The 285,995-nt window shown below is 41.0% G+C and overlaps 10 protein-coding genes and 1 long non-coding RNA gene across 17 annotated transcripts in view; 8 read left to right on the top strand and 3 right to left on the bottom strand.

The window, feature by feature from the left end:
• LOC138364580 (uncharacterized) overlaps positions 1 to 7,513 on the top strand; it is a 29,136-nt gene extending 21,623 nt beyond the window's left edge. Inside the window, exons 2-4 of the mRNA XM_069324278.1 lie at positions 5,105 to 5,205; positions 5,311 to 5,441; positions 6,059 to 7,513. Coding sequence (XP_069180379.1) covers positions 5,106 to 5,205; positions 5,311 to 5,441; positions 6,059 to 6,172 — 345 coding nt within the window. The 5' untranslated portion in view covers position 5,105 and the 3' untranslated portion in view covers positions 6,173 to 7,513. The remainder of the gene's footprint in view (positions 1 to 5,104; positions 5,206 to 5,310; positions 5,442 to 6,058) is intronic.
• Positions 7,514 to 13,971: 6,458 nt separating this feature from the next.
• On the bottom strand, positions 13,972 to 21,590 carry LOC123772174 (probable ATP-dependent RNA helicase DHX34). Its single transcript, XM_045765218.2, has 3 exons — positions 19,078 to 21,590; positions 17,747 to 17,892; positions 13,972 to 15,865 (listed from the first exon to the last, which is right to left on the bottom strand). The coding sequence occupies exons 1-3, from the start codon at positions 21,442 to 21,444 to the stop codon at positions 14,410 to 14,412; spliced, it is 3,969 nt and encodes a 1,322-aa protein (XP_045621174.2). The 5' UTR covers positions 21,445 to 21,590; the 3' UTR covers positions 13,972 to 14,409.
• Positions 21,591 to 24,713: 3,123 nt separating this feature from the next.
• Mfap1 (Microfibril-associated protein 1) lies at positions 24,714 to 38,855 on the top strand. The gene is made up of 8 exons (XM_045765233.2): positions 24,714 to 24,988; positions 26,433 to 26,710; positions 27,475 to 27,708; positions 29,303 to 29,476; positions 31,342 to 31,548; positions 32,305 to 32,403; positions 34,939 to 35,094; positions 36,876 to 38,855. Exons 1-8 carry the CDS (start codon positions 24,895 to 24,897, stop codon positions 37,095 to 37,097), a joined length of 1,464 nt encoding a protein of 487 aa, XP_045621189.1. The 5' UTR covers positions 24,714 to 24,894; the 3' UTR covers positions 37,098 to 38,855.
• A 7,782-nt stretch (positions 38,856 to 46,637) lies between these two features.
• LOC123772183 (sodium/glucose cotransporter 4) lies at positions 46,638 to 86,899 on the top strand. The gene is made up of 14 exons (XM_069324277.1): positions 46,638 to 46,846; positions 60,912 to 60,983; positions 62,453 to 62,557; positions 62,687 to 62,851; positions 63,207 to 63,405; positions 67,972 to 68,192; positions 70,040 to 70,283; positions 74,659 to 74,893; positions 78,335 to 78,449; positions 78,802 to 78,892; positions 79,903 to 80,045; positions 81,674 to 81,824; positions 82,827 to 82,974; positions 84,768 to 86,899. Exons 1-14 carry the CDS (start codon positions 46,724 to 46,726, stop codon positions 84,832 to 84,834), a joined length of 2,079 nt encoding a protein of 692 aa, XP_069180378.1. The 5' UTR covers positions 46,638 to 46,723; the 3' UTR covers positions 84,835 to 86,899.
• Positions 86,900 to 90,873: 3,974 nt separating this feature from the next.
• On the top strand, positions 90,874 to 111,587 carry LOC123772191 (glycosylated lysosomal membrane protein B). Its single transcript, XM_045765258.2, has 7 exons — positions 90,874 to 91,209; positions 95,948 to 96,202; positions 99,045 to 99,239; positions 99,970 to 100,094; positions 103,488 to 103,656; positions 104,022 to 104,308; positions 105,966 to 111,587. The coding sequence occupies exons 1-7, from the start codon at positions 91,144 to 91,146 to the stop codon at positions 106,132 to 106,134; spliced, it is 1,266 nt and encodes a 421-aa protein (XP_045621214.2). The 5' UTR covers positions 90,874 to 91,143; the 3' UTR covers positions 106,135 to 111,587.
• Positions 111,588 to 112,645: 1,058 nt separating this feature from the next.
• Ppox (protoporphyrinogen oxidase) lies at positions 112,646 to 123,044 on the bottom strand. Its single transcript, XM_045765305.2, is given in 5 exon segments — positions 112,646 to 114,482; positions 114,484 to 115,152; positions 116,537 to 116,651; positions 119,396 to 119,581; positions 122,905 to 123,044. Coding segments are annotated over 4 exon segments (1,389 nt in total). The 5' UTR covers positions 119,569 to 119,581; positions 122,905 to 123,044; the 3' UTR covers positions 112,646 to 114,050.
• A 354-nt stretch (positions 123,045 to 123,398) lies between these two features.
• LOC123772202 (F-box/WD repeat-containing protein 2) lies at positions 123,399 to 133,112 on the top strand. Its single transcript, XM_045765269.2, is given in 7 exon segments — positions 123,399 to 123,569; positions 124,317 to 124,474; positions 125,586 to 125,738; positions 128,086 to 128,312; positions 129,609 to 130,506; positions 131,795 to 132,151; positions 132,153 to 133,112. Coding segments are annotated over 6 exon segments (2,028 nt in total). The 5' UTR covers positions 123,399 to 123,569; positions 124,317 to 124,340; the 3' UTR covers positions 132,412 to 133,112.
• Positions 133,113 to 136,968: 3,856 nt separating this feature from the next.
• Positions 136,969 to 148,758, bottom strand: Dhdds (Dehydrodolichyl diphosphate synthase subunit). 4 transcript variants are annotated; one of them, XM_045765389.2, is made up of 2 exons: positions 148,662 to 148,758; positions 136,969 to 138,387 (listed from the first exon to the last, which is right to left on the bottom strand). In XM_045765389.2, the coding sequence occupies exon 2, from the start codon at positions 138,364 to 138,366 to the stop codon at positions 137,392 to 137,394; it is 975 nt and encodes a 324-aa protein (XP_045621345.1). In that variant the 5' UTR covers positions 138,367 to 138,387; positions 148,662 to 148,758; the 3' UTR covers positions 136,969 to 137,391. The 4 variants fall into 4 exon arrangements, with proteins under 4 accessions (XP_045621345.1, XP_045621329.1, XP_045621353.1 ...); XM_045765373.2 differs by lacking the exon at positions 148,662 to 148,758 and adding an exon at positions 146,776 to 147,451; XM_045765397.2 differs by lacking the exon at positions 148,662 to 148,758 and adding an exon at positions 146,724 to 146,838.
• Positions 147,675 to 218,376, top strand: BRWD3 (bromodomain and WD repeat-containing protein). 2 transcript variants are annotated; one of them, XM_045765362.2, is made up of 25 exons: positions 147,675 to 147,808; positions 147,897 to 147,955; positions 148,033 to 148,062; positions 148,234 to 148,293; positions 158,020 to 158,170; positions 161,522 to 161,768; positions 165,168 to 165,357; positions 166,121 to 166,269; positions 166,681 to 166,797; positions 170,271 to 170,471; positions 170,643 to 170,866; positions 172,439 to 172,626; positions 172,906 to 173,131; positions 175,154 to 175,477; positions 175,854 to 176,203; positions 177,445 to 177,789; positions 179,027 to 179,272; positions 186,015 to 186,222; positions 189,095 to 189,268; positions 191,610 to 191,857; positions 193,732 to 193,883; positions 198,397 to 198,645; positions 200,188 to 200,368; positions 200,602 to 200,680; positions 213,809 to 218,376. In XM_045765362.2, the coding sequence occupies exons 1-25, from the start codon at positions 147,739 to 147,741 to the stop codon at positions 215,728 to 215,730; spliced, it is 6,390 nt and encodes a 2,129-aa protein (XP_045621318.2). In that variant the 5' UTR covers positions 147,675 to 147,738; the 3' UTR covers positions 215,731 to 218,376. The 2 variants fall into 2 exon arrangements, with proteins under 2 accessions (XP_045621318.2, XP_045621311.2); XM_045765355.2 differs by having other exon boundaries at positions 200,602 to 200,932.
• Positions 218,377 to 222,995: 4,619 nt separating this feature from the next.
• On the top strand, positions 222,996 to 255,333 carry mIF2 (mitochondrial translation initiation factor 2). Of its 3 annotated transcripts, none has more exons than XM_045765415.2 (14): positions 222,996 to 223,252; positions 224,466 to 224,671; positions 225,607 to 225,715; positions 229,114 to 229,294; positions 230,426 to 230,586; positions 233,208 to 233,384; positions 237,854 to 237,903; positions 240,812 to 241,030; positions 243,504 to 243,644; positions 245,232 to 245,440; positions 247,372 to 247,592; positions 249,373 to 249,537; positions 254,203 to 254,343; positions 255,063 to 255,333. In XM_045765415.2, exons 3-14 carry the CDS (start codon positions 225,634 to 225,636, stop codon positions 255,233 to 255,235), a joined length of 1,920 nt encoding a protein of 639 aa, XP_045621371.2. In that variant the 5' UTR covers positions 222,996 to 223,252; positions 224,466 to 224,671; positions 225,607 to 225,633; the 3' UTR covers positions 255,236 to 255,333. The 3 variants fall into 3 exon arrangements, with proteins under 3 accessions (XP_045621371.2, XP_045621363.2, XP_069180377.1); XM_045765407.2 differs by having other exon boundaries at positions 224,463 to 224,671; XM_069324276.1 differs by lacking the exons at positions 222,996 to 223,252; positions 224,466 to 224,671; positions 225,607 to 225,715 and having other exon boundaries at positions 229,227 to 229,343.
• Positions 255,334 to 276,685: 21,352 nt separating this feature from the next.
• Positions 276,686 to 284,867, top strand: LOC138364578 (uncharacterized). Its single transcript, XR_011228443.1, has 2 exons — positions 276,686 to 277,127; positions 283,174 to 284,867. It is a non-coding gene; the product is annotated as an uncharacterized lncRNA (long non-coding RNA).
• Positions 284,868 to 285,995: the final 1,128 nt, after the last annotated feature.

Genomic DNA, 285,995 nt, shown 5'->3' with positions numbered 1-285,995 from the left:
CATCCAAGTGATTATGCACCAATCCTTCCCCCCCCCCCACCGTCCCGTCCGAAATCCTTATCCTGACCCCTTCCCAGTGGTATATAGTCATAATGGCTTGGTGCATTCCCCTGATAATTCCCTTCCCTTCTATCTCGAAACACCTTGATGTACTCTGGTGGAGGTCTCTGGAACTAGCCTTGTGTCTGGACCCGGATTCACGAAGCAGTTACGCAAGTACTTACGAACGTGTACATCTTTCCTCAATCTTTGACGGCTTTGGTTACATTTATTAAACAGTTTACAAGCATGAAAACTTGCCAATCAACTGTTGTTATTGTTATAAACAGCCTCCTGGTGCTTCGGAGCTCATTAACTGCTTAATAACTGTAAACAAAGCCGCCAAAGATTGAGAAAAGATGGACAGGTTCGTAAGTGTTTGCGTAACTACTTCGTGAATCTGGCCCCTGGTTCTTAGAAAACCTTCTTTTGCACAAACACTTTGGAACTGTTCTTTAGTGTTTCGCATTTTTTTTGTGTGTGTGTGTATCTGTTGGCTATTCTCCATCTCTGGATTTTATCCTTTCCATGTAACTTGCTTTTAATGAATTTAAAACAGGCCCGCATATGTTTTGCATTTGTCCGCTCCACCTTTCTCAAATTTCCTTTTTGCCTCTCTCCTCACTGCTGTGTTTTTGTTTCTTGCTTGTTTGTAGTGCTGGGATGTTTGGGTGTTTGGCCTCTCTCTATAATGTAGCCATTATCTTGTCTCCTCCTCTCTGGGGTCACTTACAGTTTATGTTGAAGCTGTCAAGTTTATGGCTCTGCCTCCTCTGTTTTGGTATAAACTATCTTCACATATTTCTTCTATGAAATATGTGAATATCTAAAAAACTTCCTCACATATTTCACAAAATTTGGCATACATCTCATTTACATCCTTAGCAACAAGACTTTCCAATTAAATTCACGAAATAATTTGCTAAGTTCCCCCATAATACCCTCTCTTAAAATCACGTTTCTCAACCACTTCAATTTCGCCATTATCTTTTAGATTATATTACATTGTATATTTAATCTCCAACAGGACATGGTCACTCTTCCTCAAGGAGGGTCCTGGTCGTGAGATATCTCCTCCTCTTTCCTCGTGGATATTAAATCGAATATTGACGGAACATTCCCCTTCCCTTATCCTTGTGGCCTGCTTGATGCGTGACTGTCTGCAGGAGGAGGTTTAGAAGTTTGTCTGTCTAAATGTCCTCTGTTCTGGCTCTGCAGGATGAGAGGCCTACGTAGCTACCCACAAGTGTGTGTGTGTGTGTGTGTGTGTGTATGTGTGTGTGTGTGTGTGTGTGTGTGTGTGTGTGTGTGTGTGTGTGTGTGTGTGTGTGTGTGTGTGTGTGTGTGTGTGTGTGTGTGTGTGTGTGTGTGTGTGTGTGTGTGTGTGTGTGTGTGTGTGTGTGTGTGACGTGAGTATTGTACCGTAAAGAGTTCATGCTGTGTCATGCTACAGGTCTGCTGTTCATGCTGTGTGTGTGTGTAGGTTGTATTCATGTGCCATATGTGTACATCATGTGTATGTGTTATGTATCCAGCTGCTACACTTGTAGAGATACGTGACGGTGTTAGTCGATATATCAGGCACAATAAACTCGTCCCATATATTGATGTTATCATTAATATTAATTCTTTTGGGGTTAGAATTATTTTTTCGTATAATTGTTGATTGAAATTGAGTTAAAAAGCCTCAAAGTGTTTCAAAGGGATGAAATGGATCGCGAATTATGGTGTGATTAAGAATTAACATAACATGGTAGATGGATCATTATTACTAGCCATGGTTTGTAGGAAGATTGTCTAGATGTTCACTCACTCACTCACTCACTCACTCACTCACTCACTCACTCACTCACTCACTCACTCACTCACTCACTCACTCACTCACTCATTCATTCATTCACTTTCGGCTACAGAGCATTTTATTTTTTGCCAATTTAAAGCAATGATATTCTGACACACACACACACACACACACACACACACACACACACACACACACACACACACACACACATATACGATCCAGGGCGCCTAGTGGCTGAGTGGACAGTGCTCACCCTGGCTAGGGTGCCACACCCTAGCCAGGGTGACGGGGAAGGGTGCCACTGTAACACCGTAAGGTGTTTGGTTTAGTTTTATTTAAAAATACAAAGAGATACATGAGTCAGAGACAAGGATTTGAGAGGCGCCAAGTTGTCGGCCTGAGACTCACACCTCTAAGTGTTAATGACCTCAAGTGACCTGAGGTCAGATCATGTGAATTCCACCTTGCTTCTGCTAATCTGATAATTGGCCTTCAAACATGCCGACGTTTAAGGAGTGGCTTGGTAGAGTGCCTCGGGCTATCTACTTGTGGGCGGAGTTAGCTACTAGTTAGTTTCCCAATATATACTCGGAGAGCAGAGCATAGAGGGAGATAGGAGACGAGACAGCAGAGCAGAGGAGAAGACGGCCTAGCCAGAGGCTGTCAGCCGGCAGGGCGGGACAGTCTCTGTCAACTACAGACCCCCCTCCCTCCCCCTCTATCCAGCTATAGGCAGACACTTGGTGAGTTGAATATTAAGGTGACTTGGTCGTGTTTACAAGTGTTGTGTGAGGATCAGGGGCAGTCAAGTTGTAGGGCTCTCAAATTCTTGGATGATGACTCACTTTGCACTTTGTATCTTGAACATTAAGTTGAATGGCTGAAATTATGATACTTATCATGAAAAATATAATTGATGAATTTATTGGTTTAAATTGTCTTTAACTTTGCTCCCTAGAGTTTTTGAGTTGAGATGAGAAAGCCTCTGCGGTTTCATGATTTAATGAGTACATGATACAGATGGAACATACTACTAATGAATTCGTGTTAACATCTTTGAGAATTTGGTGATACAGACAAGTTCCATTCCTTGTCTTGTTGTAATGGTCTAGAATGGATGGTGGCAGCATTTCTTCTTCTACTATCTACTCTTCTACTTCTACTCTCTACTCTTCTACATCTACCTATCTACTTCTCTCCCTCCACCTCTCTCCGAACTCTCCCTTTCAACTAATGACCCTCCTCGCTCCTCCCACCTCTCTACCTCTCTCACCCCAAACCCTCACTAATTACTTCATTATTCATCTCTTTCTTTTCGTTTCTCTTATACGTTTGTGGCAGTGAAGTGTGTTCTAGAGTTCTCTAGGGTTTCGGGTAGCTGATCCAGTTACTGCGCCTTGTAGTCTTAGCACCTAGGTAGTCAAATACCTAGGTTACAAGGTGTTGAACGAGAGAGGTTGCCTTAGGAACTCTGGGAGTGCTCTAGAATAGTTAGCTAACTGGGGACGGGATAATGGACAAGAGAGAGCTATTTCCCCCACCCCCCGTTACACCACCACCCTAGCCAGGGTGGTGGTGAAGGGTGCCACACCCTAGCCAGGGTGGTGGTGAAGGGTGCCACACCCTAGCCAGGGTGGTGGTGAAGAGTGCCACACTCTAGCCAGGGTGGTGGTGAAGGGTGCCACACCCTAGCCAGGGTGACGGGGAAGAGTGCCACACCCTAGTCAAAGGAGGCCGCCGGCTCATTATGCAACACATCTTCATAATAAAATATTCTCAGTGTGTCTGCTCTGTTGGGTCCGTCTCTACCACCTGGCTCTCAGGACCACCTGGCCCTCAGGACCACCTGGCTCTCAGGACCACCTGGCTCTCAGGACCACCTGGCTCTCAGGACCACCTGGCTCTCAGGACCACCTGGCTCTCAGGACCACCTGGCCCTCAGGACCACCTGGCTCTCAGGACCACCTGGCCCTCAGGACCACCTGGCTCTCAGGACCACCTGGCCCTCAGGACCACCTGGCTCTCAGGACCACCTGGCCCTCAGGACCACCTGGCCCTCAGGACCACCTGGCTCTCAGGACCACCTGGCTCTCAGGACCACCTGGCTCTCAGGACCACCTGGCTCTCAGGACCACCTGGCCCTCAGGACCACCTGGCTCTCAGGACCACCTGGCTCTCAGGACCACCTGGCCCTCAGGACCACCTGGCTCTCAGGACCACCTGGCCCTCAGGACCACCTGGCTCTCAGGACCACCTGGCCCTCAGGACCACCTGGCTCTCAGGACCACCTGGCCCTCAGGACCACCTGGCCCTCAGGACCACCTGGCTCTCAGGACCACCTGGCTCTCAGGACCACCTGGCTCTCAGGACCACCTGGCTCTCAGGACCACCTGGCCCTCAGGACCACCTGGCTCTCAGGACCACCTGGCTCTCAGGACCACCTGGCCCTCAGGACCACCTGGCCCTCAGGACCACCTGGCTCTCAGGACCACCTGGCCCTCAGGACCACCTGGCTCTCAGGACCACCTGGCCCTCAGGACCACCTGGCTCTCAGGACCACCTGGCTCTCAGGACCACCTGGACCACCACCAGAGAGAGAGAGAGAGAGAGAGAGAGAGAGAGAGAGAGAGAGAGAGAGAGAGAGAGAGAGAGAGAGAGAGAGAGAGAGAGAGAGAGAGAGAGAGAGAGAGAGAGAGAGAGAGAGATCTACTACTATAAAAATAAGTCATTACCAAGAACCCATCATTTGGCTTCATTACCAATTAAAATTCCTGGCAGAGGTTGGCAAGGATAACAGTCATGATATCTTCCGAGAATATTGTTTTAATTGAGAACATTTCTGGGTTATCATTGAAGGCTGGTATCTCAGAGCATCTGAGCCGTCTTAGACTTGGTACCTGAGGTGTACCTGCCTCGTATTGACACCACCAGGCAGTCTTGGCTGTATATATAGCCTACATATGTGCGTTATATGTAACAAACATTCGCTAATCTAATTCAAACTTATATAGCTTTACTTCATCAGAAAACATTAGCCATAAGGGATACATTTTGCTCCGTCATGTATTTAAGGCATAGTAATAATAGAATGGTGCCGCCCCCCCCCCCTAGTTTAGAGCCTTGTGGGGGTACTCCACTCTGGTATCTGACTGTGAGCCTCTGAGTCGTCCCTGATAGGTACTCCCAGATACAATGTAAGGCTGTACCCCCGCCCCGTGAGAGGTAGAGGAGCCATCAGCTGACAGTGTTTGTGTCCCACAGGATGATGGGGAAGCAGACGAGTCAGGCGGTGGTGGTGGTGGTACTGGTGGCGGCTCTAACTGTCACTCTCACCGCTGCCCAGACCTTCCAGTACAGTCGAGGTGAGTTACACCTTTTTACACCCACTCACCGACACCCACTAAGCGCAAGCGTGCACCTATTCACACACACACATACACTCTACACATCTGCATTTTCGCCTGCAGGTTGGACGAACGGCCGGAAGCGAGCGGACCCGGGTGTGGGTCTCGGTGTAGTTAGGGATGTGACCAACCTCTTGGCTGACTCCGCCCACCGCCCATCTCACCCACTCGCGCCCACACACGCCCTGCCCAAGGTTAGTGTATACACCCACACACGCCCACCCTAGCCATACCCCCATGGGTTGTATACCCAACAATAGGTATACAACAGCCATACCCAAGGCTCCCATGCCACGCGTGCCCGCTACACTCTCACAATATGGCGGACGGATATAAAAGGTGGATGCCCCGCCCCCCCCCCTCAGCGTGTTATATTAAAAATAAAAAGATCAAAATGTGAGGCTATTTACCTTTAAAGTTTCTATACGTTGCCTAAACAATTAACAGATTAGTTATAATTGGAAAAGGCGTGTCGCAGTGAACCGTGTATGTGTGTGTGTGTGTCCGGCCCTTGGTCAGTTATGTCAGGTTAAACACCGTTCACTTGGGCCAGTAACTGTACTGGTGGCTACATAGATTCGTCAAGCATTTTTTGCTAACTTACGAAACCTGTTCATCTTTCCTTAGTCATGTGATATTTTTACATTAGGTGATATTTCTATATAGTTTAGAGTATTGCGCTCTGGTTGTCGGTCCGGAGTGGCCTCTCCAGGGCGCAAAGCCAGGGGTAGGTTGATACGGAGGAAAAGCTGTTACCCATGCAGCAGGTCCGCCCCTCTAGATGAGCAATAACATGTCATTACACCAACAGAACATGGAGGAGCGGGTGAGGGTGCTGGAGGCCGGCCTCAGCGCTCTCCTCAAGGTCAACAGCGCCACCTTCCCCCCTGGCGGCGGCGACGACGACTACTACGCCGACAACTAACCTCCTTCTCCACCGCCACCATCACACATATCTAAATTTATCCCCATATATATATATATATATATATTTCTGCATCGTGTTGTGATTCCCCTCGAATGTTAGATGATATTTATTGTGGTATAACTGCGTCTGAAAGCCATTTTTCTCTTGAAATTGCATCTCCAGACGAGTTATGAAGAACCACGCAGGTCTTTGAGGCGGTAAAGTGTGTATGTGTGTATGTGTATATATATATATATACACACACATACACACTACAGTATATGTCCTATCCTGGTTACCTTATTTTTTGCAGTTTTAACCCGACAATTAATATCAACTACCAGGGGTACCAACAACTACCAGGGGTACCAACAACTACCAGGGGTACCAACAACTACCAGGGGTACCAACAACTACCAGGGGTACCAACAACTACCAGGGGTACCAACAACTACCAGGGGTACCAACAACTACCAGGGGTACCAACAACTACCAGGGGTACCAACACACACACACACAGTCTTGTGGAGCACCAAGCATGATCGCATGATTTTTTTTTAAATAACCTTCACTGATTTATAAAATATTATTGTATTATGACTCAGTTTCCTTTCACCTAAATGTGTCTGGACTTTCACAGGGCACAAATATGGGGGTCAAAATATGGAAGTAATCTGTAAAAGGCACTTCACCTTTCTTCTGTTCGTTCAACTATCTGAAATTCCCTATTTTTAATTATTTTGTTTCCAAAACTGTTACTTGAATTTCTCATGATATTTGAATTGTACCTAAAACAACGTGTTTTAATTTAAAGCACTTGAAGCTATCGTTTTATTTGCATTAAAACTATATTATATTATCTCGAATCGCCATTTCCTATTAGTTTTACCCTAAAACCGTCACCTTAGCGGCTTCGTTTTAAAGTTTGGTGAGCCTGTACCCTCCCCCGACGATCAAACCCCTCAGAATGTTACATTCCTATTTGTATTATTAATCAACCCAATGGCATTATATTCCACCAAGAATTGAGCACCATTCAGTCATCCTATCCCCCCATTCACGTGTTATATATATGTTCATCCTGACAGCGCTTTTTCCTAATTTCATTTCCAATCGTCAAATAAGCTTTCCAAGCCCTAAGAAGAGAGCCCCGTTTAAGATAGTCTACGTTATTTATACAAAGAAATTGTCTTTCCCGTTTTCACATTACAGAAAATGTGTAAGAAATAGAGGCTGAAACTTTCTTAGCTACTCATCTTCGTCAGAAAATGTTTCATCTTTGCGATGTAACGTCAATTTCCTCTTACAATGGTTGGGCGAAAATGTACCACACGGCCTGGAAATAAAAGGTGAATCTTTGCAATGGCTTTTATTAACCCATGTTCTTATATAATAATAATAATGGTATTAAAATAAAATAAACTTTAATATTAGTTATTGGTGGTTGTTAGTGTGTATATTATCATTGGATACAGTATAATGGTCTGTAAGGGATTGAACCACACTGGGTACAGTATACTGACTAGGCCGTGTTTTCCTCAGCCACACTGGGTACAGTATACTGACTAGGCCGTGTTTTCCTCAGCCACACTGGGTACAGTATACTGACTAGGCCGTGTTTTCCTCAGCCACACTGGGTACAGTATACTGACTAGGCCGTGTTTTCCTCAGCCACACTGGGTACAGTATACTGACTAGGCCGTGTTTTCCTCAGCCACACTGGGTACAGTATACTGACTAGGCCGTGTTTTCCTCAGCCACACTGGGTACAGTATACTGACTAGGCCGTGTTTTCCTCAGCCACACTGGGTACAGTATACTGACTAGGCCGTGTTTTCCTCAGCCACACTGGGTACAGTATACTGACTAGGCCGTGTTTTCCTCAGCCACACTGGGTACAGTATAATTCAAGACCTCACAAAGCCATCGATTACATCAATACCGATGTTATGTTACTTAGGACTACTCTACAAACATCCCGGGCTGGGACAGGGAGGCATGATTATATAGCACGAGGAAGAGATACGAGGACAGGATAGGAGACGGGACCACAAGATGGCCGGGATCCTGAGGGATAGGAAGGAGGGATGTTTGTCTGGACCAACGGTCGAGGGCCTGGCCCAAAAGGTGTCGACCAGCGAGCGCCAGAAACAAGACTTTAGATGAAGAACGTCCTCGACAAGTTCCTCCCATGTTCATTACAGAACCCAATAGGCTCTAGACCCAGCAGACCAGTCGATTAGGGGTTGTGAGGCGGGTCCCAAGAGCCGTAGTTCATCTCCTGCCAGTGTAAGTAGGTGAATAAATCCCCGGTGAGAGACACCAAGGAAGCTTGCAAGCCTGACATAATGAAATAGTCGGCGCAGATGCCGTAGACTTGTTTACGGTGATTCTCCACTATATTAAAGTTACTGTTTTCCAGTACACCTCAATATTCCATTAAAATGTCACTGCGGTATTAAGGCTAATTCCTACTCATAATTTATTATTGACCTCACTAGACTGTCATAGATAATTTCAGATATTATTGACCCATTATTTTACCTCACTATTGACATCACTACAAAATTCACAGTTGGCTTCACTGTAATGTCACTGTGTAACACCTAGTTCCCTTCATCACCAAAACACGTCATAATCGCTATTTGAACGTCCCCTTATCTTCCCATCAGAATATACTAATACACAGAATAACTGCCGGGATCCCCTGACTACTCCAGCACCGCCAGAGGGGGCAACTGGGCACTATTTTTGTCCCTTATTACTAGAATATTACCTCAACACTACGAACTACGGGCTCACCATAGCCCATGCTACTTGGAACTTTGTTCCAGGTAGCGAATCTTTAACAACAACAACAACCTCGACATGATCCTCCGCCACAGTTTTCCCTCTTAGATCCACCTCTTCAGATCCAGTAAACAAGGGCCAGATTCACGAAAGCACTTAGGCAAACACTTACGAACCTGTACATCTTTTCTCAATCTTTGGCGGCTTTGTTTCCAATTATTAAACAGTTAATGAGCTCCGAAGCACCAGGAGGCTGTTTATAACAATAACAACAGTTGAATGGGAAGTTTTCATGCTTGTAAACTGTTTAATAAATGTAACCAAAGCCGTCAAAGATTGAGGAAAGATGTACAGGTGCTACTAGAGGCAGGAGAGGAAACTATAAGAGGCGTGATTAGTAGATACGTTTTTGTTTATAGCATACGTGGGTAGAGAAGGAGTGATCTTCTGACTTTTGCTAGCATGGTGTGACCTCCTTCCTCATAGGGAGGGAGGAGCAAGGAGGAGGAGGGACCACTCGTCCACTGCGACAACTCGTCCACTGCGACCACTCGTCCACTGCAACCACTCATCAACTGTGACCACTCGTCCACTGCGACCACTCGTCCACTGCAACCACTCATCCACTGCGACCACTCGTCCACTGCGACCACTCGTCCACTGCGACCACTCGTCCACTGCAACCACTCATCCACTGCGACCACTCGTCCACTGCGACCACACGTCCACTGCGACCACTCGTCCACTGCGACCACTCGTCCACTGCGAACACTCGTCAACTGCGACCACTCGTCCACTGCGACCACTCGTCCACTGCGAACACTCGTCCACTGCGACCACTCGTCCACTGCGACCACTCGTCCACTGCGACCACTCGTCCACTGCGACCACTCGTCCACTGCGAACACTCATAAACTGCGACCACTCGTCCACTGCGACAACTTGTCAACTGCGACCACTACAAGATGATTGATTGATTGAAGATTAAGCCACCCCAAGAGATGGCAATGGCATGAATAGCCCGTAAGACCACAACATGACCACTCCCAATCCGCTCCCCCTATGCTGCTTCCCCCCTTACCCTTCACCTATCCTCAAACGCGTTTTTATCTTCAACTTTCATATTTGTTATACTGGCTCGGGGTATCCGGGCCCCGCTCCAGTGGTGGACGTATCGTCACTGCACTCGTCTTCATAACCGTAACTATCCTCACTACGCAGTCTTCATCACTGTAACCTTCCTCACTACGCAGTCTTCATCACTGTAACCATCCTCACTACGCAGTCTCCATCATTGTAACCATCTTCACTACCCCGGGCTCCGCCGGATGCTCTACCTGGGCAGTGTACTGATTCTGGGAGCTCCCAACACTTTAATCCTCATGCAGAAAATAATACTCTGAAGCATGAATATTAAGTGAGGATTTGAATTTATTAAATCTACCAAAACACAATGATAAAACTCCACGGACTCGGTGCTGAACATTTGAATTCCTCAACATCCGATTCCCGTATGACTGTCCCTTCACACTCCTCAAGGCTTGGTCTCCGTCCCTGAACGGACAGAAACAGACATTATCTTTTATGTAGACAAATACTTTCCATTAAAAATGCTTATTCTCTTGAGAACTGGAGAAAGAAATGGTTTCCCATAGCAGGGATTGCGAGAAGTCTGTCAGGTTTATCGAGGTCCCCCCTAGACCAAGGGGTAACGAATCATTTTCTGTCGGTGTCTGTCTGTCTGTCTGTCTGTCTTAAGAGCGACGTGTACCCAAATTAAACAATAGTCTTTAAAAAGTTATCTCAAATGCCCATGAGAATTTTGAGCCGCAGGACATAATTTATTATTGTCATTATTTGTGTTTTACCATTTTTTATATGGATACAGAACAAGATGTTTGGAAGCATTCTTAAATAAACTTGTTTAGGCAACCAGTAATTGTTCTAAAGTGTTTACTATGTTTTAAAGTGTTTGATATGCTGCTGCTGCACCAACGATGACAAATATTTTATATCAGGCTTGTATAGAGTTGTTATGAGAGCTATGCTACAGCACTGGTTTCATCGGTAAGTCTTTTCCAATCTAGTCATACATGACAAAGTTCATCGCAGAAAACGAATGATTAGATTCTTATTTTAGTAACCCCTTCCAGGCGACTGTTGGGAAAACTAGTGTTAAGTATTTACTGTATGGTTCCTTAAGTGAATAAATATGTTTTAATATGCTGTAGTCTAATCATGTGGTTAAGAGAACTAGACATGGGGGGAAAATCGAAGCACAGATGTTCCGGAGGGATGTAAATGATCAAGTGGAATGTTGTAAGTTTCCTCTGTACATGTGACAAAGCTCAATAATAGGATAGCACCCAGGAACTGTAGCTCAAGTCCCTACAAGCAAAGCCAAATACGTATATACACACACACAGCCCAATAGGCTCAGGAACCTGTACACCTGTTGATTGACGGTTGAGAGGCGGGACCAAAGAGCCAGAGCTCAACCCCCGCAAGCACAACTAGGTGAGTACTTACACAAACACACACACCAGGAAATATATATTACCTCAGTCGCCTCTCAACCCGCAGGCAGCCTCTTCCATCACCCTCAACATCAAATTGGCAGTAGTAATATCCTGTGACTATATCCTAGCATAGCCACGTGACAAATTACATAAACAAACCTCAATAATACGCAAGTGTTTGAATCCTATCGTCACTGATTGCACAGATGATTTATGTGAATGAATTCTGAACGATATATAATGAGAAGGGTGGCTGGAAAAAAGAGGTGAAGGTTGAGAGCTATTATGACCGAGAGCTGTTGAACTGCTGCTGAGGTTACGTTGTCTGGGATTGTCTCTTGAGATTCTCACTCTTTCTCCTTTGGTCTTGTTCATGCCTACAAGCTCCCAGGCCAAGCTTTACATCCCAGCTCCACCCCCAGGTTCACACAAGCTCTCTGCCCTGCTCTAGGCTTAGTCTCGGCTATCACAACACGTTATTACGTCTCCAACAACCCGACTGCTGTAACCAAAACTATACTCAATCAGTATAAAAAACACTAAACTCTTTGTGTCTTATCACCCAGATACGTAGACGTAAACACACGTTACAGGGGAATACATGAATTTATATTCCTTCTTTATTATGGTCCTAAAGTTATCAGTTTATTGGTAGTAAGGTTAATCAGTTAATAGCAGAGCCTCGGCAGCATAGCCAGGTGAAACTCCCCCATGCACTCGAGCTATGTCAATAGGGTGCTCGGACATAGGTTCGAACCCTCGTCACAGCCCTTGTGGATTTGTTCATTTGATGCCTCACGCTATTGTGATTTGTGCGTGTAATGAAGTAAGGGCAAAGCAGTAGAACAGCCTATTGACGGAGCTTGGGTGCATGGGGGAATTGTGTAAATCCCTGGTGTATGTCTCGGAGAGACTGCAGGATCCATGGTAGGTCAGGATGATTTCCCGGTTGCAATTCTTTTACCATGTTGTAGCTCAGTCGACAAGGCAGCGTCTGGGATCCTCTTGGACATAGGTTCAAACCCTCGTCACGGCCCTTGTGGATTTGTTCAACAATTTATATATTATTTATTTTAAGACTAGACTAGGCTAGGTTTATTTAAAGAGTACTGATGAAGTAGGATGGCATTGCTTTACGCTATTTTTGTACCTTACTCCATACAAAAGATAATGTTCAGCCAAAATAATCATCTCTCTTTGCCTAATCTAATGAATAATATTAACAAAACTGCACCAGCATGTGCTTGAATGGATAATTAAAAATATGAACAAATAATTTAGAAAACAAATGAGCATTTACATATACAAATTCCTAATGGTTGCCAACAAGTGGTGGACCTGAATGTCCAACTGAATCTGGATATACTGTACTCTAATACCTTGAAAAAATAATTATGAAAATATGAGAATCCTTGAGCAGCTCCCAACACTTGCCACACCAGCTGATGAGATGCATATATGAGGGCATATACCATCACACATGTGTATACTGTACAGTACTATACAGCATATTAAATGTGCTAGTGATGTGTACATATATACAGTATATGTAATTAACCCCTACACTGATCGAATTGCTATCTGCAGTTTCTGCCTGTGAGAAAATCACCATGTGATTGATCCTTACAGAGTTTTCAATACTTTTAAATAGCTTAGCAGTTTAGGGATTAAACAAACCAACAACATAAAAGTATTGATGTGTGAACACTGTCATGTTTATTTCAGTATATCTGAATAGCTAACATGAGGAGAATGAGTAAGCTGCTCTAATAGTTAAAAATCATATTTCTTAATTATTTATTCATATGGTGATTTTCCCATACAAATACTGCATGTTTGTATGGCTTTATTAAATACTGTCATTAGATCAGGCAACAAAGCATGACAATTTAGAATACACAAAAACTATTTAGCCAAAAGGTAATATACCTAAGAAATATTAACTCCATCACTCTTGATGGGAGCCATCAAGAATTTGAATCCACTTAACCATAAGTTTTATTAATTGTTAATTCACATGGTTATTCATCTTATTCTAATACATGTTCAAGCAGCATTATTAAATATTAGAAAATTGAATGCAATACATTTTTTATAAAAAACACCAAATTAAAGTCAGGGGCCTGATGGCTGAGTGGACAGTGCTCGGGATTCGTAGTTCTAAGGTTCCGGGTTCGATCCCCGGCGAAGGCAGAAATAAATGGGCCGAGTGTCTGTCATCCTGATGCCCCTTGTTCACCTAGCAGTAAATAGGTACCTGGGAGTTAGACAGCTGCTACGGGCTGCTTCCTGGTGGGGTGTAACAAAAAGGAGGCCTGGTCGAGGACCGAGCCGCGGGGACGCTAAGCCCCGAAATCATCTCGAGATAATCAGGGACAGAGCCTTTCCCAGTCTTTTCATGAAAAACCCCTCTAAATTTTTTTTATCCCCAGTATACTTCTATTATACAACATCAAGCCATGTTATGTTAGACTAAACAGCATTATCAGGTAAGAAAATATACTGTACTTTATATCAAGTGTTATATTTCACAACATAAATATAATACACTGTATTTGGGTGCATATCTTACTGCAAAGATATGCCTTGAATTAAATGTTAACATCAAAATTATGTGAAGCTGAAAGTCCTGTGCACAGTAGATAAAATATATTTAACCATATACACTTAATAATTAGAATCTGCTAGCAGGTCTTGACAAAAATATACTGAATATAAGATACTGTACATATATAGTCAGTCTACGGTACCTGCCAGGAAAGCATGACCTTTGCCGGGCTATTATCATATGTTATTTATTATTATTATGGAATTAGGGGTTGAAGTACAGCATATGGATGGAAACTATGAGAACACAATATAACAGTTGTCAAAAATATTCACAGACAAATGTATATATACTGTATATAAAATATGTAAGTAGGTCAAAATTTATAAAACGTCACATCAGGCCAAGTGTGATTTCTTGTGCTTAAAAATACCCTTAATATTCAACCACAAAGTCCTGTTACAAATGTCACACTCATACTTTTTCTTTGTAGGATCACCATCATTCCTATCTTCAGTCATGTCTTCAACTGCTTTTGAAGACTGCATGGCACCTTTCAAACACTGTGCCATGTGCCCTAAACGCTCAAGTGTCGTCAGATGGAACTCTTTGTCACAATATGGGCACACGGTATCGTATGAAGTGATGGTAGTAACCATACATTCAGTATCGAGCAAGCAATTGTAAGTTAGGAACGGTGTCAAATCAACTCCTCCTTTAATATCATTCAGCAGACATATATCATTGCCATCATCACTAAATGGATTTCCACTCAAGATACAATCACCTGGTCCTGGACCCTTGTGGAGAACTTTTATGTCTGCAGCAAGAAGACGACGCTGCGAGTAAATTGTCTCCGTTACGAAAAAGTCAACTAATCCAGCCATGAGATCTTTCTCTAATGTATTTGCTTCTGTTATGAGTCTGTCTTGGTTTTCAATGGCAGGTGTTGTGGCCTGTATTCTAAGATCGAGTAAATGTTTCCACTTTTGACGAAGTTGTACTGCTTGAAACACAAGATTCTGAGCTGACATAGCATCTGGGAATTTAAGTTCAATAAAGTTATCACATGCTATTACAGTTAAATCAGCATTACTGTCCAAATTGTGAGCAAAAAGTAGCAACACTTGAGCAGCTGGAACCCTCAAGGTATCAACAAGGTATGGCTTGTTTGTCTCCAATAGGGATACATAAGCCAGCAGCTGGTGCTTGGTGCTGGCAGGGTGTCTCGATGTGAACCCAGGCAACTCTACCAAGTCCGAGTCTGTGACCTGGAGCACTTCTGGGTTGCTTGCAAAAACGCTGTTTGGGTGTAGAACTGCAAATGGCTTCGAGGCTGTGTGAAAGAGCTGTTCTGATCCTGGCTTGTAATTATTATGTTCATCAGCTATTGCCACATTTGGGTACAGTCCACTACAAAGGATGATCTTCAGCACAGTCATGTCCTTATAAGATCGTATTGTAGAGTTTCGGTATATCTCCTGCAACTGTTTCTGATCATTCTTGATCCTGAAGTCAACATCCTTAATGTCAGTTCGACTGTCATCCTCATCACTTGCAATGCTCTCTCCTTGAGACACTTTGAGCACCTTAGCCGTCCGAGGTCTATCCTTGTGCAATTCCCTCTTCAATTCGCGAAGCTGTCTCAACTGACCACTCCTCTGAGCACGTTCTGCACTTGTCAAATGGGCACGAGAACAGCCAGCTATATCTTGAAGTCCTGAATCATGTAGCAGTTGAGCAAATTGATGCCGCAACTTTGTCATTTCATAAAAGCGCTGTTCCTCTAATCCTCGTCTTCTACACCACTTCCGAGAGTTTTCATGGCCCTCTTGTTTGACACACAACCATTCCCTAAGAAAAAAGGTACAATTTTACTATATATATGAAAATTAAAATAAAGCAATCCCTAAAGTATAATTTTTTGGACTCAAAGGTTACATGTCTTGCAACCCACTCATTTGCTGTGATACCGTCCGAGAATGTCGTTCAGAAATAGATTCAAACACCGTGTTTGAATCAACATTAGAGATTCAAAGACCACATTAACAGATTCTCATCAAAGACCACATTACTATTTGATGATAACCATAACCCCTAGTACATGATAACGTCATCGCATAATAAGCAATTACAATATGATAGAATTTGTTCATAAGTCTTTGATAACTCTGTTACAACAATCTCATTCCAAATCCTTATTCTGACCCCTTCCAAATGCTATACAGGGTATAGTCATAATGGCTTGGCACTTTCCACCTGATAGTTCCCTTCCCTTCAACAAGCTGGCACACCATGCCATTATGCACTAATTATCCAAGAATACCTCAACAGACACTTTCCCAATCCGTGGATTGCTCATGGAGGACCTTGACCTTGGCCTCCACATTCTCCGGATTTGACACTCCAGGATTTCTTTGAATGGGGGTTCATAAAAACAAAGGTTTATCGCCCAAGGATCAATAGTTTAGCTGAACTTAAATTACGCATTCAGCTGGCAGTGTATGCCATAACTCACTCCTGACATGCTTCAAAATGTGTTTTGCAACACTAAGGTTAGATTTGAACTATGCAGAGATACAGATGGAGCACATGTTGAAAGTTCTCAACAAAAATTTGATTAATGCTTTATAAATATACCTGTTTTTCTATTATTAAGTAAAAATATGAAATTATGTAAGTTTTTAATAGATTTGTCCTATTTCATAGAAATAGATAGCTATTCCTTGGACACCCTGTATATTATAACCATATTTACATCATTGGTTAAAAAGAGCCATAATAATGAAAATTAGTAAATGACAATGACTACAATGCCCCAAAAGATCAGCACCTCCACAGTAGTGTAAATTCCCTAACAACCACAGAATAGCATTAACACCTCCACAGTATTTCAATGGTTTCACTGAGGAATAAATCAGAAATGGAGGTTTTATGGGCCAGTTAGTGATGGTGATTAATATGTCAGGCTGCGAGAAGCAGAACCCAACAGTCTCGTTGACCAGACCACCATACAGGAGGCCTAGTCGATTCTTGGAATCACTGCAAGTAACTGAACGGTATGATTAAGATCTGCTAAAGATCATAAAGGAAAATTTCTTACATGAGAAAGAGAAAATGAGGATCTTAAAAATAAAATTCATCTTTTCACAAGGAAGCATTTTGCAGAAAGAGCAGGAAGTTGTCAGTTTAACAAAATAGTAACAACAGGAACTGACAAAATTGACACAAAAGAATTTTTTAAAATTGCAATTTCTAGAACAAGAGGACATGAGTAAACAAAGCTGCCAAAAAATGATTAAGTTCACTTTTGCAAACAGAGTGGTAGACGGTTGGAACAATGTTAGGTGAGAAGGTGGTGGAGGCCAAAACCATCAGTACTAGTTTCAAAGCATTATACGACAAAGAGTAGTGGGAAGACGGGACATCATGAGCATAGCTCTCATCATGTAACTACACTTAGGTAATTAGCCACATATAGCCAATTTTCTAATTAATTCTTCAAAGTTAAATAACAAAATTTTTTCAAAAAGCATTACTGTACAGAGTTTCCTTCTCACCATTATTTATGCAAAAATAGTAACTTGTTAACTTGTTTTATTTATACAATCTGACACTTACGTCTCAACATTGTAAAACACCAACAATAAATTATAAATCTTCCCCCCCCCCCCTTTTTTTTTTAACAAAGTAAACCCAATACAAGTTTATGTAGGCTATACCATCTGTACCTACCTGTAAGAGGCCAGAAGGGTGAAGGGGTCCCCATGATCAGACTCAAGGTTCTTAATTGAGGCTAAACATTCAGGATCTCGATGTGCTCGGTTAGTGAAAGGACTCTGTACACTCATGGCTGCTGAGAGTGAGAGAACTAGTTCTACCTGAGAGAAGAGAAAAGGATAATCATCACCATGGAAAGTAAGTAAGTAATATTTCTTGATGATCAAAGTGAATATGATATGAAATTCTATATACAGTATATAAACATACAGGGGCAAAAATCAAGAGGTAAATGTGATGACACCCCACATTTTCTGGTGGACTTTCAGTAGCTTCCCTCAACTATTTGCTGGTCTAGTCTAGTACAGTATATAGGAAATGCACCAAGGTTCTTAGACCCACCCTTGCTTACCCGGAGATAAGGTAATTCTCAGGAGAAAGCACTAAGCCATTATGGCTATATAGCACTTGGAAGGGATAAGGATTTAGAACAGGACAAAGAAATGTGTCCAACCACTAGGATGGTCGGGGATTGAATTCTGATCTGAAAGAAGCGAGATTGTTGCACTACCATCCAGTCCAAGGTACTTGTAATTATTGCCTATCAGGAGCCTGAACCAAAATCTGGCTCTTTATTTAAGAGGTGTGGTGTGCTTAGAGATCAGATCAACCTAAACCCCAAGAAAACCTACCAGAAAGCAAAAGTGTAACAAAACAAGCAACTGCTCAAAGAAAATTTTGTACTTAGATGTAACAAGGCACATGATTGTTGCTGTGGGCTAAACACCCTAACTGTGAAGTGTCTGACTGCCACCAGGTTACAACCCAAAGGTGCCTGAGGCTCCATCCAGCCTGCCCCTCATTCATGACCCACTGAAGCCAAACCATCCACCAGTTGGTAAAAAGAAGGGAACAGGGTAGGGATGGGAAACCTGGTGGTGCACTGGTATATCATAAATAGGGCATTCATTCCCATACAGTAGCAACAATTGCTTTCCTCGTTACCTCGGAATACAGAACCTAATTTTCTTCAAACTGTTTCTTATTTTGTTGTGCTTATGTTTCTAGTATTCTTTTTTGTTTTTTGGTTGATCTTTAATCCCCACATGCCCTTCGCCTCATCGAGATAGATTCCGATTCTGGCTCCCATTGAACAAGGGTGTCTCTGTAGAGTGGAACATCTCCCAAAGGCTTGGCTGGACCAGTGCTTAGCTAGAGGATGCTACCAAGGGGGACCCCTTCTAGAAAATGTATGTGATACAGTATTCACAAACTGGCACTACACAAAAAAAAAAAAAAAAGGATATTTTCAAGTATCATTAATTCAATAATGAGATAATACTGACCTGGTGGAAGAGAGAGCCCATAATCAGCATCTTGCCAAGACTCACATCCATGGGTAGCTGAGAGAGGAGTTTACCAATGGTAGTCAACCCCTCTGCTTCTGAAACAGCCGCTTGAGCCTTTAGAGAGTATAAGGAATTTTCTAAACTCTCTATAGCTGGAGGTTCAATAAATGGGAAGAGTCTAATATTCGGCAATCCCATTGAAATCATCTGAAGGACAAGAGAATCCAATGGAACTCGCTGTATCTCTGGAGTACTATACTGGGAAAATGAATTATATTCCTGTTCGGAGTACAAACGAAAACAGGTTCCTGGGCCTGTACGACCAGCTCTTCCTTTCCTTTGCTCTGCTGAAGCCTGACTTATCCAAAACTCTTTTAATTTCCTCATCTTAGACTGAGAATCATAGCTCATTTCCTTAACTTTACCAGAGTCAACAACAAATCGAACACCATCAATAGTAATTGACGTTTCAGCAATATTTGTAGAAACTATGCATTTCCGAACGCCTTCTGGAGGAACATCAAAAACCTTTTCTTGCTCAGAAACAGACAAGGTACTATGCAGAGTCAAGACAATCCATCTGTTTGTCTGCAAAGCATAAGTCTTGACTGCTTCTACAACTGTTGATATCTCACTCATGCCACTCAGAAAGATCAACAAGTCACCTCTTTCATCATCCGGATATTTGCTATCTATCAATTGAAGAATTCGTACATATGGTGCAGGATTAATTTTCTCTCTTTTACTGGCTATCTCTATGGATGGAATTGGAAAATACTGCAGTGTGATTGGGTACAATCTGCCTGGTACTTGAATTACAGGGGCTTTGCCCAAAAAATAATTTCGAAAGAGGTCAATATTGATGGTAGCACTCATCAACACAATTTTAATATTTTCCCGCTGCATTAACAAACATTTCATGACCCCTAGTAAGAAGTCTGTGTCAAGGTGACGTTCATGAATTTCATCTAGAATTATTACATCATACAGAGAGAGTGAACTATCTACTGACACCTGTCTCAAAAGAAGACCCTCTGTCAGAAAAACTATCCTCGTATGCTCCGTTTTGTTTTTCTCAAACCTTATTTGATAGCCAACTTTTGAGCCAAATTCATTTAGGGTTTCATAAGCAACTCGCTTTGACAGAGATATGCAGGCAATGCGTCGTGGCTGTGTACAAGCAATGTTCAAAAAACCAGCCGCGAGTAAGTACTGGGGAACCTGTGTAGACTTACCACAGCCAGTGTCACCAGCAATTATCACAATATTGTTTTTCTGAACTGTAGAAATTATCTCTTCTTTGTAATCTGCAATAGGGAGATTAGCCTGTGAACTGCGCAACTTTTTTAACTTTTCAAATCTTTGCTTCTGCATGAAGTCTAGATAAAGTAAAATAATAAATTTAATTTCAACAAGCTTCTTCATGGAGAGTCGCTTCTTGCCATCTTCTAAATCTTGTGGAGGCAGTCTCCTTCGTAAGTCATCAATATCTTTAAAATTAAGGGCAAAATTTATATTGTACCTTTTGTCATATTGAAGTGGTAACTGATAAACTAAACTAATGCTCCTCCCTTCACTACTGTCTTTAGTATGGTTGCTAGTGCACATCTCTCGAATCTTTTTTTGTTTCTGCAGCCCATGATATTTTTTAAGAAACTTCCAAAAGTCAAAATATTCCTCACTTCCTCTTTTAATAATATCTTCATCTCTGAAAAACATCTGATTAAGTTCGTAGCGATGGTTCTCCCAATCAAACATGAGCTCATCTTCTGAATCTGCATCACTTTCACTGCTCGAGCTTCTTTTCTGTAGTGTCAAGGATGTTTGTGGGTACATTTGACTGTTTAATGTTGAAGGATGTAAGTCTGATTTAGGGATTTCAAACTTATGAGACTTCACTCTCTCTGCCGTTACCTTACATTCACCAAAGGAAGTTTTACATGGAGACATGGACCTTGATCCTTTTGTAGTCAAATGTCTTGGGGATTTGGACTGTGACAGATCCCTTGGCCTTACTCCGCCTCTTGAACTCTGCCTAGGCAGAGACTCAGATTCTAACATATCATTCAGTCTTGCTCTACTGAAATTTGCCCTAGGTGGAGATGTAGATTTTGATTGATCACAAGACTCGACTCTACTTTTGTATAATTCCTCTGATTGTGCCAGTGATCTTGGCTCTGAATCTGAACTAGAGCTGCTTGCCGAGCTTGAACTTCTTACAGAACTTCTTTCTTGCAATCTAGATACTTTTTCTTTACAAGTTTTTTTTCTCTTGTGCTTCTTATGTTTTTGTTTCATCCTCTTCCTTTTTGTCTCCCAATGAGGAGATCTTGATGAAGACCTTTCTCTTTTGGAATGACCCATACTTCCAATTGTTGTTGTTTTTTCCAAGAAATTTTACACTTTCCTGTCTTATTATCACAACTTCACCATACACTATGTCCCCATTCAAAGCCTTAATTTCATAAACTATTTTTAAGGATCGATTTACAAATTCCAACTCTTCATCTATTCCTTAAACTTCCACTCTTGTCGACACATTGGGCACTGCTGGTGTAACTGTTGCGACTGCAGCCACTTCATAATGCAGTGAATGTGAAAGCAGTGCGAGCATTGACCCCATACTAGAGGACAGTCATCACCTGGCAGTCGGCAGTCTGAGCAACATCCGTCAAATGGCATTCGGCAAATTCCACAGCTGTCATCATTTGCTACCCATCGCCAAGTTGCTACCCCTGTCCAGGACTTAATCTTTACCTTCATGACCTGTAAAATAAAGGCAGGGAATTAAATCAATGATAATCTATGGTTTTTATTTTTAAGTACATTACTGTACTTATATTTTGGATCTTGGGGAAGACATCTCTGGCCTTTTATTCCAGCATATTTAACTCTTCATTAGTACCCGTGGGTGTCCCTTGTGTGTCAAAACTTTGTAAGTAACCTTGGGTGTTTGCTCATCCAAGAACAAATTACTAAAAAAAAAATCACTATAATTATTCATGTAGAGTATATTGATATTTCACCATCTTGTGATTCTTTGCATTAATTTATCAGGACACATACTACTGAAGTGCACAACATTTTTCTTTAGGTTGGTGGATAGTTTATTTGGGGTGTTTAACCCTTGAGCTGCACATTCAAATTTCCATTATAACCTCTCAGTGCACATGAAAAATATTTTTTTTTTTTACTTTTAATATTGCTACAGGTGTGTTCTGTGGTCACAAAAAAATCGATACAAAATTGTAACTACATACACTGAATATATTATATTTTCTTCATGTTTTTAATGCATTTACCAAGGTTTTTTCAAGTGCAATGATGCATTGAGCTATCAGTAACGTCATTTACATCACAGAATGTGTAGAACATAGGTATGCAGCCATATTCATGTACCTAATATGCACACAATATTATATTTTTTTTAACAATGAAACATACTCGACTGTTTCGGCAGACGTCTAAGGATGCTCTCTGATTAAGGCAGCATCTGGGATGCTCTCGGACGTAGGTTCGAATCCTCGTCACGGCCCTTGTGGATTTGTTTGTGAAACATACCGTATTTGCTGTTATTACACTGCATTGATATGATAGATATATACTGTACTGTATATAACTACATTTTTATGCACAATTACAAACCACTAAGCAGTTCTGTTGGGTGTGGTAATCTCATAACCACTGATCCAAGCACAGCATAGTGCCACACATTCATTAGTTGGCTACCCTTGTAATTCACCCATTACCTCTCTAATTCACTCACTACCTCCTTAATTCACTCACTATGGAATGGAATGCATTAGGCAGTGATGTGGTGGAAGCAGACTCCATACACACAGTTTCAAATGTAGATATCCTTGATTCACTAGCCAACCCCCGTAGGCTGAGGAATCTGTACACCAGTTGATTGGCAGATGAGAGGCGGGACCAAAAGAGCCGAAGCTCAACCCCCGCAAGCACAACTAACCTAGTACTACCTCCCTAATTCACTCACTATTTCTATAATTTATTCAGACTCAAAACACAAGTGCATTATGAAATACTCTTAAAGAAAAAACTGTATACTGTACTACATTATATCACATAATATTATATTCATATAAGGAATGGTAATGTCTTCTCACAGACATAACAACAAAGGATAAAAAACCACACTTGACTATTTGTGTATTCTTTACATAAATTCCACAAATACACAAGTGTGGGTTTTCCCTATTATATTCATAGCAAAATTATAGTTGATGAAAGTGATAAAAATGCTACAGTGAACATAAAAGTTCCTGTATTCGATACCCATGGAGGTTTAGGCATATTTTTTTTTAATTTCAAGCTAAACTGTTCTTTCACAACAGTAAATAGGTACCCATGTGTTAGACAACGGTTGTGGGTTGCATCCTGGAGAAGGTCAGTCACTGCCCTAAGGAGACCTCGATAAGCCTCACAGGTTTCCTGTTCCTGACAATGGGAAACCAGAGCCATATAGTTATGGAAGAGGTAAGAGTACCGGTACAGAACAGAAATGTGGGCAACTTGCAGATGTTGATGAGGTCCAGTAAACCATATGTAGTGAATAAATAGTAATGGAATGAGAGTGGAGGAGTTCCCAGAAGGTTTGGAAGTTGCATTCCCATAGATGATTTGAAGAATAATAATAATAATAATATAAAACCAACATGTACTGTATTATTATTTAATAAACATAATGGAGGGAGAGATATAGTGAATGTAAGATTGCAGAGTACTGTATATGCATTAGTTATATTACATATTTTTAAATTATGAAAATAAAACATATGCAACTATTTTACTGATCAGACAGGAGCCTAATTGGGCAACTGAAATGGAAAGTCATGCTTGTATATATGTTTACTTGTTGCCTCATGCCTTTATCACATGTTTGATTAGTCAAGGCCTGTGTGTTAAAAATTAACTTCCTCTATATTTGTCATACTGAACAAGTAATACAATGAAATGCTATATAACAAATTACAGAAAATTTAAAATAAATCGTTTAATGATCGCTAATACATAAGCCTAACTAGTGCTAGAGACATACCAACATCTACTGAAATAAACTTTAAAATTATATAAGTGTGCCTGTCTCCAAAATGGATCCAAGAGTTAAACCAATGATGTCAAACCTTACATACAGTATATATCAACCTTCATATTTTATATTCGTAAGATCAGATCATGTTACTCTCTGGGCAAAGTGTAGGACCTGCCTGGGTGTTGTCGTCAAGAGTCGATTTAGGGAAGCTGACGACCCTAGGATGGGATGCACCCCAGCTAACCGGGTTCAGGAAGTGTCGAAATGGCTGTATAACCTTACAATGTCTTCAGACGACGGATGTTTTCGATGAAATGGAAATTTTACCACTGAATCTGCTGTCTGGTGGAGCGAGGAAGAACATCTGCACAACACCAACCCCGTCTGTTGTTGTTGTTGACTGAGGGAGGACGAGGGCACATCTTTATAAACTCCCCGAGACGGTATACCGTTACTTAATACATAAAAGTAGAATTAACAATGTTCTGAATATATGCAACAATAATCAGAGTTATCATAATTATTTACGTATGACGTTTATTGATTAATTTTTGAAGAATTGGTTCATCAGAAAAGCTGCAACACCGGCGACGACCACAACATAAACACACAGGCTCGCAGGTTCCTCCTGGAGTCTCTCAACAATTGTCTGACGTTCAACACTACAACACTTGCAGTCTACGGGTTGAAAGCAAACCCTCAAGCATCTGTAGACGCGTGATAAGTGGAAGAAGTATTAGGTTTCGCTTTGCGGCATCACAATGGACAATTCATCTTGGACAGCGCCCCCAGGGGCGGCCCAACCCATGGGGATCCAATCCACAGCAGGAGCCGTCCCTATTATGAACGATAAAGGTCAGTTTTGTATTGTTAATTAAGAAGAACATCAAATGCATTACTTTTTTGCTTTTAGTTGCCACCTTGTTGTTGTTTACTGCCATTGTAAGTACTCGAGAGATTTTTGTCAATGGCTTGGCACAGTGGATGATATTCATATCACAAAAGTTAAATACTATTGGATCTGGCCAACACTACATATAGTCTTAATGGCTTGGCACTTTCTCCTGACAATTCTCTCCATTCCCCCCCTCGATGAGTGACTTCAGCAATTTTGCTCTTGGCTAGGGGCGGACTGACAAACCTAATAAGCTTTCTGTACTCAACAAACACTGCATGTTAATGGCTTTGCAAGAATGTACCATTTAATCACCAAAATATATACACTCACAGCCTATTGTACTGTTTTTGTATTAAGGATTTCATATTACATTTGGCTTCATTCCTGACTTGCAGTCAGGCAACCTGTCCTACAAAAAAATATCTTCACTCGTATTCATTACATAAGGCCAAAAATTGTCGTACAAGAAAATGGAAGCGGTTCGCGAAAGTTACGTACTGTCCTGTTTTCTGTTTTGAGTCCTCTGGTAGGTTGAGAGAGCACTTTAAATTGATCGTTTTCTTGACATTAGCTAACCTTAGGAGGAAAGGCTGAATCAGGATCCCGGGTTCAGTTTTCAGGCGGGACAGAAGTGGTAGACACATTTCCTTTTGCCTAATGCCTCCATTCACCTAGCAGTAAATAGGTACCTAGGAGTTAGTTTAAATTAAACTAAAACAATTTAGTTTAAAGGTTTGGTGAACCTTGTTGGTACTAGGACCAGAAATGTTTTGTTTCACTCAACTCTTTTTGGTAGTGAGAACAAAACAAGGAAATCTCAGCTCTAGTCTGCATGTAAAAAATATTATGAAATCGTAAAGAAGCAAACTGTACATTATTCTAGGTAAAATCTGTAAGACTTAGTTCATAAACTGAAAAATTGACACTGAATGTGTGCAGGGGGTTAAGGTTTCCCATGAGGTATGATAGGTCTTATAGGTGAACAAAATTGGAGTGGGTGAAGTGCAATGCACTTTGGTGTATTGAAAATAATTAAACGAGAATTATGTACAAGGATGAAATATGACGATCATATGATAGATCCAGACAATCAGTATAACAATCGGTATGTATTTTAAGAGTGGAGAATGGAATATTATATGAAAGAAAGGGTGCCATGGTAGATATTAATGAGCTTGAAAGAGTGAAGGGTTTTTGTGATTGACCTCCTCGAGAAACTCCTGCTAAGGTCACTTTTTGATGAGCTTCCGAGACTAAAGCATTGAGGCCATAGATTTCTGAAGTCAGCAACAGCAGGTGAAACAGACAGCTCCCAAGTCTGTTCCATCTATTCAGGCAGATCAGCAGCATAATACAGTTTTCACTAGCTTTAATATTTATATATATGGTTCTTTCACACAGGCGAGGTATCGATGAAGAAGGTCAAAGTGCAGCGCTATGTGAGTGGCAAGAGGCCAGATTATGCCCCAGCCTCATCAGATGAAGAGGAGGAGGAAGATGAAGATTTTACCAGACCACGAGGAGCTGCCCCTCCATCTCCACAGCAGCATAAGTCTCTCACCGAGGCAGAGATGGCTGACCCTAGGTTGCGGCGTCTTCTGGCAAACCAACAGCAAGAAGAAGCAGTAAGAGAGGAAGAAATGGAAACAGATGTTCCTCGTCGGAGAGTAATACATCAGGTAAATTATTTTTTCTTTCTTTTCATCTCGTTAACTGATTTTAGTCTGAGATTCTAAAGAACATTTTGATTAAAGTATTTATTAGCTATGGTGAATATAAATGAAAAAACACCAAACAAAAATTTAATTTTAAATAAAGTTATCAGGAATTAGGAATCTTATGACATTTGTTGATTCAGCAGTAACATTAATTTAGAAGTTGGGTCTTTAGTCCATAGGTTTGTGAATCAAAATACTGTACTTGTATCTGAAAAGAAAGAGAGGGAGTCATGCTTTGTTTCAGAAACCATGGGACATTCTATATGGTTTCAAATTGCATCAATAAAACAAAAAGAAAAGCTTTGCAGATTGTGACAAATTGCAGAAGTTTAACATTTTCCAAAGTTTATTAGCATCACCAACTGAAAACAAATTTCATAGCCTTGAGATTGTCAAGGGCTCAAGACAGTTGATAAGCCTCACTCCAAATACTTGGAAGGGAGTTAAATGTCTAGCATTGATATGATGTCAGAAGGAATGTTAGGAGTTGTGAAAAGATTCTAACACTAACTGAGCTATGTAAACAACTTGAGAAAAGTACATTTTCCTTATTAATGTTTTTCATTTATTTTTATTGCAAATGTTTTGTTTGGATGAGAAATTATATCTTATAAATACTTATAATGAGTTGTGTATTCTTAATGTACCCCCCTGTACTCAGACAACCAAATTCTATTATGATATATAGTACTGGTATTTAAACATATTTGTTCATGTGTAAACAGGCAGAGGTTGTAGAAGTGAGTGAGGAAGAGAAGGAAGAAGAGGAAGAAATGGAAGAGGAAGAGGATGAAGAAACAGAAGAGAAGGAGCCTACAATGAAGCCAGAAATGAGAACAAGCCATCGTTTGGCAGAGTCTGACAGTGAATCAGAAGACGAGGTCGACGAAGATGAATTAGCACTGCGTCGTCTCAATCTCCGTCAACGAGCACTGCAAAAAATTCAGCAAGAGGAAGAAGTAAGTAACTCTTCTAAAACAAATTTAAATATGACAGTAATAAAAAAATATATATCAGTGTACTGACCTAAAATTATTTTTAGATGCAATATTTCAAGAAACAATATTATAGCGATGAAGTTTGGCCTCTTAAATGATATCCAGATTGCTGATCATTTCATCTATCCCTCTGTATGTTTGACCTTTTCTCTTATCAAGCCACCTCTGAGGGGATGTCTTTGGTTAGAAAGCTCCTAATCAACTATTTATAAAAAACATGTAGTCTTATTATTCTTGTTTATTCACTTTGATCGCCCCATTTTTTACCTGAATTTACCTGAGGGACACCATCTCACTAGTGGTTCACTAGTGTGTGGCTGTCCACCTATCTTCACGTGTCGATTATTTTAATGATGTTTGAATTTCTGCTGTGTGGGAGTCATGTTGTGGATGCCCTGGTTGTTCATTTCCATCTTTCTTCAAGGTGGCTGTATGAGGGGGTTTTTCAGAACTTTCTGGGTCTCTAGCTGGTGTCTTCATTGTCAGACTGTGGTGCTGCTTCCTTCCTGCCTCTTTAATGTTAAATAGTGACACCTTGTATCACCTTGGCTTTTGCCGAGCCATTTTTGTTGGCTATCATTTGGCTTTATCTTTCACCCCATTAGTCAGACTGGGCATGCCTTCTTTTACTCTTAGCTGGCACATGCTCTGCTTGAGCCTTCTGGAAACATCATTTCACGTGTTGAAATTTTCTGTCTTCAGTTCAATTTTTGGTGTTTCAATCATCTCGGGCAATCTTCCAATTTACGCTGGCGATGGGCAACCATGTGGTCAACCTTCCCAGAAATACAGATTTTAGTGTAATGATTCACTCTTTTGTGAATGGCACCTCAGTAGCTTTCCAGTCTCATCCGTCCTCCCTTCTTCCCTGTAGTTTCCTTTTTGTTTAGTTTCAGGCACTGCAGCTTCAGTATGAGGTTGCTGGAGGCCTTAGGCACTAGGTCCACTACCTAGTGGTGAACTGGAGAATTGTGGGGATGGAGGGGTGGGGGTGTCCTGACTGTTTACAGATTTATGTTTTGCAGTTTTTAAGATCACCAAATAATTTTTGGTACAAGTTTTAGGTTTTTACGAGGGTCCTTTATTAATTCTTAATGGCAGTTGACTTCCTGGGGGGGGGGGGGGAAGGCAGTTGAGCTTTGATTCCCATATGCTCCCTTCCCCATGGAGATAGTAAATCAGATAATAATGTTGGCTGAAATTGTCTCTGAAGCCTAGCCAATCTCTTTTTGACATTCAAAAAAGAAAATGATAAAAACTTCAAAAAGGTATCTGGTTAACTGGGCTGTGATTCCAGACTGCATGCAGCAGTGTCTTCAGAGTTGACTAGACTGTCAGACACCAGGTCCCAGGTACATTGATCCTTGGAACTAACTCAAGATAACCTCAAGGGAATCAACCGAGTGCCACGTAGAAATAGGTTCCATTACTCTCGGTACTAAAAAAAAAAAATTGTGGTTGTTATTCAGCATTCAGGGTCCATAGTTAAATACTGTACTCAAATATTAAAAAAAAAAATTGCCAGAAATAACTTTAATGAAAATAAATGTCTTAGTTATTAGGAAAAGAAGATGAAGGGAGTGAAGAATCATCAGAGGAAGAAAGTTCAGAATATTCTGAGGAAACAGACTCGGAGGAAGAAGGGCCAAGATTAAAACCAGTCTTTGTACGGAAAAAGGACCGTGTCACAATACACCAGAAGGAGCAACAACAAGCCAAATTCAAGCAGGTAAAATCTGAGTATGTTTAATTCAAACCAGGGAAAAACTTTTCCATCTGCAGAGAATGTTTTACTAGTAAAATTAAAAAATTTCAGCCTTGGCTTAAACACAATACATAACAGGTGAAACCTTTTTTACTTACAACAAAACTTTATCGGGATCTTTACACGTATATTAAGTGAATGAGAAGATCAACATGGTACTGTATATTAATCTATCTAGAACAAGCTCAGTTTTGAATATCTCCTTGTTTTATAACATTTGTATCACTGACATTGGCATATTTTGATATGATCAGTTGAAATCAGCCAAGTTCCTTAAGTTTGTTATTCCATTCCAGATAGCACTGCATTTGAGAGTCTATTTACACACTGAACTTTGCTGAATTTATTTTCTTAAAAGTTTATCAGTTCTCTTCACTTCCTGTTTGTATCATAATTATTTCACTTACCAACATTACACACTTCTACATATAGACTGTGTTATTCAGGTCAAAAATTAAGAGTCGCCTAAAGTTCCAGTGAAATATATTTCGTGTCCAGTTTGAGCGTCTTTCTCCGCCGTGTAGTTACCTTTCACATGGTGCAGCATGAACACATTACTAATAATAAATTAACTTGTTGATGTGTTTTAAGTTCTGTTCCATAGTAACCTTACAAATAAATGTATAAATACCACATATACCTTACCAAAAATGAATGAAATCTTAATCTTAGAATTTAAATTGTAAACTTTTGTACAGGACATTACAAGACTGAAAAAAACTACAATTAAGACTCAAACTATAAATTATGCTTACTGGTAATTATATTAAGCAAGCTTTTAATAATATAATAATTTAAATTTAATTTCTGACATTTTCTGGGTTGGCTACCTCAGTAGCTTTTCAGAGCTTAATTATTGGTACCACTAAGCCATCAGGTTGCACCAGGCTTCTGAGAATTGAAGAGGGAAATGAGAATCATGGATCAACTAAAAACCAACCAGAGAAAAACCATCAAATGAGAAACCAACAAGAGCCAACTTGTTGACTCGTGTTGGACCTGGTTTTCACTTGGTTTTCTTGTTGAAACCAACAAGAAGAAAAAAAGGAAAATATTACAAATAATAGTAGGCAAAAGGGTTGCCATTAATGGGGGAGCTACTCAGAAATCAAAATAATGAATGTAATAAAATGCCCCTCTCTGGTCAGCCTTCAGGAGTGCCCCATTATTGCCTTCTTATCGCTGCCTTTCCTGTGGAGGTTTAGGGATTTCATACAGATGAATTGTTAGCAAGGCAGGTGGTGGATTGGAAATGTAGGTAACCTGTTTGGCTGTCTTGATTGTAACTGGGCAAGTGGGAGCTAGGGGGGGGGGGGGGGGAGGTGTTCACCCATTGTCTATTATCATTTATCATTTGTATATTTTTGTTTACACTATTTTGCCTGGACTTTTAATGGCTTATTTTTTTATTTTTTTTATACGATATCTGATACTGTATTATTTCCCTCACTTGGTTCAGCAACCCAGATTTTAGTCCTGGTTGCTAAGGTCTGCATAAATCTTGGGAGCCTGATATAACCTGAGTGCTTAGCAGTACCAGCACTTTAGCTCCTGGGAGCTACTGGGGGGTTTGATGAAGGAGTGGTGTTCCGTTACATTCAGTGCTTGATTTTCTCATTATAATCAATAATGACGATTATTGATTATAATTATCATTATGGATTATAATGATTATAATCGTCATTATAACTTCCCACTTTCAGAGGGAGGGGATGCACTTGTTTGATAATGGAATAGTATTTTCATCCCAACACGATATATACCAAATGTCGTGTGGATTCATATATACTGTACTGATTTTTTCTTTTTTTACACCATCTGTATTTCAGCAAGAAGTAGAAAATCGAAAAAGGGTAGAAGAACGACGGCGCGAGACGCTTCGAATGATCGAACAGGAACACCGGCAGGCAGCTACACTGCGTAACGCTTTAGATAATAATGACCCTATGAATGCCATCAACACAGATGATGAAGCTGATGATGCAGAGTATGAAGCTTGGAAGCTAAGAGAATTAAGACGACTAAAGAGAGATAAGGTATGTCTTCAAATGTATTTTTTAAAAGCTGTATTAAAAAATTTCTTTCATTTGGTAGTCTGCAGCCACCTTGTGTGTGTGTTAAATTACACCTTCCTTGAATGGGTAGCCTAAAGTAGATTTTTCTCGAATTGAACTTAACAAAAATCCAAAGGTTTGTAGTTGAACACCAGCATTCGAAGCAACCCTGAAAAGAAGACAAAATGGAATGAAAATTACTACATAAAGAAACTTGATAAAGATGTACAAAATATGAGTGAAGTGCACCAGAAACATCCTTACAGAAGCACTGAGAAATTAAACAATGGGTTGAAATAGGGGGGGATTTAAAAGGTTTGTTTTTGTATTTTTCAAATAAGAAAAACATCAGTTCTTTCTATCTGTACCATTAAAAATTCTTAAGAGAAATGGCAAAATATACAAAATATACTCGAGCATTGAGAGTAATACTGTATAACGTTGCTTTTTTAACTCGGCCTCGGTTGCGTGCCAAGTTTAGGCATAAGCCACTGCTTATCAATAGAGACTTGTCAAATAATTACATTTATTTATTACAATTACTTGGCTCTAGAGCATAGTTAATACCTGATATTTTAAACTTAACATCAATTATACAATACAGTGACATACTGTAGATCTCATTATATTTTATAAATTGCATGATATAAAATACATAACATGTGCTATACAAAAATTGCAGCTTTTTCCCCATTCATATTTCCTCGGTGACTTTCCATTCATATATCTTAATTTTAGGAGGAACGTGACGCAGCAGAGAAGGATCATGAAGAAGTCGAAAAGTTGAGAACTATGGGAGAGGAAGAAAGAAGAATTGAACTTCGAAATAATCCAAAGGTTTGTAGTTGAAAGTTTCATTTGGCTGTACAACAATGACAAGTTTAGCAGATTTTGTTTTTGATTTAATGTTTCTGTAGTTCACAGGGATTAACCAAATTTTATTAAGTCTTGGTAGGTTATGTTTTGCAGATCATTTTATATCAGCTGAATTACCGTATGCGAGTAACTGCCTAAAAAATGGATTATTTCATCAACTCATTAAGAGCACATGTCAGTAATAGCATGACAGGCTATGAATTGTGTGCTTCATGCCAGAGTTGATTTTAAACCGCTTCCTGTGCTACTAGCAGCCATCTAAACTAGTTTGGTACAATCCTAGCACGACTTGAATATGATGCAAATATGTACCCTTTAGTCTCCTGCTCACAGTATGCAAACTTCAAAAAAGAAGTTGCCAACATTGGGCGCTCAAGTAATATGGAGAAAACCCATCATTGAATATAATGAAATGCCTTTTTCTGGAGAAGCCGTGGTGGCTCCCGGAAGTTATTTTGCTAAGATTACTCTGTACTAAAAGGTTACATGTTCAGGACGTCAGGAAGTTCTGTTTGGCCTGCCGGTGACCACAGTCAGATTCTGGCTCCTCACACAGGCTCAGGGAGCAAGTGACAATCTGCCACTCTAACTGGTAAAAGCCTCCAAAAAGTCGGCGAAAGCTTTACAGACAACTAGAGGGTTCCCAGAAAACGATGCTTCAAAACAAGTAAACAACTCTGCAAATAAATCACACAGAACAAGGAATTCACTGAAACTTACTCAACTCATTACTACTGATTACCACCACCACTAGGCAGCCTGGCCTCAGCCCTCAGCCAGCTTCCTTGGTTATTTATGGAGCTGATTAACAACCCAACAATAAACTGATGACACCAGGAGTTCCTCCAGGAGGAGGCATTTCATTGCATTCAAATGTGCAATGGGTTTATTCAAACCCAGCATATTCAAATATGCTGGGTTTCTGGAGGGAACCTAACAACCACCGAAAACAAAAACGGGACTTTCCAGGAAAGAGAAGACGCAACAGGCACTAGGACGAAGAAGAGAAACCAGGCAGGGACACATGGCCCAAAGTAACACACGACCAACTGAGACCATAAACATTGGCTCAATACTGGGCCACCAGAACCCTTTTAGAATGGAAAACCCTAGAGTCCAAATATTCGCCTAGGACATGTTGGAGAAGACTGCTGCTAAAGCTGTGTATTTGCACTCAACATGAGCCTTGGGGTAAACCGCAGGCTGGCTAGACTTAATGACACTGTGGACAACCTGAGAAATGAGAGTTGTTTCATCAAATAAAACAGGATTGTTTCATCAGTGATGTGCATATCAATCAGTGCTGATTTTAGGTCTAACACAAGATTTAAAATTCCCACAAATACACTGGGATTACATCCAATTCCTCAGGTCTCCAGTAAACAGATGCTGTCTGGGAAAGAGTTGTGGGCACTCCTGGGTGTGTGGGCCTCGGTACTAACACAACAATCATGTGTAGCCCATGCAACAGTTCATGCCCACAGCATCACTTAATGATGATGCTGAAATAAATATTTTCAATTATTTATTGATAATGACATGAAAACCCTGACAGTGATAAAGATTATGTACAAGGTTCAGATATCAGTAAATGGTGCATAAACATTTAGTTATCAGACTGTATTCACACGTTATATATAGCAGCAAAGAAAACCATGTTTTATTATTCTAATATTATATTGTGGTGTGGATATTAGTTACACGAATATATCTGTGTATGCTGATGTTCTACATGTTCTGTGATATAAATAATAGTACTGTATTGACAGCTCAATGTATCCTTGCAATAGAAAAATCATGATATAAACACAAAAAATATGAGGAAAATATACTGGAAACATGACTCCACAGAGGAGATAGCCAACCAATTGCACTGATGTTGCACATCAATAAAGTTTAGCGAGGTGTCGAGAGCCCACATACTAGTTTGATGGGAAAGAATGCACTGCATGACGGAGGTCCATCTGGCTTTTCCATTACTTACCTGTTGATCCCTTTCGATGACAGAAAGGCCAGGGCTTGTGATGGCGTGTTTATTTTATCTGACCAGTTTTTCTCCAGATGTATCTCAATCCATACACTTTTGTGAATTTTTCCCATTTGATTTGTTAACTTTTTTAGACAGCCACACCTTGATGTAGTACTTTTAGATAGCTTCACTATTTAGCGATTAAACTGTAGATTGTTAGTATGTGAACAGTATATGGGTTATGATGAGGAACTATGCTCGGTAGAAGCAGTTTACAAGGAGAGAGCTAATGTATTTGTTTATACAGTACTGTATGTCTTTATGACATGCTCTTAATTTCTTGTCAACTACACTGCTTGCCCATATTAGGTCATAAACTTGTATCTTAATTGGTATTTCATGGCTTGTATAAGGCTAATAAGCATTTTGTCCATCTTATATAGTTGGCATTGAGACAGTGGTCATCTGATACTTAATCATTACATATACCTAATTTGTAAACTAATGCATTTCAATTTTTCCCACAGGTAATCACCAATAAAGCCCAGAAAGGAAAGTACAAATTCCTGCAGAAGTACTACCACAGAGGTGCCTTCTTTTTGGACCAAGAAGAAGAGGTCTTCAAGCGAGACTTCTCTGGTGCAACTCTTGAAGATCACTTTGATAAAACAATTCTCCCTAAGGTAAATAGATCATACCATCAGAAGTATTCTTCTAAAGTAGTCTTTGCAGTAGCTTCCATAAATGTGTAGAGCTTTATTTTCAGGCACGATGGTTTAACTTTAGACATACCAAGACAGAATGACTGTTTTTATATACTCTTAATACCTTATTAGCTGCCTTTTTTTTAACATTAGCCTGAATATACAAAGTATTGTATAAGGGGAAATACAAAAAGAAAACACAGTTTTGTGTAAATTTCATGAAGGACATGCATAGGGAAGTGTTTTTGTTGGAACCTGAGTGTTGCTTAATGCCTGTACAGTATATCTCAGTTGCCTTCAAATGGAGAAATATTTACTAATGCACTAAGCAGATGGCCGAGTGGCTGGTGGTGGGGGAAGGGAGAACAGACACGTTGATAGTAAGGCTACACCTATAGCTACACACTACGGGTTATAATTAAATCAGTATTGTTTTATTATTTTATTATGAACAATGAAAGCCACCCCCATTTAACTTGATAAAGTATTATGATTTAATGAGTACAAAATTACAAAAATAATAGAAGAAAATTTGAACACTGGTGTTGTACAGGCTCCTATAGGCCAAACCCAAAGATTTATTCATCAATTTTACCATACTGCTCATTCAATATTTGTATTTTCTCAAATGTAAGGGACAGTAATATTATTTCATGATAGAATGCGCTGAATAATTAGGCCTAACCTAAGTTAGGTGGTAGAGTTCTGTTGGCATTATTGGTATTTGCAGTACGTGAATGAAGCATTTATAGAGGTGTGGTTTGAGCAGAGTATGTAAACGAAGCACTCCTCGAGAAAAATACATATGTTATCAGTTGTGAGTCATGTGTAAAGTGTTTTTCATTTGTAAACAGGAAGTTTGGTGCCTGGATTAATGAGCATCAACCATTTGTACTAGGGGATTCAAGCTAGTTTTGAGTGAGCCATTTGTTTTGAATGAATCATATACCAGCCTATCCTCATAAACAAAGGCCAAAAGTGATTCCATGCACCCACACTTATGAATGAAAAAGGGTTTACACACGACTCACAACTGATGATATTCAAACACTTCTCGAACAGTGCTTCACTGACTACTTTTGTTCAAACCACAACGCTGTGAATGCTTCACCCACGTACTACAAATACAAATAATTGCCAACAGAATCTAAACACCTAACTTAACCTAACCAATGCCTAAATATGCTAATATATAGTAATAATATTACAGTAATTTAATACCTGTATTTGAGAAACTTTCTATTTTGAATGACCAGCATGTTAAAATTTATGAATGTGTCTTTGGGGTCGATCGCTGAATAAAATGAACATAGACTGAAGATGGGTTGCATTTGCAAGAGGGGTCATTTGGGTATTTTAGTGCTTCATTTTCTGTAAATCTTGCTGTTGGCTGTATTGCTTCAGTTACTTTCTGGATCTATTCCCAATGTGGGTGATCATAGCACTTCCCAGCTCTCTGCGCATCTATGAGGGGAGCCAGGTTCTGGCTTTGGTCCCCATTAGGCCATACAGGACACGTGTGAGTGATATGACACAGTAATGTAAAGCCATCTCGGCGAGATAGCTTCAAGGAGCCACTAGGGCTCCACCAGATAGAGGCATTTGATTACGTTCAATACTTTTGTTTTGTTTTTTGTACATTCAGCTCATAGTTATAAGTACACTACAGTACTGTCTATTATGGATGACAGGTTGTATCATTGTATTAAACTTTTTACACTACTCTGGTTTAAAAATACAGTACCTCTTCTTTCCCACAGGTGATGCAAGTAAAGAACTTTGGACGCTCAGGACGCACCAAGTACACTCATTTGGTTGATCAAGATACAACCTCGTTTGACTCTCCGTGGGCTTCAGACTCTCAGATGAACCACAAGTTCTTCAATGCCAATGCAGGAGGCATGAAACAGGTATATGATCGGCCAGCACTAAAGAAGCGGATACCTGCCACACCCACAAACAATGCCAACCCGCGAAAATAGATAATTCTCAGTGCAATTAAATGACATAAATATTAATATTACCGTATTACATCCAATTAATTTTTTGTAAGAAACTGTCTTGACAAAAAGTAGGAAAAAACATTTTTTATTAGAAATTGCCCTTTTAGACAAACTATTATTTTTGTGAATTGTCATTGCTTAGAAATAACATAGTTTGTCCTTTATATAATGATCCTTTACACACAACCAAGCAACATTTTCTGCTTAGGAAATTTTACTTGCTAAATGAAGATATATAGTGGCCCCTCCTGTTTACGAATTTAGTCTGTCCCCAGTGACAGGTGCGTAACCCGAAAATTCGCAACCTGAAGCGAATTTTTCCATAAGAATAACGTAAATTGAATTAATCTGTTCCACACTCCCAAAAATATTAACTTCAAAATACATTTCATACCTAATTCGCATAAATATTTAGTTCTATAGTCTGTACAAGTTATAGCGTATATTTATTGATGACACTTGTTGGCATATGGAAGATGGTGAGGAGGAGGAGGGGGGGAGGGAGGAGAGGGACTAGGAGAGGTGTTAGTGTTTGGAAGGGGAGTCCCCTACTATTATAAGATCAAGCAGCTGATGCCTTCTCCGGGGTACTCTCTATCTCGTACATTTTACCTGCATACCACTAGGAACTGGTTGTGGCTCACTGTTTGTTTTTCTCACTAAAAACCTTTCCATAGAGACTTGTTTTTCCCTATGTTGTAACACTTTGTAGTGAGGCACCACAATGTCATTAAAAAATTTAAGGCAACAGCCTAATACAGCTTGCTCTGGGTGAGTCATTTCAACAAATGTGTGCATTTCTTCCCATAGTCTACACCACTTCTTAATTGTGGAGGAAGGGATATTCTGTACTGCCTCCTCCTTCTCTGAAGAAATTTCCTCGGCTGCCTCTTGTTGCTACTCCTTGTGAAGGGCTAGGATTTCTTCGGTGGTCAGTTCCTCGCTGTGTTTCCCCACCAACTCTCAAAACGCTATCAATGCCACTTCTTTTTCTGAATTTCTCAAACCATCCCCTGCTCACTTTAAACTCTCTTGTATCTGCATCACTCATTCTAGGGTTTTTCTTTATAAGATCTTCATGCAATAGCCTTGATTTTTCACAAATGATAGTCTTTGAAGTCCTAACACTAGCTAACTCCTTGTTGTGTATTCAAATTAATAACAACTTTTCAACATCCTCAAGTGTTTGTGTTCTTTGTTTTGTGATTGTTGTTGAAACACCTTTTGCCAATTTAGTACTCATAATGTCCTTTTTCTTAGCAATTACAGTGCATATCGTTGACATAGATTTGTTGTACTGCCTAGCTAGTTCGACAGCCCGTGTACCATTTTTCATGTTTATGAATGATCTCTTGCTTTTGCTCAATGGTCATCCTCACATGCATTTTCTTAGGTTGAACCTTACCACTGACTTTTTTTTGGACCCATGGTGTGATATACAATTATTACTTTTATGTTCAAAACCCAAAAAATCTGAAAAATAATGAAATTCTTTACAAATCATTCATGCGCGATTGTCACTAAGCAGGAGGCACCGGTCAACCATGCCACCAGGAACCACCCATATGCGTATCAGCAAACTACGTTACTCAAGGCAAAGTTTGTAACCCGATTCACATTTTACTGAAGAAATTGGGCTCATAACCCGAAAAGTTTGTAAAAAGGGGCATTCGTAAGCTGAGGTGTCACTGTACCATGTTGTAAAATATTTGTGAATAAATCTACTTTTAAGAATAATGTTTCATTTTCATGTGTGGTATTTTGTAAGCAAGAAATTATTGTGATATTGAAGCTTTATATTGTACATTGCAACCCCCAAATTACCGTTACAGTTCTGTACTCCACTTGCTAGATTCTCTGGCTAAATAGAAATATACAGTACTTTACTACAAAACCAGTTCATTAAATTAATTGATCAAATTTATCTTCACCGACTACTTCCCCAGTAATCTGCTTGTCTCAATGGCAGCCATCCCTATTTAACAAAATCAACAGAAATGACCTTATCTATGCTGACCATATGAACCTGTCCAAACTCTCTCATCTTAAGTGAATGACAAAAGACATGCAGTACTGTACAGTGTTTATTAATGCAAGAATCTATAAATAAGACAAGAAACTTGTGTGTATCATTGAGTGACAGATGACAACTTGCCTTGCTTGTACTGCACTTGGTAAAATGGCTCTGAGTTAAGTGCTGTTGACATCACCGCTGCCTTCCCATACCACTGCATTTATTCGCATTTTATTGACACTGGATCTAACCATTATTTTATCATAAGTAAAATAACATGAGAAAAATAAATGTTTGAGTAACCTGTTGGTTGCTACCTTCTCCTTTTGTTACTCTTTCCTGTCATTTATGTCTTAGCCTGCCAACAACACAATAGGCTGCAGATTGCTCTGAATATTTTTGCTATGAATCCCATTGCAAATCTGCATTACAAGTTTTGATGAGACTGGCAGGCTCTCTCCTTGACTCATTTTGGGAAAATGACAACGATGCCCATAGCTAGGTAATGTTTACTTCAGTCTGGACCAAATATATGCTGTCCCATCCTACATAATGTCAAAGCCTTCTTTTGATAATTACTTACTTGCATAATATGAAAGACAGGAAAAAGTAAAACAATGATATGAGATTCATAAATATAATGTGAATTTTACATGTACTGTATTGTATATAATTTTTTTGGCTGTCCTTAAGGAATTACTGTAATACTAGAGTGGCAGGCCGATGGCCACCATCACTGCCCTCACAACTGCTGCCTCCTTTTGTTATTAACACGCAATCAACATTTCTAAACTAGAGTATTTTTATCATAACGATACTGTAGTTATGTACTGTACTGGACTAAAGTCAGTACTGTACATTTATGATGTACAGTACCTACTTTATATAATGCTAGGAGCAATCAATTAGATAGTAAAATTATACCTTATTACCAAGAGAAACTGTTTTGGTAGATGTCTCCGATTGCAAAAAGCTGACTGTTAGATAAGGTTTATATCATCCTTTGAGTCAAATAAGCTTATTCAAGCTATCTCCCCTTGAAGAAATTGAAGTTTGGATGAAACAATTTTTATTATTTCAGGAATCGATAAAAACTGGGAAAATTTAAATTGTTATAGAAATGTTGGTGTGTTTGGGATGCCTGAAATACTTTCCCTTATGACTATAAGACTGTAATACCACTCCTCGACTGTATTACTGTGCTGGTCCCCTGAGTAGCTTCCTGGTGCTTGAAACTGGTACAGAAAGTGTCCCACAACATACCAGGCCTCTGAGATTGTGTAGGCTTACCAGAAATCAGAATCAGAATTTAGTTTAATGATAGAAGTGGGGGGAACTTGGATGGGGTGATCAGAGATCCACCAAAAACAAAGACAAATGCTCAGAAAGTTAGTTAAATTAAAAGAAACATCTCTTATTTATGAAGGAAAAATAAAAAAGATAGGTTTCTTATAGGTTTCAAATAGTTGGCAGATAGGTCACAACCCTGGCATCAACTGGTAATGGGTCTCCCAAGACCCTGCCACCAGTTGGTAGTGGGTCTCCCAAGACCCTGCCACCAGTTGGTAGTGGGTCTCCCAGGACCCTGCCACCAGTTGGTAGTGGGTCTCCCAGGACCCTGCCACCAGTTGGTAGTGGGTCTCCCAGGACCCTGCCATCAGTTGATAGTGGGTCTCCCAGGACCCTGCCACCAGTTGGTAATGGGTCTCCCAAGACCCTGCCACCAGTTGGTAGTGGGTCTCCCAGGACCCTGCCACCAGTTGGTAGTGGGTCTCCCAGGACCCTGCCACCAGTTGGTAGTGGGTCTCCCAGGACCCTGCCACCAGTTGGTAGTGGGTCTCCCAGGACCCTGCCACCAGTTGATAGTGGGTCTCCCAGGACCCTGCCACCAGTTGGTCGTGGGTCTCCCAGGACCCTGCCACCAGTTGGTAATGGGTCTCCCAGGACCCTGCCACCAGTTGGTAATGGGTCTCCCAGGACCCTCCCACCAGTTGGTAATGGGTCTCCCAGGACCCTGCCACCTTTAGTGAGTACACAAATTTTATATACATATAGTGTGTGTGTGTGTGTAAGTAAGTAAGTAAGTAACAATTGCATTGTGCTTGACGCAGGCAGGACAGGCCAGGGACTCGCCAGGATTCGTGGCGAGTCACGGAGGATAATGTCGGAGTGTACCTGCTGGGCCATCAGAGGCCCTCGGCGACCTTGACGGCCAACAGGAAACTCACTTCATTTCATCTGATGAGTTTTCCCGTATGTATCGTTCAGGTGAGCATTAGTTTTCCTACACCTGGGCTTCAGCACGGAACTGCTTTACTGGTTTGTTTTCTCTGAGAGACGATTCTTGGTGTGTTTAATTAGCTAGGTGTAGTTACAGGATGAGGGCTGCGCTCGTGGTGTCCCGTCTTCCTAGTACTGTTTGTCGTATAACGCTTTGGTTGCGTTATACGCAACGACTTAAAACACTGACGGTTTTGGCCTCCACCACCTTCTCACTTAGCTTGTTCCAATCGTCTACCACTCTGCTTACAAAAGAAAAATTTCGAATATTTATTCGGTACCTTTGTTTCCTTAGCTTGAATCTGTGTCCTCTTGTTTTTGACGCTGCTGGTTTCAGGAATTCCTTTTTGCCTATTTGGTCGATCCTTGTTAGTATTTTGTAAGTGGTGATCATATTGCCTCTGTTTCTTCTATTTTCTAGCTTTGGCATATTTAACACCTCTAGCCTCTCCTTGTAACTTATTTTTCAGTTCCGAAAGCATTTTGTAACGTGCCTTTGCACCTTTTCCAGTTTACTGATGTGCTTCTTGAGATATAAGGAAAAAAATGTGTGTGCGCGCGCTCACCTATTTGTGCTTACAGGATCGAGCATTAGCTCTCGGGCCCCGTCTTTTTAGCCGCCGGTTGTATAATGCAATAACTCTTGACCTATTTCCCAATCATATATACTTTTAAAATTATGAATGGAGTTTGGTTCTACAACCTACTCCTATAGTTCATTCCATTTCAACTCTTACGCTAAAAGAAAACTTTCTAACATGACTCGTCTGAGTCTTAAGCTTCCATTAATGTCCTGGTATTTTGTATTTATTTATATATATACAATAACTCACACCTAGTTGTGCTTGCGGGGGTTGAGCTCTGGCTCTTTGGTCCCGCCTCTCAACTGTCAATCAACTTGTGTACAGGTTCTTGAGGCTACTGGGCTCTATCATATCAACATTTGAAACTGTGTATGGAGTCAGCCTCCACCACATCGCTTCCTAGTGCATTCAATTTACAAACTACTCTGTGTGTGTGTGTGTGTGTGTGTAACATTTTGTCTGTTTCAATAACATTTTGAAACTACTGACGGATTTGTCCTCCACCACTTTCTCACTTTGGTGAGAACCAGTTGATTGTACAGTTGAGAGTCGGGACCAAAGAGCCAGAGCTCAACCCCCGCAAGCACAAATAGGTGAGTACTTATTGTCTATGTGTGCGTTTGCGCTTTGAACATTAACATATTGTTTACTTTGCGAATTCCGTTTATAATCATGTATGTCAATACCATGTCCCCGCTGTGCCCTTTCTCTTATAGTCGTAACGGCTTGGCGATTTCTCCTGATAGTTCCCTTCCTTTCCCATGTGGGTGAGACGCAATTCTCACAGTCTCTCCTGGAAGCTAAGTACACTCAACTTTTATGTCCGTGCCACCTGAGTCAGTAACAGAGAGACGAGCCTAATAGTGTGCTTCATAAAGGAAAATGACTGTGCAATAAAATAACCTCACAATCGTGACAGTGGATAAATAAAACTAGCGGAAACGAAGCCCTTGTTGATGGCCATCAACTGCAGCGGAAGCAGGAGAGAAGATAACGAGGCCTTGTGGGACACTCCGTCACCACAACCTATTGTGGACTTGTCTTTCTCTAATATATTAATTTTGAAGTTGGTAACTGGATACACAACTATTATCTTCCAGTTACCCGTTCCATTTATTTGGGACTTATGCAAAAAAAATGTTCTTCCTGATATCTTTCCGGGTCATCTGGGGCTGGCCTTGGAACATGGGTAATCACTTGGAACATGGCCCCCTATATAATGCTATATATATCATGTAGGTAATCATCTCTCTCCTGCTTCTGCTTCCCTCCAGTGTCGTGAGGATGAGTTCTCTCACCCTGTCGTGGTAGTTGAGGCTCCTCGGCTTCGGCACTGAAGTCCAGTGTCGCTGGAATTTCTCTTGTTTCATTTTCTGCTTTTTAGGTGTGCACATTCCTATGTGCACACATAGAGTGCACACTCATCAACGCTCGCACAACTGATGCACAGACATGAACGCGTACATGCACATTAACGCATTCAAACACACATACACATTTAGACCTTGACAAACTAAATAAATAAAGCATAACGAATACGAAAGCATTAAATGAAAATAAATGTATTACAATGAAAAGGGTATTGAGAAAACAGTATTAACTCTAAAGGCAAAGTCCTTCACAAGTTTGACATATTTATGAATAATCTTTTTTGTTTATTAACAAGCTTAGGTATAGACAGCAATGCGGTGCTACCCTATTCTATATAAAAGATTACAAAGTGTATATAACAAACCAACTACAAGCTCATCCAACATCACCACCTCACAGAACAACCAGTCATACATGGAATCGGGAGGGAGGGAGGGAGTTATCAGGGGAAAGCGCCAAGCCATTACGACTATATAACACTGGGAAGGGGTTAGGATAAGGATGTGGGATAAGACGGGGGGAGGGGGAAAGAATGGTGCCAAAGCATTTGGACGGTTGGGGATTGAACGCGGACCTGCATGACGCGAGACCGCCGCTCTACCATCCAGCCCAAGTGGTTGGGCCATGGAATCGGGAGAGAACATGAAATGTAAGGCTGTTCTATTAGCCCCCACTAGCAAAATCTGGGTACAGCACAAGAATATCAATCTTCCAATCTCAAGATGGAGGAAAAAAATTATTTTAAATTTTCAGATCCAAACAGGAGTGTGCAATTGTGGTATGATTCTATCTCCTGAAGTAAACATATGTGTACAAATTAAAGATATGTTGAAAAGCACGCAAATAACTGTATACAAGTATTAAGAAATACGAGGCTAAAGGAAAAATATTGTTTTGGATCTTCTTGAGTACAAATTGATCTTCTCATATTGGAAAACAGCATTTTTATTATAGGACTATATGAAGGGTTACAAAGTGTGTGTCAAGAGCTAGCTATGAAATGATAAGAAATCCCCATCTCGCAGGATTGGGAAGCATGTGGTCAGTAGTTTGCACATGCAAACTTTGGAAGCATTATGAGGATATCCTCGAAAACACGAGAGTGAATAATATTATTAATAAAGCTCCAGGTACCTCATATACCGGCAGGTTTGAAAAGTCTGTGACTGGATACTCAATTATCTAGTGTGTGAGATCATGTACCTGCCCGAAACGCATTGCGTAATAGTGGCTTTAGGCATTGTATGTACTAGCTCTATCTATATATTGATCCATTAATGTAACATCACTTGTATGTATGCACCTTACCTGAATAAACATATTTATTTATTTATTTATATGTCTGAGTTCTTATTCACAGGCTTTACACATGAAATTTTCAGGTTTGAGAGACTCGTTCCTTGTCGCCATGTACTACATCAACCCGTTCTCGCAAATTTAATAAGTCAATATTGACTTATTAAATATGTGCATAGGTGACATACTTAACATAATAGTTTCCCTTGAAAAGCTTCATAGAAAACACCGACCTTACCTAACCTACTTAGTATGTTAAGATAAGCATCTTATTGCTTCGTAATTACAATTATTACCTAACCTATAATAGGTATAGGTTAAGTAATAATTGTAATTACGAAGCAATAAGATGCTTATCTTAAGATACTAACAAGGTTAGGTAAGGTCGGTGTTTTCTATGAATCTTTTTAAGGGTATCTATTATGTTTAGTATATCACCTATGCACGTAGTTAATAAGTCAATATTGACTTTACGAATTTGCGAGAATAATAGGTTAAGTAACAATTGTAATTACGAAGCTATAAGATGCTTATTTTAACATACTAAGTAGGTTAGGTAAGGTCGGTGTTTTCTATGAAGCTTTTCAAGGGAAACTATTATGTTAAGTATGTCACCTATGCACATATTTAATAAGTCAATATTGACTTATTAAATTTGCGAGAACGGGTTGCACCACATAGCTGATCCTGGCAACCACTAATCGTACTGTCTGGTGGACGTTTTGTGCTTCCCATATACATGGGCTTCAGATTTAAACAAATCATAACTTTTTACACTAATGTTTACAGGTTTTAAGAGTTTGTGATTTCTCTCCTATCATACCTGAATGTTTGGAACATTATCCTAATTGTTGAGACAGAGATACGTAGGTCTAGTTCAACTTCGTCTTTGTTGCACGCTAATTTGGTTGCAAATGTCTGGGTTACCATGATGAGTTATATATATATATATATATATATATATATATATATATATATATATATATATATATATATATAAATATATATATATATATATATATATATATATATATATATATATATATATGTGGGATGGTATCTACACAAAATATATTTTTTAAACCTCTTTATTCTGTGCACTGAGAAAGTTATTTATAATTGTTGATATAAGGTTTTAGCTGTCTTTTTTGTAGAAGTTTTTATGTGCTTGAAGAGCAGACTTTCATCACAGAAAATAACTTCTCTTCTGATGTTTTTTTAGTGTACTAGTAGCTAGTTATAGTGCAACTAGTTCTGTTAGTGTAGAGCTCAGCCAGCTGTTTAACGTAAGATTTATATGCTGCGTACAAATATTATTTCTATAAAGCCTACAGGCTGCTGCAGTGCGTCCTGTTGATGATGGCCTGTGGCAAGGGTGAGGGCCTGGGGCATGGGTGTAGGCCAGGGGCATGGGTGTAGGCCAGGGGCATGGGTGTAGGCCAGGGGCATGGGTGTAGGCCAGGGGCATGGGTGTAGGTCTGGGGCAGGGGTGTGGGCCTGGGGCCAGGGTGTGGGCCTGGGGCATGGGTGTAGGCCTGGGGCATAGGTGTAGACATGATGCTCCTAAGACCTCAGCCTTTTAATACAGCAGACGATTATTTAAAGTGTGACAGCTTTTTGAATAGCGGAAAAGGAAGGATAATTCTAACCATGTGCAGTTCTGTACGATATAAGAAGAACGAACAGGAGTACTAGACAGACCTTCGTAAACCACAACACATGTATAAATAATACTAGGAATATTTTCTTCAGTAAAAGTTGCAGATGAAATAAACTCTAAAATGATATGTGTACTCTAACCCAATATAGAAGTGTCGCAATTATATATGTTAAAATATGCAAAGATGACTGGACACTAGGAGCCTTACCCTCCTCCTCAGACTATGAATGAATAACAATAGGAAAACAAATGTTGGTGGTACGCACACACACACACACACACACACCTACACGAGGCCAGGTGGAGGCGAGGAGGCAGGTTAGTGCAAGGTTAACACTGGTGGTGCATGGAAGTGTTGTCGAGTCTGGCCGTGAGGACCTCCCTGTGTTAGTATAGACTCATGGAGAGCTCAACGGAGGTGGCTGCTGGCGGGGTCGTCCCCCTACAGGGCACCAAGCTTGGATGGCCCGATGTCGTCGTCATCGTCATCTACTTCGTCGTGGTCTTGGGCGTGGGACTGTTTGTGAGTATAACAAGATTCGCCGGGCATTTTCTCCTCAACCGTGAGACGTCAACTCTTAAGCCTCCTTCAGCGATGTTATACCACAGTTATATGCCAATACTGTTCTCCCTTCGTGGCGTGGGACTCCTCGTAAGAAAGTTGGAGACAGTGGGTTGCGGGTGACAGTGAGTGCATTAAGGTACACGGTACCATGCAGGGATCTGAGCGTATAACGTGTAATTACTGTGATGGGTGCGTCAGGTTCTTATAGGTGTGACCATTGGTGACTGGCAGTGCCGCGGTGAGTGGTAGTTATGTGGTGGTCACTGGTATAGTTGCTAGTAGTGTTATGGTAGTTATTTAGTGGTGGATGGTGGTAATGCAGTGGTGAATGGTAGTAGTGTAATGGTGAAGGAAGAGTAATAATTATAATAATAATTACAACAATTATTATTATAATAATAATTACAACAATTATTATTATAATAATAATTACAACAATTATTATTATAATAATAATTACAACAATTATTATTATAATAATAATATAACTAATTAATAATTATTACTCTTCCTTCTGCTTGATCTTGAAGGAAGCCGGCCTCGGGTGAAAGAGGGCTGTGACGATCTCTGTCTGGAACCCTTAGGTGGGGGACCTGGCCGTCCACCTCCTGGGGCTCGTGCAGCCCAGGCTCTGCTTCAGGAGGCTGGGGTCGTTCTTGCCCTTGATGGGGTCGTTCTTCTCCGGCCCCGACCACGGCGATCTCCGGGTTTGGAGTCCCTCGTGCATTCTTTTACCAACTTCGAGTTTAGCTCCGGAACTGAAGCCTCTAGGGCAGTTCGTTGTTGCCTTCAACCTCGTTCTGACAGTTCCGGCGCTGGAACTAATCGTATTGACTTTTGCTTTTCTATTGGAGACTTTCGGCGCCGTGGAGAGGGGGGGGGGGGGACCTGCTGCATGGGTAACAGTTTCTCCTCTATATCAGCCTACCCTGGCTTTGCGCCCTGCAGAGGCCACTCCAGACCGATAACCAGAGCGCAACTCCATAGTCTCCTATGACTGATGGATGCCTACTTAGTGGAATGGTAGTAGTGCAGTGGCGAATGGTAGTTATGTAGTGTTAAGTGTATAATAGTAGTAGCCAATGTAGGGTGATGAATGGTAGTAGGCAGTAGTCCACCACAACTTTCACTGCTCTGTAGTGGTGAAGAGGAGTTGACTGAAGTGAAGTGGCGAATGATAATAACTAGTAGGGTAATGAAAGATAGTAGTTGTGTAAAGTAATGAACGGTAGTGGCTAGAAGTGTAGTAGTAGCCAGCAGTGTAGTGATGAATATTAGTAGCTAATAGTGTAGTAGTGGTGAATGGTAGTATCTAGTAGTATATAGCGGTGACGTTAAATGTAGTGGTGGCACTGGCAGGTTGGCAGTCCTGGTGCAGAGTAGTAACGGGTTCTCACGCATGCAGCCTCATCACTAGAAATTGAAAGTTGACAAGACGAGGCTCTTGTGCTCAGGTTCTGGTAATACGTTATCTACGTCCTAGAGATATCTTTTAGTATGATTTCCGCCACAGTTTAGGCCTAAAGTTTGTAACCTAAAGAAGCAAGATTAGTGCTAATGGGTATTATGTTAAGACAAGGTCGCTACGTCTCCAGGGATTTTCCCAGAGAATTTTGCTAAACATTATTGCAGTATTTTGTGCCACATTTTCTAGAAAATTTTTCCTTCCAATAAATATTTAGATTTTGAGGGTCCAATTCCTGTTGGACCAACTGCAAGGAATGCTAAGCATTTTTTGAAAAGTTTGTTCTTAACTATAAAAAGTTAATTCTTCTCTCACATATTTAGTTTCTTTTTTAATAGCTTGTACTCTGTGAGATTTAAACATGAAAAGCGTTGAATGACAAATAGTTTTGGCTTCTGACTACAGTCAAATTCAAATAAATTACATTAAACTTAAAATTACATGTAAAATAATAATTAGACCAGAAATGAATTGAAATTGAAATTGAAATAAGTTTATTGAGGTAGAATACACACAAAGGGATGAGGTAGCTCAAGCTATTCTCACCCCGTTCAGTACATCGTGTTAATACATACATAGACACACATCACAAGCAATAAACGTATTACCGAACATTCTGAGAGATAAACATATACATTTCCTCCTTTACACAAGTAGTATGGTAACCAGAAGTGAATTTTGTTGATAATTAGTGCGGTAGATGACTATGATATATTGGCAAGAAGCTTTGTAAAATTAGGAGCTGAATGGGATATGACTGAGCATACACTAAAAGCCAGCCAAGGAGTACGGAAATTCCTATCTGTACATTCACCGGAATACCCCCAATAGCTTGTTTGTGTGTTGTCCCACTAGGAACCCCTTCCCCGGGCGCTTTGACGTCAAGAGTCTCATGAGCATAGTAATTACTATGCCCATGAGGCATAGTAATTGCCCATGATCCAACTAATTTATACATGTGACATTGTTTCGGTACACAGATCTACTGCTTTCTGGGCCTGTAAGCCTTCGGTAGCTGTATATTATTATTATTTTCTTATGAATTGTAGTTGTCGGGTAACTTAATTAACGTGAGCTTCAAGTTTTTATATTGGCTAAGCTTAGAGCCACAGATTTTACTGGGTTAAACATTACTTATATTTAATTATATTGCTGTCGAGTATGTAGGCTCAGATGAGCGTTTGATATTTTTGCTTTAGCAATAATAAAACTAAGGATAAAATGCTTATACAGTAAATGGTATTATTATTATTATTATTATATCTTACTCTTTTTCCTGATCATTATCATTCACCGTATGAAGGGTTTATAATCGATTTTGATAACATGCTGTTGTGCAGTTATGTTTTGTTCACATGCATAACAGCATGTTATGCATGTGAGTTGAGCCTCTAGGAGTTGATTGGACAATACCTAACAAAATACGCTTTACTCGTGAAGAATCGCAATAAAGTGGTGACTACCACTGGTAGTGATAGTGACTAGTGACCATTAATGGAAGGGACAGTGACTGGTGACTGCCACTGGGAATGGCAGTGAGTACCGCTGGAGGTGACAGTGACACCACTAGGAAAGGGAAGGGAACTATCAGGAGAAAGCGATTGATTGACTGATGACGAATAAGCCACCCAAGTGGTGGCACGGGCAGAGAAAGCGCCAAGCCATTAGTTTTGGCTTGGAAGCCATTTAGCACTTGGAAGGGATCAGGATAAGGTTTTGGGATGGGACGGTGGGGAAGAAATGGTGCCTTACTACTCGGACGGTCGAGGATTGAACCCAGACCTGCATGAAGTAATACCGTCGCGCCCAAGTGGTTGGACGACCACCACTAGGAGTGACAGTCACTAGTGACCTCCGCTGGGAGTGACTAGTGACCACTCCTTGGGAGGGAGGGAATTATCAAGGGAAAACGCCAAGCCATTACGACTATATAGCACTGGGAAGGGGTCAGGATAAGGAATTTGGGATGGGACGCGCGGAAGGAATAGTGCCCAACCACTTGAATGGTCGGGGATTGAATGCCGACCTGCATGAAGCGAGACCACTCCTTGGAGTTACAAGGACTACTGACCACTACTGGGAGTGACGGTGACCACCACTGGGAGTGACAATGTCTAGTGCAGTAAAGCCATGCACCCTGACATTGAGGTTCAGTGTGAATCAGAGACCGAGGTCCTGGCCATGCACTAGGCTACAGCGTCCTCCGGTACATTATATACATACTGTTGAGATCGCCATACATCAGGAATGCTCCACTTTGCAATAATAATACGTAACCTATTGAGTGGAATTGAATTTATTGAATATTGTAATGTCAAGAAATGAGGAGTGGCTTACTTCAAATATGTATAATCAAAGGGTATGATAATCTTTGGTTAATGAAATTTAATTTGAATATTGCCTAATCAAACTTAACGAACAACGATGGTTGAGTAATTATAGGCAGTCAATTTTATATCAATTAAGCAAAATATGTTGTCTATTCGAATGGCAAACATATGGATAAATATTATCTAAAGTGATACACAGGCATACCTTGTGTACATTTTATTGTCATAAACAGGATAAGTAATTTCCGTCACAGTCGCGCCTCATATTGTGCAACCATCACCACCACAACCACCACCGCCACCCCTAGTAGTACCATAGCACTACCACTACCACCAGTATCGGCACCACGACTACCATTCATTACACCACCACCACCTCCACTTCCAACAGCAACACCAACGTTAACAGCATCACCTCCAACATCGGCATCTCCACCTCCGCCACTACCAACAGTAGCACCACCACCACCATCAATAGCAGCACCTTCACCACCAACAGCAGCACTTCCAGCTCCACCACCACCAAAGGTACCTCCACCACCACCTTCAGCAGCACCACCAACAAGAGCATGTTGTTTAAGATACGCTACTTGGAACAAAAAGTTCCAAATAGCACGGGCTATGGTGAGCCCGTAGTAGACTTACCTGGCACAGGAGAGGGGCTGTAACTTGAAACAAGAGCATCAGCACCTTCAATAATAACAACAGTACTACCTTCACCTCAACAAGTGCAATGTACTGAAAGAAATTGTGAAAACCACCTCCATCCATAGCTTTAAGGCCAAATTTGTTAAAGTATTTGTACGCCAGAACTGCTAACTTATAACGCACCAGATACACCGGGGCGCATCCGATCCCACGATCGTCGTCGCCCCTAAATCAACACAACAACAACAACACTAGATACAACAGGGTTAGTTGGTGAGGCATAAAGAGCAATTTCCTGTAATCACCTTTAGGTAACCACTACCACTAACTACCTCTACCTGTTGAGTTATAGTTTAACTAATTCTGACGTTCGAATTCTTTGTCGAAAATTGTGGATGGAGGTGGCTTACTACAACTTCTTTCAGTTTACTTCACTTTTTTATACAATATAAGAGTATTTCCTTTACATTTCCAGCTTCCACTTATGTCGATCGTCAGAGTAGTTAAATAGTAACGCAAGAGGTACAACAAGGCTAATAGTCGGGGCATTAAGAGCTAGGGCTCACTTCCCCGTAACCAGTGATAGGTGAGTACCACCACCACGATACCGTGCCCACAGGAAGGCGCGCCGCTGCCCGGCTTGCGTCATCGTCTCAACACAGGAATTCCAGGCCTGATAACCTTCACAAGAAAAGGAGGAAAATTCTGTTCGTTGTTTAGTTTTCATTTTTCATGTTTTACATAGCAATTGAAAAGTTGCGGAGAACATATTATCATTTGTATTTGGAAGGTGTAGATATTCCGGTCACCATGGTAGCCTATTTGTTTAATAACTGGGCCAAGAAACTGCTTTCAACGCATGCCTCACTAAGTTGTGTTAATTGGTTGGCAACATAGTATGATGCACACCAATATTGTCGTATTATTGTTTATAAATCATTCAAAATAAATTATATTGTGTTATTGAAGCAGGAAGGCATTACAGCTATCGCACACTCGTTGATACATCATATTTAATGTAGTGAGCATCCGGTGGGGCTGGCCCATACAACCGGATGATGGCCTGTGGTGGTAACGTTTGTCTCGGGTTTCTTCTGGGAAACCGGCGAGGAAACGTTTGTAATTTGTTTATCATATTTATATTACTAAGAATCTTATTTTCCCCAAGAAGACAAATGTTTGTTACTGTGACCTTAGGCAGACCCACGTCTGGACCTAAGGTAGGTCTACGTTTCTACTATAAGTAGGCGTACGTCTGAATAGTAGTCAGTAGTAGGATTTCATTTGAAAGTTTGATGACGCTGATAATTTCTTTTACCACGGACATGGTCATGCATTTATGCAATGCTAACAGACATATATATAGTTTCTTCTGTCCAACTAGGACAGGGATAGAGATCGTTCCCGTACATCTAGTGCAGTGAGTTATTGAACTCTCAACGACAAAAGGTGATTTAATTGTCTTTACAATGGTACTCATTACACTTACATTGTAGTGTGTGGTGCACAGGCAGGGTTTGAGGGGGGAGCAGAGGTGTAGTGTCTGAGGGAGCTGAGGGACTCGTCTTAACCCGTACCAGCAATCGTGCTCATATAAAGGTGTGATCATTTACAAAGCCTCCATCCAGTTACTGAATATTTTACATGTGCCTCACAATGGTATTCTGAACTTTAAACTTTGATATTAAGATTTCATGACACACTGTAGTGTCTTGCACGACTTGAGACACCGGTTACAACCGCTATGTGTAGCAAGTATCTTTTTTTTCTGTAGCCAAGGTCGACTGGGGTACATGACTAGCAGTCGCTTCTACTATAGTAGTACTAGCGGCGGGGTATATGACCGCACTAAGCAGGTAATCTTCACCAGGGGCCGGATTCATCGAACATCTACCCACCACTTTCGAAACCTGTACATCTTTCTTCAATTTCAGTGGCTTTATATATATCTATTAAACAGTTTACGAACTTGAAAACGTCACAACCCAAGTTTATTGTTGTTATAATCAACCTCGTAGTGCATTCTTCTCTGACATATGGAAGTTTAGTTAAACATTTAATGAGTCAAGACTCCACTCTAGTACAAGGCCCTCAGGCATTCAATACCCTGATGTTCCTTGCCTCCCAGTACAAGGCCCTCAGGCGTTCAATAGGCTATTGCGCCTTGCCTCCCAGTATAAGGCCCTCAGGCGTTCAATAGGCTATTGTTCCTTGCCTCCCAGTACAAGGCCCTCAGGCGTTCAATAGGCTATTGTTCCTTGCCTCCCAGTATAAGGCCATCAGGCGTTCAATAGCCTGATGTTCCTTGCCTCCCAGTACAAGGCCCTCAGGCGTTCAATAGCCTGATGTTCCTTGCCTCCCAGTACAAGGCCTTCAGGCGTTTAATAGCCTGATGTTCCTTGCCTCCCAGTATAAGGCCATCAAGCGTTCAATAGCCTGATGCCCCTTGCCTCGCTAATATAAGGTCCTCCGGCGTTCAGTTGCCTGGCGTTCCCTGCTTCGCCAGTACAAGGTCTTCTTGGGTTCAGTAGCCTGTTGTTCCAGGCAGGAATATCACTGAAAAAGGTAACGTAGTGTTCCTTGCCTTACCGAGGTCTTTGTGGTCGGAACCTTTCTCTTGCATTTTATTTAAATAACTCTAGCCGCTATACTAGTGGGAGATTCAGGAAGTCAGATTCCAAATTCAGAGTCACGATCAAGGGCGATCTGACTGTGGGGCGTGGATAGAGACCGACTTCCTGTCCGGGACTTGGTAGTCATAACTCTGGCGACTTTGCCAGTGTTACTGTGGTGATTTGTGTGCGACATCTCTCTAAACGTTAGGAATTCAGTTTCAGCCCTGTACTACTTAATTATTTAAAGTGACAGCGCGTGTATCTTGGATTTATTTCTATATATGTGAAATATCCAACATTCATGAGGTTTATTCAATGACCTAATTACTCGTTAATTAAATTTGATACAGTAATTAAATTTAGTGTGATAATGATTTGTGTGGTGATAATAACGAGTGTAATAGTAATTGTGGTGGTAGTAATCATGATGATGATAATGAGTGGATTGGTGATGATTGTCCTAGTGATTGTTTGCAGGGATATTCCCTCCTGCACGGAGCCTAAGTCTCTGATTGACAGAATTCTTGAATCATCCCACAGACCCTGACGACCACAGCTGTCACGTTGTGGTCGCTGTACATGATCTGCGCGGCTTTACCTCTCTAGTGTTGCTCTTAATGTTTGGTTTATTTATTTATTTATTTATTTATTTATTTATATACAAGAAGGTATATTGGGTTCATGAGAGTACAGAGACTTGAAGTTTTACATTCCTGTAATTTAGCCACTAGCCACTAGCACGCATAGCGTTTCAAGTTCAAGTATGTTTATTGAGACAAGAAAAAAATACATCTCAAAGGAATAGAGTAGCTTAGGCTATTTCTACCCTCTCTTATAACGTTTCAGGCAGATCCTTAATTTAACATATAATCTTAAGAAGGTAATTTCTAGCAAAATTAAAAAAATGTTTACAGGTACATTGTAAGTACAAAAATATATTGTAAGAAAGTACAAAAACACATCGCAAGAAGTTACAAAAAAGCATTGCGAGAAAGTACAAAAAAAACTTTCTATAAGAAATTCTATAAGAGACAGTGCGAGTTACAACATTAGTAGGCATTGGGTTATTTTAACTTTAGTTATTTTTTTTAATGTGTGTGGCATGTTGGTGCCCAGATGCCCCGATTTAGTTGAGAGTTGTGCGGCCCCGTCTGCAATGTCATTCCCTAGTATTCCTACATGATTTCCCATCCAGCTGGTAAGAATTGGATGACCCTGGATGATGATTGTAGTTTGATGATTGTAGTTTGATGATTGTAGTGATGTTGATTTTGATGATAATGGTTGTGGTGGCAATGAATTTGATGGTATCATTGCAATGGTCGTGGTAATTGTGGTGGTGATGATGATGATAATGGGGGTGGTGATGATGGTGATGGAGGTTGTGATAGCAGTAATGGTGATGGTGATGATGCTAGTGTTACTGGTGATGGTGGTGACGATTGTAGTGATGATGGTGGCGGTGATGATGATGATGACAGTATTACTGGTGACATATAATGGTAATGTCTTCTCACAGACATAATAACAGGATAACAAGACCCACACTTGTGTATTTGTGAATTGTACGTCAAGATTCGTACCAAGTCTTACGCGCTCCCATGGAATGCTTCGTCAAGGTCGTTGAGGTTACGCTGAGACTTATATATAAACGTCTAAGGTGACTGCTACGCTGCACCTTTGTCACCTCTGTTCCCGACTGGCGATATCACCTGCGGCGATATCGCAGGTGACACAGTATCATCACCACTGGTGATGGTGATGGTAGTGTTACTGGTGATGGTGGTGGTGGTGATGATGGTGATGGGGGTAGTGTTACTGGTGATGATTGTGGTGTTACTGTGGTTGATGGTGGCGGTGATGATTGTAATGTTACCGATGATGATGATGGTGGCGGTGATGATGACAGTGTCAGCGGTGATAATGACACTGGTCACAGAGAGGAGAGTGCGGTGACTGGCTGTTGTACACAAATCTTGTCAGCGTTGCGTGTAATTTGGCGGGAATGTGTCCTTCAGGCGGGCAACTCACCTGGCGGGCCCGGCCTCTCACACTCCATGTGTATTTCTATGTATATTGTTCACATGCGTATGTGTTCGTGTGTTTGTACATGTATGTGTTAAAGCTGTGATGGGCTATCTTCATTCCAACCACTTGGACTGGTCGGTATAAGGCGAATAAGTCGATTGTTGCAGGGTCCATCGGGTCATTATTATGACCCGATGGTCATAATAATGTTTGAGGCACTGGTTCTTCATCCCGGCCTCATAGCCTAGCGCCTTGTCCTTATATCCCAGCGCCTTGTCCTCATATCCCAGCGCCTTGTCCTCATATCCCAGCGCCATTTCCTCATATCCCAGCGCCTTGTCATCATAGCCTAGCGCCTTGTCCTCATATCCCAGCACCTTATCCTCATATCCCAGCGCCTTGTCCTCATATCCCAGCGCATTGTCCTCATATCCCAGCGCCTTATCCTCGTATCCCAGCACCTTATCCTCATATCCCAGCGCCTTGTCCTCATATCCCAGCGCATTGTCCTCATATCCCAGCGCCTTATCCTCAGTATCCCAGCACCTTATCCTCATATCCCAGCGCCTTGTCCTCATATCCCAGCGCCTTGTCCTCATATCCCAGCACCTTGTTCTCATATTCCTTCCAAGTATTATACAGTAATACTGGCTTATCGCTTTCTCCTCATAATTACCTTTACTTTCTTTGCCTATGTATCATATTCATTCCTTCGGGATGTTGTAGTTCGCGTCCAATTGTATCATTAGCAAATAATCGTGGAAGCTTCTTTAGTGTCCCTTACACCACTAAGGTATAAGGGACAATCAGGACACGTACCAGTGTCCTGATTGTCATACCCGAATATTACCATAGGTTAAGATGTATTATCTTAGATCAGGATGTATTAGTCACGTATTAATCGACTAGAGGGTGCATCTGGGAATACCCAACGCATTGGTTCGAATCCTCATCATCCTCCTTTCTCAATTCTGACTTAGTCGCCATAACTGGAAACTGATGCACAGGTTTCGTAAGTGGATGTGTAAACACTTGATCAATTCCGAGCCCCCTTTGGTGAGACACTGCGTTGTTACGAGGGGAGAAAATGTAGGTTTTTGCTTCTATGTTGGTGTCAGGATACATTAGTAATACATTAGTGGTGTGTAATACATTAGTACTCCGTAGGGGGGGACTGTCGCCTCAGTGGGGGAGGGGGGGTGGAGTTGCAGGCGGGTGGATTCGTTATCAACGGTACCAACAGTGATACCATCATTACCAACAGTGATACCATCATTACCAACAGTGACACCATCATTACCAACAGTGACACCATCATTACCAACAGTGATACCATCATTACCAACAGTGATACTATCATTACCAACAGTGATACCATAATTGCCAACAGTGACACCATCATTACCAACAGTGATACCATCATTACCAACAGTGATACCATCATCACCAACAGTGACACCATCATTACCAACAGTGACACCATCATTACCAACAGTGATACCATCATTACCAACAGTGATACTATCATTACCAACAGTGATACTATCATTACCAACAGTGATACTATCATTACCAACAGTGATACTATCATTACCAACAGTGATACCAGCATTACCAAGAGTGATACCATCATTACCAACAGTGACACCATCATTACCAACAGTGACACCATCATTACCAACAGTGATACCATCACTACCAAGAGTGATACCATCATTGCCAACAGTGACACCATCATTACCAACAGTGATACCATCATTACCAACAGTGACACCTTCGATATCAACAGTACCAACAGGAGGGCCATCATTGCCAGCAGTAAAATTATCATTATCATTACAACAATTGACAACAACGCCGTCACACTGATATCCATCAACATCACTATTACAATTACTTCGGCTTGGTGCCTTATTTGATAATTACTGATCATCACTATTACGCCCATCAACAGCATCACCGTCACCATTATAACACCTAACAACAACTCACCAATACAACTACCAAAAACAGTACCATCACCATTACAACAACCACACCACCACAACCACCACCACCAGCAATATCACCAACACCAACAAGAAGTTAGCAGAGAACAAGGATGTGCAGGCACCAGGAGAGTTGAACTGTACCGTAGCAAGTGATCCCACAGCCTCACCCCGGAGGCCAGCCCACTGGGTAATATAATATATATACCAGACGTGGGAACGCAGAAGGGTTTACACCATAGGTCAGGTTTGCTGGGTATAAATACATGTTACCTCACATGGGGCCCACACGGGAGACATCTCCCGTCACGCAGGGTGCAGTTGCACCTCCACAGATCTCCAGTATCAGCTCTTGATACTGGTAATGGCTCAAAAGGGCCACCACTAACGGGCTATTCATGCCCGTGCCACCTTTTGGGTGGCTTAAGCTTCATCAATCAATCAATCATGGGGCCCATATGCATTTTGCAACGTCTCGTGTTCTTATTTAATATTTAATTTGTGGTTTAGGAGGGCGCTGCTATTGGTGATAATTAATGTTTACACTAATGATCATTGGAACAGTTGATAATGATTATAAATATTTACATTGTGATGGTGAGAACAGCTGTTAATGCTTGTGTTTACATTATGGTGGAGAGAACAGCTGTTGATGCTTGTGTTTACATTGTGGCGGAGATAACAGCTGTTAATGCTTGTGTTTACATTGTGGTGGAGAGAACAGCTGTTAATGCTTGTGTTTACATTGTGGCGGAGATAACAGCTGTTAATGCTTGTGTTTACATTGTGGTGGAGAGAACAGCTGTTAATGCTTGTGTTTACATTGTGGCGGAGAGAACAGCTGTTGATGCTTGTGTTTACATTGTGGTGGAGAGAACAGCTGTTGATGCGTGTTTACATTATGGTGGAGAGAACAGCTGTTAATGCTTGTGTTTACATTATGGTGGAGAGAACAGCTGTTGATGCTTTGAAATTGAAATTGAAATAAGTTTATTGAGGTAAAATACACACAAAGGGATGAGGTAGCTCAAGCTATTCTTATCCCGTTCAGTACATCGTGTTAATACATACATAGACATATATCACAAGCAATAAACGTATTACCGAACATTCTGAGAGATAAACATATACATTTCCTCCTTTACACAAGTAGTATGGTATCAGACGTACACACAAATACTTTTATGACCTAGGTATACTGTATAGACAATTTGCAAGAGACATGCAGATAATTCAACAAAAGATTACAGTCTTGGTGCAAAATTCTTGTATCTCTCAAGAATATCATCAACCTTTCCGTTGTGACACATCCAGGCTATTTGTTTGTTTATTCAGATAAGGTACATATATATAAGTGATGTTACATTAATGGATTGATATATAGATAGAGCTAGTACATACAATGCCTAAAGCCACTATTACGCAATGCGTTTCGGGCAAGAAAAACATTAATATCTAGAACGTAATACTAATTGAGCATAAAGAATAAAAAGTGTTGAGAACAAATACAAATAAAGATAAAAAAAAGGGGGAACATGACTGAAAAAGCAGCACAAATACAATAGGTTGACAAACAGTGTTGATTAAAAAAAATAACAGACATGGGTTGACAATAGAGGAGTGAGGTAGGTTACAGGGAATTTATTAGGTAGTGTTTAGTTTTTATCTTAAACTGGTTGAGAGAGGTACAGTCTTTACCATGGTTGGGAAGGTCATTACACATTCTGGGTCCCTTGATTTGTAGAGCATTTCTAGTTTGATTAAGTCGTACTCTAGGAATATCAAAACTGTATTTATTTCTGGTGTGGTGCTCATGGGTTCTGTTACAACCTTCAATGAAGCTTTTGAGGTCAGGATTGGCATTACAGTTCAGCGTTTTATATATGTATGCATTACAGTTCAGCGTTTTATATATGTATAATACACAAGAGAGAATGTGCAGTGACTTAATATCTAACATATTCAGAAATTTGAGTAAGGGTACCGAGTGATGTCTGGAGCCAGAGTTGGATATTGTCCTAATAGCAGCTTTGTGTTGGGTAATTAGAGGACGTAAATGATTTTGGGTAGTAGAACCCCAAGCACAAATACCATAGTTGAGGTATGGATAGATGAGGGAGTAATAGAGAGTAACCAGGGCAGGGCGGCGTACATAATATCTGATCTTAGAAAGAATGCCAACAGTTTTTGAAACTTTTTTTGATATATTTAGAATGTGTCCCTGGAAATTCAGCTTGTGGTCGATGAGAACGCCAAGGAATTTGCCGTCTAATTGTTACAAATTTGGGTATTGTTTATTTTGAGATTTATCTGATTAGAGGATTTATTGCCAAACAGAATATAAAACGTTTTGTCAATGTTAAGGGTGAGTTTGTTGGCAGTTAGCCAAAGATGGACTTTCTCTAGCTCAGTATTTACTGTGGCATTTAGAGCAAGGGGGTCAGGAGTGGAGTAAATGAAGGTTGTGTCGTCAGCAAATAGAATTGGTTTGAGGTGTTGGGAGGCATTTAGAAGGTCATTAATGTAGATGAGAAAGAGGAGAGGGCCAAGTATGCTGCCCTGAGGAACACCAATGTTGATGGGTAGGGTGGGAGAAATTGTATTATTCACAGAATTGAATTGAATTATTTGTTCAGGAACAGTCCTTATCTCAGTGTTTCTATATACATTAATCAACGGACAATCAAGAACATAATGGGCAAGAGTGTGAGACCTTAACATACCACATAGTTTACACTTCGTGTCATTATCATGAACACCTATCCCATATTCCCAGTTATATTTGCACCCAAGCCTGAGCCGCATGTGCAGAGTCACTCCAAGCATTTCTCCTTATCCCCTGTTGATGCTTGTGTTTACATTGTGGAGGAGATAACAGTTGTTAATGCTTGTGTTTACATTATGGTGGTAGTAGAAACAGCTGACTAATGTTTATCTCCCTTTCGACAGTCATCATGGAAGAGTCAGCGTGGCAGCGTGTCCGGGTACTTCCTCGCCTCTCGCAACATGCATTGGATCCCTGTGAGTACTGATGTAATGTTTGTGATACTCACCTGTATGTGCCTGCAGGGTGGGCGTCAGCTCCTGGGCCCGGTCTTTCAGTCAGTTCTTGACTGCCATTAATGTGTCCTGTCTGTTGTGGTCATGAGGCGTCTGTTAAGTCTCTCTCCCTGTCGTCTAGTAACTCATTTATTCAACTTTTCCTCAAAGCTGCTTAATCTAGTATTTCTTATGTTAGAATTATTTGTTATCATATTTTTTTTTAAATTATACTTTATTTTATTTAATTTGTTCTTCGTTTTATTTTTTAATTTTTTGAGGCTACCTTCAGCAAATGATCTCTATTAACTTGACAATTACTTCAAACCCTTCAACATCCAACACTGCGTCTTCGCTTTCTACAACTAGTACATTAAGACAAGAAATAGTATCACATATATGTTTCCTTATGAATCATCGTCAGTAACTCTTCATAAATATTGCCTATGTAATCTCTCCGTCTCCAAGGCAAATGAATATTAATGTTATTGTGAGGATGTTCTATAGCTGTTAATCTACGAGGGTAGCTGGAGACTAGATCCCCAACTGCTGCAAATGACAAAGTTCCAGACCGAGCTGTAGCTGTTGGTCCCCCCTCTCATGAGAGAATCTCCAGCTCTCTTAGGTCCATACTGTGCAAACTGAATACAATTGGCCAACATCGCAGTGTGCCCTCAGAAGGTCAGGAACAAGTCTTTCAGCAAACCTTTTGGCTTACCACAAAGTTCCTTAATTCTTATGTTTATAATCCATAATAACCTTCCTCCATATACCGCTGCCAGCTTGTGTATACATCTCCAGACACTTGTTCCCATACGCCGTGATACGTAAACATTGTCTAGTTTCTATCTCATATTCATATTATTAGCAATTGTTTTTATATTAATATGTTGTTACAGGTGTTTGATATTTTCTCCAATACTCCACATCTCGCATGACTGCCACTTTTAATACAAATTGCTATATTTGGCTATACATTTTCTGATGTAATTTTAAGTTATATCACTGAACCCAATAGGCTTTGGAACTATACATCAGTCGATTAGGGAATGAGAGGCGGGATCCAAGAGCCGTAGCTCAACTCCCGCAAGTACAAGTTAGTGAACCTCTGATAACAAATCTACAGACCACGCTGGTGTGTACACACCGGCAAGGTGTAATGTGTACACCGACACTCCCACAACAGGTGGGAGCGTCACTGTTGGTCTCCCACACTGACATTCTCTCCCACAACAACAGGTGGGAGCGTCACTGTTGGTCTCCCACACTGACATTCTCTCCCACAACAACAGGTGGGAGCGTCACTGTTGGTCTCCCACACTGACATTCTCTCCCACAACAACAGGTGGGAGCGTCACTGTTGGTCTCCCACACTGACATTCTCTCCCACAACAACAGGTGGGAGCGTCACTGTTGGTCTCCCACACTGACATTCTCTCCCACAACAACAGGTGGGAGCGTCGCTGTTCGCCAGCAACATCGGGTCGGGTCACTTCATAGGCCTGGCTGGGTCCGGGGCCGCGGCTGGGATTGGTGTGGCGGGCTTCGAGCAGAGCGTGAGTTTTGTAGCATGTTCTTTGTAGTGTGAGTCTTGTAGCGCGACTTGTAGCTGTGTCTAATGCAATATACACGTTCACAAACTACGTGTGAAAGTTATGGAGATAAAGGTGTTGGTGTGGTCGCAGGCCGTGTACATCCTGATGCTGCTGGGGTGGCTGTTCGTGCCTGTGTACATGAGCTCCGGGGTGTACACCATGCCCGAGTACCTGAGAGAGAGGTTCGGCGGACAGCGGATCAGGGTCTACCTCTCCTTCCTGGCGCTCCTCCTCTACATCTTCACCAAGATCTCCGTCAGTATATACCGTCTTCTGTCTTCCTTGGTGTTGACACCATCAACTTTGTGTAACAAATAACTTTACAGACGTTTCTTGAATAACTGAATATCACACTTGTCACTGAAGTCGGTTATTTAATTGATTTGTGGTGCTTGATTTTTCCTTTTTAGATCTGTATATGAAAGTGCTTAACACTAAGAATTTTTTTTCCTTGGCTAAATTCTGTATTTAAGGTCTGTTTCTCTACAAAAGTTGCGTCCTCAGACTGTGTGACTAACCAATTACGTCCTCAGACTGTGTAACTAACCGTGTCTGTCGACTAAAACAATCTCTGTGAACGTATATAAGATGCTATAACACCCACGTACAGGCGGACCTATACGCCGGAGCTTTGTTCATCCAGCTGGCGCTGAACAAGACGTCCCCAGAGTGGCTGTACCTGAGCATCCTCTTCCTGCTGGCCGTGGCCGCCATCTTCACCATCTCCGGGGGTCTCACCGCCGTGGTCTGGACCGACTTCGTCCAGACCATTCTCATGATCGTCGGGGCCTTCATCCTCATGGTCATGTGTGAGTCTCCCCTCACCTTCACCAGTTGATCCCATTTTCTCTTATCAATTATAATTTATTGTCGATCTAATATTATCAATCTAAGAAACAATGAATATAAGTTTGATCAGTTCTGAGTTGGGAAAGACCTGCGTATAAATACTGGTTTGAAAATCAGTTTGGAAATTGAAACTGGTTTTGCAATACCAGTTTCACCATAAGTGTTGGAAGTCACCTTTGTGGTTTCCTAGAACTGGTTTAGAAATGTATTTGTAGAACAGATTATCTAAGTAATATTGTGGAGACGCGGGCCCACCTGATTGTTCCCAAGTAAAGGTTAGACCCATGTATGACTAAATTTGGGTGGATATATATATATATATATATATATATATATATATATATATATATATATATATATATATATATACAATCTTTGGACAACACCCACCAGTGGGACTCGAACCCAGAAAGCACAACTACCTTCCAGTAGCTGGCATAACTAGTATGCTTTAACCCACTACGCCATCAGACCTTACAAAAGAAGTAGATAGTTCGAGATATATATATCTCAAACATCTCTACCTCCCGAAGGCACCAGATGAGTGAGGGGTCAGTCTGCAATTTTCGTCAAGCCACTGTCAATGTGAGAGAACTCGTGTCCAGCTTATAAGCCTATACTTGCATAAACCACAAGTGAAGATAAACAATCTTTGGACAACACCCACCAGTGGGACTCGAACCCAGAAAGCACAACTACCTTCCAGTAGCTGGCATAACTAGTATGCTTTAACCCACTACGCCATCAGACCTTACAAAAGAAGTAGATAGTTCGAGATATATATATCTCAAACATCTCTACCTCCCGAAGGCACCAGATGAGTGAGGGGTCAGTCTGCAATTTTCGTCAAGCCACTGTCAATGTGAGAGAACTCGTGTCCAGCTTATAAGCCTATACTTGCATAAACCACAAGTGAAGATAAACAATCTTTGGACAACACCCACCAGTGGGACTCGAACCCAGAAAGCACAACTACCTTCCAGTAGCTGGCATAACTAGTATGCTTTAACCCACTACGCCATCAGACCTTACAAAAGAAGTAGATAGTTCGAGATATATATATCTCAAACATCTCTACCTCCCGAAGGCACCAGATGAGTGAGGGGTCAGTCTGCAATTTTCGTCAAGCCACTGTCAATGTGAGAGAACTCGTGTCCAGCTTATAAGCCTATACTTGCATAAACCACAAGTGAAGATAAACAATCTTTGGACAACACCCACCAGTGGGACTCGAACCCAGAAAGCACAACTACCTTCCAGTAGCTGGCATAACTAGTATGCTTTAACCCACTACGCCATCAGACCTTACAAAAGAAGTAGATAGTTCGAGATATATATATCTCAAACATCTCTACCTCCCGAAGGCACCAGATGAGTGAGGGGTCAGTCTGCAATTTTCGTCAAGCCACTGTCAATGTGAGAGAACTCGTGTCAAGCTTATAAGCCTATACTTGCATAAACCACAAGTGAAGATAAACAATCTTTGGACAACACCCACCAGTGGGACTCGAACCCAGAAAGCACAACTACCTTCCAGTAGCTGGCATAACTAGTATGCTTTAACCCACTACGCCATCAGACCTTACAAAAGAAGTAGATAGTTCGAGATATATATATCTCAAACATCTCTACCTCCCGAAGGCACCAGATGAGTGAGGGGTCAGTCTGCAATTTTCGTCAAGCCACTGTCAATGTGAGAGAACTCGTGTCCAGCTTATAAGCCTATACTTGCATAAACCACAAGTGAAGATAAACAATCTTTGGACAACACCCACCAGTGGGACTCGAACCCAGAAAGCACAACTACCTTCCAGTAGCTGGCATAACTAGTATGCTTTAACCCACTACGCCATCAGACCTTACAAAAGAAGTAGATAGTTCGAGATATATATATCTCAAACATCTCTACCTCCCGAAGGCACCAGATGAGTGAGGGGTCAGTCTGCAATTTTCGTCAAGCCACTGTCAATGTGAGAGAACTCGTGTCCAGCTTATAAGCCTATACTTGCATAAACCACAAGTGAAGATAAACAATCTTTGGACAACACCCACCAGTGGGACTCGAACCCAGAAAGCACAACTACCTTCCAGTAGCTGGCATAACTAGTATGCTTTAACCCACTACGCCATCAGACCTTACAAAAGAAGTAGATAGTTCGAGATATATATATCTCAAACATCTCTACCTCCCGAAGGCACCAGATGAGTGAGGGGTCAGTCTGCAATTTTCGTCAAGCCACTGTCAATGTGAGAGAACTCGTGTCCAGCTTATAAGCCTATACTTGCATAAACCACAAGTGAAGATAAACAATCTTTGGACAACACCCACCAGTGGGACTCGAACCCAGAAAGCACAACTACCTTCCAGTAGCTGGCATAACTAGTATGCTTTAACCCACTACGCCATCAGACCTTACAAAAGAAGTAGATAGTTCGAGATATATATATCTCAAACATCTCTACCTCCCGAAGGCACCAGATGAGTGAGGGGTCAGTCTGCAATTTTCGTCAAGCCACTGTCAATGTGAGAGAACTCGTGTCCAGCTTATAAGCCTATACTTGCATAAACCACAAGTGAAGATAAACAATCTTTGGACAACACCCACCAGTGGGACTCGAACCCAGAAAGCACAACTACCTTCCAGTAGCTGGCATAACTAGTATGCTTTAACCCACTACGCCATCAGACCTTACAAAAGAAGTAGATAGTAGATGGAAGGTAGTTGTGCTTTCTGGGTTCGAGTCCCACTGGTGGGTGTTGTCCAAAGATTGTTTATCTTCACTTGTGGTTTATGCAAGTATAGGCTTATAAGCTGGACACGAGTTCTCTCACATTGACAGTGGCTTGACGAAAATTGCAGACTGACCCCTCACTCATCTGGTGCCTTCGGGAGGTAGAGATGTTTGAGATATATATATCTCGAACTATCTACTTCTTTTGTAAGGTCTGATGGCGTAGTGGGTTAAAGCATACTAGTTATGCCAGCTACTGGAAGGTAGTTGTGCTTTCTGGGTTCGAGTCCCACTGGTGGGTGTTGTCCAAAGATTGTTTATCTTCACTTGTGGTTTATGCAAGTATAGGCTTATAAGCTGGACACGAGTTCTCTCACATTGACAGTGGCTTGACGAAAATTGCAGACTGACCCCTCACTCATCTGGTGCCTTCGGGAGGTAGAGATGTTTGAGATATATATATCTCGAACTATCTACTTCTTTTGTAAGGTCTGATGGCGTAGTGGGTTAAAGCATACTAGTTATGCCAGCTACTGGAAGGTAGTTGTGCTTTCTGGGTTCGAGTCCCACTGGTGGGTGTTGTCCAAAGATTGTTTATCTTCACTTGTGGTTTATGCAAGTATAGGCTTATAAGCTGGACACGAGTTCTCTCACATTGACAGTGGCTTGACGAAAATTGCAGACTGACCCCTCACTCATCTGGTGCCTTCGGGAGGTAGAGATGTTTGAGATATATATATCTCGAACTATCTACTTCTTTTGTAAGGTCTGATGGCGTAGTGGGTTAAAGCATACTAGTTATGCCAGCTACTGGAAGGTAGTTGTGCTTTCTGGGTTCGAGTCCCACTGGTGGGTGTTGTCCAAAGATTGTTTATCTTCACTTGTGGTTTATGCAAGTATAGGCTTATAAGCTGGACACGAGTTCTCTCACATTGACAGTGGCTTGACGAAAATTGCAGACTGACCCCTCACTCATCTGGTGCCTTCGGGAGGTAGAGATGTTTGAGATATATATATCTCGAACTATCTACTTCTTTTGTAAGGTCTGATGGCGTAGTGGGTTAAAGCATACTAGTTATGCCAGCTACTGGAAGGTAGTTGTGCTTTCTGGGTTCGAGTCCCACTGGTGGGTGTTGTCCAAAGATTGTTTATCTTCACTTGTGGTTTATGCAAGTATAGGCTTATAAGCTGGACACGAGTTCTCTCACATTGACAGTGGCTTGACGAAAATTGCAGACTGACCCCTCACTCATCTGGTGCCTTCGGGAGGTAGAGATGTTTGAGATATATATATCTCGAACTATCTACTTCTTTTGTAAGGTCTGATGGCGTAGTGGGTTAAAGCATACTAGTTATGCCAGCTACTGGAAGGTAGTTGTGCTTTCTGGGTTCGAGTCCCACTGGTGGGTGTTGTCCAAAGATTGTTTATCTTCACTTGTGGTTTATGCAAGTATAGGCTTATATATATATATATATATATATATATATATATATATATATATACATATATGAGCCAACAGGTCTTCCGCATGTTGTTTTAAATTTAGCTACTCAGAACAAAATGTCCATGTAGCACGGGCTATGGTGAGCCCGTAAGTCTTCCACAGTACTCTTGATTCTTATGATTATTAATACATAAATTGATAAATTGTAGGACCTGCCCGAAACGCTGCGCGTACTAGTGGCTGTACAAGAATGTAATTACTACCCTATGTATCCTCACAATCCCAATGTACCTTCCTGTATATATATAAATAAATAAATAAAACATATTTTCCTTTGCGGTTGGACAGCATTTATTGCTGTGGGAGGGTTCGAGTCCCTGGTGGAGCGCTTTGCCTACGCCACGGCCAGCGTGCGGGCGGTGGACGCAAGCAACAAGTCCTGCGGGGAGCCGCCTAGTGATTATATGCACCTCCTCCGGACCATTGAGCCGGGCAAGAGTGACTACCCCTGGACGGGTATGGTCTTTGGTCTTACTATCAACTCCATCTGGTACTGGTGTACTGATCAGGTTAGTGACTGGTGTGTGTGTGGCGTCCAGGTGTGTGTGTGTGTAATTACCTAAGTGTAGTTACAGATGAGAGCTACGCTCGTGGTGTCCCGTCTTCCCAGCACTCTTTGTCATATAACGCTTTGAAACTACTGACGGTCTTGGCCTCCACCACCTTGTTACGACCCTGGGTTCTCCAGTGGAAACCAGAGGTCAAAACTGAGCTATTAAACTTTCTGGTAGTACAGTTTAGTGCATCGCGAGTGGCAATTGTTTGTATCTTCCCTGCCAGTCGTAAGACTATTATTGTTTCTCAAAGAGCATTTAAAGACTGAGCTGGGGGTTGATTATTAAATAATAACATAGGCACCAACTCTACTTACTAATACTTTCTAATCATTCATAGAGTAACAATACGTTGCATAGGGAAAGATCTTTAATGTGCTTAGCTGCACGATCAATTAGGCTCCTTCCGGCACCACGACATGAGGGAGGCCAGCTGGTCGCTAGGAGCTCTCTCTTCTCTGGCTGGCGTTCGTGCGGACAAGACCTACTCTGTGGCTGCACCCCTAATCTCCTCCCTTCTCCTCTTACTTATTTCCCTTACCCTAAGTTCCTGTACCCTTAAGTTAAGTATTATATGGTGTTAAGTGTGCCTACTCTGGTAGTAAATATTGGTGAGACCTGGGGATAGTATTTGCCAGTGTTTTGGGTACCCCTAAGTGTTGTGTTTTGTATTAGGGTACCACATGGTCTCACTACCCTAAGCTGCATCCAGCTTCAGTGCTTATCCAGTAGTACTTTACCCTAGCTTGTTATTAGTGTAAACCTTGTATCCTGCCTAAGTGGACCAAGGCTTTTAACGTAAGATAGTGTGGTAAAGTTATTATTATTATTATTGTTATTGGTGTGAGTGTATATGGGGGGTTGTTGAGGGGTTAATAAATAAGTACATGAATTACAGAGTATCCCTTCTTCCTATGTGGGAGCGCATTGATCAACCCTTAGACTAACATATATGGTCTAGTAGAAAGTTATTACTACTGTGGATAGTTTATTTTGGGGGCCGGGCCTTTTAGCTCTCCCATATTTGATACTCTTGTCTTCTAACTACCCTTACCCCTTAATAGTACCAGTACCCCATAGAAGCCCCACAATCATTTATAACACACCTTCTCACTTAACTTGTTCCAACCGTCTACCACTCTATTTGCGAAGGTGAATTTTCTTATATTTCTTCGGCATCTGTGTTTAGCTAGTTTAAATCTATGACCTCTTGTTCTTGAAGTGCCAGGTCTCAGGAAATCTTCCCTGTCGATTTTATCAATTCCTGTTACTATTTTGTATGTAGTGTGTGTGTGTGTGTGTGTGTGTGTGTGTGTGTGTGTGTGTGTGTGTGTGTGTGTGTGTGTGTGTGTGTGTGTGTGTGTGTGTGTGTGTGTGTGTGTGTGTGTGTGGTATTAGGGGGTAGCATAAGGGCATCCAGGTGTGTGTGTCAGGTATCAGGATAGTCTCCATAAGGGTGTCCAGTTGTATAAGGTATTGCTACCATGTGACATCATCTCCACGTAGTATCACCACCATATATGTGACACCACGTAGCATCACCACCATATATGTGACACCACGTAGCATCAGCACCATATATGTGACCACCTCCACGTAGCATCACCACCATATATATGTGACACCACGTAGCATCACCACCATATATGTGACATCACCTCCACGTAACATCACCACCATATATATGTGACACCACGTAGCATCACCACCATATATGTGACATCACCTCCACGTAGCATCACCACCATATATATGTGACACCACGTAGCATCACCACCATATATGTGACCTCACCACTACAGGTTATCGTGCAGCGCACACTAGCGAGCAAGAACATGAGCCACGCCAAGGCGGGATGTATCCTGGCCGCCTACCTCAAGTTCCTGCCGCTGTGGCTCCTGGTGTTCCCCGGGATGGCCGCCAGGGTGCTCTACCCGGAGCGCGTCGCCTGCGCCACTCCCGACCTCTGTAAGGCCATCTGCGGCAGCCCCGGCGGCTGCTCGAACATTGCCTACGCTGAGCTCGTCCTCAACCTCCTCCCTACAGGTGACATTATAAATGACAATCATTCCTTTTGTCGGGGACACCGAGCCAATATAGACAGGGGGACCTGCTGCATGGGTAACAGCTTCTCTGTATCAAAATCTCTGTATTCTCTCCTTCTCTTTGATTGTGTTAAATTATCATGTATTCAAACCATACAGGTTCCTGTAGCACAGAGGTTTACGTTCTGTGCTCACTACCGAGGGGACCCGGGTTCAATCCCCCAGGCAGGACAGAGACACGGTTGGGCACGTTTAATCTGGCCTGATGCCTCTGTTCACCTAGTAGTAAAAAGAGGTACCTGGGAGCTATGCAGCTGTTGTTTGTTGCATCAAGGGGGAAAAAGTCAATAGTTGACAACAGGCTTTGTGTCCCTGACAATGGAAATGATATTGTTTATTGCTAGACATCACTATTGTCGTTGATGTGGCTTACTCTTAGTGACAATGTCTTCCTCTGAGTGACGCTAGCATCCTCTGAGTGACACTAGCATCCTCTGAGTGACACTAGCATCCTCTGAGTGACACTAGCATCCTCTGAGTGACACTAGCATCCTCTGAGTGACACTAGCATCCTCTGAGTGACAATGTCTTCCTCTGAGTGACACTAGCATCCTCTGAGTGACACTAGCATCCTCTGAGTGACACTAGCATCCTCTGAGTGACAATGTCTTCCTCTGAGTGACACTAGCATCCTCTGAGTGACAATGTCTTCCTCTGAGTGACACTAGCATCCTCTGAGTGACAATGTCTTCCTCTGAGTGACACTAGCATCCTCTGAGTGACAATGTCTTCCTCTGAGTGACACTAGCATGCTCTGAGTGACACTAGCATCCTCTGAGTGACAATGTCTTCCTCTGAGTGACACTAGCATCCTCTGAGTGACACTAGCATCCTCTGAGTGACACTAGCATCCTCTGAGTGACACTAGCATCCTCTGAGTGACACTAGCATCCTCTGAGTGACAATGTCTTCCTCTGAGTGACACTAGCATCCTCTGAGTGACAATGTCTTCCTCTGAGTGACACTAGCATCCTCTGAGTGACAATGTCTTCCTCTGAGTGACACTAGCATCCTCTGAGTGACAATGTCTTCCTCTGAGTGACACTAGCATCCTCTGAGTGACACTAGCATCCTCTGAGTGACAATGTCTTCCTCTGAGTGACACTAGCATCCTCTGAGTGACACTAGCATCCTCTGAGTGACACTAGCATCCTCTGAGTGACACTAGCATCCTCTGAGTGACAATGTCTTCCTCTGAGTGACACTAGCATCCTCTGAGTGACAATGTCTTCCTCTGAGTGACACTAGCATCCTCTGAGTGACACTAGCATCCTCTGAGTGACAATGTCTTCCTCTGAGTGACACTAGCATCCTCTGAGTGACAATGTCTTCCTCTGAGTGACACTAGCATCCTCTGAGTGACACTAGCATCCTCTGAGTGACAATGTCTTCCTCTGAGTGACACTAGCATCCTCTGAGTGACAATGTCTTCCTCTGAGTGACACTAGCATCCTCTGAGTGACAATGTCTTCCTCTGAGTGACACTAGCATCCTCTAAGTGACAATGTCTTCCTCTGAGTGACACTAGCATCCTCTGAGTGACAATGTCTTCCTCTGAGTGACACTAGCATCCTCTGAGTGACAATGTCTTCCTCTGAGTGACACTAGCATCCTCTGAGTGACAATGTCTTCCTCTTAGTGACACTAGCATCCTCTGAGTGACACTAGCATCCTCTGAGTGACACTAGCATCCTCTGAGTGACTCTAGCATCCTCTGAGTGACACTAGCATCCTCTGAGTGACAATGTCTTCCTCTGAGTGACACTAGCATCCTCTGAGTGACAATGTCTTCCTCTGAGTGACACTAGCATCCTCTGAGTGACACTAGCATCCTCTGAGTGACACTAGCATCCTCTGAGTGACAATGTCTTCCTCTGAGTGACACTAGCATCCTCTGAGTGACAATGTCTTCCTCTGAGTGACACTAGCATCCTCTGAGTGACACTAGCATCCTCTGAGTGACAATGTCTTCCTCTGAGTGACACTAGCATCCTCTGAGTGACAATGTCTTCCTCTGAGTGACACTAGCATCCTCTGAGTGACACTAGCATCCTCTGAGTGACAATGTCTTCCTCTGAGTGACACTAGCATCCTCTGAGTGACAATGTCTTCCTCTGAGTGACACTAGCATCCTCTGAGTGACACTAGCATCCTCTGAGTGACAATGTCTTCCTCTGAGTGACACTAGCATCCTCTGAGTGACACTAGCATCCTCTGAGTGACAATGTCTTCCTCTGAGTGACACTAGCATCCTCTGAGTGACACTAGCATCCTCTGAGTGACACTAGCATCCTCTGAGTGACATTAGCATCCTCTGAGTGACACTAGCATCCTCTGAGTGACACTAGCATCCTGTGAGTGACACTAGCATCCTCTGAGTGACAATGTCTTCCTCTGAGTGATACTAGCATCCTCTGAGTGACAATGTCTTCCTCTGAGTGACACTAGCATCCTCTGAGTGACACTAGCATCCTCTGAGTGACACTAGCATCCTCTGAGTGACAATGTCTTCCTCTGAGTGACACTAGCATCCTCTGAGTGGCAATGTCTTCCTCTGAGTGACACTAGCATCCTCTGAGTGACACTAGCATCCTCTGAGTGAGACTAGCATCCTCTGAGTGACAATGTCTTCCTCTGAGTGACACTAGCATCCTCTGAGTGACACTAGCATCCTCTGAGTGACAATGTCTTCCTCTGAGTGACACTAGCATCCTCTGAGTGACACTAGCATCCTCTGAGTGACAATGTCTTCCTCTGAGTGACACTAGCATCCTCTGAGTGGCAATGTCTTCCTCTAAGTGACACTAGCATCCTCTGAGTGACACTAGCATCCTCTGAGTGACACTAGCATCCTCTGAGTGACACTAGCATCCTCTGAGTGACAATGTCTTCCTCTGAGTGACACTAGCATCCTCTGAGTGACAATGTCTTCCTCTGAGTGACACTAGCATCCTCTGAGTGACAATGTCTTCCTCTGAGTGACACTAGCATCCTCTGAGTGACAATGTCTTCCTCTGAGTGACACTAGCATCCTCTGAGTGACAATGTCTTCCTCTTAGTGACACTAGCATCCTCTGAGTGACACTAGCATCCTCTGAGTGACACTAGCATCCTCTGAGTGACTCTAGCATCCTCTGAGTGACACTAGCATCCTCTGAGTGACAATGTCTTCCTCTGAGTGACACTAGCATCCTCTGAGTGACAATGTCTTCCTCTGAGTGACACTAGCATCCTCTGAGTGACACTAGCATCCTCTGAGTGACAATGTCTTCCTCTGAGTGACACTAGCATCCTCTGAGTGACACTAGCATCCTCTGAGTGACAATGTCTTCCTCTGAGTGACACTAGCATCCTCTGAGTGACACTAGCATCCTCTGAGTGACACTAGCATCCTCTGAGTGACATTAGCATCCTCTGAGTGACACTAGCATCCTCTGAGTGACACTAGCATCCTCTGAGTGACACTAGCATCCTCTGAGTGACATTAGCATCCTCTGAGTGACACTAGCATCCTCTGAGTGACACTAGCATCCTCTGAGTGACAATGTCTTCCTCTGAGTGACACTAGCATCCTCTGAGTGACAATGTCTTCCTCTGAGTGACACTAGCATCCTCTGAGTGACACTAGCATCCTCTGAGTGACAATGTCTTCCTCTGAGTGACACTAGCATCCTCTGAGTGACAATGTCTTCCTCTGAGTGACACTAGCATCCTCTGAGTGACAATGTCTTCCTCTGAGTGACACTAGCATCCTCTGAGTGACAATGTCTTCCTCTGAGTGACACTAGCATCCTCTGAGTGACAATGTCTTCCTCTGAGTGACACTAGCATCCTCTGAGTGACAATGTCTTCCTCTGAGTGACACTAGCATCCTCTGAGTGACACTAGCATCCTCTGAGTGACAATGTCTTCCTCTGAGTGACACTAGCATCCTCTGAGTGACAATGTCTTCCTCTGAGTGACACTAGCATCCTCTGAGTGACACTAGCATCCTCTGAGTGACAATGTCTTCCTCTGAGTGACACTAGCATCCTCTGAGTGACACTAGCATCCTCTGAGTGACAATGTCTTCCTCTGAGTGACACTAGCATCCTCTGAGTGACACTAGCATCCTCTGAGTGACACTAGCATCCTCTGAGTGACATTAGCATCCTCTGAGTGACACTAGCATCCTCTGAGTGACACTAGCATCCTCTGAGTGACACTAGCATCCTCTGAGTGACATTAGCATCCTCTGAGTGACACTAGCATCCTCTGAGTGACACTAGCATCCTCTGAGTGACAATGGCTTCCTCTACGTGGCTTCCATACTTCAGGTCTCTCTGGGCTGATGTTGGCGGTGATGATGGCGGCCCTCATGTCGTCCCTCACCTCCATATTCAACTCGGCGTCCACCATCTTCACCATCGACGTGTGGACGCTGGTGAGGGCCAGGCTGGTCAAGAGGCTGCACCTGTCAGCCCAGCCCTCGGACGCCGAGCTGCTCATCGCCGGCCGCCTCTTCGTCCTCGCCCTTGTCGCCGTCTCTGTTGTCTGGATCCCCGTTATTCAGTAAGTGTGGCAACGTTATTTACCTGAATTTACCTGAGGGGTCTCTATTACTAGTGGCCTTGATGAGGATAGGATGCCGGCGGCTTGTCAAAGGTCCCCCTATTTGCCCTGATGATTTTTTCCAGCAGTATTTTACAACCCAGAAGGGTTTTGGAGTTTATGGCCTCGGCGGGTAGGCGGTTCCACAGGTTTAAAACCCAAAAGCGTTTACTGTTTTCTGTCCTACTTCTTGTTTTCTATATACTTCCTCTTATTCTGTAATACAACGGTTATACACAGAGAAATCACATTATCGTGATATATCAATGAATAACGCCACAGAGCCGTAATGGAAGTTCGAACCTATGGGCAGGGTGTTCCCAGGCGCCCTGGCTGGCGTAGTCGACAAGAGCGTGCCTGGGAACACCCAAAACATAGGTTCGAACCTCCATTACGGCTCCTGTGGAGTTGTACAGCGGTTATGGTTCCTGTTATTCACCCGCCAGTGTGCACTGATGAATTCGTATCTATATTTACTTGAGTCACCCCTGCTCCTCTATATTTACTTGAGTCACCCCTGCGCCTCTATATTTACTTGAGTCACCCCTGCTCCTCTATATTTACTTGCATCACCCCTGCTCCTCTATATTTACTTGAGTCACCCCTGCTCCTCTATATTTACTTGAGTCACCCCTGCGCCTCTATATTTACTTGCATCACCCCTGCTCCTCTATATTTACTTGAGTCACCCCTGCTCCTCTATATTTACTTGAGTCACCCCTGCGCCTCTATATTTACTTGCATCACCCCTGCTCCTCTATATTTACTTGAGTCACCCCTGCGCCTCTATATTTACTTGAGTCACCCCTGCTCCTCTATATTGACTTGCATCACCCCTGCTCCTCTATATTGACTTGCATCACCCCTGCTCCTCTATATTTACTTGAGTCACCCCTGCTCCTCTATATTTACTTGAGTCACCCCTGCGCCTCTATATTTACTTGAGTCACCCCTGCTCCTCTATATTGACTTGCATCACCCCTGCTCCTCTATATTGACTTGCATCACCCCTGCTCCTCTATATTTACTTGAGTCACCCCTGCTCCTCTATATTTACTTGAGTCACCCCTGCTCCTCTATATTTACTTGAGTCACCCCTGCTCCTCTATATTGACTTGCATCACCCCTGCTCCTCTATATTTACTTGAGTCACCCCTGCTCCTCTATATTTACTTGAGTCACCCCTGCGCCTCTATATTTACTTGAGTCACCCCTGCTCCTCTATATTTATTTGAGTCACCCCTGCTCCTCTATATTGACTTGAGTCACCCCTGCGCCTCTATATTTACTTGAGTCACCCCTGCTCCTCTATATTGACTTGAGTCACCCCTGCTCCTCTATATTGACTTGAGTCACCCCTGCTCCTCTATATTTACTTGAGTCACCCCTGCTCCTCTATATTTACTTGAGTCACCCCTGCTCCTCTATCATGTTTCCCCGCCTCTTAGGACTCTTCACATGTACACTCTCTCGAGTATGTACTCAGTTAAACTTGCTCAAGTCCCTAAGTGCGTCACAAAATCATAGTTTGAGGGGAGGTTATCTTGAGATCTTGAGATGATTTCGGGGCTTTAGTGTCCCCGCGGCCCGGTCCTCGACCAGGCCTCCACCTCCAGGAAGCAGCCCGTGACAGCTGACTAACACCCAGATACCTATTTTACTGCTAGGTAACAGGGGCATAGGGTGAAAGAAACTCTGCCCATTGTTTCTCGCCGGCGCCTCGGATCGAACCCAGAACCACAGGATGACAAGTCCAGCGTGCTGTCCGCTCGGCCGACCGGCTCCCCCCTGAAGAAAAAAATAGTCATTTTCTATATTTGTTTAGGCATAAGCAATTAAGAGATCAAGCTTACTATCCAGAAACAAAAGCTGTGTTTTATTATATATTATTTCGTTGAAAGCATTGGAAGTAGCGGTATAATAATAATAATAATAATAATAATAATAATAATAATAATAATAATAATAATAATGATAATAATAATGATAATACTTTATTTAGGTAAAAGTACATACATACAAAGTGAGTTACAAGCAGAATGTTGTAACTCACATATAACTCACAAAACTTATATTGTGTGTAACTCACAAAATATATATATTTTGAAGAGTGCGCTAGTATATACTATGCCTAAAGCCACTAATACACGCAGTGTTTCGGACAAAGGAGACGTGTGTGTACTCACCTAGTTGTCCTTGCTGAGGTTGAGCTCTGGCTCTTTGGTCCCGCCTCTCAACCGTCAATCAACTGGTGTACAGGTTCCTGAGCCTACTGGGCTCTATCATATCTACATTTGAAACTGTGTATGGAGTCAGCCTCCACCACATCACTGCCTAATGCATTCCATTTGTCAACTAATCTGACACAATTTTTTTTATAATGTTTCTATTTCTTATTTGAGTACTTAATTTCCACCTGTGTCCCCTAGTGCGTGTGCCCCTTGAGTTAAGTAGTCTTTATCTACTCTATCAATTCCTTTGAAAATCTTGTATGTGGTGATCATGTCTTCCCTAACTCTTCTGTCTTCCAGCGACGTGAGGTTTAATTCCCGTAGTCTCTCCTCGTAGATCATACCCCTCAGTTCGGGTACTAGTTTGGTGGCAAACCTTTGAACCTTCTTTAGTTTAGTCTTATGCTTGACTAGATATAGACTCCATGGTGGAGCTGCATACTCCGGGATTGGTCTGACATATGTGGTACACAAAGTTCTGAATGATCCCTTACACAAGTTTCTAAAAGTCGTTCTTATGTTAGCCAACCTGGCATATGCTGCTGATGTTATCCTCTTGATGTGGGCTTCAGAGGACAGGTCTGGCGTGATATCAACCCCCAGGTCTTTCTCTCTCTCTGACACTTGAAGTATTTCATCTCCCAAATGATACCTTGTATCTGGTCTCTTTCTCCCTACACCTATCTTCATTGCATTACATATACTTGGGTTAAACTCTAACAATCATTTGTCGGACCATTCCTTCAGTTTGTCGAGGTCTTCTTGAAGCCTCAAGCTGTCCTCGCGCGCGCGCGCGTGTGCGCGTGTGTGTAATTACCTAAGTGTAATTACCTAAGTGTAGTTACAGGATGAGAGCTACGCTCGTGGTGTCCCGTCTTCCCAGCACTCTTTGTCATATAACGCTTTGAAACTACTGACGGTCTTGGCCTCCACCACCTTCTCACTTAACTTGTTCCAACCGTCTACCACTCTATTTGTGATGTGTGTGTGTGTGTGTGTGTGTGTGTGTGTGTGTGTGTGTGTGTGTGTGTGTGTGTGTGTGTGTGTGTGTGTGTGTGTGTGTGTGTGTGTGTGTGTGTGTGTGTGTGTGTACATAACTACACACTATAAGGATAACGTGCATCACTTCACAAAGGCACAGCAGAGGTGACGGTGCTTGACTTGTCCACAGGAGCACGGGCAACTCGCAGCTGTTCGACTACGTGCAGAGCATCTCCGCCTTCCTGGCCCCGCCCATATGCGCCGTCTACCTCCTCGCTCTCTTCTGGACAAGAACCAACGAGCCAGTTAGTACCCAACCTCTCGTCTGGTAACTCTTCATAAACAGGGACTAACTCGCAATAATAACGTAGCTAGGCAAATAATCCAATCACAAATACGTGAGATAAAGTGACGACGTTTCGGTTCGTCTTGAACCCTTATCAAGTTGTATTCGACTTGATCTTTGGACGTTCTGAAACATCGTCACGCATTTCATTTCGCATATTTTTGTTGTAAATTAATGTTTTGGGCAATAAATTCAGAGAAGCTGTTAGTAAAAGGAGTTTGGTGCAGGCATTTTCATGTGTGTGTAATAGAGAAGTGCTGCATGATATTGAAAGGCTATATACTAAGCTGTGCTCCCCCCCCCCCCTACAGGGTGCGTTCTGGGGCCTGATGATTGGACTGGCTATTGGACTCCTGCGCTTCATCCTGGAATTCTCCAACGTCGTGCCTCCCTGCGGCTCAGGTCACTCGCCCTACGCTTCTATCTTTTGTTCTCTACTGAGGGGTCATTGGTGTAATGTTTACCTTCTTATTCTCTACTGAGGGATCATCAGTGTAATATTTACCTTCTTATTCTCTACTGAGGGATCATTGGTGTAATGTTTACCTTCTTAATCTCTACTGAGGGATCATTGGTGTAATGCTTGCCTTCTTATTCTCTACTGAGGGGTCATTGGTGTAATGTTTACCTTCTTAATCTCTACCGTTAACGTCAATTATATATCAGTCAGTCAATTAATGAGATAAGACTCGCGTAGACACAAAATATTTCATCCAGGAGCCACTCTTGAGTTTCTTTCTATGGGTAGACAACTATCCTGGAGCCAAAGCCGAAACCTGTGCATCTTTACTCCATCATGGCGGCTGAGTCTGTGTGTATTAAACAATTGAAGAGCTTGGAATCCCAACGAAGTCGTTCTCGAGTAAAGTTTATTATTGCTAAAGACACCCCTCGCATAGCGCTTTGGAACTCATAAACTATTGAATAAATGCACACTAAGCCGCCATCATGAAGGAAAGATGTACAGGTTTCGTAAATGGACTCGTATAAAGGCTTGGTAAATCGAGGTCAGGCTGAGTTCCAGGCAACACGTAACTAAATCGTGCGGTGTGGAAACATGGTTGCTGACCTGTGGCACAGATTACCCGGTAGTGTAACATACAGTACTTGGTTCACTGGATTATTTCATGTCTTGGTTAGACGCTTGGGATATGTATGAATTTGGGTGGATATAAATAGGCTCAACAGACAAGTTACAGCCTTACGGGCTATTCATGCCCGTGCCACCTCTTGGGTGGCTTAATCTTTATCAATCAAGTTACAGCCCCGCTCCTGTGCCAGATAAGTCCACAACGGGCTCACCATAGCCCGTGCTACTTGAACTTTGTGTTCCAAGTAGCGAATCTTAGCATATGGCTCAACAGGCCTACTGCAACTTCCTTAATGCTTACGTTGTTATTGTCGTGGCACAGATGAACCAGACATGAGGTCAGACTTCGTGAGGGTGGTGGTGGGCAGGGTTCACTACCTTCACTTCAGCTGCTTCCTCTTCCTCATCACAATAGGAGTCACCGTCGGCTTCTCACTCTTGACGGAGCCCATCCCTGAGGACCGTGTGAGTATCTCAGTGTCTCCTTGTCTCAAACTATTATCAGAAAGTTACAAGCCATTACGACTATATAGCACTGGGATGGGGTCAGGATAAGGATTTGGGATGGGACGGGGAAAGGGGGAGAGATGAGAGATGGTGCCCAACCACTTGGACGGTCGGGGATTGAACGCCGACCTGCATGAAGCCAGATTGTCGCTCTACCGTCTCATCCCTAAAGATGAGTCTGGGTGAGTCTAGTAGTGTGAGTGAGCTTATCCCTGAGGACGGTGTGAGTATCATGAGTGTCTGTATGGCTCTGTTATCCCCCCAGCCTCTGACCTATCCCAGCTACAGTAATCCCAGGCATGGGATCATTCAGTTTATACACAGTGACATGGCCTGCCGTCAGAGTTTCTTTCACCCTGATGTCCCTGTTACCTAGCAGTGAATGGGTACCTGGGAGTTAGACAGCTGCTACGGGCTGCTTCTTCCTGGGGGTTGTGTAACAAAAAGGAGGCCTGGTCGAGAACCGGGTCGCAGGGACGCTAAGCCCCGAAATCATCTCAAGATAACCTCAAGAAGATCGTGTTTCATCAACTACACTATTGTGCCTGACCATCTCTTCTTCTATATAACTTCTTAATCCCACGCAGCCTCCTTCATCTCCTCTCAACACCCCCCCCCCTACCCCACACATACCAAACAACCGGTCCGAGAATGGTCCAGGACGGACCGAAACGTCGTCGTCCCTTCACCTTCTAGTGTGTGGTCTGGTCAACATACCAAACAACCATTATCACCCTCTGATTAATGTCTGTCTTTTGTATGCTCAACAAATTAGCATCTCATTTGCATACAATGACAGCGGCAAGGATAAATGTGTCACATTGTGTCACTTGTAGGGCAGAGGTACAGCCTGTTTGGTTGTTAGCTGACGTGTAACATCACCAGTGGTCATATATGCTATGGTGACGTCACTGATGTAGGACTGGGGGTGGGAGGAGACAGACAATCCCTGGGCACCAGCGGGTGTGTGTGTGTATATATATATATATATATATATATATATATATATATATATATATATATATATATATATATATATATATATATATGTGTATATATATATATATATATATATATATATATATATATATATATATATATATATATATAAGAATTATTTGTTTATGTGTGTGTCTGGCCAAGTAGGAGGTTAGATATTTGAGGTTAGTCTTCACCCAGATGTCTAGGTAAGGGGATAGACCAGTCTGGGGTATGGGACGGACATAGGCTGGCCAGGGTAGCCATAAGTTAACTTGCTTGACGAAATGTTGCCTGTAACTCAAACACCCAAATGAGGGCAATGGTCATGAAATCGGAAATGAGATTGGACGTGTATTGTCCGTAGAGTGTTCAATGGCTCCCGCCGTTTGCCTACGCATTTTCATGATTTACTCTATATATAAATGGAAACGTGCATTTGTTTGGGAAGGAAAGAGGTGGGGAAAGTGAAGATGGGTGATGGAAGTATACCAACTACTATAGGGCATCCCTCCTAGTATACCTGCAGTGAGAATGTCTATTTGTCTGCCTGTCTGTCTGTCCAAAGTTGGAGAGGTGGTGTAGTAACGTGTTATCTCCTCGAACAGCTGTACAGACTGACGTTCTGGTCCCGCCAAGACCCACGAGTGAGGCGCACCCTGGCGGCTCCCGGCGACCCCCACGACCCGGTGGCTGAGGATGAGATCAAGACCTCAGCTAATGGCACCGAACAGATGGACCTCGAAACTCCACACTCAGGTACTGGTGTGTGTGTGTGTGTGTGTGTGTGTGTGTGTGTTCTGGTGGTATGATGCTATGTTGGTGATGGAGTGTGGTGTCATCATCCTCCTCCTCCTCCTCCTCCTCCTCACTGTCATCAATGACAGCTTCAAGATCATCATCATCATCATCATCATCATCATCATCATCATCATTATCAGCTACGTCAGTAGCGTCATCACTTGCCTTTAACCGTTATCAGTCATCACCACTAACCTTTATCACCATTTCCATCCATCATGTTTATTTATATCATCACCACCATCATCAAGGCTTTCATTATCAGCATTGGCATTCATTATTAACATACCGTCGTCATCATTATTGGCCATCATTATCATCACCAGCATAATCATTGTCATGATCATTAATCACTATTACAACATATCTGACATTGATGGAAACAAACTAAGATGAAAACGGAGAATAACCAAGTAATTACCATCAGAAAAAGAAGGCACTTAGCTGGGAAAACTGTGTACCACACACACACACACACACACACACACACACACACACACACACAGGGGGGGGGCATGGTGGCCTCGTAGCCTGGTGGATAGCGCACAGGACTCGTAATTCTGTGGCGCGGGTTCGATTCCCGCACCAGACAGAAACAAATGGGCAAAGTTTCTTTCACCCTGAGTGCCCCCTGTTACCTAGCAGTAAAATAGGTACCTGGGAGATAGTCAGCTATCACGGGCTGCTTCCTGGTGTGTGTGTGTGGTGTGAAAAAAATATAATAAAAAAGTAGTTAGTAAACAGTTGATTGACAGTTGACAGGCGGGCCGAAAGAGCAAAGCTCAACCCCCGCAAACACAACTAGGTGAATACAGACACACACACACACACACACACGCTCAAGAGTTAGGGTTCAAGTAGCCTACCTTGGAGAATATAACAATAGCCTACCAAGGTAGGATTCAAGTAGCCTACCTTAGTTCAAGTAGCTTGGAGAATATAACAACATGTTCTCCACAGAGTTGCCGTTATGGCGGCGGTGTCTGAACACAGCGTGCGGGGTCTCCAAGACCGCCGCTGTTCCTGAAAATCCACTGAACCAGTTGACGGAAGAAGAGAAGGCTCAGGCTGCCGCTGACTTCCTCGACGAGCCGCCCTTCTGGAGGAAGTAAGTCACCTTTCTACTTGTCCTTATTCCAAGTGAGCCACAGTCTTCATCCTGTGTTGCGTGCACCTGTTTTTTTTTTTGCTCATAACTCTCACTTTATTTTGGTTTAATGTTCTTGTTACTTGAGAGCCGCCATCTATTGTAGGACAGATTTTCTCTGCGTTTATTTTATTTTATTCATTGGGGAAGGAAGTTCCATAATTAACTCGAGAAAAGTTAATAAATACTGTAATATATATTAAATGTGGGTGGGAAGGTTGTTAGTCTATGGGCCAGATTCACGAAAGCACTTACGCAAGCACTTACGAACTTGTACATCTTTTATCAATCTTTTGCGGCTTTGTTTCCAATTATTAAACAGTTCATGAGCTCCGAAGCACCAGGAGGCTGTTTATAACAATAACAACAGTTGAATGGGAGGTTTTTATGCTTGTAAACTGTTTAATAAATGTAACCAAAGCCGTCAAGATTGAGGAAAGATGTACACGTTCGTAAGTGCTTGCGTAAGTGCTTTCGTGAATCTGGCCCTAGAAGACTAGCGACTTGTAAACACAACGAGCACATGAAAATGTTGGAAGTGTTCTGTGGGATGGTCAGGAACGGGGCTGTGTCTGGAAGAATGTATGGAGCTTTTGCTGTGTGATGCTGGGTGTCTGAGGTAGTGTGCTGGGGTCAGCCCCATGTCCTGGGGGTCAGCCCCATGTACTGGGGTCAGCCCCATGTACTGGGGTCAGCCCCATGTGCTGGGGTCAGCCCCATGTGCTGGGGTCAGCCCCATGTGCTGGGTCAGCCCCATGTCATGGGGTCAGCCCCCTGTGCTGGGGTCAGCCCCATGTACTGGGGTCAGCCCCCTGTGCTGGGGTCAGCCCCATGTGCTGGAGTCAGCCCCATGTGCTGGGGTCAGCCCCATGTGCTGGGGTCAGCCCCATGTGCTGGGGTCAGCCCCCTGTGCTGGAGTCAGCCCCATGTGCTGGGATCAGCCCCATGTGTTGGGGGTCAGACCCATGTGCTGGGGTCAGCCCCATGTGCTGGGGTGAGCAGTATGTGAGTTGTGAAATTAACTTTGTAGCCAGTGTATAGGCCTATGAATTTTTTGTATTTAAGTTACACTGTTTATTTTGAGATTTAATATATTTTATGATTTCGTTCCAAACATTTGAATAAAAAAAAAATTCAAAAAATTCAAAAATAAGTTATGTTTAGGTATGTAATGTTGTGAGTTCTATATAGTAATAATAATAATAATATTTTATTTAGGAAAATTACATACATAGATGCAGAGTTACAAACATTCTGATGGGTTAATAGATAGAGCTAGTACATATAATACCTAAAGCCACTAGTACGCATAGCATTTCGGGCAAGGACTAACGTTTGTTGCTGAATTATAGACCCCGACTTCCTAAAATTAGAGAACTTAGAGTAACGATGCGGTCGATTGTCGAAAGATGAACGTGATGGACCAATAGAAAGTAGACGTTTGCTGTAGTGCATTTGGACACACCGGAAAAACGTTTTGGTATATTGCTAATGAAACCTAACCTAAGCTAACCATCCTAGGCCTAACACACGCTTTCTGAGGCCTAATATAGTACATATAGGTGCTATACTAAGCCTAGGAATATATAAGTTTCCGCTTTTAACTTTATTTTTGTCTGGTCTCAGTCAAATGAATAGTACCAAATTCTCCTTTCTCTTTGTTGATGTCGTCCATATTGGTTCCATCTGGTCAGGAGGATGGGTTGGAATTATAAGGTAAATTTGTGTATAATTTTTATGTTTCTTCCAAACAGTGTGTTGAACGTAAACGCTGTGATTTGCCTGGCCCTCACTACGTTCGTCTGGGGCTTCTTCGCCTAGCTGCCCACCTCCAGTGGCTTCGTCTGGAGCTTCCTGGCCTGGCTGCCCACCTCCACTACCTTCGTCTGGAGCTTCCTGGCCTGGCTGCCCACCTCCAGTGTCTTCGTCTGGGGCTTCCTGGCCTGGCTGCCCACCTCCAGTGGCTTCGTCTGGGGCTTCCTGGCCTGGCTGCCCACCTCCAGTACCTTCGTCTGGGGCTTCCTGGCCTGGCTGCCCACCTCCACTACCTTCGTCTGGGGCTTCCTGGCCTGGCTGCCCACCTCCACTACCTACATCTGGGACTTCCTGGGCCCCTCCATTACCTACATCAAATTTTAGTCTGGTGTATTTTAATAAATATTTGTTAATATATTGAGCTGTTTTATGTTGTTATAATGTGAATATCACTGACTATAAATACTGGTATGTGTATTTGTGGAAAGCTGAGCTTTTGTGTATGTCAGAGTTCGGCAATGATGGTTATGCATGAATGCATGTATAGAGTATATGTATTTATCTATGTCTGCATATGTATTCTGCCAGTGGCACTTGTGGGGAGCGAGCTCCAGCTCCTGGGCTTCGCTTTTCATTCACTTACTGATAAGACAAACTCTGCGAATTTGTCGTGTGTGAATATGAGTTGGTGTGTGTGTGTTTGTGGAGCTTGTCCACGCTGCTTCCTCTCATTGTGTGTGTTCAACTCTGTCTCTCTCTCTCTCTGTTCCACTCCTCTCTCTGTCTGTCTGTCTGTCTGTCTCTCTGTCTGTCTGTCTGTCTGTCTGTCTGTCTGTCTGTCTGTCTGTCTGTCTGTCTGTCTGTCTGTCTGTCTGTCTGTCTGTCTGTCTGTCTGTCTCTGTCTGTCTGTCTTTCTGTCTCTCTCTCTCTCTCTCTCTCTCTCTCTCTCTCTCTCTCTCTCTCTCTCTCTCTCTCTCTCTCTCTCTCTCTCTCTCTCTCTCTCTCTCTCTCTCTCTCTCTCTCTCTCTCTCTCTCTCTCTCTCTCTCTCTCTCTCTCTCTCTCTCTCTCTCCCCCCCCTCTCTCTCTCTCTCTCTCTCTCTCTCTCTCTCTCTCTCTCTCTCTCTCTCTCTCTCTCTCTCTCTCTCTCTCTCTCTCTCTCTCTCTCTCTCTCTCTCTCTCTCTAGCTGATTCTTCACTCTCTGTGTGTGCCTTCTCAACGGTATGTCATTCCCCTTTCAGCTTGGGTGCCTATGGCCACTTTGTGAATTCCTACTGATTATCTTGTGTGTCGTGGTCATGTGCTCTCTTAAGCTTTCTGTTCTTAGAATATCAATATTTTAGAATATAATATTTTAGAATATAAAACTCCCTCTTCTGTAAGCATATTCCACCCATGTTATTTAATTATTTTCATTCTGATTCCTTCGTCGAGCAATTCACATTAATAGTACAAGATCTCATTTTCTAAGACATTTCTCGCAAACATTTGTGTAATGTCGTATAAGTGTTGATTATGCATAAAGTCAGTAAGCATTAGAACACACCTAGTAGCACTCTGTCCTATTGTACAAGACTGGCTGATGTAGCACTGAAGACATTATAATTCTTCATTATAATGAAATAAATTATATTATTGTGTACGTTACAATGTTCCTCCCAAGTTGTCATTATGTGTTTGTGATTCTTGTGTATATCTGTGATGGTATAAACTGATGTGTATATATCTCTATGCAAGTTAAACCATTGGAATTTGATGTTATATATATTTTTGACAATGGCCGGTAGATGTCTCGCCACTAATGATAAGTCTCTGGTGTGTTATTCAATTGATAGTTCACCATTAAAAGTATTATAGTTGTACATTTGTTCAGTCCCAGCCACGGCTGTACTGATGTATAATAGTATTACTTATACCAGCACTGTATGAAGATGAACCAGTATATAAGACACAGTTATATAATTCTCTGTAATTGTATACTATAGAAACTATAGTATACTATAGAAACATGTTTCCGATGGTCATATAGATCTCTCACGTCTATGACAATATTGTGCAGGAAATGTGGTCAGTCTCATCACTTATATAATTCATGCTATAAACCTTATTTTAATAAAGACAATTATTATAAATTGTTTGGTTTTATTAATAATACAACATGATTTTGCGATATTTACTCTCAGTCTAATGACTTATATTAGACTGATCATCATCCTAAGATGCCCCCTCCAGCACAACTCCTGTGTCAGGTGAGTACGGCGGGATCACCATAGCCCGTGCTGCTTGGATTTTTTTGTGCCCAGTAGCTGAATATTAAACAACAACAAATGCCCCCTCCGCTACCTCACCTCCACCCCGTCACAGTAGCAGGGGCTACAGTGGAGAGGGGGGATCTGCGCCCCCTGCTACTGTGACGGGGTGGAGACGGGATCTGCGCCCCCTGCTACTGTGACGGGGTGGAGACGGGATCTGCGCCCCCTGCTACTGTGACGGGGTGGAGACGGGATCTGCGCCCCCTGCTACTGTGACGGGGTGGAGACGGGATCTGCGCCCCCTGCTACTGTGACGGGGTGGAGACGGGATCTGCGCCCCCTGCTACTGTGACGGGGTGGAGACGGGATCTGCGCCCCCTGCTACTGTGACGGGGTGGAGACGGGATCTGCGCCCCCTGCTACTGTGACGGGGTGGAGACGGGATCTGCGCCCCCTGCTACTGTGACGGGGTGGAGACGGGATCTGCGCCCCCTGCTACTGTGACGGGGTGGAGACGGGATCTGCGCCCCCTGCTACTGTGACGGGGTGGAGACGGGATCTGCGCCCCCTGCTACTGTGACGGGGTGGAGACGGGATCTGCGCCCCCTGCTACTGTGACGGGGTGGAGACGGGATCTGCGCCCCCTGCTACTGTGACGGGGTGGAGGTGAGGTAGCGGAGGGGGCATTTGTTGTTGTTTAATAATCAGCTACTGGGTACAAAAAAATCCAAGTAGCACGGGCTATGGTGAGCCCGTCGTACTCACCTGACACAGGAGTTGTGCTGGAGGGGGCATCTTAGGATGATGTTTGAGAAGGGCCCCGAGTCACACAATAATAATAACAGACAAAAAAATTCATGAATCTGATTTTTACTTTAGATGAAAATATTTCAAACCACATCATGAAATTTGCAGAGGACACTAAGAGTCATGATAAAGTGGGAAGTGAAAATAAGATTGAGGCCTTACAAAGAGATCAATATGAACTCCACACATGGTCGGTAGACTGACAAATGCTTTTTAATCCGGTAATACAAAACCTTGTATGTGGGACATAACCCACATCACAACTACCAAATTAACAACACTACTTTGCAGCAGATTGATGAAGACAAGGATTCTGGACTCAGTTAGTTTAGTTCATTTATTATGCACCCCATACCCATCTTGTGGGCGGTAATGGAAAGGGTTACAGAGGCACATAATGGGCTCAGGGACTGAACCCCACAATTCATTTAGCTAAGCAAGTTACAATCTTGATGAGATAGTTACAAAATTCAGTATAAGTCGTCACATCAACAATGGGTTCGAGATCGACCACAAGTACAATTTCTAAATTAATTTAAGCTACTGACATATGTGGAGAGCTAGTGTCACAATTGATACGTTTGTCCTGCACACCGTCCCCCATCCAGTGGGCAGCGGTGGATAGGTTACAATCACTTAGTTACTACCTACAGTTAGCAAAGATTCAGATCTGGACTCAGAATCCATCATTCACTGATAGTTGCACAACAAATGGGAGCGGCAGTTAAAAAAGGCTAACCAAACCCTATTATATCATTCAAACGTACCTTTGATTTTAAGGAAAAGGAGGTGGTTATTTAATTGTATAAACCTCTGGTGCGCCCCCACTTAGACAATTTTATCCCAGCATGAAGACATCATCTTCACAAAAACATGGCTGCTCTGGAGAAAGTTCAACACCAGGCAATAAAAGTCACCCCAGAACTATGTCCCTGTGATTGAGAACCACAGGGCTAACAACACTACAAACCAGGCATGACAGGGCGGCTCTCATCGAAACTTTTAATACTGAATAATTTGGAGGATGTTGATCCAGCACTTCACTAAACGCTAAACTTCTAGACACAGCACCGCTCCTGTGCCAGGTAAATCCACTTACGGGCTCACCATAGCCCGTACTTCTTGGAACTTGTTCCGAGTAGCTGAATCTATAACAACAGTTGATCCAGACAATTTCTTCAGAAGGTCAGATGTAACACAAACAAGGAGCAACGGTGTCATGCTCAACAAGCCACAATGTAGGACTGAAAACAGGAGATGTACGTCAGAAAATATGACGTACACTGTCACATTTTCCATTGCGTGTTAATTTTCGTGATTTACACACACTTATACATTATCACAACCTACAAAATCCTCAGGGGGATCGACCGGGTAAACAAGGATAAACTATTCAACACTGGTGGTACTGCGAACAAGAAGACACAGGTGGAAACTGAGTATTCACATGAGCCACAGGGACATTAAAAGGAACTTTTTCAGTGTCAAAGTAAACAGATGGAATGCATTAGGCAGTGATGTGGTGGAGGCTGACTCCATACACAGTTTCAAGTGTAGATATGATAGAGCCCAATAGGCTCAGGAACCTGTACACCAGTTGATTGACAGTTGAGAGGCGGGACCAAAGAGCCAAAGCTCAACCCCCGCAAGCACAAATAGGTGAGTACATTATAAACCAACGGAACTGCCTACCCGCCGATATCGTAAAAGCCAAAACTGGTACATTTTAAAATCAATATTTTTGTATATACATCAAGGTTTCAAATGATTCCTCGTAGCTCCAGCCACAACTATATAACTTCAAGGCATGATGCAACCACAAACTGAGTCAAGTTATATAAGATATGGTAGCATGTACAAGGCTAATAGGCGGGGCATGAAGAGCTTGACCTTCCTTCCCTGTAGATACTGCGAGGTAGTGAATGTTAGGTGAGACCACATGCTTTCCAAGGTCATGTTTTGCCAGCCACCTCGTACGTCAATGTTGGCTTCAACCCTACGACAACACTTGGGGTGGATGGTAGAGCGACGGTCTCGCTTCATGCAGGTCGGCGTTCAATCCCCGACCGTCCACAAGAGGTTGGGCACCGTTCCTTCCCCCTCGTCCCATCCCAAATCCTTATCCTGACCCCTTCCCAGTGCTATATAGTCGTAATGACTTGGCGCTTTGCCCTTGATAGTACCCTTCCCTTCCCTACGACAACATGCTCCCTCTAGCGTTTAGTTTAGTTTATTTAAGTCGCAGTCTCCGTGGTGTAGTGGTAAGACACTCGCCTGGCGTTCCGCGAGCGCTATGTCATGGGTTCGTATCCTGGCCGGGGAGGATTTACTGGGCGCAATTCCTTAACTGTAGCCTCTGTTTAACGCAACAGTAAAATGTGTACTTGGATAAAAAAACGATTCTTCGCGGCAGGGGATCGTATTCCAGGTGTTATACTCAAATTCTGTCAGTTGAAATGTAACCAATCACAGGCAAGTAGGCCTCTGACGTCATGCCAGACAGAGGAGCATCAAGCATGCTCCCAGCAGCCTCAGTTATCCTCACAGACCCAGAGTAGGTGGACCTCGGCTGGCCAGTTATACACGATTAAGGACTTGCCCGAAACGCTACGCGTACTAGTGGCTGTACAAGAATGTAACAACTCTTGTATATATCTCAAAAAAAAAAAAAAAAAAAAAAAAAAATAATATTATGCACCCCATACCCATCTTGTGGGTGGTAGTGGAAAGGGTTACAGAGGCACATAATGGGCTGAGGGACTGAACCCCACAATTCATTTAGCTAAGCAAGTTACAATCTTGATGAGCTAGTTACAAAATTCAGTATAAGTCGTCACATCAACTTGTGGTCACATAAGTACTTATACTTTATATATATATATATAGTCTCCGCCACCTACCAATTACTTAACCCCCACCAACTGGCAATCATATCAATAAGATAACTGCATCCGTGATTTATAAAACATGAAGCCAATATCATTTTAAGTGTAATCATTATATGGTGATATTGTCGTTATAATCAGTGGTGATAATGAGCACCTTGGAGCGTATCAGCTGACGGCGGTCAACAACAACACCAGGTTATCAGAGGCGGCGCCGCGACCTTCCTGTGTGTTGTGCTACTGTGGCTGTGTCATAGTCAAGGGTACCCCCTCTCACAGGACCGGTGGTGTACCACTGTGGTACACTATACAGGACCAGTGTACCACTGTGATACACACAGAGGACTAGTGTAGAGCTCCTAGAGAGCAAGCAGCGTGGGACCAGCCACACCACACCAGTATAGGGTCCGCCCCCACACAAGCACACACACCATGGACGGGAGACGGATAGTGTTGGTGGTTATGTTGACCACAGTAGCCACCACCGCTGACAGAACTGTGAGTGTCTGCCTCTCATCGTGGCATAATCATTTTTCTTTCAGGGAGTGAGCTATTTAATTGAGAGGGTGCGAATAGGCACACACTGACTATTGTTCAGTATGTTGAGGATAGTTTGCTAACTGTAGGTAGTAACTGAGTGATTGTAACCTATCCACCGCTGCCCACTGGATGGGGGGCGGTGTGCAGGACAAACATATCAATTGTGACACTAGCTCTCCACATATGTCAGTTGCTTAATTTAGAACCTGTACTTGAGGTCGATCTCGAACCCATTGTTGATGTGACGACTTATATTGAATTTTGTAACTAGCTCATCAAGAGTGTAACTTGCTTAGCTAAATGAATTGTGGGGTTCAGTCCCTGAGCCCATTATGTGCCTCTGTAACCCTTTCCATTACCGCCCACAAGATGGGTATGGGGTGCATAATAAATGAACTAAACTAAAACTGTTGAGGATAGACCATTGTATGCATGATGGGGTTCACTTCCTGAACCCATTATGTGCCTCAGTGAAACTTTCCACCATTGCCCACGGGATGGGTATGGGGTGCATAATAAAAGAAGAATCATGTATGTATGGAAATAATTTCTGATGGAGCCTGCTAGTCCGCAGCCTTAACTTCCAGCAGGTTGTAGAACACTCCCGCCAGATTTTAAAACTTTTGTGACCTAACACAAACTAACCTAATCAAATAATTATATAGTTTTATAATTAAAAAATTAGTAATGTGTATGTGCAAAATGCTTAGGGTCAGGTTTTGAGTCTCGGTGCAGGCAAAAACAAATGGGCAGAGTTTCTTTCACCCTGATGCCCCTGTTCACCTAGCAGTAACTAGGTACCTGGCAGTTAGACAGCTGCTACGGGCTGCTTCCTGCAGGGGAGGAAGGGGGGTAACAAAAAGGAGGCCTGGTCGAGGACCGATCCGCGGGGACACTAAGTCCCGAAATCATCTCAAGATAACCTTAAGATGATATACGAAGAATCAGATGACAGTAGTTACTTAGTACAGTAGTTACTAATTATGTGCTGTGTTTTGGTCATATCTTTGGATACTGTAGTAGATTATATGAGGAGAATGCTCAACAAGTCATTTAGTTCATTTATTATGCACCCCATACCCATCCTGTGGGCAGTAGTGGAAAGGGTTACAGAGCCACATAATAGGCTCAGGGACTGAACCCTAAAATTCATTTAGCTAAGCAAATTGCAGTCTTGATAAGCTAGTTATAAGATTTAATGTATATTGTCATACTGTATCAGCAATGGGTTCGAGATGATCACAAGTACAGTCTCTTGGCTAAGAAAATGAACTAATCCACAAGGGCCGTGACAAGGATTCGAACCTGCATCCAAGAACGTCTCAGGACACTGCCTTAATTGACTGAGATACGACATGGTTGTTCATTTGATGCATCACGTTATTGTGATTTCTCTGTGTCTTAGCTAAGCAACTTGCGTATGTGATAAGCAAGTTTCATAATTGTCATATTCATCCTGCACACCACCCCCCCATCCAGTGGGCAGCAGTGGAAAGGTTACAATCACCCACATTTAGTACCTACAGTTAGCAAACTGGGAATATTTAGCTAAAATTTATGGAGTTGATAATATGAATAAAATAGTTACACATTTCTTGAACACTTGTTATAAAGCTGTCTCTAAATTCACATATCTTTTCGCACTCCATCAAATAGTGGCAGGGTGAGTGCAAATAATTTAGCTGGCACAGTTTACATTTGGTCAGGTCTACATCAGCAGGTAATGCAAATTCCCTGAGATACTTATTGTCGAGTCTAAGTTGAGCAGTAATAATTTCTAGGAGTGTTCTGATTCCATTGGATAATCCATAGATGTGTGGCTTGTCTTGCACAATCATGCAATGATAGATGGAATTATTAGTGCAGATTTCACTTTGTCTTAGATCTACTAGGTTTTCTTGAGGTTCTTGGCATATTATTGTTCTCAGATGGCTTATAGGCATTTCAAGGTTATAATCAACTCCTGCTTTGAAGACAGATTCTTTAGCTAACTCATCAGCTCTATCATGCATTCGGAGGTCAGCATGAGATGAAGTCCACATGAAATGGAGTTAGTTACCATCATTAATAATTTTGTCTAGCTTCAGACACGTTCATGTTACAATTGGGTCTTAAAGCGCTGAATGCAATTAAGGATGATAATGAATCACTTACAAATATGTCCAGCTTGAAGAGTAGGGCCCAATTGTTTATATGGACTTCTCACTCAAAATATAAGCTATTCTCTAGAGTAATTTGAAAGTTGTCTAAAGAAGGAACTTGGTACCCATCCTATGGACTGTGAATAGTCTATTTTGCATGTAGGTTTATGGAGCACTGCATTATTTGTATAAAAGCACATGGGAATGTTGCACCTTTAGAATACAGGAGAACAAGATGTCATACTGTTACATAATGTAACATGCATTCAGCCCAAAAAGTGCACTGTTTGCCACCAGGTTTTGCTTATTATTGAATATGGAATGATCTGACATAATCTACTACCTTACCATAAGTACATGCCACCTTACCTATGTATCCTTATCTAGCCTAGTAGTGTACATTAGCCTTCAGAAATGCTAACATCCTCTACTGAGGTGCTGTTGTGAGTTACTTTGGAGGATCTATTAGGAGGCCTTCCCAGATATTAAGCATTGAATGTAATGAAATGCCCATTACTGATAGGCCCTTTGTAGTTCCCTATGCCCTCCTTTCTTTTTTATTTATATATTTTTGTTTAATCCCTGTGGGGGTTGAGGCATTTGCTTTGGGGGGCTCATGAGTTAGGAAATAAGGTGGATGGAGCCCTGGGTGACCTGGGCTGCCACTTGGTGGTGGTCAGGCACATTAAGATTCAACCCTGTCCTCAGACCAAGTCCATTCCATCCAGCAGTCGACCCCAAAAACGCATTCATCAATTTTAACATGCTGTTCATTCAAAATAGGAATTTTTCTCAAATACAAATTAATATTGTTACATATTAGCATACTGCATATTTAGGCATTGGTTAGGTTAGGTGTTTAGATTCTGTGGCCGATTATTTGTATTTGTAGTACGTGGGTTGTATTTAGGTTCTATTTGCGATTATTTGTATTTTTAGTACATGTACAGCTTTGTGGTTCGAACAAAGGTCGTATGCTAAGCACTTTTCGATAAATGTTTGAACATCATCGGTTGAGTCATATGTAAACCACTTTTCATACATAAATAGGGGGTTTGGCGATTGCATGGAATCACTTTTGGCCTTTGTTAATGAGGACATAGTGAAATTTTTCTTGATTTTGGGGTTCTTCAAGCTCACTTCCTTGGAGTAAAGAGATTGATTCTGGCCCTAGCTTTGGTTAACAAGGGTTGGTTTCAGCGGCCTGGTGCATCTTCCTAAGGCGGGGGAAGATTCACCAATAAAGACTGGGGTTACACTGATCGATTCAGTGTAACCTTTCTTATTCTTTCACCCTTAATTTGTGAAAACAAAATTGTTGATGTATTAGATGATTGCAGTTTTAAGTAGTGTAGATAATTAAGCATCCACTGTATTAAAATGCAGTACTCTACGATATTTGTTTGGAAGAAAAATTGAGTGAATGCTTAGAATGAGGAAAATGAATGTAAAAGTAGATTTTTTTTTTAAATTTTACTTCTGGGATATTCCCGCACGGCCCGCACAGGAATATCCCAGAAAAACAAGCCTAAGCCTATGGCTAGACTACTAAGTGTTACTTGTTTCTTGTTTCTGTTGTACTTAGGCGGAGTATGAGTATTTTTTTACTTTGCTTCAGTACCATAAAAGTAGATGATAGAAGAATGGAATAATAGCGGTAGAAGATCCAGCCTGAAGATCCATAGGTGGTGTACAGTGAAGTAATGCAGACATTTGTGATAAGAAAAAAATGCATGTTAAGATTACAGAATGATATAGTAAGATTGTTGACTGATATGATAATGTCACAAGGTTGAGTGTACTGTTGCCTCTACATAACCAATATGTACTCAAATTTAAGTTACAAATACTTTGTGCTGAGTCGCGTTATTAGGCAGCAGAGATTAATAGGGTGATAAAAGGATATTACAGATAAGCATAGATAAGGAACTTGTATTGGTTGAATTATGTCATTCATTAAGTGAAGAAGAAAATACAAGTTCAGTCATCTTAATGGTACTGTATTGTATACTAGGAGGCCTGATGCTTACTGTGGTGTGTGGGATGAGTGTGGTGAGGCTGATGTTTAGCATTCAGGTTGATAGACATGAATGAATTCTTTAGACCTTAACCACTGTGCTGCGCCAACCGAGAAATCTCGTTCTGAGAGTTGTACTATTTTTTTTTAATTAGGCTGTATTTTAATGTTTTTTTTTTATAGTTTTCATCACTCTTTGTGTTTTGGAATGAAAACAGTTGAGTTTGGAAACATTTTGACATTAACTTTACCTGAACATTTATAAAAAACAACAAAAATATGTCCTTAACAATTGCACCATGAAGTTTTTGCCAAAAACAGGTGCGCAGTGCAGAGGTTAAAGCAATGCCTTATGAATTTCTTATGAGTGCCCTTGGAAAAAGGGACAGGTAGAAAGATAAAATATTGGTGAGATATTTGTAGTATATATAAATTTGTTTATTCACATTTATTATATATTCTTCTAAAATCTGTAGGATGTTAAATCTCACTGAGCACCTTGTTGATTGTTTCATTATTCCTGGCTCTGCTCCAACAGATTTTACCTTTGGAAGTCAACCCGGACTGTGAGGGGAACTGCAGTGAACCTTGGTTAATCCATGTTGCTGCCAATGGCCAGAATGACACTCTTCATCATTTATGGGGTGCACATGGTGCACTGTCATTTATGGTTGTAAAAACCAGTTTGGATGCAGTTATGAAAGTCAACTGGACAGAACTTCAAACACCATCAAATGTATCGGTGTCTTTTAGTGAAATACCAATCCATGTATTTGGGCTTTCTATTCCCAATGTAAGTACAGTATGATACAGGAAAACTTATGATCCATGAATTTTATACATATCCAAATAATTTTGTAAATGTGATATACAGCACTGTACTGTATAAATTCTGTTCTGTATGGTTCATATGTGCATCAATAATATATTTATTTATGTATACGCACACACATGCACACAGTCTAAATTTGTTAAAAATTAATAAGATGAAACATCATGAGCTTTGCTCTCTTCTTGTAACTATAATTAGGTAATTAAAACTAAACCCTGACACCAATTAGACATACAGTATAGTCACCTGTTTTTGGACATTTGTGAACATTATCTACTTGGATAAATAAAATTAGTAATAGTAGGTTTTTATTGCAAAATGTTTGGTATGAATTTAAAGTGATGTTTAAAATGTCATACACTGGATTCTGTATATACAAAAACAGATATATTAAAAAGACTGAATTATGGGTGAACCCCAATGGGCCACTGAAGCTTTGTTGCTGAGATAGATTCCCAATACTGAGTCACATGGTCACCAGAATGAATCCAGAAACAAACATGTTCCAAATGATCCTGAAAGTGACCACATTTTCAGTCGTGTAGATTCCCAGTGTTATAACCTAGGCCAAGAGGAAACCTTGGGGATCACTCCAAACCCCTGAAGCCTGTACGAGCCTGTAGTGGGAACCAGAACCAACATGGGGATCAGAGTTCACTACATAAGAGTAAAAAGCCCATGAGAATATCAGAGCTCCAAGTTTGGATATTTTTAACCATGACAAAAACAATGCAAACGATTGTTAATGAATGAAAATTTCTGCTGTAACAGATGGCATCCCAGGTGGCACAGAGTCTCAGCAATCCAGCTGTGAGCTTAGTGTTGATCTGGGGCACATCTGTCTGCATGAGCTCATCTCCTTTTGACTTTAAAATAAGTGGTGTTGGCCATCCCTTGAACAACTGTTCTTTACATGGCCATTGTTTGGTGGTGGCTTTTGTTTTGCTTCGCGTGTATGTTCCTTGAAGAGCCCTGCGGATGTTAAATCAGTATTATCATCTATGGTACCTGGCCCGCATTTTTCTAGGGTTATTTCCCTGCTGGGTTTGGGCTACCTCCTCGATTAGTGTGTAGTTAGCACTACACACAGATTTCTTTTGTGTGTTTGAACTTCTTCCTCTGTGAGCAGCCTCTTTTGGAGTCTATTGATATGAGGTTCCGGCTGCTAGCTGTATGTTAATCTCTCTCATGCCTAGTGTATTGACCGAAGGTGTTCAGGGGAACACACATGACTTCTAATCTCAAAAGTCTCCAAGGGCTTGTGCCTCTATCTACTGATGGGCTATAAGGTTGGGAGTTAAGTTATGCTTTGCCAGAGACATGTTCCCTGTGCTGGTTATTCTTCCTCATGACCCATTCTTGGCAGGTGGGTCATGGCTCCACCTGTCTCGGGACCTGAAACCACTGTGGGCTGTTTACCTAAGCGCAAGCTGGTATTTGTTGCTGGCAATCACTCTTGCCGTCTGTCATTTCACCCGTTGAGTACAGGACTTACTTCTTTTAACCTTGAGTGGGTGATGTTTGTCACCTTTCAACTTCAGGTTCCTGGGGTCTTTGTATCTTACCGTGTTTATGATAGTGGGCCTGTCATTAGTATGTCCCGATGTTGGGGTCCTGTTTGGGTTTTTTGTGGGATGGGGCTCTAGTCCTGGGTCTCATCATAGCCTCATTTGTTGGAACGGGGAAGTGTTCTCTGCCAATCTTGATGTGTGGAGTTGCTTAGTATTCTTGACTTAGTGTTCTTAGTGTTTCTTAGTGTTCTTAGTACTGTATTCTTAGTGACTTGTCTCCTGTGTTGGAGTTGGTTGACAAGCTTCTTTATGTCGTGTCATCATCTTTGTGGCAACAGTATGTGGTGGCTTGGCGGGCATTTCCCCTTGTACCTCTCTTCAGCATCTGTCCTCTGTGTTAATTGCTGTAGGTTTTTCTATCCCCTGGCACTTCATGGCTTCCAATTTGCTACCTAGACTTTTGCCTTGTTTTGTTCTCCCTTGGCTGAGCATCTTTCACTGGCATTTGGTGGGGATGGGGGAAAAAATGTGTCCTCACTGCTTTCTCCAGCTGTCTGTGGCATACTTTCATCTCCAGCCAGTTTACACTTCTGTGGGACCTTTTCTGGTCTTTAAAATGTATGTTGGGGTTTCCTGCTAGGCAAAAACTTTAAGTTGTTTCCTAACCTAAAGTTCCCCAACCCACTAACCCAACAACCTAAAGCTGTAGGAAACTATAGCTTTAGGTTGTTGGGTTAGTGGGTTCTTTGTTTCTTTGCTCTTTGCCTTTTGATGGGGTTCTCTTGTCCTTGCTGCTTGGTTTCCCCCAGGGGTAAACCGAGGACTTTGTCCTGTGGTTGCCGAACCTAGTGTAAAAAATCAGACGCCCATGACTTTTCAGTCTTCTGCCAATAAATGTCACCAGAACAACAGTGGAAGCTTTCAAGAGAGAATTGGACAAGTTTCTGCTGGAGTTACTTGATCAGCCTGGCTTCAATAACTATGGGGGCCTTTGGACTATGAATACAGACAGCCTCTCAGACCAGGCAACCTCAGGCCAGGCTGTGGAAGTAGAAGAAATCTTGACATTGTTAACAGGTAGAGAGATAGCAGGTAAATTGTAATCTACAAATAGCCTATCATCATGTTCTCAATATATTTCATTATAACATTATACATATAGTGCTGTACTGTGTTAAACCATGTACAAAAACTTACAGAAGATTAATAGCTCTTACATATAAAATTTTAGTGTTGACTCTTAATACAGTACATGGTTTCATATCCTAGTAATATATATATTTTTTTTCCAGCTGATTTTGTTCAATGACACAGATAATTCTGGAAGGTTTAACAACTCGACTAAAGAACAGATTATTGTCCCGATGACAGACTTTACATGGGAGGTTAAAACAGCATCCAACAGTACCCACGAAGCGGGGATTATTATTGAAACAAACACATTTAGAGGAGAGCTTCTACCAAACGAAACCAAAATTTCTGTTCAGGTAAGGTGTATTTCTATTTAGGTACAGTAGACAGTAGACTCCTGTTGTTAATATCACATACAGATGACCATAAATAATAAGGAATGACAAAACTATTTAGCTGACAACACCTTTTATAAATGTTTCATTGAGATCACTGACTTTCTGAAGAGAAAAAAACAGTAAATAAGTAGCTCCATACAGACCCACCTTCAAGGTCAGGCATAGTTTATATTGTTAGCTCCCTGACCACAGGAACTATGGTCAAGAGTAGCACACTCAAGAGAGAGAATATAAATAAAAATGTACTCCATTGATTTCCCTTATAGTGCAAGCATTCATTGCCCCTTTCAGGAGATAAAGGGGTTGACAAGCCAGCGGCTTCCTGTTCTCATCGAGGCCACTAGTATTAGTGGCCCTCGGGTAAATTCAGGGTAAATAAAGACAATCATCATTGGACTGGTACTTGTTGCCAGTGATCAGAGATACTCGCAGGAACCTGATGTGTGAAATGTAACCTTGCAATGATAGTATTGTAAGTTGAGGGTTGCTTCCTATGCCTGCCCAGAAAGTTGTATTTGATTACTGTATACTCGATGCAGAATTTTGGAAGCTGAAGTTCCTGTGAAAAAGTCATTGTTGTTTTTAATCTTATTGTTTTTCTTGTAGCTAGTTGTTCTTAGTTTGATTAGTACTATGAATATAGTTTGTATTTTGTAGTACAGTATTCTATGAAATGTTTGCTTTACAGGTGGCAGCTTTTGGAGAAAATGGAAGAAGCACATTATTGCCTCATTTACTGAGAACCCCAGACTCGGCCCAGTTTGATTTGGTTCTTGATCATTTGGTCCTTGACCTCAATTCTACTGACTACGAGTATGTATTACAGATTATATTTCTTCATTGATCTCTGTGTGACTGCCCATGATCATTGCAAAAATGTATTTTTTGAATGTTAGCATTTTCACATTGAAATTCATGAAAAAGTCATGTGGAGGATTATTTGTGATACATGTATCATGGTGTCATGAGAGGTAAAGAACAGATGGATAGACAATAACAGATGATTTGGAGAATACTGCCTTTAGTCATGACTGTTGCCTTGGAATCAATGAAGCCTCCATAGCCATGACCATAACAAGTAATCTCTGGTTATACCACATCTACCTTAGAGCCGCGTTGATCTGTGTCAAACATGCAAACATGGTGCCTGCCTACAGCCAAAAAATACTGAGTGATTTGAAAATTGTAATCCTTCAAAATAAGCAATACAAAATTGACTTCTTGAGGAAAACATGATATATAACATGAAGATTGAGAAATATGTATGCCCCTGTTTAATGAAATAATTGAGGCCCCTGTTTAATGAAATAATTGAGGCCCCTGTTTGTAAGCAGCTGGTGTGTCATGTTCCAGGGAAAAACTAGTAGAGTTGGACTTAAAAATTAGATATGGTAAGAGAAGCCTAATTTCTAGAATTAGAAGTTGCATACTCCAGTACCCATCCATAGGGAGAGAGAGAGAGATATAAAAAAAAAGAGGGACTTCCCCATAAAGACAAGAGAGGCACTGGACTGGTCATACTTGATGGACAGAAAACAAAGGGTCAGTCAGAGAGGATATGTAAGGCATGGAGACGAGTGGAAAATGGCGTTCCACATGACTGTCCTAGGATCATTGCTGTTATTAATTAATGTAAATGGCCTCACAGAGGAAGTGAGCTTGTACATGTCGATATTTGCAGGTGATGCAAAATTAATGAGGAAAGTAAGAACTTAAGAGAACTCTAGGTGCTGCAACAAGACCCCTGACAAACTTCAGGAGTAGGCAGATGTTACGGCCCTACTGGGACGCAACCGGGTTCTTCTCTGATGTTAGTAGAGTTTGGGAATCCGGCCCCAAGTTAGTAGAGGCTTTCAAGGGGTGTGTTCCGTAACGCAAGTTAAATTAAAGGGGGAGGGATACAAATGTTCTGATTTATATATATATTCTCACCACCACCATATAAATAAATAAGTCACCCGGGGTTTATAACTACACGATTATGTACAAGCTTGTCTTCCTCTGAAGACACAGGATGCTCCACGGTGCGCACTTTGGGTGGCCCTGGTTCCTTCCTCAGTGGCCCACGATGAATCCTCTATGATTCTCTTGGCGAATCTACCCTGGCCACAGGCCAGCCAAATCAGTCCCACTGGGTGCTCCGTCGTGGAGGCCTTCAACCACAATCCAGCCTGTAGCTGGCAGGTACCGATCAGCTCCGCTGTGTAGGCCACTCCACGACCGATACTAGGGTTGCGAGCCCTAGGCAGGAGCCTCGTGTAATCCCGCTGATCACTCTCCTCACTAAGCACCACAGTGGCTAGTCTCTTCCACCAGCCAGCCCCGGATAAGGCGATTCCTGATACTACCACGTCACAGGCAGGCTAATACTCTCAACAGAGTTCGTCCAGGGGTGACTCACAACTTCTTCAACAGACTCGTGGAGAGACCTTGGCTGCCTTGGGTAGACTGATCCGTCGTCCAATACAGCAGTCCCAGGTCGACTCTGTAATCAGACACGTCATTAGTACTGGGGACGCTCTAGGGAACCTCACTTACAAGCTTAGACACAAACATCCACCTCTCTGCTCCATAGATGGCGTTGCTGTCTAAACGCCACCTCACCAGAGGTCAGCAGCGGCTATGTTACGAGCTTATTAAGACGGGAATCCAGCACCTGTGGCCGGTATATCCCGTCCTCACTAGATGGCGGCGTCCATTTGGAGGGGGTTTCGGGAGCGGACTCACAGATGGCGTTGTCGTCACTGCTCCGTGCTCCGTTGCTGGACTCGGGTCCGTAACAGCAGATAAATGACTGATGGAATTCAATCCAAATAAGTACAAAGTAAGGGAGGTGGGAGACCTGCTTTTAACTATACCACAAGGAAAAGGCAATTACAAGAAGCTGTAAGAGAAAACTACCTGGAAGTAAACATGATCATGACACTAACACCAGAATCTCATGTGAAAAGGATAGCATCAGCAGCATATTGGAAATTAGAAAACATAAGAATGTCATTTAAGAATCAAAGCAAGGAGGCTTTCAAATCCATAAACACTTCCTTTGTGAGACTATTGCTCGACAATGCAGCACCAGCATGAAACCCAAACTTTGTGAAGCATAAACAGAAACTTGAAAAAGTTTGAGAGTTTGCTACTAGATTAGTACCAGAATTGAGAAGCCTCGGCTATGAGAACAGGTTGAGAGAACTCGTCCTTACAATCTTAGGGGAGATAAGAAAGAGGAAGGATATTATAACTACATACGAAAGCTTAAAGGGAATAGATGAAGTAGATAAAAGAAGCTTATTTAAGTTAAAAAGAGGAAGATTGAGAGGGACATCAGTGGAAACTGGACTTGTAATTGAATCGAAGCGATGTAAGAAAGTTCTCGTTCCCTGTACGAAAAGACTGTTATTGTCTTTTTCCACTGTGCCACTCATTCCAACATTAAACTCTTTTTGCAGATATAAACTCTTCTCTTCATCCTTCCTGATATATAATGTTTTAGGATTTACAGAATTTAGCAAAATTATAAATTAAATCATTTAAATATATTTTTCAAGCACTGAAAGTCTACTGGTATATGTAGTCACATCTTCTGGGACTGCATTCCTATTTACTTTTCTAAACACTGGGTAGTCACTCCCACCACTTATGAGTCTATAGTTGCATGCAACTGGTCTCTGCAAGCAGGACACTGGGAGGTGGGCAATTCAAAATAAAATGGGCCGGAAATTCAAATACAAATAGCCCTGCCTTACACTTTAGGGACATCACGTGGCATTTTAAGTTGGAGAAGTTTGGGTTGGCCACCACATCTACCACATTTAGGTGCTCCTTTTCAGTCTAAATCTGGCTCGGTTACCTTCACCAAGATTACCAGGCTTCAGAAATGCTTTTTCTATAATGAACTGATAATATAATAAGTTAATAAGAAATATTAAAAGAATTAAAATTTTGTTAATATTTTTACTTCTCTCTTAGCTAAATGAATTGTGGGGTTCAGTCCCTGAGCCCATTATGTGCCTCTGTAACCCTTTCCACTAATGCCCACAAGATGAGTATGGGGTGCATAATAAATGAACTAAACTAACTCTCTCAGTTAATATTAGCATTAATTTCATTCTTTACTTTTAAGTTATTTGTATATTTGTTTGTGTTTTTGTTTATACATGTACAGTATGTGTATTTATTTAATTACTCGAAAATTCTGTTTGTGACTAGACCATCAAGGAAGGACAAGGCAACACAAGGCATCAGTGGCTTTATTAATGCTCGTTGGGCTTTGGACCTCGTTATGTTTTGTTCAGAGGAAAAAGAAGTAGACGACAGTGGCTTTAAGCTTTCCACGAAAAAGTCTCTTGATGATGAAAACACACCAGGAGTCTTTCATGTAAGAATAATCCATATTATTAAGACTTGTATCCACTCCATCACTATGGCAGGCCAGTGATATTGGCTATAAGACATGGCCATGACATAAGGCCATAAGATCAAGATATTGATCTTGACATGATGGAATGCTTTGCTCATATACAGTAGTTGGAATTAAGTAATGTTGAGGGTAAATGATGAAGCATTATGCTTTAGAGTGCTTTATTGGGACATTAATTGTTTGTGGAATTTGTTAAATAAGAATTCTTATTAGTGAACGATGAATGATTTGCATAGTAATCCAATGCCAGTTTCTCCTTATTGCTAAGTATCTACAGATAACATGATTACCACTTCTGCCTAACGTTTATAATTATTTGACAGCTGGACGAGATAATGACAACTTTGGCGAGGAAATCTAAAAATGGAGGGTACATGCAGTGGCGGCCGGTGAGCTACCTCAGTTCGAGTCGGGATATTAACTTGGCCACCAACCCAAACATTGATGTCAACTTCACCCCATTAAAGGAAATCTCACAGCCTTTGAAAGAATCTTTGGCGTATGCCGTGTTTGGAAACGAGTTGGTGGGAACACGAATGACTGCCAAGACCAATGTTGCCTTTGGAATGACCAATGACAACTTTTATTCAGAAAATAATTATACTACATGGTAAGAAAAAATACATTTGCTGTTAGAGTAGGTAGAGTAGGTTGCTACAAAGGTATAGTTTTCTCTCTCTCTCTCTCTCCCAAAAAAAAAAAAAAAAATAGGTACTGTACTGTATTATCTAGAAGATTGCCCGCAGATGGTTCTTGAGAAGCTGGCAATGAGAGTTGTGAGAGGAAGACATAATACTGTATCTATAGAATAGATGAAATGTGACAGCGTGAGACTAGCTCAGGACTAGCTACATATACAATATCTATTAGAAAAATTCTGCTAAGCAATTATTAAGTCATATAGAAAGAAAATGTAATAACGTGTAAGTTCTTTAGAATATAGATTGTGGAAGTAGCTGTGAAAGATAAATAGATTCAACTTTTTCAACCAGAAGATATTGGTTAGCCCTTACGCTGCTCATTAGCTTCTGCACCGCCCATGTAAATATAAAAATAAAGAAATTGCAGAAAGCCTATTGGCCCTTGTGAAGCAAGTTCATTTTATGCCCAACCAAACTGATTCATATATATAGTGACTGCTGTATGATTCAAACACCAGTAACTAGAATCTCTGGGTGACTTGGCCAAAATTGTGTTGTTTCTGCTTGGCTTCTTTCCTTCTTCAGCTTTCATTGTAACTTAGGAATTCCTGCTTAAATAATGTGTTAATATAGAAAATGGGGAAATAAAATGTATGTTGGTAAACTTTTATGATAAATTATGAAAAAATGAGCCAAAAGATGAATATGATCAGAAGAAACTGGGGCTTAATCTGACGTTCGTTGAGAATGAAAACTATCAACATGAAGGGTCCGAAAAGTTACCAACACTCTCCCTCTATACATAATATCTAACTGACCTCTCTCACAGCATTCAAGAGAGAACTTGATAAACACCTCCATAGGATGGAGGTGTTTGATCAACTAAGGTTTGATCCTAATTTGATCTACAGCCTTGATCAATTAGGCTGTGATTCACACGTAAGGCTGTGAGCAGCTGCATCCAACAGCCTTGTTGACCAGACTACCAACCAGGAGACCTGGTCAGAGACCAGGCACAAGGTACATTGGTTTCTGAAACCAACAAGAGACTGACATTGATATGTCACACTCGTGCAGAAAAATAGCCTTGCGGAACACAGCCAGTTAACATGTATGTTTCAAGACTGAAACAAGAATTTAAAATTGTATAGGGATTGGAGGATAATATCAAAGATTAGGTACTAATGATGTACAGTATATGTTTGTGTGAATAATTAAGAATGTGCTTTGACTAAGTAGAATATAGAGAGACAGAAAGTAAGGGTGATGATATGGAGATGGGAAAGAGGGAGAGAGTGTATACTTGAAATAGAGGTCTTGAGGAAGAGAGCTGCAGGGATGTGTTGAGGTACAGCCATACACTGGAGACTGTACTCTGTACCCATTAAGTGGTGAGCTAGATGTTGACTGAAAGCTAGATAACTGTTACCTAATACGAAAATGCAATTATTTATGTTGCACTGTATTTCACTTGATTATTTTAATGGGAGAACGAATTTTCAGTGTCATGGATGTGTGTGCATGTCCACTTGGACATATATGTAAGAAATTTGTTATATATAGTGTAATTTTAATTAATAAAAAAAATAATAAACTTCTTAACTGAAGATAATTTATATTTTTCAGGACAGTGGCTATAGGAAATGGCTATCCACCAAATGAATCTTTCTCTACAATGGTCATCATTGTCATCACTTTGGGGCTGAGTATTCCTGCGCTCATGTTTATTATAGGAGGTACAATAATTGCCTGTCGAAAGTTCCGCAGGTCCTCCCAGCCACTCATTGAAAATTAATTTCTGGCTAGTTAGAGATTTCACTCTTCAGTTCATGTGACATACAGTAACGATAAATGATTACAACATACTGTAATCTTATATTAAAGTTATTTTCCTTATTCTTGTCAAGTGCCTTTTGCTGTGAACAAATTATTTTGATACTCGTGGTTTTAAGGAAAGTTTGCTCATTAAGGAATATTACAATTTAGATGAAAACAAAGGCTTTTTAATTTTTTTTACATCAATTTATTTCACATATACATTAATTTGTTATTTTCTGTGAACTAAGCTTGAGGGGCTTAGTTCTTGTGTAGACTTGTGTAGACTCGTGTAGACTCAACCTTGTACATTTGCCCGAGGGCCCCTGACGCTAGTGGCCTCGGCAAGGACAGGATGTTTGCGGTTTATCAAAGTTCTCCTATTTATTCAGATGATTTTATTGACCTGGATTTTACAATTTAAGTGTTTTGACATGTACAGCTAAGGCGGGTAGGCAGTTCCGTGGGTTTATAACCCTGTTGGGGGAAAAAAGCATCCCCTGTTTTTAGTTCTACATTGTAACTTGTTGAGCTTGAAACCGTTGCTCCTTGTTTGTGTTACATCTGACCTTTGAAGAAATTGTCTGGATCAACATGTCACCCACCTTCAAATACAGCCTTAATACATAGGAAAATAATCTTCAAGGTGAATATGTAGCAGTCTTTGATGTCGGCTCACAATAAAAATTCTGAGTTCAAACCCCGGGTAAGACGGTGATAGTTGGTCATATTTAGTTTCACCTGATGCCTGTGTTCACCTAGCAGTAAATAAATATCCAATAGTTAGGCAACTGTTGTGGGTTACATCCTGTGGAAGGTCTGTACAGTAGTTGGTTTAGGGTATTTATAAGCCTAAGTATTGGCTTCCTGTTCCTAAGAATGGGAAATTATTTAATACTAGACTATTATAATAAAAAATTATATAAATAAATATATTAAAACATAACTGTACAATGCTAAGGTTTCTCAGGGAAATGTCTGAGAGTTAATGAAAAATAATTGACTTACAGTATTTACAGTACTTAGTGGTTGCATTCATTACTAGATATATGCACTTATTCATTACTCTTTCCCTCTTCAGATTTCTACTGTCATGCATTCCTTAATCCAGGGCTGTTGGCAGGACAGTCAGTCAGTTTAGAGTTACAGGTAACAAACTGTTTACAGTACTCTTAAAGGTAGCCTGTCCCCCTTGGCCTTCCTCCAAGTGGAAAACAGCTCTGGTAAGGAGATAAGCAGTGTATGGCCAATACACACTTATCTCACTGGCACTTAATAGACCACCGGTCTGCTCATTATTGTCCAAACTGCATTGCACCTCCCTATAGAATGTCCCAGGTTTTCCGGGCATTCGTATGTTTTGCTTTCCTTTTTATAACCCCTTAAGGTCATTTGTCCCTTAATGAATCTGATGCTTTTGATATCGCTCACCTTGTGTGCTTTTGTGCTTGTAATAGCATCCTTGGTTATATTTGGTGCCTTTTGAATATCCAGCAACGCTGATGGTGCTACATAGTCTTTCCGGCTTGGTGACTTCTTTAGATAATTACTTACGTATTACTGTGCTAGACTCACTCATGCATTCATTGCAGCTGTGATATGTAGGGTCACTATGCATGTAAAGTAAACAATATGATAATATTGTGTGATGAGATTGTTCAGGGTACAATATTTGAGCTGCTTGTAAACTTCTAGGAGGTTTAACATGTTAGCAAGTTTCATTCACAGGATCAGAGAGATGTATATTAGTATACATTGTATTTATTTCTGTATGTTTATACATTTGCCATTTGTATCATTTTAAGACATGCTGGTATTTCTATGGCTTGATGTGAATATCAGGGCCACCATGTTCTTATGCACAATGTATACTTGATATTGTCTCTGCATGAAGTGTAGCAGTTAAACACCTTTGTAAGACTTTATGGATCAGCATTTTCTCCTGATAATGGCCCTATTTTTCCTTTCCCACAGCTGCAGTCTCGCAGACACGCTGCCCACAGCTGCACTCTAGCAGACACACCTGCCCACAACTGCACTCACAGACACACTGCAGCTGTGGGCAGTATGTCTGTGGCAAAAAAGTTCAACTGAATGATTTAAGATTATTGTGAAACAAATTAACAGTAAATTCAAATTCAAAATAGATTAGATGCTATATTTTTTAGTTTATACTACAATCATTACAGATCTAGCTGGACTAAACAGCTATACAACTGAAACAAAAGTTTCAATTGTATACCTGAATCAGTCATTTGTATGTGAATTGTTTTTTCCAATCCTAGCTGTGTTCAGGCTATGTGCTTGTTTCTGTTTGGGCTGTGTGTCTGACTACCTAGGCTGTGTATATACATAACTTCCTTTGAAATAGAGGTGAAATAACATGGGATAGACCTTGTGAACACCACTAGCTACAGTTGCTAGTAGGTTTCAATGCCACTATACTGTTTCACATTTAATTCAGACCAATCAAATAGAAAAATATAGTCCTCATAGTCTCTCAAATATTTGGTTATTGAATGGTTTAAACATTTATGCTCAAACTCCCAGAATGAGTGTAGGCATTTTACAGGCTGGCACAATCTCAAATAAGAGGAACACAGTAAGGGGGCAGCTAGATATCATTGGGCTGTTGGGTATTCTACAGTGCTAGCAAGTCGGTGTCTTCAGGTTCAGATCTCTCGAAGGAAGCCGGTTTTATTCTGTAATTTAATATTGGCTAGTTCTTAAAAGTATACTACGTATAAACATACACCTTTCTAACTTGGTCGGTAGTAGCAACTCCAGACTCTAAACACTTCCCAATCACTTTGACTGGAAAACTCTCCCCTATTGGGGAGCCCAGTCCATGTCCAGTACAATACTGTATAAATAAATATGCCTTAGAATCACAGAATGAGATACTGTATTACCAATAACAATGTAACTCGACATTGTTAATACATATCAGAGGTCCTGCATAAGTTCAAGATGGCATTGATGGTTCATATAGAAATCAAAGGTGATATTTTAGTATTTAATTTTATATGTGGTGATAATTAAGGCACTTCTTTAAACCAAAGTTATAATTTTAAGTCCAGTTTTTTTTATATAATTTGAATGGTGGTGGTGTTGTATAAATATGTTGCACATGTGGTAGCTCACATGAGAGAGCAATAATGTTCCATGTGTTAGGCTAACCATAATGCATCATTTGTTATAACATATTTGTAAGTGATATGGAACAACACCTGAAACACATTAAGTACTGTACAGTGTTATGACATCTGTTATAAGATGATAATGCCAAGGCTTACACAGACCACAAATACCATTTAAGAAAATTCCTTTGGCTTTAAATATTTTGTCAAATAAACAGCCATGAATTTAAAACATATTTCTAAAATGAAATTACAGTATTTGGCATGAATTTGTTAAAGCAGGTGGTCTGTTTATTGAGGATGAGTGTACGTTATGATGAATGTCATTACTCTTGTGGTATGTTTCCTGGGCACCAGGTTTATTGTGCCCATATAAACATTGTTGTGCTCAAGGGCTTATTCTGCTTGTGGTCGTATCTTCTAATTTTGCATCTTAATTCTCAATTGATTTTTTAACCAAGTATGATAACATCCAAGCCTGTGATAACTTTCATGTTTGATAGTGGCAAAATACTAATTTAATTGGAGGTCTAATTATTTGTAAGTGCAAAGTTGTGGTCAGTATTGGAGGGTCGATCCAACTTCTGCCACATAACAGTGGAGGCCAAAACCGTTGGCAGTTTCAAGGTGTAGTATGACAGAAAATTGGGAAAACAGGACGCCACGAGTGTAGCTCTCATCCTGTAACTATACGTGCGTAACTACCAAATGGAATCTTTGCTCATGTAAGGCTGCCATGTTGTGAGAAAGCCTTAAGTAATCACAACCAAGCCATAGATAATTTGAAACTGTTGTATTCCTTGATACTCAAATTGTTGGTATGTGATAAAAGTACTAAAGAATACTTTGTTTATTGTATGAGAGACAAGTTAATTGTCACTTGTAGATTTACTGCAGAGCAAGGGCAAGATAACCATTTCCATCTCTTTGGCAAAGATCAAATACAAGTTACTTAGTATTGTTTTGTTATTACATGTACATATGAAATGATGTAGGTATGTGGCAAGGTGGAAGGTCAGCAAAAAGTCAGGCCAGATCCAAAAGGCTGTTTGTAGACGGTCATATGTTAAAAATACGTCTGGGCATCATGTGATGATCACAGTGATGGCATACACCCGGGCATCATGTGATGACTACAGTGATGTCATACCCTACGGGCATCATGTGATGACTACAGTGATGTCATACCCTACGGGCATCATGTGATGACCACAGTGATGACATACACCCGGGCATCATGTGAAGACCTCGGGAACAGCATCCATGTGCAGGCCACAGTGATGGCATGTGCCATAGTCTGCCCCATAATACCATCATATTGTGTGTTGCTGTTTCACCTAGGCTAGGACTTATGTCCTATGGGTAGTTTCACTTGGTTGTCCTATGGAATTATAATTCTAGCTTGCTGACAAAGGCCCTGGGAAAATATCCCCATCCCCCCCCCCCCCCCAAGAAAAAAAAAAGAGCACAGAAATACCCAAGTAGAGTAACAAAATATATATACAGTATATTATATTTATAAATAAAAACTAACAATGTTGTATCACTCAGAGGATGTTCTACATATCCTTCATTTACAATTGATTAATATACAAGAATCATAAATATGATTATAGGCAAGATATTCAACCTAGACATCTTGGTCTGGTGATCATAAGCTGTATTATCCACTCGGGCAATATCATTATCAAAGACAGAAATGCATTGGGAAAACTGAACTCTCTTTGTAATTAATATATAGTTTCTCAAAACAATCCTATGATTTCATGCAAGTTAAATGAATATAAATTGGCTTATCTGAGTAATGAAGTGAAAATCTCTCAAACTGTGAGACCGTCCACCATGTCATCCCCGTCTGCCACTTTCTGGTCTAGTCACCGAGGACGCCCCTCTCACTTCTGCCCCTCAATACCAGCTGTCCAATCATCATTAAATAGCCCCTAAATATTCCCATTTAATAATGGTGGTAGGTCATATAAGAGTACATTTTTCATATACAAAACATTGATATCAGGTAACGTACATTAGGCCTAGGAAGGTTAGGTTGAGTTACGTTTTCTTTGCAACATCGCTACAGAAACTTTTTAGGTTTGTCCAAATTGAATAGTACCAATTTCTACTTTTCTAATTGCCTTTTACGTCAATATATGTACGATGGTCCTCATCGTTACTATAAGTACTACCTAAACAGGAGGATGGGCTACATATTTAGGTAATTTCTGGTTGTGCATTATCATTATATTTTTAATCTATATATTTTAAGTGTATTGTTAATAAATATTTATCATAGTTATAGTTCATTTTTCTTGCCTCACATGATTATACAAGGACATGCCATTAGTATTACTTTGATGAGAGTTATAGAGAATGGGACATCAGCCTAGATAAATATTACTGAAGGAGCAAGAAATTAATTTTGGCAAGTAGAATCATTAATTTGCTGTCTAATGTATGATTATCTGTGACTATAAAACAGGGTCATAAAGTCATGCAGGATGACATTTTGACATTGATGTGTCAAGCTACATAGTTCGAAACTGCCATGCATGGTTATATAAAGTCTTACCAGTCATTAGAACTCACTCCAGTTCAAGATGAAGAAGTACTTGTGTAACTGCTTGAATGAATCTGACGGCGGGTAGTAGTACATAGGTTTCCAGTACTGTATCTTATCGAGATGATTTGATTTTCTTGAGGTTATCTTGAGATGATTTCGGGGCTTTAATGTCCCTGTGGCCCGGTCCTCGACCAGGCCTCTTTTTTTTGTTACACACCCCCAGGAAGCAGCCAGTAGCAGCTGTCTAACATCCAGGTACCTATTTACTGCTAGGTAACAGGGGCATCAGAGTGAAAGAAACATTTTGCCCATTTATCTCCGCCTCCACCGGGGATCGAACCCGGAACCTCAGGACTACGAATCCGAAGCGCTGTCCACCCAGCTGTCAGGCGTCCCCAGTAGGTGGCACAAGTCTCAGGGATTTAAGATATTTGAGAGGATCTGTTACTGAGGGACCTCACAGACAGGAATATTTCAATACAGTCAACACACAAGTTTTGCTTATAATAAAAGAACTTCCCCTTTCCACAAGAGGATAGAAAATATGGATCACTGCTCTCACAAACCAATTGCACCATAATCAGCAATATCATCACTTGCCATCTTGTACTTACTATGATGGGTGGTATTTACATTAATTAAGGCTGTACAAACCAGTAAGGTTAACTGCAGCAAATCTATAAAAAAAAAATGATGTGAGATGGATGAAGAGTAGATTGAAAATAGCAAATACACATCAGAATGAAAATGAACAAAATACAGCTTTGGAGAAGAGATTTATAAACATTAGGAAACATGTTTTCATTCATAATTTATTTATTTCTCAAATAAAAGCATACAATGTCAAGTAACGCCACCACGTAAATGTCTGAATGAATATGCCTCATTATATTTCTAATCTGTATTCTCGCAAACATACCCGTACATTAACTTACGTTTACTGATGACACAACCATAGTCTTTGTTATGTAATGCTTTGTTGTTCACTTTGTGATTTTTATACTGGCATTAAATAATTCAAATAAACTCTGGCATATATGTAAATCATCATTAATAATACACATCCTCCCGCATGAGCTACAAGGAAAGACTACTAGAATACAGTTAGGAAATACATGAGTACCACCTACAAGATTCTCAGGGAAATTGACAGGAAATTGTGTTCCACGGGTGAAACACAGGTGGAAACTTAGAATCCAAATGAGTCAGAGACATTAGAAAGAATTTTTTCAGTGTCAGAATAGTTAACAAATGGAATGCATAAGTGATGTTGTGGAGGCAGACTCCATACACGACTTTTGCGAGACCAAAATTGAAATATGCAATAATTGTATAGTGCACATATTAAAAGAAATACATCAACTGGAAAAGGTGCAAAGACATGCAACAAAATGGCTTCCAAAACTAAAAGACGAGCAATGAGACGAGGTTAGAGGCATTAAATATGCCAAAGCTAGAAGATGGAAGAAAAAGAAGAGGTGATATGTTCATTACAGTACTGTACATACAAAATAGTAAGAGAATTGACAAAATTTATAGGGAAAACTTCTCGAGACCTGGAACTTCAAGAACAAGGTGCTATATTATTAAACTAACTAAACAAAGGTTTTGCAAACAGAGTGGTAGATGATTCAAACAAGTTAAGTGAGAAGGTGGTGGAGGCCAAAATCATCAGTAGTTTCAAAACGTAATATGATAAAGAGTACTGGGAAGACAGGACATCACGAGCGTAGCTCTCATCCTGTAACTACACTTAGGTAATTGTAGCTTTAATTAAATGTTGATATGATAAAGCCCAATAGGCTGATGAACCTGTACACCCGTTGATTGATGGTTGAGAGGCAGGACCAAAAAACTGAAGCTCAACCCTCACAAGCACAACCAGGTGAGTACTGTACTACTTCCTTTTCTTACATTTATGCATACTTTCGATCACACATAATTGAAGATAATTAACCTCAAGATATGATATGGAAACCATGCAGAAAAGATAAGAATCCATACCAGGAATACAGTACCTAATTATTAGAAAAGATTTTAAAATCTATCTTCAGTGTGGCAGTTGACTGGATTTGAGAGAAGCAAGCAGTACCAGGTATTGCTAGCATGCAACACTTGAGGACTAATATTTTGTAAGTGTTTAACGGTATGTATTACATTTCCAGTATCATCATTAAATTCTGAAATTAGCAAACACCTTCATAAAGCAGCCTTTTTAGCACTCATAATTGCATCATTTACACCAATACCATCATAAGAGTTTCCAGCAAGATTTAAAGGAATCTTCAGGTCATGAATGAGCTTTCGGATGTTGTGCACTGTTTCAGAATGACCAACAATGTATTGTGGTATGCAGTCCCTTAAGATGCTGACCTTATAATGCACTGGTTCCATTTTAATATTTAGTGTTGCTTTAACTTCACTGATTGCAACATCAAGCAACTCATCATAAGAAGGGCTATCACCAAAGAGAGACTCGAACCAGTATCCTCCCATCATTACTGTTAATATAGTTCGGTCACCTTGAGGGAAGGTGCATGTATCAAAAATGACGCCAAGAACTTTGTTAGCTTGTGATGAGGGCACAAGATAACCAAACGCAGGTTCATGAAGCACCTGACCCTGATATTCCTAGGTTCACAACACCTACTGTTGCATACGGAATGAATCCTAACAGAGAGCTTAGTTCTGGACTCATAGACTTCACTACAGAACTTAAGTTTCTAGATGGAAGACAAGACACAACTTTATTAACTTCTATTTCTTCTTTATCTGTCTGGATAACAAGTTTATTGCCAGATTTTTGTATTCCATTCACTGGTGTATTGTTCTTTAATTCAACACCATCCTGGGTGAGTTTCTCTTGTAAAACCTTAACAAAGGTTTCAAGCCCTCCTGATAAAGTCCAGACAGCCCACTTTTCTTTCCTAGCTTGTTTAACTAGTTCACACTTGGCTAGAAGTGGGTCAGGCTTTTCAGCATTTTTCCTATCTTTTAGCAAACCCATTAACACAGAGCCATGCCGTTGCTCAACGTCATGCATTCGTTTGGCTAGTGAGGTGACACTCAGATCACGAGCACTACCAGCAAAAACTCCCCTTGTCAATGGATCGATGGCATAATTGGCAACTTCTAAACCAAATCTACGATTCACAAAGCTGAAGAGAGATTCGTCATTGTTGATTACTTTCTTAGCAAATAGATCTTTGAGAGCACTCAAAGCCAGAGGTCTTGAGAACGGTGAACTTTTTGCAAACAGTGTTTTCAGGTTACTTGGGAGAGTATGCAGTTTGCCATCAACCTGCAAAAAACATTTTCACTAAAAACATTATTTGATGTTTTAGGTATATACAACATAATAAATGTATGCATGAGGTCTTAACAAAATTATAAAATTTTAATGCTTTCATATTAGGTACCAGTATTCCTTTGCACTCTTGGAGTTATGAAAATTGAGTATTTCCAAGTTGGTGGTGTGGTTATTATTCTTAAAGCTTGGTACAACGCATACAGTTCAACTGTGAATACTGATAATTGGTTAGTCTCTATCCTTACTTGAAGTGGTAATACTGATGAAGGGAATAATATTTGTATTTTGCTTGGCAGCTGGTTTGTTTGGAGAGTTTAAACATCCCAGAGTACTAATGTGTGGTTAAGGATTTAGAGATGTTGACTAGACGGCTTGATTTAAATGGTTTTTTGCGAGTTCTCCAAGTGTGGTGCGGAGAGTCAAAGTGCATTTCAAGGCATTTGTGGTCTTTCCATGATGGATGGGGTATGTTATGGGTATTTATGTTTTTTGCTATCTGAAAGATTTTATCAATGCTGATTTGTATCCCCCACTGTTGAGCCCACTCCCTAAGGCAAGTTTATTGCAAGTATTGTAGTCAATACTAGTCAAGTATTGACTACATTATAGATACAGTATTACATAAGGTATTGCATATTGCTAGAGAAGTATAGGGAAAGATCAGCTGCATATGCCAGAAGGTGAATAAGGTTGGCATTTGGGATGTCAGCTAAGAAAGCGTCAAAAAAGTGTTAGACATAGAAGGGAGCCCATATACATATTCTAAATTAGAGTAAAACATTTTATAGACCTTGAAAATTATAAGTTGCTTAATTCCAAAACTTTCAAGAGTATCATTTTCAAGAGACTAATGGGAGTATATTCCAGAATTATGTGCATAAATGTAGAAATATTGGTGCAGTTACTCTTATTATCAAGATGTTGCTCAAGGTTCCATGCTCCCCTCACCACTGATGTGTTGAAATTATTATAAAATCTACCACTAGTGTTTGACATGATTTAATAATAACAACAGACTCCCTTACACCATTATAACCAGATGTTGACCAGACCACACACTAGAAAGTGAAGGGACGACGACGTTTCGGTCCGTTCTGGACCATTCTCAAATCGGACCAGTCACAATCGACTTGAGAATGGTCCAGGACGGACCGAAACGTCGTCGTCCCTTCACTTTCTAGTGTGTGGTCTGGTCAACATACTTCTGCCACGTTATTGTGACTCATCGCCTGCATTATAACCAAGTGTTCAAAGTTTGAGGCTAATAAGTCTAATAAGCTCCAGATATCACAGACACCACAATTTGGGAGAAAATTTAATTATCTTAAAATTATGAGGTACTTTCTACTGGGGACACAAATAGTAATTACTATACCAGAATCATCCTGTTCTTAGTTGATGCATGGCTATAGTTGATGCTGATGATTTTATCTGTTAGCCCCAAACTTTCTGCCAAGGCAAGTGTGTTTGCTCCAGGATTTCCTGCAACTCTGGTAAAGGTATACAAAAATAGAGCATTACATTTCTAAGAATTATTTACTTCTGAGAAAGGTTAAACATTTTTTAATTCTATGGCATAATTTGTAAATTTTTATACCTTTCATAAATAAAATGTCACTTGTTATGCAATAAATCGTACATACACATGCTAGCTGTACTTCATGGGCTCTACTGCTAGCTGCACCTTACAAACTCTGCTACACTTTACTGCCACTGCCACTGACTATCAGCCCAGCCTGAGGCCAGGCTCGACTTGCGATTACTTAATTACTTAGTAATAATACAAGAACTGTGTTTTTTTGTGTGAGAGGTAATTACAGTAATCTATATTACTGTACAATGTATTACCAATTTTACATATTTTATTACTGTATCAATTAAAAAATACAGAATTACTTATGATTTATGAAGAATTGATATGTGTGAATTTGGTCATCCAATTGTGCTAGGGTGGAGGGATGGGGTGGGATGGTGCAGGTATGGGAAGGAGTAAGTGTCTTCTTGTGCCACAAATTGCAAATAGCTGTGTTGAGGGATAAAGACGTGTTTATGCCACCCACTCACTTTCAGGGACTTGCTTTGATTGCCTGCATCTAGCTGACCTACTGGGGTGGTCATTATTTATGTAGACGAGTTCTTGTGGAAGGGAGGGAGGAGTGGTGTTTGATAGTCAAGCCACAATTCTATAGCACAGCCCAAAATGTACGCTATCAAACTGAAGATTCACCAAAGTGTGATTAGCTGAACTGTGGTCAATGAATATAAGCATAAGAGTAAGATCAATGATTCTAGGATGAATCTTCTTGCTATTTTTAGTGTTCTTCACTTGGGATGGAAGTTAAAAAATTAATGTTCCAAAGTTAATTAAAAAAAAAAAACTGGGACATGACACCCGTTGCTAAATGACGAGCTTCGTTCAAGCTCTCAACATCTTCAGAGGCTGAGAGAAAGTGGATACAATTTAGCAGAAATACAGTAACAGTATATTCGGTGTTCTGTGTAGGATGAGATGCGGTGAAATGTTATCCAGTCAATGGTGGCTGGGGCAGTAGGTGTGGGGGTCAACTGACAGTTCTGTCTTGGCCTTGAGGATGGTAGGACTTACCAAAGTGTAAGCTGGTTGTTAATAGTTGGACAAGCATGTATGATATGTAGGACTTCAGCTATGTCTAACATTCTATCTTTTGTACGTACTGATTATTTGTGTTGCAGGGCTCGGTATCTCTGGTGATGGTCTGGTTGTGTATAGAAATAATCACAAGGAAGGGCATTACCATTTGCACTAGTTATCCCTACCATTGTTATCATGTTGCCCCTCTTAGCATACCGTAAAGCTTCATGAGCAATCACAGAAAATGTATATACAGTACAGTAGTCATATAACTAAATATAAAGTATACAGAATTATAGATGTGCCAAACACCAGCCTATATACTACAGACAAACAATGTCTGGGAAGCAAACTCCCATCCATCTGTCAAAAAACAAACAGTAAACAAGAGCAGCTAATAAAGCAAACCATGGGAGCCAGGCTTTATTCTAAGTTTAATTCTGAAGCAGAAATTCTGGAGCAATGTAAGAGGGGTTGCATTTGATGTATATCAACCAACCACTGTGCAACAGGGCAAAGAAAACCCTTCCAGCTAGGAAACTCTTACATTTAACAGAAAAAAATGACACTGCACCTTCAAACAAAAAGTGAAGCATAAAAGTCCCCAAATATTTATTATTATTATTATTATGATTTCAATGTTTAAATCCAAGTGTAAGGGAAGCCCAGCACTGAAGTCTAAGCCTTGGACAAACACCCGAGCCATCACCAGGGAAATGGTACAACTTGAGGTGTTGAACCACACTTAAAGCAACACAAAAAAGCCTCAGGAATGTTTCCTCAGGAGTAATTGGTCTTTGTCAAACAGCACCAAGAAATAAAAAATTAAAAGTGGCTGCAGCAATCAGCTATATAGATAGTCGGTAGGAACCAAAAGAATGGTGCATTACAATATGATAGGAATCTAACCTGTGCTGAAATAGCTTTCTCTAGAACCCAGACATATGAAAACTTAAGTTGGCAACTGTAGAATATGGAAGGTGTAGAATGACTTCAAGGGTATGGTGAGGGGTAGTGACACCTGGTAGTAGTCAGAGCAGTTTTAATCTCCAAATAGTAGTTTGAAGGTCACAATTTGTTCCATTGTTTAATTAATATTGAGCTGGTGCTCTCGATGTGGCTTGAGTTAGGCACACAGTCTCCCTTCCCTCAATGAATGACAGGACCACCTATCATGATGGGGATAAAAGTTACCAAAGGCTGGCAGGTGATCATGTCTAACGGGTGGACCATAAAGGCTTTGGTTATGGGATCATCTAAGAGCCTTTTGCTCAGCAATGTCATGTTTTCCAACTGTAACTAAATTTCATCTTTCACATTAGCAAACAAGGACCTTTGTAAAAGATGTGAAAACATAACAGATCCACATAAATCACTGAAATTTAATAACAATAACACAACACTTTTTCTACAAAGATAAAGAACAGAGGTAGAGCCACTGTTAGGTAGAACAATCACAGGAACTATGTTAATGATGTTTATGTGTAGCTTAAACAACATTGTACCAAGGAAACTTTTGTATTAATACAAGATTCATATTGTTGGCAAGTGGTAGAGGGAATAGTGATGCATCAATTGGTTATGTATCTATTAGAAGAGCCCATTATAGGTACATGGCAACACCTTATTGTGCGAGGCCCAAGCTCATACACTGCACCGTCTTGCTCCACCGAGTTGATCCATCCGCCTAATCTACTTGAGGCCTCAAACACAAGTATCTTGGATGAGGAGGCAAGAGTCTTCAAGTAGTGAGCAGCAGCAAGGCCACTTATGCCACCTCCAACTACTGCTATCATACTGAATGGTGTTCTGGAATAATAATGTTAATCAAATAAGTCATATCTATAATTACTATCTTTACTTTTCCAGGCAACAACAATACAGTATTTATAATTTAACATCGAAACTCTAGGGGTGTTCTGCACCCCTTCCAGATATTAAAACATTCTGGATTTCAAATAATTTCAATTTTTTTTTTTTGCGTAAATCATACACACAATTCTGCATACTGTACATTATTTATAAATACATTAGTGTACAATATATGCATTGTGATTTTTAATTATAAAAGTACCGTATTAAATACATGAAAAATATTGTTTTACTTACCTTTTTGTTGCACAGATGTGTTTAAGAGGTAGTACAGTTGGGTTAATTCTCAACTCACAATTGTGAATCCTGGGTTCAATGGGACAAATGGTTGGGCACGTTTCCTGTCACCTAGTCATAAACAGGTACCCCAGGAGTTAGTCAACTGTTTCAGTCAACTGTTTAACTCAAAAGTAAAATGGGTACTTGGTTGTTAAATGATTTTTCACGGGATCGTATTCCAGGGAACACAGGATTAAGGCCTTGCCCGAAAAGCTACACATACTAGTGGCTGTACAAGAATGTAAGAACGCTTGTATATATAAATAAATAAAAATAAAAAATAAATAAAGGTCAGTAGTTTGACCTGGGGAGACCTCAATATAAGCCTAATGTGCTGACCTATCAGTGACTAAAGTGGAGTGAGCTTTAGCTCTTTATACCTCACCTCTTAGCAATTCATACCTGGCAGGCTAATTACCTCTCCCAACATTATCCTTTTTATCATAATTCTTTTTAAAAATTGTGAATAGAACTGACTTCAACAACCTCTTCCTTCAATACATTCCAATTTGCCTACCACCCATACAATGATGGAGAACATCCCTACATTTCAAATCAAATCAAATGTTTATTTAGGTAAGGTACATACATACAAGAGATTTTACAAAGAGTGAGCTTTCTTTGACTAGACTACATGTCCAATTTCCATTGATGTCCCCTTATCCTACCTATTTTTAATTTAAATCGGCTTCCTTTATCCCCTTTATCTACAGTATTTATCTCTCAAGATCTTGGACACAGATATCGTATTCCCTGTTTCTTCTCTCCTTTGGTTGTGAGGCAAAGTTGTCTCAATCTGTCCTCATAGCTGAGGCTTCTCAATTCTGGTACAGGTACTAATGAAGTTGGAAACCTCTGAACATTCTCAAGTTCAGAGGTTTCCAACTAGATTATTTGAGAAAGTTCATACCTCTGAACTTTCTCAAGTTAAGAGGTATGCTGGGGCTGCATACTCAAGTAATGGTCTTACATAGGCAGTGTGTATGGACCTGCATACATCCTTGTTCAGATTCTTAAATCATTTTCTTCTTATGTTATAGCTAAATTCAGGTCTCCTATCTCCCTTACCCATTTTCATTAATTTGCACTTATTTGAACTGAATTCCCGCAGCCATTTATATGCCCACCCTGAAGTTTGTTAATTAAGGTCTCCTTGCAGCACCCTACAGTCCTCTTTAGTTCTTACTCTCCTCAATAACTTTGTATCGTCTGCAAACATCAACATACATGAGGTCATTCCCACTATGAGGGAGTGAGGATGCCCAACCACTTGGGCTGGACGGTAGAGTAATGGTCTCGCTTCATGCGGATTGGAGTTCAATCCCCGACCATCCCATTGGTTGGGCACCATTCCATACCCCGTCCCATCCTAAATCCTTATCCTGATCCCTTCCCAGGGTTATATAGTCGTAATGGCTTGGCGCTTTTCCCTCATAATTCCTTCCTTCCTTCCCACTGTGAGGTCATTTACATAAATTAAAAACAGCAATGGTCCTAGGACAGAGCTCTGTGGAGCACCACTTTTCACTCCTCTTCAGCCTGACATATCCTCTCAGACTCTGACCCTTTGTTTCCTGTCAGTCAAGTATTTCCATACCCAGTCCAGTGCCTTTCCTATAATCCCAGCTGGTCTCTCTATCAAGTATGAATTACTCTTTTGTGACGAAATGCATCAAAAACTACTTTGCAGTCTACCTATCCTTCCTTCTCTTGTCTTATTTTGGTGACAAATAAAATTCAATCAAGTTTATTAAGCATGATTTCCCCTCTCTTAAAGCTGTGTTGTGCCTCTGTTATCAAACTTACTCACACCAAATATTCTGCAATCCTTCTTCTGATGACTTTTTATAGAATCTTGCTTTAAATGCATGTTAACAATACTGTACTCGCCTACTGTTTAATGCTTCATATGTCTCCTTTCTTGAATATTGGAACTACATTTGCCTTCTTCCAGATTTACAGTAGCTCTTCCATCTCTAATGTAATGTTGAATAAAAGGAAATGAGTGAAACATTAAACAAACAGATCCAGTGTGTTTGTGCACACTGGTTTTCAGAGAACCAGACAATAATACAGTACTTCTGGAGAATAACAGAGAACATAAAGGTGCCTAGAAACAGAGTGAAAAGCTGGTCAAATAGCTAAGTACTGTAGGAATAAAGCAGTTGGTTCAAATGATGTTTAACCTTGAGTTCTAAGAGAATGCACACCAGAGCTCAAGATTCCACTTTAATTAATTTTTCAATCTCTATATACAGAAGTCCTAGCAGATATACAATATGGAAAAAGGCTAACATAGTTTGAATTTACAAAAAATGGTAGCAGGGCAGACCTTAATTATAGACCTGTATCATTGACATGTGTTGTACAGTAGTCAAAATATTGGAATAAATAATTAAAACTAAATGGATAGAACACTTGGAGAAAAATTATATAATAACAAACAGTATGGTTTTCGATCAGGAGGATCCTGTGTAACAAATCTACTTAGTTTCTATGAGTGAGCCACAGAGATTCTACATGTAAGAGATGGCTGGGTTGCCTGCATTTATCTGGACCTAAAAAAAGGCTTTCAACAAAGTCCCACATAAGAAGTTGATCTGGAAGCTGGAACATGGAGTGACAGGCAGGCTTCTAACATGGAAGACAAATTTTCTAACAGAAAAATGAGAACAGTAATGAGGCAACATATCAGACTAGAGAAATATCAGGAGTGGAGTACCACAGGGTTCAGTTCTTGCACCGGTAATGTTCACTGTCTACATAACCTATGAGAAGGAACAGAGAATTATATGAACATGTTTGTTGCTGATAAGATACTAGAGTAGATAAGAATGCAGAATGTTCCTTTACCTGATATCTTATATATAAAACAAATGAAACATGGAATGGAGTCGTCGTGGTCGTGGGCGGTAAATGACCAACACTGAAAGAGGAGACCTGCCATTACACGTAAATACAAGTACAGGAGGAAGACTCACCTGCAGGACCCTCACCACCACCTGGGTGCTGATGACTGAGGGACGACGAGGGACGAGGAGGGACCGGCTGCCACCAGGGCCCAGGGGACGAGTGGCCCCTCTCCACCCTGGGGCCCGCCACCATAACAACAATAACAAACCTGTAGCACTTCCTAAATATTCCCAGGTCACCAATAAACAAGGGCCCACGTTTGAACAACGCATGCAGTTGAAATTACCATTGACTGCTAATTACCAAAAACCGGGAAAATTACACCAAGAAGAAGAGAAGCAGCCATCAAGACCACACTAAGATAGCTGCTGCCCTGCGTCTCAAGGGAGATGTTCTGAAGCTGTGGCTGGTGACTACCACGAGCCAGGCTCCAAGGTGGTGAAGTGCCCCTCACCACACCACTCTTACCCCACCAAAAACACCTTCACGAACTGCACCTACTATAAAGGTGGTATAATAGCCCGTGCTACATGGACACTTCGTCCTGAGTAGCTAAATCTGAAACAACAACAACAACAAGAGAGCTCAGGCTTGCTGGGTGGCTCTACTTTCTGCTTTCGTGGAGGTTCCTGCTGTAGAGGTTCCTGCTGTGGTGGTTCCTGCTGTGGTGGTTCCTGCTGTGGTGGTGTCTCCGGGAGGACCATGACCATTCACCTTGCCATTTTGATATTCGGCAAGTATAGACTTGACCCTCATGCCGTCAGGTTCACTATTGTATTTGGATAGGGGGTATGGAGGGACTTGGACTTGTAAAGGGGTATGGAGGGACTTGTAGAGCACCAGTGCACTCACAGCCCATACACTAACTGCATGAATCAAAAAATTATCGTGAGATTTGTAATTTGTGTTATTGTGCTGCTTTCATAGTGGATCATGAAATAACTGGGTTAAGTAATTGAATTAGTTTATTGTAACCTCCATAGAAGCCTACACACACATGCAGTCTGTGGCAGAAGAGAGGCAGAATAACATAATATCTTCAGAAATTAAGCCAAGGCCCTTGGCAGGTGAATTACCTAAGCATAATATAGTTGTGCTGAACTATAAAGTTGGTTCCCTGTGTGATACAGAATGTGAAATAACACAAATGAAAGGTATAAGAAGGCAATGACAAATCATCATAATAATGAACCCTGCAACAAGAACAAATTATAATAATCTAATATCCAGCCACTTTGACTGGACGGTAGAGCGACAGTCTTGCTTCATGCAGATCGGCGTTCAATTCCCGACCGTCAAAGTGGTTGGGCACCATTCCTTCCCCCCATCCCATCTCCATATCCTTATCCTGACCCATTCCCAGTGCTATAAAATCATAATGGCTTCATAATGAAAAAATTACAATAATCTAATGAATAAGATATATTTCTAAATAGCACATATAATGAACTGTGTATCTTAATTAGTAATAACATTCTAGGTCAAATAAGACTGGTGCACTAAGATGGATGAAGTGTTGAAGAGTGTGAAAGAACTGGAGCTGCATGATCAACAGAATCTCTTGATCGCTCTGGTGACGGGACAGCCGCCGGAAGTACAGCAAGCTCTCCTTCTTCCCACCATTACAGCCGCTTCCAGGTTAATCCTTAATACATGTGGACTATTTGCTTCCTCTTAAGTTTCTTTCACTGCATATTGCCTTTACTAGCATACTGCACTGTGAACTCATTTAGTGATTTCTTTGAAAAACACAAACATTTCTGGGCAACCCCCTAAGTAGCTCATGTTCTAGCTGTTACTCTTGGTATATGTGTGTATATATACATACATATATATACATGCATAAATATACATGCTATGTTTCTGTAAAACTCTCATTGCTGAACAAGAACAAGAAGCCTTGCAGTTTCCCCTGCACCCCTTTACAAATCAGGGAGCTATGGCGATCAGCAATCAATCAAACACCTGCCTAAATTGCCCTAAAAGTGCCAAAGTACAAAAATAAAGCTCTTATTTCATGTTCCAGCAACTCATTGTCGTGATCCAGAGAGGAAATGCTTGCTGTTTGTTGAGCATGCGCCCCACCTCAGAAGAGCTGGATGAGGTATTCGAAGAGTTATTCATACATACATACATACAATGGGGCCTCGACTTACGATGCTAATCCGTTCCCAGAGACGGATCGTAAGTCGAAGCAATTTTTCCCATAAGAAATAAAGGGAATTGAATTAATCCGTTCCCCACCCTCCAAAATATTAACATACAAATACATTTTATACTGAATACAATACATCTGAGGCACCAATTGTGTATAACAAGGACAAAGGGAACCCCAAGGTGAACAAAAGGTTGTCAGCTAACCAAACGGAAACTGGTACCTCATTCTAGAACCAGGAAGCAGCAGAGGATCCATACTCGAAAGAATTGTTATGCATCTCTGAAGAGTAGTCATGTTCTCAAAGAGAATATGCTAAGTGTAACACATACACAAGGGCTTGTCACTTGTGGGTACCATACAGGGAAGGAATAATCTATGCCATTCCTTTATCATTCTTGTCATAAAATGTGATTTTATGATCTGTACCATTCTTTCTCTCTGTAGTTGGCAAGGTTTTTATGCTTTGGGAATATTCCTAACATGCAGTGGCAGAATGTTGCCATACTTAATTTAACACATGTATACTGCATCTCTATCATTTTGATATTTAATTTCTATCAAGATTAATGGTATTTTTAATTTCATCTTCAGTTATGTAAAATGGCGTTTGGTGACTTCAATCTCTAGCCAAGACACCCCAGACTTGTTGAGGCTGCTGCCCCCAGAGTTACAGATTGTTGTACTCCAGTTTGTAGATGGCCCCAGTCTCTTAAATGCTGCTCAGGTGTCAAGAGAGTGGAATAGGTAAGTTTGTGGTTTGTAGTACTGTATGATAGTAAATTATGATGAAAAACTGCTATTGCCATAATAGTTAGGTCAGAACTAGGAGACTGTTTTTCAGTTTGTGTATGGGATATGGTAAATAGAAAAGTTAATGAGTAATTTAATTAAATGTTTCCTCTATGCAATATCTCATTCAAACATTTTGGTGGGTCCCTGAGACCCACCAAAATGGGGGGGTGGGTCTACTAGGTCACTACTATGACCCACCATAGTAGTAGTGGGTCACTACTATGATCACACTACTAGGTCACATCAAACCTAGTGATGAACTAGGTCATCGAACTACTAGGTCACATCAGCTGTAGAGTTCTTAGGCCTACTGGGGACTAGAGCCAAAACCTGACCCCTCCCCCCCCCTCAAAGAGGCACAGGGAGCAGGTGACACTCTGCCACCTCATCAGGGAAGGCATCCAGAAAGTCAGCAAATTAAAATAGGCCACTGCTAGGTTCAAAAAGATATGGAAGTTCGCAATCCTAATGAACTTCACCAACTTTGTAAACAAATGATCGCCTCCCCCATTCTTTTGGGGAAGGAGAAGGGGCTCGCACCATCCAAGGGCCCAAACCCTCAGTTTTTATGCTGAGGTGTTCACATCCAGTCAAATGTTGTAGGGTTCCATGCTTGCCTTTTCTGTGCAGCCTTCACTACTTTTCAGCTGGATGCTTTAGGACTATGCCTTTTGTGGCATTCTGTGTACACTGTGGTGTAGCACTGAGCCTGCTGTATAGTGTGCTTGGAGCTGCATGTGTTCAGGTCTTCCTTCCTTGAGTGCTCCCTAGTGTTGCCCTTATACTTTCAGAGTTATCTTCTCTGGTGTGTTTGGAAGTTTGCTCCATTAGAGGTCTGTCTTGCATGAGGTGGCCCTCTCCTTGGCTAAGTCAGGGGCCTTGGGGCCCCCTCTGTCTTTGTCTGGGTTGGGAAGGGGAATTATCAGGGGAGAACACCAAGCCATTACAACTATATAGCACTGGGAAGGGGTCAGGATAAGGATTTGGGATGGAACGGGGGGAAAGAATAGTGCCCAACCACTTGGACAGTTGGGGATTGAACGCCGACCTGCATGAAGTGAGAATAGTTGCTCTACCTTCCAGTCCAAGTGGTTGGGCTGTCTGGGTTGGGAGTGACATTGGCTGGTGGAGTGCACTTGTGGCTCGTATACTTAATTTTTACAGTGAGCCAAGGTTGGCTTTCACAGCTTCCGGCCAACCTGATGTACAGGTTACCTTACCCTGTGATGGTTTCGAGGCTTAGCGTCCCCGCCGCCTGGTCATCGCTCAGGCCTCTACAGGTTGTATTAATATACAACCTGTAGTAATGATGTGCAAAAATACACAGCTCTTGTGGTTTGTTTTGCTAATATGTTCATGGCTAATATTCAGGTTTGAAATTTATGGAAGTCAACCAGGGTGTTGGCCACTGTTTGAGTACTTATTAGATGTCGTGCATCTGCACCACATTGTCACCTAATCAAACACTACACTTGGCAGGGGGACACTGTACTGATATCTCTTTTTCTCGAGCCTCGATTTTGTGCCTACTCCATGGGCAAGCCCTTTTTTGTCTGTTCTCATAATGATGTGTTCCTTTTCAGCAAAGTCATTCTACCTCTCTGAAGTATTGCAGTTAGCAAGTTCCAGTGAGCCATTTTCCCAATGAATCAAGATGTTTCATTACAGTTTTTCATTACAATTTTAAATTATTTGAGAATAACTAACTAATAATAGCATGTATACAATTACCACTGTAGATATTAATCCGCTAAATTGACTGTGACGGCAGTGATTTAGTATTTATTATAAGGAACACTTAGGAAGATAGAGTTAGAGCTGCTTTGTCAACCAACTACTGTACTGAAATGTCTTTCCATTCAATTTTTTGGGGTTGATGGCCATATATGTGAAGGTAGGGTTAGATTCAGTTAGCGAAAAGTGAATTGGATTTGATTAGGCTTGGCATAGCGTGAGCATTTATTGTCGACCTCTGTTTTGCCACCATTTTCTTAATGTACTATGTAAGTAGCACACCTGGTTGGCTGATCAATCAAACAAATGAACACTTCAATGTAGTAATTGTGTAATTGACCAAATAGTACTGTACTTGTACATGTTTGTTTACACAGCTGGCATGATAAAGTGCCACAGTCCGATTGCTACATTCATGGCCTCCATGTGTTAGTGTTAAATGGTGTTAATAATAATATTTTAGTTTTTCGTGTCAATGTCACACACATAACATAGTTAATAATCACGTAGATACAACAGATCATATAAATATACCAATGACACTTCTGGAAAATGTTTATTTCAGCATTATCAAGACTCACAACAACTTATGGGTCAAGAAGTGCAAGGAATTGGGAGTAAATATTGATAAAGTCAGTTGCGATGCTAACTGGCACGAGGTCTATGTGTTGTCTCTACGGCAGCAATTATCACTTAAGAATGGAACTGCCTTCAGTGAGCGTTTCATGCAACTTCAAAACTCCAAGAAGGCAGTTAAGGCTGTGGATTATCAGAATGGCTTTCTCTGCACAGGTATTTGTACAGTACACTTTTAGCTTTCTTAATCTCTCTCATAAGAGGATTATAATTCCATGGATTAACTTTGTCATCTTTTGTACATGTTTAAGTGAATTTTGTCCATTTTATATTATGATGTAAATTTATACTAAGGCAAGGGAAAGCAAAAGAATAACAGTAGATGTACAGTATTATGACTACCGCTTCTAAATATGAATCCCAGTAGTTTATTTGCCATGTTTCGAACATTTATATATATATACAGTATATTGATTTTTCGGCTTAAGATCCTTAGTAATCATGACCCAGATCTTTTTGACATTTAGATTTGGCAGTTTCAAAATTGTGCAGTTGATATCTGGTTTTGTAACATTCTTATCATTATCTAAGCTAAGGATCCTTTATTTGTCATCATCAAACTGTATCTGACAATCTTTTTGTTCACCTTAAGTGTAGCTGTGTACAGTAATTGATTTTCTGGATAAACATTTCTATTCTTAAATACATTTGCCTTGTAATATTTATCTAGTAGGAAATTTACAACAATTGCTATTGACAGGTACTGTATTTATTTTTAATGATCCTTTTAAGAAAAATGCCACATATGATCAGGATTCCTCCCTTCCCTCTTGACTAACTAGGTTATTTCTGTTCAACTATAATAGTGCCTCACTCCTAAATTTTTCCATAAATATATTTTCCACTACGTAATACAATTAACAGGTTTGCTCTTGCTACCAGCCAAAATACTGTATTTCCATTTTGTTAATGTTATCCCCATTTCTCCACTCCTAGATACAAAACCTTAACCTATTTTTAATATATTTAGCACAGAAATCAATGTCTATTTACCTAACTTATGAATCCCCAACTATCTTCTTAGTCGTCCTAATATCCTAATGCTTGTTAACTTTCAAAGTAGAAAATTTCTTAAAGCTATTTGGCTATTTATTCCTTATCTTCCTCTAGTGGCAATACACATTTCCTTGCCTGCTTTACTTTGCGTAGTCTGTCCAACTCTACTCTCAGGGTAAAGACTTGGCTCCACAATTTCACACAGTTCACTTACCTCCATCGTGACTCACACTAGCAATAATCCATGCAGCACTAAGATGTTTGGCCAGTGACTTAACACCGGGTATGCAAGTGAGCACTAACTATGCACATCTGCTTGAGACAATTCTCCTTGCTCATAAAAACTGATTTTTACTCTGAGCAAGTTAAATTTGAACTTTCTTTGAAGTTTCCACTTTTACAATTTTAAACTAAATTCAAATAAAATAAATTAATTAAATTCTGTTTGCTTTTCAGTGTCGGAGGAGGACTATGTAAATATCTGGCAACTGGAACTCAACATCCCAGTTCTGACGTTCCCAGTTGAGCGTGCTGTTTCTTGCATCAAGTTCAGACCAAATTCTCTGCTCATCTGTGGCCATTTTGTTGGCATCTTAACAGCTTGGGATGTGAGCATGATGAAAAGACTGTCATGTATCGTTTATAATGAAATGGGTGACAATGTCGATGATCATTCTCTCCTACGGTCCAAGTTCAAGATGCACGCTGGTCCCGTGTTCAGTAGTGACTTTTCTGAAGACTTAGATTTATTAGTCAGTGGTGGAGCAGACGAGTGCATCAAACTGTGGTGTTTGTCAACTGGTCTACTCGTGAAGTCTTTACCAAATCAAGATAATTGGATTTTGCGGGTTATATTGTTGCCAGATTTGTGTCACAATTCCCATCATAATATTATATATATGACAAGAGATAATGTCAATAAAATAAGCTGGCCCACAAATAACAGTGAACAAAACTCCGTAGAAAATGTGTCATATGATAATAGCGATTCAAGCTCCATCTATGTAACTGATAAACTTGGTAACATAAATGACATTTCTTGTCCTTTGCAAATATGCCTTAATGAAGGGAACAATAATTTCTTTACACCCGGTCTTCAGTACAGTAGCAAGTTTGTGGGACTAATCAAACAAGACATTGACGAGAAACATGCAAATTTATGTGTATACGACATAGAAACATTTAAAATTTCCTATAACATAATATTGAAATTCAAAGTGAAAAAACTTCTTGCTCTTGGAAACAGGTATGCCCTGCTCTTGACAGTTGGCAATGTTCTCTACTCATCGACGCTCGTCGTTGTGGATGTTGTGACGGGGGAAACTGCTGGTACCCATGCTGTTCCTCATTCCAAGTAAGTTATAGAATATCTGAATCAACCAACTGAGAACAATGTTAGTTATTGTCTTAAGTTATTGTATATATATATATCTTTTTTTTACGTTTTAAAGGAAGTACATGATTGTCATTTTATATTTCAAATCAAACATAATAAAAACATAATTCAAATGGTTTTCATTTGAATTAAAAAAATTCAGTAATATTCGTAGTTCAAAAAACATAAAATTTATGAAGCAACTACTATACAACAGCCTCTTTCATCTAGACTACATTCTTGCAAAGTTATCTAGTACAGTACTATATAATAATTCAATTCAGTAAACAACTGTCTTTCTATAGTGGAGGCAAAGCTAATTCAGACAATCTATCTTCACCCATTGTAGAATGAAGGTATGACTTTATGTGCTTAAGCCAGCTGAAGGATAGCTCTGCAACTGCCCTAGTTATTGGTATGGTCAGAAAAATGTAGTACATTGTGGACAAGTTAGGATAAATAGAACACATGTCATTGGCAATCATAAATTTAAGTACATTTTTTATGGTCACTTTCTTGTTACTTAAATTTTCTCACATTGCTAGTGTTTATTATATCTCTATACACGTCTTTGAATGAAAGAAACTCCTGTACGATTTCAGTTTTATCACACAAGTGAATTAAAGTTAAAAAAAAAAGGTTGGAAAGGTGCCACTTTGTATAATGTGCTCAGGGTAACCGACTGCTTCTCTTGCTTTCCCTCCTGGCTACACCACTGTATAGGATCCCGCAGAGGGTGGTGGTGGGCAGTGATGCTAGCCTTACAAAAGTGTGCAAAAGAAACATAATACTAGACATACATACTCTCTCATACACAACTTGATATACCATACATTACTTGCAAACACTAGCAAATGAAACATGAAAGTTAACATTGACAAATATAAAACAAACTGACATTTAAATAAAACATTTAGATTCATGAAAACAAAAGCTAGACATTACATACCAGTCATTACATTATGATATCCCATTAGTGACTGCTCCATATGGACAAGTTCCATCTTGGTTATGTTTACATTTTTTTTCAAACAAAAAATATTCCCCATATTTTGTAGTTTCCAATTTAGTCTTATCATTGGGAATTCTACCAAAACCTTATTTTAAAGCTAATTTGATCTTATGTGCCTATTTTGATAAAATATACATGATGTTTTATGTATAAATTAAAAGTTTAGTTCTCAAAAATACATAAATATGCCAAACAACAAAGCAACTCAGTGTAATAAAATACACTTACAGAATATGGATTGTATATATTTGACAGAATGACAACACCAGATGGAGCCCAGCTTGTGGTGGGTGACATAGATTGGCTGGACGGACTTGGAGGACACTTGCTGGACCGATTACTGCTACCAATATGCGCTGAACTAAATACTGTAAAAGACAATGACAGTAAAATTACTGGAAGTTGTCTTTTTGTAGCTACAGATGCACAAAATCTCAACACACCAAGCAGCATAGCATATGGTGATGGCTTTTATAGACCACATGATCAAGATGGGAGTCGTGAGTTAGATATACAAAAAAACTTGGGTTGTCATCCAGCTGAAGAATACAAGTGTTGGGATCCTGAAGAAGAGTCCTCACCTCTTGGTGCTGCTGGAGGGGATTGGTGTGTAGGCTAATTCTGAGACAAGCCCTCAATACTCCAACAACAACAGGCCTGTTGCTTCCTCCTCTGAGTGTGTGCCCCTCCAGGTCACGAGTACTCAGTGCCACAGAAGTAACGTAAAATGTGCGAAAGAAAGACACACGTCAATAAGACTAGAGAGGCCTAGTCATTTGGTGCTGGCTGCAGGAGTGCAGAGTGAACCTGGCAGATTGTTTACCCTTTGGTGGTCTCATTCTGAACTGTCATCAAAATGTAAAAAGGAATAATAAACTATGTATAGGGATAAGTGCATTAAAGTTTGCATTCTTGTGAATTTCAATTTGTATTTATTTCTGTATCAGTTACGTTCTGCTTCTAGCTAATGTGAGGTTCAACAGGAGCAACCTTATGCTGAAATGAGGAGTTAAGTAAACTTTCTTTTTTTAGTGAAAGTCAGATCAGTATATTTAACTTCTCAAGTTTAGCAAGATAAAATCAGCTTCAAATTATTGAGTGCTTCATATCTACATCACCATTCTTCCCCATGTAATTCTACACTGCATACATTGTCTGCATAAACCTTGTGGCACTCCACTGACATGGTGCTAGAACAGTCTCCACATTTGCTCCCCATATTGTATTTTGAACATTTTAAGTGTTTACAATTTTTTTGCCAAATTTAATAGTTGGGGCAAACAAAATTATTGTAGTAGATATCCTATAAATGCATGGGGAAAATGCAAATAAAAATAGATGTTCTTTTATGCTAATTTATGAGTGTATGTTCTTCATATGTGAACAATTTCCTTAATAGTAATGTAATTTTTTTTGTTAGCAAAATATAATAATGTATAGCACAAAATGTATTTATACAGAAATATATTATTCTTTAGCACATAATTTCCTATAATACTATACAATACTAAAAATGTATCACAGATATGGTACAACATTCGAGAATGTGGCAATAAATTATTTACTGTATTCATCCTTGTGGTGTTCAACCCTCACCATGCTATCACCGATTTAAAATATAACAAATTCTACATTTTCTGACTACGTATAATAACTAATGAAACCTAGATCATAGTTGTCATGTTTTAAACCTTGTTCATAATAACACTTTCCATCATATACGATACCACCTTTGTTAAGCATCAACAATATTAATGTTTGCAGAAAGGTCAGGTGTTAAGGGTTTAAATTCCAGTGAGGCTGCTGAGGCCATAAGTTGACAACAAACTCCACACAGTAGTTAGGACATAACCACCCCCTCTCCTCTAGTTACAGCTGGCCACCACCAATTTGAAGGATGTACTCTCACAAGTCAAGCCTGGCCTCGGGCCGGGCTTGGGGAGTAGAACAACTCCCAGAACCCCATCAACCAGGTATCAACATCAGTTTTGCTACATTATGATGGTCATTTGTACTGTCTCTGTTATGCTGCCTGTTTAGTGCGTAATACAACCCTCTGCCCCAAGGCTTGCAATGTTTGGGTTTGCTGGGTCTCTATTTTAGGTAGAGCCTCCATCATTTGTTTTCCTTATTTTATTTTTATAGTGACAAGGGGGCCAGATTCACGACAGCACTTACGTAAGCACTTACGAACGTATACATCTTTCCTCAATCTTTGACGGCTTTGGTTACATTTATTAAACAGTTTACAAGCATGAAAACTTCCCATTCAACTGTTGTTATTGTTATAAACAGCTTCCCGGTGCTTCGGAGCTCATTAACTGTTTAATAATTGGAAACAAAGCCGGCAAAGATTGAGAAAAGATGTACAGGTTCGTAAGGGCTTGCATAAGTGCTTTCGTGAATCTGGCCCAAGGTTTCACAGGTGGCAGCTACTTCTGGTTTGTTTACCAGCTTTGGTGCTTTTGTGTCTTGGTGCCAATGATTGTCTCAGAATTGGCCCTTTTTAGATTTTTGGGATTTGGCCCTTGAGTGGCTGGTAACTTCTACTAGTTCTATGATTCACCTCTTCTCCTTCCACTGACCATCTGTTTTGGCCACATTAGCTGTTCATGGTTGCTTTCCTGATACTACTAGCCTGTAACCAAGGTGACATATTCACTATTTTATCCAAGACAGTATCTGTTTACTGGAGGCCTGAGGAAGTGGATGCGAGCCCTGTGTATCCACAGATGTTTCAGATATTGTGAAGTATCTCAGGACAACTCTGTGCAATGCTTACCACCGGTCAAACATATTTGTTTGTAATGTGCACCACCAGTCAAATATCTCTGACTGCAATGTGCAGTTGAAGAGCTAGGGACCAGTTTCTTAGAAGTCAGTTCCTGGTCCTGCAGTGCAGGTTTGTTTCTGGATACTTTTTCTGGGCTTGCAGTGGTGGTGCCATTGCCCAGCTCCTTGCTGGGAGCTGGGTATCCCAGTTATTCTGTTCCTCTGGTCAGCCCTACAGTGTGTTTTGCTATTTCCAGTTTGGTTGTTTTCCTTCAAAGTCTGACCTTTCACACGACTGTCTCATGTCTGCTTAGCGTACTACTTGTTGGTGATTCCGAAGATCAACGTCCCCCCCTGGCCCGGTCTCTGACCAGGCCTCCTGGTTGCTGGTCTGATCAACCAGGCTGTTCGATGTGGTTTTTTGGTGCTCAGTGCCTTCCTCCTCTATTGCTTGTCCGTGCAACACTTTAGCCCTGACTTGAATCATTCTGACCGGTGTTCCCCAGGCTTCCCAGAGACATTGGGCGAGTCCCTCTTTTGGATGCACAGTATGGTTCCTGAGTTTGCAGCGGTGTATCAGGCCTTATTGCAGGTCTATCTCCCTCTGGGCTTTGTTCTCTGATTTTGGTTCCCCATGTGATTCATGTGTGGGATGTGTCCAACATTTGCATGGATGGTCTCTCGTTTCCATGGAGTTGAGATATTCGATTGCTCCGAGGTGGACCTCTTTTGCAATGGCTTTTAATTTGTGGTATCTGCTCTATGTGGCTCCATTCTCTGATCGTGAGACTAGCAGTGCATGCCTTTTGGCTGGACTGGTCGAGGTAGGGATTCTTCTGTCTCTACCTCCGGTTTGGCTGTTGCTCTAGGTTTTGTTTAGACTGGAGACTTACACTGGCAGGGTGATCCTTCTGGCACCTTGGTGGCTAGCTCAGTCTTAGTCTCCAGCCCTTCTAGCTGTCTGAACCCAGAGGTGAAGTTGCATTTCTACATTGTAATCTACTGGGTGAGTGGATAGCACTAAATACTGTGCAAGTTGATTGCATGAGGTGGGATACTGTGAAGATGGAATTAGGGACTTCATAGTTCTACTTTTGAATAAAGTATAGGTTTGACAATTTAATTCATTAGGGAAAGTTCCATATATTGTGCCCTTTTATTTGCATGTCATAGTTGTATAGATTTAGTCTGACTGGGAATATCAAATAGATGTTTCTGGTATGATGTTCATGGGTTCTATTACATCTTTATTTATATTTATATATTAATGTACAAGAAGATACATTGGGTTATTAAAGTACATTTGCTGGCGAGTAATACATCCCTGCAAAACTGATGGATGTAATGCACTATTGGCGCTTACAGACTGAAGCAGATAAATATGACACTGGAGATCAACAGCAGCATTTTTTGTAAAAGTATTTGGTCCACATATGTTTACCAGACATAAATGCCACTGAATGTGGCAGCACGCAAGTTGTATATACTGTATGTACAGTATATAAAAAGGTAGGTGAATACATCACAGTGCTATCATTTCAAGCATCAAAGTACAATAGATGTAAGCAATGAAGAGCTCGTCACAAAAGACAGTATAGTACAGTATACGAGTTGCCAACACAGCGTGGTATGCCAAGTCAGGGCTAAACATAGCAGAAGCTGTAGGGCCATCAAGGAGCTTGCCCTTGGGTAAAGACGGAGTAAATCTTCCAGAAGTGCAGGACTTCTCTTGGGCCTGGTTACCCACAGTATGAGTCAGAGGGAGTAAGAGAGTAAGATTTTCATACAATAAGTAGAGAATAAAGCTGGACCTCTAGGGGGGCTTTTTAGAGATCTCAGTGCAACAAGGGGAAGTTGTGCACAAGCTGACAGACAGGGTATATCATCTCCATTAGCTCTCCACCATTTTAACAGGTAGACAAGTGATGAGACTTGTCTAACTTATAACTCGAGAAAAATTGTGGTGGCAAACCCCCCACCCCCACAACTGGGACACTCAATCCATCCACACAAGGCAGCTCATGGGTGATCCAACCTCCAGCAGGTGGAGCAATGACCCAAATAAGAATCTTATCTTAGCATGTGTCCTGGTAGTATGCTGCCCTAGCAGGCAGAAGAGCCGAGCACAAGTCACTTACAAATGCCTCCTCGTAATGTGAAGGCAACACTTTTTTTTTTTTTCCGGAATTACCAGAGGGCCACTAACCCTAGTGGCCTCGACGAGGAGAGGAAGCCAATGGCTTGTCGAAGGTCCCCCTATTTGCCTTTATCTTTTCCAGGATCATGGAAGGGGTAAAGACATGATCAATTGTCATTTTGAGTAGATTTTTGCTATACAGAATAGCCATACTTTCTTAGTTTTCATTATAATCTATTTGTGGGGAAGGAGGCAAGGGGCAGCCCACCTGAACCATCTGGGCTCAAAATGAATGAGGACACATGCCTCGGCCAACTGTATGGGGAATGCCAATGAGAAAGTCTCTTGAACTATTTATTTTCTATATTATTTTCTTTAGGGCAAGGTCTGACCACTCCATGAAAATGGAGAACAGTAATTGACATTTTAGGGTTAAATACTTTTTAACTTTTGCACTTGGCATTGATGAAAAGGATAAAACTAATCTGTAAAAATATTTCTTTTAAGGTTATTAAAACCATTTGTTACAAATGCTTATCTTTGGTGTAAACAAAATTATTTTAATATATACAGCATTTACACAATGAATTCCACTAAAGACATACTTTATATATAATTCTGATCACCCCAATAAAATTTAGGAATGATAGGATGCAATGACCAAATGCAACATTGCACTCAATGCCATAAAATTTCAGTATTCAATATTTCTGATAATCTAAGGCAACAATATTTGTATTCAACAGTTAATTATTTAGAACTTACTGAATAGATCTACAATATTTAAATTTACTGTATTTTCTAATCAATATGAGAATAATTTATAAAGTATAATACTGTACATAACAGGAATGTAAAGTTAAGAAATATCTAACAAGCAATAATGTTTCTGTATATGCCCAATACAGTGAGAGTATATATATATACATATTTATATATAATCTTAATCTCCCTCCTCACTAATCTGGTGTAAATAATTAAGTTTTTTATTGTGTAACGTGGCCAAAAAATTCTCAATTCGTTCTTTCCTTGCCGATGCATAGGCAGCAATATGCTCTTGTGAAACTTTGTCTCCAAATTTAGTGTAGCAACATTCTATATCACTTTCTTCCACACTACACTGCCTTAGTGCCAGACATTCTTGCCGTGCTGCAGTAAGAGTGTGATAATGTCTCTGATAGTAAAATACTGCACCAAACAGATGCCATATGGTGAATTCTGGCCAAAGAACCTTCGTGAAAAACAGGCAAGAAAATGCACTCTGCCATAACAAAAAGTCAGAGAGGCGAACCTCTCCAGATGTGCGCACCAAAAGGTCGGGATCTCTCGAGCCTCGGGTATGTAGGCATTTTTCTAACAATTCTTCGGAAATGTCACTTGTCATTAGTTGTTCTTCATGTACTGCTTGTGACAGCTCACTCATCGCAAAGCTTATTTCTTCCCGTGATGTGTAAGCTAAAGCTAGGTTTAGAAAACACTTATTGTTATGTCTAGAAGCCAGAATTGCTTCTCCTGCAAGTTTTCTGATGCGTTGGGGAAGAAGATTAAGATCACCAATCACCCTTATGCAAACTCCATGCTTGGCTAACTTTTCCTTTTCTTCTAATAATTTTGCAAACTTTTCTGCTGCAAGTTCCATCAGTCCATCAACCTCCTGCTTGGACCGTTTAAAATTTTCAATACTGAAGGCATATGCTGTAACCTCGTTGATTCCCAAATCTCGACACCAACACAAAACCTCGGCCAATTTGTGAAATCCTTGTGTGTGACCAGCAAGGGTGTCCTTGTGCTCCTTTCTAGCAAATCTGCGGTTACCATCCATTATAACAGCCAAGTGGTTAGGCACAGGTCCCACACGTAACATTCGAATTGCAGCCCACTCTGGCCATGTGCGCTTCTGTTCCACAATCCACGTCATCTTGGTGTTGAGCACCAATGCCTGTCAAAGAAATACAGGAGCGATTAAAATATTATTATTATTATTATTATTATTATTATTATTACACAAGCTGTAATAGTGTAAAAACTTACTGGAAATAAGTAAATGTCACCCCATTTAAAAAAAACGGCAGAAAGAGCTCAGCGGAGAACTATCGTCCAATCAGCTTGACATCAAACATATGCAAGCTCATTGAGAAAATCCTAAGGAAGAGAATCATTCACCATCTTTGAGTGAACAATCTTGTAAAATCGACACAACATTTGTTGATTTTACAAATTTTTCCACTTACCACTTATAGGTGGAAAAGATCAAAGTGGAGGAGGGGGGAGGGGGGGGGGGAAGAGACCTTCAACAAGCCACCGGCTTCCTATCCTCATCGAGGTCACTAGTGTCAGTGGCTCTCGAGTAAACAGAATCTGGTAAACTTGTTCGAACTGACCGACTTGGCCTGTTCTGTCCCAGCTCTGATCATTTCACCATTACCATTTTTTGTCGACCACCAAATAATAAAGCACTTCTTTATACAGTGGTAACTCGGTTTACGAATGCCCCTCTTTTTACGAACTTTTCGGATTACGAGCCCAATTTCTTCGGAAAATTTGAATTGAATTACGAACTTTACCTCGGGATACGAGTTTGTTGATACGCGTATGGCTAGCCTAGCGTGTGCTGACACGGCGATCGCGCCTCAGGTTCCCAGTGTCTCCTACCTAGTGATTATCCTGCCTGAATAATATGCAGGGAGTTAGTTTTTTTATTTTTGTCTATTTGAACATAAAAGTTGTTATTACATATTACTGTATATATTTTGCCACGGGCCCAAAGAAGGCCAGTGGTAAGGTTCAAGGCAAGAAAACACATGTGAGAATAACCATAGAGGAAAAACAAGAGGTCATTCGTAAACATGAAAATGGTACACGTGTTGTTGAACTAGCTAGGCAGTACTGTATATATATTATATAATATATATCATATATATATAATACATATCATATATATAATCAACCCGTTCTCGCAAATTTAATAAGTCAATATTGACTTATTAGTTGCGTGCATAGGTGACATACTAAACATAATAGTTTCCCTTTAAAAGCTTCATAGAAAACACCGACCTTACCTAACCTACTTAGTATGTTAAGATAAGCATCTTATTGCTTCGTAATTACAATTATTACCTAACCTATACCTATAATAGGTTAAGTAACAATTGTAATTACGAAGCTATAAGATGCTTATTTTAACATACTAAGTAGGTTAGGTAAGGTCGGTGTTTTCTATGAAGCTTTTCAAGGGAAACTATTATGTTTAGTATGTCACCTATGCACGCAACTAATAAGTCAATATTGACTTATTAAATTTGCGAGAACGGGTTGATATAATATATATCATATATATATAATATATATCATATATATATATATATAATATATATCATATATATATATAATATATATCATATATATATATATATAATATATATCATATATATATATATATATAATATATATCATATATATATATATATATAATATATATCATATATATATATATATATATATATAATATATATCATATATATATATATAATATATATCATATATATATATAATATATATCATATATATATATATATATATAATATATATCATATATATAATATATTATATATGATATATATTTAATATATATATTTTTTTTCCATATATTTTTTTATTTTTTTTTAATTTATATATATATATATATATATATATATATATATATATATATATATATATATATATATATATATATATATATTATTACGGATAAGCTGTTTAGTGTTAGTATAAGTAAGACTCTGTTTAGTGTTTTCAAGTTACAGTTGTATGTGTGTTTAACTAAAGTCTTTAAAAATGTAATAAGTTATTACGAAACGCAACGTCACGTCAGACTAAAAATAAATAAAAATGAATTTTGGAGAATTGATTTTTCAATTACCATTGTCAGTAAAAAGAAACATAAGAAAGAGAAAATTCGTGTTAGAATTATTAATTTCACTTTTTCAATCATATTTAACAACATATGTTTACAAGAAAGACTGCTACCAAAATATACTAATACTGTATATATATATATGTTGTACCTAGTAGCCAGAACATCTTACTCGGCCTACTATGCAAGGCCCGATTTGCCTAATAAGCCAAGTTTTCCTTAATTTATATATTTTTTCTAATTTTTTTCTTATGAAATGATAAATCTGTCTATTTTATTATGTATAAGTTAATTTGTTTAAATTTGAGGTAAAACTAACGTAGATATATGACCAAACCTAACCAACCCTACCTAACCTAACCTATCTAAACTTAACCTAAACTAACACAACTAAGTCAATAACTTATGTTCCTAATATAATAATAATAATTCAAATAAACTAATTGGATATTTGTTTTTGAAAATAAAGAAAACCACTCGGCCTATTAGGCAAATCCGTCCTTGCATAGTAGGCCAAGAAGTGCATTCTGGCTACTGTACTAGGTACGACATATATATATATATATGTCGTACCTAATAGCCAGAACGCACTTCTCAGCCTACTATTCAAGGCCCGATTTGCCTAATAAGCCAAGTTTTCATGAATTAATGTTTTTTCGTCTACCTAACCTACCTAACCTAACCTAACCTAGCTTTTTTTGGCTACCTAACCTAACCTTACCTATAAATATAGGTTAGGTTAGGTTAGGTAGGGTTGGTTAGGTTCGGTCATATATCTACGTTAATTTTAACTCCAATAAAAAGAAATTGACCTCATACATAGAGAAAAGGGTTGCTTTATCATTTCATAAGAAAAAAATTATAGTAAATATATTAATTCAGGAAAACTTGGCTTATTAGGCAAATCGGGCCTTGAATAGTAGGCTGAGAAGTGAGTTCTGGCTACTAGGTACGACATATATATATATATATATATATATATATATATATATATATATATATATATATATATATATATATATATATACATACACACACAACCCGTTCTCGCACTTTCGTATAGTCAATATTGACTTATTAAATACGTGCATATGTGAATATTTTAGTTTACCTTGAAAAGCTTCATAGAAAACACCGACCTTACCTAACCTCCTTATTGTGAATATTTTAGTTTACCTTGAAAAGCTTCATTGAAAACACCGACCTTACCTAACCTTCTTAGTATGTTAAGCATCTTATTGCTTCGTAATTACAATTATTACTCAACCTATACCTATAATAGGTTAAGTAATAATTGTAATTACGAAGCAATAAGATGCTTATTTTAACATACTAAGAAGGTTAGGTAAGGTCGATGTTTTCTATGAAGCTTTTCAAGGTAAACTAAAATATTCACAATAAATTAGTATGTCACATATGCATGTATTTTATAAGTCAATATTGACTATACGAAAGTGCGAGAACGGGTTGTGTATTATATATATATATATATATATATATATATATATATATATATATATATATATATATATTATTATTAAATATGACCGAAAAAGTAAGATTAATAATTCTAACACGAATTTTCTCAATCATTCGTACATTTCTTTTCACTGTTGGTGGTAATTCAAAAATCAATTCTCCAAAATTCATTTTTATTTCTAGTCTGACGCGACACTTGAGCGCGTTTCGTAAAACTTATTACATTTTCAAAGACTTTAGTTAACACATACACAACTGAATAGAACTTACACTTCTCCGATTTGTTTATATCTACATTTGAGTGAGGTGGTATTTAATAAGGTATTAATTTCATCAACACAAGACAGAACACGAAAGAATGGGTATTGAATAGAAGTGATTGTAGAAAGCCTATTGGTCCATATTTCTTGATGCTTCTATATTGGGGCGGAGTCTTGAGGTGGGTAGAATATAGTTGTGCATTAATTGGCTGTTGATTGCTGGTGTTGACTTCTCGATGTGTAGTGCCTCGCAAACGTCAAGCCGCCTACTATCGCTGTATCTATCGATGATTTCTGTGTTGTTTACTAGGATTTCTCTGGCGATGGTTTGGTTGTGGGAAGAGATTATATGTTCCTTAATGGAGCCCTGTTGCTTATGCATCATTAAACGCCTAGAAAGGGATGTTCTTGTCTTGCCTATATACTGGGTTTTTTGGAGCTTACAGTCCCCAAGTGGGCATTTGAAGGCATAGACAACGTTGGTCTCTTTTAAAGCGTTCTGTTTTGTGTCTGGAGAGTTTCTCATGAGTAGGCTGGCCGTTTTTCTGGTTTTATAGTAAATCGTCAGTTGTATCCTCTGATTTTTGTCTGTAGGGATAACATTTCTATTAACAATATCTTTCAGGACCCTTTCCTCCGTTTTATGAGCTGTGGAAAAGAAGTTCCTGTAAAATAGTCTAATAGGGGGTATAGGTGTTGTGTTGGTTGTCTCTTCAGAGGTTGCATGGCGTTTCACTTTCCTTCTTATGATGTCTTCGACGAAACCATTGGAGAAGCCGTTGTTGACTAGGACCTGCCTTACCCTACAGAGTTCTTCGTCGACTTGCTTCCATTCTGAGCTGTGGCTGAGAGCACGGTCGACATATGCGTTAACAACACTCCTCTTGTACCTATCTGGGCAGTCGCTTTTGGCATTTAGGCACATTCCTATGTTCGTTTCCTTAGTGTAGACTGCAGTGTGGAAACCTCCGCTCTTTTCCATGACTGTTACATCTAGAAAGGGCAGCTTCCCATCCTTTTCCATCTCGTAAGTGAAACGCAGCACGGAACTCCGCTCAAATGCCTCCTTCAGCTCCTGCAGATGTCTGACATCAGGTACCTGTGTAAAAATGTCAACATACCTGCAGTATATGGCCGGTTTCAAGTTCATGTCGACTAAGACTTTTTGCTCGATGGTACCCATGTAGAAGTTTGCAAACAGGACACCTAGGGGAGAACCCATGGCGACCCCATCTACTTGCTTATACATGTGCCCATCCGGGCTCAAGAAGGGTGCCTCTTAAGTACAAGCTTGGAGTAGTTTCCTTAGGATATTTTCTGGTATGTCAAGAGGAGTACAGGCTGGATCACGATACACTCTGTCGGCTATCATCCCGATTGTCTCGTCCACTGGTACATTGGTGAACAGCGATTCTACGTCCAACGAGGCTCTTATTCCTGTGGCCCGTGTGCCCCGCAGTAAGTCAACAAATTCCTTTTACGACTTCAGGCTGAAGGCGCAAGGGACATAAGGAGTCAGCAGGCCGTTGAGTCGCTTCGCTAGTCTGTACGTGGGTGTGGGTATCTGGCTAATGATTGGCCGAAGTGGGTTTCCAGGCTTGTGTGTCTTGGCATTTCCATACGCATATCCAGGTTTATATTCCCCAATAATCTTTGGCAGGTGGAGTCCTGATTTCTTGGCGTTCACAGTTTCGATTAGTCTGTTAACCTTTGTTTATTTATTTATTTATTTATTTATGCATATACAAGAATGTACATAAGGAATGTGAGGATACAATTATGGTAATTACAGTCTTGTAAAGCCACTAGCACGCGCAGCGTTTCGGGCAGAATTCCTTTGCTTTCAATTCGGCTGTAGTGTCCTTCGTTACCCTTTGGAATTTAGTTTGGTCAGAAAGTATGAGGTTCATTTTCGCCAGATATTCGTCTTTTTTAAGAATGACGTATATTGGCGACTTGTCACCTCTCCTGACAACTATCTCCTTGTTCTCACGAAGGCTTTTGGCTGCCGCTTTGAGCTCGGGGGACAGTATGGTACTTCTGTAATTGCCTCGATTCTTTCCTCCTTCCGCAATAAGTTCTGCGTGTTAGAATTATTAATCTTACTTGTTCGGTCATATTTAATAATATATGTCTACAGGAAAGCCTGCTACCAAAATATACTAATATACTAATATATATATATATATATATATATATATATATATATATATATATATATACAGTGGTACCTCGGAATGCGATTGTCCCTGTATGCGAGGTTTTCGGAAGGCGAGGTGTATTTACTCCAAAAATTTGTCTCAGAAGGCGAGGGTTACTTCGGGAGGCGAGTTTGGACGCGAGTTTGTTGATACGCGTACAGCCGACCTAGCGCGTTCGTCGCCCCTCCGCCCCTCAGTTTATTATTGTCTCGCGCTCAGTGACTACCCCCACATCAATTCTTCTCGCGGATTTTCAGTGTTTTGTTGGATTTTTGGTGATTTGTCTATACAATTTGTTATTATATATCTCACCATGGGTCTCAAGAAAGCCAGTGGTAAGGATAAAGGCCAGAAAGCTCATGTGAGGATGACAATAGAGGAGAAACAAGAGATCAATCGGAAGCATGAGAACGGTACACGTGTTGTTGAACTTTGTAGGCAGTACAACAAAGCCACATCAACAATATGCACTATACTTAAGAAGAAAAATAAGATTATGGGTGCTAAAGTGGCAAAAGGAGTAAGAACATTAACGACACAAAGACCACAAATACTTGAAGAAGTGGAAAAGTTGTTATTAATTTGGATACACGACAAGGAGTTGAGGGGTGATAGTGTTTCGGAGGCCATTATTTGTGAGAAAGCCAGGGTGTTGCACGAAGACCTTCTAAAGAATACCCCTGCAACGAGTGATGCAGATAAGAAAGAGTTTAAGGCAAGCAGGGGCTGGTTTGAAAAATTTAGAAAGTGAAGTGGTATCCATAGTGTTACAAGGCATGGGGTTATGTGATGTGATTATGGAAGGGGACTCCCCTTCCAAACAGTAACTCCTCTCCTCCTCCCCCCTCCTCACCATCTTCCATACGCCTACAGCACTCGACAGCAAGGTAAGTAATAACTGGAACACAGTTTTGTAGGTTTATTTAGATGAATTAGGTATAAAAATTTAGTTTGATGTGGGGTTTTTGGGGTAGGCAGGAACGGATTAATTCATTTCCCTTTATTTCTTATGGGGAAATTAACTTCGGAATGCGAGTTTTCGGAAGGCGAGGCGTCTCCAGGAACTGATTAAACTCTTATTCTGAGGTATGCCTGTATATATATATATATATATATATATATAATGTCGTACCTAGTAGCCAGAACGCACTTCTCGGCCTACTATGCAAGGCCCGATTTGCCTAATAAGCCAAGTTTTCATGAATTAATTGTTTTTTGCCTACCTAACCTACCTAACCTAACCTAGCTTTTTCGGCTACCTAACCTATAGAGATAGGTTAGGTTAGGTAGGGTTTGTTAGGCTCGGTCATATATCTATGTTAATTTTAACTCTAATAAAAAAAAAATTGACCTCATACATAATGAAAGCTTTATCATTTCATAAGAAAAAAATTAGAGAAAATATATTAATTCAGGAAAACTTGGCTTATTAGGCAAATCGGGTCTTGCATAGCAGGCCGAGTATGACGTTCTGGCTACTAGGTACTACATATATATACACAGTATATATATTATACATATATATATATTATTGTGTGTAAATCATGAAAATTAACATGTGATGAAAAATGTGACAGTATCAGACCATGGAGGAAGAATTGAAACAGGAATTTCCTTAAGTACTTTCATATATTAATACATCTTGAGAAGGAATATGATTATATTCCTTCTGAATATATATATATATATATATATATATATAAAAGCTGCATGAACGCGCAAGCCATAGATCACTAAGAACTCTTTAACCCGGCATGGATTCGAACTCATGCCGTCCAGGATCACCCCTAAACGTACACAGTACTGTGACCACCGCACGATCATATCTTAATGATCATTGGTGAGGTGGTCATGGTACTGTGTACGTTTAGGGGCGATCCTGGACGGCATGGGTTCGAATCCTGGCCGGGTCAAAGAGTTCTTAGTGATTATATATAATATATATATATATATATATACATATATAATATATATATATATTATATATATAATTTGTTAATTTTCTGATAGAATGATAAAAGCTTTGATTGCATTACATATGATTTTAATTGTTATTAGCTGATAAAACAATTTGAAAAGAAATATTTGAAAATAACGAAAACCACTCTGCTTGTTAGGCAAGCTGGGTCTTGCATGCTTTTATAGGCTATTAGGTACATATTGATGTAGCCTAAGCTACGTTATATTCAGTTACTTTACAACCTACTGATACAGTACTGTATACAGTAGAGTTGTGGGTTAGACTAAAGTAGTTTGTACAGTAGGGAGCCAGACCATGGAGGTGGCGTGGTGTGTGGGGGCCAGGCTGATGTGGCCATGACCACACCACTTGCACCATCACCATCCACTTGCACCCTCACCATCCTCCTACACCATCACCCGCCGCTAAACAATATTGGATCAGTCATCTCTTCACTCTCACCGCTTGCCCTCGGTAGACAATCCCCGAGCCAGAGAGCGGCTCGAATACTTACAGGGGGATGGTTATATATGGTATTATGGAGTGGTAGTAGCCTCCAGTACTCTCGGCCTCTCTCTCTCCCTCCACAACACTCGCTAGCTTCCTTCTCCAACACTCGCTAATCTTAGCGCTCGTCTTGCATATACACTACACTCACTTATCTCAATTAATTGACCCTTAACATATTAAACGTTTAGTTTGATTTTTTTGTGGCTGCTGTGATGTTTGCAGGTTGCTTTAGTATGTTATATGATGCATACTTATGTGAGATCCAGCTATTTAGCTAGGCGCTATTATCTATTGTTCAAATGACGTGGATATATAGGCCTAGGCTGAGGGCAGGTGTCCTAGCTGCTGGGATGGTGTTCCTAGGCCCTTTAAGTGTTCCTAGGCCCTTTAAGTGTTCATTGGCCCTTTAAATTTTTAGCGGAAATTTGCTAAGCTTATAAAATTTGGCAAGCAACTTTGGAAGACATCTTGGGGTATTTAAATCATATATCAATTTTGATATTCCGTTTAGAACATATTCATGAAGAGAACTTACATTATATGTGAAAGCAATAGGTGAATAAGATACAGAAACAGATAAATTTAACCACATCCCATATATAGCTAGAAAACTATGCCACGCCAAATTAAAAGACAACCAATCCATTCAGCAAAGTATCCAAGTACCTTTCAGCATTTTTTTATTTCTTGCCCTTAACTTGACTTTTAGCAAAGACACCTGATTATCCAACTTGTTAGGCATAAAACGTGGCGTTGGGGTATGAGAGGAGGTAGAGGGGGAGGAGGAGAGAGGAGATAATAGAGGGAGGAGAGAGGAACTAGTTGGTGGGGCGGCGTGGTGCGTGACGTCACGGGGCGGGAGCGCGGCGCCCCAGCTCGCCACAACGCCAAGACTCAGGACCAAAATGCACCTTTCAACTCTAACACAGTGACCTCGGGTTTTGCGCAGTTTTCCCTACATTCTGCTATGGATGTGGGACCTTCGACCTCACGGTGTAACAGTGTAGTGACTAAGCGATACAGTGCCCTGGAAATCGGTGAGTTCTTGGCCAAAGTGAGGTGAGAAATGGTATTTGAAAGAGAGGTGAATTTCGCGGTTTAACCAAGAGTCTTTCTCTGTTGCAGAACTGAACTATTTGATCGCCAAGTATTTATCTGCTGGTCCTTGCAAGAAGGCTTATAAGGTAAGGTGCTGTCCCGTTAGAGTGAAAGATAGGCCCGTAAACTGGCTAGATCTGAGACGTTTTTCTCTCTCTTGCAGGCGCTGAGGGCCGAAATAGAGGAAAATGAGGTAAGTTTCACATGTTGTGGTATCTGTCAGCTGATGGAACACGTGGTTTTGTGTACATAGTGAGATGCCGGTGGTGGAGGGTGGGAGGGGCTGCCACCCCCTCCCACCACCCCCCACCACCACCAACAAACACACACTAAACTCCTCTCAACGTTTGCAATATTTCCACAGCTCCTGCCCCATAGATATGACTGGCTGGGAAACGTGCACCACAACACCTTCGACCAATGGGTGAGTTGCGGCCAAAAATAAATCCCAATTATAATTTTGTAAAAATACTAACGATTAGATATTTTTTGTGTAGTATAATAGACGTTTAGTGGGTTAATAAATAAATGTTAGTAAGAAAGTGAGGAGCCACTTGTGAGGAAGAGTGAGAGTTGTGAGGAGTGGTGAGCGGCTCCTCTCCCAGCCGCTCGCCCTCCACCACTGCCCACACATTCCTCATTTCTCTCTCTCCCTCTCTGCCGCCGCCTCTCAGTCTACACCTCGCCATTTCTCCTGTCGTTTATGCCCTCCATCTAATTACATCATCAGATTTGGTCCAGCTCCCCGGTTTTTCCCTGTATTTACAAAGATAGAAAAAGTGTAATTGGTACCTGGAGGTGGGTGGGTGGCAGCCAACCAGGGCGCGGGTTGGGACACTGAGCAGCGAATGAGCGCGCGGGACGGCCCAGCTCTGGCGCTCTTCTCGGGCTGTGATTGGTGCAGGAGGAGGAGGGGGGCGGGGCTTGGCGGTAGGGATCAATATGGCGCAACAAGGCCACCGCCGCCTAACAAAGACCGCCAGACCGCTATTGGAAAGCGTTCCGCTCTTGTTGCTCTCTATCTCTACTCCTTATTATAACCTAAAGCTATAAACGTTTACGCTTATTACAACACACTCACTACTCCGGAAAGCATTAAGCGCATCCTAAAATTGCGCTGCAACTAGTTTGAAATATGAACCTTCCTCTTCTCATTTTAATTATTTTAATAGATTATGGAATAAGGGTGTTGAGGTGTATGATCAGCTGTGATAACCTACACTACTCACACTGCACCACCATCTCTCGCTCGCGTTTATTTGTTATTTATTCATGTATACAAGAAATCTTACATTCTTGTAAGAACATGGGGGCACTACTATAATTTCCTCACGACTGTGCAACACGTTCATTAATTTACAGAGTATATAAACCCTTTTCTCACAGCAAATATAATAGTGAATCAGATGGATCATTTGTAATAATAGTTAAATCTGATGAGCGAAAGTTTTCACCCCACAGCGTGATGTTGCATTAAAGGGTCCCGGTAGTACAGTTAGCTTCGTTCTCGACTCTCAATCTAGAATAACGGGTTCGACTCCCGGGCGGGACAGAAATGGTTGGGTGCATTTCCTACCACCTAATGCCCCTATTTAACTAGCAGTAATTAGGTATTCAGGTGTTATGGGGTTGTATCCTGGGCGGGGTCAGTAATTCGGCCTTGTGGGGGGGGGGGCGCCATATAAACCTAACGTGTGAATACTCTGTTCCCGACACAATGAATTATTATTATAATAGTATGTAGTACAGTGGCAACGTTCTCGACTCCCAGTTGAAGATACCCAGATTCGGTCCCCGGGCTGGGGTAGAGCCGATTGGGCACGTCCTCTTTCACCTTGTGGGGGTTGCTTCGTGGGGAATGTCAGTAAACGCAAACCTCACACACACACACACACACAGATACGAAATGACAATATCTTAGTCCATCCTGGACAGATGGCCGTGCTGCTGCCGCTGGCAATCTCGTCAGTGGGGTTTCTAAAAGTTACACACACATACATACAGCTAATTTCCCTGACCAGGAGGCACTAGTTGAGCTTCAGTTTAAAAATGCCATCAATCAAGTCATTAGAAATGTCCTCCGAGCCGTACGTAGACATTTCCCCTCTCCTTTATCCATTCATTCACAAGTGCTAGTGGTGACTAAGCTTCTCTTTGGGCAGCACGAAATAGACTCGGGTGAAATTGAAATAAGTTTATTGAGGTAAAATACACACAAAGGGATGAGGTAGCTCAAGCTATTCTCACCCCGTTAGACTGGTGGTGTTCAACAGGGTAATCCCTTGGGTGCCCTCTTGCTTTTCTTAACTGTCAAAGAGGTCATTGATAGTCTTTTACAAGCGAGGTAAACATCTGGTACCTGGATGATGGCACTCTTGCTGGAACTCCAAAAACCATTATGGGAGATATGAGGAAAATCCAGGAGTAAGAAGCACTTTTAGACCTCATTTTCAATACATCCACATGTGAAATAAACACTGAGCCAGCTACCTGCATCCCTCCATTAGGGAGCCGGTGGCTGAGCGGACAGAACACTGGATGTGTGATCCTGTGGTCCCGGGTTCGATCCCGGGCGCCGGAGAGAAACAATGGGCAGAGTTTTTCACCCTGATGCCCCTGTTACCTAGCAGTAAATAGATACCTGGGAGTTAGTCAGCTGTCACGGGCTGCTTCCTGGGGGGGGGGGGGCGGAGGCCTGGTCGAGGATCGGGCCGCGGGGACACTAAGCCCCGAAATCATCAATCAAATCATCTCAAGATAACCTCCTGGGTGTGCCCCCCATTGGCTCTTTCAATCGAGCAGGTCCTGTATGCATAAATCACTGACCTAAGGTGGATGCAGAACAAAACTGATGGACGCTCATGATACACTCTACCTCTTCACAAGATGGCTGACTTGAGATGTTCTCCATACCACAGCAGTGCTAAATTGAGTGTGACACCCTCTTGAAGTCCCATGTTTGAAGAAAGTTCTCTACCTCCCATTGGAGGCTTCGGTGGGAACGAGCAACCCTTCCTGTCAGTTGTTAGTCATGGGGTCTGCACAGCCTCCCAGATTGCTCTACCAGTCCTTCTTACCTTCTATGCGTCAAACACTTAGAGGAAATCAATCCTACCACAACCTCTGGGTGAGTCAGCTTGGCTACACGATCATCTTGAGGTTATCTTGAGATTATTTCGAGGCTTTAGTGTCCCCGCGGCCCAGTCCTCGACCAGGCCTCCACCCCGAGGAAGCAGCCCGTGACAGCTGACTACCTCCCAGGTACCTATTTTACTGCTAGGTAACAGGGGCATAGGGTGAAAGAAACTCTGCCCATAGTTTCTCGGCGGCGCCCGGGATCGAACCCGGGACCACAGGATCACGCGTCCAGTGTGCTGTCCGCTCGATCATGCTTTCATTGATTGTTCAAATCAGTGGGAAGCCCTTGCAACCCCAACACTTGGACCAGGACCACTAAAAATACAAACAGTCCAACAGGGACAACCCAGCTGAGGACAAAAAATAGCTAATACCGTGCTCAGTGCTGCAACATCACATCTCACAGGGGCCGTGGCTGAATGGACAGCGCTTGGGGCTCGTAATCCCAGGGTTCGGGTTTGATCCCGGGAGCCGGCGGAAACAGATGGGCACAGTTTCTTTCACCCTGATGCCTCTGTTACCTAGCAGTTAATAGGTATCTGGGAGTTACAGTTATTACGGGCTGCTTCCTGTGTGTGTGTGTGTGCACTCACCTAGTTGTGCTTGCGGGGGTTGAGCTCTGGCTCTTTGGTCCCGCCTCTCAACCGTCAATCAACAGGTGTACAGGTTCCTGAGCCTATTGGGCTCTATCATATCTACACTTGAAACTGTGTATGGAGTCAGCCTCCACCACATCACTTCCTAATGCACTTCACTTCCTAATCACTTCCTTCATTTGTCAACCACTCTGACACTAAAAAAGTTCTTTCTAATATCTCTGTGGCTCATTTGGGCACTCAGTTTCCACCTGTGTCCCCTAGTGCGTGTGCCCCTTGTGTTAAACAGCCTGTCTTTATCAACCCTGTCGATTCCCTTGAGGATCTTGAATGTGGTGATCATGTCCCCCCTAACTCTTCTGTCTTCCAACGAAGTGAGGTTTAATTCCCGTAGTCTCTCCTCGTAGCTCATAGCTCTCAGCTCGGGTACTAGTCTGGTGGCAAACCTTTGAACCTTTTCCATTTGTCTTATGCTTGACTAGATATGGACTCCATGCTGGTGCCGCATACTCCAGGATTGGTCTGACATATGTGGTATATAATGTTCTAAAAGATTCCTTACACAAGTTTCTAAAGGCAGTTCTTATGTTAGCCAACCTGGCATATGCTGCTGCTCTTATCCTCTTGATATGAGCTTCAGGGGACAGGACAGGTCTGTGTGTGTGTGTGTATACACACTCCTATTTGTACTCACCTATTTGTGCTTGCGGGGGTTCAGCTTTGGCTCTTTGGTCCCGCCTCTCAACTGTCAATCAACTGGTGTACAGATTCCTGAGCCTACTGGGCTCTATCATATCTACATTTGAAACTGTGTATGGAATCAGCCTCCACCACATCACTGCCTAATGCATTCCATCCGTTAACAACTCTGACACTGAAAAAGTTCCTTCTAACGTCTGTGTGGCTCCTGTGGGTACTCAGTATCCACCCGTGTCCCCTTGTTCGCGTCACACCAGTGTTGAATAGTTTATCCTTGTTTACCTGTCGATTCCTGAGGTTTTTGTAGGTTGTGATCATGTCTCCCCTTACTCTTCTGTCTTCCAGTGTCGTAAGGTGCATTTCCCGCAGCCTTTCCTCGTAACTCATGCCTCTTAGTTCTGGGACTAGTCTAGTGGCATACCTTTGGACTTTTTCCAGCTTCGTCTTGTGCTTGACAAGATACGGGCTCCATGCTGGGGCCGCATACTCCAGGATTGGTCTTACATATGTGGTGTACAAGATTCTGAATGATTCCTTACACAGGTTCCTGAACGCTGTTCTGATGTTAGCCAGCATCGCATATGCCGCAGACGTTATTCTTTTTATGTGGGGTTCAGGAGACAGGTTTGGTGTGATATCAACTCCTAGATCTTTCTCTCTGTTCGTTTCATTAAGTACTTCATCTCCTATTCTGTATCCTGTGTCTGGCCTCCTGTTTCCACTGTCTAGTTTCATTACTTTGCATTTACTCGGGTTGAACTTCAACAGCCATTTGTTGAACCATTCACTCAGTCTGTCTAGGTCATCTTGTAGCCACCTACTATCGTCCTCAGTTTCAATCCTCCTCATAATTTTTGCATCATCGGCAAACATTGAGAGGAACGATTCTATACCTTCTGGAAGATCATTTACATATATCAGAAACAGTATAGGTCCAAGGACTGACCCCTGCGGGTCTCCACTCGTAACGTCTCGCCAATCTGAGACCTCACCCCTCATACTGACTCATTGTCTCCTGTTGCTTAGGTACACATCCTTGTGTGTGTGTGTGTGTGTGTGTGTGTGTGTGTGTGTGTGTGTGTGTGTGTGTGTGTGTGAAAAAAGTTAGTAGTTAGTAACAATTGATTGATTGATTGACAGTTTAGAGGCGGGCCGAAAGAGCAGAGTTCAATCTCCGCAAGCGCAACTAGGTGAATACAACAGGAAAAAGCTCCGCCTAGAGAGGTGGATGCCCCCCATGCAGGGGACTTTCTTTTGGTAGTGCTAATATGTTTGCAACAGGGACTTTCAGTAGCATCTGAGACACTTTGACTCCGGCGTAAAGGATGCTTTAAGCTTTCTCAGAGAATTTAGGTTTTAGGCTCCGACACTTACCAGAGACCCTTGCTAGTATCCTATTTCAGTGTGGCGATATAGAGGGGAAAACACCTGCTGTGTCCTCGGTTCCTGTCTGAAAGCTGACGAGCTCAGAGTTCCAAAACTTCTAACCTTTGTGTGTTCACCAATGTGTAAATTATAATCTTTAAAATATTAAATAAAGAAAAGCAAAACAAAAGGGGGGGGGGGTAGGACAAAAGATCACGGAAAATGCATCGGGGAATCACACAATGTACTATACATACATACATATATTTGATGGTTCCGGTAATAGTCGAATTTGTTCTAGATTCGAATGAGAATTCCGGGTTCGAATCCCAGGCGGCACAGAAATGGTTGGTTGCGTTTCCTTTCACCTCTTGCTTCTGCCCACCTACCAATAAATGGGTACCCAAGCGTTATCTTGTGGGGGTTGCATCCCGGGGTGGAGTCAGTAATTCGACAATGGGGGTGGGGTGGGGTGGGGGGTGATCTCGGTATAAGCCTAACATATACTGATATATAACCTGGCTTCCTGTCCCCCCAACACGATGAAGTCTTACTATACGACCGTTAGTCATGTTTCAAGGTCCTGCCAATGTCTAACTACTGACCCTGCTCGGAATGCAACCCCGCAACAGTTGCCCAACTCCCGGGTCCCTATTTACTGCTAGGTGAACATAGTCATTAGGTGAAAGGATACTTGGGCAAACATTTATCCAGCCCTGGAATCAAACCCGGGATCCCTGTACAACGTGAGACCTCTGTGTCATAAAGGGTATATTTTCTTAAACAGTTTCACACACACAGCCACAGCCAACTCGGGAAATGAAAATCTTGAATTCGTATTGGCAAAACAAAAAGTAATCTGGCGTATTCGCATGATAAATGCCTAATTAGGGCTTACCTTGGATTATTTGTCCAAGTTTTTCTTACGCGGTGTGTGTGAGAAATGGGTGGAGAAAGCCTTAAAGTATTAGCTGCAAATTTGTTACATTTGTTGTAATTGACAACAGCATTATCTAATTTGACTTAAAATTGTCACGGGTGTTTTATGCATTGACCGTAAAGATGTTCAGCCTTCCGAAAGCATTGCGGGTTTTTTCACGTGTAAATATATTCAGTGATGCTGGCTGGGTCCTCGGTGCAGGGGTCAGCACAACCCGTTCGCAATTAAAGGTCCCGGGTTCGATTCCCGCGGCAGGACAAGACGTTTCCATTCACCTGATGCCTCTTAAACGAACACTACGTACGTACACAGGAGTTTGCCAACTGTTGTGGGTTGCATCCTGGTACAGGGCAGTAGTTGGCCTGGTAGGCTAGAGAGGGACCTCAATAAGCCTACCCCAGCTTCCTGACCACGACTAAGGCACTAAGGAAGGGAAGGGGTCAGGATAAAGAATTGGGATGGGACGGGGGGAAGGAATGGTGCCCAACCACTTGCGGACGGTCGGGGATTGAATGCCGACCTGCATGAAGCGAGTCCGTCGCTCTAACCGTCCAGTCAAACGACTAGGGGGGGGGGTGAACTAAAGTCAACAATAGACGCTAATCCAGTAGATTTAAGCTCGCCCATATAATGCTGGCAGCGTTGTACTAACAATACTTAGTGCTTGTGTTCCGGGCTTAGTACAGTGCTGGTTAGCATCGTAAATGTGTGGCCACGTCTGTGGTAGAAAATAATAATAATAAAAAGTGCCTTCGTCTGATAATGACACCAACGGTGCCACTCGCTCAACACCGCCGCATGTCCTCAACGGTACACACAGTGTTTTACATGTTAAAAAGTACATAATACATTCGCCATCACTAGCACTAAATGCTTTAACCATCACCATATGCCTCCACATAGCTTCACCGTCACCACCACATTCCTCCACATAGCTTCACCATCACCACCACATTCCTCCACATAGCTTCACCATCACCACCACATTCCTCCACATAGCTTCACCATCACCACCACATTCCTCCACATAGCTTCACCATCACCACCACATTCCTCCACATAGCTTCACCATCACCACCACATTCCTCCACATAGCTTCACCATCACCACCACATTCCTCCACATAGCTTCACCATCACCACCACGTGCCCCCCCACATAGCTTCACCATCACCACCACGTGCCCCCCCCACATAGCTTCACCATCACCATCACGTGCCCCCCCACATAGCTTCACCATCACCACCACCTGCCCCCCCACATAGCTTCATCACCACATGCCCCCCCCCCCACATAGCTTCACCATCACCACCACATGCCCCCCCCACATAGCTTCACCATCACCACCACGTGCCCCCCCCACATAGCTTCACCATCACCACCACGTGCCCCCCCCCCACATAGCTTCACCATCACCACCACGTGCCCCCCCCCCCCACATAGCTTCACCATCACCACCACGTGCCCCCCCCACATAGCTTCACCATCACCACCACGTGCCCCCCCCCACATAGCTTCACCATCACCACCACGTGCCCCCCCCACATAGCTTCACCATCACCACCACGTGCCCCCCCCCACATAGCTTCACCATCACCACCACGTGCCCCCCCCCACATAGCTTCACCATCACCACCACGTGCCCCCCCCCACATAGCTTCACCATCACCACGTGCCCCCCCCCCACATAGCTTCACCATCACCACGTGCCCCCCCCCCCACATAGCTTCACCGTCACCACATGCCCCCCCCACATAGCTTCACCATCACCACCACGTGCCCCCCCCCACATAGCTTCACCATCACCACCACGTGCCCCCCCCCACATAGCTTCACCATCACCACCACGTGCCCCCCCACATAACTTCACCATCACCACCACGTGCCCCCCCCCCCACATAGCTTCACCATCACCACGTGCCCCCCCCCCCACATAGCTTTACCATCACCACCACGTGCCCCCCCCACATAGCTTCACCATCACCAGATGCCAGAACTACCATCACATGCCACCACCATTGCCACCACCACCACATGCCACATACTGCCTTAAGGCATCCAAGTATATATGCATAGCTAACTTAAAATACAATACTGTACATATTTCCTGTTTTAAAACACTGAGCAAGGTTGCCCCTAGTGACACTGAATTTAGTAACTTGTCTTTGATGGTCCCCCCTTGTTAAACTGATGGCAGTCACGCTACACCAGCACCACTCTCAAGTTCTCTCTCTAATTCTTAGCCTCCTCAACATCAGCTAAGTAAGCTTGGAAGAATAACAAAATCCACGAGGATAAGAACAATCTCCAATGGTGGTGTTCATGAACAAGGGAAGCATGTGGCCTAGACAGTGGATGAAAGCACATGTGGCCACCACTTTCAGGCCTATGGACTTGTAGTTCATAGGCCTGAATATTACTCAGTAGTTACATTTGGGGTTTTTGTGGTAGCTACCCATTTACCTGCCTGGGCTGGGTTTACTGTACTTGGTTTAAAAAAAACACTGCTTGGCTTAAATAAAAAAATTTTAATATGGCAAACTAGTTACAGTTTAAATTTCAATTAAATTTTTATCTATTGATTAAATAGATAAAAAACCCAACCTACCCCAACCCAAGTGGGTTGTTTTAAGAAAAAACGTTTTTTTTTTTTTTTTTACCAATCCTGGTTACGTGAATACTGTACAATACTGAATTAATTGATATCAATAAGCTGAAGTGAAGAACCAGATTTTTTTGGTTCTAGTTAACTTGAAAATCTGGAAAATGGGGTTCCATTTAATCAGTGTCTCAAGAAATATTAATTAAAGTAAGGTACTGTAAAGGATTAAATTAAAAAATGTTGTAGTTACCAAAACACTATGATATAGTTCTTGGTACATGACCCTCTTTCCCCCCTTACCTCGCAAGTGAGAAAACCTGGGTTTGAATCCTGGGCAGGGAAAGACAATTGGGCACCATTATTTTGTTGTTAACCAGTAGCATTTTGGAATGTAGTACTGTACTATATTGCATTACAGAACTATATATTGAAGCAATTGTTGACTCTTGTAGGGCATGGCTTTGAAATAAACTTCTCTTTCTGTACTTTCCAAAATACAGTTTAAAAATTATGCTTTGATTGTAGACCTTAAATGTAGATTTTTTCTTTGATTAAAGCCTGTTAATTAAAAATTTAATTTGGATAACTTAAATATGTTTGCTTTATCCAAGTTAAGAGCTTTTGCATATTATAGGTCTGAAAAAATATCTGCTTCAAAAAATGAATTTGGATTTAATGAAGGAAGATTAAAATTTTCTGTAATTTTCCATTGAATAATTATTGCTTAATCTGATTGCCATCTATTTGAAGCAACATTGGTCAAGTTGATTGCCCAAAATACAAAATGATCCTATTATTTACTTTGTGACAGGATCAGCAAAATGAACACATCAGGAATGATCATTTGCTCCGGATAGTGGCCCGCTTGGGGCCAACCATCAACCAGCTGGTAAAAATTCCTTGTCCTGCCGCGTCCACACTTCTCGGTACTGGATTACAATCACTTTTACGTACAGAGTGTGGTAAGTGTACAATATATTGACTACCAGCAATAATTGTAGTTTTGTAAAGAAATACTGTACTGTAATGTAATTTATTCTTTCCAAACTAAAATAGATATTTTAATGTTCTATGTTGCCCCAAATACTATGCATACACATACTTAACAATACTAGATTAGTAAGCAGGTTTAGAAGCATTGATTGAACTCGTCTCTATTAGGTACAGTATATACGATAGGGAAGGATGCCTTACGGTTTTATGAAAAAGCTAGTAGTTTGTGATATCTTGAGAATGCCTCTATATACTGCTGCAGAGGAAAACCAGCTCCATTGGGACCCAGTCTGAGATTTTATGACATTCCTCAGTATTTTTTGTTAATCACATTGAAGAGTTTGAGGCAATCACAGCAACCAAACTTTAACTTTCAGCACCTCACACAATGAAGAAAATCCACCATTGCTTCAACAATGAAGAAATCCACCCAGATCTTCGACACCAAATAGGCACTGTTCTATATCAAGCTACCACAGTTACGGGGTCTTGACCAAAGCTTGACTCCTCGTGAAGTTGTCCAACCTCTACAAGGGCAGTATAGTACTGCACTTCCTAACAAAATGGCTACATCAAACTTTCTAGTGAGACCCTTTCAACGGACCTGATAAAGAGCTGTTAAAATCGGTCTTAGACTGCCACATTGAAGGTAAATTTGAACCCCGGAGAAGAAAGCTTAACTTTGAATCCTTTACTGTACCCTCAGAAAACTATAAATTGAGGGGAAGTCACCATTAACCCTGATCTGTGAGAACAATTAGCAGATGAAAGCATGAAGCGTAGGTGCCCTAGGAGAGAGACTCCATCCATCCCTGTAACATTCGTGGAACAGTCAAGCATCCACCTTGATTGTGAACAGGGCTTGTATAAAATTAGTATCGGTCTTGAAAACACTTCTTAATTTTTGCAAACTACCTGTGACCTTTCCAAAGCCCTCGAGTAGCAGCTCTTTACTCCTTTCTTTATTTATTTTTTGTTTTATTTATTTTTATTTTTGTTTATTTTTTATTTATTTATTTATTAAAAGGTTTTGGTGTAGACAGTAATGTGCTGTTACACCATCTATGTGAAGGATTACCGAGTGTAGGTCCAATCCGATGTTAACATCGGTTTGGAGGTTTGCTGTGTCTATTATCTACTCTTGAAAAATTCTAGTGTCATCTGCAAAGGATGATACAGTGCTATAGTTTGTATCCTTGTCTGTCTGATATGAGGACGAGGAAAAGTACTAGAGCAAGTATAGTACCTTGAAGATTGAACTTTTCATGGTGAACGATTCAGTTTACTTTGTTGACAATTACACTCTGGGTTCTGTTTGTTAGGAAGTTAAAGATACATCTCCCTACTTTGCCAGTAATTCCTTTTGTGCGCATTTTGTGTGCATTAACACCATAATCATATTTGTCGAAAGCCTTTTTCAAAATTTGTGTTTATTACATCAGCATTTTGTTTGTGTTTCGTGGTGTGTAAAGCCATGTCATAGTAGTCTAACAATTGTGAGAAGCAGGAGTGCTCTGTTCTGAACTCATTTTACCCAGGGTTATGTTGACACTGATTTCATGTGTTTTGTGATCTAACTTCTAAGGACTCTTTCAAAGATTTTTATGAGGGTGATGTTAGAGCTATTGGTCTATTATTTTTTGCATCTGCTTTACTACCTCCTTTGTGAAATTGTGTGATCTCCATTGTTTTAAGTACTGTATGAGCTCAGTTATCCGAAGGAGGCCTGTAGAAAGCCACATGACACCTCCATGTCAGCCGAGGGCCATAAAGAACCACTTCCAGCCACCTGTGGTCCATCATGACGGAAAGGACGACTCCCAACGGTCACCACTAGCTGAGCCGGGAAACGGGTCCAGGTGAAGCACATGATGCAAGATTTCTGGGTTGATTGAGAGGCCCCCTTCCCCTTCACACTTGCATAGAACACACTCGCTGCCTCCTGCAGGGAATGCTGGGCCTCCATGAGAGTAGCACCATCTGCCACAAGGGCTATGTCATCTGTGTAACCTAAAACCTGGGCACCAGGGAAGACCGGGAGATCGAAAAGAAGAATTGATAATAGGACCGGGCTAAGGATTGCTCCAAAAGGAACACCATGGGGAGACTGGGCAGGACAAGATGATACCACCCACTGCCTCTCTGAATGAGCGGCCCTGTATATAGCTCAGAAACCACCCCAACATGGAATCCGAGAGCCCTAGGCGAGCCAAGCCCTGAAGGACAGCTGAATGTGATGGAGGTATACTAGGCTATTCATCGATTTCCTGAAACATGAAAGGAGACTGATGGGTCGATGTGAACTCTTGCCCGATTCATCCCTTCTAGGCTTGGGAAAAGGGAGAAAAATGCCGCATTTCCACGGGTCAGGGAAAATACCCAAGGACCAGCAGGCCTTATAGAAGAGGAGAAGATGAGACTGCATGGCTCAGGGTGCCCTCCAAATTGTACGTTCTAAAGCGTGACAGGGCTTCCTTTCAAGTTCACCAGATGTAAATGGATTATCTAAGTCCCGAGCTAGGCCAGCACCTTGTCGGGTGCCCCAACCGACAGAATCCGCGGGGGATGCAAGGGGAACAGAAAACTTCCTCAAAATGGTCAGCCAAAACCTTGGGTGTTTGTATCTCCCCCTCGATTTACATTACCACTGAGGTTCTGAGCGAGAGATGAGCTAGTTGATCAGCTACACAAAAAAAGTATTTATATATTTTAATTACTTGGAAAGTAGACTGTCAAGACAAAGTTTTAAAATGTGTGTAAGACATTTTAGATGAAGTAACATTCTGGGCTGAAGTTATTTCTTGGTACTGTTCTGTGTCAACCAAATTTGGTATTAATCAGTTGCTAATATGGGTGGAAAGCCTAAATAATTATTCAAGCAATGTACGTTTTGTATTCTTCACATTGTGGCATGATTCAAGTGTTGACCCAAAGGAAGAGATGGAGTAGAAGGAAATCCATTCTCAGTAAGGAAGAGAAGTAAAAACAACATTTATATTTAGAATGCTACAACATTTTGTAATATTGGCTGTACTTGTATATGGGACCAGGGATACTTATTCAAAATCACCTATGTACAGTACTCGTAATGTTTCTCATTAAAATTACTTTTTAAATGGCTACTTAAGTTTGCCTCTTGTACCTATTCAGCATTTTATCCATATAGTTATGTTAAACTAGTCAGGCACTTTGTTTAATCTTAAATATTATAAGGGAATTCTAACTACTTGCAGCTCATGAAAAATGTTTTTCCTATGTTTTAGCACTATTATTTATACATCAATTAAAAGGTAATCACTAAGCTTTATTTCATGTTGCAGACCTATGGAAACAGTACAAAACTTTGTTAAGTGTGGCTGTCCGTCATCATGGCTGTCTTCCACTGGAACCTGTACAAGTGCGGGGACCTCCATGCCTCACCCAGGCTATACTCGGAAGAGAGCTCATGGGCAACTTCAACCGCAAGCATGTGGTTACCAACAAATTCTATAGTCGTATGCAATTGTTTCTGCGTTCCGTTGGACACTTGTCTGCTGTCTACTGCATGTTGTTCGACCGGTCTGGAAAGTATGTAGATTTTTTCAGGGTTATGTATTGTCTTATTATTTGGAAGGAATTTTTTTTATTAATGTTTTTTTATTTATATTACTGCAACATTAGTTGAATTTTAAATAGGTTAATTGATGTTAAACCATGTTGTATGATTATTATTATTGGGTGTTCCTAGTAGGAATATATTAAGGTTTTGTGAGAATAATTATTTTTTAATTTTTATTTAATTCAATTACAGTATCGTGCATTACATTGGATAATACTTGCACGTATTGACTTGAAACTTAAGGACTTGTGTGGTGGTGCATGAATGGTTCCTTTGTTAGCCCCTTGAGGATGAAAGGGCAGAATAAATTAAAACAAACTGACAAACCACTAGGGAGAGCCAGAAAGTGGCAAAAAGCAAGGAAATGAAACCTTGAACCATGACCCAGGAGAGGACCACAAAGGATCCACCACAGGGATAGCTGGAGTGTGATCATAGCTTCTTAGAAAAGAAAACGAAACCCATGCCAAGAGGGAAGGCACTGCCACAGAGACCATCGAGGATTGTAACCAAAACATGTGGCTCACCTGAACCAACTAACAAGTTGGACACCACTGGCAGACCTGGATACACAGCCGATAACCAAGAATTATAATGGAGTACTGTGGAACTACACCAATGGGCCTTGAACTCCCAAAGTGGGTCAGTGTTATTCCTTAACAAGCCTGATCAAAATTGAGCATCCTCAAAGCATAACTGAGCACTCATCCTGAAAAACTGGGGAAATCGACCAGGATGGCTTGGGAACCATATCGGTTACCTGTAGCACGGAGCATATATTTGTCATATATCTATCTACTGTGCATTTTTTATGCACCATAATAAACCAATAAGCACTTCTGGTGGTGTGGTAATGAAATTCAAGCACAGCATAGCACCACATGCTACTAGCAGATGACATCCCCTGATGCAGCAAAATTTTTCTTAATATACTACTCGAGTCATTAACTGTAGCAACAACACTGCTATTATCATCAGATTCCTGTTGCTAAATCATGAATATGGATAAGTTTCTGCAAGTTTATGTTCTAAAGGAATGTTTCATGATGAGTAGATGAAAGAAACCACGGCTGTGCTGTGGATGTCTGCCTCCAGCTGTGAACATCATGACCGGCATTGCGTTCACTGATATCTGAACCTTGTACATAGTGTTTATGTACTAGTGTCAGGATCTTCTATGACACTATTGTTGCAAAATAATGTTACTGTATCTATTTTGTCCATATCAAGTGATGATGTGGGGGCACAAGCTGCAAGGCAGTGCTGTGAGCTGCTGCAGGATGTGGTACCTGTGGTTGCTTTAGTAACGAGGCCCTCACACCCAGGAGAGGGGGTGTCCTTGATTTTTGTTTTCCAAGCTGGCATTTGTTGACTGACGGCCTGAGGAAGCAGACATCCCCGTGTACCTGTGGGAGTTTTACATGGCACTCTGATATGGCCTAGCTGGGATGCACAGTTTGCTGATAATTAGCCTCCACAGCTCCAGCTGTGGAGGCTAATTATCAGCAACCGCTGAGTGTTAACCTCCTCCTGCTCCAGCTGTGGAGGTTAATCCTTCCACTTCAAGAATTAACCTTCAAGGATTGAACCTTCAAGTCCAGAGATCCCATCACAATGGTTGTACTCTTCAAATCACTTGTGTTGTCCCGTCTTGAGTACTGCTCAGTACTCACTTCCCCCTTCAGAGCGGGAGAAATTGCTGAAATAGAGGGAATACAGAGAACATATACGGCACGCATAGACGAAATAAAGCACCTAAATTATTGGGATCATCTCAAAGCTTTCCAAATGTACTCACTAGAAAGGAGACGAGAGAGATACCAAATAATATACACATGGAAAATACTGGAGGGACAGGTCCCAAATCTGCACAGTATAGAACCAGTGAAGAGCAGAGGTGCCATAAGCACAATTGGAGAACATTGTATAAGCATCAGAGGTCCGCGGTTGTTCAATGTCCTACCAGCGAGCATCAGAAATATTGCCTGAACAACCGTGGACATCTTCAAGAGAAAACTAGATTGTTTTCTTCAAGGAGTGCTGGACCAACCGGGCTGTGGTGGGTATGTGGGCCTGCGGGTCGCTCCAAGCAACAGCCGGTTGGACGAAACTCTCACAAGTCAAGCCTGGCCTCGGGCCGGACTTGGGGAGTAGAACAACTCCCAGAACCCCATCAAGCAGGTATCACTAGTCCATAGTGGAAGGGTTATTCATTTGTTCTTTTTTATGATTCAGCACTTTGCCATTGCTGTAGTAGTTAATTGACTTGATCAAGAGTGGAGTGTTCTACCCTCTAGTTATGACATTGGAATCTTGCCATAGTCCCTCCTGTCTTTTCAGGCTTTAATTCTCTCGGTGATTCACATTCACGTGTTTTCGAAAGTTCTCTTGGTTTCGGCACTCATTGCTTATTGTCTCGAACTATATTTTTTCCTGAAGCATACTTGCACATATCAGCCTCAGGAGTAAGACTCTTTCAGGCTGTGCTGACCTTTGTGGACTTAGTCTCTTCTCACAGATATGTTTATATTTTTATGTGCTTTGAAAAGTTTTGCTGATGCACACACACATTCACTCACAGGCTATTAAATTGCCAGAGAAAACTAAACGGGTTACAAATTAGTGTTTCAAACAGTCTTCTAAAGACCAGAAATAATTGAATTAACAATGACAAAGAAGAGATTGATTATATAATTATTATCAGGCTCATTATGAATCTTTCGATTGGAGATAAACTCTGGTGAAGTGCCCATATTGATCGAGCTACTGGTTTGGACTTGGCCAGGATTACTTCACGTTGACCATGGGCCTGCTGAATGTCGGCAATAACACTTTCAATGTATTCCCTATCAACATTAAGTGTGGCTTTGTGTATCAATCAACAGATTAGTTTGGTTGATTATTGTAATTTTTCCCACAAATATGACATTAGAACAAATTCAGATTTTAACAATGTATTTCTAGACAGAATTAAATTGTGCAGTAAGATTGGAAGGTTTGGGTAATACCATATGTTGCTTCAGTATTTTCCACCTTTGTGAATTGCTATTAAGTGATTGCCACGTTGCATAATTCAACGGAGTCAATACAATAAATGCTACATGTGAGGTTTCTACAGCTGGAGAAGATACATTGGTATTTATACTCACGGTGATTGATTATAGTGTACTTTTAAATACCAGCCATGTTAGATAAGTTATCCTAAGTTATTTTTCTTTCAAGAAGACAGGTGAAAGGTGGTGGTATAGTATATATGGAGGATTATAAATAAAATGTGTGATAGATTTGTTGATATGCATTTCATATGAAATTTTAAATAAAGTTCTATATAGAAATTTACACTACTTTATAATTACTGTTTTATTCAGATACATCATCACTGGTGCAGATGATACGCTTGTTAAAATTTGGAGTATTCTTGATGGACGGTTACTGGCCACCTTGAGAGGGGCATCTGCCGAGATATCTGACCTAGCAATTGACAGTGAAAATACACTCATTGCAGCGGGCTCCTGTGATAAGATTATCCGAGTGTGGAATTTGCAAACTCTTGCACCAGTAAGTCCTGAACATTTAGATGTGTCTTTGTTTTATGTGACTAGCCAAATATTTGGTGAGATTACAATGAACACTTTCAACATTTAGATTTAAAGGTACAGTTTTTTTTGTAATTTAAAAATTATTAGGTGATTCTTTTGTCTAACCTTTGAAATGCCAAAGATCTAATAAGAAAGGGCCTAACTGCAAGAACTGAAGTGTTATAAATATTTTTTTAATTGAAGTCATACTGTATTTAGAATTATACATTTTGTTGCAGCACTTCTGTTTCAGGCCCCATATGTCTGTGTGTTTGATAATGTCCTACACAAAAGACTAGTCCAGGATGGAGAAAGAAATTGGGTGAAATTGGGTTGAAATTTGGTTATCTCCAGCAAAATGAAATTCTTTGCATATACAGTACTTTACATTGTAGCATTTATTCATTGTTTCATGGTATAAAGTTGATTTTAAAAATCTTGGTAAAAATAAGCTTATTTTTAAATTTAATTTACTTGCAGTAGTGCATGCCTTGTTCATGTAATTTTAGAAGAATATACTGTATATAGTTTGGTTATACACTACTGTATTCATAAACATACAGCATAGACATTCCAAGCAGTATATCCCATTCAGAGTAACTGCATTTTTTTTTTATACCATGTAATCATTAAAACATTACAGTTCAGCGATTACTGTACAGTATTTAAATATAATTTAATGTAACTTAAACTATAGCAAGTTTAAAATAGTACAGTATATTAAACTGTGATATATATATCAGATTGCAGTTTTAAGCAGCCACACGGGGATGATTACAGCCTTGCAGTTTTGTCCTGCTCCTGATAGTGAAGGAGTTCTAGTCTCAACAGGTGGTGATGGTTGTGTAGCCTTTTGGACCTATGTTCGCAGAGGGGCAGACGTAAAGTTTGAGTAAGTGTTGTCGTTTTCGTGCGCTCTGGTGCCAAGGTTAGGATGGTTGCAAATATAATGTGAGAATTTGATTAGCAATAAATGTCGGGATGGCATAATTGAGATGCTGATAAAGTACAGTACAGTTTATCTGAATCTTGACTTTGGCCTAATAAAGGAAGTGGTTAGTAATTCTGTAGGAATCCAAATAGTTTTGATTCCTAAAATTGTGTGTTCAGTCTCTGGACAGTGATTACATTGGTGGAGTATGGGTTTAAGCAAAATAAAGATATTTTACTATTCTGATTAAAATATAAAAATATTTTATTCATGCTTTATTACTTCATGCCCCAGATTTTTTTTTACGGGTGTGTGAATAATCAAAAGAACATTATATTATTCTGCATCTCATTTTTTTTATATTAATTTCAGTTCGAAGCCACTAAAAGTTAATGAGAGGGTTCGACCTGGTAATGCCCAACTCATTTGTGCGTCCTTCAGCCAAGGTGGACATTTTTTGGCACTTGGAGGGGCCGACCACTTTGTCAGGTGAGTTGGTTAAATGCACAAATTCAAGGTGATGATTGACTGTTTAACTCAACATATGTATTCAGCAAAGCTTCCACAAATCAACACATGTATGCAGCTGCAAAATAACTTCCAGAACTGAAAAACAAAAGTTATGAAGAGGCTATACCAAAGAAAACAGTATAAATGGGGTTAAGTCAGAGTGGGAAAATGTTGTATGTGGAGTGCCTCAAGGCTCTGTCCTGGGACCTCTGTTGTTTATAATGTATATAAATGATTTAGATTTAGGTTTCAGTAGCAATATTTGCAAATTTGCCGATGATACAAAAATCGGTAGGGAAATAAACACAGAAGACTCGCTATCACTTCAAATTGATCTAAATAGCGTTTTGAAATGGTCAAAAGATTGGCAGATGCAGTTTAATGCTGATAAATGTAAAGTTTTGAGGCTAGGTAATGATGATAGTTAAAAGATATGATCGATGGTGTTGAGATTGCGAAAGGGATCTGGGAGTTATGATTAGTAAAAATTTAAAACCAAAAGATCAATGCATGAATGTTCGTAATAAGGCCAATAGGACACTGGGATTTATTAATCAAAGTGTTAGTAACAAGACACCTGAAGTTGTTCTTCAGCTATGTCTTGCTCTGGTTAGGCCCCCCAGTTAGATTATGTAGTTCAGTTTTGGTCGCCGTACTATAGAATGGATATAAATTCACTTGAACGTGTCTAGCGTAGGATGACAGTCAATTCCCCAAATTAGAAATTTTTCATATAAAGAAAGATTAACAAAGCTTAAATTGCATTCACTGGAAAGGAGAAGTTAGGGGTGACATGATAGAGGTTTACAAGTGGATGAATGGTCATAACAAAGGGGATATTAATAGGGCATTAAAAGTATCAACACAGGACAGAACACGAAACAATGGGTATAAATTGGATAAGTTTAGATTTAGGAAAGACTTGGGTAAATACTGGTTCTGTAACAGGGTTGTTGATTTGTAGAACAAATTACCGCGTAACGTAGTGGAGGTGGGGTCCCTCGATTGTTTCAAGCGTGGATTGGACATGTATATGAGTGGGATTGGGTGGTAATAAATACGAGTGGCCTCGTATTGGCCAATAGGCCTTCTGCAGTTACCTTTGTTCTTATGTTCTTACATCAGGTGCTCATAATCTTACTCATTAAAAACAGAGAGTCTGCAATCTCCATTCTGGTGTTAACCAGGGACTTCAAACACCTGTTAGGCAAGGTGTAGTCTTGCAAGAAGACTGCAGCTTGATAAGCTGTTGTTTGATAAGAGGGCAGTTTGGCCGAAGTAGGAGTTCAGTTACAAAAAAATGTCAAACCCTCTTGGATTAAAGGGTTTCTGTACTAACCTGTAACAGACAGGATGATAGAGGCAACAGGAAAACCATCAGCATCCAAGAACACTTGAGTTGTAACCTGGAAAGCTACAAGCATCAAAATTTGGCTTTGAATGAGGGAGCCATTATGTCCCAACCAATAGAGAAAACAAACTTCTCGAATGCAACAGGAACTGGTGGCCCAACACTTGTGCAAATGGGTAAATGCACCAAACAGAAGTAGTATTGTCAGCAGGTCAAATGCCTAACACTGACAAGAGTACGACTAGCGAAGGCATAAGAAGCCACAGATGAAAAGATTGCTTTTAAAGACCCTAGTGCAAACCCAGTAAAGGTGCAAGGCACTAACACTCGGAAGTCAGTGGCAGGCACAAAACACTAGCATTCAAATAATTTTATTAACTCATTGACAGACCTCAGTGGTAATTCATGACCAATACACTACCTGAAAGTGAGGCAACATGAATCCCTAAAATTGTTTCTCTTGTATAGCGAGAGAGACTGAAGCCAACCACCTGGATCAAGAACTTTGGGTCAAAGTCAGTTGGAGCAAAATGAAAGCTGTTGAACATGCAGTCGATGAATATAAATCAATCCATATATGGATTGATTTCTATCAATCACACAAAGTGGCCCTGTATGGAATATTCATTCCAGGGAATATCAACACCACTTTGCTGGCTCAAACAGCAGGGATTAGGTGCCAGCAGAAGCTGTTTGAGCCACACAATACCAGGCAAGCGAGTGAGGTAGGTAGCAACCCAGGACCATTGGTATTGGTATATTAAGATTAAGGTTCTTGACCAACAACAAACTATTGTATTGTTGTTGTTGTTTTTTTTTTTTTTTTTTTTTTTTTCCTAATTTACATTTCAATTTCAGGCAGCAGTTTGATTTGTTTAACCTTAACCATTATAGTTAATTTCCTCAGTTTTGGGTAGATGTCTTATCCCCCACATTCCCCTCACCTCAGAGAGCCAGATTCTGGTCACATCTCCCAATAGGTCATTGTGGGTCTCGGAAGTCTGGCACTGGGGAGCTATTGAAGGCCTTCTGGAAACAAGAAACAATGGATCAAGATGTGCATGCTCATTCAATTTAAAATTTAATGACATAAGATTTTGGCTCAGAATGATGATCTAACATGTCATGAGAATTAAGTGAAGGCTCGTTGAAAATGAAGCCAGAGCCATTTTCGGTGACAGGGATACAGTTCATCCATCACAAACTCAATAGTTAATATACACAGTTATGAAAGGAACCATATGTGGGGCAGAATCTTTGAAAAATGTATCCAATTCAACTGGCAAAAAGTTTTGTTAGAAACACGCACATTTCAGAACCTTATTGATAACGGCAGCAGCAAAGTGAGAAACTGTTGGGTGTGCACACAAAGATAGCAATAAAAAAAACACCTGCCTGAGATGAGTTCTAGTTAGAAGAAATATTTGTCTATAATGTATTACAGTATATATTTTGCACAAAGTTACAATAATCATATTCAACAACAAATAAAATTAGAGTATACAGTATTTGGTACTAAAAATTTTGTTAAAACATTGGTAAAATGATACGATTTTGTATGTAAGTGGGTACATATTGTACACACATCAACATGTACGTGTTGAGGGCCTCACGGCCGAGTGGAAAGCACTCGGGATTCGTAGGCCTATGGTCCGGGTTCGATCCCCGGCGGAGGTGGAAACAAATGGGCAGAGTTTCTTTCATCCTGATGCATCTAACAGTAAATAGGACTGTACCTGGAAGTTATCCAGCTGTTATGGGCTGCTTCCTGGAGATTGTGTGTGTGTGTGTGTGTGTGTATGAAAATTAGGATTAAGGACTTGCCTGAAACACTATGCATGCTAGTGGCTGTACAAGAATGTAAGAACTCTTGTACAGTATATATAAATAAATAAAATAAAATAAGGTACAAAGGTAGATGTTGCAAAAGGCCATATGTCATGCTAATTTATGGTAAGGTGTGGTCCTGACATTAATATTAAGCTTGTACTGTATCTAGCATAAGAGATTGGATAGGTTTCTTGGTTGGTGTACATATTTGAACCACAACTAGTTGCTTTTTAATATTTTGCAATTGATAATTAAATTCTCTTGCCTTTAGGGTGTATCATCTGGGAGGAGAACATGGGGTTGAGAAGCTGATAGAAATGGAACGACACCAGGATCGTGTGGATAGCATTCAGTGGTGCCATAATGGTCTCAAGTTTATTTCTGGTAGTCGAGATGGCACTGCACTTGTTTGGTATTATGAGCGGCAGCAGTGGAAAAGTCTTGTACTTGATACAAGTAATTTGCTTCCAGGGTAGGTAGTAAATAAAGTATTGTCACAATTCTGCATGGATGAGAAAAGTATAATCATCTAACATCAGTAGCTTTCACTGTGAATGTCAAAAAAACACAATTCCATTTAGAGATACAGCAGTTTACTAGTGAAGTTTATAATTGCATTATTACTTTGGCAATTTTCTTCCAGAATTAGTCCACCTTCTGAAGAGATTAAACGGTTGCAAGTAACAATGGTTGGATGGAACCAATCTGACGAATACGTCATCACTGCCAGTAATGACAAGTGGCTTAGAGTTTGGGATAGTTGCACGGGAGAGCTGAAACACATCCTCCGAGGTCATGAGGATAACTCCTATGTAATAGAGGCCCATCCTCACGAACCCAGACTTGTTCTTACGGCTGCTCATGATGGTAATAGCTATTTCTTAATAATTTTCCTTGATAGCTATTTAAAGTACCAAAAACTTGTTCTATTTGCATGTCTTAAGTTAAAAGATTGATTCTTGCCACCAGTGGCAGCCAGTTTATTGTGCACCCCATACTAATACTATATACAGTAATGCAAAAGGATTACAGAGGGAACAGGTCTTAATCAGTGGATGTTGTTTGATATTAGTTTTTACTATTTATCTGCACACACACCTTGTATTTATTTATATTGATAGCTAGTAACAGAACACTGCTTGGACTGTGTTTTATGTATTGCAATAGATTATTCTGTTTTGGAGCTATGCCATTTTGGTGGTAATGAACATAATTTTCAACATTGGATAATAATGAATATTATATGTTAATGTCAAAGTGTTGCTGTTTGATTTTATTCTTGAAAGCTAATACTTTCATCACATTTTTTGAGTACTTGCTAGAAGAATTTGGATACAAATAATTTTTTTATTTATTTTATCAGTTGCAATAAAAATATTTCCCATTTTATGCAGTGTAGCTCATAAATTTAGGCTGGTCAGTAGAGAAGTGACCTCGCTTCCTGCATGGTCAGAGCACTATCGCTGATGGTCAAAGTGTTTAGGTAATGTTTACCTTTACTCAGTCTTCATATTTTTATATCCTTTCCAAGTGCTATGTGGAGTGTGGACTAACACACACTTTATATGTACCTCACCTTCATGCTTTCATGTAACACAGGTTTAGATCTATAGCTGCATGGTAAAATTTTTACTTGGTAAGATTCTGGTACAAGTGTCCAGAGGTTCTTGGCTAAAAGTTATATTTGAACTATTATAACATTAGTCAGTCTGGTGAACAGTCTGGTTTTGTTACTTGTGCCCATACAAGTGTTTTGTTCGACAAGTTTTTTGTGGTACCTGCCTGATGGGGTTCTGGGAGTTATTCTACTTACCACAAGTCATTACATGACTTGAGCTTGGTCCAACAGGCTGTTGCTTGAAGTAACCCGCAGGCCCACATATCCACCACAGCCTAGTTGATCTGGCACTTCTTGCAGGAACTTGTCGAAGTGTATCTTAAACAATATTTGTTCTGGAAATATTTCTAATGATTATTGGGAGGGTGTTGAAAAGCTGTGGACCTCTGATGTTCAGACAGTGTTCTTTGATTGTGCCTATGACACCCCTGCTCTTTGATCTTGTAGGTCTTATTTGCATGCTAATGCTTTTGTCAAATTCATCCAAGTGTTCTGATATAATGACACATTCTAAGCTTCTATTTGATATCAATTATTTTCAATTTTGTCTATTGTAAGCTTGACAAGAGCATCATGTTCATGTTTTTGCAACAGTGTGTGAAGGGATCCACAGCAATTTGATTCTGACCTCATTATTAAGTAGCCAAATGTATTTGTCCGACTTCATAGACTAACATGTTACAATTTGACTGCTGGCTATTTAGAGGTAATAATGTTGAAAGGGATTTGGAGATAATTAAGCTGTCTACTGCAAGGTTTTCAATAATTTTGAGTACAGGTTAATGGTGATGCTTATTGACTCCACGAGTGTTTATCAACAGGTCAGTTGATGATCTGGGACATTCTAACGGGTGCCTTGGTCTGGAATTTCAAGAACACCATTGAAGGCCAAGGGTATGGTGCACTGTTTGATGCCAAGTGGTCTCCAGATGGCTTCACCATAGCTGCCACAGACTCTCATGGTCACTTGGCATTATTTGGAATTGGACACAATGAAAAATTCCAGCAGGTAAATTCTTAAAATTTATTAATGTAATGACTAATTTAAGAATTCGACAAGAAACATATTCAGTATCTAACTGTAATAACATGCTAATAGATACCTCTTTCAGAGGAATGAGGATACCATTTGGTTTTACCCAGCGCAAATAATTATGAAGCAATGACTCGTCTCAAATTTATTTTAATTCTATAATTTATAATTTTTTAAAGCTGGTTTTGTCATTTATAGTTAATTGGTGTGAAATATTTTGAAATGGTATTTGTAGTATTCTGATCTTTGTTGCAGATACCAAAAGAATTATTCTTCCATACTGATTATCGGCCCTTAATGCGTGATGGTAATAGCCATGTTCTAGATGAGCAAACACAAATGGCCCCTCATCTGATGCCGCCTCCATTTCTTGTTAACATGGATGGGGATCCTTATCCACCGGAATATCAGCGGCTTGTACCGGGACGAGAGAAGTGTCGACACGATCAACTCATACCTAATGTTCTTTTAAATGCTAATGGTAATTGGTTATTATGTATCCCTATTGGAGGTACCTATAACTTTTGTAATTTGTAAATTTTGAGTGCCCATATAACTGTATATATTGTATCTTGATAATACCTCATTACACTGCCTTAAAATGCTCCACATGTATTAAATGATCATAAATCAAGCATTAAATGTAATGAAACTTCTTTTTCTGGTAGAGAAAGTAATTACAAATAATCCCCTGCTACCTGCTCCTCTGTGAGGGGAGGGTGGGGGTGGGGGGCAGGTTCTGGCTTAGTCTTCAGTAGGCTGATTCCTAGGGCAAATGCAACTTATGTGCAGTTTTTTCTCAGTCAGGCTAGCTGCAGGAATTCACTTTTGATCCCTTCCAAAATCTTTTCATTTCTTTGTATACAGTATTTTAACCCTTAACATGCTCGGGGTTTAATATCCTGTCATCCCCACAGGCGCATGTCATTTTGAAAAAAAAAAAAAAATTCTTCCTAACCTGTTAATTTGTGTTCACTGATCACGGGAAAAATAATAAAAAAATTCGTAAGTGGCATATATTGCCCACTATAGGGTGGGGAAGTCTGGCAAATTATAGGTGCTGACTCGGCATGCGTCCCAGGCGGTCTGTTGCTCACCAGCTGTCAGGCCGGAGTTGCCACAAAGAGATAATTACCTAATTATTTCAATGTCTCTGATTGATTTTTCATAGTCTTTTTGCTTTAATATTCAATAGTGTGTAGTTTGATATATTTATATAATAAAATGAGTGAATCGTTGCTGTACTCAAAAATATGGTGTGCATATTGTTGATTCAATTATGTTCATCAATCAGTGAACAAATACTTTGTCAGTTATTACACTATAAGCACAGGTTATATACAAGTATCTGCATGTTTTGTTCACTATAACGAACCACTAAGTAGCTATTATGAGTCAAAAAGTAACGAGGAGTGACCGCCGTGTACCAGCCAGCCACTCCCGCCCTCCCTCCAGTCATCTGACTTGCCCACATTCTCCTCCCACAATAATTTTTTGCTATAATTCACTATATACAGACGTTATATATAAGTATCTACATGTTTTGTTCACCATAACTGTACATCTAAGCTTGTATGGTGAGTAAAGGCACAAAGACGTAGGACCTCACACAGTCAGCTAAAGGCTGCCGCCCTCAAGGCCAGACGCACTAATATTTCTCCTCAACAATACTGTGTGGTGTTATTACGCTATATACACACATTATATATAAATATCTACCTGTTTTATTCACCATACTTGTACAAATAAACTGGTATGGTGCCCAAAGACCATCGTGGTAACCAGTAAACAACACCGTCGTCTGCACGGTGGCGTCGTGCAGACGACGCCACCGCCCTCGCCAAAATGGCGGCTCCAAACCTTCTCTTGCTGTTTATACTCTCTATACACACGTTATATAAAAGTATCTACATTTGTGTTCACCATAGCAAACCACTAAGCTGGTATGCTGAGTGCAGTCAATAAAAGGTGGCCACACACAGTCAGAAGACATCGCCACCATCCTCCCTCCCACAGCATTACTCCTCCCTCCATGGTGCACAGCGCTAAATATCACCACAATCCTGCTATTATCAGAACCCTGGTCAGTTTTATCACAGTCAGGGGTCTTCTGTAATATCATCGCTACATAATAGCATGAACAAGTATATTTTGGCATTTTTAGGCGATGCTGTGGTCACAAGCTGAACAGCAGTGCTGTTAGCTCATGCTGCGTGCGTCAGGCTTGGTTGCTCACTCAATACCGAGGCCAATAACACCCGGGAGTTTGGCCCACGATTTTTTTAAAAAGTGGCGTCTGTTTACAAGAGCCCTGTTGAAGGTGTGGTGAACCCCGTGTATCCGCGGGCCGTTTAAATCTTGCGTAGTACTCCAACACATCATATGACGTGATGCGCAGTTGACTGGAACAACGTCCAACACGTCATATGACGTGATGCGCACTTTAAGGGTTAATTATCCATGATATTGCAATCTTTTGATGTTTTTTTTTTCTTTTGTTTAGGTGACCAAGAGGTTATTGATGTTGCTCTTATAGAATTTGATAATGCTGAACATGCTCAAAATGCACAGCCCATCGAAAATAGTGCCGGTCAGAGACCAAGCATCGATGACATGATTCAAAGACTGGCACAGGAACAAGACCAAAGAATAGCTCATGACAGAAGACCATCAGAATCAAGAGAACAACCAGGACCGAGTGGAGTTCGAGAGAGACGAGAGAGTAGTAACAGTAGAAGAGGAGAGCGCCGAGCCAGTTCTAGTGGACCGCCCACAGACCACTCTTATGCTGTTGCTGCTCTGCACGACCCATTATCACCTAGAGCTAGTAAGACCTACAGTACAAGTTCATTTTTGTGGCCATGTGGAAAAGTCATGATTGATATTTCCTAGTACAAATTGAAAATAAATGTGCCCTAGTTCATGATTTCTCAGTAAAAGTGAATGATTCTGTAATTAAAATTCTTAGTATCTGTTTTTACTTGATCTTCTGAGACTTGGTATACTGTACTTACATTTCTGTTTTTCATTAAAGACTGAAAGATTGAACTTGGTCAGTTCAATTTCTTTGTTTCCTTTACTACTTTTCTATATAGAATCATCTCATGAAATTACATTTGACTCAAAATTTAGTTTTTGATCTAGTGCTGATTGTCTTAATTTCCCAAAGAGGTTCCTTTTCAGCAAGATTTACTCTTCTACAGCTGGCCGTGTTGGTGCTCGTCGAGTTGGCGATGTGGAAGGTGTACGTCAGTCAACTGGTAATTGGCACAGGGACCCGAATATAAAATGGAACAGGCGTATCATTGTTAAACGACGGAACATATCTGATATTAAGCAGTCTTTAGATAGACGGAGACGTTTAGGAGAAATGGAACTCCAGCTTTATGATGAAGAAAGTAAGAAGAAACCAGAACCAGTGCGCTCACCAGTTCAGCAGCATCACGAGTCAGAGAAGAAACTGCGCAAGAAGCAAAAGAAGCAGACTCACTCGTATTCTACACGTTCAGTGAGAGAGAACGAGAGTGGCCCATATGATCATCAAGATTCAGAGGTTAGTGACTAATGAGGGAGACTGTCATAATCTGCGTAGATATTTGGGTTCAGAAGAGGAGAGGAAAAAAAGGGTAAATTATAAGCCCCTGGTACTATACACGTGATGCATTACGTCAAAGGGAAAGATGATTTAAACTAGGTTGTTGGTATACGTTGGATTTTCCTCTTGTAGATACCGGGAAGGTAGGCAATTTAATTGGTATAGGACCAAAGGATTTTTAGGCTGATATTTGCTATATTGTTTGCATTAAAATGCTAAATCGGCCAATTATATTTACTGTACATGTGAATTAATGTAGAGTGCAACCTCAATTCGGCAAACTACATGGGACCAATCCTGATTCTTTAGAGTGAGGAGTGAATTTTGTTGCCTTTGGAGATGCCCTCTGGAGGCATTTGCGAGATGCCTTTTTTTTTCTTTTTTAAAAATACATTGCTTCAGCTGTTGGCCAGACACTACACTAGAAGGTGAAGGGACGACGACGTTTCGGTCAGTCCTGGACCATTCTAAAGTCGTTTCGGTCAGTCCTGGACCATTCTCAAGTCGTTATTGTGACTCATCGCCTGCATTGCTTCAGCTGTTTTTCTTCTAATGTTGCTTCCAAATTAAAAAAATCATGAAAAACATGAATGAAGCTATATTAAGTTACTATTCATAATCAAATATTAATTTTAAAGAATACAACTGCAGGAAAATGACAGGTTGGATAACAAGACCATTTCAGATGGAGATGCAATACCAGTGATAATACTTTTTAAGACACTAGTGCTTTCTAGGGTGGAATATTGTTGCACACTACCAGTCCCATTCAAAGCTATAGAAAATGCTGACCTGGAGAAAATGCAAAGGTCTTACTCCCCAAATCCATTTAATAAAACGTCTAAATTTTTGGGCCTGCTTAAAAATTGTAAATCTGTATAGTGTACAGTTTAGGCGGGGGAGATACATAATAATTTAAATGTGGAAACTATTAAGGGGACAAGTTCGAAATCTGCATATGGAAATAACAAGAGACCAGGAGGCATGGCAGGATGTGCAAAATAGCCCCATTGAAAGGCAAAGGTGGAATAGGTACACAGAGAACACCACCTTGGAGAGTGATAATCACATAACCATTGATTCAAGTGCAGGGCTAGGCTGAGCCCTGTACTTGAATACAGGATACAGTACAGTACCCTGTACTGTACTGTAGCCTTAGTATAGTTTCTTTGATTTTTAATAAATACCTTGTGTTGTAGGATGGAGCAAATGGTAGTGGGTCAAGCAGTTCAGGAAGCTCTTCAGGCTCAGAAGTTGTCAATGAAGAACTGCAAGAATCGTCGAGCTCTGATGAGCAGTCCACAGACTACTCAGACTGGACTGCTGAAGCGGGGGTTAATTTGGAACCTCCAAAGAGAACTGCTCACAAACAGAAGAAGAGTCCTCGAAAAAGGAAAAAGAAAGGAAAAGGAGGCAGTAATGAAGATGATCATAAAGCAACGAAAGATGATGACGATGATGATGAGGAGGACGACGACGATGGCGAGAAGAAAAGCAAAGAGAACAAAAGCAGCATATGGACTACACCTCGTTCACAAAGAAAGGTGTGAAACAGTCATTTAGTTTTATCATTTTTGTTTAGCTCTTAACTATAGTGCCATTATCCTTAGCCTTGTTGGATTACCTGACAGTTCGAATTATTGAGTAATTACTGCTAGGTAATCCAAATTGATAGTACTGGACTACTATTGCCTCTATAATCCTAAATTTTTTCAGATTACTTCTATTTTTCATGCATACTTTCTGCTGTCTTTCGTCGTCCAAAATATTAGTTCTCTATTACATTTACATTCCCAGTATTGCAGGTGTTGATCCTTCCTAGTAATTCAGTTTGCTGCTTTCTGCATCTCTGCCAACAAAGGGTTCTCTAGCGCTAGTAGCAACCTGCACTTACTTTGGTTTCCTCTCGTCTCTGGTGCAGGTGTCAAATGTCTTCCTGGGTTTGGGTCTACCTGCTCTGGAGGAGCTGGGGCAGTTTGGTTTTTGCCATTCTGAGTTTTTGTTGATGTAATATGGTCGCAGGGTTCCTTCCTTGGCTTTGGAGTGGGTTGGGTTGTCCTGTGCACACAAACTATTATCTAGTATTATTTCCTTGAATAATATTGCCATCTTATGGCGTGGCAACAATGGTCAGCATTTTGGGGGTACTGCTCAGATTCATTCTCTCCCCCGTACACCCCGTTGCCTTCAGCTGTCCTGTTAGGAGACTGCTCTTTGCAGCCTTGCAGGTGCCTCTGGTCATCAGGTGGTCCTCACCCTATCTGTTGACACACCCACTGGCAAGTGTGTTTGTGGCTACGACTTGTGAAGGTGCTGTAATTGGCACTACCTGCTCTTTCCTGTCCTTTGCTTTGTGTGTCTTCCCTACTTTTGGAATAGGTCAATGCTAGGTTATTTTTCCCACTGTAGGATGCTTTGGCATACCTCAACATGACTGCATGTCATCCGGTGTTCTCATATTTTTTTTCCTTGCACCCGAGGCATTTTTTCCAAAGAACCATTACATTGTCTTTAGTAGTGCTCGACAAGCTACAAGTACATGTACTCCTTCTGAAAACAGGACTAAAGTTCTAAAATTATTCTTTGATATTATTGCCTTGTTTTATTAACTTAAAACCCCATGTTTTTTTTTTTTTTAACCCATTTACTGTACTAGAATTGTTGTAGACTTTTTCTGTAATATAGTTAATTTTTTTTTTGTATAAATGTTTTTATAAAAAATGCATAATTTTTGCTTGCATAGAATCTTTACATCTAGTTAAATGATTGTTTTGCCAACAGAGAGGACCAAGACCCAACCTTTCAGAAATTGGTGGTGGTGCAGATGAAATCCCAGAGGAGTTCCGTCCACCAGAATGGTTAACAGAAACCTTTCCCAAGAAAGCTCCGTATTTTCCACAAATGGGAGATGAACTTATATATTTTATGCAAGGTCACATGCTCTATGTGGAAGCTGTTATGAACAGAAAACTGTATACTGTGGATAAACGAAGTTTGCCATGGACGAGAACTTCGAATAAACTCCGGGTAAATATGAAATTGTCTAAATACTGTGTGTTGTAATTTCTCGCAATTTGTTTTAAGTGGTATCCTTACAAAAATGTAAGGATAGGGAATTTAGCATCATTCCAGAAGGAAAATTCATACATGTAAAATTTGTTGTCCTTTGTTATTTATATCAGTGTTAAAATAAATTATTTTGGTTTGTCCTCTCGTCTCGATCTGGTACCATTCCACCCGGCTCGCTTAGCATAGAATGTTTATTCTTTTTAAAGTTTTTTGTGATTGTGTAGCTCTGTGGTGGTGCTGTAAATGTTAGTCTGAAAAAGATTTTAAGCCAATATCCCCTTCAAATATTATTTGGGTAGTTCCCTTGATCTATGGAAAGTCTTAGGCCATGAGAGTTTTAGACGTGGGGGATGTCAACAAACATTTTTTGACCTCGTGCTAGTTTTAATTTTCGGATTGAAGAATTTTGATCACTCGGAACTGAATGTTGGCCCACAACTTTGAGTGCTGGGTTTATATAGTTAGTAAAAAACAAAAAAGGTTTTTGAAAATCTTTGACAGAAGAAATAGTTTAGACTGGATTTGGAAAATGCACAGGGCTTGCCTTCATTTTGGAAGTGCTGAATTTCAATGAGTTTTGTTTAGTGGAGTATGGAGTTTAGCTTGGTAGTAGTACCAGAAATGTTATGAAAATGGTTGGGATCATATCTCCTTATATATTTACTAAATTTGGTTTACATCTGCAGGAAGTTCAATTAAAGGATGAAACGGGGGGGAAAAAAAAGTCAGGTGACTGAGATGTTGGAATTTGTAACACAGAAATGCATAGAAGAAATGGAACGGGTCATACCTCTTACGGGGAAAATAGATGGAGAGAGAACGGCACACCCACAGTTCAACAGATAATGTATAGTGTATTCAACAGACAAGTTGTATAAACATGAGAGGTCCACGGTTGTTAAACATCCTTCCAGCAAGTATAAGAAATATTGCCGGAACAACTGTTGAGATCAAGAGAAAATTAGATAATTTTCTTCAAGGACCAACTAGGCTGTGGTAGACATGTGGGTGTGCATTCTGCTCCAAGCAACATCCTGTTGAACCAAGCTCTCACAAGTCAACCCTGGCATTGGGCTGGTACTTCGGGAGTAAATGAACTCCCGGAACCCCATCAAGCAAGTAATGAAAGGAGGACAAGACAAAACAGGCATGAAATAAGTATACAGACATGGATAGAGGCAAATAAAGAGGCATTTAAAAGTGCTAGAAAGGAGTACACCAGAATTAGGGGGACAGCAGAGCAGCAGTTTGAAAACAATTTTGTCAAACAAATGTGGCAAAAACAAAGAACCGGAAACAAATGTGGCAAAAACAAAGAACCGGAAACAAATGTGGCAAAAACAAAGAGCGACCTAAGTTGTTGCACAGCCATACATCTACTGTACAGAAAAAGAGTAAAACACCATATTATCAGACTGGGAACAGGGATTACCACTCTTGGAAAAGGACAAAGAAGTGTGTGAAGAATTCAATGTGTTCCAGGTCTACAAACGAGAACCAAATTGGTGTCACAGCAGAGGTGACAAACGGAAGCAACACTAGGCAGAATTAAGGTTATTGTAAAAGGACACCTGAAGGAACTAGGTGTAACAATAGTAGAACCATGCCAGATATCATCATGAATACTGAAGGAAGCTACAGGGATTGTCACTCATTAACTAGAGCTTTCAACATAACACTAGAGACAGAAGAACTGCCAGAAATCTGGAAAAAGGCAAAGTACTGCAATTTCAATATTCAAGAAAGGAGATAAACATGAAGCACTAAACTATAGACATGTCTCACTAACATAAATTCCATGCAAAATACTGGAATTGAATTCTAAAACATTCAGAGTAAATCTGAAAACTGAGGAACATGAATACAGAGAAAAATAATAACTAAAGAATGGGCAGACTGCATCTTTCTAGATTTCTAGTAAGATTTTTAATACAGTTCCCCACAAAAAACTAATTCACAAGATAGTCAGTTGGGGATAATGAGACTGTCATAAGAACATAAAAATGAAGGTAACTGCAAATGAATATAATCCCAATGCTAACACCTGAAGCAGGATAATGTCTGTGGTATATGGAATGTTGGCAAACATGGGAACAGTAGTTAATAATTTAAACAAGGAAGCATACAAGACCATATATATATACTGCCTATACAAGTCCTTTACTGGACTTTTCCACACCGGCATGGAACTTGTCACTTGTGAAGCTCAAAGGAAAACTTGAAAGGTCAGAGGTTTGCAACCAGATTAGTATGAGAATTGAGGGGGCTTAGTTATAAAGACTAGTTAATGAATGCAACCTTACAATCTTAAAGGAGAGAAGAAAGAGGGTGTGATAAAGCAATATGATACCAAGAGGAATTGACAACAACAAAAATGTGGCTTGTTTAAATTGGGAGGAAGTAGTACGAGGGGACATTGGTGGAAGCTGAATGCACAATTGAGTCTTGGAAATTCAAGTAATTCTTGTACTTAGTACAGGTACTTCACAAGTGGAGTGCATTGAAGAAAGAATTTTTAGCCACTTCTATCCACAATGTTAAGAAAATATGATAGGAGCGTGAACATAGAGCTTTAATTAGTGCCAGGTATAATTAGCCAAGGTGGGCAGCTGCTGTAAGAATTTGCTGTCAGATTTGCTGGTGTGCATTTTGTCTTGCCTTCAGAAGTCCACTTGGTTTCTCTGCTGTTTGCTTCCCCATTTTCCATGGTACTGTTTCCTTCGGGAATCTATCGGGCACCGGTTGCTCTGGGTATTGCTTTTAGTGGGCTACTGGCCTGAGGTGGGGATTCTGGTACAACTTTGGCGCTGGTGTAAGCTGAGCTGCCTATTAGCTCGTCCTCTTCAAAATCAAGGCTTCTAATGTTTGGTGGATTCTCACTGCATCCCTTTTGTGGTAAGTAAACTTAAGTGACAGTGTGGTTGGAGGGGATGTCTGGTTACTTTTTGACAGGCATGGTCCTCATGTTTCCAGGCCTTCTTTAGGCTTGATATTCTCTTCCTTGTCAGGTACCCCAGGTTCATTCACAGCCATTTATTCTTCTCCTCTGGACTGTCATTTATTATTTGTTGGAACAGGGAGTCATTGCAACAACTAAATTTCTGAGTGATTCCCAGTTACTGTATTTACAGTCCCAAAGATGTCAGTCCAGTCAGATATTCTGGTTTTCATTATTTCCTTTATCAATACTGTACTCACATTCCTTGTTCAACTTTTCAGATGAGATACATTTCCCAGGATTACCAGGTGGTTTCGAGTTGGTTTTTGCTAGTTTCCACTAGAGCTTAAAGTGGGTTCTTTAGGGTTCCTCAGTTGAAGCTAAACTTCGTATTCAGAATCTTCACCAGACTTGCACTAGAAGCCTCACAACCCAAGTATCTCAATGACTGTGCTGCTTTGGAATCCATCAAAGTTGTTTGATGGCCAGAGATTTCTTTCCCAGTTAGGCATGTTTTGGGTTTCTAATAAAGTGGCAAAAGTCTCTGTTGATTCCTTCCCAGTCATTAATGATGGAGTTAGTCTGGTACTCTAGATGGCCTTCCTAGCTGGCTGGATGGTTGGGTGGATGGATCAATTGATGGGTGAATTGCTTTTGGGTTTTTCCTCTGTTGAGAATTCTTTTTTTTTTTTTTTTTTTTTTTTTTTTTTTTGTTAAGATGCTCTCATTATGGATTTTGCTTTTGGCTGCTGGTTGGAAGGTTTTGTGCTTTTTCTCCGGAGTCATGGTTTCTGTTCTTTTGGGTCTTGTTATTTTCTAAGCTTTTGGTTATAAACTCCTGGCTTCCATAGCCAGGGTTGCAGCATATGATCTGTCCTGTGGTTAATGTGTAGCATTATTTGCATGCTGTGTTGTATGGATCAATGCCTTGTCAACCTGGTTTTTCACATTCCTTGTTCCAAGACCTCTCTCTCCAATGATCATCCAGAAGGTAGTTTGGTTTAACCAGTCCACAGTTTGCAGTGATTCTGTTCTAATGATGTGCAAACGTTTACTGCTTTATCAGCGTTTTATGACATGTCTACAGACAAAACGTCAGATCTTAGGGCTCCTAGTGATCCAACTAGTTGCTAGCTGTCACCACTTTGTGAATGTTCCTTGGTCTTGATGAGCTTACTTGGCACGGGAGCATTTTGTAGTGCTGATGATGATCTGCCCTGTGCTCTCCTCTCCTTTTGTTCTTCCATGGGTAAGCCCCCGTTCTTCTTTGTTTTATTTATCTTTTGTTTCCTTTCCAGAAAAGCTGGTTGCCTCTGCCATAGTTCCATTCAGAGTTAACATTGAATGTAATGAAATGCACTTTACTGGTGGGGCGCACACAGTAGCTTCCCTTCTATCCTGTGTATGTTGGGGAAAGGTTACTGTTCAGACAACTTCTGAATGAGGTGGGCCAGGGGCCCTGGTGATTTCGTCTACCATCTAGTGGTTTTTGGGTGCGTGTGTTTACCTCTAGGCAACAATTATATTTGATTTGGTTTTCCTCAAGGTTACTAAACTATTTCAAGCCGTTGCTTGTTTTAATGCATTTATACTATCTGGTGGGGGTTTTCTCGGTGGTCTCTGATCCCAAAGTCTCTCTTGCCTTGTAGAGAAACCAGAATTCTTTTCCTGACTTCCTGTTAAGGTATTGGAGATTTGGTACAATATCCTAAAGCTTGGCAAGTTATTGTGTGGCCCACCAGAAAGGAGCATTTCATTATATTCAATACTTAAGAACTTTTTGAAGAGCTTATTAATCTCTGTAGCAGAAATATGGGTAAATAGTGGTACTCAATACCAGTGGTATTCAATAAAAGGCAAACACTACATAACTACTGTACTATGCTGGTACATAAACCATTTATAAGCAGCCTCATGTAACACCTTATGCTTTGATTTCATGAACAGTTTCAATTTTGTACCATTGCCCCTAGTTCTCTCACTTATAACTTCCAAGACTTGCTCACTTTCCTCAATTTATTTAGTTTTTTCTTATTTAATTGGCTGATGTGCTAAGACCACTTGCAGCAAACACTGAATTCCAGTTTAAGAATTTGTCCGTTTGCTAGTTCTTTCCAGCCCACCAAGGGTTCCAGTCTTATATAACTCATTTGAGCAAGGTCCCATTGTGCTGTGAGCAAATGGATAAAAGTGTATAACAGAGGATATTTATAGGGTGCTAAGCATGAAAGATAACAAAACACTGATTTCATTAAATGCTGACTAAGATATTTGAAAAATTAGTATATAGATCTGAGCGCTTACAGATTGTTTCCAATCCTTTGTCAAAGATCAAATGACAGGATGGCAAGAGATGGGCAGGTTTATGTGGTAAGACGTGAGAACAATGAGGAGGAAGAGAAGCTAAGCAGCAAGAAGAAAGAAGTTGGCTATCTGCGTGTCATAAATTATACAAACAAATATTGCCCAGTCAGCAGGAAGCAATAATAAGGTGTGCAATCTACTGTATATAAATTGGTTAAGTTTAATCAGAAAAGACTTGGGTAAATACTGGTTTAAGAATTGGGTTGTAGATTTGTTGGACAGATTACTGGGCTACACAAGCTGTCGTATAGCTGGATCACTTAAAGCATGGGTTAGACGTGTGTGTGTGTGTGTGTTTTATTAGGCATAAATAGGTGGTGCCTTGTATAAGGCAATGTGCTTTCTGCGTATTCTTCTGTTCCTACAGCACCATGCAGCACTTCTCAGGGCTTACTTATTGATACAAACTCACTACCTTGGATAGTTTGTTCATAGAGATTAGGAACACACATGGACCTAGTCAGAGCTCGAGGTATTAAGGTGTAGGAATGTGTCAAGTGAAGATTTGACACACTCCTGCATCCTGATATCTGACCTCTGACTGATAATTTTTCTCAATCCAATATTCCTTTACCCAGTTCATTGTTTTTCAAGTTATTGCAGATCTCTCTTGTATACACCAGTTTCTTGCAGGGAGTAGTGTTCAGTTTCTGATTCTAGAAAGAAAGATTTACCTAACCTTTCTCCTGTTGTCATAATGACCTTGTCATAATACTGTGAAGTTGGTTAAGTATAACGTTCCCTCTACAAATGGTTACCCATCTGTTGGCAAATTTATTATTTTCCAGGTGACTTTCTCCACAACTTTTCAAGGAATTGATGGTAATGACGATGGTCTACAGTTCAGTACTTGTTTTGTCCCTTGTATTATTTGGATTACATTTGCCTTTTCTCAGATGTCTGGGCGTTCTCTTGTGCCAGCCATAGCAACGGCTGGTCTGGCCCTACTGCTTTTATAGTCTAGTACCTTCATGTGTGTCTCTTTTCTTTTGTTTAGCAGCAACAGCTCTGTGACTTCTTGCTGAATTACTTTCACACCTTGTTATTTCCATGAGGATGATTTCTTTACAAAAATTCCATATAGTGCCAGTACCAAAATGTCACTCAGTCTGACTTAGGAGGCAACCAAATGATTTTGCTCAAAAAGAGGTATTTCATATTTACTCTGTCATCTTGACAAAATTTTCAGATTTTTTGTCCTGAATCGGTACAGTAGGGAATCACTGATCTGGAATTTTAAGTGTTCTGGTAGCTTCTTCTTTCCAGACTATCAATCTTTTCAGCTTGTTGTGACCCAGACTCTGCAGGTTCCAATGTACCCATAATTTAATTTTCATATGACTTGCAGATGACTTTGGAGAATTTTGGTAGACATTTCTTTTGCACATTATCTTTCAGCATCAAGAATTTGTCAAGATAATTGGTATTAAATACGAGATTAAGCCACCACGGTTGTGCTGCCTGAAGCTAGGGATCTTAGAAGTTGGCAAGGGCAAGCTAACGACAGACTCCTTTACCATCAAATACCATGACATGCCTGATGTCCTTGACTTCTTAATTCTGAAGGCTACATACGATGTTGCTGTTAGGAGGCAATGGAGGCCAGGTAAGTTGATACAAATATATTTTCACAGGTATGATTTGTGTAATTCAAATACAGTACAGTATGTATATATAAGCTGAGATTTAACAAAGAGGCATTACTATATTCATATATGAATGATGCCGGCTGAATCGGCAAATGTATCACACAAGTAGAATTGGGATAATTTTTTTGATGTACAATAGTTGAGATTAATGAGTGATAAGTATGATGGCCTGAGTTGCATGACAGTGACTGCACATGGAAAAACATGCAATGAAAGAAAGTTATGTGCTACTAATGCATGTTTTAAGCATAAGGATATATTATACATAAGTATAATGCTCTACAGTCCCATGCACTGTCTAGCTACAAAATAAGGGGCCCTGATGTAAATGGTAAATTGGCTTGGGGTAAAGGTGCTCTTTTGATCTTGTACACACAGTGAGTGCATATAATTACAAGAATAGTTATTCATTTCTCTTGTAAATGTGATAGATTAGTACTAGCAAGTGGCTGATATTACTAAAAACCAATCTGACAAAATCTGTAACTACATATAAAGTACTTTTAGCATTCAAGCAAGTACCGGGTTGTGAAGAGAAATTTCAATGACGTGCTGTACAGAGGAAAACTTTGAAAATTGGAAGCTTGATTCATCTGTAACTTTGAATTCATTAAATATTTGCTTGAACAATATTTGAAATGTCAAAATAAGGTCCCAAATCTTGGCGTGTGCAGAAAATTTATCCGACACTACATTGTGAACCCCCCCTTTTGCTGTGACGTCATAGGTTTTTTCAGACCTGTACTTACTGAAGGTTGGCATGAAGCTAGAAAATCAATTTCTTTAGCATTTATTGTAAGAAATAAACCAGATCTTTACATTTGTTCCACCAAGAAATATTAAAATAAAAAAAATTAAAATGTAGAAATATGGTTCAAGCAGCTCAAAAAGAGGTTGTGTGCACTCCTAACACGAACATAATTATTAATGCTCTACTTCCGATTAGCATAATTATATTTTTTATTGTTATATACTGTGATTGTTATTTACAACAATTACTGTAAACAACTTTTTTTAAGCAAGTCTAATACTTTATAAAATATAAATATTAGTTTTAGTACAGTATTGTGATTCTAGGCCATGCATATTCAGAATCCTAATTTTTATTTTATTTGTGTGTACAAGAGTTCTTACATTCTTGTAAAACCACCAGCACACATAATGTATTAGGCAGGTCCTTAATCCTAATTTTCCCTGGAATACAACCCGCCAAATCGTTTAACGAGATACCCTATTCATTGCTGGGTGAATAGAGGCGTACAGTTAAGAATTGGCACCTAGTCAATCCTCCCTGGCCAGGCTATGAACTGATGCTGAATTACTTGCGAAATACGGGGCGAGCATCTTGCCACTGCACCACGGTGACTGAATATTACAAATAAGCATCAAATCAAGGAATTTTATGTACAGGTATTAAAATACTGTACAACTGAAAATTAATCCTGCATTTATTTCCACATACACGGATTTGTATAATTTGCTTTAGAGGAAAAGGAAAGGAAAAGGAAATTTCTTTTTCCTTGTAAAGAAAAAGTCTTCATATTAGTGAATTTTACGGCTCAAAATTATAAGTCTGAAACAAGAAGAAAGCGGTAAAAAAAAGTTTATAAAGTGACTCGGATGCTTAAAATAGATAAACCTTGAGCACGACAATCCTGAGGGACATTGGAAGGACTTTTGAATTTGGTGGTGAAGAGAGTTGGAGCAGGAGTTATTTGTCTGAAACCATTATAGCATTCATAATGTCATATTATTAAGAGCAGTCGATTTGTTTTACAGTACTGTATTTTTCTTTACAGTACTTATATATTCCGAGTAGAATCCTTAGATTTATATTGAATCCTGATGTAAATGCTGGCCTCGCTGAGCAAAAGATATTCTGATCCTGATTTTGGACAAGTTATACAAAACCAATGGCTTGGTAGCATGTGGTAGTCTTGGTGGTAGCCTTAGTGGTAGCAGAGCCTTACATTGCAGGTAGCTACCAAAAGCTGCCTAGAAAGGGGCATTTCATTACATTGTGCTTTATGTCTGAATTATTACAACCTATGGTAGGGACTAAGGCAGTAAAAATGGTGTTTCAGTGCAAGAGTTGATTGTAATTACCTATGTATAGTTGCAGGATGAGAGCTGTGCTTGTGGTGTCCCATCTTCCCTGTATCGTACTGTCATGTGAGGCTTTGAAACTACCGATGGTTTTGGCATCCACTGCCGCTTTTCTTGTTCCAACTCTCTACCACTCGGCAAAAAAACTTTCTAATATTTTTTTTTTGGTAGCTTTGTTTCCTTAGCTTGAATCAATGACTTCTTGTTCTCGAAGTTGCAGGTTTAAAAAACTCCTGTCAGTTTTGTCAGTTCCTGTTACTATTTTGTATATGGTGATTATAACGCACTATTTTTTCTTCTATCTTCTAGCTTTGGCATATTTAGCGCCTCTGATTTTTTCCTTGTAGCTCTTGTTTTTCAGTTCCAGAAACCATTTCATAACACATCTCTGCACCTTTTCCAGTTTATTGATGTATGGTGTCCACATATCAAGTAGCACATATACTGCATATTCCAATTTTGTTCTTAGAAAAGTCGTGAACAGTTTCTTTAATATTTCACTTTGTATTTAAAAGCAATTATGAAATTGGAAAGTGTATCATATGCTCCCCACAAATACAATACCATAGTATGTTACACTGGTGACAGTCTACCGTCCAGATCCTCCCCTAGATCTGTCTGAATTATTTAATGCCTTTGAATAGGGCAATAAGAGTTAAATACATGAAAACAAAAGTAATTCATGAAAACAAACGTTTTATAGTGTTTCTATGTCATAAACAGGTGACAGATTCCGGTGTATCATTGATGATGCGTGGTGGCTGGGTACAGTAGAGAGCCAGGAGTCCCACTTGCCCGAGTTCCAAGATTCAATGTTCATGTGCTATCGTGTCCTCTGGGATAATGGCGAGCGAGAAAGATTAAGTCCATGGGATATGGAAATCATAGAAGATAACAGTAAGTTGAAGTATTGCACTCTTAATATATTTGATGTTGTCATGTGTTGCCAAGTTAATTGTCATGCTTTGTACTGAATTGCCATACAGTAATACAGTTGATATACTACCAGCTACTCACTCCAGATTTTGGTACCAAAATTTTAATTGCTTGAGAAGATATGCTCAGGTCTACAGGTTAACATGTAAATTTTGTGCATCAGAGCTGCTGTTGTGTTGTAGAACAGATATATATCATTCTGGAAATTTGTAGCTTCTCACAATAATGTCATTCACTTCTTGTAATTCCTTCATGCATCATGGCATCACCCAAATGGTTTACACCTTTGTGTTGTATTTATTGCTGGAAATTTCTATTGTTATTTGGTATCTCCAGTAGGGGGGAACCTTGATGTTGAACATGTTTAGTTTTTCTTGCCCTTTGATTTGTAGTGACTATGCAATGTATGGATAGAATATTCACGTATTGACTTAAAAGCTTAGACTTGCTTATGCTGATGCAAGGAATGTCTAATTTACTACTGGGGTGGGTAACCTCTTAGGTGGCAGGTTTCAAAAAAGTTTTTACATTGTTTGTAGAATAACAACTTTGATTAATCTTTTGTAAGAGAATAAACTTAGCTACACCATAGTGCTAGGTAAATCCCAGTAGTCTGAATTGACTATTAAAAGCAAGTAATATTTTTAAGAGAATTACACTTTATATATTGCAAACAAAAAAAATTCATTAAAATTTGGTAAAATTGTCTTAGAACTATATAGTAATAGAAAATCTTGACCCAAATAGTTTTAACTCTGTAAATGTGGTCATCTTCTGGTTGTGTTGTATTATAACCTAGTTTGTATACTAATAATGTAAACATGGGTTATAATATGCCTGTGTCAATGTAATGGAGTTAACCAAGAGCAATGGAAAAAAATGCAATAGTTTTTGTAATTGCTTTGCGAGGAGGTAATATTCAAAGAGTGATTATCAAGTGCTCTTTTGTCTTTACCAGCAGTGTTTGAATCCATTCTTGATGGCATTACCAGACCGGATTACAATAAATGAGTGGATTGCAAGGCACTTCTTTTGACCTGTGCCAGGAACAGGTTTGCTTGCAAAATAAGGTTTACATATTTTCATTGTAAACCTATTCTAATTATCATTTAAGTTTCATTGTAGGCCTATATAAAATACTCGTTGCTTTTGTCAGTTACTGTATGTGTATGTATATTGAATTACTTGGCACAACTATGGCATTGTGTAGACTGCAGCAACAAATATAAATACCGTCTTCTAAGTTGAACATTTGAGTCCTCTCCCCTGCACCATTGTTAATAAACTACACATGTAGTGTTGATGGACTCGCTGACTAGGTCAACCGGCTACCGTGCATGCTTCACCAAACCAGGAATGATGTATTTATATATTTGTTTACATTTTTCTTACTTTTTATATTCAAATTTATCATTTTTGTAAAGGAAGGGTATGTAAAAGCATTTTTCTTGTATGACAAAGACTCGGCTTGGCATATTCATGAAAGAACAAGATTAGTGTTTGTTGGATAGAAAAGTGTGGATAAGTGCCGATGGATATATTTTTGTGTGCCTCCAAGATAGTAGCCAGTGGTCGTGTGCGTGGAGGCGGCAATAACAATGAGGTTCCTGCAAACATTTAGAAAGAACAGTGTTATGAGTACAAGATAAACATTTCCATGTGTAAATGTTGAAATATAGTACATAACGTGATAAAGTAATACAGTATGTGGATGCTGGAGAGAATATTATGTATGTGAATAACTTTGGAATGGTTGGCAGGAACACCAAGCTGCCGCCACCCTGTGAGAAAGACAATCCATGTTTCCGAGCTGAAGATGGAGGATGCAGAGGTTGATTGCATCAAGGGGACATCTGTAAGACACTCAGCCCACATGATGGATTGTGTGTATATGCCTAACATACACATAAGTATCTTATGTTGAGCATAAAATGATGCAATTTATTAAGTAGCAGAGGAGGTAACTGATGGTAGCGAATCAGTTAAGCATTGCAAAATTTGATAGACAGCCATGTTTGATCCTTGCATGTAAAGGTACAATGATAGAGGCGGGGAATGTGTGTACAGCAGATTATTGCAAAGACTTCAGCCATATTCATCATGCAAGATTTGACGAGTTAGTGTGTGTGTTTGTATTTGCTTCCCCAGGTGGGAGATGCACAGTATGTTGATTCAGTGCATGCTGTGAAATGCATTATTACACTATTTTGATAAACAACAATGTTTCCGAGATTTATGCATGTTCAGTACCTCCCTCAGTTTAGTACAGTCAAAATACATCTAAGGATTAAACATTTTACAGTGCAAGTGGTGGAGCCAGGTGGTAGTGTAGCAGTGAAACAAGAGGAACTCGAGGAGCTCCTTTATACCCCACAAGATGAAGAATGGGCTGGACGAGACCCAGATCTAGAGTGTGACCGAATTTCACATGGGCTATCCCAAGTCATGAGTCTGGCCATTGCTGAACCTTTCCTTGTCCCCGTCGATCTCAATGTTTACCCAATGTATGCTTTAATCATTGACTATCCAATGGATCTCACCACTATTAAGGTAAATGATAGCATTTTTAAAGTTGTCAAGGCATGATAGATACATTTGTGTTCACACAAGTGATATTAATCCCAGATAATAAAGCACAGCTCAAATCTTTACAAATGTTTACGAATACTGGAATTATAAACATGAAATACAAATTCAGTAAAATTTTGAATAACACAGATGTAAGTATTGCTCTCTTTGAACTTCAAAATGTATTCAATCACTTGTCACACTAGCCTGTTAATGACTTGCTCCACTTAGAGTTAATTTGACTCAAAGGAACCAGTGGTATAATACATTCTTAATTCTTGTGCTGCTGTCCAGTGGCAATGGCCTTGTATTAAGGATGTATTTTTTATGTTGCACAACAACTAAGCAATCCCAAAATAGGAGATATGATATTGATGTGCACTATGGTGCAGCACCAGGAAGGTGTGCACCACGAGGGCTTTATTGCAGGGTATGGGGTTTTCATATCCCCCATTCCCTTCTATGAGTTTAAATGGGTGCCCTAGAGTTGGATCCATCCATCCTGGAGGTTTGCAACCTCTTGGCTTCCCTTCTGCGGGGACTCGAGAGGCTGTGTGCACGTACCTCCTGTGCAACGCGGATTTTGCCTCGGTGATGGTTCTGGCCTTTTTCCAATAAGGTTCTTATTCTTATTGGATGCGTTATGAGGTTCTAGAGTTGTCCTGGCTGGCAGACAACCCTTTGTTTTCGTTGGGGGGCTTGGTATAGTTTGTCGATTCCATTTCCTTGGTTAATGTGAGACTTCCATGTTTGTTTCTAGGGCATGCTTACTTTGCACTTCTCAATGTCTGCCTGTTTGCTTCCCGCTCTCCCGAGGGATTTCTGGATGTTGTGGCTCTATATTCAGGTTCCTCAGTTGTTGGGTATGCTGGTTGCGGAAGACCGGGTGCACTCGTTTGCACCTGGGCACTGTTGTGTGCTTCATGAGCCTTCTGGAGGTGCATTCAGATTGGCTCTCAGAGGACATTGGGTGATACTTGTGGCTGTCCCAGCCTTGGTTTCAAGCGCTGTTTGTTCGGTGTCTTACCCCCAGCCATTTTCCCATGGCTACACCTCTTGCAGAAGATCTGTCCAGTGATATACCTTGCAGGTTCCATCTTCTCAGATTTTCATATCTGGAGTTTTTCTGACCTGTTTATTGCCATCTCTATAGTGATCAGGTAGCCGATTGGTGTCCCACCTGTGATCCTCTGTGACAGTACGTATGAAGTCTCCTTGCATGCTCTCCGCCATTTCCTGTCCATTTGTCATTGCTCTCTAGTGTCGGTTTTGGTTGGCCTGTCTTTTCTTGTTTTTTCTGGTTCGGCTTCTAATGCCGAATACTGTTGCCTCATATTGTGCGGCACTAGCAAAGCCACTCGCTTGTTTGGTGTCAGTGCTTCTTTGGCCCCGTTTCATAACTTTCTCAGGCACTGTTTCACCTCTGGCTTGCTCATGTGACACTTGAGCCTGCTTGGTCTTTGGACAATGTCCTTTTCTTCTACTCGTTTTGTTGTGTTCCCTTCGAACTGTGATTGTTTATATAACTAATATCAATATAACTTCAGAAATACTGATCAACAGCAAAGATCATAATTGTTGCAGAGAAATAGCTTAGGTTGTGTGGAAGAGATCTTCTTTTGCAGAGGATGTCTAGCATTAACTTAAGTAATAAGTTAATGTTAAGAAATTTAAAACTTTCTAAATGCTGAAAATTATTTGAATATTTTTTGTTGGAAAATTATATATATAGCATTTTTTTGCATATTACTCTACAGCAAATGTTTTCTGAAAAGCATTCAGAGTTCATTGCATGAGTATTTTTTTAATGACAAATATTTATTTTCACTAACTAGTTACTACTTATTGCCTTTCAGAGTAGACTAGATAATCGATTTTATCGACGCATCAATGCCGCCCAGTTTGATGTCCGATATATTGCAACAAATACAGAGAAGTTTAACCAGAAAGGTAGCAACATTGTCCGGCAGGCCAGGATTGTTACAGAGCTCTGCCTCGAACTAATCAAGTATGTTATTTTTTAGTATAAAGTACTTTCAATTTTGTGCTCAGTTTGAATATGAATTTTTAATGAAAATAAAATTTTCATTATACTGTATGGTGAATTGTGCCCTTTTCTTTTATTGACAATTATTTTCACTTTCATTTATTGTTGGTTTTATGGCGTGCCTTATTCTCGGCCCATCCTCCTGTTTTGGTAGTACTGTACTTATAGTAACAATGAGAACCATAGTACAGTGTATATACCAACCTACAACGAAATTAGAACGTAGAAATCTGAACTATTGAGTTGGATAAACCATAATACTATTTTTTGCTTGTGTTGCTTTGTGACAAGCTAAACTAACCCATCCTAACCTTCCTAGGCCTAATACACAATATCTGAGGCCTAATATGGCCTCATGTGTGTGCTATGCCTAGGAATATTTAAGAGGGGCTGAGACCTATATACTCTCAACCTTCCTCTCACACTCAAATTATTTGTGCATAATCCACATGGTCATTGCTCCAACTTTTGTTAATGGATCATTGCTCAAAAATTAACAGGGTATAAAAAGCAAATTGTTTTAAAAAGTGAAACTTGCAAAAATTCAAATTGCTTTTACGGATCAAAAATTTCACTAATTTTTATTTAATTAATTGTGGGCTCAGAATGGCATATAAAGTTCATTTTCCTCCAGTAGAAAATAATGTTTGAGATTATAGTTTACTGTAAAAAAAACATAATCACTGTTGCCCTCAAAATGTGTACCATTTTTTAGACAAAATTTATACCTCCAAAAGTTATGTGTTTATGAATAAGCGAAGTGGATTAAACCTTAAAGCTAAGAACTATGCACATACTGTATGTCAAAATGATGAGTATCAGTCAAACTGGATTCTTCAAGTCGCCTTAAAGTTGAAATTCCAGTTTTAGAAATAATTAAAGTTGAAGTTATCGACAAGGAATGTGGTAGTTCTAACTTATGTACGTTTTTGCATGTTTTAATAAACATTGCTTGGTATTTGTACTCGAAGATGTGAAAGTTGTAGGTCAGTGTGTATTGAAATAAAGTAAAGAAAAATCTACCCCCTCACAAAAAAAAATATTGGAATAAGGATAAATAAGTATATTTTATGTAAGTGATAAGGCCTGACATCTGACTGGACAGCGCTTCGGATTCATAGTCCTGAGGTTCCGGGTTCGATCCCCGGTGGAGGTGGAGACAAACGGGCCGTTTTTCACCCTGATGCCCCTGTTACCTAGCAGTAAATAGGTCCCTGGGCGTTAGACAGCTGCTACGGGCTGCTTCCCTGGGGATGTGTAACAAAAAGGAGGCCTGGTCGAGGACCGTGCCTCGGGGACGCTAAGTCCCGAAATCATCTCAAGATGACCTCAAGATGGAGGCCTGCATCTGGTCCCAGTTCATCAATACAACTTAAGAGACAAAGAAAATAGTTTTAAAATTTGTGAACATGGCCAAATAAAATTAAGCGTTAAGAGTTCTGCCACTTGTGGCTGATTTACGTGTTGACTACTGTAACCCCGCGATTATCCGGGATTCAAACATCCGGAAAACGCCCTTATACGGCCAAAATCGTGATCGGATAAAGTTATCACAATATCCGGCCAAAATGGCCACAGGAACCGGATAAAAGCTGGTTTGGCCGGATGAATATTCGGCCATACCGTATTAATCCCGTCTGTGGCTCTAGACGCATGGTGAGGAAGGGGTGGGGTGGGTGGGTGGTGTCGGGAGGGGGGGAGGGGTGCGTCGGAAGGGACCACCTAGGTACAGAAATTACCATTAATTTTAGAACACTTAATCATAGCCAAAAACAAATGAAATAAGTACTAGTAATTATGTAATAACAAATAAATAAGTTTCCTAAAATTAATGTGCACAGGCTGAAGTTTCCTTCAAAAATATTGTGAGTTTTTTTCCTCCTGGCGGCCTACGTAACGCGCTATAGCTGCCCCACCCCAAGTGGACCTGTCCAATACTGGTCAACCCATGTGCATCCGTCCCTCGTGTTATACACAGTGCTGCGCCATTAGTGAAATATTTTTTTAAATAACTTTTTTATTTTCATAGTAACTTTGAACATTTTTGGCCAAGATTGTCTGGTAGCAGCATCAATCGTTCTAGAGGTGTTAAGAGGAAGAAAGTTGTCCTAGCAATTAAAGACAAGTTACTGTTATACACCTCAACCAGTGCGGCGTCACAGTGCTGCTCCATTAGTGAAATATTTTTTTAAATAACTTTTTTATTTTCATAGTAACTTTGAACATTTTTGGCCAAGACTATGTCTGGTAGCAGCATCAATCATTCTGGAGGTGTTAAGAGGAAGAAGGTTGTCCTAGCAATTAAAGACAAGTTATGTGTTGTTCAACCAGTGAGGCGTCACAGGCAGCCAAATGCCTTCAACAAGTGAGGCGCCACAGGCAAGCCAAGCGCCTTTAACAAGTGATGCGCAAGCAAGCAAGCGCTTTCAACAAGTGAGGCGTCACAAGCAAGCCAAATGCCTTCAACAAGTGAGGATTCACAGGCAAGCCAAGCGACTTCAACAAGTGAGCCAAGCCAAGCGCCTTCAACAAGTGAGGCGCAAGCCAAGCGCCTTCAACAAGTGAGGCGTCACAGGCAAGCCAAGCGCCTTCAACAAATGAGGGCATGCAAGCGCTTCAACAAGTGAGGCACATGCAAGCGCCTTCAACAAGCGAGGCCTCACAGGCAACCCAAATGCCTTCAACCAGTGAGGTTTCAGCAGCTTGCAGTCAAAACTAACTTTGCTTAATGAACTGTACAGTAATTTTAAGTGTTAATTTTAGTGTTGTGTTAGTATAAGTTACGAAAATTGTTAAGAATTCTTAACTTCAAGATGTGTGGCATCAATCAAGAAGATGAACACCAACAAGGTAAGTTGAGGTTTCTAGTTGAATATTTAATAATTATATGTGGCAAGGCAATTCAAATTATGTTGTTTGTAGTATAAAAGTAGTTGGAAATTGTCACTTTTGGACTCGTAGGTGAAAAAGTACCATTATCCGAAAAATGTGATAATCCGGCTGGGGGTCCTTCCCATATAGTCCGGTTGATCGAGTGGAGACAGTAATTTCGTTCTAACTTCACATCCTCGGTGGAGGGTATGACTGTTCCAAGATGTAGAAGCCACAGCATAATCAGACGAGAAACAAAGGAGAAAAAAAAAGTCCAATTTTTTTTTTTACATTGATAGAAGTAACAGATATTGGCATAGGGCAATGTATTTATGATATATATAACAAAATACAGCATAATAACACTTATTATTATTTGTGTTATGTATTACTCAGCTATGCTATAAAGATACCAGCTGCATATCCACTTTGTGGACCCTCCTTATGAGCTCTAAAGCACTAGGAGGCTGTTTATAACAACATTTGATTGAAAAATTTTGATGCTTGTAAACTGTTTAATAAATGTAAACAAAACATGGACCTCTTTACAGAATCCCATGTAAAAGTTAGAAATTGTGTAGGACAAACTGGCAAACACCTTAACCAGGGATTAAAAGAACACAATTGCAACCAAGGACAAAATGCCTAATTTAACAGTAATATTCAAGGCTCCCTCCACTCTCTAGTTAGTTCCAGCACATACTGATATTGAAAATGTGTTAGATGTGCAGTGATGCAAAGTATAAGCCAAAACTATCACAAAATGCACAGATGTAAATTAGGCAAGAGTGAGACTGAGAGAGAGAGAGAGAGAGACCGAGACCCGAGGATTAGTGAGGATTATCTATGATGCTCCTAGTCAATCCAGTCTCATTCCACAACACCCACAAAAATATACAATTACTGATATTAGGAAAAATTAACCAATTTGTTATGCTTTACTATTTTGTATAAATTGAAGTGAAGGAATGTGTGTATTTAGTGGACTTAACTGGTGGTGGTGCTACTATGGCCATCAAAGCTGACTCGCTTGCCACCTGGCTACTAGCAGGTGTGGTGAAAATGTTACATCTAGGGGTGGTTTGATTGATTCTAGGCTTTCACTCAAGGTTGGGTAAGGTTGTGAGAGTTTCTGATGCACTTCATGTGGCAAGTCAAGCCCATCCTCCTATTAGGTAGTACTTAGTGATGATGCGGACCATCATACATGCATTGGTATAAAAGGCTTTTAGAAAGTAGAAATTGGTACTATTGAATTTGAAGATACCAGAAGAGTTTTTGTATTACAAAACGTACTGTCTGTACAGTATGATGGATTTGGCACTTTGCAGGTTCTCGTGCAGTGACAGGAGCTGCGACTGTAGTTGTTGGAACTACTGCAATTCATTAGTTCTTTGTAACTATTAATTACACAAATTTATAAAAAATTAATGTTTTAATAATAGTTAAAATACAAAGAAATTAATACACAGTTGTTACAAAAGTTAACAATAAGTGTATTCATATCATAACTTTTGTACTGTAATATGTAACAAGCGATTGTTCTTTAAATTGTAAATTTGTTTGGCATTAAATTAATAATTTACTTTGAAAATTGTGGCAGAGATGGAATGTGTGTTGACCCGACGCACATGTATCATGAGCTGCAGGCCAATTTTCACTCGCCCGACCACAGTGATGACGAAAATATGGAAGGAGTAGAGGAAGGCATGTCAAGAGGCCCTGGCAAAGGAGGCCACAGCAAGGGGCTCCGAGGCCGTAGCCAGGCTCTCTCTGATAATCGCACTTGGCAACACAGATGTAAAGATCTCCTTCGAAGTATTTTTGAGAGAGAGGATTCCATGCCTTTCAGGTAAGATAAATATATCACATAATTTGAAAATAAATGTTTCAAAGATAAGCCATTTGCAAGTTGTCATTAGATATTTCTGGAAAGGCTACTTTACAGTTTTGTGAGAATTTTTGTTTACTTTCATGTCTGCACTTTTGGTATTCACATGTATCTAGAGAACGCCATCAGGTGTCACTTGAAACTCAAAACGTATGTATGGTGGTACAAGGATAGTCCTTATTGTTATTGGGCCTTGGTGCAAGATTTAAGTCATTTTAATAAACCAGTTAATCAGAGGCCATAACTTGCTACCTTCATTGGTACTCTTCCTATAATCTAATGTCCCTTTCTTTCTCCTCTCCTCACCACTATTACCACTCCTACTAGCTCCACTACCAGCACAACCACAATTGCATATGAGTCACAATAACATGGCTGGAGACGTGATGACCATATCACACCAGAGAAAGGAAAAAATAAATGTTTCAATCCATCCTGGACCATTATCATGACTTGATGATGGTTCAGGAAGGACCAAAATGTAGTTAGTTCATTTTCCAGTGTGAGGTTTGGACTAAACCACCAATATTATTACTACTACGGCTTGTCACAAAAACCCACTACCCCACCACCAATATTATAACTAACTACCAGCACTATTACCAACACCGTAAGATGGAAGGCCAAGCTGGAATAAGTGGAAAGACACTAAATTTGATAAGGAAGTTCCAGATGGACAGGAAGCAAAGGCTTAATCATAGTAGATGTGTCAGAATAGAGGGAAGTAAAAAATGGGAGTAAAAGATGTTATTGTTAATTATTGCATTTTTACCAAAAAAAAATCTGGGGGAACCCCTTGTTGGCTCCCTGTAGCTATCTTGCCGAGATAGGGCTCATCTTCTAGATTCTCGTGGTTTAGCACTCTGTGCAGTCCACATGTGGGGGCGTTTCCAATGTACAGTACTCATGAATGATCTGTCTCGGTTCCGTGCCATCACTGCGAGAGCTTCCAGTAGCTTTGCGAGACGTTTGGTCACCTCGAGTAGGATCTCTTCACCTCGGCGGGAAACCGGCTTCCATCTTGTGGAGCATTGTTCCCCAATTGAGAGGCTGTCGTGGTAGATGCTTTTCAGCTGAATTAGTCGAGGTGGGGGTGCATTTACTTTTTTCCTGTGGTTCAGTTGTTGCTCTGAGTTTATTCTTGACGAGGATAATCCTTCTGGCTCCTTGTTGGCAGGCTCTTCTAGTCCAGTGTCTGAGCCCAAGCATTTATCCGTAGCTCCCTCTTGCAGAGAATTGGGCCAGTGACGTTCCTTACTGGTTCGACCTTCTCTGCAGTCTCTTCATGTTTGGACTTTATGATGCAGGTTTATCGCTATTTTTATGGCCTGTAGGTGGTTGGATTATTTGTTTCCCACCTGCGTTTGTCTTCCAGGCGGCAGTATGAAGTAGATTGGTGCTTTTTTACTGGAGAATTGGAGAAAAGCTACAGGGAGCCTGAGGTGCTGCACAGAAAGGAACTTTCGTTACACTCAGCTCGATATTTTTTAATTATTCTCACAGATATCCTGTTGACTTAGATCGGTATCCAGACTACAGCCAGGTTATTGATGTACCCATGGACTTGACGACAGTACGAGAGGAACTGTCTGCAAATGGATATGCTGCACCCCATGATTTCGCAAAGGATATGAGGCTAATATTCACTAATTCTAAAAATTATAACACAAATAAAAGATCCCGGGTAAGTTTGAATGTAATGATGGTTGGTTGTACAGTACGGTAATATATGGTATTTCAGTAATAAATTACTTCAAAAGCTTTGATAATATTAACTTTGGTTTCAATGGCTTAACTTTCAATACTCTAAATTCATTTTAAAATCATGTATGTGGTTGGAATATTTTAGTCACTCTTGACATAGCAGTATTGCATTGTCTTGATTGTGTTTATAATGTAATTACCCACTTATTTCAGATATACTCAATGACACTTCGTTTGGAGGCTTATTTTGAAGACCAGATAAAGTCCATTTTATCCTGTCACAAATTGCAAGGTAAGCGTAGTCCATCTAAAGCTAATCCTCGCAGCAACAAAGGAAAATTAGTTTCTTCTTGTAATAAAATGCCAAGTGGAAAATATTCTGCATCTCAGACTGGGCCAAGCTCTAGCAGAGTATCTCCAGCTCTTTCTACAGGAGGCAGTGGAGTCCTTCAGAAGAGACCTCCTCCAGCCACCTCACGCACTTCCACAGCAGCTGTGATAAGGAGAGGAACTCTCAGCAGGACTAGCAGCCCTCGCACAAAACGTACGTGAGGGTAACTAACCCCACGTGTGTCCAAAAATGTGCCGAGTGATCCTGGTGTTGGCTCTCTGGCTGTTGTCTTTAACGCTGCTGCACAACTAGCTTTTCTAGCTCTCACACCATTCGCAGGATGTAAAACACAATTTCAAATTTGCAAATATTGCAAAATTCAATAATTTGATCCGAATTGTACAAAATTAAAATATCGCCAACTGAGAGAGTGGGTGGTACAGTATTTTTCCCATTTTATGTGCAGATATTTTTCTTATTACTGCTCTTTTCTTATAAATCTAAATTTTTACTGAAGTTTGATATATGAACTGGCATACTATTATGCAACCCATCCTCCTGTTTAGATAGTCATTTTTGTAACTATATGGACTATCGTACATACATAGACATAATGAACAATTAGATAGTAGAATTTGGTACTACAGTATTCACTTTATGGACTCTGAAATAATAAAGCTAGAAACCGAAATAAAATATTCCTGGGCCTATTATAGCACATATATGTACAGTGGAACCTTGCTGTATTAGAATTTAATCTATTTCAAGAAGTGCATCATAACCCGAATATTCTCACATTGAATCAAATTTTCCCACAAGAAATAATGTAAATTGAATTAATCCATTCCACACCCCCAAAAATATTAACTTGAAAATACGTTTTATACAGAATACTAGTCACATTTTTTCTACATTTTACCTTCATTGAGAATTCTTGTTGGCCTATGACATCATACCCCTTGCGCATATTGTCTTCATGATTATTCTTAATCAATTTTTTTTTTTTTTTTTTGTCATCTTCACAACTATTTTCTTGGCTTGAACTTTACCACTGACTTTCTTGGGATCTATGGTCTGATATATAGTAAGAAGTTTTCTGTTCAGCAACAAATGGCACAAAAATGATGAAGTTCTTTATTGAGAATTCAAGCGTGGTTATCACTAGGTGGCATACATGGGTAACCTGATCGATCCTTGCCTGCATTCTGCAGAACCCATATGTGTGACCCATACAAGTATGACCAAGTGATTAATACGACAGAGCGAACATCGTACCCCAGGGCAAATTTTACTGTGAAATTGTCGTATACCAAAAAATTCGTACCCGGGGGCAATCATACAATGAGGTGCCACTGTAATATATTAGGCCTCAGATAGCATGTATTAGGCCTAGGAAGGTTAGGTCATGTTAAGTTTCCTTGGCAACATCAGTACAAAAATTTTCCTGGGTTGTCCAAATTCAGCAGTACTGATTTCTACTTTCTAATTGCCTTTTACGTCTATATATGTACGATGGTTCTCACCGTACTATTATAAGTGCTACCTAAACAGGAGGATGGGCTGTATTATGAATAACTTGCCACAATCACTCAGATGTATGCACAATTAGGTTCAAACAGTTTTATTAGCTGGGAACCTTGTAGAGGGAAAACAGCAAACGGTTTCAATCTTAAAAATGAATACAGAGAAAACCCCTCTACGTTATAGATCAGTAATTTTTTTTTCTCTCTGGGGCTCCCTGTTCGCTCCCTGGAGCAATTGGGCTAATATGCAATTCATTAGACCAGGCCATTAGTCATAGGAGTTCTGCCTACTGGGGACGACGAACCAGAACCTGGCCCCTCAGAGGTGCAGGGAGAAATGGCCCTGGACCCCCTTCCCCCTGTAGTTAGGGGTTTTCGTTATCTGCCTTCAACCGGGGTTAGGCACCCAGAATGGTAGGCATAACAAAACAGACGCCACATAGAAAGAAAATTGCAACCGAAAACCGAACAGAGGGGTAGAACTCCTTGCAATCCCAAGAAAACAAGCAAACATCACACCCCCACTGCCATGCCTCACCACTGCACAGCTCCCCTCCTCCAGGAGGGGAAGGGGGGAGGCCCGGACCCCCCCCACTCTGCACTGGCGACCCAGCCATTCCAGGGTAGTTGTCATCTCTGGCCTCCATTTCCTACAGTGTTTTGCCTTTGCGGTGTCCTCTGCTGTTCGTGGTGTGGTGGCCAGGTGTACCGAAGCTGCATGCACTTAGGGCAGCCTTCCGTAAGTTCCCTGTGAGTACTACCCATGTGTGTCAGTGTTATCTTCCCTGGTGCGTTCTGGACACCATTTCCGTAAGGGTTCTTGCTCTTCAGCATTTACCCTGCCCTTGGGGCCAGCTAGGGTTTCATGGCCCTGGTTTGGCCTTGGGTAATGAGTGGTATTGTTGCTGGTTGGGGCATCAAGGTGTTGCACAGACAGCTTACCAATGCAGCAGCCGGTTCCTGTTTCCTCTGTGGACGTTGTGCTTTTGTGGGATTTTTCTTTTCTTTTTGTTTGGTTTGCTTAATGAGGGTCTGCCTGGTGTGGCTATTGGACCATTTATAATAATTTGGTGGCCCTCTGCTAGGCACCCGTGATTGAACACATCGCAGGGGCTTCTGTGTTTTAATTCCCCAGTTGTTAGCTTGGGTCTAACCGGTTAGCAACACCTTGCCCAGGCTTTACTAGCAGTCAGCCTATGGGTCCTGGAAAACCCTGCTGGGCTCGGTGGATCAATGGATGCGTCTTAAGAGTTCCAGCTCGCCTTGTGAGAGTTTGAAGGTTGCTGTGTGCCCTTGTCTCAGGGTGACAGTCACTGCTTCTGCCTCCGTCATGCTGCCTGTTGGGTCAACAGCACCTTTGACCCAGAGTTTTGCGAGTCGTTCTCTGCATGTTCTCCAGTTTACCTATTCTGATAATATTGATATTCGGATACAGGCGGCATCCACGTTGCATGTTAGGTTTAGGTTGCTGCAATGCCCTATGTTGGTCGCCCACCCAGAGGCCCGAGGCTGCCCTGTTTCAGTTATAGGGACCCAGACTTGGGGGGCGTTAGTCATGTTGACTTTGGTTTAGTCTGCACACTCTGGTCTTTCTCCTGTTGTTCTCCCTGGTCACCCCCAGGAAGGTGACCCCTTCCCTCTCCCTTTCCGGCTCTCCAAACGTCTGAAGGTTTCGGAGTCAGAGTTGGGCTTAGTTGGTATCGAGACTGGCAGCTTCAGGGGCTGTTCCCAACCCATTCGAGTTGGGGACAGAGTCATTTGAGCCCCTTTATTTTCTGCCTTTTCTTTTCAGTAGTGCCATGGGTTTTTCCATGTTTATCCCCAACGGTCCTCCGTAGGGCCTAGTCCATTTCGTTACCCCGGCGAACGAGTTGAAGATTTTTATCAGCGGTCCCACGTAGGGCCATGGGTTTTTTCCATATTTTACCCAACGGTCCCTCGTAGTCTCCTAATATTTTCATTCATTTTTCATAATTCATAATTTTCCAACTGTTATATTAAAAGGTTTGCTCCTAGGCCCCAGCCATTTTGTTTCAAGGGGATTAAAAGGTCCCTCGTAGTCATACATGTTTTTCGTTACCCCAGTGACCCATGCACAGGCATCGCTAATGGTCAATGACGTCATCAGCTAGAGTAGATAAGAGTAGAGGGTATGGAGAACGGCTCTGCCCTAGGTCCTGACTTGGGGAGGGGGGGATCCCGGGGCTGGAAAGGGGTTGACTTGGGGGCTTGGTCCCCCTTTGACCTGGCTTGGGTGTTAGTGCCCTCTTTGCAGAGTTTTGTTGCAGAGGGGGAGGGGGTTTTCTTGCCCCCCCCCCCTTCCCTGTATGATTTGGGGTCGGCTCCTCCCCGGGTTTCAGTTCCAGTTGCCCTTGGGTTCCTCGGCTTTTTCCTTCCGGAAGTTTTCTGCTTCTCGGATCTCACCTAAGGAGGGTCGGGAGGCACTTGCTGCGTACCTCCTGCGAGAACTGCATTCTGCCTCTGTCATCAATCTGTCCTCGTTTGAGTTCGGCTCTTCTTCCCGGTATTAGGTGCATTTGGAAGTTCTGGGGTCTTCCTGGCTGGCAGACTGCCCATTCTTTTTGTTGGGGGCAGGGCATGGGGGCGCCACATCCAGATATGTGGTGCCCTTCCCCGACTGCAGAGCCATCACGGTGGATGCCTTTTGACACCACTGGTCGAGGTGGGGTTACCTATACTGTACCTCTTTCCCCCGGTCCAGCTGTTGCTTTGGGTTCTGGCTCTTAAGGAGTCTTACCGTGGGAAAGTCGTCCTAGTGGTCCCTTGGTGGCCGGCCCATCCTTGGTTTCAAGCACTGCTTGCTTTGTCAGAACCTGGGCCATTTTCCGTGGCTCTGCCCCTTTTAGCAGATCAGACGAGTCTGGTACATGGCTGGTTCGGTCTACTACTCGGCTCTTTGCATCTGGTCTATTTGATGCGGGTGTATCACCACTTGTATGGTGATCAGGTGGTTTGTTGGTGGTATCCCACCTGCGAAGTTCGTCTCGGCGACAGTATGAAGTTTCCTTGCGTTCTTTTTGCCATTTTCTCTCTCCGTCTTCTATTTAGGATTGGGTCGTTTTGTCTTGGTTTTTGCAGGACCGTCATTTGATGCCCAATACTGATGCTTCTTATTGTGAACCGCTGGCGGAGCCGCTCCGCCAGCGGTGGTTTGGGGTGGATGTCACTTCAGCTCCGTTTTGCATGCTTTATTTCACCTCCGACCTGCTCATGCGTTGCCCGGGCTGTCCTGGTCCTTTGACCGGGTGCTTTTTTTCTCTCTCCTCATTGGTTTGTGGTGGCCCCTTCGGTTCTAGATTGTTTTTCCAAAGCTCTGTTTTTGTTTGGATTGGCCTCAGAGGGTCGGGTTAGTGAGCTTCATGCTCTCTGACTCAGGGGTTTCTGCTTTTTTGGTTTTGGTGGTCGGCTTGTTCGTTTGCAACAGTCTTCTTCTTTTTTTGTGAAGAACGAGATGGTGGCCTTCCGGAGGGGTCCTTGAGTCATTGATGCTTAGTTTATCAGGCCCGGGGGTGCATCATGTTGTCTGGTGGTGGCTCAGACACAGCATCATGTGTTGTGTCCAGATCAACCAAGTTTCCCCTCCTTCCCTTGTTCCCTGTTCCAGGACTCGGGTTTCCGAGGTCGTCCAGTCTAGCCAGCCCGCGGTCTACCCTCGTGCCCATCACGTTCGTAAGTTTGCTCCTTTGGCTGCCATGTTTGGCAGTATGTCTTGGGATGACATTCGAGCACGGGGATTTTGGAGGTCAAACAGGGTCCTGGCTGTCCGTTATCTGGTCAGTATTTCTGGTCCCGGTCATTCGTGTGTGGCTTTGGGTCGCAGGTTGCAGCCAGTTGTCTTGACTTCGAGTTGATGTGCGCATGGCAGCCGCCTCCCGGATAAGTCCCTCTTTTACTTGTCTTTGGTTAGGTAGCTCCAGGGAGCCAGTTGGGCTCCTCACAGAAACCAGCGTTGAATGTAATGAAACGCCATTTTCTGGGTGAGCCCCAGAGGCTCCCTGTCGCCCCTCTCTCTCTCTGGTCGGCGGTTCTGTTTTCTATTGCTCGGATTTCGAATTGAAGGTGAGAGTAACTGGTGTGGTCCGGGGCTCCACATCCCGGGGAGGGGAGGGCTGCGTGAGGGGGTCCCATCCCATCTACATCACCTAGAAATGAAGTGGCTGCAAATTTACCATAAAAACATAAAAAATAGGGTGTAACTATTTTATGCTTGCTTTTAATACTAAGTAAAGACCCAGATGTGCAGAATAATGTATTTTATGACGGTGGAAATGAATGCTCCTTGGTTATAATAATACTGCTAAACAAAGCAGTCATAGTCTTGGTCAAGAGGTACAAAATGACGTATAAAACAAGTTAATTTGTAAAAGTGTCATTCACAGAGCCAAATATGTTGTAGGGTGAACCACACCAGATCATCCCTACTAGAAATAATGAGGCTAAGCTATAAGATCACTTTAAGGAAACTCAATCTCTCGACCTGAAAGGAGAGAATGTATAGAAGAAATATCAAGATACCGAGAACTGTAGACAAGGCAAACATGAGCAACCTACTTATCTTAAGAGGAGGTCGGAGAAAACATAGACTTCAGTTGAATGTGCAGTCATGGAATTATAAGGAAATTTTCATATCTTGTTAAAGTTATCAGCAAGTGGAATGCATTGTAGCAAGAAAAGGTTGCTAAAGCCATTTTCCTCTAACATCAAAAGCATAAATGACTCGGAACTTGGATGTTAAGAGATCAAGAAGCATGCCTCGCACAATGGCTAGGAGGCAGGGCATAAAGATCTACATCTGTTTCTATTTTTTTTTAATATTTTGATAAAAATATTATATTTGAGAAAAATTGGTATGTTAAAATATATAATATACCTTCCTGTGTATTATGGCTTAATTTTATAATACAGAAAGTTAATTCTACAGCAAGCATTTCCACTTATCACATGTATCTACACACATGTATCTCCAGACACTGGGGTAATATTATTTCTAAAACAAATAATATTTAAGTGTTAAAAATCTTCCTGCTGATGGGAATTTTTCATTTGCATCATGAATCTATACAATATAAAAAATCTGGCAAATAAGAAATTATTAAATTTCTATGTATGTTGTATTACATCCTGCTTACTTGCTTTAATAACCTAAAGATATTTTTGTTTTGTTTTTCATGTTCTTTTGTATATACACTACTGTGCTCCATATCTAGTACATGTATATAACCAAGGCTCAAATTATCAGTGGGGTGGGAATTCTAATTCTCTCTGAACAAAAAATTAATAATGCTACAGCTTTAGAGTTTAAGTGTTGGAAGAGTAGAATTTCACATTATACCTTCCCCCACCACATCATGAGTTTAGGAGAGCCAGTTTCTCTCTACATGTTCATTATATATTTAATAACTTGGCACAAGATTTCCCCACATTTGGTTGTGTTAATTAGTGAGCCCCCAATAAAAACAAATGTTTTCCTTGCATCTGAAACTGTACAATTGCTGTATTCTGTAATCTTGCAAGAGTTTCAAGCAAAACATGCTGCTGTGTATTTAAACCTTGATCCCTCCCGTTTCCCACCCAAGAGATCTGCGTCATTACAACCCTGCACACTTGAAATTTGCTTCATTTTAATACCATCCATAGGAGATCTTGCTTTTTTTTTTTTACCTCTCTTCCTCATACAAGATGTTTTATTTCAACCACTGTTATAATTGTTTAATTTGAGCCCTGTATATAAATGTTGGATTAATTTTACCATTAGCCATTGCTATTGATATCTCACGTGCTTGATTTCTGGTTGAAAATGATGCACGAGAATCCCTTTTCAAATATTGTACTGTTAATAATGCACATATTTACCCACCTGTTAAAAATGCTTGATCATTCAGGTTTGTACAAGTACTGTGTACTCACCCATTTCCTTAGTTAATGTAAACTTTTTTTTTTTTTTTAATCTTTAACTCACATATTTTGTGTTTCTCCATGGTGTGCCTACTTGTACCTGAACACACTCATTTCAATTTTCAAATTAATTAGGTATTCATGGTATAGATATCCTATATTTTTTCTGTGCCAATCTACTTGTATCTCTTGGTTGCTCTATAATATTAGGGTCTTGAGACCATACCTGGTTGATGGTGTTCTGGGAGTTCTTCTACTCCGAGGCCAGGCTTGACTTGAGTGTGTTTGGTCCACTAGGCTGTTGCTTGCAGCGTCCCGCAGGCCCACATACCCACCGCAGCCCAGTTTGTCCGGCACTCCTTGGAGGAAACTATCTAGTTTCCTCTTGAAGATGTCCATGGTTGTTCCGGCAATGCAGTATTTCTTATGCTCGCTGGGAGTATGTTGAACAACCGTGGACCTCTGATGTTTACACAGTTCTCTCTAATTGCGCCTATGGCACCCCTGCTCTTCACTGGTTCTATTCTGCATTTTCTTCCATATCGTTCACTCCAGTATGTTATGTTGTTATTTTACTCTGCAGATTTGGGACCTGGCCCCCCAGTATTTTCCATATGTATATTATTTGATATCTCTCCCGTTGTCTTCTGACGAGTACATTCGGAGAGTTTTGAGACGATCCCAATAATTTTTTGGTGCGATCAGCACCTTCTTGGCCTAATGGAAACCAGGACCACAATCTTGTGCCCTCAGATGTGAGGGGGTGCATGATGGTATCAAAAATTGACCCACAACCAAAGTAAACTATTCCAGGCCACAGGTGTCGCAAATGAATGTTCTACAAGGAAAAAATATAAAGGGAGATAAGGTAAAGGATAATTGGCAACAGGAAATCCACTTGTGACCTAGGTATCCCAGCTGCCACCAGATGTTAACACTTTCGCCCGGGCATGACGCAGCATTGCGTCATCCGTTTACTATCGGTAATTCCGGGGATGACGCAGCATTGCGTCATCCACTTTAATAGCAGTCTCCGTGGTGTAGTGGTAAGACACTCGCCTGGCGTTCCGCGAGCGCTATGTCATGGGTTCGTATCCTGGCCGGGGAGGATTTACTGGGCGCAATTCCTTAACTGTAGCCTCTGTTTAACGCAACAGTAAAATGTGTACTTGGATGAAAAAACGATTCTTCGCGGCAGGGGATCGTATTCCAGGGACCATAGGATTAAGGACTTGCCCGAAACGCTACGCGTACTAGTGGCTGTACAAGAATGTAACAACTCTTGTATATATCTCAAAAAAAAAAAAAAAAAAAAAAAAAAAATAATCGCCAAAAATCTGGTTTTTATCCAATTTTTGGGGACTGGTTTTAAAATGCGCGCCGATGTCTTCCCATTTTCTTTGTTGAGCCTCGTGGCCCTCAGGCGGCTTGGCACACGCCGTGGGGCCCATTGTTTTCGCTCCACTGTTGTGACCAATGTCGCCTCCCCTTGCATCTCAAACGTGTGAACATTTCGGCTATTTTCCGTGGCTATATTTCTTACTGCGGCTTTAGAAACTATCTACGCTTACTCCACGATGGATAGTGATCATGAACAAGGCCCTTCCAGGAAGAAAATTGCGAAAGAAAGGCTTGAAAAGGGCGGGAATTGGGAGTGTAGCTGGAAGGCATCTGAGCGCTCACTCGCGGCTAACGAGTGGCCCGTCTTCAACTCGTCGGCGGTTGGAGCGTGACCAGGTTTTTTATTTTATATGATAATGTTCCTCTAGAGAATTCTATTGTGAACCAACTGAGACCAAAATGAAAGACCTAGGACAAAAATTGAGGTGACCAGAGTGAAAATAGTGAAAACATTTTATCGCGTTTGCGCTCTCCTGGTTAACTCGTTCGCACTTTCTCTGTTTGCTGCGGGTAATTAGCCGGGCTTTTGGAGTTTATATGCATTTAGTGCTGTAGAGAATTCTATTGCGAACACAATGATACCAAATTTAATCTCGTAGGACGAGAATTAAGGTGACAAAATTGAAGAGAGTATACACTTTTCAGAATTTACGCGCGCTCCCGTGACACCCTGGGTCCCAAATCGCACTGTTGAGGGGTGGCGCGCGGGGTACGCCAAAGTGTTAACACAGGGTCCAAGCCAGCCATCCTCCTGTATAATATGTTTGGGTCCCTCCTCTGGGTTGACATCTTGAGTTACCCACTTTGAGTAGCATGTACTCGTCTGTCATGCATGGTCCTGACTCGTGCCAATATTGAGCATTGACTCTTGGATCCCGCCTTTCTAGCTGCCAGTTGTTTATAGCAATGACTCTTGTCCCATTTCCCCATCATATTTAGTTTTAAAATTATGAATAGAGTTTGCTTCCACAATCAGCTCCTTAACACTTTGCCCAACCCGGCGCGCGTCGCCCAGCACACCGCAAGGTGGTCCGAGCAATTCGCATCAGCGTGCACCTGCACTAAAATGTGTATACAGCACTCTTTTTCAATTTTCTCACCTCAATTTTTATGCTACGTTGTTCATTTTGGTATAAAATTGTTTGCAATAGAATTCCCTACAGGGATATATGTATATAAGGTAAAATGGTCCAGCGCCACATGCAGCACACCCCAAGGTAGGCCGAGTTTTACCTGTAAGCGTGCACCCATCACCTACACTCAAATATTTATACTCTTTCCAGATTTGTCACTTCAATTTTCATGCTATGTCATTCATTTTTGTATCAAATTGTTCATAATAGAATTCTCTAAAGGGATATATGCATATAAGGTAAAAAAATTTGGTTCGTCACCAACAGCAAACCCGAAAATGGGTGGAGCGTTACCGGTGAGCGAGCATCCTCACTCAAATGTTTATACTTTTTCTAGTTTTGTAACCTCAATTTTCATGCTACATTGTTCATTCTGGTAACAAGTTGTTCGCAATCAAAAGGTGCACATTTTAAAACTAGTCTATAAATGGGGAAAAAATTGATTTTTAACAAATATTTTAATTTTGGACTCGGCGTGCGTCCTCGCCCAGACTGAGTATATTGATATACGGACACATTGAGTTATCGACCAGGCAAAGTGTTAAGTTCATTCCATTTTTTCCACTACTCTCATGCTAAAAGAAATTTTCCTAACATCTCTGTGATTCATCTGAGTTTCCAGCTTCCACCCATGTCCCAGTGTTCTGTTAGATGAAATGTTCACACTGAATACTATTTCCACTGTCAATTCCCCCCCCCCTAAGTATTTTATGTTTCTGCCATCTTCCCCCCCCCTCTCCCCTTCCCCTCCATCCATTTTTCTAGTGTCGTCAGGTTCAGTTCCTTCAGTCGCCCTTCATGCCGTATCCCTCGTAACTCGGGGACGAGCCTTGTCATAAACTTCTGAACCGTTTCCAGTTTCCTTAGGTGTCTCTTCAGGTGGGGGAGCACAATGATGGGGTGGCATACTCTAAGACTGGTCTGTCATAGGCAGTGTAAGGCACCCTAAATACCTCCTTACTTGGGTTTCTGAATGATGTTCTAACTTTTGCCAGCAGAGAGTACACCGCTGTCATTAGCCTATTTGTGTGTGCCTCAATAGTTAGATTACATGTTACAGCCACTTCCAGGTCTCTCTCTCGAATAGTCACGGGTAGGTAGAATAGTTTCCCTTCATTGTGTACTGTCCCTTTTGGTCTCCTGTCACCTAATCCCATTTCCATAATTTTACAATTGCTCGTGTTGAATTCCAGTAGCAATTTCTCTTGACCATCTCTGCACAACCTGTTAGTCTTCTTGGAAGATCCTACAATCCCAATCTGCCACAACTCTTCTCATTAATTTTGCATCATCCACGAACATTGACATATAGGACTGTACTCCTATGGACAAGTCCTTTACGTATATTAAAAATAGAACTGGTCCCAGCACCGATCCTTAAGGTACTCAACTCATTACAGTTTACCAGTCCAACTTCTCACCACTTACTGTTACTCTCTGGCTCCTTGCTTTTAGGTAGCTCCTTACCCGTGCTAGGGCTTTTTCGCTTACTCCCACCTGTCTCTCAAGTTTGAACAGCAGTCTCCTGTGTGGCACTATCAAAAGTTTTTTGGCAGTCCAGAAATATGCAGTCTGCCCTTCGCTGTCCTGCCATATTCTTGTTACTGTGTCATAGAATTCGAGAAGGTTAGGCATGATTTACCTTCCCTAAACCCATGTTGGTGTTTGTTTTCAAGCCTAATGTTCTCTAGGTGTGTAACCAGTCTTAACTTGATCTTTCAACTTCTTTGCAGGGAATGCTTGTCAGTGATACAGGTCTGTAGTTAAGTGCCTCTTCCCTATCTCCTTTCTTAAAAATTTGTACCACATCTGCCTTCTTCCAGCATCTGGGCAACTCTCCCTTCATCTTTTTTAACAGCAACAAATGAATGATTACCATATATATATATATATATATATATATATATATATATATATATATATATATATATATATATATATATATATATATATATATATATATATATATATATATATATATATATATATATATATATATATTTACGGGGAAAATGTGTGCTACGTGCAGTTATAAGATTTAGGTTTATATATATGTATATATACAGTACTTATTTAGCTTGGGTATCTCATGACCAATACATTTCTTGATTGCACCAAAGTCCTGAAGTTTCTAAAAATATTCTCATACCACATAGGATGAAAATAAAATAAATGTAAATTTACACGTTTCTCTTGTTCTAGTGAAATTTAATTATTGAAGCCTCTCATTATAACCCACTTGTGTATCAGCCACACAAGATGTCACGTGGAGCCAACACCTGCCCCCCTTATTGTTCCAATTGTGTTGTCCAGCTAACATTCATGCATCTTTTGCTAAAATGCCCAGATTTTCACAGTGTTTGTCCAGATAAATTTGCCTTACTCCTAAATTGGAAGCCTGAATATTTAAACATTTGTTACTAAATTTCTCATTAAAGTGCTATATTGTATAGTCATCTAGCTTATCACTTTATCTCGATAATTATTTATGACTCTATCATTTATTCTAATCACCATTTACATCTTGAAGTTTACCTAATCCTTTAGGTAAACATCATTGTGACACTGACTAATATTTGCTCGGTTGTTCCATCTTGTTTTCACTGGTTGTTTCGATGATAGTGGAACATGGTGCAGTGGTAATAGTGGCAAATTGAAGTGTTAGAAAAGCTACCATGATAAGCATATTTATTTCAGTATGAATAGTTCTCAAAGGTCACAGCTTGTATAAAGAAAATATTGCTTTTATGCATGCCAGTCCTATGGATTTTGAGAGTACCATGAGTTTGTTTTAAATGATGCCTGTATTTTTAAGGGTTGTAAGATTACTTTTCCATATTATAATGATTGGCTAACATGGCAATAAATTTGTATTTATGGTGTTGAAAAGGTGTTTTAAGCTTTGCTAGTGGTTTCCACACATGCATATTTAACAATGTCAGTTTCTTCAAATTGCTAATTTTGATCTCCATGCTCTTAATTAATATTGTAGTTGCCACGTTAAATGTAGACGTATAAGCTTGTAAGTCATATAATAGTATCGTGTTTTTAAATTTCTCCTTGCTGCTAATTTAACTATGCCCACATACATTATTAAAATATTTGTATGTTTCCAGATGTGCCCTCTAAAGCCAGCAGTGAGCTAAGGAAAAATACATCATTAACATCCTTTGGGCGACCGGTTGTAGCCCCACATCAGGCACATTACTCTGTATCTGCTACTTATGAAGATATTACGAATCTAGATGGTGATAGTTCTGATGATGATAGAGATATGAACTTCAGACAGGCATCTGGTAAGGACACTGGGAGACGATCTAGAAGGGTTGCTCGCAAGAAAGGTGTTTGTGGTGAAGAGGAGGATGATGACTCGGGTGAAGAATATAATCCCAGAAATAAACCTAAGACTGTGCCAAAGGCCAAGAAAAAAGGTGTAGCAACAAGAAATAGGGGCCGAGTTACAGTGCAGTACAATGAAGAAAGTGAAGATGAAGAGTTGACTTCAAAAGTTAAAATTGCAAATATGGTAAAATTAAAAAAGAAAAATGTGGTAACCAGTGGAAGTGATAGTGGGAGTGACAGCAGCAGTGTAAATACTGCAGGACCGAGTGTTAAGAGAACTAATGGTCAATTGTATGGTATTAAAAGTAGACTCAAGAGCTCCAGTGAGGATGAATTAGATGAGAAATCTAGAAAGAAATCTAATGGTGTGAATGGTTTAGCACAGAAGAAAATGGGTGCTCTGGCAAAAAGAAAAAATATTGGCAAAGCGAAAAAGCTAAATTTAAGTGATGAAAGTGACAAAAGCAGTGATTCTAACAGTGCATCTGATGGTGACAGTGATCAACAAAAATCAATTAAAAAACCAAATAGGGGTAAAAGAAAACGATCCTCTAGTGATAGTGGTAGTGGCAGTAGTAGTGATTCGAGTAAAAATAAAAAAATAGTCGCCAAACGTGTAGGTCGGCCACCAAATACACCAAACAGCAAAGCAGGTTACGGCAAACGAACCAAAGATGAGAGTGAGGTGGAATTTGATGACGAGGACCTAGAATCGAGCAGCGAGGAGAGTATGGAGGAAGAGGCAACTACTAAAAGGGGTCGGAAAAGAGGTGTAGCGTCAGGTGTAAGGCGAGCAAGGAAGATTATTCTTGATGGCGATGATGAGGATGACACTGATTTTATAGCTGATAAGGACTTCATTGATGATGCAGATCTTTCAGAAGAGGAATCAAGTTCTGAATCTGAAAGTGATGAAGGAAGTGATGATGATAAGAAGCCAAAGAAGAAGAAAAAGAAGAAAAAGAAAAAACAACTGAAACCTAAACCTAAAACTGGGAAAAAGAGAAAAACTGTTAAAAGTAAAGCTAAAACCACAAAGAAGAAAAAGGTCACCCAAAAGAAAAAGACGCCAGTGAAGAAGGGAATGGCCGTAACCAAGAAACAAACCCCAGTGAAGCGCAAAGCAACCACAGTGGCCAAGAAGCAAAGTCCAGTTAAGCAAAGTGCAGTGAAGCACAGCCCAGTGAAGCACAGCCCAGTGAAGCACAAAGTGCAGGAGATCATTACAGTCAACAGGCCTGGCCAAGCACCCATACCTTATCAACCAATACATTTTACATCCAAAAACGTTATTGTAAATGAGGTAAAACACAAAGGACGGGTTGTTGGGAGAGTGATCACTTCAAATTATGATGATGATGATGATGATAGTGAAGATGTATCTGATTCAGATGAGGAAAGTGACGAGTATGAAGTGCCGCCTCTGACGCTTAGTAAAGGCAAAGGTACAGCTATTAAAAATTTAACTAACTTAAAGCGCACAATTAACAGTGATTCAGATTCTGAAAACACATCCCAGAAAATCTTTCAGAAAAGAATGAGGTACAGTGATGAAGATGAGGGAGGAGAGGATGATGATGATGAGGATGATGATGATGATGATGATGATGATGATGAAGAGGAAGACAATGATGTTGACATCAGCAGTCGGGGTAGAGTGAGAAAAGCAAATACCCTAATGAGAGACTTCATATAGTATTAGGAGATATGTAGTCTTCATGTATTATTTGCAAGCCAGAAATGTTACAAATTTCTTGATTATTCACTTTCTCCTCGGGATGTGTGTTGAAGTGTTTGATGAAGAGCTGCTGTTGCAGGATCATATGTTTCAATTATGGTGTGGGTGTCATTGTTTAGCTATAATGACATAACTGCCAAATATTTTGAGGAGTTTCTGGATATCCAGGTATTAAACTGTGATATAAGATAGAACATTTTTTCTAAAGTTTGTGATTTTTGCGTGTACAGTATAATTATATATATATATAATATACTGTATTATACATACACACCCTCTCTCTCACTCCCACAGTTTACTCACTCATTTACTTTATGTATAACTGGAAATGTTTGTTCGAAGTTGGAGGGAGGGGGATGGCAGGGAGATGGGGTGGAAGGGAATGAATTATCAGGAGAAAGTTCCAAGCAATGACAACTATATAACACTTGGAAGGGGGGAAGGAATGGTGCCCAACCACTTGGACGGTCAGGAATTGAACGCCAACCTGCATGAAGCGAGACCGGCGCTCTACCGTCCACTCCAAGTGGTTGGGCGATAGTAGGAAGAGGTGGTGGTGGTGGTAAAGGGAAAAGAGGGAGAGAATGTGTGAGGGGGTAAAAAGTGGAATGGGAATGTGGGGAGGGGGAGAGACTATCCCAAGCACTGCCAGGTACCCCTCCTAGCATGCATGCATAAATATATATATATATATATATATATATATATATATATATATACTGTATATATATATATATATATATATATATATATATATATATATATATATATATATATATATAAATATAAAAAATGTGTGTGTATGTACTTGTGTGAATGTACTTGTGTGTGTGTGTGTGTGTGTGTATGTATATAGGTGTATGTGTGTATGTACATAAATGTGTGTTTATATATATATATATATATATATATATATATATATATATATATATATATATATATATATATATATATATATATATATATATATATATATATATATATATATAATATACACACACATTAATGAAATATAATAAATGCATTAGTACTTCATTGTGTGATACTATTACATACAACCACTCAGGGTGTCCATAACCAATTTATTTTCTTACTCAATACAATACTTATTGGTCTCATTTAATTTAATTTCTAGATTACAATACTCTCGTAGCGTGTCGAAAATAATTGTCTTTATGGTTTTAACATTTAATGCCCTAGCGATTAGATTTATTGATGATCTCCAAGGGATTCTCTTACAGATATTTTCAATATTTTCTTAATTTATTTGAGCGTAAGTCACATAAGAAATGTTACTTGTATTTTTGACAGCACCAATCAAGAAGAAATTTATATATTTAGACTAAAGTTGTAAGATTAATAAATTTAGAGCTGTACTTGTTTTGCTACAAACACATTGCATTGGAATAGCTGATCAAAAATAGCAGATTTGCAGTGAAAGAAGTAATTCATTTCTTGAGTAGGTGTTTGAAGTAGTGCTCATGTGTCATGAACACTGAAATTGAGCAGATGAATATGAAAATATGTAGTGTTGGAAGGATACCGCAAGTGTCACCCTGCCTTAGTGTCAAAAATGATGTGCATGATTAGAGAGGAGGCCAAAAGATAGAATTTTTTCCGAGACAACGTTCGGCTTCACTTGGAATGGTATTTTTATTACACGCCATTCGTTAACTGGGCTGATCCCTCCATGTCCCCATTACCAAGTTGAATGTATTTCATATAACTGCTATTCGCAATAATTACTTTGTCTTTGCAGTGGAAGTCTGCTTGATAGGATTAATTGTAATTGTTTACCAGAATTAATATATTTTTATGATTCCACGCCATCATGAATGAATGAAAAATTGCATTCTTTGAGAAAGATAAAGCATTGATTAATATATAATTGTGTCCTAGCCATTATATAACCTCAATAAAATATTTGAACTTGAAAACCTGTTCTCATCATTTTAGTTGATAACATTTTTATACAATAATGTAAGATTCTCTTTATTTTAAAATTAAACCAAGTTACTGGTCATTCCTGGCTCTTGAGAAATTTGAAGTTGCATCAGAGATCATATCTTGATATAATGAGGTCTGCAAAGAGTTCTTCTGGTATGCATAATAACGCTAGAGATAGTTGTTCTGAAGTACACTATAACCATGGTGTTTTTAGTTTCCAGATAGGTGTAGTGCAAGATAAACGTCTTTTTAGCAATGAGTCTTTTGAGCAAATGCAAAGGATAAATTTTCGTAATTAATTCTCTAGTCCCCACAATCAATCGACACAAGCTTACTTTATCTGAATTCTCAATGCAGCCTTCTTTCAAGCAGTTTCCAAAGCCATTTACGGTTCAATTGCATTACCAAGAGTCCAGTAACTATAGGTATAGGAATTGGAGCCAGGTAATGACCAGACTGGTGGGATACGAGCAGTATTTAGTTAAATGTTGGATGTACTAGAGATGATTTCTTCAGGAATGTACATTTAATGTATAGTATTTCAATTTTTTGAAATGCTTTACTTTTTTAATATATTTGTATGTTTTGTAAGTTCATTGCTTAGATTGAGGCCATTATGGATTTGCTCATAATTTTGTAATAAAAGAAAGTTTCCTATGTGTGTCAGTTATTCCCTCTCAATGCTCTTTCCTCTGGCATAAATTTGTTTGATTTACAATCAAAAACTCTTACAGGCAGTTGGCAGTTTTGATAAAGTGCAAGTTATTTGTATTCGATGAGCAATAGTGGTACAGTACATTTGACTAGTATTTGTTTGTATTTGTTAAAGAAAATAGAAGTTTGATGTTAAATACAATCATTTACCATCTATCTATATACCCCTTTATGGCCTGTTGAGGGGCTAAAGTGCTTCAGTGATCCAAATTGCAGTTGGTAGTGACTTGTGAAGCTACTCATGTTTGCATAAGGTGAGTAGTGAGACAACTGGTGGTATCCCACCCTTTGCATTTGCTGTACATGAACCTGTGTGTTTATTATTTGTCCTTATCTGAGAATGATAAGCAGTCTCCGTGGTGTAGTGGTAAGACACTCGCCTGGCGTTCCGCGAGCGCTATGTCGTGGGTTCGTATCCTGGCCGGGGAGGATTTACTGGGCGCAATTCCTTAACTGTAGCCTCTGTTTAACGCAACAGTAAAATGTGTACTTGGATGAAAAAACGATTCTTCGCGGCAGGGGATCGTATTCCAGGGACCATAGGATTAAGGACTTGCCCGAAACGCTACGCGTACTAGTGGCTGTACAAGAATGTAACAACTCTTGTATATATCTCAAAAAAAAAAAAAAAAAAATGCAGTCTTCCATGAAGCTGTGGCACCTGGGTAGAGCAATACTCTTCTTAGTACAGGAGTAAAATAGGAGGTTCATTGTGGCCTGGCTGAATCAATTGGGTGTGCTATATAGTCACACACATTCTTTTTCTCACATTTATTTCTTTGTTTTTCACAAGGTGCTCAGCTTGTAGGAAGAAGTGATACAGGGAGGCTTAAGTGCTAGGTATACTTTCTGAAAAATGCCATTCCTCATTCTGAGACTAATGACAGGAGTGTTAGTCGTGTTAACGATAACAAACTGAACTCTGAAAGCCCTCTCCTTGGTGTTCCTCCTACCACCACAACCAGCAGAGGGACATGGCTCTGGCTAGGTTACATATTGGTCGTACATTCTAAACTCATAGGCACTTAACGGCACACTGACCTGCTCCTTGTCTGAATTGCATCATTCCTCTTGCAAGTTTTGCACCTCCTTGCAGAATGTTCCAATTTTGAGGATGTTCATGTGTCTAGCTTTTTCTAATGTTCCCGATAGAAACCTTAATGAAATAGATACCTTTGATAATAAATAAATAAATAAATAAATGTTTATTTAGGTAAGGTACATATATACAAGAGATTTTACAAAGATTGATGGATTTATAGATAGAGCAATGCCTAAAGCCACTATTACGCAAAGCGTTTCGGGCATGAAAAAACATTAATGACTAATTGAGTATAAAGAATAAAATGTGTTGAGAACAAATAAAAATAGATAAAAAAAAGGGGGGAACATGGCTGAAAAAGCAGCATAAATACAATTAGGTCGACAAACAGCGTTGTTTAAAAAAAAAAAAAAAAGACATGGGTTGACAATAGAGGGGTAAGGTAGGTTACAGGGAATTTATTAGGTAGTGCTTCGTTTTTATCTTAAACTGGTTGAGAGAGGTACAGTCTTTACCATGGTTGGGAAGGTCATTCCACATTCTGGGTCCCTTGATTTGTAGAGCATTTCTAGTTTAAGTCGTACTCTTGGAATATCAAAACTATTTATTTCTGGTGTGGTGCTCATGGGTTCTGTTACAACCTTCAATGAAGCTTTTGAGGTCAGGATTGGCCATTACAGTTCAGCATTTTATATATGTATAATACACATGAGAGAATGTGCAGTGACTTATTAATATCTAACATATTCAGAGATTTGAGTAGGGGTACCGAGTGATGTCTGGGGCCAGAGTTGGATATTGTCCTAATAGCAGCTTTGTGTTGAGTAATTAGAGGACGTAAATGATTTTGGGTAGTAGAACCCCAAGCACATATACCATAGTTGAGATATGGATAGATGAGGGAGTAATAGAGAGTAACCAGGGCAGGGCGTGGTACATAATATCTGATCTTAGAAAGCATGCCAACAGTTTTTGAAACTTTTTTTGATATATTTAGAATGTGTCCCTGGAAATTCAGCTTGGGTCAATGAGAACGCCAAGGAACTTACCATCTAATTTGTTACAAATTTGGTTATTGTTTATTTTGAGATTTATTTGATTAGAGGATTTATTGCCAAACAATATAGAAAGTTTTGTCAATGTTAAGGGTGAGTTTGTTGGCAGTTAGCCAAAGATGGACTTTATTTAGCTCGGTATTTACTGTGGCATTTAGAGCAAGGGGGTCAGGACTGGAGTAAATGAAGGTTGTGTCGTCAGCAAATAGAATTGGTTTGAGGTGTTGGGAGGCATCGGCATATTACTACAAATTGATGTGACTTGCCTTGTGTGCTTTTTGTTCTTGGAGTGGCATCCTCTGATATTTAGTGTCTTTTGTGACACTAATGGTGCTACATAGTCTACCTGGCTTCATGCCTCCTTATAACTACTTCCTGGACCTGGGGTAGAAGGCTCACTTCCTGAACCTGACACCCCTCCCACTTTCCCTCCATCTTTTCCTGGGAACCACCTTAAATGGGTACCAATTTAATTGACAAGACAAAAGGTTTGTGTTTCCATCTCTAGCTTGTTGGGCTGACATAAAAAAGGGGGGGGGGGCTTGCAGACCTAGGATTTGCATTTTAGTCACCGATCCGTTTACCAGCCACCGAGGCTGGTATTACCAGCCTGTGTGAGACTACAGATAAGGGTGGATATGCATGTCCGTGCTGAGGACAGCCATTGTTACAGGGGGGGAGGGATACCTTTTGCCTTTGTTCGAATCAATGTCGTTAGTATTACGTTGGGGAAAACATCACTGGAAGTGAGGTACCCTGTCTACACTGGCTTGGCTCTGGCAAGCGATGGTTTCATGCAGGTCGGCGTTCAATCCCGGATCATCCAAGTGGTTGGGCGCCATTGCTTACCCGTTTCCAATCCCAAATCCTTATCCCAACTATCAATCAACTGGTGTTCAGATTACAAAGCCTATCAGGCTGTATCAAATACAGTTGAAAACTGTACAGTTGAAACTGTATGGCATCTGCCTCCAGCACACCACTTTCTAATGCATTCCATTTGTTAACTACTGACACTGAAAGATTTCCATCTGTGTCTCCTTGTTCGTGTTCCACCCATGCTAAATAGTTCGTCTTTGTCCACCCTGCCAATTTTCCTGAGAATTTTGTAGGTGGTTATTATGTCTTCCCTTATTCTTCTGTCTTCCAGGTACGTGAGGTTTAGCTCCCGTAGTTTTTCCTCGTAGCTCATACCTCTCGCTTCTAGGACTAGTCTAGTGGCATACCTCTGAATCTTCTTTGTCTTGTGTTTAACTAGGTATGGACTCCAGGTTAGAGCTGCATACTCCAGGATTGGTCTGACACAAGTGATATACAATGTCCTGAACTATTCCTTACACAAGTTTCTAAGGGCAGTTCTTATGTTGGTCAATGTAGCAAATGCCGATGATATCCTTTTGATGTGGGGTCTCTGGGGACAGGTTTGGTGTGATAACCCCCAGATTTTTCTCTATTTGACTCTTACAGGATTTTCTCTCCCAGATGGTACTTGTGTTCAGTCTCCCTGCTCTCTTCGCCTAATTTCATTACTTTATACTTTCCTGAGTTAAACTTTAGTAACCAGTTTTCTAGACCATTCCTCCAGTTTGTCTAGGTCGTCCTGTAGTCTGTCTTATCTTCAGGTCTTGATTATTTTCGCAATTTTTGCATCATCAATAAACATTGAGTGAAATGAGTCCACACCCTCTGGAAGATCGTTTACATAGAAACAGGATGGGTCCAAGTACAGAGCCCTGTGGGACACCACTGGTGACATCTCGCCACGTTGATGTCTTCCCCCTTCACAGTTACTCGTTGTTTCCTGTTGTTTAGATACTTCCTTATTCCTTATGAGTGGACAGAGCTCTGGGGTCGTAGTCCTAAGGGTCCGGGTTGGATTCCCAGCAGAAGCAAATGGGCAGAGTTTCTTCACCTTAATGCACTAGTTCACCTGGGAGTTACAGGCTGCTTCCCGGGGATGTGTGCGTGTGTTAAAGACAAATATGTGTAGTAGTAATAATATAGAAAACATAAATTGGTTAGAATTATATGTAGTAGACATAATATAGGAAAAATAAATTGGTTAGAAAGGCGGGGTCCAAGAGCTAATAGATCAGGTCAGCAGATACAAATAGTAAATGCAGTCTTCGTGGTGTAGTGGCGTTTCGCGAGCGCTTTGTCCTGGGTTCGTATCCTGGCCGGGGAGGATTTACTGGGCATCAATCATTAACTGTAGCCTCTGTTTAACTAGAATGGGTACTTGGTTGTTAAACGATTCTTCGCGAGGGTCGTATTCCAGGCAACATAGGATTAAGGACTTGCCCGAAACGCTACGCGTACTAGTGGCTGTACAAGAATGTAAGACCACTTTTATATATAAATATATATAGAAATAAATCATAATCTGGGCGCTTTCCCATGATAACTCGCTATTCACTCCCATCACCCAAGCTTACCAATTGGAGAAAGAAAACGGAAAGGCTGCGAGGCGGCGCAAGCGACCGCCATCACCGTCATAACAACAACCAGCCGCCGCCGTCGTGGGCTTGTTCTTTATAACCTTCACACAAACCACCCTCTATAAACGTATTACAGGGAAGGCAGGAGAAAGATTTATTTGGTTCATGCTAACGTCCAGTGTCTGATATCCTTCGAAATCGCACGAAATCTTAAGGCACACTATACGTTATAAAGAGGAAAAATATCTAACTTGCAGAGAATATTACACCTGCACTATGTTAAGGTAATGATTTTTATGCCCAGTTTCCATTACTTCGCGATACGTGCAGTTTACATGAAGGTATTTCCTCCCGATGACTTCACGAGTGGTAATGTTGGAAGATGGGGCGCATCAAGGGTCATAATTTGGCAAAGGTTGAAAGTTATTGAGGTCGTCTGTTTGTGTGAAGATAAAGCCAAAAATATACATATTACACAATTTAATAATAATTCATTGTGCTGGGGGGACAGGCAGCCAGAGTGTATTTATAAATGTTAGGCTTATATTGAGGTCTCCTTCCCCCCCCCCCCCCATCGGCCAAATTACTGACCCCAGCCAGGATGGAACCCCACAACAAACTGACTAACTTGTAAGTACCTTCTTACTGCTAGATGAACAGGGGCGATACGAAATGTACCCAACCATTTCTGTCCCGCCCGGGATTCAAACCCGGAAATCTCGTTTGTGAGTCTAGAACTAACCCGACTGTACTACTGGGACCATTTTATAAACCCTTATTTACCTTTCATAAACCATTTATTTCACCTTATTTGTCAGTGCTATATAGGCAGCCTGCTTCCTTAGGCTATTTCTTATATTTAAGATTTTTATATTTATTAAATTAATGTTGTTGCTTATTATTTTCTGTACTAGAAAACAATCATGTACAGTAGTTGAAATGTTTATGGATGTTACTGTATTGGACATAAAGGGTAAAATCCTTCCTCGTCCATCATTAGTGAAGTAGTTACCCCAGAGGATGGTGGTTCAATTTTGTTTTCAGTGAATAGTGGCAGCTGCATTAATGAGAATGTAGGTTCAAGTATATATATGACCAGAAACTAATTTTATTACATTCGATGCTTGATATTTTTATACAAATATTGTCAAAGAACAAAGTACTGTACAAGATAAAATTATTTAATGCTGATGTAGCCTAGATTTGAGGTAAATATTTTGAACTTTAAAATATTTTATGCATTCAATATTTGGATCTACAATTGCTTGTATGATAAAACATCAGTACAAGACTATCGTGTTATTCTTGGCAGCGAATCTATAATCATTGTTTTATTAATAATAATAATAATAATAATATTACATTTTATAGAAAGTGACACAAAAGATAATACTTTGGATATTGTAAAGTCATTAAGTACATTCTCAACATGATTACCCAAATGAATTTTTGGTTAGTCTTCACTTTGAGCCAATTTTGTTTGTGTATTTACAGCAGAAGTTTAAATTTGAGAAGATGGCTTCAAGGAAGTATTCAGCATTTATCGCCTGTCGGGACTTGGTAATGTGTCTACGTTAGTGCGGGAGGGGACTCATCACAGTAGTGCTCGACTGGTTCCTTGTCAGCTATGTGGATATACCCAGCCATCTCTGTTGCACATTGCATCAACTTTACACAAGAAAAGAAAAGGAAGAGATGGAAAGGTATAGTATTTGCATTTGCTAATGTTTATATTTTTGTGTTACAGTAGGCCTACCTGGAAAACTTTAAACACAAATTTGGGGATTTACTACTGCATTCATGTAATATGAACACAGTTTATTACTGAACCAAAATGCAATGTGACTGTAATGAATCTTTCCTTTCTGAGTGTTACTACAGTAGTCCTCTTTGCTTAACATGAATAATCGATTACTTCCTACAAGAATGTTTGGTACCAGCACTGTACAGTAGTTAGTTACTGAACAATATACACTACTAAACAAAACTCGGAAACGGTTGAGGGCGGCAGAGAGGCACTAAACTACAGGCCAGTGTGTCTAACTCTCATACTATACATGATGATGGAGGAGAGTGAGAAAGTGGCTAGTAGCACAGCTGAAGAGAAGGGACTTTGTAACACACCAACAAAGGTTCAAAAGGCAGTAAATCTTGCCTTACAAGATTAATAGAATTCTCTGTACAAATGATAAAAACTAGACTAGACTGAGAAGGGTGGCAGACTTCATATTTTTTAATTGTTAAAAAGCCTCTGACATAGTACTCTATAAGAGAGTAATGCATAATTTTGAGAAGCACACGTGTCACTGTCACCTTTAGGGGCTTCATCAGATGGTTTTGAGACAGTTTTTTTTGAGTCACGTCTTTGGATCTCCAGGATGTTTATTGCTGTGCGTGTATCGAGCCAAGTTTTAGTGGCTGGTTTGGGTTTCATGCTGGTTGTACGTACTGCTTAACAATGATGGACACTCCCTTTTAATGGTTAACATTTGAATTGATTTTACATTAAATTTTGTAAGGATGGGTAATAGGTACAAACATTTTTTAACAATGAGACACATTCATTAAACTTTAAGACTTATCTGTATAATACAAGGGTAAAAATTGTAGTTTGCAAATATTCTTTGATCTGTTTCAGAATGCTGTTCATGTGAATCCTAAGGGCATGAAGCAAAAAGCTCCTGTCATCAGTGTTTGGAAGAACATGACTGTCCAAGAGCTTGCTGATGCAATGGGAAAAGATCTAGGTTAGTATAAGTGCTTTTGCTTCCTTAGTTAGGTATTCCCATATAAGATATTGTACCTTGGGTACAATGCATGTGCTATGGTTCTAGCCTTCCATTTTCCAGTGATTTGAGAGTTGTGATTGGATATCACAGGTTGTGTCCAGTGGATTTCTAGATTGTACTCCTGGGTAAGATAACTAGGTTGGTTAAAGCAGCTGCTCCAAGTAGTTGAAGCAGACACAGCAAAGGAGGCCTTATAAAACAATGGGAGTTCATCAGCAGAGCCACTTGGTTCAGCCAGGGGCCTTAGAAGCCAGAACTACAAAGTGCAGTCTCGCATCATGAACACAGCCTGTTAAGCTATTGCTTGAGAAGATGGCTCAGCCAAAACAAACCCAAGGCTGAAAATGTCACATACCCAAGAATGAATGTACTCCTGACCTCCAAAACATATTAATGGATGCAACTGGAGTGCTTATCTGTGTTCCCCAACTAAAAAACAGCATTGAATATAAAGAAATGCCTTTTTCTGAGTGATCCTCTATGGTTTCTTGTAGCTAGTCACCCTGCATGCAAATGATTCATATCAGCCCCATGAGTCCTTAATTGCCTACCAGAGATCAGAGGCTAAACCTGGCCCCCCTCTCACAGAGGAGCAGGGAATAGGGTATTCTTACAATCACCCTCACCAAAGAAAAACATAGAACAAAGCAAAGCAAGAGAGAGAACTGCAGGGTTCACTGAGGAAAAAAAAAAGGGATTGGAGGGAGTTCTGGTTCTCTTTTCGGTTTTTAGTTGTAATTTTCTCACCATGTGGGGTTTGTTTTGTTATGCCTACCTTTGTGGGTACCTTGGGACTGGAGGGAGTTCTGCCTCTCTTTTCAGTTTTTAGTTGTAATTTTCTTACCATGTGGGGTTTGTTTTGTTATGCCTACCTTTCTGGGTGTCTAACCCCAGTCGATGGCAGATAAGAAAAATCCCCAACCACAGGGGGAAAATCCAGGCCCATTGCTCTTTGCAACTCTCTGAGTGGTGGGAAGTCAGGTTCTGGCTTGTGGTCCCCGCTAGGCTGAACTCCATAGATTAATACCCTGGTCTAATGCTCATATTAGACCAGGGTAAACATATTAGCTCGATAGCTCCAGGGAACCTCCGAGGCTCACCCAGAAAATGGCGTTTCATTACATTCAACGCTGTTTTTTTAATCCCTGTGATGTGATTCTCTGTTTTTAACATTACTATATTTTAATATTGAAAATTACTGTATATAATTACTGTATTGTTGTCTGGAGGTGCTGAATGGTGATTCCCCAAGATTGAGATGGCGCTCCATATATGTATCACATCAGTTGTAGGAATCTGTAATAGTCTACCAGGAACCAGAGCCAAAAACTGATTCCCCCCCCCCCTCCCTCCTCACAGAGGTGCAGGAAGCAGGGAATTGTTATGATCACCCTCATTAAGGAAAATCTCCAGAAAGTATGCAAAGCAAAACAGACAACTGCAAAAGAAAAAGAGTTTCTTTTCTCTTTGAACAGAGAATAGAAATGAAGTGGCAAATAATCCACACAGTAGTCGGTTTGAAATACCCTAGTTAGAGATAACCACTGCCAGGTGGCAACACTTCAGGAGCTGCTAGCTCTTCATGTCAACATTCTTCAGTCCTTTAGATTTTGTCCTGTGGGGAGCCCCCATTTACCTGTTTGTGATTCCATGATTTAGGGTTAACTTCGAGATGCATAAGCTTATGTCAGTCCTTCCTTAGGTGCTCACTTAGTGATACCAATACTCTGACAGAGTACATTCTCTGGTAGGATCAGGAGTTCATCCCGTATAGGCCGGCCTACTGTGTAGGGTGTCTCGCTGTAAGTAATGCAAGGTTCTTTGACTCTTCTGCAAGGCTCTGAAGTTAGGGATGTACTGAGGTCTTATTGATAAAGGGGGATGTACTAGTAATTACCTAAGTGTACCTAAGTGTTCATGTGCTTGTCCATACAATACACTCATGCCCTACATTGCCATGTTTATGCTTGAGTCTGCATTCGGTATCAGTACTTTCTGTGAGCAGCCCTAGTGCCTGGGTGTCCTTTAATAAGGAATGTTCATTAACATTGCTACATATCGATGGGCATTCTTTCTATCTCTGCAATTGCTTCCTTCTACCCTAAGGCCTGTGATGTTTGTGTTCATTGGGTCTCATTTATAGAAAACCTCCTTCTAGACAAGAGGCTTTCCAGGTAGCAACTGCTTGATGGGAGCAATTCCCCAATATTCATTGTTTGCAGCTTGGTGTTATGCTGATGCTCTGGAGTTGGCCCCATTTAGTGTTTAGGGATTTGGCATTGGAGCTGCATGTGAACTTCACCTGTTCAAAGTTTGCGAATCCTCCTCACCCAGTTCCATCTGGTATGGTTCACCAGGCCTCTCTTTTTTTCCACTCTCACCCTGCTCTGGGCTCTAAAACATCTAAGGGTTTCATTTTCATAGTCTTGGCTAGGTTTAACTGGGTGTAGCTCAGCCTCCACCAGGTTTTGCCCTTTCCATGTCAACAGCAATGACAGTTGAGTCTACCCTTCCCACCATGGATTCGGAGCCTTCTATTTCTCTATCTTGAAGTTATCTTGAGATGATTTTGGGGCTTAGCGTCCCCGCGGCCCAGTCCTCGACCAGGCCTCCTTTTTGTTACTTACCCCCCAGGAAGCAGCCCGTAGCAGCTGTCTAACTTCCAGGTACCTATTTAATGCTAGGTAACAGGGGCATCAGGGTGAAAGAAACATTTTGCCCATTTGTCTCCGCTTCCACTGGGGATCAAACCCTGAACCTCAGGACTATGAATCCAAAGCGCTGTCCACCCAGCTGTATTTCTTATTTTCTGTATTTAATGAGCTACAGGGAGCTACTGTTTGACCCTCTCCAGAAAAATTGCAGTGAATTTAATGAGATGTTTCTTTCTGGTTGGGCTTCTTTGGCTCCCTGTTACTCCTTTGGCCTAAAATGTGCATCAGTTTGTTGTCCTAGGCTTTGGACTGCAAAATGTTGACATGAAGAGCTGGTAACTCCCAGAGTGCTGCAACCTGGAGGTACAGTAGGTAACTGTAATTATGGGGGTTCAAAGTGAATACTGTGTAGATAGTTTGCAGAGTCCTATGCTGCTTTGTTTCCTTTCACTGTGAACCTTGCGGGTGTCTGTTTTGCTTCTCTTAATTTCTTGATGTTTCCTTGGTGAGGGTGATCGCCACAATTTCCCCTGCTCCCTGTCCACTGAGAAGGGACCAGGATCTCAGTGGTCGGCAGTTACAGACTCCTGGGACTGATGTAGCTTGTGTGGAGGTATCTCAGTGCAACTAGTTACAGGGAGCCACTGAGGCCCAACCAGAAAGAGGCTTTTCATTACAATTGATGATGGTTTTTCTTTACAGATACATTATATGAAATATTTATTTATGTGGAGGATAGTGAAGAATATGACAGCCCTACAGTAGCAATAGACAATCTGAAGGTCATACAAGATGCTGTTAAAAAAGCTGGTCTGCGTTTCAAAATTGATAGTGCTCCAGACAAGAAAGAAAAGTCAAGGGAAGTCAAAGATGCCTTCAGAAGGTATGATTTGAACAACCAATCCTTCTGAAATGATAGTACTGTACTTTCAGTAAGTATTTGGTCGAGATCACCAATATGTAGTGATGGACCACCAAGAAGTTGACTTTTTGTATCTTTCATTTTGTAGAGCCCAGATAAAAAAAAAAGGCTAAAATCAAACTTAAACATTCCTAAGGAATAGTATGTCACATATATATACTTTATTAGGCCTAGGATTGCTAGGAGAGGTTAGGTTCTATATTTGTGTTGCAGTTAAAAAAAAGTTTTCCATTTGGTCAAATTCAGTAATATAAACATCAACTTTCTTGTGGTCCATCACTACATATTGATACTTTCGAGAAATTAGCTACTATAAGAACTATCATTTTATGAGGATGGGCTGAATTTGAGTTGCTAGTGATTTTAAATAAGAATAATTTTAAAATTGCCTACCATCATTAATACATTTTCTGTACTGGCTCCCTCAGTAACTTTCCAGAGCTTACAGCACTGACAGAACAGGCTCCTGTAACTTTCTCTACCTCCCAGAAGCTTGGACCAGCATTTGTTCCCTTCAAAGACTTAGTCCAGCATAAGGAGTCTGTTTTACAATTTACGAGCATGTTCGGCATGCACTACCTTGTCTTGCTTTCGCCAGGTGGCTCAGTAGTGTTATAGGTGTGCTTGTGGTACCAGAGCCATGCACCAGGTGGTTCAGTAGTGTTATAGGTGTGCTTGTGGTACCAGAGAAATGCACCAGGTGGCTCAGTAGTGTTATAGGTGTGCTTGTGGTACCAGAGAAATGCACCAGGTGGCTCAGTAGTGTTATAGGTGTGCTTGTGGTACCAGAGCCATGCACCAGGTGGCTCAGTAGTGTTATAGGTGTGCTTGTGGTACCAGAGCCATGCACCAGGTGGCTCAGTAGTGTTATAGGTGTGCTTGTGGTACCAGAATCATGCACCAGTTAGCTACTGAAGCTGCCCATAAAATGGTATTTCTGGCTGGCCTGAAAATGGCACTTCATTTCATTCAGAGCTTGATTTTCCCATATTCAGTATTATTCCTTAATGGATACGCAAGCGTTTTCACTATATTTATGTCCCGTGACAAAATACCAAACGTTCAAGACACTAAATTTAAAACATTTTGCAGGCCTCCGCCACTTGAGAGTGAACTTATTCGTAGACCTCCTGTCGTAACCATAATGGGACATGTTGATCATGGCAAGACAACTCTGCTTGATGCCCTGAGACATTCTGCCATTGTCGACACCGAGTTTGGTGGAATCACACAGCATATTGGAGCATTTTCAGGTAAGCTGGAAACTTCAATCTAAATTTTGCATGATACATTCTGTATTTGCATTCACCTTAAAAAAATATTTGTTGGCGATTGAGAAGTTTCATGACTTTTTCAGGTGAGTTTGGTGATATTATAATGAAATAAATTTTATTTTCAGATGTGTTTGTAATTTTTATTCCATTTCTTACTAAATTGGTTAGAATAAAATCAAAGGCCTCACCTGATTAAGGTTAATAATAACTTGCTGCAATATTTAGATACATAATCCCATATAATGTATTCCTTCCCCCACTTCCTCTCCCTCCCATTTCCCCCTCCTCTTCCCCCTCTCCTTCCCCCTCCCCCTCCCCTTCCCCCTCCCCTTCCCCCTCCCCTTCCCCCTCCCCTTCCCTTCCCCCTCTCCTTCCCCCTCTCCTTCCCCCTCCCCTTCCCCCTCCCCTTCCCCCTCCCCTTCCCCCCTCCCCTTCCCCCCTCCCCTTCCCCCTCCCCTTCCCCCCTCCCCTTCTCCCTCCCCTTCCCCCCTCCCCTTCCCCCCTCCCCTTCCCCCCTCCCCTTCCCCCCTCCCCTTCCCCCCTCCCCTTCCCCCCTCCCCTTCCCCCTCCCCTTCCCCCCTCCCCTTCCCCCCTCCCCTTCCCCCCTCCCCTTCCCCCCTCCCCTTCCCCCCTCCCCTTCCCCCCTCCCCTTCCCCCCTCCCCTTCCCCCCTTCCCTTTCCCCCTTCCTCCTCCCTTTTCCCCCTCCCCTTCCTCCTCCCTTTTCCCCCTCCCCTTCCTCCTCCCCTTTCCCCCTTCCCCTTTCCCCCTCCCCTTTCCCCCTCCCCTTTCCCCCTCCCCTTTCCCCCTCCCCTTCCCCCTTCCCTTCCCCCTCCCCTTCTCCCTCCCCTTTTCCCTCCCCTTCTCCCTCCCTCTTCCCCCTCCCCAAAAAACATCAGCATTGAATGTAATGAAATGCCAATTTCTGGGTAAGCCCTGATGGCTCCCTGAAGTTATTATCTCTGATTGTGTGTCATATTTCTTGATCCCATCAGTCCGAAGTTCTATTGGCTACTGGGGACCACGAGCCAGAACCTGGCTTCTCCACACAGAGGTTTAGTGTGGCACTTATGATAAAATTTGTAGAAATTTCTGGGGGGAGCCCCTACGGCTCCCCGGAGCTATCCATGGCTGATATGGATACCCCTAACTATTTTGCATCAGTCGATGTGGGTGGAGTTCTAGGCCTACCGGGGACCACGAGCCAGAACCTGGCCCCCTCAGAGAGGCACAGGTAGCAATGGCCCATAGAAATGCTCATGTGATTTGGAGCATTCTATATCTGCCATCGACCGGGACAGGCACCCAGAAAGGTAAGCGCCACAAAACAAACCCCTATTCTGGTTAACAACAAAAATCGACAAACGAGTGGACAGAACTCCCTCAGGAAAACGAACTAACAAGCATGACGTCACATGAGTCGCGCCGCATGTCTGCGCAGCTCCCCCCTCCCCGGGAGGGGGAAGGGGGAGCCCCAGAACCCTGCGCCGGCAATCCCCGCCCCAGTTTCTCGGCTGATGGGATCATGCACGGTCGTGTGGCTCCAGCTCCAGTCTTGTCTTAGTGCTGTGACTTGTTTGCAGTGCTGCTCTTATGGTGGTCGTGTGAGCTGGGAGTAGTATTCTCAGGTACTCGGGCTGCATGTACTTAGGGTCACCTTCCCTGAGTGCCCTGTAAGTACCACCCTTGGGGCTTGGGGTTGCCTTCCACAAGTCACCTTGGGTCTACCTCTGTTGGCTTTTCGCTGCTTGGCGTTTGGCCGCCCCGAGGGTTTGGGGGTTTTACTCCCTTGTTTACCTTGGGGTAAGTGGTAGTTATAGCACTGGTGGGGTGCAGGGTACTGCGTAGCTAGTTTTCACCTATGACAGCGGCCGGCTCTGTTCTCTCTGGGTACGTTGTCCACTTGTGTGGTTTTTCTTTTATATTTGTTTTTGCCTGGTAGGGGGGTCTGCCTTGTGTTCCTCCCCTTATATTAGGTTCGTTTGTGTGGTTACCTTGAGGAGCTTCCGGGGCTTAGCGTACCCGCGGCCCGGTCGTCGACCAGGCCTCCTGGTTACTGGACTGATCAACCAGGCTGTTGGACGCGGCTGCTCGCAGCCTGACGTATGAGTCACAGCCTGGTTGATCAGGTATGCAGCTATACTGCATTTACTTGATCATCTACAGTTCAAAGAAGAATCTACTGAATTGTTACAACACAAAATGCATAAGGGAACTAATTACAGACAGTTGGATGTCCAAGTCAGATTTAACTGGTACAATAAATTCGCAGTCTCCGTGGTGTAGTGGTAAGACACTCGCCTGGCGTTCCGCGAGCGCTATGTCATGGGTTCGTATCCTGGCCGGGGAGGATTTACTGGGTGCAATTCCTTAACTGTAGCCTCTGTTTAACGCAACAGTAAAATGTGTACTTGGATGAAAAAACGATTCTTCGCGGCGGGGGATCGTATTCCAGGGACCATAGGATTAAGGACTTGCCCGAAACGCTACGCGTACTAGTGGCTGTACAAGAATGTAACAACTCTTGTATATATATATATAAAAAAAAAAAAAAAAAAAAAAAAATAAACCTCTAGTTGAATTTATTCTGTATTTTCTTCAGTAAAACTTGATTCGGGCGAAGAGGTAACCTTCCTCGACACTCCTGGGCATGCTGCCTTCAGGGAGATGCGTGCGCGGGGAGCATCGGTGACTGATGTGGTGGTGTTGGTGGTGGCTGCTGATGATGGGGTCATGGAACAAACGAAGGAATCCATTCAACATGCTGTAGAAGCCAATGGTAATTTAGAATTAAGTATTAATATCATAATCAAGTTGGAATTACAAATTGCATCTTGACCCTTTACTCTATGAATTAAACTTAATTATTATTAAATTATTATTCTTTTTAGTGTATTTGTGCTGGTTGGCTGGCCTTGGTTATTTGTGGATGCACTGCTCATTGGGCCCAGTCCCTTGCTGTCAAGAATGTGGCGCAGTTAGTACTCCTTATCTTCTAGTGCATTGTTTTGCTTTCCCATAGTTGGGGACAGGAAGCCTGTTTAGGCTTATTGAGGTTTCCCTAGACCAGCTTATGACCTTCATCAGGATGCAACCCACAACAGTTGCCAAAATCTCAAGTCTCTATTTAGTATTAGGTGAACAGAAGCAACAAGTAAAAGGAAATGGTACCCAGATATCTCTGTCTTGACACGGGAAAAGGACCAAGTACAGTACCATTCAGTTGTCACCCAACTGTGCTGGCTGCTATGCTATCTGTTCTTGACATTTTTTTGGGGGGAGGGGGGACTGGCCCCTGCCTGATGGAATCTACCCATTGATAACAATGGGTAGATTCTGTGTTTCTAATCGGTTTTCTTCTGATATGGTATAAAACAGTCAGTATTTCCTGTGCATTTCTGTGTTTCATTCTCCATTTTGGTTACAGATTTTCATTTTTAGTTCAGCCCTGAGTGTATCTCTTGCAGAAAGCCCTCATTCCTTTGTAAAATCTTTCATTTGATTTTTGAGAGTCCTTATATTTATTCATTGCTTTGCTTATTTTATCCAATTCTGTTATGTTGTCAAACATTTTGATACAGTGGTGTATGCTTTAAGATTTCATGAAATATTAAATAGAAATATGTTATAAGAGGCATTTCCATAGATTGCAGAAATGTTATTGAACAACTATCTATTGGAGTTGTTGTTGACCAATCCACACACTAGAAAATGAAAGGACGACGACGTTTCGGGCCATCCTGGACCATTCTCAAGTCGATTGTGATCGACTTGAGAATGGTCCAGGACGGACCGAAACGTCGTCGTCCCTTCATTTTCTAGTGTGTGGATTGGTCAACATACTTCAGCCACGTTACTGTGACTCTTCGCCTGCATATTGAAATTTTTTTTAAATAATGAATATGCTGATTAAGCAAGTTTTAAAAAAAAATATTCATATCTTTAGCAAATTCAAGAGTTACTAAAATACCTTTTTTTAGCAGTTTCCTTCCACCACTCTTTAACGTCCCATTGTGTCCAAAGAAGAGGGTTGTGGACAGTCAAACAGAACAGCAAACTGTCACTGTCATTATAGGGAACTTCTTAACTGTCTCTGCAGAGTCATTACGGTATCAGGGAGTCATTGGAGAACTTTCTATCTAATACTGAATGATTTGCAGGAGTTCATTCATAAAGTCACAGCCCTTCCAAACATTACAAGTGACTGACAAGGGAGGCCTGTACATTACTTCCAAGTTGGCCTGCTTGGCTTCTGTCATGAACTTCTTATGGTCCCTCACCCTAGCCACCTGACATGCTTCCTGACTCATCCAATGTACAGTCAGTTGGCAATGACTGAATTTTTATTTAAGTTCTTGTGTCCTACCTGTTGACTACCTTTTGAAGATTATGAGGGTTAAAGTCACTGTGGCCCAGTCACTGACCAGGCCTCATGGTTGCTGGTCTGATCCACCAGGCTTACCATGAGGTTACCTTACCTTGAGGTGATTCCGGGGCTCAGCGACCCCGTAGCCCGATCATCAACCAGGCCTCCTCGTTCCTGGATCATCAACCTGTTCGATCATCAACCAGGCTGTTGGACGCGGCTGCTCGCAGCCTGACGTGTGAGTCACAGCCTGATTGATCAAATATCCTTTGGAGATGTTTGTCAAGTTCTCTCTTGAACACTGTGAGGGGTCGGCCAGTTAGGCCCCTTATGTGTAGAGGAAGCGTGTTGAACAGTCTCGGGCCTCTGATGTTGATAGAGTTCTCTCTCAGAGTACCTGTTGCACCTCTGCTCTTCAATGGGGGTATTCTGTACATCCTGTCATGCCTCCTGGTCTCATGTGCTGTTATTTCTGTGTGCAGGTTTGGGACCAGCCTCTCTACTATTTTCCATGTGTAAATTATTATGTATCTCTCCCGCCTGCACTCAAGAGAATACAGGTTTAGGCTCTTTAGTCAATCCCAATAGTTTAGATGTTTTACTGAGTGGATTCTAGCAGTAAAGGATCTCTGAATCCTTTACTTTTAGCACCAGAAAAGATCCTTTAGGATCTCTGGATCTTGGCGTAAAGGATCAAACAGTAAAGGCCGTTTGATGTCGCTGCTCGCAGCCTGACATGCGAGTTTCAGCATGGTTGATCAAGTATCCTTTGAAGGTGCTTGTCAAGTTCTCTCTTAAACACTGCAAGAGGTCGGCCAGTTATGTCCTGTATGTGTGGGAAAGAATGTGGAAAATTCTTGGGCCTTTGACGTTGATAGAGTTCTCTTACAACACGCCTATTGCACCTCTGCTCTTCATTGGGGCTATTTTACACATCCTGCCATGCCTTCTGGTCTCATATGGTCTTCTGTGTGCAGATTTGGAACCAGTCCATCTAATGCAGATGATGAGCCACAATAACGTGGCTGAAGAAATGATGACCAAATCACAACTCAGAAGATGGAGAAGTGACGCTGTTTCGGTCTGTCCTGGACTATCATCAAGTCGTGTGACTTGATAATGTCTTTGTGGCTGTCTTTTTTCCCAATTTTTGTTGCACTGTTGCTTCAGAATGCAGAGGCATAATTCAATTCTCAGCCTTTTACTGCACTTGAAGACATAGAAATTGGAGTCTGTTCCTCAAGTTCCCTTGGATAATTTTATTCTCACATTCCATTCCTTTTCAGTCCTATTGCTTTGTGATGATGAGACCCTGAGGGTACTTTTGCATGCTCATAATATTTTCTTATATGCTCATGCCTTTAAGCTAATTTCTGGTACCTCTGGTTCTTGTCAAGTTTTATCCTTGAATACACGTGGTTGCATTTGAGGCTCTGCATCGCAGTCTACTAGTGGAGGTGTGATAGCTTTTTCTGCCTTACCCAGTCCTCTTTTTAACATAAAGGCTCCGCACCCTTGGAGGAAGACACTTTAGGGTTGAACTTTCAAGTCATTTTGTTTGCCATTTTTTTCAAAAGACCAAATAACACGGTAGTGGGTAGAAGATTTTATGTATTTTCAAGGGCTTAGGCAATGGATTCTTGAGCTTCCCAAATGGTTTTTAGGAGTCTAGCTAGGAAGTGGTCTCATTGTTCACCGAGGGGTTCTGTCAGTCTAAGGCAACCATCATCCTTCAAATCTGTTCACATGTCTAGAAGATGATAGCCAAGATGCTAATCTGTGAGAGTTGCTCATTGTTGGTTCAGTCATAAGGACTTCTTTGTTTGCCTCCAAAATACATAATGACATGTTCCGATCCATCCGGAGTTAATTTGCTATCTGAGGTGTTCACTGCTAAATGAGTCATCATTTAGGAAATCTTCCCTCTGGGTTGTACTTTGGCCTCAGAACTTCCATCAAGAACTTTAGATCAAAGGAATCTATATAAAGGTATTTGACTACTTCAATTATTTTCTCATTTGATTTCCAAATGGTAATGACTAATGTTTGCAACTACAGTATATAGCCTTCTTTTTTGGCAATGTCATGCAAGATCTGGACACATGGCATCTAGAAAACAAATCACACATTCACAGAGTACTATCTACCCATGTTATTCCTCCCTTTGAACAGGTTTGCCTCCCACTAAGTTGCCCTTATATGGGATTCTTGTAGACATTTTCATTTTCTACTTTTCACTGTCATTTTCTGTTTTCTTGGATGGAGTGCTTAGCAGGTTACATTTTTTATAGTCACCACTCTACAGCTCAAGATGAGTCTTCCATTATTTTTTCTTCTTTTCCATATTACTGTAGCAAAAAGGGGGATACATCAGAAATAAAGTATTGAGTATGAAAGGTTCCTCTCTGATCAGATTCTTGTAGTGCTACCACTCCTACCTTGCTGCCCATATTCTCCAGGTGCTCAGAGGCTGTTCTTTTGAGTCAGGTTGTATGTGACATAGTTGGGGTGTGAGGAGCATAAGGTGTGGATGATACTTGCTGCCTGGTGGTGGTTGAAAGTGGTAGTCTGGCAGATCAAATGTTAGTTATCCAGAGACCTGCTTTGATGGCTTCTTGTGGTTTCATAGGAAGATTTAGAAAGGCTTTTAGTTTATGAATGAACTTGGTCATTCTTTGCTCGATTGAATGTTGTTAACTGACTCCCTAGTAGAGTCCACAGAAAAGTTCTCTGAGGCTCTGATGCTAGTTAAATCTTGCCTGACTATAATCCTATCCTCTGGATACAGCAGGATTTTACCTTAGGGAGTGGGAGAAGGATTTGTTCAGAAATGCACATCTTGTATACTATGCTGTACTCGGTGCCTTACTTTTCCTTTTCAGTAACAATTGTTGTGGCCATCAACAAAATTGACGCACCTGGAGCTGATGTCGTAAGTTTTAAATTATTTATATTATTATCATCGTTATTAGATTAATATTAAAAAATACAGAACTTTTGTATTTTAACATCACAATGACTTGATAATGGTTCAGGATGGACCGAAATGTTGCTGCTTCTCCTTCTTCTGAGTTGTGGCTTGGTCATCAATACTCACATTATAAAATAATACATTTTAGTGCAAAATTGTGCTTTTTTTTTTTTAAATAATTTTCTGGGCATGCCCTCAGTATTTTCCCGGTGCGTCGGCTTTGCTTTGGTACCATAGAGATATCTACAAAACTCATAGAGGAAGAGAAGCATGTAAACCTGAGATCAAGTTAAAACCAAGCAAAACCATACTGAAAGCACAAGCAGTGTTATTGTACTAAACAAAACCATTACCACATGTACTTCTCTCTAATATACAACTATATACACACCTATTAAATATAGTATATACAGCACAGATAACACCGTATGTGTCACTTTCACACAGGACACTACAAAAGAACTTCTGCAATCATCTATCATGTGGAGTCCTTCTTCATATAACACTCGAGGTTCCTTCCCTGGACCTTTCTTCCAAGATACTAGTGCCGGCGAGTCCACTTTTCTCAGCAATTCATGGGCCAGTCCTCCACAATATCATCACAGTGTCAAAACACTACTTGGAAACTCCAGCAAAATGCTGGCTGGCTTCCTCTAAAGGCTTCACCTCTAACAACCCTTAACTTGGAGAACAGTTGGACACTAATTCCCTCTATTAACACAACTGGTCCATTCTGGGATATGTTGTTCCAACTACCAATTGCTTGCTGGCTACCACAGACAATTCACTGTCTCCAACGATCAGGCCCTACGTGGTTTCCAATGAAACAAGTCTTACCAGGGTAACCAAAGCAAACCACAAAGAGACCACTAAAAGAGAGCTGGTGGCACAAAAGCAGTGGCATAAAGCTCCCACTTGACACAACACACAATGCACTCCCGGCAGAAACACCCAAGCATCCACCACCAGAGAGCTCACTGGAAGTCAACCGACACATTCCCAGCCAGAAAAAGAGGAGCCGGCAACAGTCTAACGAAGTGCCGGCAAGGGCCAAAAGAACAAAAGCCCCAGCACCAAGGTGCTCAAAAAGCACCCACACCTGGCAGCCAGAAGCCAGAAAATGCAAAAGAATACTTGCCAAAACAAACCAGAACCAAAGGGGCCACCGGAAATGAAGTGGGCGAAAGAAAAAGAACCCAGTCAAGGAACCAGGCAAGCTCGGGCAACACAGAAGCAGGCCCGAGGTAAAACTGTGTGCAAGAAAGCAGGCAAAATGGGGTCGAAGAGAAAATGATCCTAAATGCATGCCGGAGTAGCTCTGCCAACACCGCAAGAAGAGAGGAGGTGACATTAATGGCAAAAGATGCTGAGCAAGGAAAAGCCAAGAAAGGGTAGAACAACCTATCAGAAACCGAGAAACAACGACAAAAGGACAAATGTCAGAAGGCACGCCAAGCCATGACAAATTGTCACTTGGTTTGGGTTTTCTGTCCCAGCATCTTGTCTTTGAGTGTCTTTTTGCTCTTTTCACTATTAAGTCCTGTTTTCCTTCTGCTCTGGTGTTAGCTCCACGGAGCCACCACTGACCCCCTCCTGAAAACCTGTGTTGAATGTAATGAAACCAAGCATTGATTGTAATTAAACACCTCTTTCTGGAGGAACCTCGGTGGCTCTCTGATTCCCCTCTCCCTCCAAGTTTGTTGGTTCATTGTTGGGTTGTTCATCATCTCCAGAACAATCATAAATACTCATACTCTGCCTAAGTAAAACAGAAACAAGTAAAACTTAGTGGGCTAGCCAGAGGCTTAGTACCCGCACAAAAATATTCCTGGAAAAAAAAAAAAAAAAAAAAAAAAAAAAAAACAGAACTGATATGGGAAGCTTTCTGGGGTTAGGCCACCTGGTGGCTTCCGTATTAATAAGTTAAGTACTGATTGTTATAAACAATCAGTACTTAACAAGTTTCTAACAACAGTCGTTTGAATGAATCCCTTGTTCTGAATGAATAGGTTGCAGAGTTGTTTAGTGGTTTTGAGGCTTCATATATCATGAACCTTTCAGTTATTTATAAAGCTTCAATGACTTTTTGGAGACTTGTTCCAGTGGGGTGGCAAATTGTCAGTCGCTCCCTGCATGTTTGCGCAGGGGTCAGGTTCTGGTTTTCTCGGCGGTGCATTCTAGCACGCGCTAGTTTCACAAATTTTCAATAGCTTGTTCACGTTGTTGGGGGAGTTCCTTTGGCAGTTTTAAAAAAGGCAACTGATGGTTCTTGGTATAGAATTATCAGTTGCCTTTTTATGCTGTTCCTTTTCCAAATTGTGAGTCACTTGTAGCGGTGCTTGTTACCTAGACTGGAATCTGTGGGACTTCCTTTACCTCTTTTTCTCCTGTCTAGTTCCTTTTCTCTGTGCTGGTCTGACTGGAGGTCTTTGTGGGCTGCAATGTTCTATTGGCTCCTCTCTGGCCAGTTCAACCCTGGATACCAGCCCTTCTCAGATATTAGTACTGTTGACTTTGGGCAAACTATCACTGCCTTACACTACACAGGGAAATCACATTATTTTACCACCGCCTTGATTATATATTTTTCTCTTATGAATCAAAGTACATGTATTAATTTGCTTCGCCGACACTTTCTATTCAGTTTGATTTGGTTTTGGATTGATGATGGATCTCTCTTCTTCCTTCAACTCTGTGAGCACAACATATTCTAGTCTTAGTGTTCAGTAAGCCTGCACGAGTCCATAGGCTTGGTAGTTTTGTGGATATTTCTGTGATACCAGAATCAATACATCAGGAAATTACTTAGGAACAGCTCAGAAAAGAAGTTTCATTATTTTCAATGCTCTATCTTGTGCATGATTTCCAGGTGCGGACTCGAGAAATGTTGCTTCAGAATGGGTTACAGCTGGAAGAAGATGGGGGAGAAATCCAGGCTGTAGCAATTTCTGCTCTCAAAGGCCAGAACCTAAATTTACTTGTGGAAGCAATAGCTACTCAAGCAGAGCTTCTAAATTTGCGAGCTGACCCTCGTGGGCTGGTAGAAGCTGTCGTTGTGGAGTCACGAATTGATCCAGGAAGAGGAAAGGTCAGTGAATAATTTTGACAAATTAATTATCTCTTGTACACTACAGAAGCATTATGTCTGTTTGTAAAGCATAATGATTTGAAGTCACTGACTCTGTTGTTATTGCCCATGACTTGTGTTGGGACGGTTAGTTTAGTCTATTTATTATGCACTTCACATGTCAAGAGAGGACACTTCAAAACCTATTCTTAATTTTCTGGGAATAGTGTAGTTTTAGACTAAAGTTCATTTAATACAAGAAAAACATCCACTAAGAACAATGCATTTTTACGTGAGCAGGTAACAAAGTTGAAGATCTCTACCTAAGAGTGCTTAAGAATTAGTATTATTATGTATGATAATTTTATTATATTGTGTGTGTAAATCACGAAAATTAACACGTGATGAAAAATGTGAGTGTCAGACCACGAAGGAAGAATTGAAACAGGAATTTCCTTAAGTACTTTCGTATTTAATAATACATCTTCAGAAGGAATTTTATTATATTATTTAAACTCATTAATTCAGATCATATGGAGATATCCTGAGTCCAAATCATAAGGAGATTCGAATTAGCCACATTTTTTATGACGCGTGTAAAAACTGAATAAATTACCAATTTCTTGTACTACTGTACATACAACCTGCTTAATTCATATTTCCAATCTTCATTGAAGTAAATAAAGTAGAATGACATTAACAGAAATTTCAAATGAGCATTTGGGAGTTAATAGCCATCTTGATCCTTGAAGGACTTGATCCTTGAATTGTTTACATTAACCTAATTTAATCCTAAAATTACTGCACAAGTTCTTGTATTGCATATACAGGTACAGTATTTCTCTTTTCTTAATATTAGAATCTGTTTCTGTGCCTACACTAAATTCTCTCACAACTCTAACATTGGCATGGCCATTTTAATAAAGTTCAATGACTAAGCTTATCCTACGTGACAAGAGTAACTTCCTACCTCTTAACTCCCCCATGTTCATTGCTGCTGATATCAGATATGTTTTTTGGATTTAAATGATCTAAGTCTGCATTAAAGGAAAAAGTTGGGAAGGAAAATTTTTCAGTTTTAGACTACCACTTTGTTATGCTATGTCGGGGTAGAAACACATGGGTGGGGGAACTTGACTGGGTTGGGATGGGTACACTCGAGGCACAATAAGTAGGCCACCAGCTAACAAAAAATTGCTTATTTTAGCATGGGATACACTATACAGCCTGTATTTAATAATTATTTTCTGGAGGAGCCCCCCCTTGGTGTCTCCCTGAAGGTATCTTGCTGAGATTGTTCCATACCAAAAGGTCACATCAATCACAAAAGTTCTGTTTGGGTTACAGGGGACCAGATCCAGAACCTGACCCCCTCAGAGAGGCATAGGGAGTGAGTGACAATTTGCCATCCCACAAGCAAAGCATCCAGAAAGTCGGCGAACCTTTTCAGATGACTGGAGGGTTCACAGAAAATGAAGACTCAAAACAGCTAAATATCTCCACAAATGATTCATGCAGAACAAGGGAATCACTCAAACTAGCTTGATACTCATAAATTTGGGCAATCAGTTATGGACTGGTTCCCAGTCAATCTCTCACAGGTTTTGCCACAGAGCAAGAGTGTGTGTATCATGTGTGCAGTGTTTTTGCATGTACAACATACAAATACAAACATTTATTCAGGTAAAGTACATACATACAAGGTGAAATACAAAATTTGATGGATTTATAGATAGAGCTAGTACATACAATGCCTAAAGCCACTATTACGCAAAGCGTTTCGGGCAGACCAGATGTGTATGAATATCTAACTACCAGACCAATTACTGGCCATGCCCAGGGTGTAGCCCCCAAAAATGTCTACCTCCCCAGCCCATCCTCCTGTTTTGGTAGTATAGTAACACCTTGGAAAATCAGAAAAGGATTTTCTACTTATGTTGCAAAGACAAACTAAACTAGCCTTCCTAGGCATAATACACACTATCTGAGGCCTAATATAGTACATATGTGGGCTATACTAGGCCTAGGAATATTTAAGTTAGTTTTTGGCTTCATTTTTACAAACTATAAAGTAAATACAGTAGTACAAAGTTTTACTATCTAATTTATTAGTAGGTCAATATTTGTACTATTGTGCACATAGTTACAAAAAGTACAGTACTATCTAAACAGGAGGATGGGTTGATCTCCCAGGTACATATTTACTGCTAGGTGAACAGAGGCATGAAGTGAAAGGAAATGCTACAGAAAAATGTTTTTCTGCTCTGGCCGGGACTTGAACCTAGAACCTGCAGCTGAGAATCAGTGATTTGCTGCTTGACCATGGAGCCAGTCGAGCGATAAAGAGTTTATGTATACTTTAATTCTGTTTATATTGTGAGTTATGCTAGCATATTAAGCTAGGTATACTAATAAAATAGAGGAATGTGTTTAGTTATTTTAAATACTGTCATGAGTTGTGACTTTAAAGTTATCACTTATGTATAATTTACAGGTAGCCACATGTGTGATCCAAAGAGGAACATTAAGAAAAGGAGCAGTGTTAGTTGCTGGCACTGCGTGGTGCAAAGTGCGGAATATGTTTGATGATGCAGGGCAGCCAGTGAAAGCTGCTCCACCAGCCACACCCATTCAGGTTTGCTGCCTAATGACTTTTTTAGAATATTAGGATGCTTAAAATATTTTGGTGAATAATTTAGTTGATCATTAAATTTCCCTCACCACAATTTCCTTCTTCACAACATAATGATAGCAAAGAGAATGTATCTTGGCATGTTAAAAGCATCAAATTTCTGCTTTAATTTGTGGCACCCCAGTAGCTGTCATAGCTAAACAAACTATCTCCATGGGGCCACAACAGACACTTCAGGCTTCTGTTAAAATATATGCCCACTGGGAACAAGTGCCATTTCACATTGATTTAATCCTCTCCACGGGGCAGAGAGTAGTTACTTAAAATTACCTAAATGTAGTTACAGGGTGAGAACTACACTCGTGATGTCCCATTTTCCCAGTACTCTTTGATCTGAAAAATTTATGAAAAATTGACTTGCTACAGTATGATAGAAGTTGTCACATATGCCTGGTGAGTCTGCCAGGCCCGAGAGTAGAAAGCTACCAAGGTGCCACCAAATAAAGGGCCTTTCATTACACTGAATACTTTTATTTTTAACTGGAAATTACTATAGCAGGATGACTTCTGAATCTTGAGCAAACATAAGAACTCTGCTTTTCCAAGGTTCATCTTAAGCTACATATTATTAATTTTCCTTGAACCACAATCTGCCAGTTACTTAACACTTTCCCGGTGATCACGCATAGTGCGTCAAAATTTTTTCTCACGGATGCACACCAATCACACACATTGCGTCGTAAATTAAAATATTTGTTAAAATTCTAATTTTTATCTGATCATTCTGGGACTGGTTTTTATAATGAGTGCCTTTAGATTGCACACAATGTGATACCATGATGAACAACATAGCGCGACAATTGAGGTCAGAATACTGGAAAGATTATGAATACTTTTGTGATGATGAGTGTCAAAAATTTAAATATTTGTTAAAATTCTATTTATTGTTCGATTATTATGGGACTAGTTTTAAAATGCGCGCCTTTAGATTGCAAACAATTTGATACCAAAATGAATGATGTAGATAAGAAATTTATGTCGGAACACTGGAAAGATTATAAATACTTGTGTGGTGATGAGCATCCAAAAATTTAAATACAGTATTTGTTAAAATTCCATTTCTTATTTTATTATTATGGGAATAGTTTTAAATGTGTGCCTATAGATTGCAAACAATTTGATACCAAAATGAACGACGTAGCTCGGAAATTGATGTCAGAACACTGGAAAGAGTATATATATGTCCCAGGAATCGCGGGGCCGGGTACGAATCGCCGAACCCACCTTGAGGTGGGTTTGGGCGCTTGCGTCAGGAACGGGAAAGTGTTAATATCCAGGTTCACAATTATGGCTAAGTAATGCAGAAGTGCACAGTAAGAATCAATACCCAGTTGTTCCTCCCTTCCCAGGCTTGAACCCCGGTTGGTATCGCATATGAGGTGAGGGTGCTATCTACTACACACTATTTTCAAGGAAATAGGGTAAGACTTAAAAATTTGGAAATAGATTTATAGTATCCACCAGGTCAGTGTAGGCAAATACCCAAGGATGTAGCATGTTTTTCTTTACAAATAATAAATCTCCTAACAGGTGATTGGATGGAGAGAACTACCATCTGCAGGTGACACAGTGCTGGAAGTGGAGTCTGAGCGACGGGCCTCAGAAGTGGTAGAGTGGAGAATGAGAGAAAAAGTTAAGGAGAAGCAGCAAGAGGGACAAGCAGCAATCCAAGAGAAACTGAATGAGCACCTCAAAGTGTACAAGACTCAGTTAGAAGAGAAGAGAAGGTTGGGCATCAGGTGAGAGCCAGAATCCAGCATAGTTTGAGGTATTATTGTGGTACTATTTTCATTATTAGATATCTTATGATTTGTGATACATTACAGTTTTATAAGAGGGTTCCAGTAAGGCAGTTACTTAGTGTTTGGTTAATTCTTGAGCTGTCATGCTAGGTTGCAAGATTCGTCTTGCCTCTGGTATCAATCCCTAACAGTCAGGCAAGTCAACCTGACCCCCATCAGGTCAACTTGCCTGACCTGATGGTGATCATGCTCTCCAGGTCAGCAAAATCTCCAGCTTTGAATGGCGCTGTTGACATGTAACAATATTCTGCTTTAATCCATTTGGTCAGTGGTCTTAAGGTACATTTGTGAACACGTTTATCAGTTCTCTTGAGTTATGCTCTCTGGTAGGCGATGTGGGTTATATTTTCCCCAAATACATTGGGGGTTTCCAGAGGCCATTGCTCCTTTTGCCTCTCTGAGGGTTATCTTTAGTTATCTTTAGATGATTTCGGGGCTTTTTAGTGTCCCCACGGCCCGGTCCTCGACCAGGCCTCCACCCCCAGGAAGCAGCCCGTGACAGCTGACTAACTCCCAGGTACCTATTTTACTGCTAGGTAACAGGAGCATTCAGGGTGAAAGAAACTTTGCCCATTTGTTTCTGCCTCGTGTGGGAATCGAACCCGCGCCACAGAATTACGAGTCCTGCGCGCTATCCGCCAGGCTACGAGGCCCCTTGCGCCAGGCTACGAGGCCCCTTGTGCCAGGCTACGAGGCCCCTTGTGCCAGGCTACGAGGCCCCTGGGGTGGCCAGGTTCTGGCTCGTGGTCCCTGGTAGGCTGAACTCCAATTGACTGATACCCTAGACTAATAAAACACATATCAGCCTGATAGCTCCAAGGAGCTGGAGGGGCTTCCCACAGAAAAGTAGTGTGAAAAAAAGTAACTTTCTTGGTGCCTTCCTTGGTGGTGGCATAAATGAATAACTTAAAACTTTTGCTGCCTGATGCCGAAATATGTGGCAATTGAGGTGAGAAAGCAAAAAAAAAAAAAAAAAGAGTATAAACATTGGAGTGGTGAGCTCTCGGGCAACGCTCAGGATACCTTGTGGTGTGCGGTGGATTTAAAGTATAGGAAAGTGAGACTTGTATGTTCTTATATGCAAGTATCCCTTTGCAGCATTCTATTGCGAACAATTTGATATCAAATTGAATGACGTAGCTTGAAAATTGAAGTGAGAAAGCTGAAAAGAGTATAAACACTGGAGTGTGGTTGTGTGCTCACCAGGCAATGCTCGGGTGACCTTGCGGTGTTCGGCGATCACCCGCCAGGCCAGCGAAAGTGTTAATATATATGTCATGGCTCCCTGTGTCTTTGTGAGGGGTCCAGGTTCTGGCTCTGTGTCCTTGGTAGGCCAGAGAACTCTGCGACTGATGGTGGAGGGTACCTACGTTGGAAATGGTTGGAAATGGTAGTCTTAGGGAGTCACAAGGGGCTCTCCCCAGAAAATACTGTACCTTGTTTACTAAAGGGTACCTTAGTTTCTTCTTGTAATTGCTTGTTTTGCTGAGTCAATTCATTTTAGTAGGGTTTTTCTCAGATTTTGGTCGATCTCTGTTCCCAAGCTCCCCTTGTCTTCTAGATGACGACTGATTCTGGTCCTGGCTCTCGGTTGGAATGTGGGGGGGGGGGGGGTCTCTGAGGCCTGGTGCATTTTCTGTGGCTTGACAGTACTGTACCAGTACAGAATTGTTATTTTGATTAATAAGCAATTTTCCCAAGATCCATTATACAGTACAGTATTTTTCAATAGTATTTATGCATTTATTTTACATTGTTTGATTTTATACTATATCCTTGTAAATGCATTGCCATTTAAAATTGAGATCTTTCTGTACTAATTCTTCATCCCGTTCTCATATCTTTTATTGAAAATCGCTCCTCTGTAGGTATAGGCGCCGTCAACGGGAGCCTCGTCAGAAGGAAAACAGAGATGATGATTCCGGGCCTCAAGTGTCTCTGGTGCTAAAGGGGGATGTTGACGGTACATTGGAAGCCATCCTTAATGTGTTGGACACCTACCATAGTCAAGAGTGTCAACTTGAAGTTATCAGCTATGGGGTTGGCACAGTCACACCCAGTGATGTGACATTGGCTGCTGCATTCAATGGTTTGTTTTATAATAAAATCAGACATAGATTTTAGCCCTGCATTAGTACCCATGGGTGTTCAAATTTTATTAGAACCGTTAAGTACGCAATCTTCAGTGGTTCTCAGGGGTGTTTGCTCAATGCAGCAATTTCTTCAGTGGTTCTCAAGGGTGTTTGCTCAATGCAGCACAATCTTCAGTGGTTCTCAAGGGTGTTTGCTCAATGCAGCACAATCTTCAGTGGTACCGAGGGGTGTATGCTCAACCCAGCACAAACAACAACAACAAAACGGTTGTATATGTAGGTGCAGTAAAACCTGAAAAGTTGTTTTACTGCTACAAAATAAGATGGTGAAAACAAACATAAATGGTTATTTGGCAAATGCATCATTAACAAACAAAATATTATACAGTAATTGAGTTAACTTTCAATATGCCTGCAATATTTCATGTAGGGTGATTGTACACCCCAAGAGGAAGGAAATGATTCTGCTTCTCGAGCAAACTGGATTAGGATTACTGAAGCTTTAAGGCTTCTCCACTCAATGATCAGGAATATCATAGTTACCCCTCTATAGATTATGAGTATCAAATTTTTGTGGGGTTAGATTAAATAAATAGTCACAATAACATGGCTAAAGATATGATATTCAAACCACACATCAGAACAAGAAAAAAACAACCATTTGGATATCAAAGGATATCCAAATGGATATCTGGATATCCAAAAGATATCCAGATGTGGTTTGGATATCAAAGTAAGAGAATGACATGTACTCATTAGTTACCGGTATCCTTTAAATGTTGATAAGGATACCTTCCAGTGTAAGATTTATCCTTTATATGATGTAAAGTAGAAGAAAGCGCTTTACATATTCAAAGTGAGGGAAGGTAAATTAATATTGTAATACAAGAAGGGAATTAAAAGAATAACACAGTGCAATTTAAGGGCCACTAAAGATACTAATAACTTCAATGCACTATTAAATGCGTCAAATATATACAGTATAATAATACACAAGTAGTGTATTATGTATATACAAGTAGGAAGAATATATTTTCAGTTAAGTAATGGTATAATTTAAATAGTAATTTCATTTGTTGTACTTTATTGCAAACAAGATGTGGACCAAAACAGTACAGGGAACCAATAATCCCAGAGAATTACACAGCACACTTTACAAAGAGTGTAACGCAATCGACTTGAGAATGGTCCAGGACGGACCGAAACGTCATCGTCCCTTCACCTTCTAGTGTGTGGTCTAGTCAAAGAGTGTAACCTGATAAGTGCTGAGGTTAGCAACAGCTGTTGCATGTCACTAGGTCACAACCAGACCCAGGCCTACTCTGAGGAACATGGGCACACCAGGCCAGGCTCCTATCACATTACTCTAACATTAACACACTCCTATGCACAACTCTTAACAGAATTACATTTAAATTGCAATACTTACTGACAATTAGTCAAACGGAAATAAATTTAAGTTACAGTAATTAATACCAGTTCGCAGTCATTGTACAGTACTAGGAAATCATGGTGTTAGTGGCTTTGTGAGAATGAATCATTTAATCACTAAAATTTGTAATGACATAACCAATTATTTGCATATAAGTGATGAGATGCATAAACTAGATAAACACCATATGAAATATATATTTTTATTTCTACTTTCACATTTAGGTCTCTTGAGATAATAAGTGTTCAGATAATATGTTGTTGACTACAAGTAGAATGTATTTACAAAACTGTCTTTATAGCCTGACCTTAATTATTTCAGTAACAGAAGTGCATTTATTACAGGATTTATATACACATTTAATACTGAAGTACCAGCTGACGTGCGAAAAATGGCTGCGGAGCAAGGGGTGACGATCAAGGAGAACAATGTGATATATCATCTTGTAGAAGATCTGAAGAATGAAATATCAAAGATTTTACCATGTAAAGATGTAGAGGAAATTTTAGGTGAGTATTATAAATAAATTAGTAAATTAAATTTTATGGACCTTAATGACTTTAAAGCTTTGTAGTCATGTTTCAGGCATCAAAGTGGGCTGGCAAGACAAGTCTGTACCATGGTCATGCTTTAGTGAATGTGGTATACAGTAAGATAATCCTTTGTGCCCAAGAGGTTCTGTGGTACTGTGGTAGGCTATATTCTTGTTACTTATGTGTCTTGGTTTTGTGTAAAGATTCATGAGTAGAAGAGATTGATTAATTAAGTTGCAAATGGAGTTCACATGATAAATAACATTGAGCTTCTTGCACAACAATAACATCATGCAACCACATTAATTTAGGTATATCCCTCAGTAGGGGTAATTCCTCTGTGCTTTGTATTTGCATATACTGGACATGTGCACAAATGACAGATATTCTAGAGACTATCTGTCTACCTGCCTGCCTGCCTGCCTGCCTGCCTGCCTGCCTGCCTGCCTGCCTGCCTGCCTGCCTGCCCGCCCCTCTGGATGCAGGACAGCACCAAAATCACATTTCAAAAGTAATGAAAGGAGGCTACAAGACACCCAAACTCCCTCTGAAAAATGTTTTGGACGAATGCCAAACTAACCAGAAAGAAGTCAAATCACCTCATTCTTTGGGGCACATGCGAGGAACACAAATGCGAACAAGCCTGAATGGTCCCCAGGACTATCCTGGTCCTGTACACCAGTTGCAGAGTGCTCCTGGCAGTATGGGTTCGAATCACTTCTGGTGTGTGAGTTTTCAGTTGCATATATGACTGGGGACCATTCAGGCTTATTCGCATATATATAAGTATATAAATATATATATATATATATATATATATATATATATATATATATATATATATATATATATATATTTTATTAAATATGACCGAAAAAGTAAGATTAATAATTCTAACACGAATTTTCTCAATCTTTCGTACATTATGCTTCACTGTTGGAGGTAAATCAAAAATCACTTCTCCAAAATTCATTTTTATTTCTAGTCTGACGCGACACGGGCGCGTTTCGTAAAACTTATTACATTTTCAAAGACTTCACAAATACACAACTGATTAGAACTTGCGTTTCCCTGATTTTATATCTACATTTGAGTGAGGTGGGAAGGGTGATGTGGCATTACATTTGAGTGAGGTGGGAAGGATGATGTGGCATTAGAGGATATTAATAGGGTATTAAAAGTATCAACACAAGACAGAACACGAAACAATGGATATTGAATAGAAGTGTTTGTAGAAAGCCTATTGGTCCATATTTCTTGATGCTTCTATATTGGAGCGGAGTCTTGAGGTGGGTAGAATATAGTTGTGCAATAATTGGCTGTTGATTGCTGGTGTTGACTTCTTGATGTGTAGTGCCTCGCAAACGTCAAGCCGCCTGCTATCGCTGTATCTATCGACGATTTCTGTGTTGTTTACTAGGATTTCTCTGGCGATGGTTTGGTTATGGGAAGAGATTATATGTTCCTTAATGGAGCCCTGTTGTTTATGCATCGTTAAACGCCTAGAAAGAGATGTTGTTGTCTTGCCTATATACTGGGTTTTTTGGAGCTTACAGTCCCCAAGTGGGCATTTGAAGGCATAGACGACGTTAGTCTCTTTTAAAGCGTTCTGTTTCGTGTCTGGAGAGTTTCTCATGAGTAGGCTGGCCGTTTTTCTGGTTTTATAGTAAATCGTCAGTTGTATCCTCTGATTTTTGTCTGTAGGGATAACGTTTCTATTAACAATATCTTTCAGGACCCTTTCCTCTGTTTTATGAGCTGTGGAAAAGAAGTTCCTGTAAAATAGTCTAATAGGGGGTATAGGTGTTGTGTTAGTTGTCTCTTCGGAGGTTGCATGGCTTTTCACTTTCCTTCTTATGATGTCTTCGATGAAACCATTGGAGAAGCCGTTATTGACTAGAACCTGCCTTACCCTACAGAGTTCTTCGTCGACTTGCTTCCATTCTGAGCTGTGGCTGAGAGCACGGTCGACGTATGCGTTAACAACACTCCTCTTGTACCTGTCAGGGCAGTCGCTGTTGGCATTTAGGCACATTCCTATGTTTGTTTCCTTTGTGTAGACTGCAGTGTGGAAACCTCCGCCCTTTTCCATGACTGTTACATCTAGAAAAGGCAGCTTCCCATCCTTTTCCGTCTCGTAAGTGAAACGCAGCACGGAACTCTGCTCAAATGCCTCCTTCAGCTCCTGCAGATGTCTGACATCAGGTACCTGTGTAAAAATGTCGTCAACATACCTGCAGTATATGGCCGGTTTCAAGTTCATGTCGACTAAGACTTTTTGCTCGATGGTACCCATGTAGAAGTTTGCAAACAGGACACCTAGGGGAGAACCCATAGCGACCCCATCTACTTGCTTATACATATGCCCATCCGGGCTCAAGAAGGGTGCCTCTTTAGTACAAGCTTGGAGTAGTTTCCTCAGAATACTTTCTGGCATGTCAAGAGGAGTACAGGCTGGATCACGATACACTCTGTCGGCTATCATTCCGATTGTCTCGTCCACAGGTACGTTGGTAAACAGCGATTCTACGTCCAACGAGGCTCTTATCCCTGTGGCCCGTGCGCCCCGTTACTGCGGGGCGCACGGGCCACAGGGATAAGAGCCTCGTTGGACGTAGAATCGCTGTTTACCAACGTACCTGTGGACGAGACAATCGGAATGATAGCCGACAGAGTGTATCGTGATCCAGCCTGTACTCCTCTTGACATGCCAGAAAGTATTCTGAGGAAACTACTCCAAGCTTGTACTAAAGAGGCACCCTTCTTGAGCCCGGATGGGCATATGTATAAGCAAGTAGATGGGGTCGCTATGGGTTCTCCCCTAGGTGTCCTGTTTGCAAACTTCTACATGGGTACCATCGAGCAAAAAGTCTTAGTCGACATGAACTTGAAACCGGCCATATACTGCAGGTATGTTGACGACATTTTTACACAGGTACCTGATGTCAGACATCTGCAGGAGCTGAAGGAGGCATTTGAGCAGAGTTCCGTGCTGCGTTTCACTTACGAGACGGAAAAGGATGGGAAGCTGCCTTTTCTAGATGTAACAGTCATGGAAAAGGGCGGAGGTTTCCACACTGCAGTCTACACAAAGGAAACAAACATAGGAATGTGCCTAAATGCCAACAGCGACTGCCCTGACAGGTACAAGAGGAGTGTTGTTAACGCATACGTCGACCGTGCTCTCAGCCACAGCTCAGAATGGAAGCAAGTCGACGAAGAACTCTGTAGGGTAAGGCAGGTTCTAGTCAATAACGGCTTCTCCAATGGTTTCATCGAAGACATCATAAGAAGGAAAGTGAAAAGCCATGCAACCTCCGAAGAGACAACTAACACAACACCTATACCCCCTATTAGACTATTTTACAGGAACTTCTTTTCCACAGCTCATAAAACAGAGGAAAGGGTCCTGAAAGATATTGTTAATAGAAACGTTATCCCTACAGACAAAAATCAGAGGATACAACTGACGATTTACTATAAAACCAGAAAAACGGCCAGCCTACTCATGAGAAACTCTCCAGACACGAAACAGAACGCTTTAAAAGAGACTAACGTCGTCTATGCCTTCAAATGCCCACTTGGGGACTGTAAGCTCCAAAAAACTCAGTATATAGGCAAGACAACAACATCTCTTTCTAGGCGTTTAACGATGCATAAACAACAGGGCTCCATTAAGGAACATATAATCTCTTCCCATAACCAAACCATCGCCAGAGAAATCCTAGTAAACAACACAGAAATCGTCGATAGATACAGCGATAGCAGGCGGCTTGACGTTTGCGAGGCACTACACATCAAGAAGTCAACACCAGCAATCAACAGCCAATTATTGCACAACTATATTCTACCCACCTCAAGACTCCGCTCCAATATAGAAGCATCAAGAAATATGGACCAATAGGCTTTCTACAAACACTTCTATTCAATATCCATTGTTTCGTGTTCTGTCTTGTGTTGATACTTTTAATACCCTATTAATATCCTCTAATGCCACATCATCCTTCCCACCTCACTCAAATGTAATGCCACATCACCCTTCCCACCTCACTCAAATGTAGATATAAAATCAGGGAAACGCAAGTTCTAATCAGTTGTGTATTTGTGAAGTCTTTGAAAATGTAATAAGTTTTACGAAACGCGCCCGTGTCGCGTCAGACTAGAAATAAAAATGAATTTTGGAGAAGTGATTTTTGATTTACCTCCAACAGTGAAGCATAATGTACGAAAGATTGAGAAAATTCGTGTTAGAATTATTAATCTTACTTTTTCGGTCATATTTAATAAAATATGTCTACAGGAAAGACTGCTACCAAAATATACTAATATATATATATATATATATATATATATATATATATATATATATATATATATATATATATATATATATATATATATATATATATATACACTGTGTATATATATATATATAAATATACATATACACACTGTATGTATATAAAATAATAATCTTGCTCAAAATATTGGTATCATTACACCTCTTGAGGAAAGGAATTTAACAATTTTACATAGTACAAACAATTCAACCCAGGCAAATTGCTTTTTATTATACAGTACTTTCTATTTTGTGAATTATTGTTCTATGATTCAGTACAATATTGACATCTTTTATTATAGGAGAGGCCAATGTAATTGAAGAGTTCTTAATAACAGAAGGCAAAAAGAAGGTCCCCGTTGCTGGTTGTCGGTGTGTCAAAGGTGTGCTCAAGAAAGACGCACTTTATCGGGTTATACGAGGACAAGATGTTATTCACGAGGGTAAGTATATTTCCACCCATCTCTGATATGCTTGATTTTGCATACCTAAAAAAGAATTAGTATTATGAATATTTGTGTAGTGCATGTTGTGGTAGTGCATACTTGCCAGCTCAGGTGCGACTGTCACCCTAAGAATTCTTTATGCATGACAACTTTTATGTGTGTCATCCAGACAGCTTCTTTGTGTGTAATATTCAAACCCCTGAAAATATAACTGATATCAACACGAATGCTGCAGATTTTGAAAGAGAAATTGACAACTTGCCCATGCACTCTGACCCAGGTCCAGACTCATGGAATTCAATATTTATAAAGAAATGCAAAGTGTCAGTAGCACAGGCACTCAGTATAATGTGGAGGAAGAGCTTGGACATGGGGAGATCAGTTTCACAGTTTCTCTGTGAACCTTGCAGTTGTCTATTCTGCTTCACTTATTTTCTGGATGTGTCCTTGGTGAGGGTAAGTCTAGGAATTCCCTGATCTCCGCATCTGTGAGGGGGGCCAGGTCTCCGGAAGACAATACGGACTCATAGAGCAGATGTGAATCATGCGAGGAGCTACCCCATAGAGCTAGCTACAGGGAGCTATTGTTCAACCACCTCCAGAAAAGGGTATTTTATTACATTCAACACTCGATTTATGCAATAATAGTTACTAGCATGATTCTGTATTTTGTGTAAATATCAGATTTACCGTTATCTATATGTTCTCATTTGCAGGAATGCTCACATCAATGCGCCATGTTAAGTCAGAAGTGGCCTCTATTGGTAAGAGCAAGGAATGTGGTTTAAAGTTTGCCGATGAATCATTACACTTTGCACCTGGTGACACGTTGATTTGTTACAAGGTAAACCAGGTGCAGCAGGTCACAGACTGGGATCCAGGCTTCTAGGAGAGCTGTGGAGTGCCAGAAGTAAATTTAGCTCAGTGTTTTATTACTGATATCTGTTAATGTATTTGTACAGGTAATAAATAAAGATTAAAAATTTATTTGTATTTTGACGTTTTTTTTATCATCATCCCACAAACATATTTTAAGTGGCAAGGAAAGCTTAACTTGTGACAGAAAAAATTAACTTAGTAAAGATACAAATACAAGAGAGAAGGTTAACATTAACCCTTACATACTTATCCTTCGACTAATTCATTTTATAATTTCCCTATTCTCAAGGAAGGTGGCTATGTAAATTCATTCCTAAGCTATTCAAATATACTGTGCTGTATAAGATTTCTTGGGGCTCCTTGTAACTTTTTCTTGCTTTTTGTCACTTGTCCTCAGTTTTTATGCAGGTGGTCCTGTCATTTATGGTGTGGTTATTTGTGAATCTGCTTCTTATGCCAAATGCTGACACCTTGTATTGTTCAGCCTTGGTGGAGCTGTTGCTGTTGGCAATCAGTGCTGATGTTTGATCGGTGTCACTTCACAGTTGTCTCGGGCATTTTTCACCTCCGGCCTCTCGCACTCCTCTTGAGCCTTGATCTTTGGACAAAGTTTTGGTTCTAACTCATCACCTCTTTCTTTTGTTGCCCCTTTAGTCTGGGATTACCTCTTCAATGCTTTGATTTTGTTGGCCCTCACTTCTGGTTGTAGGGTTGAGAAGCTCCATGCTCTCCTCTGGAAGTGGGAGTTTGGTTCTTTTGGTCCTGGGGTAGTTTTCTTTGTTTACAACCCTCTTTTTTTTTTTCCTTTCTGACTTAAGACTAAAATGGCTGGATTCTGTAAGGGGTCCTTTGGTTGATTTGGCTGGGGGTACATCATTTGTTGTGTTCATTTGGGGCCATTCACTATTACCTCAGCACCATTAATAACGTAAGGCGGTGATGCTCTCTTTGTTAATCCAGCGTCCCTGGACCTTAGTTCAAATGCCTGTTTGTCTCGGGTCATCTGCAAAGTCATCATCTTTAGCCAACTTTATGGTCTATTCTCAGGCCCATGATGTTCTTAAGTTTGCCGGTCCATCTGATATTTAAGCTCAAAGATTTTATGTTCCAACAGAGTGCTAGTGGCTAGGTACTTAGCCAAGGTAAAGTATCCACCCCTGGTGGATACTTTACCTTGATGGTGTTCTGGGAGTTTTTCTACTCCCCAAGCTTGGCCCGGGGCCAGGCTAGACTTGTGAAAGCTTGGTCCAACAGGCCGTTGCTTGGAGCAGCCTGCAAGCCCATGTATCCACTACAGCATTTGTGCCTATGGCACCTCTGTTCTTTACTGGCTCTATTCTTCATTTCCTTCCATATCGTTCACTCCATTATGTTATTTTATTGTGTAAATTTGGGACCTGGCCTTCCAGTATCTTCCATGTATATATTATTTGATACCCCTCTTGTCTTCTTTCTAAAGAGTACATTTGGAAAGCTTTGAGACGATCTCAATAGTTTAGGTGCTTTAGCGTGTCTATGCATGCCGTATATGTTCTCTGTATTCTCTATTTTGGCAATTTCTCCTGCTCTGAAGAGGGAAGTGAGTATCGAGCAGTACTCAAGCCGGGACAGTACGAGTGATTTGAACAATGATCATTGTGATGGGATCCCTGGATCTGAAGGTTCTTGTAATCCATCCTATCATTTTTCTGGCTGACACTATATTTGCTAAGTTATGCTTCCCAAAAGTTAGGTAGTCAGACATCATTATTCCCAGATCCTTTACATGTTGTTTTCCTAATATGGGCAGATTTGATTGTGTTTTGTATTCTGCATTTTGTTTAAGGCCCTAATTTTTACCACACCTAAGTACCTAGAATTTATCACTGTTAAATATCATGTTCTGCTGACCAGTCAAAAACTTCATTAATATCTGCTTGTAGTGTTTCAATGTTTTCAACTGAAGTAATTTTCATGCTGAATTTGTGTCATCTGCAAGTGATGATACAAACCTGTGACATGTATGATTGTCTATATCTGATATAAGAATAAGGAAAAGCAGCAGTGCAAGGATTGTGCCCTGAGGTACAAATCTTTCCACTGTACTTGGGCTTGATTTTATTTGATTAACTGTTACTCATTTTGTGTGCTATCATTCCATAGTCACATTTATCAAATGCCTTTGCAAAGTCACTGTATACCACATCTGCATTCTGCTTTTCTTCTAATGCCTCAGTGATTTTATCACAATGGTCAAGTAGCTGTGAGGTGCACAATCTTCCTGCTCTAAATCCATTTTGGCCTGGGTTGTGGAGGTCATTGGTCTTCATAACACTGGAAATCTGACTCCTAATCACTCTCTCAAGTACTATACTTTTATTATGTGGGACGTTAGTGCAACTGGTCTGTAATTCTTAGCCAATGTTTTGCTCCCTTGTGTAGAGGAACTATATCTGCTGATTTAAGGGCTTTTCGTATGTCCTGTATGTCCTAGCTTTTCCTCCACACTATACTGAGTGTCTGTACTAGTGGCACTTTACATTTCTTTATAAATATTGAATTCATGAGTCTGGACCTGGGGCTGAGTGCATGGGCAAGTTGTCAATTTCTCTTTCAAAATCTGCAGCATTCATGTTGATATCAGTTACATTTTCAGGGTTTGGATATCATGCATATAGAAGCTGTCTGGATCTTCCACTTTCAGGGCATTTATTGGGGTGCTAAACATGTCCTCATACTGTTTTTTTTAGGATTTTACTAAATCCTTTGGTTTTGTTCTCAGTGGTGACAGCAACAAGGAACCACCTTAAGAACCCTCCCAGAAAGCCAGCATTGAATGCATAAAAGGCCTCTTTCTGATGGGTCCTTGATGGCTCCTTGGACCCTCCCTTCTCCATTCAGAAGTTTCAGTTTTTCCATATTCCTGACTAAATGACTGACAGTGAGGGCTAGGGGATTAATGAACTGGGTGCATATTCACCTGGTGTGCAGGTGGTAGTAATGAGTGAACTGCTTCATGACTGGGTAGTTTGCCCAGTTCAGTGTTTCGTGTGTCATTTTTATGATCTGCTTACCTTGCTGATTGTTCTTGGTTTTGCTCACCTTTCTGGTACCCTTTTTCTTGGATAGCCATCTAGGATCTTCTGCTCCTCATGGCTCTAGAGGGGGGCTAGGATATGGCCTCAGGTTTCCAGTAGGCCCACAATGACTTGCAAGGGTCAGGCATAGATTGAATTGAGTGGAGTTATCCAGAGAGCTAGCAACAAGGAAGCCACCAAAGATCCACCAGAATGAGGAGTTTCATTTCATTCAACGCTGAGTTTTTGTCCACTGAGAATCTATACCTTTCCTTTATCAATTTGTGTTGTGTTTTGGCATGTGTCTTCAGTGTAAAAAGACAATAGGCAATTTATATTAGTCATCTAGTCACAAAGGCTATAACTTCATCATTGGCACATTAACTTGGTTAACATAATTGAGAGTTAGCAAGGCATACCACATAGAACACTGCAAGTGTGTTAACAAGATGCCAGTGATAATAATGTAAGGATTAATTTGGCATGCCATCTTTGTCATTCCTTGATCAACATCCTCCCATAAGACAGTTGCTGGTGAAGTGGTTTCATTTGTGACAATTTTGGGGTAATATAGTCAGAAGCATCGAAATCAATGATGTGTAGGCCACACTTCCTGAAGCCAGCCATGATAATGACAGGGGTGCCATTATCAATGTATTGAGAGAAAGTAGGAAAGGAATGTTGTCTAGTTACAGGCCTGACAGCTGAATGGACAGCGCTTTGGATTCGTAGTCCTGAGTTTCCGGGTTCGATACCCAGTGGAGGTGGAAACAAATAGGCAGAGTTTCTTTCACCCTGATGCCCCTGTTACCTAGCAGTAAATAGGTACCTGGGAGTTAAACAGCTGCTACGGGCTACTTCCTGGGAGGGTGTAACAAGAAAGAGGCCTGATCGAGGACTGGGACGTTAAACCCCAAAATCATCTCAAGATAACCTCAAGAAGATAGATTAGCAAGCTACTTTGATTGTCCACTATCCACATACTAGCATGAGAGTTCCAAGCCAATTTCACTGTGCCAAACAACATATCCAGAGGTTGCATAAAATGTGTAGAGTTAGATGGTAAAAATGCTATATTATTTTTCTCTTTTGTAGTTGTTTGTCAGATAGTAAAGTTTACATATTATGCCAACACATTCACAATATAAGTACCCTGTTGATTACTGATGTAGGGCAATATGTAGTTTTAGAGTAAAATAGCATAGCCACCCATTGTGTGCAAACATAAAAGTGGGAACAGTACATAGGAGTACTCTTACCTAGGGCAGTGATGTTGGTCTTCTCCAGCCCTGTTGTGGTAGCAAAACAAATATCTGAGGAACTTTCCAGCGGTGGGGGCAAAGAAAAGACCACCTCATCCATGTTAAAGTTACATGATGGGTCACACAAGACATGTGAACAATCTTCTTCAGAAAGACATTTCCAGACATAACTGAATCACTGGTGCACTGTCTGCATGACTGCTTTCTTGGCTTTCCAGAGTGACAAGTGTCCTTTGTATAGTTTTCCAAGGTGTGCTTCACTTATTTTGTTTATATATTTGACCTATTAAAAGTTAAGATTAGTATAGGAGAAAATTCCAAGGAAAGACTGAAACTACTTGACAAAATGCAAGCAATTTAAAATAAAATTTTACAATGTCTTTTTTTTTTTAATTTAAATTTTACAATGTCAAATTTTACAATTACAAATAAATTTTTACTACACAACATAACTCAGCCCCTCAAACAAGAATCACAGATAATTCATTCTTGCTTGATGTCAAATATTATTTATGCACATTATGTACGTTAACTCACTTCTAGACTAAACAAACATGATGCACAGTACATACATAAAAAGGAATACCTAATTTCAAATTTTTTGTATTATTTGGACATCACTTTTATTCAAATATTTTACCACATATAATATACATTAGGTTAACATGTGGAATAATATTAGGTAGCATAATAGCATGTGTAAGAATAATCATAGCATACACAAGTGCATATATTTAACACTAATTTAGTTCATCAGTATTATAACAACACAAGTATAAACATATAATATTGGTGCTCATAAGCCTTGGACTCTGGGGGAATCCAGCGGGGATGTTGGTTATGTCCCACTACATTGCCTCAATATTTGATCATGGCATCTGTAAAAAATGTAAGAACTGGGGAAACTAGCTGACTCTTTGGCTCTGGTCTTATCCAAGTTTAGCCAGAATGATTTGCATTACATTATCTTATCTGCAAAAGATAAGACGTATCTTCTAAAGGCTTATCCAAGTGAAATAATCCTTGAATTAAACAATCCATGAACAAAAACTATTGCACCTTAAGGTAATATACAAAATATGACCAGATATACTGCATTGTTGTAATTCTAAAGGACATAAAAGAGCTGCAACAGACTAACCATAAAACTAACCTCTCATAGGCCTAAATGTGCAAACAAATATTCAAATAAAATATTCATTCCTTGGCTTATTTAGTACATACCTGAATTTACCTGAGGGTCACTATCTCATAAATTACAGTACCTCGATGAGGACAGGAAGCTGGCAGCTTGTCACAGGTTCCCCCCTTTGTCCTGATGATTTTATCCAGCTGGATTTTTAAATTTCATCAGTGTTTTTACATACACGGCTTTAGTGGATAGGAAGTTCCATGGAGATTACAGTATAATCCTATGGCTGAAAAAGCATCTCCTATTTTCTGTACTATATTATGGATTGTTGAGCTTAAATCATTGTTCCTTCTCTGTGTTACATCTGACCTTTTGAAGAAATTGACTGGATCACCATCATCCAATTTGTTCAGTACTGTATTTTAAAAGTTTTTGATGAGATTCCCCTCCCCCCCCCCCCCTTACATCCTGGTTTGCAGTGTTGTTAGTCCTGTGGCCTTCAACCATTCCTGGAATGAGAGTCAACTTAGTTCTGGAAGGATTTTTGTCGCCCAGTGGTGAACTTTCTCCTGAGCAGTTATGTCTTTCCGAAGGCAAGGATTCCATACTTGGATACAATTATCCAAGTGGATAATGGATACAGTTATCCCTCACAATATTTGTTATAACTCTGAACTATACCTCTGCTATTACAAACTTCCTAGTGAACAAGAAGTTACCATGTAGCACCTAGGTCATCGTGGATAAATAACTGACAGTGACAAACATCAGAAATAAGAAATCTCTATACAAAGCACGCTGGTTATGGGAGTGTATGGGTTTGGGTTGGTCAGCCCCAGTGCAACACTTAAGAAATGTTGGCATGTAATCCAACTATAACTCTACTCCTTGTAATTGTCATGAAGTCAAGTCTGAAATGTTGGTTGTGTTGTCAGTTGACTTTATTTAGCAGTTTCAATGCTCTGTTATATAATTTTTGAGAGGGAGGAGGGGAGGGGGGAAGCGAAGGAGGGCAGAGAGTGAGAGATGTTTGAAAAGAGGGGAGTATTCGGGAAGAAAGGTGGAGAGGAGGGATAGTGTAATGCTGATAAATGTTGGATACAGAGACATGAATTCACTTGATCGATTACAGAAAAGTAAAACAATTAGATATCTTCCTTATTAAGAGATACTATGGATTACGAAAGCTTAATTTACATTCTCTAGAAAGGCAAAAGGTTTCAACATAAAGTTGTTGATTTATGGCATAAATGACTAGATAACACAATATACATCAGAGCGTTGGATCACTTTGAGGGAAGGTTAGACATGCAGGAATAAATGAATGTGTGGGGTTTGGTAATCTGTATTGTTATTGGAAGCTGCCTCATATGGGCCAAAAGACCACCTACATATTTTCTTTATTTTTAATATACTTTCTGTCTTATATCTAATAGAAACAATTTATTGTTTAAAGTTTGTATATAAATGTACAGTTTTTTAAATTTTATTTTTTAAATGACCTATTTATTTTCATCAGTTGGATATATTTGCAACTTTGGCCGAAATCACAAAAATATATTTATTGATTATTAGCATTAAATTCAAATAAAAGAATGTATGTAATTACCATTTAAATTTAACAATTATGCATAAAGTAGTTGATTTGTTTTTGTACACATTTACAGTTATACTGGTTGGGGCACCCAGTAGTGCCTGGACCTCTGTCTCTGGTTCTGTCTGTCTGTCTGTCTGTCTGTCTGTCGTGTCTATTTCACCCATTCTCTTTTCCTCTCATACTCCCACCCTCTAGTCAGTTCAGTTCAGTCAATATCTGAATTCTCTATCTTTTAAACTAATGCTAAAATCTATCAACTCAGGACAAAAAATTCACATACACAGTCTAAGGCCCAGTCTAAAGAGGGTTTTGATGATTTCTTTCACCATGATGCTGATATAGAGGAGAGTGGTGAAGGCTAGACTGCTGATGAGAAGCAATGCTGTCAATGTTAAACCCAAAACAACCCAGCACAACACTTTTATTCTAGTGCTCATTGGATCATTCCATAGGATGGTCAGTATCGACTTTATGATGAGAAGCATTGCATGTTGTACAGAGGTGTTTGGAGCACCTGGATGTGCGATTTGATCATTGTCATAACTGCCTTGCTCAACTTGAACGCTCTTGTCAACTGTGGTGTTTCCAGCGGAAGCTTGGACGCTCTTGTCATCTGTAGTGTTTCCAGTGGAAGCTTGGATGCTCTTGTCATCTGTAGCATTTCCAGTGGAAGCTTGGACACTCTTGTCAGCTGTAGCATTTCCAGTGGAAGCTTGGACGCTCTTGTCATCTGTAATGTTTCCAGTGGAAGCTTGGATGCTCTTGTCATCTGTAGACGGTTTTTCATTAAAATAAAAGAGCTTGATCTCGGTTGGCGGGCGTGTGTGGAGTTCACACTGGGCAAACAGGGCATCGAGATGGTCGGTAAAAAAGAGAAGGGAAGAGTCTGTTGAAGTTTCATTACTGGAGATTGTCCCTGCCAAAGTATATAATGTCCTCAAGTATGCCTTCAGTTGCACAATATTCTTCCTAAAATCATCAATACTAAGACTTTGGAGCTGGTTATGGCACAAGGCGTTCCGAGAGAACACGAGTTGTTTGATAACTTCCAAGAGTTCTTTTATAACAGCATCCTTTACTTTATCAGCCTTCAAGTTTTCCATTAACTTTCTTGTTATTTTAAGGTCATACAAAAGCGCTTTGTTTGGACTGACCTTTAGAATATTGTCCGGAAAGCCATCTTGTTTGAGACTGGTGTAAACCTCGAACATGCCAAGCTGATTGCAATAGTCCTTGATTGTCTTGGAACCATGGTTGGTATCGTCCAGGGAGGAGTACACCATCACGAAGACGTCGTGGGCGGCAGCAGCTGCTAGCTGCGTGATGCACCACATATATTTCAGTGCCAACTCTTGGCCTTCAGTGTACGTTGGCACTTTTCGGTGCATAGCTCTGAAAAGATATCACTGAAACTCAAGCTATCAATGTAAGTTTTCTGCTGTTCTTGCAATGTGGACACTGCCTAAACATATGTTCTCAGTATTCAGAATACAGTATTAGACTTTAGATAAAATTTCCAGCATGGTTGTCTGGGTATTGTGGTGATGGAGGTGTTGTGGTGGTGATGGAGGTGTTGTGGTGGTGATGGAGGTGTTGTGATGGTGATGGAGGTGTTGTGATGGTGATGGAGGTGTTGTGATGGTGATGGAGGTGTTATGGTGTTGTGTCAGTGATGGAAGTGTTGTGGTGATAATGGAGGTGTTATAGTGGTAGTGGTGATGTAGATGTTATGGTGGTAATGTAGGTGTTATGGTGGTGATGTAGGTGTTATGGTGGCAATGGAGGTGTTATGGTGATGGAGTGTTGTAATGTAGCCATCAATAACATTACCTCCCCCCCCCCCCACTCTACCACTAACCATAGGAGTGCTACAGGGCATCATCTTGGGATCTCTCCTATTGCTTATATACATCAATGATTTTCCAAATGTCTCTTAACTTTCTTGAACCTATACTATTTGCTGACGATACTACCTTCATCTATTCAGACCCCAACCCACGCACACTAAATAATATCGTAAATAACAAATTAAAAAGTCCCCTCCTAGATGCCAATCGACAAACTCACACTAAACTAAGAAAAGACCTACTACATCTTATTTTAGAAGTAAATCATCAACCCAAATTTAACTTTAGATAGACAATGTTAACATTGGAATTTAAAAATTATAAAGAATTCCTTGGCCTATATAGACAAGATACTAGACTTCAGGGGCCAGATTCACGAAGCAGTTACGCAGGTACTTATGAACGTGTACATCTTTCCTCAATCTTTGACGGCTTTGGTTGCATTTATTAAACAGTTTACAAGCATGAAAACCTCCCAATCAACTTTTGTCATTTTTATAAACAGCCTCCTGGTGCTTCGGAGTTCATTAACTGTTTAATAAATGTAAACAAACCCGCCAAAAGATTGAGAAAAGATGTACAGGTTCGTAAGTGCTTGCGTAACTGCTTCGTGAATCTGGCCCCAGCACCAGATGCAACACATAGCTAAAAAGTCTCAAAAACTCTTGGTATACTGTATTCTTTAAAATTACAGTACATCTGTTCTCCACACTGCTCTCCTTGCACTATACTACTCGCTCGGCTTGGCGCCTTCTTTTCATAATTACTTGACTCTGGCTTACCTATGTATTGCTAGGTGAAGGGAAACAAACCCAATCATTTCTGTCCCGGTCGGGAATTGAACCTGGGATCCTCAAGATTGAGTCGAGAATGTAGACCAGCATGGAGACCTTATCTCACTAAACGGAGACCTTATCTCGCTAAACGAAAATCTAATATGCTAGACGGAAACCTTATCTCGCTAAACGAACATCTTATCTCTAAATGTAGACCTTATCTCGCTAAGCGGAGAACTTATCTCGCTAAACGGAGACCTTGTCTCTCTAAACTGAGACCTTATCTTGCTAAACGGAGATCTAATCTCTCTAAATGGAGACCTTATCTCGGTAAGCAGAGATCTTATCTCGCTAAACGAAGATCTTATCTCTAAACGTAGACTTTATCTCCCTAAACGGAGACCTTATCTCGCTAAATGGAGACCTTATCTTGCTAAACGGCTCGCTAAACATGAAATGAAGTTGAAGTATGTTTAGTGGTAAAGCACTAGATTAGTACCAGTGGAGAGAGAGACATAAGTTACAAGGAAAGATTAAAGGCATTAAACACCTGAAATACTATGCTATGTATGTTAGTGGCTTTGCATGAATCTAACGCTCAAACACCAATGTTATGTACTCTTATAACCCAATGTATCTTGCATATAAATAAAATAAATATTACTAGAAGAGAAAAGAACTATAAGAGACATGATTACTACCTACAACATTCTCAAGTGAATAAACAGGAAACAAGGATAAATTGTCATTCTTAATACAAGAATAAACGGGGGGAAAATTAAGTACTGAAATGATCCATCAAAAATAATTTATTTAGTGTCAGAGAACTGAACTAAAAGGAAGTTGCTCAAAACGTAAATTGCAGTACTAGAGACAGAATACATCTAGAGCTTCTATCTAGACGTGACAGTGCCCAATAGTCATGAGAATATTACTGCCCAAAACGCTTTGCGTAATAGTGGCTTTAGGCTTTGTGTGTACTAGCTCCATCTATAAATCAATCAAATTATGTAAAATCTCTTGTATGTATGTACCTTACCTGAATAAAACATTTTATTTTTTTTAATATACCAATTAAATTAAAGTTAAGAAGCAGGACCAAAGAGATGAAGCTAACTTCCGCAAACACTACTAGGTGAGTACAGGCAGAAGGGCAGCTTACGTGTTTTGGCAGAAGATTATTCCATATGCTTGCTGATGACACTGGCGGCGGCTGTGACTTGCAAACGTGAACCAATCAGTGAGTGGACGGGTTCCGAGGTGCCAATCATGAAGTTCACTGTTGGCAGAGAAGAAGTCCATTTTGAGAAGGGTTTCGTAACCCATGCCTTATGAGTTGTTTAGGATTGTTTTTATTAAGTATGGCGAGGAACCTACCCCCTGCTCTGCTCTAGACAAGGAGGGAGCAATTAAGAGGGTGCAGAAGTGTCTGCTGTGATGGTCGAATTGTCAGTCAGCAGAAGCACTAGCTGACCTAAGCAGAAGTTACTGGCAGAAGCGCTGGAAACTGTCAACACAAGCGAGAGAGGTGTTGAGCCTCTCGAGGTTATACCCTTGTTGAGGTTATACCCTTGTTGAGGTTATACCCTTGTTGAGGTTATACCCTTGTTGAGGTTATACCCTTGTTGAGGTTATACCCTTGTTGAGGTTATACCCTTGTTGAGGTTATACCCTTCTTGAGGTTATACCCTTCTTGAGGTTATACCCTTCTTGAGGTTATACCCTTCTTGAGGTTATACCCTTCTTGAGGTTATAACCTTCTTGAGGTTATACTCTTCAAGAATACCCTTCTTGAGGTTATCTTGAGATGATTTCGGGGCTTAATGTCCCCCGCGGCCCAGTCCTCGACCAGGCCTCTTTTTTTATACACACCCTCAGGAAGCAGCCCGTAGCAGCTGTCTAACTCCCAGGTACCTATTTACTGCTAGGTGAACAAGCGCATCAGGGTAAAAGAAACTCTGCCCAGTTATTTCCGTCTCCGCCGGGGATCGAACCCGGAATCTTAGGACTACGAATTCCAAGCGCTGTCCACTCAGCTGTCAGCACCCTCGTGAGTGGATGCTGGAAAATGAAACAACTTCAACGACGAGCTATTGAGGACTTGGGAATGGAATGATCAGGAGAAAGCACCAAGCCATTACGACTATATAGCACTTACAAGGGGTCAGGATAAGGATTTGGGATGGGATGGAGGGGAAAGAATAGTGCCCAACCACTTGGACGGTCGGGGATTGAACGCTGACCTGCATGAAGCGAGACGCTCGCTCTACCGTCCACCCCAAGTGGTTGTGGAGAGGACTGGTGAAGCCGTAAGCTTCGATCAAGGGTGTAATGACGAACGCCGATATCAGCCATTCTTGTAATACCAGGGCTCCTTGCTATTGTGAAATATTAACACTCGGGCCACCATACGAGGACCTAACTAATTACTCAAGTGGACTGAGCTCTGTGTGGACAACTTAAAGAAGTATAGAGCGAGAGAGAGCCCGGAGGAGCGAGAGCAAGAGACGGAGGGAGAGCAAAGAGTACAAGAGAGAGAGAGAGAGAGAGAGAGAGAGAGAGAGAGAGAGATATTAGCTGCTACGGTCTTCCTATGACTTACCAAATAATAAATAACGCTGCAGTTAGTTTCCCAGACAGGGGACCAGAGGGGAAGAACAATAGGACTAGTAGATGTATAATAATTCCTACCGGGACAGATGTAAGGAACAAATGGTAAAGGATCCTGGCCTGTCACTCCAATAATCCTGAAACCACTTGTAGTGTACTATAGAATAGACGGGAGCAAGGCTGGACACTCCAGTACTGACACACCTCAACAAGGGACTGACGGGGGAGGAGTACTGGATAATTAAGGGCAATAGGTCACTAAAAGGGGTTATCTTTTCTTTGTCATAGTCACAAAGTTTTCCTAACTGCAAAAAAAAAATACATATATAAAAACTAGAATAGAGTTTTTATCGCCTACAATTGCCATAGTCTTGATGTTTGTTGACATGCCCATTGCTGTAGTTCTGCAACGATGTGTCGTGTTCTTCACTAACGATGTTCTTCAGCTAGTGTCAGTTGATGTGAGAGGAGATCCACTTCTCTCTTGACTAGAGTCTTCCACTTATCTAGTACGCAATCCACCGTACATCCGTGCTGCTGTTCCATCCTTCCGAGTCGTGGACGAGGTGATGACATCGGTGTTGACAGCGATGATTGACTTGCTGCACACATAAATCACACTAACGTGATGCATCATATGAACAAATCCACAAGGGCCGTGATGAGGATTCGAACCTGCGTCCGGGAGCATCCCAGACACTGCCTTAATCGACTGAGCTACGACAGGGTTAAAAGAGTTGAAACCGAAGTTCTATTGAACTTACTGGATCCCGCAGCCTCTCCGAGACACAAACCAGGGTTTTACACAATTCCCCCCTGCACTCGAGCTATGTCAATAGGCCGTTCTCCCTCTTCGCCCTTACATCATTACACAAGAGGGAGAACGACCTATTGACATAGCTCAAGTGCAGGGGGGAGTTGTGTAAAATCCTGGTTTGTGTCTCGAAGAGGCTGCAGGATCCAATAAGTTCAGTAGAACTTCGGTTTCAACTATTTTTAACCCTGTCGTAGCTCAGTCGATTAAGGCAGTGTCTGGGATGCTCCCGGACGTAGGTTTGAATACTCGTCACGGCCCTTGTGGATTTGTTCACTTGCTGTCCGATTTGGTGCTTCATAACCTTCCCGGCTTGGTGCCTTCTTTGGATAATTACTTACTTTGCTGTCCGGTCACAGGGGGAACTCTGGTATACACCGTACCTGCTGTCCGGTCACATAGGGAACTCTGGTGTATACCGTACCTGCTGTCCGGTCACAGGGGGGAACTCTGGTATACACCGTACCTACTGTCCGGTCACATGGGGAACTCTGGTGTACACCGTGCCTGCTGTCCGGTCACATGGGGAACTCTGGTGTATACCGTACCTGCTGTCCGGTCACTGGGGGGAACTGGGGTGTAGCTGGCGCGCTCGTGTGAGCACAGTAACTGCGTTAAACAGTCATCTGATACGCCCAGCAACAAGATTTGAAGCTTGGTGGCTACGTAAGAACATGCACCTTCCCTCTGGAGTGTGCACGTGATCTCGTGACCATAGCGTGACAAGACCCAACTTTGCTACTAATTGATACAGAAGTATCAATGTATCAATCAATTTTACAGCTACTAACAGCCCATCTGTACGGCAGCTGTAAAACAGTGACGGTACAGCAGCTGTAAAAACCGTGACAGTACAGCAGCTGTAAAAACCGTGACGGTACAGCAGCTGTACACTGTGACGGTACAGCAGCTGTAAAAACCGTGACGGAACAGCAGCTGTAAAAACCGTGACGGTACAGCAGCTGTACACCGTGACGGTACAGCAGTGGACCATCGTGGTACAGCACCTGTGTACCTTGGCGACACCAAAGTAAACAGAACCGTGGCAACTACAAACAAATGGAACCGCTTACCCGCAAATGCCAAAACTCCGCGTAATTTTAAAATCCAGCTAGAAGCAATATTCAGGATAAATGGGAGAGAGATAAATAGAGGCGAGGACAAGCCGCTTGCTTCCTGTCTTCGTCGAGGTCACTAGTGTGTTAGTGGCCTTGAGATAAATTCAAGTAAAAATGAAGCAGCTAACAGTGAACCGTTGCTATTAGTAACGAAATTCCAAATAAAGCCTAAGCTCACCAATACTCTGGTAACATTAATTTTTATATAAAAATACATACTTTACATCATGTGTCAAATGTATCATGTGTCAAATGTATGTATTTTTATTCGTAGATTCGTAGACCATGTACGTTAAAGTCAATGTAATGCGCAATAATGAGATTATTCTTGTTTTTTTTAGTTAAAATTTCGTCTAGAACAGTGGTGTAAAAACTGGTTAACACTCCTTGGACTAGAAAACTTTGCAATGTGAGTAAAGGCTCGCACTCTAGAGATGTGTAGAGGAGTTATGGAGTGTAAGTATAGCGTGCTTGGTGCTAGCGAGGCTGGTCTCACCTGGTGATGGTCGCTCCTATCGACGTAGTGGGGAGCTCCAAGCACGGAGCGTAGTGGGGAGCTCCGGACACTCGCAGTAGCTGGGAGCTGATAGTTACTACACCCGCTATACCATTAAGGAATGTATATGTTTATCTCTCAGAATGTTCGGTAATATGTTTATTGTTTGTGATATGTGTCTATACATGTATGAATACGTTGTACTGAACTGGGTGAGAATAGCTTGAGCTACCTCATCCCTTTGTGTGTATTTTACCTCAATAAACTTATTTCAATTTCAACTATACGACAAACCATGTTTCGTTTTGGGCAGCTTCTTAATCTTAAGTTACCCTGGAATACGACCCGCCAAATCGTTTAATAATAATAATTCACTGTGTCGGGAGACAGGAAGCCAGAGTGTATCTCTGGCTTCCTCAAAATACATACGCGTTAGGCTTTTATCGGGGGGGGGGGGGGGGGGTCAAATTACTGACCCCGCCCGTGATGCAGTACCACAACAAGCTGACTAACTCCTAAGTACCTACTTGCTGCTAGGGTGAACAGAGGCATTAGGTGAAAGGAAATGTGCCCAACCATTTATGTCCCGCCCTGGATCCGAACCTTGAATTCTCGACTGTGCGTCGAAAACAAAACCAACTGTACTACCCCGAGACCCTCTTTAACAACCAGGTACCCATTCACTGCTGGATGAACAAAGGTGTACAGGTAAGGATTGGCGCCTAGTCAATCCTCCCCGCCTAGGATACGAACCCAGGCCAAATTGCTCGCGAAGCGCGGGGCGAATGTGTTACCACTGCGCCATGGGTGTATAAATACACTGGCTACCTGTCCCCCGGCACAGTCAATTAATAATTCACTTTATTAATAAACGTCCATCGCCATAGCGTGTTTGAATAACAGAGACGAAAAATAGAGTTGATGAGAAAATCAGGGGCCGCGAGAACGGCTCAGCCCGCACGTGTGGAAGCCCGCCCCACGAGTTTTGACCCGCCTTTCACTCAGAAAGTGAAAGAGGGTCAAAATTCGGCAAATAACGAACATGAATAGAATTTAATTCACGATTAAGCCCCCACATGCTATGGACCCACAATTAGGGGATAAGGAACCCGACAACCCCCCCCCCCCCAAGGGGTTCAAGTTCAAGTATGTTTATTGAGACAAGACAAAATACATCTCAAAGGGATAGAGCAGCTTAGGCTATGAACAAATCCACAAGGGCCGTGACGAGGATTCGAACCTGCGTCCGGGAGCATCCCAGACACTGCCTTAACTGCATCATGATGCATCATTTGATGCATCACGTTAGTGTGATCTCTCTGTGTGTAGCTTAGGCTATTTCTACCCCCCTATACTTCAAGTCTCTCAAGGGGCGCACGATACACCAAGGGGTGTATCGTGAATATATGCTCCGCAACCGTCACCGAGGGAAGAAAACATATGCTCAGCGATATGCGTCAAGTGCTGCGCGTACAACAAATAGGGGTTACTTAAACGCGGGCTGCGGAGGTCACGACCTCTGCCCCTCTGGTCATATTCAGTCTCTGTCCGCTCCTCAAGCAAAGCATCCGCGGTCCCGGACCTCAGCTTAACAGACATTATCGAAGCGCGCCCGTCGACTTTCAAGGGCGACCGGACCGGTTCCTTGTGCTTGACGCCCGCCACCCTAAGCTAGGTAGAGTTTTGTTTTCCTCCATAGTGACGCGATCCGCGCCCCCACCCCTATCTAGTGGGTCTAGTTAGCTAACGTCCCGGTGACTGGGGCGCTTAATGTGTGTGTCAAGCGTCGGTTTCATACGGGTAGTGCGTGTGCATGCCGCCTTTAGTGGACCATTGACCTCCAGGCGATGGCGCGGAGGCTAAGAGAGGAGGCGTAGTGCCCACGTGGGTGATTGAAGACACCTTCGCTTGGCGGCCACGTGGGTGATTGAAGACACCTTCGCTTGGCGGCCACGTGGGTAATTGAGCACACCTTCGCTTGGCGGCCACGTGGGTGGTTGAAGACACCTTCGCTTGGCGGCCACGTGGGTGATTGAAGACACCTTCGCTTGGCGGCCACGTGGGTGATTGAAGACACCTTCGCTTGGCGGCCACGTGGGTGATTGAAGACACCTTCGCTTGGCGGCCACGTGGGTGATTGAAGACACCTTCGCTTGGCGGCCACGTGGGTGGTTGAGCACACCTTCGCTTGGCGGCCACGTGGGTGGTTGAGCACACCTTCGCTTGGCGGCCACGTGGGTGGTTGAGCACACCTTCGCCGCTCCGCGTGCTACATAGCCTTCCCGGTTTGGTGCCTTCTATTGATAATTACTTACTTCGCCGCTCCGCTCTTTGCTCATGCAGATTTTGTCGAGACCCCAATCTGCAGGCCTGACCGAGTTGGCGCTTTAGTGGCTATTAAACCCCACTCTTGCTGCCCCCTCTCCATTTCCCTTGGGGCGGACTTCGAATGCCCGCGCTCTCTCACCCAAAAGCCTTCGTCAGTTTTATTCAGGCTTTACCAATCGCATTCTTATAATGCGTCTGCAGGAGGTTATTAAGATGCTCCTGATTAACTGAAGCTTATTATTTGTTGTTCCCAATGCTACTGTGCATGTTTGTTTACCCTCACCACCCTCACTCTTCAAGGAATGACGCGCGGCAGCGCACGCGCACTCCTTTATCCCCTATATTATTCACGTGGCGATGTTATCAGAACATTTCACTACTGTTATATTTACTCTCATTTTAATCTTGGTTTACGCACCTTGGTTAACTGCGGTAACTCATCTAGCGTTAATTATTTAATACCACGAATAATGTTCACCGGAACTCGTCACAAACCTTGTTTAACTTTCCCCGTGAACTCTGCTAATGCTGCCAGCTAACGCTCGCCCTTCAGGGTGTGGGGGTTTCAGCGCCGCTAGCCTAGCCGATGGGGGGATGCTCCGCCAGTAAACTTCAAAGTGTTATGTTCTTCTAAGCTGCAGTAACTCATGCAGCACATATAATTATTCAAGAACATGTTTAATGTTAAAACACTTAACACTGAAGCGGTATTCTTTAACTACCAACCTTTGGAATTTGCATGTAATTTTTTTTCTACTTCAGTTCAATTTATGCTTTTATATTCAAAGTTTTAAGTCTTAGTTTTAAGTATTTTTTTCCCCCGCGTCTTGCTCGAAACGCTATGCGAATTAGTGGCTTTAGGCATAGTATATACTAGCTCTATCTAGACACCTAATATCATGCTGATAACTCATTTGTATGTATGTAATTTTTCCTAGACAAACATTATCAATATCATTATCGTAAGTGAACCCTTTTCCTTGATGTATATTACATCTTTGGTAACTGATAGCACCATAAGTGATTCCATTGTCTGATGGTTCTAGCACCATTCGCCACAGTGGGACTCCAGTATTCTGGGTACACCCACTGTGTTCCTTGGAGGGTATTCTACATCCTGATGATAAGATAGGATGCATCCTTAGATATTCAATGTGTTTCTGTTAATGAGAGCAAGTTTCTCATCAGTAGATATCCAACATCCTGATTCAGACAGGACTCTCCAATTGATTTCCAACATCCTGATGCAGGCAAGACTCTCCAGTGGATATCCAACATCCTGATTAAGGCAGGACTCTCGACTCCAATGGATATCCAAAATCCTGATTCATGAGAGACTCTCCAGTGGATATCCAACATCCTGATTCAGGAAAGACTCTCCTGTGGATATCCAACATCTTAATTCAGGCAGGATTTTCACCAGTGGATATCCAACATCCTGATGCTGGCAAGACTTTCTTCGGTGGATATCCAACATCCTGATTCAGGAAAGACTCTCTCCAGTGGATATCCAACATACTTATTCTGGCAGGATTCTCTCCGGTGGATATCCAACATCCTGATTTAGGCAGGATTCTCCCCAGTGGATATCCAACATCCTGATTCAGGCAGGATTCTCCCCAGTGGATATCCAACATCCTGATTCAGGCAGGACTCTCTCCAGTGGATATCCAACATCCTGATGACATTGCAGACAGAGAAATTTCTACACAGTGACAGGAGGCTGTGATAGGCTTGAAGAAATAAAAAAAATATCTATATAAATGATGAGCAAAGAAATGCGTAAATTTTTAATATCCATTTATTATTAAGCTCATTATAATTATTATTACTTGCTCATCAACTCATTTTTTTTAATAATATGTTGAGAAAACATTATGATATGTTTGATATTTGAATTGGCTGTATCTCGGTAAATATGTGTGTAAAAGCCTTAATTTTTAAAAATAGCAAAGAAAACCTTTACTAAAAGAAAAGACAATAGTTGCGGTAAATCTAATGGTAGCATTTTCAAAACGATTCTATGGCTGGTTTTGATTTTGAGTTTTGTGAAAAATGACGATTTCGCCGAGGCGGGGATTCTTGCCTGGCGGCTGGGCTTGGCGCCATCTTTTGGTAATTACTTACTCACTTCCCTGAGGGCTGAGCTGTGTGGCCCTCATGTCCCGAGGCTCCATGATGGTTTTTATCTTTTGATCCCATTTTTATTACTTGATTTAATCATTGACTAATTTCTATATCTATGAAAATTTTTATAATTTTTTGTAGAAAAAATAAAGTACTTTTTGAGGAAAATGACGGGCTAGCTGTGTGATGTATCATATAGAGTCGCTATATTTATTTATTTATTTAAACATGAGTTATTCACACACTTATTCTTTCTTTAGGAGCACTCTGTTTAGATATCCTACATCCTGACGACTATGAAAGCATATCGCACAGCTGGTGATATCCTACACTGTGAATAATGTAGGAAAATCTCGTATCTAAGGATATCTACTCTCTCGTTTGATATAATTCTGGTATTTTTCGCCACAGTGGGACTCTAGTATTCTGGGTACACCCACTGTATTCCTTGGCGGATATTCTACATCCTGATGATAAAGTAGGATGCATCCTTAGATATTCAATGTGTTTCTGTTAACGAGGGCAAGTTTCTCATCAGTGGACATCCAACATCCTGATTCTGGCAGAACTCTCCAGTGGATATACAACATCTTGATTCAGGAAGGAATCTCTTCAGTGAATATCCAACATCCTTATTCAGGCCGGACTCTCGCCAGTGGATATCCAACATCCTGATTCAGAAAAGACTCTCTCCAGTGGATATCCATCATATTGATTCTGGCAGGACTCCTCCCAGTGGATATCCAACATCCTGATTCAGGAAAGACTCTCTCCTGTGGATATCCAACATCCTGATTTAGGTAGGACTCTCTCCAGTGGATATCCAACATCCTGATGCTGGTAAGACTTTTTTCCGGTGGATATCCAACATCCTGATTCAGGCATAACTCTTTCCAGTGGACATCCAACATCCTGATTCAGGCAGGACTCTCTCCAGTGGATATCCAACATCCTGATTCGGGCAGGACTCTCTCCAGTGGATATCCAGCATCCTGATTCAGGCAGGACTCTCTCCAGTGGATATCCAACATCCTGATGACATTGCAGACAGAGAAGTTTTTTACACAGTAACAAGAGTCTGTGATATGCTTGAAGAAATAAAAAAAATATATCTACATAAATGCCGAACAAAGAAAATGCGTACAAATTTTAATATCTGTTTATTATTAAGCTAATTATAATTATTATTACTTGCTCATCAACTCATTTTTTTCTGAATAATATGTTGAGAAAACATGACTGATACGTTTGACATTTGAATTGGCTGTATCTCGGTAAACATATGTTTCAAGGCCTTAGATATTGAAAATTAGCTAAGAAAAAGTTTAATTTAAGAATTAGTCAATAGCTGCGGTAAATCCAATGGTAAAATTTACAAAACGATTCTATGGCTGGTTTTGATTTTGAATTTTGCGAAAAATGACGATTTCGCTGAGGTGCCGTTTCTTCCCTGGCGGCTGGGCTTGGCGCCATCTTTAGATAATTACTTACTCGTTTCTCTGACGGTTGAAAACCAAATGGGTAGAACACCTGGAGAGAAATTATATAATAACTAACAGACAGCATGGTTTTCAAACAGAAGGATCCTATGTAACAAATTTACTTAGTTTCTATGATAGAGCCACAGAATTTTAAGGAGAGATTTGGTTGCATTTATCTGAACCTAAAAATGGCTTTCGACAGTTTCATATAAAAGGTTCTGTAAACTGGATTATACTGGAGGAGTGACAGGGAGGCTTTCTGACATAGATGAAAATATTTCTAGCCGACTGAAAAGTGAGGGCAGTAATCAGAGGCAATATATAAGACTGGAGAAATGTTACATGGTGGAGTACCACAGGGTTCAGTTCTTGCACCAGTAATGTTCATTATCTACATAAACAAGTATACAAGAAGATGCAGAATTACACGAACATGTTTGCTGATGATTCTAAGCTACTAGGGATGATAGGAGACTTAGATGACTGTCATGCCCTTCAAACTGATCTAGATACAATAATTAGTGCCTGGAGTGCCATGTGGCAAATGGAATTCAATGTGAATAAATGCCATGTTATGGAATGTGGAATTGGAGAAAATAGACCACATACAACTTACAAATTATGTTGAATGGAATTACAGAACTCTAACAAAGAAAGAGATCTAGCGGTGGCTTTGGATAACAAACTGTCACCAGAAGAACATGCAAAGAACATTGTGTGAGGAGCATATGCCTTGCTTTCCAACTTCACAATTGCTTTTATTTATTTATTTATTTATTATAAATAAATAAGATTACATGGATGGTGAAATACTAAGGAAACTGTTCATGACTTTTGTGAGACTTTTGTGATTGGAATATACAGCAGTTGTATGGTGCCCATATCTCAAGAAGCACATCAATACACTAGAAAAGGTGCACATGCATGTTACAAAATGGCTTCTGGAACTGAAAATGGTCACTGCTTGATCGCAAGCGGGGATTTTTCTGGCGGGGGAGAAAGAAACAATTGCGCAGCGCGTCCCGCGGCGTTGCGCGGGCAGTTTGGGGCCTGTATAAATACGGGCGCACACTGGGGCTCTGCCTCACTCCGCCTGCCCTCGCCGCTGCCCTCGCAAAACTCACTGCTGCTCAGCGAGTCGTAAACACAGAAGTTTAGCCCGCTCAACTGTTCTCACAGCATGGACCCTACAACAGTTCCTCGCGACAACGACTCGGAGCGACCCGTTAGGGGCGTCCTGCCCTTCTCAACATTTAAGGTAGTTTTTGTGTTTTGTTGGCGCGCGGGACCAGTGTTTGTGTTGGCGCGTCAGACCAGTGTTTGTCTCTTTGTTGGCGCGCGCGCCCTGAAGCACGCCTGTTGGTTCAGCGTTGGTGACCAAATGCAGGTGCAGTGGTCCTAGAGGGGAAGGTGACCCTCGGTGTTATGGGGCACTGGGTTTTTCTCCAGTAGGTGGCTGTTATTTGAACCACACTCGGGAGGAGGCCTTACCACCGCTACCCTCTCCTTCCCCATCTGCTCAGCCCTGTCCTTAAGCTCCCCACCCAGTCGACGTGAGGTATGCTGTTGGGCGACTTCTGTTATGCCGTTATTTATTATTTACGTTCTTTATATGTCCTTCCTTACAGTCTGACTGTTAGTCAGGGTGTGTTTCCTCACGCTACAATTTTACTGTAATTTTACCTTTGCTTTCGCCCCTAGCTTTAATTCTCATGGATTTGTATTTTCATAAGTTCCTTAATTTATTAATGAATTTAATGGTGGCAAGCTGCATGTTTCTTTTGCAGGCTTTTCATTCAGGTCTGTTTTAACTTTTGCTTATTGCCTATAAGTTATTAGGTAAAGTCAGCTAGGTTAGGCTAGCTGCCGAGTCACAGGCCTCTGGCCACCAGCTTTAAGTTTAATGGACTAGTTTTTCCATAAGTTTCCTTAACTTATTAACGAATTTATTGCAGTGTCAAGTCCCTGTTTCTTTTGCAGGTTGTACATTTAGTTTTATTTAACTTTAGCTTATTGCCTTTAAGTTATTAGGGAAAGTCGGCTAGGTTAGGCTAGCTGCTGTGTCACAGGCCTCTGGCCCCTAGCTTTGTTTTCATGGACCTGTTTTCCCACAAGTTTCCTTAATTTACTACTGAAATTTATGCAGTGTTAAGCTGCATGTTTCCTTAGCTGGTTTTAAATTTAGGTTTGTTGTAACTTCTGGTCATTGCCTTTAAGTTAGTAGGTAAAGTTAGCTAGGTTAGGCTAGCTGCAGTGTCACAGGCCTCTGGCCCCTAGCTTCGTTTTCTGGATTTGTTTCCATAAGTTTCCTCATTTTATTATTGAATTTTATGCAGTGTCAAGCTGCGTGTTTCTTTAGCTGGTTTTACATTTAGGTTGTTTTAACTTTTGGTCATTGCCTATAAGTTATTAGGTAAAGTCAGCTAGGTTGCTAGCTGCTGTGTCCCAGGCCTCCGGCCTCTAGCTTTAAATTTTTCTTGGACTTGTGTTTTCCATAAGTTTCCTTAATTTATTATTGAATTTAATGCAGTGTCAAGCTGCATGTTTTCTTTTGCAGGTTTTACACTTAGGTTTGTGTAACTTTGCTTGCCTATAAGTTATTAGGTAAAGTCGGCTAGGTTAGGCTAGCTGCAGTGTCTCAGGCCTCTGGCTCCTAGCTTTGTTTCATGGACTTGTTTTTCCATAACTTTCCTTTATTAATGAATTTTATGCAGTGTCAAGCTGCATGTTTTCTTTAGCTGGTTTTACATTTGTTTGTTTAACTTTTGCTATTGCCTTTAAGTTATTATGTAAAGTCAGCTAGGTTATGCTAGCTGCTGTGTTCACAGGCCTCCGGCCTCTAGCTTTAAGTTTTTATGGACTTGTTTTCCATAAGTTTCCTTAATTTATTAATGAATTTTATGCAGTGTCAAGCTGCTAGTTTCTTTGCTGGTTTTACATTCGTTTGTTTAACCTCTGCTTTGCCTTTAAGTTATTATGTAAAGTCATCTAGGATGTGATAGTTGTCGGGATCGGGCCCCCTTGCCTCTTGCTTTAAGTTTCTTCTGGCCCTGCATTTATGTTTAGTTTCCTCAGCAAATGTCCTGCATTTTACATTGCCCTTGCTGCATGTTTTTACTTTACTGGTTTACAATTGTTTAACTTATGCTTCACCTTTAAGTAAAGTCAGCTAGGATGTCCTAGATGCTGTCTTCGGGCCTCATGCCTCTCCCTTTAAGTTTATCTCGGACTCGTATTGATTAGTTCCATCAGCAATTTATTACTAATTATGCATTGCCTAAGTGCATGTCATTTTACTTACTGTTTTACCTTTATACTTGTTTCCTTGACTTTGTCAAAGTTATTAAGTACTGACGCTAGACAGTACCAGTTTCGTTTACCAGTACCAGTAAACGTTTTTACAGTCGTTTTGTCTGCCCGCTGTAGCCCAGAAGAATCTGCAGCCTCCCGGCTGCTGGCTTATCCAGACATGTGTGGCCTCCCAGGACGCTGGTTATCAGACGTATTGTCTGCTCGGTGTAGCCCGGAATATACTGCGGCCTCCCAGGCCGCTGGTTATCAGACGTATTGTCTGCTCAGTGTAGCCCGGAAGATACTGCTGCTTCCCAGGCCGCTGGTTTATTCAGACGTTTAGTCTGCCCAACGTAGCCAGGAAGGTTGACAGCCGCTGCCGTCTTAGCTGACTGCGTTCAGGGGCGGCTCCCCAGCCGACATCCTTCCTGCGATGAGTTAAGCCGACGTCCTTCCTGCGATGAGTTAAGCCGACGTCCTTCCTGCGATGAGTTAAGCCGACGTCCTTCCTGCGATGAGTTAAGCCGACGTCCTTCCTGCGATGAGTTAAGCCGACGTCCTTCCTGCGATGAGTTAAGCCGACGTCCTTCCTGCGATGAGTTAAGCCGACGTCCTTCCTGCGATGAGTTAAGCCGACGTCCTTCCTGCGATGAGTTAAGCCGACGTCCTTCCTGCGATGAGTTAAGCCGACGTCCTTCCGGCGATGAGTTAAGCCGACGTCCTTCCTGCGATGAGTTAAGCCGACGTCCTTCCTGCGATGAGTTAAGCCGACGATGTTCTACAGGTATTATATTTATATTGGTCATATAAATCCACGGCCTTCCTGGCCGCGGGTTTATCCAGACGTGTTGTCTGCCGGTGTAGCCCGGAATCTACTGCGGCCCCCCAGGCCGCTGGTTTCTCCAGACGTTTTGTCTGCCCAATGTAGCCACGAAGGTTGGCATAGCTGCTGCCGTCTTCGCTGTCTGCGCTCGGGGGTTCATGTCCAGCCGACGTTCTTCCTGTGGTGAGTTAAGCTGGCGATGTTATCCAGGTATCTTATTTACATTGGCCATATAAATATGTGGTCTTTCAGGCCGCTGGTTTATCCAGACGTGTTGTCTGCCTGGTAGCCCGGAAGTCACAGTGGGCCCCCCCCCCCCAGGCCGCTGGTTTATCCAGACGTTTCATCTGCCGGTGTAGCCCGGAACGTTTCCACAGCCACCGACTGTGGAAACTTACAAGTGTTAATCCCGTTTCTCTAACGAATTATAGTCCAGCTTTATTTTGAGCATACTTTGTTTTGCAATTTATAATTATTTATGTTATAATTGTATTAATTGTAATTGTTATAATAGCACAGTTTGCCTAGTTTCCTCAGTAGTTACAGTACTTTCGTTTGGCTCTTGCAGTTATTCACGTCGCTTATTTGGTTATATTTGTTATGCATCTCCTCCGTTCCCTTAATGTAATATGGCTATATATCCACACCGATTGTATACCCTTTTTGTACTTGCAGATACCACGTGCCATGCCTTGCCCTATTCATAATTATGTTCTACATCTCGGCGCTAACATGCCTCCTGTTTCAGGTTACCTCGGACTTTCTTTCCCAATCAGCCTCCTTAATTTACTCCGACAGTTGATGCGTTGCTCATGTCGCATGTTTATTTTTGCGCTGCTGTGTCCAGTATGCTTGCCCACTTTTACCCTGCCTTACGTCAAGTAAAGACAGCCAGGATGTGCTATTTGCAGAGTTACCAAGTAATTTATTAAGTAAAGTCAGACAGGCAGTGCTAGTTGCAGAGTTACTAAGTAAATTATTAAGTAAAGTCAGCCAGGATGTGCTATTTGCAGTATTCGCGGGCCCTTATTTTAGCTTCACGTCTCCTGGCCCTGCATTTTTGCCTAGTTTCATCGGTAGTTACAGTAGTTTATGCTTAGCTTTGCAGTTTAGTTTCCTCAGTGGTTACAGTATTTACGCTTGGCTCTTGCAGTTTATTCACGTTACTTATCAGGTTATATTTGTTATGCTTTCCCTCTGTTCTCTTAATGTAAAAATGGTTATATATGCACGCCGATTGTATACCCTTATTTTGTACCTGCAGACTTCACGTGCCATGACTTGCCCTATTCAGGTGACCTGGACAGGGGGGTGGCCCCCACGTTGCCTGGGGCACAGTACACTCCAGCAGATGGCGGCGTCGAAGCGTCGTCGGGAACGTCGTATATTTAATGATATCCCGTTCTTTGCCTTCCTAAGACAATGTAAATTAAGATTTTATACGCTTATATGGAAGGTTTCTTATTTTGTACTGGCAGACATCTCGCGACATGCCTTGCCCTTCCTCTTAATTACGTTCTACATTTCAGCACTAACATGCCTCCTGCTTTCAGATTACCACGGATTCCTTTTCCCAAACAGCCTACCTTAATTTACTCCGACAGTTGATGCTTTGCTCATGTCGCATGTTTAATTTTGCGTTGCTGTGTTCAGTATGTTTGTTCATTTTCCTTGCCTTACGTCATTACGTAAAGTCAGCCAGGATGTGCTATTTGCAGAGTTACTAATTAAATTATTAAGTAAAGTCAGCCAGGATGTGCTATTCGCAGTGTTCCTAAGTAAATTATTAAGTAAAGTCAGCCAGGATGTGCTATTTGCAGAGTTACTAAGTAAATTATTAAGTAAAGTCAGCCAGGATGTGCTATTTGCAGAGTTACTAAGTAAATTATTAAGAAGTCAGCCAGGATGTGCTATTTGCAGAGTTACTAAGTAAATTATTAAGTCAGCCAGGATGTGCTATTTGCAGAGTTACTAATTACTAATTACTAGTCTTTTGCTGGGCTACCTTTATGCTTCTCCCCTTCCTGTCTAGGTATGTTTAGGTATGGCTAGCGGTGCGCGAGCCGCGGCTTATCGGTTCCTCCTACGTCTGCGTGTCTGTTAATTTTGTTATTGTTGGACTCGCAATTTGATTTGTATTTATTACGAAAAAATTTTTCTCCCGCAATTTACTCTTTGTTTAAGTTTCACGTTCAATTTGTTATTAAGGGACTATCAATTAGGATTTGTATTAATCTTTTGCTTTGCCTCTGTGCCTTTAAGTTATTTTCAGCTAAGGTACGCTAGTTGCAGTGCATTCGGGTGCCCCCCCCCCCCACAATTTTTTTTTTCTCCTCCGGTTATTTCGTCCTATTACACTCGTTTCCCTCATTATATATTCTATTCTGAATTTGTGCATTATATCTGACCACCCATTCTTCATCGTATCGACAGTACATAAGTTACATTTGGACGCTACCGAGAAGTTTAGCTGGCCTCGCGCACGGTGTCATGCAAAAAACTGGCCATTCGGCCTTCCTTCCGGCAAGCTCAAGCCAGTCAGTTAGCATGACGTCGGCCAGCTTGTTGTTGGCCAGCGCAGCCAGCATGCTGTTGGCCATAGGTCGCTAACGTTCTTTGGCCATCCGGCCTTCTGGGCTATTTTACTCTTCTTGTTCCTTCGCCTTTGTTGTTTCCTACTACGTAATAGTATTCTATTTAATTTTACTTCATCTATCATTAGGTTAGGGGCCCCTTACCTCCAACCGCTATTCCTTCCACTGCGCTCTGCCCGCTTGGCGCTCAATGCCGGTTTCTTCTGTTCCCTTTATTCGCAGCCACGACAAGCCGGAACCCCCCCCCCCCCTTCACACCCTACTGCGGCGAGGAAGAGAACGCGAGCCGGATATTCCTCTGATCACCATCAACGCACGCAGCGGTGCCGGGATGCAGCCGCCCAGGGCCTACGTTAATACTATTATCTTCTCTTTATTTGCTGGGCTATATGGCAGTATTAATATTACTCCGTACCGTTACTGTCATTCCAGTATTATTTTATTAAAATATAAATTGTTATTATGGTTTGGCGTTGCTTTCTTAATTTCTTCCATTCTGCGGCACTTGCCGTCATCTGTTATTTACGATATTACATTGTATTCTTCATTGTACGATTATTTACGACATTGTATTCTTATTATTATCCTTATTACAGTTACTGAATGGCAGCTCCCTGCCGTCGATTTCACTTTGCTCCTGTTCTAAAGATGTTGCCGAAGTTCACGGCGTACTAGCTGCGGCTCGCAGATGCTCATTGACAACACAAGACTACACTCAGCGGCCACTCAAGGCAGACTCCTTGGCTTCTATCCAGCCCAATCACCCGTCTGGAGGCAGAGATGGGATAGAGACCAAGGGTAATGTTCCCCGCTCACATTCTACATCCGATTAGGACACAAGCATGTTATAGATTTGGCTTTAAGAATTGGTTCTTATTCCATTTTATTGATTATGTATATGTTGCTTAGTTGTTATACCCTTTCTTGGTATATGTATTGTTTATATTCAAGATTTATAGTGTTTCGTCTTACCCTGTTATAGTTGCTTTGTGCCTCCTTGCTGTTCTACCGGTTTTCTCCCACCTTTGCTCTTAGCAAAGGTACTTCCCCCTTCCGTTTGCTGGAAGATTCTTAGATTTGTTAGCCCCCCTTCATTGCTACAGTATAATTATTCGGATGCTCTTTATTCATCCAGGATTGTTAATTAAGGTTTCTCTTAATTCCTGCTGCCGGGCTCCCTCCCCCGTTTTTCGTCTCCGTATTGATTCAGCTAGGGTTTCCCTCTCGTCTGTGCTCTTGCCTGTCACGTTAACACTGCACGCCGCTTCTGCCCACCCTTACTGCCTTATATCTTTCAGCCCGGGGGAGGTGAGCTACGCGACAAAAAATCGACGCACACTCCGACTGGACCAGGTATCGCTTACATGGTCAGGAATCAACACTCTACGGATCCTACAAGCACAGATCCTACAAGCGCTCCTGTCACCAGGCGAGATTTCTCCAGGATCCTACGCGCTGCCCTCTCGGCGCTAGGCTTGACTTCAGATGACTACGCCCCGCACCCAGCTGTCTCGGGACGGGCTCGCCACATCAGAAATAATGGCAAACGGCAGGCGGAAGAGTAGTGCCCACATCCTACGTCAGACGGGACGTTGTTGCTCTGCTACATTGAGTGCCTCACGCGGCCAGCTGGCACTCGCCCTTCGGGGGGGGGTCCGGCCGCTGGCCTGCGGTGGGGGTGCAGCGCCGGTCCCCAAGTGTCCCGCTGTCCGCAGCTAATACTTTGCCCAGTCTAGGTGCTAGTAAGCCCTACTTGTAGTCACACCCCCTTCTCCTTATCCATTAGGTCTTTTACGGCCTCTTGGCCGGGTACATTACGTGTTATGTGGTCTCTCACTTATTAGTTATTCTTTGTGTCCTGCCTGTTATATCCTAGTGTTATATAATTACTACACATTTGCACTCGGCCTTAATTCTAGTACCAGTTAACCTTTAGGTTTCTGCAGAATTAGTTTCCATGTCACTATAGGCTAAGGTCTCATACTTACTACGGGTGTACCTTTTAAGTTAAATCTAGTCCTCGGACTTGGAATTGTTACTGTTAATTCTTACTTTATATATTTACTTTATATATTTTAATATAAATGTTATATAGTCCTTAAATTATATATTTTGAAACTTTATATATTTACATGTTCAATATTAAGTTTAATAATATCAACTTTGTTATAAGCCTATAATATAAACCGTGTTTAATATAAACTTTATATAATTACTTACTTTATATTTGAACTTTATACATTTACATGTTCTGCAGAATTTAATCTTCAATAAACTTTAACGCCCCATACTGCCAGTATCTTTCTCCCCCTGGTCAGAAAAACAAGTTACAAAGAGGGATTAGAGGAGTTAAATGTGCCAGAACTAGAAGATTGATGAAAAGGGGTGATATGATCACCACTTACAAAATAACAACAGCAATTGACTAAATTGGCGAAGGGAATTCCTGAAACCAGCAACTTCAAGAACAAGGGGACACAGTTTCAAGCGGAAACAAGGGTGCCGAAAAAAATATTAGAAAGGTTTTTGCAGTGGTAGACGGTTGGAACACGTTAAGTGTGATGGTGGTGAAGGAGGTTAAAACTGTCAGTAGTTTGAAAGCTTATATGACAGTGAATGCTGGAAAGATGGGACACAACGAACGTAGCTCTCATCCTGTAATTATACTTAGGTAAATTATACATATATTAAAACAAAAGTTATAGCTAAAAATGAGGAAAATAATATTGCTTTCATTCATCATCCAAGAAGCTTATGGTGAATGTTTTGCAGGGGGGTTCTTAATTGGCTCTGCCAGGAAACTCGAATCAAATAAGATTCTTTTATATTCATGCAGGGATCAGTGACTTAAATATTTTGGTAGTGATAGGTCCTGACTCTTAGGGATTTTATGGGGATCTTGATTAAGTAAATATTAGAACATTAATTGCTAGGTTGGGTTATGTAAGAGGGATATTTAATTAACAGTGTAACTTATATTCAGGGAACCTGTAACCTTGTTCTTGTTTGTTCCCGTCTTCCCTGCCAGACGTAGGAATAACATTGTTGCTCACAGAGCTGGTAGACTTTGTGTTAATTGAATATTAATATATAAAGCTAGATGTCGGCTATACTTATAACTGTTAAAGTAGACAAGTAAAGACGTGTCTTGGAAGACTTATAATGATTGTTACTGTACGATCAGTTCAGTATCCTTCAGGCAGCGATCATGGAGGGCTTACAAAGTTTTTTCTGACACGCGAAGGTTATGTCACCTGAGGCTGTTAGATTTAGATTTTTTAATCAGCTAAAGGTACATACATTGAAGACGAGTTACAAACATAATATTGGATTTAAAGATAGGGCTTACCACCTTCTCATCCTCCTCTCTCCTTATTCTGTGTTTACCAAGTTAGGTATCATACCATAGATGACTGTG

This window comes from Procambarus clarkii, chromosome 14, assembly GCF_040958095.1.
Source record: "Procambarus clarkii isolate CNS0578487 chromosome 14, FALCON_Pclarkii_2.0, whole genome shotgun sequence".
Taxonomy (NCBI): domain Eukaryota; kingdom Metazoa; phylum Arthropoda; class Malacostraca; order Decapoda; family Cambaridae; genus Procambarus; species Procambarus clarkii.
Note: the sequence above shows the minus strand (reverse complement) of the source record. Positions and strands in the feature narration are given on the sequence as shown.

What these genes read in the sequence shown, in the direction of transcription:
- Dhdds (XM_045765389.2), bottom strand. Translation starts at nt 138,366, where the DNA reads ATGACGTGGATTGTGGAACAGAAGCGCACATGGCCAGAGTGGGCTGCA.
- mIF2 (XM_045765415.2), top strand. Translation starts at nt 225,634, where the DNA reads ATGAAGCAAAAAGCTCCTGTCATCAGTGTTTGGAAGAACATGACTGTC. An exon ending in TGCAATGGGAAAAGATCTAG is followed by an intron (nt 225,716 to 229,113) that starts GTTAGTATAAGT and finishes TTTTCTTTACAG; the next exon opens with ATACATTATATGAAATATTT. An exon ending in ACAAGATGTTATTCACGAGG is followed by an intron (nt 254,344 to 255,062) that starts GTAAGTATATTT and finishes TCTCATTTGCAG; the next exon opens with GAATGCTCACATCAATGCGC.
- LOC123772174 (XM_045765218.2), bottom strand. Translation starts at nt 21,444, where the DNA reads ATGGGTCATTCCAAAAGAGAAAGGTCTTCATCAAGATCTCCTCATTGG. An exon ending in TGGGCTCTCTCTTCCACCAG is followed by an intron (nt 17,893 to 19,077) that starts GTCAGTATTATC and finishes CTCTTCTCTCAG; the next exon opens with GTAGAACTAGTTCTCTCACT. An exon ending in ACCCTTCTGGCCTCTTACAG is followed by an intron (nt 15,866 to 17,746) that starts GTAGGTACAGAT and finishes CTTTTTTCTTAG; the next exon opens with GGAATGGTTGTGTGTCAAAC.
- Mfap1 (XM_045765233.2), top strand. Translation starts at nt 24,895, where the DNA reads ATGGACAATTCATCTTGGACAGCGCCCCCAGGGGCGGCCCAACCCATG. An exon ending in AAATTCAGCAAGAGGAAGAA is followed by an intron (nt 27,709 to 29,302) that starts GTAAGTAACTCT and finishes TAAATGTCTTAG; the next exon opens with TTATTAGGAAAAGAAGATGA. An exon ending in AACAAGCCAAATTCAAGCAG is followed by an intron (nt 29,477 to 31,341) that starts GTAAAATCTGAG and finishes TCTGTATTTCAG; the next exon opens with CAAGAAGTAGAAAATCGAAA.
- LOC123772183 (XM_069324277.1), top strand. Translation starts at nt 46,724, where the DNA reads ATGGAGAGCTCAACGGAGGTGGCTGCTGGCGGGGTCGTCCCCCTACAG. An exon ending in TCTTGGGCGTGGGACTGTTT is followed by an intron (nt 46,847 to 60,911) that starts GTGAGTATAACA and finishes CCCTTTCGACAG; the next exon opens with TCATCATGGAAGAGTCAGCG. An exon ending in ACATCTTCACCAAGATCTCC is followed by an intron (nt 62,852 to 63,206) that starts GTCAGTATATAC and finishes ACCCACGTACAG; the next exon opens with GCGGACCTATACGCCGGAGC.
- BRWD3 (XM_045765355.2), top strand. Translation starts at nt 147,739, where the DNA reads ATGGATGTGGGACCTTCGACCTCACGGTGTAACAGTGTAGTGACTAAG. An exon ending in ATTTGCAAACTCTTGCACCA is followed by an intron (nt 165,358 to 166,120) that starts GTAAGTCCTGAA and finishes TATATATATCAG; the next exon opens with ATTGCAGTTTTAAGCAGCCA. An exon ending in GGGGCCGACCACTTTGTCAG is followed by an intron (nt 166,798 to 170,270) that starts GTGAGTTGGTTA and finishes TCTTGCCTTTAG; the next exon opens with GGTGTATCATCTGGGAGGAG.
- LOC123772191 (XM_045765258.2), top strand. Translation starts at nt 91,144, where the DNA reads ATGGACGGGAGACGGATAGTGTTGGTGGTTATGTTGACCACAGTAGCC. An exon ending in CCACCACCGCTGACAGAACT is followed by an intron (nt 91,210 to 95,947) that starts GTGAGTGTCTGC and finishes CTGCTCCAACAG; the next exon opens with ATTTTACCTTTGGAAGTCAA. An exon ending in AAACCAAAATTTCTGTTCAG is followed by an intron (nt 99,240 to 99,969) that starts GTAAGGTGTATT and finishes TTTGCTTTACAG; the next exon opens with GTGGCAGCTTTTGGAGAAAA.